The 266,773-nt window shown below is 44.4% G+C and overlaps 5 protein-coding genes and 1 non-coding gene across 10 annotated transcripts in view; 3 read left to right on the top strand and 3 right to left on the bottom strand.

The window, feature by feature from the left end:
* PHETA1 (PH domain containing endocytic trafficking adaptor 1) overlaps positions 1-2,713 on the bottom strand; it is a 3,338-nt gene extending 625 nt beyond the window's left edge. The window contains exons 1-2 of the mRNA XM_044921216.1: positions 2,688-2,713; positions 138-628 (exon numbers count right to left, since the gene is read on the bottom strand). Coding sequence (XP_044777151.1) covers positions 138-611 — 474 coding nt within the window. The 5' untranslated portion in view covers positions 612-628; positions 2,688-2,713. The remainder of the gene's footprint in view (positions 1-137; positions 629-2,687) is intronic.
* Positions 2,714-37,341: 34,628 nt separating this feature from the next.
* SH2B3 (SH2B adaptor protein 3) lies at positions 37,342-61,634 on the top strand. Its single transcript, XM_021698633.2, has 7 exons — positions 37,342-38,106; positions 59,966-60,067; positions 60,149-60,240; positions 60,331-60,425; positions 60,530-60,744; positions 60,838-61,009; positions 61,178-61,634. The coding sequence occupies exons 1-7, from the start codon at positions 37,342-37,344 to the stop codon at positions 61,471-61,473; spliced, it is 1,737 nt and encodes a 578-aa protein (XP_021554308.1). The 3' UTR covers positions 61,474-61,634.
* ATXN2 (ataxin 2) lies at positions 42,138-182,406 on the bottom strand. Of its 4 annotated transcripts, XM_044921143.1 has the most exons (27): positions 182,090-182,406; positions 149,226-149,259; positions 147,462-147,521; positions 146,893-146,964; positions 146,174-146,324; positions 115,211-115,335; positions 113,696-113,787; positions 112,799-112,996; positions 111,174-111,352; positions 109,096-109,305; positions 105,959-106,141; positions 103,874-104,071; positions 103,415-103,522; positions 103,100-103,170; positions 93,389-93,690; positions 91,991-92,054; positions 91,239-91,391; positions 90,787-90,853; positions 79,620-79,804; positions 79,160-79,292; positions 75,542-75,595; positions 69,716-69,861; positions 68,635-68,862; positions 66,153-66,321; positions 64,380-65,290; positions 63,540-63,608; positions 42,138-42,427 (listed from the first exon to the last, which is right to left on the bottom strand). In XM_044921143.1, exons 1-25 carry the CDS (start codon positions 182,287-182,289, stop codon positions 65,262-65,264), a joined length of 3,411 nt encoding a protein of 1,136 aa, XP_044777078.1. In that variant the 5' UTR covers positions 182,290-182,406; the 3' UTR covers positions 42,138-42,427; positions 63,540-63,608; positions 64,380-65,261. The 4 variants fall into 4 exon arrangements, with proteins under 4 accessions (XP_044777078.1, XP_044777079.1, XP_021554305.1 ...); XM_044921144.1 differs by lacking the exons at positions 42,138-42,427; positions 66,153-66,321; positions 182,090-182,406 and adding an exon at positions 50,603-50,645 and having other exon boundaries at positions 149,226-149,240; XM_021698630.2 differs by lacking the exons at positions 42,138-42,427; positions 75,542-75,595; positions 182,090-182,406 and adding an exon at positions 50,603-50,645 and having other exon boundaries at positions 149,226-149,240.
* LOC123326662 lies at positions 128,783-128,886 on the top strand. The gene has a single exon (XR_006541237.1). It is a non-coding gene; the product is annotated as a U6 spliceosomal RNA (small nuclear RNA).
* A 29,264-nt stretch (positions 182,407-211,670) lies between the features above and the next one.
* LOC110588247 (BRCA1 associated protein) lies at positions 211,671-242,076 on the bottom strand. 2 transcript variants are annotated; one of them, XM_021698545.1, is made up of 12 exons: positions 241,827-242,076; positions 239,249-239,410; positions 238,354-238,552; positions 236,956-237,145; positions 231,541-231,654; positions 229,749-229,897; positions 224,928-225,003; positions 224,332-224,470; positions 223,849-223,958; positions 220,968-221,057; positions 216,538-216,641; positions 211,671-214,090 (listed from the first exon to the last, which is right to left on the bottom strand). In XM_021698545.1, exons 1-12 carry the CDS (start codon positions 241,906-241,908, stop codon positions 213,727-213,729), a joined length of 1,779 nt encoding a protein of 592 aa, XP_021554220.1. In that variant the 5' UTR covers positions 241,909-242,076; the 3' UTR covers positions 211,671-213,726. The 2 variants fall into 2 exon arrangements, with proteins under 2 accessions (XP_021554220.1, XP_021554221.1); XM_021698546.2 differs by lacking the exon at positions 220,968-221,057 and having other exon boundaries at positions 241,827-241,972.
* A 125-nt stretch (positions 242,077-242,201) lies between these two features.
* ACAD10 (acyl-CoA dehydrogenase family member 10) overlaps positions 242,202-266,773 on the top strand; it is a 38,934-nt gene continuing 14,362 nt past the window's right edge. The window contains exons 1-9 of the mRNA XM_021698566.2: positions 242,202-242,281; positions 246,589-246,788; positions 251,746-251,894; positions 253,875-254,069; positions 258,142-258,300; positions 259,015-259,174; positions 260,375-260,516; positions 264,395-264,463; positions 266,073-266,254. Coding sequence (XP_021554241.2) covers positions 246,602-246,788; positions 251,746-251,894; positions 253,875-254,069; positions 258,142-258,300; positions 259,015-259,174; positions 260,375-260,516; positions 264,395-264,463; positions 266,073-266,254 — 1,243 coding nt within the window. The 5' untranslated portion in view covers positions 242,202-242,281; positions 246,589-246,601. The remainder of the gene's footprint in view (positions 242,282-246,588; positions 246,789-251,745; positions 251,895-253,874; positions 254,070-258,141; positions 258,301-259,014; positions 259,175-260,374; positions 260,517-264,394; positions 264,464-266,072; positions 266,255-266,773) is intronic.

The following is a 266,773-nucleotide window of genomic DNA, read 5'->3' as shown; positions in this document are numbered from 1 at the left end:
AAAAAAAAAAAAAAAAAAAAAAAAAAAAAAAAAAAAAAAAAACTTCGAGGAGCCGGCCAGCCGCGAGCCCGTGGGCGTCATCATCCTCTGAGGATGAGGGCGGGGGCGGCGGGGGCGGCGGCGGCGGCGGGGGGCGGCTCGGCGCTCCACACGGCGCAGCCGTTCTCCTTGGGCGGGAGCGCGCGGGGCCGGCGCGGCGGCGGCGGGCAGTCCCCGGCCCGCATGGCGGCCAGCTGCTGCTCCAGCTCGCGCACCACGAGCCGCAGGTAGTCGAAGCTGGCCCGCGACAGGGCCTTCACCCAGCCCTCCATGGCGGCCTGGCTCTCGGCGGCCAGCACGTAGGTGCGCGCCCGGGCCCCCGCGAAGCGCACGGCGAAGGCGAACTCCTCGGCGGCCTCCACCAGCTCCACGGTGCAGCCCTCCAGGATGATGACGCCCACGGGCTCGCGGCTGGCCGGCTCCTCGAAGTAGAAGAGCATGTTGCCGCGCAGCACGAACCAGCGGCGGTGGTAGGCCGCGTGCCGGCCGCCCTTCTTGTACAGGAAGCCCGCGTTGTCCACCGGGGCATCGCACGTGGCGTAGAAGGCCAGGCTGCGCTCGTTCAGCTTCATGGCGGCCGCGCCGGGGCCTGTCCCCCCCCCCAGGACAGCGAGCCGTGACTCCCATGGCCACCGCCACCGGGTTCCACCCCCCCGCCACCACCACCCTCACCGCCGCGCCTCGCCGTGACCTCGCGACCACCCTCGGCCACCGGCGGCCCTCAACGCCCCTCGCACAGGTGAGGAAACTGAGGCTCCTGGAGCAGAAGCGGCCTGGCCACGCTCACGCAGCTCCTCAGCAGAGCCGGGGCCCAAACTCAGGGCTCACTGGCCCCAGAAGCCTCCGCAAGGTAAGGTGGAGGATGACTACTGCAGGCCAAGCATTTTACACGTACTAACTCATTTCATCTCGCAGCAAACCCCGGTGGGCAGGGCCTCGCACCACCCCTATTTGACAGGTGGGGTAACAAGGGACAGAAAGGCTAGTCACGGGCGCCTGGGTGGCTCAGTTGGTTAAGTGACTGCCTTCGGCTCAGGTCATGATCCTGGAGTCCCGGGATCGAGTCCCGCATCGGGCTCCCTGCTCGGCAGGGAGCCTGCTTCTGCCTCTGACCCTCCCCCCTCTCATGTGCTCTCTCTCTCTCATTCTCTCTGTCTCAAATAAATAAATAAAATCTTTAAAAAAAAAGAAAGGCTAGTCACTCTCAGGCAGTCACAAAGCAAGATGGGCAGAACTGAAATTCAAACCCAGGCCTCATTTCAGGGGTGGATGTTTTCATCATCCCCAGAAACCAGACCGGCTGTCGCTTTGTGGTCCCTTCCAGGTCCCAGCTCTGCTTTTATAACTCAGCTTTGATTTGCCCATCATGAAACGGGGACATGAACAGAACTTATCGGCAGGGCCTTCATTCATCAAACATTTGTTAAACACCCACATGTGCTGTTCTGGGCACTGGGAGTACAACCATAAACAAGACAGAGAGGGTCTCTGCCCTTGGGGTACTGCTATGCTAGTGGCAGGGGAAAGGGGCAGACAATTAAACAGGTAAAATACATCTCCCAGGTGGTCTTCAGTGCTGTAGAAAATATAATACAGGGAAGGGGCCGGGGTGTTAGGGACAAAAGGAATGTTTGACTTTAATGGGAGTCAGGAAAGGCTGTACTGAGAAGGTAACATCTGAGCAGAGACCTGAAGGAGGTGAGGGAGGGAGTCCCAGGGACATACCAAGCAGAGGGAAGAGCAAGTGCAAAGGCCCTGAGGTAGGAACCCACTGCTGCGCTTGAGGAACAGCCAGGAGGCTGGTGAGGCCAGAGCAGAGGGGCAAGGGGAGAGGCAGAAAAGACTATTATGAAGTGACCCAGATTAAAGGCCCAGGGCTTTTTTATAGAAAGGGAATGGGGAGAGCACCAGGTACCCACTTAAAGCGGAAGACTCTAACTCTATACACTTGGCCCAGTGATATTTATCCACCTTCCCCCAAGGAGTACATGATGGGGGCAACACTGGCCAGATGGGACTAATTGGGAGGTGGAACCTGGACCCCCAACATAGCCGTACCCTCCCTTGGGAGTTTTTCATGGCCACTTTGTTTGGGCTTCACAGCCCCACTCTGCATAGGATAGTAGCTGTATTTTTCAAGAGGCAAAGCATGTAAAGTCCCTGGATTGCAGAAGGTACTCAATTAATGTTCATTCCCCAGCTTGGGTGCTGCCTTACTCAAGGCCTGGAGGAATGAGGTATGGCTGGTGACTCTCCTGGGAGCATCTGCCAAGCCAGGCAACCTGACCCAGAGCAGAGAGGAACGATTGCTCCCAACTGAATCCACCTCATCTAACTTGCCTGAGCAGTCAAGGCAGGCTTCCTGGAAGAGGCAACATGAGCTATGATTTAGTAGCTGAGATCAGCCTGTCTTGACCTAGCAGTGGCGCCAAGGTCAGAGAGAGGCCCTGAGGGCTCAGGGTGTTTAATCCCTGCTCTGCCTACCTGAGCTGAGTGACTTCAGACACGTGGCCCTGCTCTGAGCCTCAGTTTCCCTCTCTGCAAAACAGGACTCATGCATTCTCCCTCACACCCCAACAACTCCATGTGGACCCTGGCTCCATTTCCCACAGGAACCACCCACCCTACTTGCCCCATCACCCTCCTACCTTGCAGGCCACTGCTTGCCTCCCTGCCCTCTGCCCAGTCTGGTATCGGCTTGCTCTTCTCTGGGTTCAAACGTCAGCTCTGTAGTGTCCAGGCTGTGTGACCCTGGACAAGCTTTAAGCTTCTCTGGGCCTCTGTTTCCACATCTGTAAAATGGGATCATGACAGCACCTACGTCAGGGTGCTGTGATATGACACAGTGACTCTGTAGAAGGTGCTGAGCATGGTGCTGGACGCACACTACACACGCAGCAGTGGCACTGTTGATACTCCTCTCAGCCTGGCCAAATGCTCCCCTCAGCACTCTCTGTCACAGCAAACGGCTTTGCCTTCCCCCCCCCCCCCCCCCCCCGCCCCCATCAAGCCCAGTTGATCCCCCCCCATCCCAACCTCTTCCAAATCAGTGGCCTAATATCTCTGACCTCTACCACCTCCCCGTCCTTGATCCATATCATCACTCACCTCAACAGCTGCAGTAGCCTCCTCACTGTCTCCCTGCCTCCACCCTTGCCCCTTCCCTGCCCCTGTTCTTCAGGGTAAGAGCCAAACTCCCTCCTCGGCCCCTCCCCTGACCCCGCTACAATCCATTCCCCACAGAGGGATCCTGTTAAGATAAGTCCAACCACACACCTCCTCTACTCTAAACACTCCCATGACTCCCTACTTGTCCCAGTATTAAATTCAGTCCTCCCCATGGCTTCCAAGTGCCCTTCCCCAACCTCTTCCCCCTTGCTCATTAAGCTCCAGCCACCCTGGCCTCCTTGCTGTTCCTCAAACACACCAGCCTTTGCCCTGGCTGTTCCGTCTGCCTGGAATGCCCTTCTCCTATCTTCACATGGCTGACTTCTCATCCTTCAGTTTCAGCTTGACCTTCAGTATGCAAGACCCCCCCCCCCCGCAGTCACTCTCCTACACCCCAACTTGAAATTACCTGGGTCATCTTTGCCTACTCTAGGAGGGCAGGGGGTTTTTGCCTGAATTCCAGTGCCCGGCATGCAGTTGGTGCTCAAATACCTGTAGAATGAATCAGACAGTTATCTTCTGAAATCTCTCTACAGCCCCGTAAGAAGGGATCTGTTCATCAACCCGCATTCATAGATGTGGAAAATGGAGACAGAGAGGTTAAGTAACTTGCCCAAAGGCACAATGCTGTGCCCAGAGTCACAGGCTCCAGGCAACCAGCACAAAGGGGCTGATCTTGGGATGTCCCCACCCCATTAAGGCCCCAGGAAGAGCAATTTCCCTCATGGCTCAGCAGCCATCCTCCCCCTACTGCCCAGATGGGGCCAGCCTGGCCCAGGGTCACCGGCCAGCACAGAACCCCATTCTGCCCATCGCCCTTACCTCCTCCAGCCCAGCAAAAAAAAAAAAGGGAGAGGGAGGGCAGGAAGCAGCAGGGGTGCGGGCTCGTCTCTGGGAGGGCCTGGTCACCCACTTATCTCCTCACACTCATGCTGTTTTCCAAGAAGTTCAGAGTCCACTGTGGGTACTGCTGTTGATTCAACAGTCTTTGGCCAGGCAGGAAGCAGGAGAGAGCCTGGCCTCTCTCTGGTCCCAGGGCCAAGTTCTCCCCTCCACCTAAAGAATATCACTTCACCTTCCCTAGCCTGTTTCCTCATCTGTCAAACGGGCCATGGAGTGGGTTCGATGGGCTAGAATGAGAAAAACCCACTGGCAAACTATGGGAAAGGCACCGAAAGCACTGCCACTGCGAGCTGGGGTGAGCCTCATCTGTAAAATGAGCATATTAATATCCATCCCTCTGGGAAGGATTGAATAAATCCGGAGGAGCCATTCTGCAAAATGTTTACCAGGTAGGGAGCGCTCAGGAAAGATGCTGTCCAAAAGGCAAATAATTAGCTCAAGGTCTCCAAGGACACAGCTGGCCCAGAACCCAGGACTCTGGAGAAACTGAGGCATGGCATTTTGGCATTCAATTCAAGAAGCCAGACCACAGGTGCTGAGATTGAATCCAGCTGCCACAAGTGTCCCCAACAGTGGGCATGGGGGAGAGGGTGTGGCAGGTACAGGCAGAAAAACGTGCTGAGAACCCCGAAGAAGAGCGCCTCTCCAGCGGGGGCCAACAGGGACGCCAGGACCCCCGCCCCAGGCTCGAGGCAGCCCTGCTGCCCATTGCAGAGGCTGGTTCTCCAGGTCTGGCACTGCTCCTGGCTGCCCTCGTCCCCTTTGTGTCTGGTGTGTTCCTTAAAGGACAGCCAGAGCCCCAGATGAGGTGGTTCCCCGCAGAACGTGGGAGCCAGAGTTCCACCACTGGCGGAGGTCCCTTATGGGGCGGGGATCGTCGGCCAAGCTCGGTCCCTGGGGTACCTAATGGGTAAATTACCAGTGGCGTGTTATCGCAGATGGGCAGCTCTCTCCAGCAGAGGTCTCCCCAGACAGCCGGGGACCCCGAGGCCCACGACGGCCCCGAGCCCGGTCTCGCGTCCCCTCGCAGGGCCACCCGCAGGTCCCCCCTCGCCAGGCCGGCCTTACCTCGCCGTGCAGCCTAGGGAGGCGGCGGCGGCGGCGGGACGGGAGGCGCGGGGCCGGGGGGCCGCCCGGCCATGGCCCGGGACCCGCTCGGTTGCGGCGGCAGCGGCGGCGCTTTGTCTCCGGGGCGGCCCGGCTGGCGCAGCCGCGGGAGAGCGCCACTCGGACGGAAGGAGGCGGGGGCAGCCGGACGGTCCACGACCCTCGGGCGCGCCCCTTTAACCCTTCCCAACCCGCCCGCGCCGGGGACGCCCCCGCCTTCGTCCCGCCCCCGGATTGGCCAGCGCCGACTCGACACGCCCCCTCGGTTCGACACGCCCCCGTTGGCCCGCCCTCCGAAACCACTCTTAAAGGGACCGCGCCTAACTCACCAATCGTATCCCAGGAAAGAGGCCTAGGGCCCGGAGACCGAACGCGCTGCAAGGGGTAAGGACAGACGGCGCATTTGCCTGGAAAAAGGATCTGGGGTTGTGGGCGGGACCAGTCGCTGCAGCCCTAGGCCTGAGTCGGAGCTCCTCCCTGGCTAGCGTTGCCAGATTTAGCAAATTTAGCTCCTAGCTAAATCTGAAAAACAACTCTGCTGAAAATTTGTAATTTATTGAAAAAAAAAAACACTATACAGCACATTTAAGGCGTTTTGACAAAGTCAGTAGAGGAATGTATTATATGCACAGGATGCCTGGCAACCCTTCCCCTTGTCCCAGTGAAGAGGGAAAGTCCTGGAGTTGGGAAGGCGTGGGTTCAGGTCCCACTGAGCCATTTGATTGCTGTGGGCCTTTGAGAAGTCACTTCACTTCTCTAGGTCTCTGTGTCCTCACCTGTAAAATAAAGACAGTCATCGAATATGAAGTTCATGGCACACAGTAGGTGCTTTCAGCAAACAGGAACTGCTGTTCTTTTTATTCCACCCAAAAGAATACAGTTCTACCTCGTGGACCTTTGTTTTATTTCCTGCTTTTGCTGCCACCATCCAGGACTCAGTCATTGTCCAGTCCTGGCCTGAGGACAAGAGAGGAACAGGACAGACCACGATCATGTATTCATCCTACAGCCTCTTACTAAGCACCTACTGTGTGCCAGGCACTCTTCCTTAATCAGTCAACAACTGAGTTCTGGAAATGATTTGTGCTAGGAAGACAATCAGCCACGGCAGTGAAATAGAAAGAATGGGAGTGAGATTTTAGACAAAGTGGTCAGAGAAAGTCTCTCCGAGGAGCAGAGACCTGAATAAAGTGAGGGAGAGAGCCATGTAGATGTCCAGGAGATTGTCCCAGGCAGAGGAAACAGCATGTGCAAAGGCCCTGAGATGGGACCATCCCAAGCATGTTTGAAGAACAGGAAGCAGGCCCAATGGAGCTGCAGCCAAGCGGGCATGTGACATAATAATAGGAAATGAGGTCAGAGAGTATTGGTAAAGCCAGGCTGCTTAGAGCCTAATGGATCATAAGAAAGATTTTACTTTTACTCTGAGAAGAATGGGGAGCCATGAGAGGGTTTTGAGAACAGGAGAGGAACATGGTCTATCTTAGGTTCAACATGGTCCCTAGCTGCCATGAGAAGGATGGACTATACAGAGAAGGGTAGTGGCAAGAGACCAGGGAGGATGCTATTATAGTCGTCTGAGCAAGTGATGGTGGTCACTTAGAGCAAAGCAGAAGCACTGGGGGTGGAGAGGAGTGGTTAAATTCTAGAGCTTACCTGATAGGGAAGCCAGCACAGAGGAAAGTAGGACCAAGGCCCACAACATGGAGAGAGACAGATACCTAAAGGTGTCTGATAGTGGCTGAGCCCCTGAATCCACCTATACCTGATGCTGCTGTAATTCTTTAGCCAAGAAAGGCTAGCTGGCATTTCTGCAAATGTAGACACTCGCCAGATAAGGAAAATGCCAGGGACAAAGGCTTCTGGGTCTTGATGTGGGGAAATTCTCCCAGAAGTCTGTGAATCTGGTTCTCAGAGCCCCTCATGCAGCAGTTGGGGTTTGGCATGGGTGAAAGAGGCAGAAAGCAGAAAGCAACCACCTGGCATCCTTTTTAAAAAATTCCTTATTATTTATTTTAATTTTAATTGAGGTCAAATTCACGTAACAAAAAATTAATCATTTTATTTATATAAAAAAATGTTTATTTTTTGAGTAATCTCTACAGCCAACATAGGGCTTGAACTTACAACTTGGAGATCCAGAGTTGCGTGCTCCACCAACCCTGCCAGCCAGCCAGGAGCCCCCCCAAATTAACCATTTTAAAGTAAACATAATATGTAGCATGGTGAGGGATGCCTGGGTGGCTCAGTTGGTTAAGCATCTGCCTTCGGCTCAGGTCATGATCCCATGGTCCTGGGATCGAGCCCCACATTGTGCTCCTTGCTCAACGAGAGCCTGCTTCTCCCTCTCCCTGCTTGTGCTCTTTCTCTCTCTCTCTCTGACAAGTAAATAAATAAAATCTTTAAGTATATATATATAGAGAGAGAGAGAGAGCATGGTGACTAGTTGATAACAGTTTGTATAATTTAAATATGCTAAGAGAGTAGAACTTAAATGTTCTCACCAAAAGAAAAAAAACAAAAAAGAAACACTAAAACACATTGATGAATGTGTTAACTAGGGGAGAGGAATCTTTTCACAATGTTTATATATATCAAATCATCATGATGTATGCTTTAAATATCTTACATTTTATTTTGTCAATGATACCTCAATAAAGCTGAAAATAAAGAAAGAAAAGAAAAAAGATACAGCTCCCAGCTTTAAAAAGTCACCAACACAGGGGCGCCTGGGTGGCTCAGTCAGTGAAGCGTCCTACTCTTAGTTTTGGCTCAGGTCATGATCTCAGGGTCGTGAGATCAAGCCCCACATCAGGCTCCATGCTGAGTGCAGAGTCTGCTTCAGATTCTTTCTCCCTCTGCTTCGGATGTGCATGGTCTCAATCTCTCTCTCTCTAAAATAAATAAATAAATAAAATCTTAAAAAAAAAAAGTCACCAGCACAAAATAAAAGAAACAATTCAGTGACATTAAGTACATTCATGATGTTTAATCACCAACACTATCTAGTTTCAGAACCTTCCTGTCACCCCAAAGTAAAACCCCACATCCATTAGCAGTCACTCCCCTTTCTCCCCTCCCCCCAGCCCCTGGCAACCACCATTCTACTTTCTGTCTTTTTTTTTTTTCATGGAAGTATAGTTGACACACAATGCTACATTAGCTTTAGGTGTACAACATAGTGATTCAACAACTCTATACTTATGCTTTGTTCACAAGTGTAGCCACCATCTGTCACCATGCAACATTATTACAATATTAGTGATTATACTCCCTGTGCTGTCCTTTTCATCCCTGTGACTACTCTTCCATAACTAGAAGCCTGTGCCTTCCACTCCTCTTTACCCATTTCGCCCATCTCCAACCCCCCCTCCCCCACTAGCAGCCACCAGTTTGTTCTCTGTATTTAGGGATCTCTTTCCGGTTTTTGTTGTTGTTTATTTGTTTATTCATTTGTCTTGTTTTTTAGATTCCACATATAAGTAAAATTGTATAATGCTCGTCTTTCTCTGTCTGACTTATTTCACTTAGCACTATACCCTCTAGGGTCCATCCATGTTGTTACAAATGGTAAGATTTCAGTCTTTTTTATGGCCAAGTAATATTCCATTATGTATATACACCACATCTCTGGATGGACACTTGGGTTGCTTCCATATCTTGGCTATTATAAGTAATGCCGCAATAAATACAGGAATGCATATATCTTTTCAAATTAGTGTTTTTGTTTTCTTTGGGTAAATACTTAGTAGTGGGATTACTGGATCATACTGTATTTCTGTTTTTAATTTTTTGAGGCATCTCCACACTGTTTTCCACAGTGGTTGCACCAATTTACATTCCCACCATCAGGAGAGTCCCTTTTTCTCCATATCGTCACCAACACATGTTATTTCTTGTTGCTGCTGTTGTTGTTGTTGTTTAATTCTAGCTATTCCAATGGGTGTAAGGTGATATCTCATTGTGGTTTTAATTTTCATTTCCCTGATGATGAGTGACATTGAGCATCTTTTCATGTGTCTATTGGCCATCTGTATGTCTTCTTTGGGAAAATGTCTATTTATGTCTTCTGCCTATTTTAATTGTATTATTTGGTTTTGGGGTGTTAGGTTGCGTGAGTTCTTTGTATATTTTGGATATTAACCCCTCATTGGATATATCATTTGGCAATATCTTCTCACATTCAGTACGTTGCTTCTACTTTCTGTTGCTATAGATTTATCTATTCTGGGTATTTCATGTAAGTGGAATCACAATATGGGGCATTTTGTGCGTGGCTTCTTTCACTTAGCATAGTGTTTTCAATGTCCGTCCACATCACAGCATTTATCAGTACTTCCTTTCTTTATGGCTGACTCATATTTCACTGTACGGATACGCTACATTTTGTTTATCCTTTCATCCTTGGAGGGATATTCTGTTGTTCCCACCTTCGGCCACTGTGAATAGCTGAGCATCTTTGTGGCTGGGAACTGGGGAGGGCTGGAGAAGGGGCCATGATTTAGAAGGCCTGGAAACGGGAATTTGAGAACCAGAACTGTGCTGTGGCTGCTATTACCAATCCTGATGATCTTACCTCCAAACCATGTCTGAGTCTGTCACTTCTCCATCCTTGCCACCACTTCCTCATCCCAGGCCACCATCAGCTCTCAGCTCTCACCAGACAGCTGCAGTGGCCTTCTCTCTGGTCTCCCGTCTGCCCCTGCAATCCCTGCACCCAGTGAATCCATCTTCCACTGAGGGAATCCTAGTGAAACTTAAGGCAAACCAAGTCATGGCACTCTCTTGCTCAAAGCCTTTCCGTGGCTCCCCACTGCCTCAGAAGCAAATCCGCCTCCTCCCTGAGAGTGACAGGGTCCTACTTGTCTGGACTCTGCCCACCCCTCCAGCTCCTCGTGCATGGTGTCCTATCTCCACTCCCTCAGCTTCAGCCACCTGGCTTCCCTCTACTCCCACAATGCACCATGCTCGGGGCCTTTGCACATGTGGCCCACTTCCAGGCTCCTCCTTCAAGTCCTCACTCAGCCATCCCCTCTTCCAGACATGTGACCCCCCAACTCCACCCCACTGAGTCCAATGCCTTTGTTTCCTCCAATCAGTTATTCCTTTTCAACATTTATCGAGCATGACTGTGTCCCAGGCACGAGGGATACAAGGTAAAAAAAAGAAAAGAAAAGAAAAGAAAAGAAAAAGACAGATAAGTGCATGCATGTTCATAGCAGCAATATTCCCAATAACCAAAAAGTGGAAGCAACCCAAGTGTCCATCAATGGATGAATGAATAAATAAAATATGGTGCATCCATAAAATGGAATATTACTCAGCCATAATCAAGGAATGGAGTTCTGGGGTGCTTGCCTGGCTCAGTTGGTAGAGCACGTGACCCTTGATCTTGGGGTTGTAAGTTCAAGCCCCATGTTGGGTATAGAGATTACTTAAAAATTAAATCTTTTGGGGGCACCTGGTGGTGCAGTTGGTTAAGTGTCTGACCCTTGCTTTCTGCTCGGTTCGTAATCTCAGGGTTGTGAGATTGGGCCCTGCATAGAGCTCTGCTCTGCGCTAAGCACAGAGTCTGCTTGGGACTCTCTCTTCCTACCTCCAAAAAAATCTTTAAAAAATAAATAAGAATAAATAAAATGGTCAATTTATGTCATATGAATTTCACTTCAATAAATTGGTTTTTTAAATATTTTTATTTATTTATTTATTTATTAAAATCATCTCTGCACCCAACATGGGGCTCCAACTCACAAGCCCAAGATCAAGAGTCTCATGCTCTACCGACCGAGCCAGCCAGGCACCCCTTCAATAAAATGTTAAAAAAAAAAAAGAGAGAGGTAGACAAGTGCTCCTTCCCTCTATTATCAGAGGAAGGAAAAATGAAGCAACATTCATACAGTACATCAGATGAAGTCAGGAGTCAAGGAGAAAAATAAAGCAGGGGAAGAACATAGGGATTGTGAATGACAATGAGGTTGACCTTTTAGCGAGGAGGGACCAGAGAAGATCTCCCAGAGAAGGTGCTTTTCAGGAAAGACCTGAAGGAAATAAGGGTACAAACCATGCAGATATCCAGAGGGAAAAGCTTTCTTGGCAGAGGGAACAGCAAATGCAAAGCCTCAGAGGCAAGAAACATCGAGGAGGCCAATGTGGCTGGAGAAGAGAGAGCAAGAAGAGAGGAGAGATGAGATCAGGAGGCCAATAGGCTTTTCTCAGAAGGCTAGATGAGGAGGAACTCGCGAGGAGGCCAGAGGGCACATGAGATAGGGGAGGAAAAAACAATACCATAGGAGAAATCTGTGGGCAGTGTACTTGGGGCTGATGACTCTGTGCCTGACCTGTGACACCACCCCGACCCCCGTTAGATAGCAGGCCCATGAGGGCAGGGAGTTTTGTCTGCTTTTCTCGAAGCTGCGTCCCCATGCCTGGCACAGCTTTGGGCACATAGTCAGTGCTGGGCAACTGGAACGTGACTCAGGGCCTGAGCCAGCCCTCCTGGGAAGGTGCCCACAGGACCTGCCATCTTGCTTCCAGATCTCGCCTCCCCCCCTTGGCTCAGCCACCAGCAGAGGAAGACAGTGCTCCAGGCAGGGGTCTGAGGCAGAGTTTCCTTCCACAGCGGCCGCCCTAGCCCAACAGTGGGCAGAACCCACCAGCCCCAAGAAGGAACTGAAATTGTCCTCCACCACAACACACGGGCCTGGCACACGGCAGGCCGGGAGGCACATGGGGGAAGGGGAGTGACCGGAAGGGCCAGAGTCCCTGACTTCAAGGGCCCCTCCTCTGGTGTCCGCACCAGCAGCCTGAGGCCGGGTCCTGGGTGTGAGCAGAATTTTGCTGAAAGCACAAGACCTAGAAGGTCTTGCCAACTCATTCCATAGCATTGCCAACTCCTCTCCTTGTCCCCTCCCTCTCTTATGGGGCCCTCTCTTTCCCCCCTCCTCAAACCCTCTCCTTGCCACTGACCCCCGAATTCTTTCTCCCAAGGATTTGAACCTCTTCCGAGTTTCACCTGCTCCTTAGTTAGTTAGTTAGTTAGTTAGTTAAAAGTGGGCTCCACACCCAACGTGGGCTTGAACTCATGATCCTGAGATCGCGTCACAGGCTCTACCAACTGAGCCAGCCGGGCAGCCCCTGCAAGGTGTATTGCTTATCTGCCAAGTTCTTTTTACCCAGACCCTCCCATGGAATCCTCAATCCAAGGCTCAGAGAAAGTGAGTAACGTGCGCATGGTCACACAGTAAGGGGCAGAGCTGGTAACTACCACCCAAGCCTGTCGGATATCAAAGCCTAAGCGTGTAGCTGGCTCCAGCTCAAGTCCAAAGAAACATGATTGCCCTTATTCCCGTCTCGCCCTAGCAAAACCTGCAAACGAATAATCCCTCCCCTTGGCATAAGCCACGCCCCTTCCCAGAATGGCAGAATGGCTGCCTTTGGTCTGTGTATTAAGTGGGATTTGTTTTTCTTCCTGCTAGACTGGGTTGGGCCCCGAAAGGAGACGGGGCTGGCAGGCGTGATCCCTGAGCCGCACCCAAGATGGCAGAAGGGCCAGGGGAGTCTTATATTTGCCTATTAAAATAATGGATTTAATCCCCACTCTTCCATTTTCAAGCTGTGTGACCTTCAGCAAGTCACTTAACCTCTCTGTGCCTTGGTTTCCTCATCTATAAAATAGAAGAAATCACAGTGTCATGTCATCCCTTTCCCTGCCCCCCCATATCTCATGAGGTGTTATGAGGGGTTTCAGGAGTAATAGCTCATGTTCACTGAGCTCATGCTGTGTGTTTTGCTTCTCATGACAATGCTAAGAAGTAGGAACGACTTTACCATCCCCATTTTACAGATAAACAAACCAAGATGAAATGGCTTGCCTGAACTCATGCAGTGAGTAAAGTGAATTCAAATCCAGGTAGTCCTGCTTTGGGTCTAAATCTTGCTGTCCTATCTGGTTAAGAATAAAAAGCCCTCAGAATGGTGCTGGCAGGTAGTAAATCCTCAATAACTGTGAGGTGTTACTACCTTCTCCTGCTCACAAGTTCAACATCTTCGAGTAATAGAAAAATTTAAAAAACAGGGGCGCCTGGGTGGCTTAGTTGGTTAAGCGGCTGCCTTCGGCTCAGGTCATGATCCCAGGGTCTTGGGATCGAGTCCCGCATCGGGCTCTTTGCTCAGCGGGGAGCCTACTTCTCCCTCTCCCACTCCCCCTGCTTGTGCTCACTCTCTGTCAAATAAATAAATAAAATCTTAAAAAAATATAAATAAATAAAAAATAATTAACAAAAACTAAAAAGTTGTGGTGCCAGACCTGGGTTCGAATCCTGACTTGGAATCTGAGTAGATCTGTGACCTAAGGCAAGTCACCTTCACCTCTCTGGGCCTCAGTTTCCTCATCCGGAAAACAGAAATAAGGGTTGTTGGAAGAATTCAGTGAACTTTGAGGCCCTTGCTGACTTATCACTGTCCGTTTATTTAAGAGGTCACTTACGCATTATCTGTCTTCCAGCATGAGAACAGACTACAGTGTCTGTAGTGTCCACCATTGGATCCCCAATATCTGGCACATAGTAGGGGCTCAACAGATCTCAGCCCAATAAGCAGAGTGTTTTCCTGCCCCCATGGCGCCCCAGCTTCTCTCAGCCTGCCCGGCACCTGCTACTCCACACTTCCAACCCCAGGACCGTGTCCTTGTCTCCTGTTTCAGGAGTGACAGACCCATGAGGGACTTTTTGTGGGGTATGGTTCCTGGGAGGCACCACTGGTGTTCTTGGGCAGGAGTCTCTCAGTTGCTAAGTGACTAAAAGCCACACACAAACAGGCTTCAACCAAAAAGAGAACTGGCTAACCCACATGGCTGAGAAGTCTAAGAGTAACTGCTTTTCAGGTATGGCTGGATCTAGACGCAGATATCAGTAGGACTCAGTTTCTCTGTCTCCGAGTTTTGCTTTGCTCTGAGTATATTCATTCCGAGACAAGATGGCCCTCCAGAAGCTCCAGGCTTATGTCCTCCCAGCTCTAAAATTTTAGAATGGAATAAGACATTTTCTTGCTGTTCTGCCTGAGCCTGGAATTGATTCTCACTGGTCCACCTGCCCATCCTTGCACCAATCATTGGAGCAGGGATGGGAAGGTCAGCCCCAGGGAACATCTTGAACTGAGACCACATGGAAAATCAGGTGCTGCTACCATAGCAAGGGGAAGTCAGGCAGCCACCCTGATGGCCACGTCATGGGCAACCATCTCAAAACTGAAGAGAGCCCAGTTTGAGGAAAATGGAAATGTGGGGCTCAGCTGCTCTCTGCACACGCCCTCAGCTTCCTACTTCTGTTTCCAAGAGTATTGCTGAATACTTCCCTCCCTCCTCTCCTCCTCTCTGCTCCTCCTCTCCTTGGTCCTGTGGCTCCTTCTGCCTCAGAGAGGTGAAGTAACTTGCCCAAGGTCACACAGCCAGCATATGTGGTAGAGTCCAGAGGCGTCCCCAGGCAGTGACCGCAGAGTCCTGCTCTGGGCTCAGGAATAAGCCAAGGCCGAGATGCTCCCCTAGCCCAGCCCCAGATAGCCCACAGAGGACACTGCAGCCTCTTTACACCTGTTGCCTCTGCCCTGTGGCTCCATTTTCTTCCTCCCTGGTAGCCGCTTTCTATCCCTCTCTGTGCATCTCAAGGTTTTACTCGCCAGAAAGGACTTGAATGCCCTGTGGCCATCCTTGAGGATAGAGCTTCAGCTGGACAACCTGCCCACCGCTCCTTTGGCTCACCTTAAAGCCATGCTCAGTCACCCGATGCTGGCCAGGGGCTCACGTGGCCACAGGCATGGTCACTGGGGTCTCAGAGCCACCCTGGCTGATCTGCAGGTGAGGAGTGGCCCACACTGATGTCACCTCCTCTGTGAGACCATCCCCAGCCTCTGCCAGGCTGGGGGTAGGAGACCAGCCTCCAGCAGCCCATTTTGGGATTCAGACCAGCCTGTGGAGGACTGGAGGAATAGAGGAGACACATCTCCAAACCCCTCCAAACCTCACTCCTGTACCTAACCCTTTTTTGGCTACATTTTTTTTAATTGGGGTGAAAAAGCTAGTGAAACAAAAGCAAAAATGAACTTTTGGGACTTCATCAAGATAAAAAGCTTCTGCAAAGCAAAGGAAACAGTCAACAAAACAAAGAGGCAACCCACAGAATGGGAGAAGATATTTGCAAATGACACTACAGATAAAGGGCTGGTATCCAAGATCTATAAAGAACTTCTCAAACTCAACACCCAAAAAACAAATAATCAAGTCAAAAAGTGGGCAGAAGATATGAAAAGACACTTCTCTGAAGAAGACATACAAATGGCTAACAGACACATGAAAAAATGTTCATCATCATTAGCCATCAGGGAAATCCAAATGAAAGCCACACTGAGATACCACCTTACACCAGTTAGAATGGCCAAAATGGACAGGGAAAGAAACAACAAATGTTGGAGAGGTTGTGGAGAAAGGGGAACCCTCTTACACCGTTGGTGGGAATGCAAGCTGGTAGAGCCACTTTGGAAAACAGTGTGGAGGTTCCTCAAAAATTTAAAAATAGAGCTACCCTATGACCCAGCAATTGCACTACTGGGTATTTACCCCAAAGACACAGATGTAGTGAAAAGAAGGGCCATATGCACCCCAATGTTCATAGCAGCAATGTCCGCAATAGCCAAACTGTGGAAAGAGCCGAGATGCCCTTCAACTGATGAATGGATAAAGAAGACGTGGTCCATATATACAATGGAATATTACTCAGCCATCAGAAAAGATGAATACCCAACTTTTACATCAACATGGATGGGACTGGAGGAGATTATGCTAAGTGAAATAAGTCAAGCAGAGAAAGTCAATTATCATATGGTTTCACTTATTTGTGGAACATAAGGAATAACATGGAGGACATTAGGAGAAGGAAGGGAAAAATGGGGGGGGGCGGAATTGGAGGGAGAGATGACCCATGAGAGACCATGGACGCTGAGAAACAAACAGGGTTTTAGAGGGGAGGAGGGAGGGGGGATGGGTTAGCCCAGTGATGGGTATTAAGGAGGGCACGTACTGCATGGAGCACTGGGTGTTATATGAAAACAATGGATCGTGGATCACTACATCAAAAACTAATGATGTATTGAATGGTGACTAACATAACATAATAAAATTTTTTAAAAATAATAAAAAATTGGGGTGAAATTCACATAAATAAAATTAATCCTTTTAAAGTGAACAATTCAGTGGCATTTACCACATTCACAACATTGTACAACCCCCACAGCTACCTAGTTCCAAAACGTTTTCATCCCCACAAAAGGAAACCGCATACTTAGAATCAGGCACTCCCCATCCTCCCTGCCCCTGACCTGGAACAAACAGCAATCTGTGTTCTGTCTCTGTGGATTTACCCCTTCTGCATATTTCACGGAAATGGAATTATACACTATGTGACCTTCTGTGTCTGGCTTCCTTCACTCAGCACATTGGGGTTTTTTGTGTGTGGGTTTTTGTTTTGTTTTTGTTTTTTAATTCTATGTGAATTTGTCTTTTTTTTTTTTTAAGTTTATTTATTGAAGTAATCTCTACACCCAACCTGGGGTTCGAACTCGCAACCCCAAGATCAAAAGTCGCATGCTCCTCCAACCAAGCCAGCCAGGCGCCCCTTACTCAGCATATTATTTGGAGGGTCATCCACGTTGTATCGTATGTCAGTACTTCCTTTTTATGGTTGAGGATAGATCACATTTTGTTTGTCCATTCATCCACTGATGGACATCTGAGTTGTTTCCACCTTTTGCCTCTGTGCATACTGCTACTATGAACATTCATATACAAGTGTCTGTTTGAGTACTTATCATCAGTTCTTTTGGGTCTATACTTTAGCTAACATTCTGATGCTTGTAGCATAGATAAGGAAGGTTCGTATTCTCAGGTTCTCAGTCCCCTACCCCTCAGTGTAAAGGGAGGACCCGAGAACAGGTTTAGTTCATAATAATCAGCATCATTGATTGAGTGTCCTGTGCTTCACACATAATTTCATTTAATCTTCACAAATACTCTGTTAGGTAGGTATTATTCTCAACCCCATTTTGCAGATGAGGAAACTGAGACTTAGAGAAATCAAGCCAGCACGAAGATGACAGAACCAAGGCTCACATAACAACTGTGTGCTTTGGAATCACCATCCACCAGCACTTACTTTTCATTTGGTCTGAACACAACATTTTGAAGCACCTGATGTGTGCCCGATTCATGCTGCATGCCAGTGATTCAAAGGTGAGCAAAACATCAGCCTTACCCTCCAAGAGCTCAGAGTCTGGGAGTATACAGACAGATAAATGAGTAATTGCACCATAAGGGACAACCCCCTGTCCCTCAGAGGCTTGATGCAGAGGGTGCCAACGGAGGCCAGAGGAGGCAACATCCCCAGGGAACTGGAGTAGACTTCAAGCACAGATCATGTTTCGGGTGGTTTTGAAGGATGTATAGGAGTTTGCCAAGCAGAGTAAAGGGAAAGACAATGTCAGGCAGTGAGAATAGTGTGGGCAAAGGTCTGGAAACAGGAAGCAGGGGACAGAAAGAAGTCTGGTGTGGCCAGAGCACTGGGAGATTGGTGGATATTGTCGCGAGAGGAGGTCGCTAAGGATGAGACTGTGAAGGGGCCTGGTCTGTCAGGCTGAGGCTTTTGCATTTTATTCAAAAGGTAATAAGAGTCTTGGAAGGTTTAGAGCAGGGGAGAGACTTGGCACATAACTAAATTTGTGCCTTGGAAATTAACCAACATTTATTGAGCACTTACACGTGTAGCAGGGACTTTTACATGAATTCTTTTAAGTTAATTTTCACTACAATTCTACGAGGGAGGTGGATCCCTCTTCCACATTTTACAAATGAGGAAACTGAGGCCCAGAGAGCCCCAGTCGCTTGCCCAGGGTGACCCAGCACTAAAGGAAGAAGCCAGACATTAAACCATGCCCCCAATCCGTGTTCTCGACCTTGGTGGCCATTTAACGGTGGATTGGAGGCATCAAACCTGGAGCCTGGGAGGCTTCCAGGAAGACTTGGCCCCACTCCGGGAGGAGGGGCCCAGGGCTGGGCAGGCTTAGACCCGCGCCAAGAGCTGCTCAGGACGCCGCTCCCCAGCCCGCCACCCCCAAGGCTGCCACCAGGGGGCGCCAGAGCCGCGCGCAATTCGGCCGCCGCCGACCCGCAGCCTGGGACAGCGGGCCAAGCTCGCGCCGGGGAAGCTCGTGCGCCGCACGCAGATCCTAGGGCCGGGGTGGGGACCGAGGAAGTGATAGGTTGTGCGTCCTCCGCGGAGCCATTAGGGCCTTTAATTACCGGGATTGGAAGTGAATAATTATCTGCGGGGCCTCAGGCCACTGAGTCACTTCCCCTCCGAAACCAGATTCCCCGGGCGGAAGAGGGGGCAGCTCGTGGCTCCCCAGGCCCGGCTGGGGGCCCATGGGGTGGGCGCAAGGCGCGGGGCCGCCTCAGACGACTTTAGCCAAGGTCAGAATTCTGGAGCCTCAGTGCAAATGCCTGACTTGCACAGGCCACTTCAATGCTGTCGTGCCTCAGTTTCCGCCTCTGTCAAATGAAGGGAAACAACATGCTTTCCTTTATACAGTTGTTGGGAAGATTAAATCACGAACCCACGGAAAGCCCTCAAAATAGTGGCTGGCATGTAATGCCTTAATAATGACTAAATCTGCCTAGGACTATCATTATTATCATTACTCGGGATGAGCCGGGGTTCTGGATCGTCTAGGACTTGAGTGCTGACCGGCTTTAGTCACTTACTTACCGGTTGTGTGACGTGGGGCACAGCCCTTCACTGCCTTGTGCCTCCGATTCCTCGTCTGAAAAATGGGGAAATTCCCAGCAAACCCCTCACAATGGGGTGGATTGCCTGTGATGGTCTCAGCTTGGTGCACACTTCCCGAAACGGAATCCAGATTATAAAAACTGTTCATCCTTTTCTTAGGCAAGGACTTGGGGCAATTTGAGAGGCGCAGGCACTGGGAGGACAGAAAAGGGAACCCAAGCAGCAGGAAGGAAGCAGGGGCTTGGTGGCATCAGGCACCTGCCCTCAGCAGATTATACCCCTAAGCCTGGGAATACCACTGGAGAGTTCTGACTGCCCACGCAGAAAGAAGAAGGGCCCAATTACATAATCCTTTTCTGGCCAAGGACACCCTTTCCCGAACCTCCTAGCTCCTGCTGGATCTTGATGGGTGGGGAAACGGTTGGTAGGACGCCCCCCGCCAAAGCCACCTTGAGCTCTGTAGTAAATTACTCCCCAACCTAGTGGCTTGAAATGGTAAACATGTATTCTTTCATACAGTTCTAGAAAGTTAGGAGCTAGGTGTTTCTGGCTCAGAGTCTTTAAGGAGGTTGTAGTCAAAACATGGGCTGGGGCTCCCCTCACCGGAAGGCTTGAAGGGGACTTGGAGGAGCGGCTTCCAAGATAGCGCACTCACATGGGCACTGGCAGGAGGCCTCACTCAGTTCCCTACCACGTGGGCCTCTCCTAAAGCTCCTTGGGTGTCCTCATGACATAGTGGAAGAAAAAGAACCAGGGTCAGAGATGGAGAGTGACAGCAGCAGAGAGGGTCTGTTTGGTGGTCAGGGATCTCCAGGGAGCGAATGAAGGGAGGGATGGAACCATCTGGTGGAAGGGTATTCTGGGCAGAGGGGATAGCCAGCGCAAAGGCTCCAAAGTGGGAGCATGAAGGTGAGTTTGAAGAACAGTGAGGAACCCAGTGTTCTCTGGTTCTCATTTAATGCAGAACACTCCCTGAGCACACCTACTAGGGATTAAATGTCCTACACAATTTCACTTCCCTTTGCCCAACTATTATTATGCCCATTTTACGGACTGGGGGCACCGAGGCTCAGAAAATGGAAGTCTCTTACTAGAGGTCACACAGTAGTGCTGGGATGAAAACCCAGGCCTGGAAAACTCCAGCACTAGCTGTCTTAGTCCTCTGGGGGGGGGGTGGCCTTGAACCTTCAGTCCATTGCATTCTACCCCTGGTTCCCCCAAATTCATGTCCTTTACACATGCAAAATGCATTCATTCCATCCCAATAGCCCCCAAAGTCTTAATTCATTCCAGCATCAATTGAAAAGTCTAGAATCCAAAGTCTCACCCAAATCAGCTGTGAGTAAGACTCAAATTCCTCTCTGGCTGTGAAGTCAGGTGTGTTTCCAAAATGCAGTGGTAGGACTGGCATTCCCATTCCAAAAGGGAGAAGCGGGAAGGAAAGGAGAGACAAGCCCTGAGCAAGTCTAAAACCTTAAAGCTCCAGAATAATCCTCTTCGCCTAGATACTCTGCCATCCAGGCGCACTGGGGCTGTGGTCCCTCCTTCTGGACTACTAAGGTAGGGTGGTCCTGATTTCTGGACACACTGAGGTGGTGTTGCTGCCCCCAAAGATTTGCTGGGCAGTCGCTGGGCCCCTAAGGCTCTGCGCTGTTCTCATGGCTTTGCTGGGTGCAGCCCCTGCCCCAGCACTCCAGGGCTGGAATTGCTGGAATCAGACGCAGGTGACTCTACCAGCCTGGAGTCATAGGAGCTCTGTTGTGCATTGACTTGGTGGGGGCTCTTTGCAGTGGCCCCTGTGCTCAAGGTGGCCCTCTGCCTGGGTCGTGCATGGGCAGCTCCTCTGAAATCTGCGTGGAAGCAGCCATACCCACACAGCTTTGCAGGGCACAGCACCCACCGCTGGAGACCAGCTGGAGTCACAGCTGGGGCTGCAGATGGGGGAGGTGGGGGAGCTCGAAGTGGCGGCCCCTCCCTTGAAATCCTCCTGCCACCCAAGCCCTTGAGGACCTCAAAGGGCCTCTGGGGTCCTTCTTCTAGTATCTTGGACCCTCTGCAGCTCTCTTCTTTTCTTCTGGGTCTCCACCAGAATCAACCTTAATGGTCTGTTCATGGCACCCTGAACTCTTCCAGCCTCTACCCACATCGCCCAGTGCCAAAGCAGCTTCTACATCTCTAGGTATTGGTCACAGCGGCTTCTACTTCTCAGTACCGATTTTCTGTCTTAGGCCATTCAGACTGCTATAACATAATAGCATAGACTGGGTGTCTTCTAAACAACAGAAATATATTCCTTACAATTCTGGAGGATGGGAAGCCCAAGATCAAGGCCCTGGCAGATTCAGCATCTGGTGAAAGCCCCCTTTCTAGCTCAGAGATTGTGGCTTCTGGCTGTACCGCTCCTGACAGAAGCAGAGAGGGATCTCTTCGGGGTCTCTTGTATAATCTCTTACATAGGTCATGAAGGCTCTGCTCTCATGACTCAATCACCTCCCAGAGGCCCCACCTTGGAGGTTAGGCTTTCAACATGAGTTTTTGGAGGATATAAACATTCAGTCCATAGGGGGCAGACCAGGCACCCAGGCCTCCTCCTCACCTGCGGCTCAGACTTTGTTTCCAATAGGGAGAGGATGGGTGTGCAGAAGCACATCTTACAGATGTGGACACCAAGATCTCTACTCACTAGCTGGGTGACCTTAGGCAACAGTCCTTACTCTCAAGCCTCAGTGTCCTCATCTGTAAAATGGGTGTAAGGATTTATTCCCCACAGAGCTGATCTCTGTGGCCACCATTCTTCACTACCATTCCCTGAGAGACATATGACTCACATCCAGTTATACATTACAATCAACACTCTGTTGGGCACATCTGTATATACGGAAGTGCTATCCAAACTCCCAAGCCTTCGCTGTAAGTTTTCTCATCAAATTCTCCCCCACAACCCAACCAAGCCAGCCTTATGACTGTCCCCATTTTACAGATGAAGAAATTGAGGCCTAGAGAGTCCAAGTGATCACCCAGCTAAGAGGATGCAGAACACAGAATTCTAAACCTCTCGGGGTGACCCCAGAGCCTTCATTCTTTTTTTTTTTTTTAAGATTTTATTTATTTATTTGACAGAGAGAGAGATAGCGAGAGCAGGAACACAAGCAGGGGGAGTGGGAGAGGGAGAAGCAGGCTTCCCGCTGAGCAGGGAGCCCGATGTGGGGCTCGATCCCAGGACCCTGGGATCATGACCTGAGTCGAAGGCAGTCGCTTAACCAACTGAGCCACCCAGGCGCCCCAGAGCCTTCATTCTTAATTAGGGATCCCCCTCAGACAATGGTGTTCTGTCTTTGAAGTGGGGAGATTGTGATCAGGTCTTATGACTTCACTTTTCAATGACTCAGTTTCCTCATAATAAAATGGGGATAATAACAACAATAAGAGTATCTAGCCCAGGGCTGTCACGAGAATGAAATGAGTTAATCTATGGAAAATGTCCAGAGCTGCGCCATCCAGGACAGAGATCACTGGCCACATGAGGCTATTTAAATTTTAATTCATTAACATTACAGAAAGTTAAAATTTAGTTCCTCAGTGACACTTGCCAGATTTCAGGTGCTCAGTAGCCTCATGTGGCTAGTGGTGACCATTTTGGACAAGTGCAGATAGCATGTCTCCATCATCACAGAAAATTTCATCAGTCAGCACAGGTACAGAGGGGTGTCTGACATGAAACAAGCCTTCACAACTGGTAATCATATTATTGTTAATCCTAGATCATTAGCTATTACGATTACACTATTATTCTATTACTATTAATCCTCTTCTAGCCTACTGCTATTTTACTATTATTTAAAAAAAGTTTTTATTCATTTGAGAGAGAGAGGGCGAGCAAGAGCATGAGCAGTGGGGAGGGGAAGAGGGAGAGGGAGAAACAGACCCCCGCTGAGCAGGGAGCCCAACACGGAGCTTTATCCCAGGACCCCAGGATAATGACCTGAGCCCAAGATGGCCGCTTAACTGACTGAGCCACCCAGATGCCCCTATTTATTATTTTTAATCCTTTAACTATTAAGTGCTATTATTAGTCCTGGAACTGTTAACTATGATTATACTATTATTATTATTATATTATAGTCCTATAATATATAGTATATTATAGGACTATTATTAGTCCTGGGACTGTTAACTATGATTGTTATTATTATTATTTTTTAAGTTTATTTTTTTAGTCATCTCCACACCCGGTGTGGGGTGGGGCTTGAACTCATGACCCCGGGCTCAGGAGTCACATGCTCTTCCCACTGAGCCAGCCAGACGTCCCAAATATGTTACATTTATCACTAATCTTATTACTATCCTACTGTTAGTTGTTATTTATTGTTATTAATTCTGATACCATTTGCTACTATGGTAACTATGAATCCTAGACCTGTTATTATATTTATTGTTGCTCCTGATATCCTATTGTTATTTTATATTTACTCTTAGTTCTGTAATAGCTAACAGTAACTATTGTTATTTTTAACGAGCTCTATTAACTATCGTTACATTATTATTCTATTGTTATTGATTCTTTTATTGTTAATCCCGTACTGGTTAACTTTTGTGTTGTTGTTATCAGTACCAATTGTTAATATCATGTTAATGGTATTAATAAGCATTTACTAACGTTGCCATTGGCTGCTGATTCGTTACTATTATTAATCCTGAGAGTCTCCAGCCCCCACTTGGCAGGCAGTAGGCGTTCTCCCGGTCGGCGTGAGAGCAAGGGCGGTGGGACCTGCTGGCTGAGACTATCTCACTTGCTTCAGGGGAATTCGGATAAACCTCCTCCTCACTTTGGGCCCCAGAGACCTGTGAAGTGGGAGGAGCTACTGCAAGAAGAGGGAAATCGCAGTTCAAAGCGGGGGTGCTCTCAAATCTAGGGCAAGGCTACAGAAGGGGTTTTCGTTGTAAACCCTTTGCCTTTCTAAGGAAAAGCAGAAACAGAGTGAGAAGTCTCGATCGCGGAGAGAGCGCTCGAAACAACCAACTGGACTCTGGAGGGGACACCTGGCAAGAAGAAATTAAGCGAGAAGGGAAACCACTTTGGGCCTCAGAGAAATCTGGCACGAGAGAAGGCTGGCGCTATGATTAAAAAGGGGAAGAACCACAAGTCTCCATTTAAGTCAGCAAAACTGCTGTCTGGGCAGTAAGAGGGAAAGTGCTTGTGGCTGGCAGATTTTAGCAACCAGTTGACAACTGCTGTGTACCTGCTGCTCTTGTCGGCGCCACCTGGGAGCTGTGTGACTGCAGGCAGGTAACTGGTCTCTCTAGGCCTCAGTCTCCCCAGGTGCCATATAGAGATAATAATATGGAATGATCGGTTTAGGCTTCCCTAATACCTCACCCCCCTCGTCCCACATCCCCAGATGCTGTGTGAATGTTACTGGTGCACCTTCTAATGGGTTGCCAACTCCAGACTTTGCAGCACAAATCCAAAGCTCAACAGGTCCTTCAAAAACCCCCTTGGCTCCCTATTGCTCTCAAGAGAATTCCTAAACTTGCCACCAGGACCCTTAAGCTTCCATGTGGTGGGCCTGCCTTTCCAACTTCATCTCTTCCCGTCTGTAAGCCTGAGTATCACACTGTCTTCTTGACTTTCCTCAAATGCACCAAGCTTATTCCGACCTCAGGATCTTTGCACTCACTGTTCCTTTGGCCAGGAATGCCCTTCCTTTAGACGTTATTGTGCCCAGATGCTTCTTGCTGCAGGATGGGGGAAATGGGTAGTCTCGGCTCAAATGTTAGTTCCTCAGAGAGGTCCTCCCCAAGCCTCCAGTCTAAGACAGCCCCTTCCTACTGTTTATCTTTAACTGTTTTATCTTCCTCCCAATCCATTATCCCGTTTATTCATGTACTAATGCTCTGCGTCCCCTCGCCAGAATGTCAGCTCCACCAAGAGCAGGCATATTTGTCTGTCTTGTTCACTGCTGTGTCTCCAGCACCTAGAACAGTGCCTGGCACACTGTAGCCATTTAACAAGTATTTGTGGAAAGCACATGTTCATTGCTAGAGGTCTTTCAAGGTTATGGGATTTCAAAGATCCTGCAGCAGACCAGCCCTGATCCCCATCTGGGTGGAGTCTGGAAATCCCCATCTTCTGGGGAACCCCTTTCTGCATCTCCAAGGGCAGAACTCAAACCTGATTAACAAACACGCAGGTAGCAGTGCTTTCCCTTGGGCAAAGCCCAATGCTAAGTGCTTTAATGCATTGACTCATTTAATCCTCCCAGTAACCCAGTGGAGTGGGTACTCTTACTATTTCCATTTCACAGATGAGGAAATTGAGGTATGGAGAAGTCAGGTCATTTGCCCAAGGTTAGTACGAGGGGGAGGCAGCAGACTGGAGGAGTAAGTTGTCTGGGAAGGGGTGATGAGGTTCCTGCAAGCTGGGGGCCTAATCGACTGTTTCCTGTTGTGGGAGGGAGAGAAGAGTAGACATTCCTCTCTCCCCTCCCTCCCCTGTGTTGGGGGAAGGGCTGGCTGACTGTATGCTCCACCGCAGACTAGGGGGCACCCCACTGTCAACCTGACCCCACATAAGGCCTGTAGAGAAAATGAAAGCACGGGGGACAGCAGAGAGGGAGGCCCAGAGGTCATAGGTGCCAGCGGTCCGGGAGGGCTTCCTGAAGAAAGATGCACTCCTGGGGTGGGGCCCCCGAGAGTAGTGGCCCAATAGCGGTCGGTCTACCCAGGCACCCGCAACGGCGAGCCGAACCGAGGGTGGGGACAGAACCCGAATGGGGCGGGGCTAGGGCCGTGGTGGGTCGACTCAGTAGAGTCGCGGATAGTCGGGGCCGGGCGGGGTTGGGATCCTTCCCCTGGGGGTGATGAAAGCTGTGGTCGCTATTGCGCGGAGCCGCCCGGAGCGCGCAGATAACGCCTTGCAGGAGGGAGTCGCAGGGGCGCGCCCCCTCGAGGCCAAGGAGCTCGTCCCAGCCCCGCCCCCAGGCCCCGCCTCTCCTCCATCTGGCCCCGCCCCCGCCGCGCTGAGGCACCTGGGGGGTCTGCAGGCACTAGGTGGGTGGGGCCAAGGTTTCCCCGCCCCTCGGTCTTTCATTCCCTTCTTTAGCCTGCGCGAAGCGACATCGGGTGGGCGAGGTGTGGGCGTGGCTTGGCAGGGCCCGCCTCTCTCCGGCCTCGGCGTTTGAGACCCCAGGACCCGGCGAGCAGCGGCTGAGCAGGATTGATGGGCGGGGCCAGGTTAGGCCCCGCCCCCGACGCCGTCCCCGCCGGCCGTGTGGTTCGCGGGCGGACAGGGGCGTGGTCTCCCGCGGCCCCGCCCATGCTGGCCCCGCCCCTGTCGTGGCCGCCCTCCCCCGTCGGGCTCCGCTCACACAGCCGGTTCCTCTTTACATAACGGCGCGAGGCGGCATGGGCTCGGGCCACCGCCTCCGCCCGGCCGCCCGCCCGGACTGTCGCGGCCTGTGGTGGCGACGGCGGCGGCAGCAGCAAAGTTTCCCCGGCGGCGGCCCAGGGGCGCATCCTCCTGCAACTGTCAAGCGCTGGCGGCGGAAATGATGAGGTGCTGGCCATTTTCCGAGCCCGGGTTTCCTGCCTGAGCCCCGCTCGAGCGAGCCGCGAGCCAGGAGCCGGCGCGTGGGAGAGAACGCGCCCGGGGCGGGGGCCCGCCCACCCCCTCGGGATTTCGGGGGGCCGGGGGCGCGCGACGCCATGGGCAGGCCGGGCCCGGACCCCCTCTCTTTCAGGTAAGCCCGCCGTTCCCGGTGCTCCCTCCTCCGGGGCTGGGAGGGCTCTAATGGGGGAAGAGGAGGCCCCCTGTCCGGTTCTGCCCGGTGTCTGCGCACTCCCACAACAGCCTGAAATACTGTCCTGCCCCTGACCCGGATGGGGTGTTCAGGGGTGGCCCTTCTCCAGCTCCTGCGACACCCTCCCAGCCGACACCCCCACCCACACACGTGTTGGGGATGTAATAGGGGAGGCCGTGGGAAAGGCGCTGAGGGTATGGTTAATGCCCGCAGTTAATGCCCCTTAAAGTAGCCCAGTCAGTCAGGGCAGCAGTCCCCCTCAACTTGTGCGTGGTGAGGAGGGGTCCAGGGTCAAGCGCTTGGGGTACTTTGAAAGTGAAAGTAGTCAAACGGAGGCTGTGAGGTTGGAAGAGCCCTCTGGGAGTGGGGCCACCTGTCCCTCCCCACTCTCCCAGCCCAGGCCATGTGGCTATGAGTGTATCTCTGGATTCTAGAAGCCCCTCTCCACACCCCACACCTCAGAGGTGGGCCAGGCCAGGTGCCCCCAAGTCACTGAGTTTGGGGTTTCACAAGGGTTCAAGGGTCCCGGAGCACAGTTCTCTTTGAGCTGGTGCCCTCACACCCCAGACCTGGAGCCCAAGTGAATCCTCCCATCCAAAAATAAGGGGGGATGGGAGTGGTATTGCCTTATAGGTAAGCATGGCTGGGAGGGCAATGTCAGAGGCCTTTAATGCTTGGTGGAGAAATCCCCTCCCTTCCCTCCCTCTGACTATGGGGGCTTTTGGGATGATGGGGACTGCATTTGAGGAACTGGGGAGGGGGGGTCTGCCTGCCTGTCCTGCTTTTTTTTTTTTTTCTTTAATTTCCTCATTCTCCTGTTTCTCTTCCCCATTCCCGGCCACTATGATGTAGGTGAGGAGGTCACTGCCTGCAGCTGGAGGCCTCCAGGGAGGGGCATGGCCAGGCCTGACTGAGTGGGAGGAAGTGAAATTGGGCTGCGGGTGGGGGCTCCGGAGCAGAGGGCCTGGCAAGGCGATGTCTGCAGGGCCAAGGTCCAGCTTTGGGAGCAGGAGGGGCTGAGATCTGACCCCCACGCCCCTCGCCTGGGAGAGGAGCATCCCCTGACACCCACCAGCTGCCAGGCTCAGCTAGGGCAGCCAGCCCATCCTGCCTCCCCATTTATAATCCAGCCGCAGGGCCCCTGCCAGGCGATGGGCACATGGGTCTCCAGGGCTGTGGGCGCGAGTCATGTCTGGCTTTCCCATCACTGACCTGGCTGTCAGAGCGGAAACAGCTCTGCAGGCTCCCTGGGGCTGCGGGGGCTGGAGACCCAGCCCAAATGGGGGGAGAGCAGGCAGAGGCCGCCTGGGCGGGTTGGGGTCAGCAGATGAGAGGCCAGGGCCCGCTTGGGAAGTTGGAAGGGTTTTTAATACACTTTTTCTGAGCCTTTTCCCACAACACTCCTCTGGGAGGGAAAATCCTTCTGAGCCAAAGGGTGAACATTCCTAGAACTTGTGTGAGTCCCTGTGGACCACAGAGCCAGCCAGCTGAGAAGGGGCTGGACTGAAGTACCAGCTGCTGGGGTTTGAGGACCTGCAGGGGCTCAGCATAGGTCCCATGCTCCTACGGCTTCTGTCCAGCTGAGGACATGGGCAAGTGACACCTGTGAACCTCAGTTTCCCCCCATGTGAAATGGGATAATAACAGGTCTTGGTAGGGATTTAATGAGCCAGTGTGTGAAAAGCACCTGCTGCCTGGCAGAGAGAGGGTTCAATTACAGGTGGTGGTGGTGATTTTCTATCATTACCATCATTAGCGTTTGTTAGCTGGCTGCGGAATGCTTGTCCATCAGCATCCCTCGAGCACCTCCAGCATCTGTGTGGCTCTGGGGGGTCATGAGTCTTTGGGAGAAGAATTGCGAAGATGCAGGCAGGATGAGGTGGGGGTGCTTCCTTGCTGTGAGGCCTTGTTTAACCGTCCCTCTCAGTTTCCTCACCTGTCAAATGGATGTAATAAGAGTATCTAATTCTTAGGATCATTGGAACCATATGAGTGAATTTGCAAAGTGTTTAGAACATTTTGATCAGCAGTGGTAGTCGCAATAATGATAAGACTGTTATTTGTTGTGGATGTTAGCTCTGATTGTTCTCCTTCCTGATCCTCCCAACCCCCGTTCCTGTGAACCCTGGGCTTGATCCTTCCTGATAGATAGAACTTTCTAGTACAAATCAGGTTCTGTAGAACAATCCAGATATGGGGGTAGCCTGGGTCCAGCAGGCACAGGGTAGCCCTGCAGCACTTCAGCCTTTGGGGGCCCTTGGATATCTTGGTCAAGCCGTGTTACCCCAGGACACCCTCCATCTCCTGGATGGAGCCTCCCCAAGGGCAGAGGGGGTAGGGCTGGAGGCACTTGGAGAGACCTCCCAGTCCCGGCGCACCCCACTTTTGCGGGGGTGGGTGGGTGGAGATATACATAAACCACTCAGTGCTGGGCCTCACCTGACAATAATAGATGATATTATTATTAATATTATTAAATGAGATGCCTCTCCTGTTAAATTCCCACTTCTCCCTGGTAGCAACATGGGTTTTGGAGCCAAATCCAGGATCTGCCAGGTTCTAACTATGAGGCCTAGGGCAAATTATCTGACCTCTCTGGACCTCATCTACTCAATGGGGACCAAGAGTCCCAGCCTTTCTGGGGTATATGAGCCTGTGTGTATGCTAATATATGGAGTGTATGAGCCTGGCACAGTGTAGGGACTTGAACTGTGTTGGCCGTAATTGCTATGGCTCTGGGCCCCTGGCCTTGTCCCTTAACCTCTGAGCTCCACTATCCTCTTCTATGACCTGGGAGTACTAATGACTGCACGATAGGATTGTGTTGAAAAGAGGCATGCATAATGCCTGGCATGCAGTCAGTGCTCAATAAGTGTGCAGGGCTCAATTAGTGCCCCAGAGGGGGCTAGCACTTAATTGCCAGGTTTCCTGGGAAAATGGTCCCAAGGGCCCCCCCTCCGCCTGCCCCCCGGGGGTTCAGCATCTTTGGCTGGGCGGGGCAGGAAGCTGCTTCCATCTGGCAGATGGGAGAAGCCTGCCTTGGAGTCCAGAGGTGTAATACAAGTTTCTTGTTCCCAGCCAGACCCTGTTCCCAGCTACCCGCCCTCCCTGAGGAAACTGAGGCGGGCAGTCTGCCCAGGGGAAGTGACTCAGCTGGGGTCACTCGCTGAGTCAGGCCTAATTGGACCCAGGAGCCCTGCGCCCCAGCTCCCTAGCTTCCGGGGGCCTGCAGTCCCTTGGAAACTGGGCAGGTCCAAAGGCCACAGCTGGACACCGGCTCACTTGGGCCCTGACCCCTGGGCAACCACCATTCCTCAGCCAGGGCTCCAAGGTCCCACTGGCCACCACTGGGCTTCTCGACCTGGTATTCTTCTTCCCAGTAGGGGCAAGGGGCACTTCCCCAGGAGAGCAAGTCCTCCTGGTGTCTCCCGGCCCCGCCCCGACCGGAAACCCAGCAGCTGAGCAGATGGCTGGAAGATTTTTCCTCCCACGCCACCCTGTCAGGGGTCGGCGAGGGGGGCCAGGCTGCAGGCTTCCTTGTGAGCCAGGCCGGGAGCCCCTGGGGGCCTGCCCGGATGTGGGCCCCCACCCCGGTTGGTGGGGGAGGGAGGCTGCCTCTGCCCCATGTGTCCCCAGGGAGGCTTGGGAGGGAGGAAGTCTATGCCCTGCTCACCGGGAGCTGACTCACAGGGTGCCTGATGGAGGTGCTGGCCTTGTGGAGGTGGAGCACTGGAAATGTGATTGGGGGAGAGGGTCACAAAAGAGGGCCTTTGGCAAGAATATGCCCTTTGAGAGCTGGCACTCTGTGTCCTCTCACAGAGAAGGCGAGGAGTGTGGGGAGAGGTTCACCCTTCCTGACACCGCAAAGCACCATTGCAGGGTGCAGGGCTCGCTGAGGGTCTCCCCCCACCCCCCGCAGAGTCTCACCCTTCTTTCCTCAACTCAGGGGCAGTGAAAATAAGTCACGTGTGGGGATGGGGGGGCGGGCTGGGGCTGGCGAGTCCTGCCCATTCTTGGGGGGATAGTCCTTGGCTTTCTCCTGAAGCCTAGCTGGGTAGGTGGTCGGGGTGTCAGGCTGGGCATGGGGACAGAGGAAGCTGGAGGACATTTCCTGTTCTGGCAGACTGTGCCAGCCTGATAAATGTCCCTGGGCACTAGGTGACCCTAGAGAGGGTGCATCAGGACTCCATTGACTGCCCAGTGATCTAGAGCAGAACCTACCTCTCAGCCTCCCCAGGACTTCATAACCTTCACTCCCTACTTCCCATGGGCTTCTCCACAGTTTAGACAGCCTGAATGGTGTGAAAGGGCAGTGGGCTGACTGCCAGGCTGTGTGTGTTGGAATCCCCCCAACTCTCTGGGCTTCCTTGGGCAGAGGGTCTGGGTGCTGGAGAGGTTGGTGCTGTAGGTGGGAAAAGTTGAAATGCTTGCTGTGGCCTGTAGTCAACCTGGAGGCCTCCCTGGAGGAGGTGTCTCCCTCTGAAGGTATGGGACTTCCTGCCCAAACATCTGTGAGTTGGGGCCAGGGAAAGCTGTGGACCTGGGGGAGGATGGAAGCTCTGGACTGGCTCATTTTAACTTCATTTACCACAATTTAAACTATCCTCCCCAAGCCTTAGCAGGTGGAATTCCCACAGGTGGGTAAAGGCCTTCTCCACACCTGGGCCTGATAATTAAATGGGAAATGTTAGCTTCCCCAGGTTACATTGTTACCCAGGGTGATTGGATAGAGGAGGGGCTGAGGAGCCCCAGTCTCTGGGGTCATGGGTTAGAGTGGGCTCCACAGCTCAGATTCTCTGCTTAGAGTCAGGATTTCCAGCTGTTCAGCGCCTCATTTCTCTCCGACTTGGTAGAGGCTCTAGGGCCCCTTAGGATGGATATGCTTGAACAGGGGACACCAAGCTTGGGCTAAGGCTTTAAGGCCCTCACCAGGTTGCCCTTAGCAGGCACTCTGGTGGACACAGTTGTTTTGAACTTGGGGTCCCAAGAGGCAGATCCACCCCCACTCTGGCCCGGGGCCCTAGGATGGGCATGGAGACAGCGATCTCCTTGTGTTTGCTGTGGGGACTTGGGGGGAAGGGAGGTGCCAGGATTCGACCTTCCTGTTCCACATAACATTATCCTTGTCCCTCACCCCACTGTGGGATTTGGGAAATGCTGGAGCCCCTCCTCCACACACATAGCTGGGAACTCCCTGCCCCAGAAGCCCAAGCTGATCAGGTGGGAGGGACTCTGTGCATGTGCAGGCCCCTCTGTGAATCCGTTCATCCCTTTGGCCACCCAGGCTTCCAGTGCTCTGGTAGGTGGGGGGAGGGGAGAAGAGGGAGGAGGGGGCCGATAGAAGTGCCCCAAAGACCCCCCTACTTATATCCCCCAGCCTCAACCTAGAAGTTCCTGGGAACTCTCAGGTGATTAATAAATGCTTTCTGCTAAGAGCTTTTCAGGCCCTAATCCCACAGTTGGTGTGATCTGATCAATTGCTTAGCATATAGTAAGTGTTCAATAAATGGCTACCACCTGGGCTGAGGCCCAAGAAGGGGACCACCTTCCTGCCGCCTGGCTGCCCGCCCAGCCAGGAAACCTCCGAGGCACGCCCCCTCCCCGACGTGGGCCACAGCTGAGTGCTCAGTGCTGTGACTGGTGATTTCCTGCCCGGAGCTCCTGCCTGGAGCAGCCTTTCCCCTGAGAAGGCCTTTTGTTCAAGCTCCCTTGACGCTCCCTGCTGGCCCAGCCCGCAAGGCCAGGCTCCCCCTGTGGCTTCTGTGACCTGAGGCCTGAAATTCTCTGGAGTGGGTGCTCCTCTCTGCTAACAATAATAGTAATAAAATAGCAACAGCCCCTTGTTTGTTGAGCCTAGGGCCCAGCACCCCACAGACCTCCGTCCTCAGAATGCTCCTAGTGAATGCCAAGAGCTGAACACTGGCCCATTTTACAGAGGGGCACACAGGCTCAGAGAGACAAGTCCCCTCTTCTGCACCACAGAGTGAAGAAGTGGCAGAGGCAGGATGCGATCCCAGGTTTGGTTGGTAGCTCAGACTCAAGAGCTCATCTGGGTGGTGGGGAGATCCCAGTGGGTTTCTCAGAGCCTCACAGCCCTTCTGTTTGTCCATGTCGGTTGGGAGCATAACTCCAAGAGCATGACTATCACCCGCAGCCCGCCTCAAACCCAGCAGTTCATTAATTCATACAGGTAATATTTCTGACCAGGCCTTGGGGGTGAGCAGGAGTGAGATGGCCTCTTGGCCTTCCAGGGGCAAACAGCCCTGGTTGAGGGCACAGGGCAGTGAGCAGTTCTAATCCCAGCTCTACGCCTCACTGGCCGTGGGGCTCTGGGCAGGCTATTCTCCCCATGCCCTGGCTTTTTTACTTATAAAATGGACATATTGATAAGACTCCTCTCTACCCTCCAGTGGAGATTAAACTAGTGAATATATATGCAAAGTGTTTAGCACAGAGCAGGGCATATAGAAAGCCAGAAATAGTGTCATTTATTGTTAGTTTTGTTTTTAAAATTGTATTTCTAAAATTGAGATATGGTTGGGACGCCTGGGTGGCTCAGTTGATTAAGCATTTGCCTTCAGCTCAGGCCATGATCTCAGGGTCCTGGGATTGAGCCCCGCATCGGGCTCCCTGCTTGGCGGAGAGGCTGTTTCTCCCTCTTCCTCTGCCTGCCACTCCCCCTGCTTGTGCTGAAGCTTAAGCAATAAAATAAAATTGAGATATGATGGACATACATTAGTTTCAGGTATACAGCATAATAACTAGACCTCCTGTGATCATTTTACAATGTATAAAAATGTGGAATCATTGTTTTTAAACTTGTACCCTGTGGCTGTTTTCCTGACCACCTGGTGCGTTGGGGACCTGGACAGAGGGGCTAATGCCTCCTGACTCCCACAGGATCTGAATGAGAAGTTTATGTCCCTCCTCTGGATCTCACTCCTTTGTTCAATATACATGAGGAAAGTGAATCTTCCTCATGGTGTGCATTCAGGCACTGATCAGGCATTTTGGGGGTGGCTTCTGTGGGGGTTTCTATTGCCAGCAATGGGACCTCCCCGTACTTCAGTTTCTTCATCTGTAAAATGGGAGCAATTATAGGCCCAACTTCCTAGGGCTGTCATGAAGCCTGGGAGAGTTAATGCTTTGCAAAAGCAGAAGAACGCCTGATGTCTAGCAAGTGCTTGGTACATGCTGCTCTTCTGATGGGGGAACTGGAGTAGGAGGTGTGGTGAGGAGGGCTGCCAGCCATCACCTGGGCAGTGGGGAAGCACAGAGCTGGTGCACTGTTTTAGGAAGCCTCCTGCCAAGGTTGGGTCCTGCACTTGGGCATCGGGACTCCGGGGTGCCCATGAGGTGCGTTGGCCCAGTGAGAGGTGGTTGTCGGTGGGTGCTGGCCACCATGCGTCGTCTGCCAGGGGAGCCAGAGGGTGCAAATGCAGCTGACCTCCTGCATCCATACATTCATTCATTCATTCAGTGGGCATTTATTGAACTCTTGCTGCGTGCTAGGAACTGGGGCTGGTGCAGGGAGCAGACTGTGAAGCTCAAGGTCTGGTGGGAGATAGCCACTAATTTAAAAATCACAGCTGGGCTCCTGGGTGGCTCAGTCGTTAAGCGTCTGCCTTCGGCTCAGGTCGTGACCCCAGGGTCCTGGGATCGAGCGCCGCATCGGGCTCCCCGCTCGGCGGGAAGCCTGCTTCTCCCTCTCCCACTCCCCCTGCTTGTGTTCCCTCTCTCGCTGTGCCTCTCTCTGTCAAATAAATAAATAAAATCTTTAAAAATGAAAAAAATAAAAATCACAGCTATTTTTTTAAAAAGATTTATTTATTTTAGAGAGAGGGAGTGAGCGCATATGGGGGGGAGGGGCAGAGGGAGAGAATCTCAAGCAGACTCGATTGGTGGGGGGAGCTCGATCTCACAACCCCGAGATCATGATCTGAGCTGAAATCAAGAGTCGGATGCTTAACTGACTGAGCCAGCCAGGCTTCCCTAAGTAATGCTAGCTATTGAACGTTAACTGTGACCAGTGTGCTGAAGGACAAGTTCAGTACTTGACTCGGTTGGTGGGCTCATGGAAGCCTTCTCGTGTGTGAAGTTGGAAGCCGACCGGGAGCAGGCAGGGCAGAGGGAACACTGAAGGCAAGGCCCAGAGGCTGCAGCTAGCACGAGTGGCGGCAGATCACACAGGGTCTCACAGGTGGGCAGGAGCTTGGGTCAGGAATCCGAGAGCTTTCTGGGCCCCCCTAACCTGTGAGAACAGTGCTTGCCTCACCTGTGTGGAGGCGGGGGTGTGGGGTGGCCATGGGGTTAACTAAGGACAAATCACACACACATGCAGATAACCCCCCCCCCCCCCACACACACACACACACACACGCACGCACCTTCACAGGTGCAGGGTGGTTTTCTTGGCGGAGGGCGGTGATCAAGGGCACATGTGGCTCCTCTCCCTTTCTGCCTGGCAGCTTTCATTGACCGCTGTGTGCCAAGTGCTTACTGTGACTAGGTTTCCATCTTCCTCGCTGATGCAGACACTTACTCTGCACTGTCTGGGGTGTCCTGCTGCAGTCACTGCAGGGTCGCCACCATGGCCTGGAGAGGGTACTGTCCTTGCAGCTGCCCTACAGGTCTGCCCCGCCCTGACCCTGCACAGGGTCACACAAATAGAAGGTGCCTGGGCAGTGGTGTGTGGGAGAAAGAACCTCAGTTTCCAGGTCCAGGTCTCCACCCTGAGTGCCTCTCAAGGACTCCTTATAACCGTTCAATGAGGTGGATATGATGGTGCTCCGCATTTGACGGATAAGGAAACTGGGGTTTAGAGATGTCCAGTCAGGTGTCAGAGGTCACACAGCCTCTACATACGTGAATAGTGTAGCCCCGGGAGGGATTTGTGTCTGGTTCACTGCTGTATCCCCCAGGGCCTAGCACAGTGCCTGGCACAGAGTAGGCCCTCAGTAATAGTTTTTTATTGGGGGGCATGGTGGTGGAATGAGCAGCGATCATTACGGGGCCCCAAAAGGGGCCCAGGCCCAGGCAGGCTTAGGTGGAAGGAAGGACGGTATTATTGATTGTAACTTAACTAGAGAGGTCCAGGATTCAGCACCTCGGACAGCAGAGGGTAGGGGGCTTCTGCCATTTTGATCGTGTGGTGCCAAAGAAGGAGCCATAGGGGTGGGAGGAGAGGGAACCCCAGGTGGGATGGGTAGGCAAGGGTCTGCCTGTCCTGACATTACCCCCACATTGGAGCAGGAAATACCTTTGCACTCCTTTGCGAGTCTTGTTAATTGATTCCTTTTTATTCATTGTTTTATATTTTCACCAATGATACACTCTCATTTAATATTTAAATAGTAACAGCCAGCCTTTAGTAGGCTTTTCCTAAGTTCTTTTTTTTTTTTAAAGATTTTATTTATTTATTTGAGAGAGAGAGAGAATGAGAGACAGAGAGCATGAGAGGGAGGAGGGTCAGAGGGAGAAGCAGACTCCCCGCCGAGCAGGGAGCCTGATGCGGGACTCGATCCCGGGACTCCAGGATCATGACCTGAGCCCAAGGCAGTCACTTAACCAACTGAGCCACCCAGGCGCCCGCTTTTCCTAAGTTCTAACACGTTTATATTTATTAACTCAGTTAATCCTCATAGCACTCCTATAAGGCAGCTCCAATTGTGTTCTCCATTTTACAGATGGGGAAACTAAGGCAGAGAGAAGTCAGTAACTCACCCAAAGTCACATAACTAGTAAGGGGCGGTGCTGGCATTTGAACACAGGCTCTGTGTTCTTTACCATATTTTCTAGAGGCAAGTAGCAGCAGTATTCCTTGGTTACTGTTATCCCAAATCTGGTTCTGCCCCAGAGGTCACCACTGTTTCTGGCAGCTTTGCTCCAGCCACACCTTCTTGCCCACCACTTAAACACATTTACACGCACATAAAAATTGGTAATTTGGTTTTGTGTGTGTGCACGTAAATGGGATCACAGTCTGCACTGTTCCATGGTTTGCCTTGGCGATCTCCCTGGGGTGGTAGCGCAGACCTTCCTCTACCTTTTCTACTGCTGCAGAATATTCCAGTCTGCAGATGTACCACCGTTTGCTTTACCTGCCTCTGATGGGCATTTAAGTTGTATAAACATCGAAGCCGAAAACATCTAGCAGGGGATTGTCTTGTACCTGCCTCTCTGCACATTGCAAGCAAGCATTCTCTTGAATACTTGAAAGTGGCATTCCTGGGTCTGAAATGGATCCTGCCAAATTGCCCTCCAAAAAGGCCGTATCAGTTAACAGTGCTGGCAGCGTTGTCGGGGAGCGACCATTTCGGGGCACCTTCACCAGCACCGGGTATTATCCGTCACTTCCGATTTCTGACGTTGTGCGTGGTGAATAACCTGTCTTGCGGTGACGAGTTTAAGTAGTCGTTTGCTCACCTGCCTGCTCACTCCTTTGTCGCCCACCCCACCGTGTCTTTCAGCCTGGCCGCCCCACCTCGGTCTCCGCCATGAACGGACCCACCCTGCAGCCCTCTTCGGCCTCCTCCGCGTCCTCCCCGTCCTCGTCGGCAGCGTCGTCGCCGTCCCCGCGGGGCTGGAGCGAATTCTGCGAGCTGCACGCTGTGGCCGCGGCCCGGGAGCTGGCCCGGCAGTACTGGCTCTTCGCGCGCGAGCACCCGCACCACGCGCCGCTGCGCGCCGAGCTCGTGTCGCTGCAGTTCACCGACCTCTTCCAGCGCTACTTCTGCCGCGAGGTGCGCGAGGGCTGGGCGCCCGGGCCGCCGGGGTCCCGGGCCGCGCCGCCCGCTCGCGACTACCGGGACACGGGCCGCGGGCCCCCGGCCAAAGCCGAGGCGGCCCCGGCCGAGTCGGGCCCGGGTCCCGCCGCCCCCGCGCTGCCCAAGGCCCGCAGCTCGGAGGAGCTGGCCCCGCCGCGACCGTCCGCCGCCTGCACCTTCCAGCACCTGCGCCACAGCCTCCGCCACATCCTGCGCCGCGGTTCGGCCGGGGAGCTGCCCGCCGCCACCGGGGCCGCGGGGGAGGCGGGCGAGGGCCCGGCCCGGCCCGGCCTGGCCAGGAAGCTCCTGCCCTGGAGCCTGGCCCGTGAGCCGCCGCCCGAGGCCCTCAAGGAGGCGGCGCTGCGCTACAGCCTGGCGGACGAGGCGTCCATGGACAGCGGGGCGCGCTGGCAGCGGGGGCGGCTGGCGCTGCGGCGCGCCCGGGGCCCCGACGGCGGCGCGGACCGCGTGCTGGAGCTCTTCGACCCGCCCAAGGTAAGCTCCCCGCGCGACAGCCCTGCGGGCGGCAGCACAGCACCCGGAGGAAAGCCTGCCTTTTAAAAAGTGAAGAGTTTCTTTTAGACCATTTTAGATTTGCGGAGAAGTTGCAGAGATGGCCCAGGGTTCCCTCGTACACCACACGCAGCCTTGCCTGATGTGAGCATCTTACGTTACTGCGTGCATTTGCATAACCCAGGCACCAGCGTTGGCCACTAGTATTAAGGACACTCCGCGTTGTCTTTGGATTTTGCTGGTTTCCCCTAATACTGCTTTTCTGTTCCAGCATATACCGTATTAGATTCGGTTGTCATGTCTCTTTAGGGGCTTAATGGCTTTGACAGGTTCTCAGGCTTTCCTTGTTTCCCATGACAGTTTTGAGGAGTACCCGCCAGGGATTGTGTAGAAAGTCCAGAGACACCGTATATGGGCATCATGTGGGCTGTGACAGGGCGGTCCAAGTCCTTGACAACCCTGACCCAGATGGACCATGACAAATAGGGGTCATGGGTTTTTCTAGAGGGTTCAAAACTGTCATTTTGATTCCTTTGCATGTCTGATTTGTGGATGTCCATTTTCAAGTGTTAAAAATTCTGTGTGTTCCTTTTTTGACAACTTAATTCAGCTCTGCAGATGAGGCTGGAGGGTCAAGGTGTTCCAAACACCTGACAAGCTCTATCTTTGACTCAGGTGTATCAAGTTGATGGGACCATGTGGCTTTCATTTAATTCCTTTCTCTTTCTGTTATGCTGCTAGAGAATGAGCAAAGCAGATGTGATCCTGGCCCTGGGAGGGTCACAGTCTGAATGGAAGAGACTTAGTTATTCATTCATTTAACAGATATTTATTGAGCACCTACAGTGTACCAGACAGATGCTGATGCTGGGGACCTGGCATCTTAGTGGGAGCTACTGAGGAATAAACCTACAACTGAACATGGAATTATAAATTCTACACGGTGTTCTAAAGGAAGAGCAATGGGGCCTCTGGGAGTATCACTGAGGGGCCCCAATTTGGTGGTTGGGATAGGGTGTTGCCAAAGAATCCTCTTGTGTGAAGTAACCTTTAAACTTCAGCACCGTGTCCCACGCGTACACAGCAGTGGGTGTGTGATTCGGAAGCTTCACAAGTATTGCCATGTTTGCACACACCCAAGTGACCCAGCACCCAGGGGGCTCCCTCCCGCCTCCTCCATGTCAGTAACCCCAGCCACCCCCTCCTCCCACTGACTCCTACTCCACGGATTACATTTCTCTGTTCTTGAACTTCATACAAATGAAATCACGCAGCATGTTGCTTTTGCTCAGCAGAATGTCGTAGGGACTTGTTCATGTTCTCGTGTGCATCAGTAGCTGGTTTGTATGGATGGACCGCAAGTAGCTTATCCATCCACCTGTTGATGGATATTTGGATTGTTTCTACTTTGGGACTCTTATGAATAATGCTGTTATGAAATTTGGGTATAGTTCTTTGTGTGGACATGTGCGTCCATTTGTCTCAGGGAGATTCCTAGAGGCCTTGCTAGGTCATATGGTAAGTGCATATTTATAAGAACCTTCTATATTTTTTCCAAAGTGGCTGCATGATCTTATGTCCCCACCAGCAGTGTATGAGAGTCTTTTTCCATTTCACCCCTGCTAGTGGATGTGTACTGGTTTCTCATTGCGGCTTTAATTTGCATTTCCCTGATGACTCATGAGGTTAAGCACCTTTTCATTTGTTTATTGGCCACTGGAATTAACTCTTTTGTGATGTGCTTGTTATTTTTATTGAGTTTTCTGTTCTTATAGGAGTTTTTATATATGCTGGATTGTAAATATCATCTCCAACTCCGTGGGTTGCCTTTTTTCTTCTTTAATGGAATCTTTTCATGAACAGAAGTTCTTAATTTTAAGTCCAGGTTATCAGTTGCTTTCCTTTATAGTTATTGCTTTTTGTGTCCGGTTTAAGAAAACTTTGCCTACCCAGTTTCATGAAGATCTTTCTTGTCTTTTCTTCTGGAAGCTTTATTTTTGGGCCTTCACATTTTGGACCAAGATCCATCTCGAATTAGTTTTTATGTATGGTGTGAGGTAGGGGTCATAATTCTTCCAGTTGTTCCAGCACGATTTGCTGATGTGACCATCTCTTCTCTATTGGATTGCAATGCTGCTTTTATCCTAAATCCAGTGTCCATTGGTGTGCTTCTGGAAGACTCTCCCTTCTGTCCCCTTGGCCCATGTGTCTGTCCTTAGGCCAACACCACACTGTGCTAATTGCCAAAGTTTCATAGTGAGCCTTGAGCTGGTGACTTTTGGACCACAGTCTTAATCCTGAGTGAAGAATCTCTCAGTGTCAGGGTGCCTGGCTGACTCAGTCGGTAGAGCATGTGACTCTTGATCTCGGGGTTGTGAGTTCAAGCCCCACTTTGGGTGCAGAGATGACTTAAAAGTTAAATCTTCAAAACAAAAAAAGAATCTCTCAGTGTTTCAGGCAGAGGGAACAGCACAGGCAAAGGTCCTGAGATGGGCATTCTGTGTGTTTTGAAGAATATAGCAGAAGAGGCTGGGGTAGTGGGAGCACAGAGTGGGAAGATGGAGCATGGGGAGTATGTGTGGTTAGAGGGTCCTGTGAAGAGTTAGCATTTTATTCCAAACACAACGGGAAGCTGTTGGAAAATGCAAGTGCAGATAAAAACTGTTTTCTCATCATTTTTAAAGTCTTGAGGTTATGACACCATGAAAGGCAAATAACATTCCAAACACATGGTCTTATCTGTGTGACAGCATGGGGTCCCTATAAAACTTCACTTTAAAAACAGCTTCTGGGGTGCCTGGCTGGCTCAGTCAGAGGAGCGTGCGACGCTTGACCCTCAGGGTTGTGAGTTTGAGCCCCATGCTGGGGGTAGAGATTACTAAATAAATACTTAAAAAATACAAATAAAAAATAAGTTAAAAAAAACAACTTCTGCTTTTAAAATAAACCATCTTGGAAAACCAGGTGTCAGGAGTCAAGTGGACCTGAGTTTAAATAATGAATTCGTTTTTTTTTCCCAGTTCTGGGGCCGTAGGCAAGGGACATCACCTCTCTGAGCCTCAGCGTCCTCCTCTGTACAAGGGGCTTGTACAGAGTTCTCGCCTTCTGGCGCTGTTGCGCTAACTGGGATAGCCCCTGGCCCGGGGAGCACTCGGTGTTACTGCTCCTTGTTGTCATGGTAATGACTTTGGGGTCGAGAACACGGATTTATTCCCAGTGCTGGTCTGGGTCCTCAGTGCCCAACTGGGAGGCACCGCCAGGGCTCCTGTTCTTCAGGAGCCCCAATGGTGGGGCCCCCGTTGGAGTCCTGAGGACTCAGAAGTGGTGTTTTGGCCCCTGTGAAGTCGAGGCCTGGGGGAGGGCAGCTGGGACCCTGGGGCTCTGTCCTAGGCTTGGTGGTTGCTCCAAGACCTGGGGTGTCCTCCCACAAAGTGAGCAGCCCTGGTAGGGCCTCTCCCAGCCCCCCCATCAAGTATGGCTTGGCAGAGCAGCCCAGCTCCACCAGCCTCCAGCAGCTCCCCATTGTGTTTGGAACAGTCTAGGGGCTGTTCCTGAATGTTTCCTGGAATGACTTGGAGCATCCAGTCTCCGGGCTGAGGATACTGAGACTATAAGTCTTGATTGAGTGTGCCTGCCAGGTGGGCAGTCTTGACCTCTGGCCCTGGAGTTGTTTAGAGGAGCAGCTTTAAACGGAAGGCAAAGGAAGGTTGCAGGTTCGACAACCAGTAGGTGGTTAAAGGCCTGAGCTCTGGATTCACACCCACGCTATGGCACTTGAAACCTGGAGAAAGTCCTGCTGCCCAGAGTAGGCAGAGGTTTGGAGACAAGAGCTGAGACAGGGAAGCTGCCCAGAGACATGTTCCTTGGGCCTCAGCCAAGCAAATGCCATCCAGAAACTGAGGCCAGGGAGCCAGGGGCTCATGGGTCCCCAAGACTCACCTCTGCCTCTGACCAGCTGTATGACCCTGGCTGGTCTTCCCCACTCGGCCTCATTCTGTTCATCTGCAAGCAGGGGTGAAAGCAGCCACTCAAGCTCATGATGAGGGCTATAAGGGGAGTCCTTGCTAATGGGGGTGTAAGTGAAGGCTAGAGCCAGGCTGCTGGCTGGGGAGCTGGAGGGGGGTCAGAGGAGACACTTGGGGCTATTTCCAGTGTCCGAAGATGGGTGGTCATGGCCTTCTCTGGTTTCAGTGGCATCCCTGCAGGTGGGCAAGAGATGGGCCTCCCTTCTGGGCGCTGGCCTTCAGGAGGAGGCTGGGCATTGGGGGGTGGCCCTCAAAGGCCCCTTGGCAGGAAGTGATGTCTGAGATGAGAAAAGGTGCCAATCCTGAAAGATCTGGGTAAAGGAGTCCCAGGTCAATGAAATGGCAAGTGCAAAGGCCCTGGGGTGGCCATGAACCAGGAGACTTTGAGGAATAAACAAGTGGCCAGGGGCTGGATGGAGGGAACAAGAAGAGAGAAGATTGGAAAGGTGCTAGGGCTGGATTAGGTGGGGGCCTTGTGGCCCCAGGGAGGACTTGGGGTTCTCACAGTATGAGTAGTGGCATGATTCTTCTCCTACGAAACCCTTTGGTCTCTGTCTCCACTCGTCCGGTGGCAACTCCCCCTCCTCAGACATGTCTGAGTCCCAGGGTTGGGCTAGAATGGGGGGCAGCATATTTACTACCTTGAATGGGCACCTACTATGCGCCAGCCATTGCCCTACACACTTGACCTAAAGTCCTTACCCATGAGGTTCGAGGCCACTGGCCCATTTGACAGGGAAGAAACTGAGGCTGGGAGAGGCAAACAGACTCACTCAGGGTCATGCACCCGAGGAGATTGGAACCCCCAATTGCAAGGGGTTCCCACCTCCAAGCCCCTGGCCACACTCTTCGACTGGCTCCCTTGAGCCCAGGCCTGTAGAGTGTCAGCACCCAGCCAGGCCAGGCCGGAGATGTGCCATCCTACTCGGCAGTTAAAAGAAGAAAAAGTTGGATTGGTTACCGATATTTAAAAACAGGTCTGGGGGCTGAGCCTCAGTTTCTCTCATCTGTACAGCGGGGCTGATGGTGGAGTTGTAGCAATGGTCGAAAAGTAACCTTTTAGCCAACATTTATTTGGCGTTTGTTATATACGAGGACCTTTATTGACCTGGCTTCACTGAACCCTCACAGTGGCCCTATGACAGAGCTCCGGGGATTGCCCCCATTTCACAGATGAGGAAACGAGGTGAACAATGATGACCTGTGTGAGGTCACACAGCTCTTGAGTAGCTGGGTTGGGATTGGAACCTCAGGGAGTCAGGCTGCACCTGGGGCCGAGTAAGCCTTCAGAAGGACTTACTATCACTCGTGGCCCCATCTGGGTTGGGGGGCCTCTGTTTGGAATTCTCAGACTGGGAAAGGCTCCCTGTGGCTACCTTGTCCGGTGCCACCTTTTTACAGACTGGGGACACTGAGGCGCAGAGGAGCCGGCCAGTGTCTCCTTCACCCAGCATGCTCTGCCCTTGGCCTCTGCTGCCTGGCCTGGAGAAGAGGTAGAGGAAGGAGGTGGGGGACACCTCAGCCCATAGCCCTGAGCACCCCCGTATGCACCACGGGCCTCGCTAGCCCCAGGAGGAAGTGGTCTGGTTGGGAGTAGCTGGGCTGCTGGTCCTAGGGGTGGCTGGGGGGTGGGCCAGCTGGACAGTGTGGTTCAGAGCCGTTCCCACTCTGCTCCTTCTGAGCTGGGTGGCCTGGGGCAGGTGACTCAGCCTTTCTGGGCCTCAGTTTCCTCATCTGTAAAATGGGGACGTTCACAGCGCCTGCCCATGGGGCTGGTCCTGTGGCGGAGGCCACGGATACAGCGTGTGCTGACTGGGCAGCAGAGGGGCAGCCTCAGGCCCCTGCCTCCAGGCAGCAGACCTTCCTGGGGTGCCTGGAAGCTCCCTGGCCCCGCCCTCCCAGAGCCCATCATCCAGCGGGGAGACAGTCTGGGGGACCCAGTTTGACCAGAGGCCGCCAGGCCTTGGCCCCCTCGGCTCCCCGGCTGGGCCAGTCGTCTGTCAGGAGGAGGCGGGATTGAGGGTGGGGCGGCTGTCGGGGCCGTGCAGCCACGGGCGCTCTGACGGCCGGGCCCCCTCTCCGGAGCGTGCTGGGGCTGAGGGCGTCACCGTCGGAGCCTGTGGCTTGCTCGCTGTCCTCCTTCAGGTTGGCACTGGCACGCGCCGGTTGTACAGGTGAGGAAACTGAGGCCGGGAGAGGCAGAGGGAGCCACAGCCTGGACCCCGGGGGCCTGAGCCTGGAGCTCAGGCCCCTGAGTGTGGGAAAGAGGAAGCAGAGAGAAAGGGATGTCCGCCGGAGGCCTGGTGGTTTCCTCTGGGAGGCAGGAGGAAGAGGAGGAAGAGGAGGAGGGCCGGGCAGGAAGCGGCCAGGCGGGAGGGGGGCAGCCTCCTTTGGCTCGGACAGACTTGGGTTTGAGTCCTGCCTCTGCCCCCTTCAAGCGGTGTGACCTTGGGAAAGGCACTTGGCCTTCTCTCACTGTGCCTCAGTTTCCTCAAATGTTTCCTAGAAATAGCCACGTGACGGCCCTCACCGGTGGGGAGCTGTGGGGCTGACCGAGCTGCTGCCGGCGGAGCTCCGGAGCGCGCCCCGCACACGCGGGTGTTCAGCAGAGCTCAGCGGCTGTGGTCATCGTCGTTACTTTTATTAGTTGTTGTCGATCTGACACAGCCTGGGGTGGGGGGGCGGCGGGTGATGAAGCCATCTCACAGATGAGGAACCAGGCACAGAGAGGTAGAAAGACTTGCCCAAGGCCACACAGCTGGGAGATAGACGAGCCAGGGACAGCATCTGCTACAGGCCTGCCAAGGCCAGGGGTCCGTGTTTTGGCCCCCAGACAGGTGGAGAAGCCACCCACCCTTCCCTGACAGCCTCGTAGAGCTTCATGGGCCAGGCAGAGCCCCAGGGTCCCCGTGGGGAGACAGATGGGAGCGCTAGAGGCCAGTGGCGCCCCAGTCCCTCCCTCTCCCAGGGTAACCAGGGGCAGGAGGCCCCCACGGTGAGAACGGGGTTCCTGTCCTTGCTGTGCCCCGGGCTGCTTTGTGACCCGGGTGGGTCCCCACCCTTCTCTGAGCTGTGAAATGGGCAACAAAGGGGCTTGATCTGGGCCTTCTGGGAAGGAAGGAAGGGGTGGTGGTGGGCAGGGCTCCCATGGGGGCCCCAAATGCACACACAGCTGCCCCATCGGCCCCTTACTGGCGTTCCGTGTGAGATCATTTTTGAAGAGTAGCTTGTCGCTCAGAAGAAACCCCTGACCATGCTGACACTGTGGGCGGATGATATCGGTGTGTTTCCTTTGAGCTCAAATTCTATAAATCCACACACTAGAAAGTGCTCCTGAATCCAGCAGGGGGAGGGTGGCCAACGATGTTCATTTATTCTCATGTTGTGCCCCCAGTGCCTCTGGGGGTGCCTCACCTGCCCCTCCTGCTCCACGGGGCCTTTTGCCGGCTTTCTGGAAGTGCGCCTTCTGTTTTCATTTGTTTGGGGGGACGGGGTGTTGGGACAAGACCATCGCCATGGTCTGGGCTATGAGTGTGGCAGCTGGGGAGACGGGCTGGGAGACAGGTTTAGGTTCAGATCTTGGCTTTCATGTCCTTGACATGTGACTTTGGGCCGAGAGCTTAGCCTTTCTGAGCCTCAGTTTCCCATTCTGGTAAACGGAATGTCAGTATGTGGCATTTTTTGGGTAACTGGAGTCAAAAGCCGGCTCAGCAAGGGCACAACGTGTCCCCACCCGAGAAGGTGGAAGAAGGGGCTTCCTGGGTAGGAAGCTGCCACATCCCAGAGGTGGGCCCCCGCAGCAGCCCGTCCCGGGCACCGGCTGACAGCCCCAGCAGGCGAGGCGGGCCGCGGCTGGAAATCCCCCACCCACTTCTTTGTGAATGGAAAAGGAAACCAAAATGCTCAAGAAGAGATCTCTGCACTCTGAGCGGCTGGCCCTCAGTGGTGATGGGGGGGTGGAGGGGAACTTCCTACCCCCACGGCAGGAGGGGCCGCCTCAGCTTCCTTTTTGGGGCCCCACACCCCTTTTTCCTATCTCCCCTCTGCGCTGGGGAGCAGGCCACTGTTTCCCTCGGGCCATGGACTCTGCAGACCTCTCGGCATCTGGAACCAGTAGGTGACAGCGTCCATGGGGAACGATTGAAGCAGCACCCACCATCTGGCCTCTGGAGCCTCCCTCACGTGGGGCTGATGTGGGGGGTCCTCCCACGACCTGCCTGACCTGAGTCCCGACGCTGGCCGAGGCGGGGGTGCTGCAAGTCCAGCGGCAGCGGAGAAACCCGTCTCCAGGGAACTGCGCGGCACCGAGGGGCCCTGCTTGGTCTCATCTGAAATCTTCGTGTAATCTAGGAAACTCTAATGTACCGAGAGCCTCCACGTTTGAGCTCCTCATGGTTTTGGTTTTGCGTTTTCTGTCGATAAAGCTCATGGCAGAAACTACAGGGCAGTGACTGAAAACCGCCTCCGAGCCCCCTGCCCAGAGAGAGCCAGCATTTCCATTTTGGTAGAAGTCTTTGTGACCTTTCTTCTTGCATTTCCTCTCTAACTTTTCCCCCACATTGCAGTTCCTTTAGCATTCGCTCATTCTTCGTTCTGCACTTCTGTCTGGAGCCCCTTCTGTGTGCCAGGCGCGTGGGAAATACGGGCAGACACCTTAGGACAAAACCCCCAGCCCTGGGGAGACGCACATTCCTCATTCTGCTTTGTGACCTGCTTTTTTTCACTTAACAGGGCTTGGACATTTTTCTGAAATATCTTCTAAGAATGTCTTTTTTTTTTTTTGATTTCATTTATTTGACAGAGAGAGACACAGCGAGAGAGGGAACACAAGCAGGGGGAGTGGGAGAGGGAGAAGCAGACTTCCCGCGGAGCAGGGAGCCCGATGCGGGGCTCGATCCCAGGACTCTGGGATCATGACCTGAGCCGAAGGCAGACGCTTAACGACTGAGCCACCCAGGCGCCCCAGAATGTCTTTTTTATACTGGCTACACAATATTTCATTTACACAGAGAGGCCGTGATGTATTTAATATTATCCAGACTCCTAATTCAGCCATTTCTCACTTTCCTGCTCGAATAGATAGCTGCGTGACAAACATCTCGTACATAAATCTTGGTGCCCATCTCTCATTTCCTTAGGCTAATTTCCTAGAAAGGGAAGTGCTGAGTTGAAGGCTTTATGAGTGCTTCTACAGCCCTCTTGCTCTCTGAGCTTTATTTTTTTCTTTTTTAAAAGATTTTTCATTTATTTATTTGAGAGAGAGTGAGGGAGAGAGCGCAAGCAGGGGGAGGGGCAGAGGGAGAAGCAGGCTTCCCGCGGAGCAGGGAGCCCTTGGACACGGGGCTCCATCCCAGGACCCTGGGATCATGACCTGAGCCAGAGGGAGACCCTTAACCGACTGAGCCCCCCAGGCACCCGCTGAGCTTTATTGAGATAGTTTACAAGTATGTAAAATGAACTTACTTAAAGCGTACAGCAGCGGCTTTTGCTATATTTACAGAGTTGCGCAATGATCACTGTGATCTGATTTTAGAACACTTTCATCATCTCAGAAAGAGACCTTGCACCCATTAGCAGCCACTACCCCCTCTCCCCTCCCTCAACCCTGGGCAGCCACGGGTTTGCCTTCAGTCTCTATGCATTTGCCTATTCGGTTCTTTTTACAGAAGTAGCATCAGAGAATTTGCCAGTCTTTTATGACCGGCACCTTGCACTTGGCATCATGTCTTCAAGGTTCATCCATGTCATGGCGGGTGTCAGCGCCTCACTCGTCATATTCCATCGTGTGGACTGACGTCGCTCCCACTTCCCAGCATGCGGCCCAGCTATCGTGCATACAGGGCTGCGTGAACACTCGTGTGTGACTTTCTGTGTGGACATCCGTGTTTTCCTTTCTCTTGGGCGTATATCTAAGAGTGGAGCCGCGGGGTTATATGGTAATTCTCAGTTTAACATTTTATTGCCAGACTGTTTTCTGTGGCCGCTGCACCATTTTATGTTCCCACCGGCAGCATGTGAGGGCTCCAACTTCTCCACATCCTCGCCAACTCTTGTTATCTATCTTTTTGATTGTAATCATCCTAGTGGGTGAAGAGCTATCTCATATGGTTTTGATTTGCATTTCCCTGATGGCTAATGATGCTGAGCATTTTTCTCATGTGCTTAACTAGGCATTTCTTTTTTTTTTTTTTTTTTTTTTAAAGATTTTATTTATTTATTTGAGAGAGAGAATGAGATAGAGCATGAGAGGGGGAGGGTCAGAGGGAGAAGCAGGCTCCCCGCTGAGCAGGGAGCCCGATGCGGGACTCGATCCCGGGACTCCAGGATCATGACCTGAGCCGAAGGCAGTCGCTTAACCAACTGAGCCACCCAGGCGCCCAACTAGGCATTTCTAATGCTTCTGGTAGATCCTTTACAAATAGCCTTCCAGAAAGGTTATACCCACTTATTTTCTCATCACCAGAGGTGCCAGCACTGGCTATTATTTTAAAAACCTCTGCCAACTTCTAGATGGAGTGGTTATATTGCCCTTTCTGATCGCAGTGGAACTGACCATTTCTCTCTTTAAAAACCATTGAGTATTTATAATTCACATGACGTAACATTTCACCACGGGAAAATGCAGTTCATTGGCTTTTAGTATATTCACTGTGTGCGCAACCATCACTACTAATTCCAGAACATTTCCATCACCCCAGGAAGAAACCCTGTACCTATTAGCAGTCAGTCCCAATTCCTGTCCCCACCTGCCTCCCCAGTCCCTGGCAACCACTAGTCTACTTTCTGTCCCTATGGATTTGGGCCATTTCTCTTCCATTTCTTGGTCCTATACATTTTTGTGACTTACAGGCCATTTATAGCACTGTCTGCCTTTTTTCTTGTTGATTTGCAAGAGCTCTTTACATGGATGTTAGCTCTCTGTCACATGTTGCTAATATTGTCCTAGTTCGTCATTTGACTTTTCAATTTCTATCATGAGGTTCTTCATCTCTGGAGGTTTTTAAGTCTGGGCAATAAAATACAGTGATCTTGGGCGCCTGAGTGGCTCAGTCGTTAGGCGTCTGCCTTCGGCTCGGGTCATGATCCCAGGGTCCTGGGATCGAGTCCCACATCGGGCTCCCTGCTCGGCGGGAAGCCTGCTTCTCCCTCTCCCACTCCCCCTGCTTGTGTTGCTGCTCTCGCTATCTCTCTGTCAAATAAATAAATAAAAATCTTAAAAAAAAAAATACAGTGATCTTTTCCCTTACGGTTTTGTTCTTTGCTTTTTCTGCTTCAGGCCCCTCCCACCCTGGATCAGATAATCACTTAGGTTCTATTCCAGTTTTGTCTTGGTTTTATTTTTCACTTCTAATTATTTAATCCATCTGGTTTTTATTCTCTATGGCTGGTGTGATTTCCTGTTGTTTTTTGATGTCCGTGAGATGCTGTGTGTGAAGACGCATCACACGGTGAGCGCTCACTGAACGCGGGCTCGGGGTAAGGACAGCTGGTCGGCCCGGCTGAGCTCCGAAGGGCGGGACACCCCGGCACCCCGTGGTGGCTGAGCTGTGGCCAGGGTCTTGCTCTTGCCCTGTCTCCGTCCTTCCTGGCGCCCCTGCAGCCCCCCGCGCCCCAGAGACTGTCGCTTCCACCTCTTCTGAATCAGCATTCTTCGAAGGCAGGCGGTGGGTCCCAGTGGTGATGAGCCCCCTCTCGGCCGCCGACAGAGGCTGTTAGTTCTCAACCACAGCACTTTCCACCCTCGGCTGACGCGGCGGCCGCAGCTGAAGCCCGCGCTGCTGGGACGAGGCACTGCCCCGGCCGCTCTGGCTTCACAGCAGGGCCCCCAGTGGGCACTTCATCCAAGCCCCTGGGGACACACATGGTGGTCACCTGCAGACTCCGGTGGCCCATCAGTGTTCGGGGGGGGGGGCCGGGGGTGTCCAAGTCCACATAGCGCACCCTCCCGTGTGCCGGGAAGGCCCAGGCGGGCAGTGCCCGCTTTGAGGCTTGGGCACACCTGGACACGCGGTGTGGCCTCTGAGCCACGGCTTCCCCTTCTGTCTTGACCATGTAGCCTGGGGCAAGGGTGGGGGATGCATGGGCCTTGGGGCTCTGTGGCCACGTGGGGGCAGGGACGATTCGGGGGGGTGGGGGGAGACTCCGGGAGCAGGATGTGGTCGCTCAAGGTGTGGGCTGGCCGCAGCTGGCTTGCAGCGGGCGACGGGGCAGGCGGGGGTGGGGGGTGGTTCTGGCTGCGTCCTGACCCCGCTTGCTCGGGACCATCTCTGGGCTTGCTGGGTGCCTGCCGAGCACTCCCAGACTAAGAGGCCACTTCCGTCCGCAAGAATGTTCCCGGCCAGCCAGGCGGACATAGGTTAAATGATTGAAGGTGGTTTGCTGAACTTCCTGTGACGTCCGCTGACTCTTCACAGCGGCTCAGCTCCAGGGTCCAGACAGTTGTTGCTCCTAATCTGCCAGCGCGAGAGCCAAAGGTTTCGGCTGGGAACGGGTGCGCTGCAGGGAGGGCACAGCTTGAGTACAGGGCTGCAGGGCAGAAAGCCTGGGAGGCGTTAGCATGCGGCCGGGCCAGAAAGGGTGGGGGGCACTGGCTACCTCCGTTCCTGCCCCTGTAAGGCTCTGTCCTGGGTGGTGCCAGGTGGGGTGACTTGTCACCCTGTGGGGGGGGCCAGATCAGCTGGTAAGGGTGCCAGCAGACTGGCTCCTTGGTTCATCTGTTCAGTCATGCCCACGAGTGGGTGTGAGGCGTGTGGCACTTCCAGGAGTGGTCCCTCCTAAGCCATGGCCCCCCCAAACTTGGGTGTGGCCTCCCCCCATGGGTGGGCCTTGGAGTGGAAGTTCACGCCTGTCCTCACAGACGGTTCAGCCACACTCAGCCACTCTGCGCGAACCAGGGCACCCGCATCTCAGGAGGGGCTCGAGTGAGTGTCGGGGAGATCCCAGGCTGGTTCTGTTTGTTGGGGGGCTGTCTCTCTTTGTATGGGGGGTCTCTGTCTCTGGGTGTTTGTCAGGGGGAGGTTGCTCTAGCATCTGAAAGGAGCTTTGTGTCCCTGTTGCTGTGATTGTGTAGGGAGAGGGGGCTTTGTGACTATGTCACTGTGAGTCTGACGTGTGGGGGGACCCTTATGGGCATGAAGGGGAGCTCACTGCAGGTGGGGCTTTAGACAGGCCCCCAGGCCCTGTCTCAGCATTTCTGGCTAATCGCCTACACTATAGGGCCTCCTTGGGGCCTCTGATGGTCCAAGAGTGGAGAAGGGGAGAGCAGATGATAGGGACTCTGTCTCTAAGCAGGACTGTTTTATCTGGGGGTCTCCCTTTCTGGGGCTCCGGGGGGCTCTTGCTTGCCAGGGAAGAGGGGAAGCTGACTTGATCCATGTGGCTTTTCCAGAAGCATCTCTCATCCCTTTCCTGTTCCCCTGAGAGGGGACATAAGGCAAAGGGGCCAGACCAAGGGGGAGATCCAGCTCATAGTGAACTGGGTGAGTCTGGGCCACTCCAGTGTACTCGGGCAACAGGCAGGTCTGCTTTCAGAAGCCCCAGGGGGTGGGTTCCATTATCATCCCATTTTAGAGAGAAGGAAACAAAAGCACAGGAAAGCGAAGTGATTTATCCCGGGTCACGCCAGAGAGAAGTGGCTGAAGCAGGCATTTGAAGGGCCTGTGGAGCAGGGGTTGGGGCCCAAGGAAGGAAGTGACCTGTGGTCTATAGTTCCAACATTTGTTCAGTCCCTGGGACAGGCTTACTGCCTTCAGTTTGCCCCCAAAGGAGCCAGGGAACAAGACGGGGGGGGGAGGTAACTCACCACACCCCACATCTGCCTCTGCTTCCCCACATCTGAGGGCTGGGGCCCCCAGCACCCGCCCCAAGCATGTCCTCTGGGCCGGACCCGCTGCTGGGCACCCCTCAGAACAAGGTTTGGTGCCCTGTCCCCACCCCCAGAGGAACTCCCAGTCGGACGGTGGGGGCAGCTGCCTCATCAGGAAATTATGGCCAGGCCTGATAAGACCCATGCCGAGGGAGAGGCACAGGAATCGCACTAACCACCTCTGAGTGACCAGAGCAGGCTCCCTGGAGGAGGGGAGGCTTCCCCTGCTGAGGCCACAGTCGGGATCGGGCACCGCGTCCCGCACACACAGGCCTGGCAGGGGGTTAAAGTGCTGAGGTGGAGGATCAGGAGTCTTGCTTTCAGCCAGTCCTCTCCCCCAGCCAGCTGGAACCCTGGGGGGCCCGGCTCACATCCCCGACTGCCTGTCCTCCATTCCTCCCCCGACCCCAAAGTGCCTCCTCCAGAGCCCTCACTTGCGTGGGGGTCCGCAGTGGGGGCCACGCCCTGTGCCCCACCGGTCCCCAGCACGCAGGGATGCCCGGCACGCAGAAAGCTCATCGGAATACCATCTGCCAGGACCGTGCTGCGTGAACAAACCAAGTCCCCACGGAGCCTGTTTCACAGGTTGACAAAAGCAGGGAAAGAAGTAAAGGGGTTTATGTGATGGTGACTGTGAATTTAGACACTACCCAAATCTGCGAAGAGCTAGATTTGTGAAGCCGTGGGGGGCTGCCTTCCAGAGGGAACGGCAGGTGTGGAGGCCTGAGGTGGGAGTGTGCTTGGTACGCTTAAGGAAGGGCGGAGGCCAGGGCTGCACTCAGACTGGGAGTAGATGAGGCCCGGGAGGTAATAAGGACTAGGTGCTGTAGGGTCCTGCAAGGGCCATGGTGAGGACTTGGGTTCCTCTTGGCAGCGAGATGAGGCCCACAGACAGAATGCTGAGCAGAGGACAGTGGGGAGTAGCCCAGGAAGGACTGGTGGATGGCAGCTCTGTTTCAATGCTGCCCACCTTTTGGGAGCTCAGGAGGTCACCCTGTTTTCTGGGCCCTCACTCTGTAGTGGGGCTTCCCTGGGAGCACCCCCTCTGCCCCCAGCAGCTGCCTGGCTCCAGATTCCATGCCCCCAGCATCCACCATTCTGCCTCTGTGGGATGGACTGCACCCAGTGCCTGTGGGGCAGGGGGTGGGGCGGGTGGGGCTCGGGTTAAAATACAGACCTCAGGCTCACTTGCAGAGGGTCCAGGCTGGACTTGTGATCAGCACCCCTGGGAGGTTTTCTTAGCCTTGGCACCGCCTCTGGGTGGCTGGAGGGGCATGGAAGGCCCCCACCACTGTTCCTCAGGCAGACAGATGGCCCAGAGCAGGGTGGTGAGGGTCTTCCCACCAGAGTATCACCATACTTAATACTAAGGGTTGTCCCTTACACTGGGACAATGACCTTCCTGCTTCCTTGGTCCTGGCACCTCTTCGGTATGATGCTCTTTTCCGTGAAATTGGAAAACATTTTTAAACGGTGGTGGCTTATGAAGTCAACAGTCCAGAAGCCACTGATGGACGGCCCAGGCCGCAGTGCCGGACAGGTGCTCCTGAAGGGGCGTCTGTCAGCATTTCTAGCCCCAGCCCACTCCCCTGCCATCTCCTGGACTTGGCTGTACCTTCTGGCTTCTGAGCCGTGGCTCTTGCTGTGCTCTTAAGCCTCCAGCGCCTTTCCTTCTCTCTTTTTCACTTTGGGGTGTTCAGCAAACACTTAGAGCCACTTACTCTGTGCCCTGCTGAAGGCAAAGGTGGAAAGAGAGAAGGGAGGACTTCCGGAGCTCACGGTGTAAACTGGGGGGACAGCTGTGCGGGCTGACTGCAGTGGGACGAGAGGGCGGGGGGGACAAGGAAGAAAGCTTCTGCAGAGAGGGGCCTTTTGCTTCTGAGCAGATTGGTTCTTCCTAAGGCTTGCATTCATCTTCCAGGACCTTCCCATACCCACCAGAAGCACCTCTGCACACACCCTATCACCAGATCCTCACAGGAGGGTAGTGGCATTGTTAGGTCTCATCAAAGTGAAGACAAGCCGGACAGGTGTTACCTGTCTGTTCATAGAGGACGAGGCCGAGTTACTACTGAAGGTCAGGACTGCCAAGCCCCGGAATGGGAAGGTTGCAGTGTGGCAGTTACGCAGGCCCCAGAGAGGTTTCCGAGTAGGACACTGGGTGGCTGCAGTCACGGGAACAGGTTTCTCTGCTCCGGCACTTCTCAGAGCCTTCTGTGGACGGTGTGTAGGGTTCCCCACGCACAAGAGGCTGCCCTCTCTTGGGAGAGTTCCTCTTTGCACTGGCCACCAGGTAGCTCAGAGACAGGTATGCAGCAAATAGAACTCTGCTCTGTGTTCTAGCACTTGTCTCCCTCCCGCTCAGAGATCCCTATAATCTTTTTTGGAGGTGTGTGTGGGGAAACAAGTCAGGGTATTTCCTTTTTCTTGTACGTAGGCTGGCATTTTGATACCCATCAGTAAGACTTGATTGAGCATTTTCCACAGTGATCCTTCCTTCCTTCCTTCCTTCCTTCATTCATTCATCGCAGCAGCACCCATTCCAGGCTCTGGGTGGGAATGGGGCGGGGGGGGGGGGGGGGACTCAGTCATCTAGGACTAGGATCTGGAATTTGCTCCGAGTCTTTTAAGTTTTCAAGCCCTCATCCAAGACCACCTCCCATCCTCCCTCTATTCCTGAGAGGTCAGCAAGATCTATTTACTGTCCCCATGTCACCAAAGAGGAAACTGAGGCTGTGGTTAGTGCCGTGCCCAAGATTCCAGAGGTATTAAGTGGTGGAGCTAGGACTCATCCAACCACCTCGAGCCACTGAGATGCTCCCTAGAGGGCACGGGTGTGGGGGCAGAAGCATGTGGCTTGGACCTAGATCTCCAACTGTACACAGTCTCCTACTTCCTGTCCCACTGCCGTTCTTTGTAGGAGAGGAGTGAGGGCCCAAAGCCCTGGGAGAGACAAGACTGCCAGGGGGGCTGCTGGGGTCTGGGGGATTCCAGATGGTGAGACGCCGCTCCTCGAGGCTTTCACTGGATAAGGGCTTCTCCAGTGGCAGGTGGGATGCCGTGGATGGAGTAAGGCCATTGTGAGGGCCTGCCCTGCCCACACCACTGGGCCCTCTGTGCCAGGCCCTTCGCTACTTGGGTGTGAATTAAGTGCTGGTCTGGCCCAACTAGCAGGTATGCTGCTGTCGAGATATTTAGCATAAGCTCCCTGGAGCTTCTGAAGTGTACATCAGGTGCCCTTTCCACATCTCTGCCTTAGAACAAGCCCAAACTGACCCCCACAGCCTCAGGACCACACGGGGACTTCCGGCGCCCTACTGTAACCCCCTCGCTGGGTACAGGAGTCCCATCAGCCTCCTCAGGTGCTCATGTGCTTTCCCACCTCAGCGCCTTTGCAAGGGCCATCCTGGTGCCTGGGAAGCTCAGCTATGCTCTCCTCATAGCTGAGGTGAGCCCACATTGTTTCTGTGGCCCTTCACAGCTTCCCCCACCTGCCTGTCTGGGTCCTGTCTGGGTCCTTCCTGTCTCCTTCCTGTCGGGCATCTGTCTCCCTCGTTACAATGGAAACTGTACGTGAGTCCGGGACTGTGTATCTTGTTTCCGCTGGGGCACTGGCACCTGGAGTTCCGGGAGGGCTTGGCTAGTCCCTCTGCTGGGGTCTTGAAGGAACGAATGGTGATAGGCCCCATTCAAGGTGCTTGTGAGGACATGGTGAAGTGGGATATAGCCTGTTACCTTGGGAGACTCTGGAAGGGCCATCCCTGCCCTCAGCCCATGCTTGTGGCCCTGCTCTAACTTAGCACATGGGGAACAGCAGCAGGTCATGGGACAATTTCTAGGTGACAGCATGAGGAAAAACAAGACAGAGAGAGGTCTGGTTCCAGTTGTCAGACTCAATCCCCCTAGGCAGATTTGAAGCCCAAAGCCCCACCAGTGGGGGCAAGGGGACCCGTGGGTCAGTGGGGGTCGGGGAGGCCCAGGTAAACCCATAGGTTGAGGCAGAGATGTCCATGCCACCCTCTAAAAGAGATGACAAACCTAGAGCCAGAATGGTACAGTCTTACAGAAACACATGGAACTTTCTGCCCAATTTTAATGTCCACTGAAAAGACTAATTGTTCTCTTAGGGCTTACCCTGCTCTCTGGCTCCTTTATGTTCTCGGTCTTTTAAAACAAACTCAGAAGCACCTGAGTGGTTCATTGTGTCATCTGCATAGTCACGTTGAAATACATTTGTAAAAAAAGATTTTTATTTATTAGTGAGCACGAGCAGAGCAGGGAGGAGGAGAGGGAGAAGCAGACTCCCTGCTGAGCAGGGAGCCCAATTCGGGGCTGGATCCCAGGACCTGGGGATCGTGATCGTGACCTGAGCCGAAGGCAGAAGATGCTTAACTGACTAAGCCACCCAGGTGCCCCTGAAATACAACTTAATATAAACTACATTCTGTTGTTTTCCCCTTACTTTCATTAGGGCACATATATAGGTAGGTTAGACGACATGTGGATTTCACTGCAGGATGGGCTGAAAGAAGACACGTGTGTGTCCAGTCCCTGGGCCATTTGGAGGGGAAGCTGTCGTACTGTAACCACAGTGGACCCCAGGCTTTACCCAACTTGGCTGGCCTCACCCCAGCCTAGAAATTTAACAACAGCTGTTTGTCAGGCCGTTTTTTTTTCCCCCACTTGCAGTAGTTCACCCAGTCACCATAGCACCCATGCAAGGAGAGAGCGACTATTAAATATCTCTGCTTTATAGATGACAGCACTGACGGAGGACTGAGCCACTTGGCCAAGGTTATAGAGGAAGTGGCAGAGACAAGACTGAACACTAACATCTAGAGGGATAAGAGAAGTATAGAGCCTAAAGTCAGGTACAGAAATGCAAGCCCTACTGGGGGGGGCGGGGGACAGTGTCAGAGCTGATCTGCATCTTTGCCTTTGACCTTCCTAGCAGCTAGGGCAAAGGAAGAAATGGGTTATTCCCCCTGGAATCACAGCGGCCATAGGAAGGCAGCTAGCTTTGTGGATGCTGGGCGCCGAAACTTGCTTCCCAGGAGGGCATGTAGTGAGTGACATGCTACTTGCTTACACCACATTATCTGGAGTGCTTTGGCCATTTCAGTCACTCAGGTGTGACTCTGAGGTGGGTCCAGAGAGCAGGTGGGATAGAGAGCATGCTAGAGAGGGGAACCTGGAGTTCCCTAATGTTCCTGTAGCTGCTGATCCAGCCCCAGAGTTTGGGCTCAGCTCTCCATCCCAGTTCTGTCCCACTACATTGCTCAACCAGGAAGGCAAGCATTGGTCCTTCCACATGTGACCAGTGCTCTCGAGTCCTGCTCTGGACCATCCAGCTAGGGCTGTGGCCACAGGCAGGGTTTATCCTGCCGCATGTGCTCACTCGCCCCTCCAGTCTGGGCAGAGCCTCTGGCCGCTCTCCACCATCAGCACAGTAGTTGGTCACACCAGCTCTGGGGTTCAGATCCCAGCTGTGCCCCTAGCTGGGCAGCAACAGGGGGAGACGACTGGGCTGGCTGGGGCAGCTGCCTGAGAGCAGTCAGCTAGAACCTGTGTCCGCTTAGCCAGGGGGGCAGACGGGAGGCAGCACCCGTGCAGCGGGGGCGGCCGAGGGGGGAGAGGGGAAGCCTCTTCACCACCGCCTGCTGGGCCAGCAGTCCCTCAGCTGCTGGGGAGAGCGCAGGCAGGGAGGCCCCGCAGTCAGAGTGAAGCCGGTGGCTCTGCTTGTTCGTCTCAGCATTCACCCTGGGGCCAGGGCCCAGAGCGGAAAGGGAGGAAAGGGAGACTCGTTCTGTTCCCTCTTGGCCTGGCCTACTTCCTCCCAGTGATCCTGAGGGCCCAGAGCCAGTGGGGAGACTTGGGGGCCAGGCAGCGCCAACTGCAAAAGCAGGAGAAGGAAGGAAACGGCCCATGTACCTTACCCATTTTGCAGAAGGGCAACGGGCTCTGAGAGCTGAGCCATGCGCACTCCAGCACGCCCAGGGCCCATGTCATTCAGTACTGCGCCCCACATCTCACGGGCTCCCAAGCTAAGAAGCTGGGATATGGGGGACACATAAGACAAACCTGAAAGATAAAACCCCCCGGCTGGTGGTCACTTAGAGCTGGAATGGACTGGCCACCTCTCTGAGCTTGCTCCCTCCTTTACCGCGTTAGTGAGACGAGGCAGTCCACCACGGCAAACGTCAGGGGTTCCTGGAGTTGTTACTCCCTCCGGACTACTCCCCAGGCTCCAGGGGGAGCCTGGACTGGGAAGAGCCCCCAGTTTGGCCGACCCTCTCCTGCCAGGCTGCCCCTTCCCTCCCTGTTCACCAGCCCTCCTGCAGGTGGGGAGTAGCTGAAGGCAGGTGGCCTGGCCCTAGGGTCACCATCCTTCTATCAGAGACACCTGGTGCCTGCGTGTCCCTAGCAGTTACACACGTGGCTTTGGGGATGGGCTCTTGTACTTCTTGAAAAGGTAGCTTCTGCCCAAGATGTGGAGGTCAGATTCCCCCAAAGCCGCAGTGCCAGGAACTAGCCTTTGGGCCTGCCTTGTTTCCATCCCTCTGCCCCTGCCCTATGTTGGCTTGGTCGGGTTGGTCCTTCCCAGGTGGGCCTGACTGTCTCCTGGTCCTTGGGAAGAGAGAGGTACTAGAGAGATGGGGCCCAGTCGAGCCTCCCTGTTCATTCCCCCATCATCTCTGGCTCCTGCCGTTCTTACCTGCTTCTGGCCCCTGCTGGAAGCAGCCCTTGATTATCTCATGACCCCAGGAGAAACAATCTTATCACCCTTATCACAAGAGGAAAAGGAGGAGATGGGGGTGGGCAGTAGAAGGGAGACCGCCTTTCTGAGAAACTGCTGCCCTCGAGCTGCTGGCTCCTGTGTTATAGGGTGCCCCAGAGCTTCCTGCTCTTCGGGAACAGGCATCTGCAAGGTCAGCCCCTGCTTTAGCCAGGTTCAGTCAGGACCCAGGAGAGGAGCCATTGCTGGCAAAGGGGCAGGGGACCACTTCCCATGCACTCTGAACCTCGTGTATGTTGGATGTCACAGGAGACTCCTGGGTCCAAGGTTTTGTGTAGGTTTCCAGCTGGTTCTGACTGAGGCCAGCCATACCAGGGCTTGTCCCTTTAGGGATGTTGGCAGAAGCCCCAAGAGCCTGTGGCTAAGCTACTCTGCCAACCTCCACCCTGCAGCCAAATCCACCCCTCCTTACCCTCAGACTTGAAGACAGGCAGATTAGTTAGGTGTGGCAGTTTGAGGTACTAGGCTGTATACTGTGGTCAGAGGGAAAAACCTCATCTACCCTCCCTCAGGCAAAGGACTTCACCTCCAAAATTTGAGTTTCATCTCTTTGAGATGTAGTGAGAGTATCTGTTTCCTACAGCTGATGTTAGGTCAGGAGAGGCCTGTGCTAATGAGGAACTGATGGGGGGTGGTGTAGAAACTAAAGGTAGGACAAAGGCCTGGGCCCCCTGGCACAGTCAGCGCCACAGAGGGAAACCCAAGCCCGTGACTTGGGTTGGATACCCTCAAGTCCTCTCCAGGCTTCTTTTGATGAGGGGGTCAGCAGCCGTGTGATCTGGCTGGGTTGGGCGGCGGGGGGGGGGGGGGCTCTCTGCTCCACCAGTGGAAGGAGAAACAGATGTCAGCAGGCAAAAACCTGTCAGAGACAGGTTCAGGTAAAGAGGGGTTGGCCCTCAGCTAACATAGGTTTTGGAGGATCTCAGTGTGTGGGGTGTGGGAATGGTGCTTAGAGGCTACAGGAGAAGGGCCCTCGGCAAGGCTCCGGCAAGCCAGAATGCCAGACCTTGTTCCAGGCTTGGGGAGCCTGCTTAGCAGCACCATGAGCACTCACTCACCCAGCTAAGCCCTTGGGGAGACTGCAGAAAAAGAGAGGCCTGGGTGGGTGAAGGGCCATGAGGGACAAGCCGCAAGTGCCCCCCCTTGGTCTCCTAGAGTTCAAAGCCCAAGCTACAAGCAGCCTGCTCCAATATCCAGGAGGTCCGGCGATGCACACGCCTCGAGATGCCAGACAACCTCTACACCTTTGTCCTGAAGGTGAGTGACAGCTTCTCCCTCCCGGGGGTCACATCCACACAGCCAAGGCACGCACATAGCCACTCCCTCCCTCCCTGCCAGGTGAAGGACCGGACGGACATCATCTTCGAGGTGGGGGACGAGCAGCAGCTGAACTCCTGGATGGCTGAGCTCCGGGAGTGCACAGGCCAAGGGTGAGGCCCCAGACCATAGGGCCCCACTCCTGGCCCAGCTTTTCCTACTCCCCTGCTCTACCCAGATCCTAACCTCAGCCTCTTCAGCAGGTTGGAGAGCACAGACCCAGAGACACATATTCCCTCAGCCCTAGAGCCTGGCACATCCAACTCTCCGAGGGGAAGCACAGATTCCCTGAACCAAGGTGAGTGGGTCCAGGGCTCTGTCCTCTGTGTAAGGCAGAACCAGCTTCAGCCCAGGACGTAAGGTACCCACAGGGGGGTCACCACCACTGATCTTGTCTACCAGGTGCTTCTCCTGGGGGGTTGCTGGACCCCGCCTGTCAGAAAACAGATCACTTCCTGTCCTGCTACCCCTGGTTCCATGGCCCCATCTCCCGGGTGAAGGCAGCCCAGCTGGTTCAGCTGCAGGGTCCTGACGCTCATGGAGTGTTCCTGGTACGGCAGAGTGAGACACGGCGTGGAGAGTATGTGCTCACATTCAACTTCCAAGGCATAGCCAAGGTACAGGGCATGGTAGGTGGGGCTGGACCCCCCCCCCCCAACCCCAAGTTCAAGGCCCTCTGGCCAGTGGCTGAGCCTCCTCTCCTCCTGTAGCACCTGCGCCTGTCGCTGACCGAGCGGGGCCAGTGCCGAGTGCAGCATCTCCACTTCCCCTCCGTCGTGGACATGCTACGCCACTTCCAGCGCTCCCCCATCCCGCTCGAGTGCGGTGCTGCCTGTGACGTCCGCTTGTCCAGCTACGTGGTAGTGGTCTCCCAGCCACCAGGTGTGACCCTTGGTAAAGGGGGTGGGTGGCACAGGGAACCAGGTAGAGGGTAAAAGCCTGCTGCAAACCCAGGGGCACAGAGATCTGTTTTTGTGTTCTTCCAACATCCGCCCCCTGTCACATTAAGACTGACCATGTCGGTCTCTCTCTCGGTCACTTGTCCCCCAGGTTCCTCCAACACTGTCCTGTTCCCCTTCTCCCTCGCTCACTGGGATTTGGAGCTGGGCCTTCCCCACCTTAGCTCTTCTGGCTGTCCGCGGGGGCTTGGCCCAGAGGGTCTCCCCGGCCGATCCTCTCCCCCAGAGCAGATATTCCACCTGGTGCCTTCGCCCGAGGAACTGGCCAACAGCCTGCGGCACCTGGAGCCTGAACCTGCCAGTCGAGCCCGGGACTCAGACTACGAAATGGACTCCTCCTCCCGGAGCCATCTACGGGCCATAGACAATCAGTACACACCTCTCTGACGGGCAGTGAGGAATCCCAGGCCTCACACATGCCCCCGAGGAACACAAGCAAGCAGAGATGTGAACTTGTGAATGTAACTTTCTTTCCTTCCTTCCAGAGAGAGATTTAAGGGACACTGCTAACTGCTCATTCCAGTTTGGATGTGACCCTTCTAATAGGCCTGTTAAAGGGCCTCCTGTATGTTTCATCAGTCCATCAATTGGCTTTCTCCTTATTGTTTACAGATGTAGTTCTTGTTCGCAGACGCCACTAATTCTCGCCCTGAGTCCCCAGGACCGGTCCCCATCCCTCTTACAGGACGTGGTGGGGTGAGGGCCAGAGCTGGTGGCGGAACCTGGGTTCTCTTTCTCACTGACACTGTCACAGCTGATGGTAGACTTTCGGGGCGGGGGGGGGGGGGTCGTCAGGAAGCCCAAAACACTAACAAGCCCTGGATTCTCATATGGTTTGCCAGTCCACGCGGCAGGTCTGCCAGCACCCATGCCGGAGATGAACACACCACTCCTGCTTTGCCTCACAGCTTTAGGACAAAGCTCAAAGTTAAAAATTGTTTTAAACATTTTACCTCAAAGGATTCAGGTTTTGAAACTCAATTATTGCTTATTTCATTGCACTCTTTAATAGCTATGCAAACCCTACTTGACTAGTTCCAGGTCTGAGCCAGCATGCCTGGCTTCCATGTTTTTTTCATCCTCAGGACAGTCACCTGCTGAGTAGCCACTGTCCTTCCCTAAATGTAGAGAAGTGAAGTATGTCACCCTTTCAGGGAAATTCAGGCAATTACTGAAATAGGAGGGTGGCAAGGAATAGTTCTACCCTGGTGCCTTATGAATAAAAAACTGGATTCTGGTTTATAGCCGCTTTCTGGTGAGAGTTAAACTAGTTTAAGGGGTGAGGGAGGGACAAGCAAAAAGGGAGGAAGGGCTCCTGGGCCCTTTCTTCTGGTAAATCCTTCACCAACAGGGCTGGCTCAGAGCACCCCCCCTCCCCGCGGGGGCATCTAATGGCTTATAAAGTATCCCATAAGGTTTTAGGCTCATTCTTGAGCCAAGATAAGGAGCTAGGAATCTGGTGCCACAGCTAATGAGAAACTCCTTTAACAGCCCACAATCAATAAGTGTTCTGTTCCAGCTGCTTACTGCTTCACTTGGTGAGGAATGTGAGCGCACGTACACACGGGCACACATCGTCTCCACCGGCCAGGGATCCTGCAGTCAAATCAACATCTGTACTTGCCTTTCACCAGTAATACAATTCACAGGGGAGCTGGCTCCTCCCAGAACTTTCCTGCAGAGGCTCCGAAACAAGGGGGGCAGTGACAGAGTGGAGCCAGCTGCTCCTGGGTGCCAGCAGAGCCTTTCAGTAGAGCCACCAGGCTCACCAAAGTGGCTTCTAGGAAACTGGGAGTTTAGCACAGTTTATCATTTATACATACATCAATCAGGCTAACTTTAAACCCTGGCCTAAAACTAACTACTGCCTGCCTTATCTGGGGTGAGGGTTTGGTTTGCACCCTCCAGCCATTCTCTGTATTCCCAGAGGTCAGACTTTTGCTTCTAGAATTTTCTGGGGGTTTTTTGGGGGGGGGGGGGGAAGGTGGAGGGGGCAAGCAGTCACCTCTTCACCACTTTAAAAACCAATGCTCCTGGGTGTTTTCATAGATTGTAAAGCAGATCCGATCCAGATTTGTGGTCTTTTTCTAAGGACACTTCTTTCCTTCATTTTTCTACACATCAATCAGGTTTCTCTACGTAATGAATGCTAAGTGAAGTCTGAACCAGATTTCTCTTAGAGAAAGCTCATCACGCACGGTCACAGCATACCCCACACCACCCTCCTGACCCCAGTGTGACCGCTGCTGACAGCAAGAAGCCAAGCCAACAGCCTCCACTGAGAGGCCAGGCTCTGAGTGCCAAATGGATAGTAAGCACTATGATCCCTCCAGTTATCTCTAGTGACAGACAACAGGATAGCTTGACTGCTCCCAGCATCATCACTTCCTTCTGTCTTGAATGAACTTTTACAAACTAACAGTCACCAGCACCAAAGAATTAAGTCAACTAACCTGCCTTGAATTTTAGACCAGCAATCCATATGGCTTTATCTGGTATAAATCTTCTGCCTTTGATCATTTCTGGACCGTGTAGGAAAAAGGAATAGCAATCATTAAAATCTTAGGCCAGAGAACACTATTTTTACATAACAGTTTCTAAACCTAAAATCAAGGCCTTGAACTCTTCCCTAAGTGTTGCCTGAGATTCCTTCATGCTTTTAATTCAGGGCTATGTCTCCTATCGCAAATGTCATGTGAGCTCTAACATCTCCCACAGGCTTGAGGAACTTGATAGTATATTATCCACTGCCTCTTAACAAGGACACATCTGACACCCAGTGTTTGGCTGGAATAAGCAGCACACTGTAATGACAACAGTGTAAATGGATCCATTCTATATCATTATAGGCAGAAGGTATTTGGCAAATTTTTATGTATTGTTTATGTACTGTACAAGTAACTTATTCTTGAATAATGCAAATTTTGCTATAATGTACAAATTGCTACACATGAATTAAAAGAAAAGTTTTCAGAATCTTGACTTGTTGCTGCAATATTTAAAGGCTCTATCATTACAGGACTATGGTCTCTGCAAAATCCTTGCTCTGCTCAATTACTTGCTTTTCCCTCTGTCCCCCCACAAAGGGGGAACATGAGCAATGCTATGAGTCTATGGCAATAAGCTACTTTGTACACTGCTGCATTGTTTTAGCTTTTCAGCCCTCTGGATTTATCAGTTTCTTTTTAAAAGATGTCTCCTGCCCCCTACTGGTAAAACAGGTGTGTGAATCAGGACAACCTCTAACTAACAACACTCATCTGGGTTCAGGAGATATTAAAAAGGAAGCTTACAGAACCAGCGTCAGGCTGAGGATGTGGGATCTCAGTGCTGCCCAGCTCTGGCCAGCCTTCCTCCTTCTGGAGCGGACCTTTATCCACCAAAGAGAATGTCTCAGTCTTGTCTTTTTCTAGAGATACCTTGAACCAGAACTAAAGGTGAAGAAGAAAAGTCATTTGACAACTAACTTTCCAGGATGTTTAAGAAAGCACACTCAGCCCTCCTGCCTTGATACGAAGTATCCTATAACAGAAATATCTTAAGCTTATACAAACACAGACTAACTTGATATCAGTTTTTAAAACTTTTTTTATTTTTTAATTTTTTTTAAGTTTTTATTTTATATTATCTACAAAGTAAAAGTTTTTCCCTTAACTTAAAAGTTGAACCACTGTAGACAGTGATCACTCCATCAAACTTGATTTATAAATAATAACCCGTCATTTTGACGGTAAGAATTTACTGAACCTTTGTCAAGTTTAGTAAAAGGGCGTTCCAAGTCTTGATTTTTTTTTTTTTTTTTTTTTTTTTTTTTAGCAGTAATAGCAGCAAGAATCACTCTTGTTACTTCTTTTGCTAGCTGATGTGTTCATGACTTTCGAGGGTCATTAAAAAATAAATAACTTCCAGTTTCAGCAAGCAGAGCTGGGGTACTTGCGGGGCTCTGAAACAGCATATGGAATTATGGAACAGCCCACAAGTTCCTAAATGCCTCTACTCGGTCCAAATATCTTCCACTGCAAGTGAACTGTTAGCATTCCTATTGGATGTTACAAGAAATCAACATATATTTTTAAAAAACAAAATAAATGAAATTCTAGTTTTCTGTGCTTCCAGTTGGTAGAAGCAGTAGAAGGGAGGAGGGAATTTGGCCTTTCGGTTCCTCCAGGGCAGCCTTACAACTGCTGTTGGTGGTGGGCTTGTACTGTAAGAAAGAAAAGTGGATATTTAAACAGAAAACTGGCAACACCGCACATTAGCCTAGTGTCTCTGCAGCACATGACTGTAAACTACCCTTGTGCTAGCTGAACAGACTCAAAATTTAATTCACTCTTCCCCCCCCCATCTGCACCAAAAGGGGGAGGGGTAGGTGGGTGGGTAGAAACAAACCAGTCAGATGTAAAACCACTTCAGATAAAACTCCCAGAAGACTTGTTGCTCATGGGGTAGGAAAAAAGGCCTTAACATGCCCCCTCCCCAGATACCAGCCAAGCACCAGTACTGCTTTCAGAGTAACAGGTCAGACTGTGAACTACCGCCATGGCAGCCATCAAGTGTGAGAGCACAATCGCAGGGACTTCTCTTCCTGCCAGGGCATAGGCTGGAGCTAAGGCTACACTCAAAACCAATCCACGCACAGCACACTTTCTCATCAGTAGTCTTCTCCAGAGCTACAGTCAAACTCTGCCATGGTGGTAACCACCCCCGTCAGACTGGGGGCGGGGGGGGGGGGCGCGGGGCGGGGACTAAGGAAGGAAAACGCTGCCCTGTCCAGCCTACTGTAACAAGGAAGGCCAACTGAGTCCTAAGCATGCATCAGCCACACAGAATGCTGCTGCTTCCCATCAAGTCAAATCCTGTATACCATCAGAACACACACAGACTCGGCTCCTGGAAGCCTCAGGCCCTGACGCTGAACTGATCATCACAGACCCTACTGTGCACACTCTGACGGGTCTTGCTAGTTCTCAAATGCGGGGCTTGAAGCGCTGGCCCTGCCTGCCATTCGACCTGTGCGAGCAGAATGCTTTGGGGTGCCCGGCGGCCCCTGCACACACACGCCTCACCTGAAGGGTGCGTCATATAGGGGAAATGCGCTGTTGTCGAGACTGGAATGGGCTGTAGTGCACTTTGAGCGAGGGCGGCCTGGGGACCGCCGGGTGGCTGTGTCGTCATTAGCATCATTGGCGCATGGGCAGTTGGATGAGAAGGAACCATTCCTGACTGTACATGAGCCTGAAACAGAGAGCTCTTTTACGCATACAGGCAACATCTCCAGCTTAAACAACATGTCAACTGTGTTCCTTTCACTGGGCTGGGGCAGGGAAGGCCAACAGGGGGGCCCTCAGGGCCCTTTCTTTTCTCTGGGGACACTCCCTAGTGGATCATCAACTGACCTACAGACATGTTTCACCCTTTAGCAGGTCCTGCAAGGCTGAGGGAGCAGGCGCCCAGCAAGCCTGGGTAAAAATAAGGGGTGCAACATCCTAGCCTTCAACATTTCTGATTGCTGGATTCTATGTTTGTCGGGCAGGATCGTCACAAAGCTCAGATATCTGATCCGAAGGCAGCTTTCTCAACTTAATAGGAGGTGAGATGCAATGATGCTTCAGAATCTGACTTCTGCGTGGGGCCTGAAATAGTTTTAAAGATAAACTCCCTTTTAATCACGAAAGCAGGTGATGACAGTAATCTATGGATTCCTTAGCCCTCTCGTTCTTTGCCCCTCCCCTCTGTTTCTTGTCTGCTCACCAGCACATCTCTGTGAAGAATGAGTCGGGGCAGCGAGAGAAGAGACAGTCGGGCCCCTTTACTCTAAGAGATACGCTGACTGAGCAGGAGGAGTGGGCTGCAGTAAATAGCTCCAATGAAATGGGGAGGAGTAATGTGCAATTATCTGGGCCAGCCCCGTGCCCCTAAACCAAGTGATAGTGAGTGCAACCTGGTCTCACTGTCAAGTTGGAAAAGGTTTAGCCAGCCCAAATCGCTGGATCCCAGCTCAGGGGGATATGGCAGGGTCAGGAGGAGACCCCCTTTCCTGCCTCCCATACTGTGCACTGTTCTAGACCACAATAAGCCTTGAATGAAATGCTGTTTTTACTCTCTTACATATTCAAATGGGCCCACAGCATATCTGGACTTCCCTAGAAGTGTTAACCTTTTTCTCTTTCAACACAAAAACACAAAAGTGAGGTTTTAGGAACCCTGACTTACATGTAAATTCACATATCTACTTAGCCACCAACCTCTGCTAACCACCTACAGGACCCCCACTCTCATGAAGCTCCTGATTCAGCCAAACCATGCTGGCCCACGCCTGACCAAACCGGCTCCCCTCCCCACTATCAAAAGCAAATCATCCAAGTGCAGTGCGCCACACTACAGAACCCTCACTTGTGCAGAGGAGGACACCCAAACTTCCCAGAGCTGTGGAACTCTAGTTACAAGGTTGCCTTCTGAGAGAGCTCTACCTGAGTCGCATCTCCAGCCCCCAGCATGCCAGAGCCTCAGTGGCGCACTATTCAACATGAAATGGAGTTCAGTGAGCAGTCTAGCTTACACCTGCCTAAGAGAGTTCTGTTATGAAAGCAGCAAAAAGAGCCATCAAATACAGCCGATTCACCCTTAACAGCTCCAGGGAGGGCCTCAAGGACAGTGTTAGAGCCCAACTTCAGTGCAGCTCCTTGTTAAGATAATCTAACTTGGCCCTGGACTGCACTGGACTTTGTCAGCAGCTGACGCAGCCAGCAACCACTAAGATGTCAACCACACCTTTCAACCATTAGAGGCTTACGCTGGAGGTGAGCTCCAAAGAGCCTCCCAGGCTGCTCTTTAAGAAAAATGGGAACACCTGAGTGCTTCCAGCTTCTAGTTACACTGCACCAATGTACAAGGCCAAGCCCTTTCAAGAAGTACAACATATGGTCAAAGCGGGTGTACCGATAGGCAAGGAAATCAAGTGGAGAGATTTCTCTGGAACTCGTGTGACTAACATTCAAGCTGACAGGCTCAGGGCAGTCACCTCAGAGAGCGGAGAATTTGTGAAGCCCAACCTCCCTGCCAGATTTGTGTGTGTGAGTGTGTGTGTGTGTGTATGAGAGAGGGATTGGGGGGAGGCGGGGAGTAGGAGGGAGAGAGACAGAGAGAGACAAAGAGAGAGGAGGAGGAAGGGAGGAAGGGTGGAAGAAAGGAAGAGAAAGAATATATATACTATGTATACACATATAGCAGTGAAGCTATATAAACATAGCGAAGCAGACACAGGAAGGAAAGGATCGGGCTGCATTCCAAAATCAGAGGTATTTTTAAGGTCTCAGATGGGAAACATTAAAGGACTGACCAATCAGCAACTTTACTGACCCCATTACAAAACCACACCAACATTCATTTAGGGCCAGATCACATGTATTTGAGTGGGAAAAGGGAGACAGGCAAATGGCATCACACACAGGGTTTCCTAGCTTGCAGAGCATCTGGCTCTTTGCTGCTTATCTGATAACTTTCATATTCTACTCAGTCTTCACAGAAAGTTGGCTAAAGCTGGTTTACCTGAGGTACGTGGGCCATGTGCGGAGGATTGGTGTATGCCGGCTGAACATGAGAAGGATGGATTGTAAAGACGGTCTGTTGTGCTGCTGGGAAACTATTCTGTGGAGACTGCGTATTGGAGGCAGGGGTCATGGCAGGTGGGGTTGGTGCGAGCCCTGCGTGGTAAATGGCTGACTGCTGCTGTGGACTGGCCAAGTGGAGAGCCTGGGCGGCCTGGTGCTGATGGTGCTGCAAAGAGACAAGAAAGAAGTGAGAAAACCATTTCCTGAATGAAAAGCAGTTAAGGTGACACACAAAGCTGAACTCCACATATGAAAGCAGGCTCCCCTGGGCCCATCTAAGATGAAGGGCAGTGGCAAGTACCAGAGAATGTACAGGGTGGTAAGGGCAGGGCTGGGGGACAAGTGGTGGTTGCAAGCCCTCAACCAAGCAGAGGTAGAACAGCAGCACTGCCCCAGGGAACTGAAAGATGTCAAAGAGATGCTTAACTGCCCTGTTAACAAACATGATTGCAGAAGCTAATAGGAAAAAAAAATTGTTGTACAATTGTCAGAAATGAAGTAAAAAAAAAAAAAAGTCCCAAGCCAATTCCCTATATAATGTTAAATTAGATTTTTCAATCAATGATTTCTAGAACTTACTCAGTCACCTCATTCTCAACATGTATCTTAATAAGACTTAAAAACAGTAACAGGGGCACCTGGGTGGCTCAGTGGTTAAGCGTCTGCCTTCGGGTCAGGTCATGATCCCAGGGTCCTGGGATCGAGCCCCGCGTCTGGCTTGCTGCTCAGCTTCCCTGCTTCTGCCTCTCCCACTCCCCCTGCTTGTGTTCCCTCTCTCGCTGTGTCTCTCCTCTGTCAAATAAATAAAATCTTTAAAAAACAAAACAAAACACAAAACCTAGTAACAACCAAAACCAAATCCCAGGGGCACAGTGGGCAGTTAGCTATACGCTGCCTCCACGAGGCAGGGGTGTGAGGTGTTTTGGTAACGTGGTACCCAGCACAATACTCAGCACTGAAGAAAATGCTCAGTAAACGGAATGAGGATGCAATTCTACAAGACCTGAGCTTCTCCTTACCTGAACAGGACTGGGTGCAGGATGACTTCCGCCATGTTGGCTCTGCTGCTGGCCAGTGGGGGTAGCTGAAGGCTGAGGATGTGGAGTATGTGGGTGCAGGGTAGCATTCGGGTGCGCATACTGCTGAGCAAGGGAGCCAGTGGAAACTGAAGTGAAAGAAAAAGGTGTGTACAACCGACATGTAGCACGGTCTCAATTGCTCCTCTATGCCTCATCAGCTGAGCTTTCGTGATACTCAGTGCCTAACTCATACTTTTACCAATCTGTGTTTGACTCCATTTTTAAACCATCCATTTTCTTGAAAATCTTAAGTGTGAAATTATCACTTACCAATCAGACTAGCATTTTATTTCTATAACACAGCTGTATACATTATATTAAAATCTAATTAAATTTACTCAAAGTAGTCACTAGATTTTCCTGAAAAAGCCACTTAATAGCATCAACAGAAACAATTCACTCTCTCTCTCACACACACACACACACACACACACTTTAGCTCAAGGCCATCATCTGGCTAACCTCACCATGCTACTGCCCTGGAGCAGGCACAGTGTCCCATGGGCACTGACTGCATTGGGGGGACTGGGTGAAAGGGCTGGGTAAGGTATGTGGCAAGGTCAGGGCTCTGTCTTCATGGCCAAATGACCATAATCAATCTCAGCTGATCACAGAAGTCACTCTGCCACTCAGTTCATTCCCTGGACCCTCCCTACTCAAGGATCTCTCTCACCTTTGCTTTAAAAAATCTATTAAATGGAATTACCTAAACTATGTAGAAAAATGAACTCCCTTCCAAGCATCCCAGCCTTTAGAAAGATTTGTACTAGCTGGAGTAACTTCAAAGGAAATATGATGGGCCACTCTTAAGTAAAAATGTGTTCATTTGAAGATGAGAACCTAAAGCCAATTCTTTATGGATCTCTGCAAGAACCGTACCTTGACAGGAGATTAGGTATAAATTCATTTGTTCATGTATTCCCAAAATAGCACTTTGAGAATCAAAATCACAATAAGATGAGTTCACTGCTTCCAGTGACTACTGACAGCACACGGATACAAATCTAACCATGATGTGGCAACGAGCTGATAAACAGTTTTCTCAAGACCCATCCCTAGCAACACAGGACTTCCAGCCTTCTCTCAAATTCATCCTAAAATTCCAGAGAAGCTAAGTCCACACACAGAAACAATTCCAAAATAGCTCCTCATGTTCTTCCTATGACATGTGTGCAAAAACAGACATACAGGGGACTGACAGGAAGAAATAAGCACTGCTTTGAGATCAGGCCCTCTAACTCTGGCAGTCTAATAGGCAAGAATGCCAAGAGTCACCAGCATAAGTGACACCCGGCATGTCCCACAGAAATGTTATGCAGAGGATTAGGCACAAGAAGCAATTCTGTAATGCTTGATGTCGTAGGGCCAAAGGCCACCAATATTCCAGCCTAACTGGTTATCTCCCCAACTGTATTTGTATATATGTATTTTTAAAAGTAGACTCTATGCCCAGCATGGGGCTTGAACTCACAACCCTGAGTTCAAGAGTTGCACAGTCTACCAACTGAGCTAGCCAGATACCCCATATACATATCTTTTAAAAGAGGCAAAAGCAAGGCAAAGAGCCAGTGCGAGGATTACCTGTGCATCCACTGCCAATGTCACAGCAGGTATTAATATTCATTAATACCCAGATTAAACAAAACACTTTTGTTTATACACTGAAAAAATTTCCCTAACTGTAAGAGTTAATACACATTGGAACATATTAACCAGGAAAGTTGTGGCATGATATTCTCTGGGTGTTTTTAGGAAGAGTCCATGCCTGTCTTCTGGGAGCTGGGAAGAATAATGGGCTAATGGCTTTCCTTGAACTCCATGGTCCCCTGAGTCTATAAAAGTCGGTGTCTTTCTTCTAATTCATTCTTCACCATCATATCCATTAGGTTAACTTTCAGATCCCCCCCAAACTGTCTAGGCACTGACTTGGTCTAAAAGACTTGATGTAGGGCGCCTGGGTGGCTCAGTTGGTTAAGCGACTGCCTTCGGCTCAGGTCATGATCCTGGAGTCCCGGGATCGAGTCCCGCATAGGGCTCCCTGCTCGGCGGGGAGTCTGCTTCTCCCTCTGACCCCCCTCCCTCTCTTGCTCTCTGTCTCTCATTCTCCCTCTCGAAAAAAAAAAAATCTTTAAAAAAAAAAAAAAAAAAAGACGATGTAAATTTTGAACCTGACTCTGCTCTTATAAAAATGTTACACTCATTCTTTCAAATTTACTTTTAAATAACTATAATAGGGGCACCTGGGTGGCTCAGTCGTTAAGCGTCTGCCTTCGGCTCAGGTCATGATCCCAGGGTCCTGGGATCGAGCCCCACATCGGGCTCCCTGCTCAGCCAGGAGCCTGCTTCTCCCTCTCCCAACTCCCCCTGCTTGTGTTCCCTCTCTCTCGCTGTCTCTCTCTCTCTCTGTGTCAAATAAGTAAGAATTTAAAATAAATAAATAACTATAATAGCCACAGGCAGCTAGTGGCTGCTGATCACACAGCACAATTTACAGCACACTTTTATTATCACAGAAAGTTCTACTGGAGGATGCTGTCTAGAGTCATTCACGGGCCTTTTTTTTTTTTTTTTTTAAAGACAATTCCACCCCCAACGTGGAGTTCCGACCCTGAGATCAAGAGCCCCATGCTCTGCAGACTAAGCCAGCCAGGCGTCCCTCATGCTCCTTATTTTCACAGTATTAGCGTTAAAATCCTCCCTACCCCTAAGCTTCTTAAGTGTTTCATTTCTAACAATACTAAATCTATCTAGGGGGAAGCAATTCCTGAATCCCAAATTCAATTTATGAGGTTTCACAAAGACAAAGTACAGAATCTCGGAGATTCTATTTTTTAAACTTTATTTATTCAAGAAATGTTTGTACTTTTAATAACCTTCTACGCAAAGGTTTAAGGAAATAAAAACAATAAATAAATAAATTCTAGCTGGGTGCTATATTATTAATTTTCCGACATAAAAACATTACCTCACCCAAGGAGAATAATTACGCCCATGAAATCTCATAATGAAGTAATTCATCAATTAAAAAAGGTTAAAATCTTGAAATTTGGAAAAAAAGATGAAATTTTTTTAAGATGAAGTATGTTTTACTGTGCATTTTTTTTTTTTTTTAAAGATTTTTTTTTACTTATTTATTTGACAGAGAGAGAGATAGCGAGAGCAGGAACACAAGCAGGGGGAGTGGGAGAGGGAGAAGCAGGCTTCCTGCCGAGCAGGGAGCCCGATGTGGGACTCAATCCCAGGACCCTGGGATCATGACCTGAGCCGAAGGCAGACGCTTAACGACTGAGCCACCCAGGCGCCCCTACTGTGCATTTTTAAAAGGCATCTCTGTGGATAGTAGTCTACCAACACTGAAAGGCTATAAAATATTCTAATTTATATCTCATTTGCATTCATAGCACAAATACTTCAAGTAACCCAAACTGTGTGCATCTACACAGGCTTTTGCTTTAAAAAAAAAAAAAAAAACCCTATCCTTTCCGTACCTAAACAAGAGCAAACTACAATGCACTGCAAGAAAAATCAAGCACATGTAAATATGCATCATTAACTGCAAATAAAACTTTAAAAGGTTTAATCAGAAATAATTTCCTTTGTTTATCTTGTTGCTTAAAAGATACCTACTAAGCAAGTTCCTCATCCAGGAATTCTTCCCCCCACTCAAATACAAAAACTGGGTAGCTAATTGGGAAAAATGTGAAATTGACACTTTTTAATTCAATACTTACATAACAACAAAAATACAGTCGGGTTCCTTTAGTAAAATAAATGAGGAAAAAATCTACTAGAATCAGGGAAAGGGAGAAGGGGAGAGTGAAAGACAGTAAATGCTGGGCTTTACTGAGCTGAGTCTACCAATTAACTGCTTTTATTGTAATTATTATAATTATTTCATTAATTTAGCTAAAGATTCCAAAGGTTAAAAACAAATTCTCTTCAAAATTCTGATTTAGCTATTCATCAGTTAAACTTCTATTTATAAAAATTAAGTTGCCTTCATGAAACCCAGATGAATTCAGGCTAATCAAAGAAGTATTGCTTTTTTGGGTTTTACCTGGTCCGGAAGTTTCCCACTCACTGTGTTCCTTGATACAAGCGTTTAAAACTCTAAATGTGTGACTTGTCAAAATCCCCACAACACTAAACACATAAAAATTGTTTCCTAAGCCATGACCTTACTGAAGCCAATTCAGTCCATAAGGCTGTGAGTTTAATTTTTAACCAGGTTTTATCATTTTGACCTTGGATGCACAAGTCAGGAGAGATCACCAGCACTGTAAAACTAAAAACGAAAACAAAATCTTCCCATTTGATGTTAAATTCAGAAAAAAGGAAGTGAAGGAAAACTGAATTCTTAAGAGGGGAGTAAAAGGCAACTAGACCAAACCATGACAAAATGGCTTGCGGGGAGGGGTGGTACAAAGCAGCAAACTAAATTACAAATAGTAGCCCCACTGTTAGTTTCTTTTAAAAACTAGTAATTCCTTTCAGGGGATGTTGTACTAAGGCAGTTAATACTTAGGTTTGATGATTAAGGACCTTTTAGCTACTTCAGGAAACTGACTCCAAAATTACTATCAGAGACAGTAAGATGGTGAGGATAACTACATTTGAGACCTCAAACTGAGTACATAATAAAATTAATTACTGACACTGTCTTTTACATACTGTATCACATACAAAGTTTCCCTTTCATAGTATAGATATACAGCAAGACTCCTTTTTAAAGAGCATCTATTAAAGGATTAAATTTGTTAACAATTCCTAGCACCAAATGAATAACATGTACACACTTATTTTTGGATACCAAGTCATGACACAGTTAATGAAAACTTAAGTCAAAATATTTTCTCAACTTTTTAAAATCTGGCATTTAGTAGATTTAGACATTAAATCTTTCTAAAATAATCCAAAATTCAGTATCTAAAATCTTAATCCTTAATATCCCTTAGAATATAGTATTGCACATCAAGTGACTCATTCCTGGCATACATTTCTGAAGGACTTGTGCAAGTCAGTACCTTTCTTATCCAAATACCAAAAGTCCCTGACTAGCCTTATTTTAAAACTGCCTTACAAAATAAAGAGGACACACCTTACACGTTCATTTCCAAAAGAGAGCCCTGCCCAGACTTTCTCCATTTAGGAGCCATTGTTTATTTACCTTTTCACTGGTGGTGAGAGAGGCCAGGGCTGCCAAACATAATCAAGCAGTCAGGCTGCGCTTTCCTGATGAAGCTCAAAACATCTTGGGGTCTACCACCTAAATATTTTAAACCTTCTTCAGTCATGCAAAGACTGAAAAGACAGAAATGTTTCTCACCTAGAATTTCAACCCTATTCAATTAAAAAATCCTTGTAAGGATAAATTTCTTCTCACCAGGATACTGAAAAAGCCTAATATTTTAAGCTTTTTATACTAAATTTGTGGGTTGGTTAAAAAAAAAAAAAAAAAAAAGGCAGTTCAGCAGAAGTTTCTCTGAACAAGGAAAATATTAGGCTTTTCCAAAACAGTCGTCACATGTTTGCTTGGTATGCAAAAATTAATTTCTGAAGCAACTCAATTTTTTAATTAACTCCAGCTTCCTTAAGCTGGGTTGTATTTCCTTTTTTAAAACTCTGAATTATTTACAAATATACATATATTCAACGATTTTGTCTGGCACAAGGAAAATATTGCTCAACAAGTCTACTCCCTTAACACGTATTCTTTAAAAAGTGTTTTACTGTTCAATTAAAATTAGTATAAAAAACCCAACTCACTGGCAAAGTAGAAAGAAGGGCTTGTCTCCTTGTTGTATGGTAATTTGGGACATGCTGAATTTGGGAAATAGAAAGGTAAATTAGCCTTCTGAGGTGTGCATTTTCCTAATTTTCTGGAAAGGTTGACATATTTAGTAATTTTTTTTGTATTCATGCATAAATCATTTTTCTTATTTTATAAGAGATGACAAGCACTTTAAACATTGCTACAAAATTAAACAAGAAAGGACTGAACCAAAAGATACTTTTTCTTCTGTACTGATGTGTCGAGTTCCACATGCTGACTTGCTTAAATGAAAGGAATAAAATCATTATCTAATCAAAAGACCAACATGGCATTCCACTGAACAACCTGAATATAAATAATGTACCAAAATAAGAGAATATTTACCAAGTTTAATTCAAAAGACTCAAACAATTTTGTATATCATTATTAATAGAAGCATCATTATTCTGTAAGTTATTTATTAGGCATCTGGAAGTGAACCCAAAAATTTAGAAACATAATAATGGTAATATTAAACATGAGTATAGTATCATTTATTAAAATATCTACATAAATGGGTGTGTGTATAAGTACATTTGGAAGGATATGCACCAAAATGTTAACAGGTAGTTGTCAAGTGGAAGGATAATAGGTGCATTTTAAATCTTTTTGCCTCCTGTATTTTCTCATTTATCTGCATTAAACTACCAAAAACAAACTCAAAGAGGATTCTGGATCTAACTCTTCCTGATGGCTTCAGTTAGTAGAGAAATTTTCGTTACTACTATTTCTGAAAGGGAAAACACCGCTGCCAAAAAACAAAATTAGGTGAATTAGGAGACCAGGAAACAAAAAGTAACTTCTTAGGAGGGAAGGGGCAAAGGCAATGATTTAAGTTAGATTAAGGTCAAAGAGATGAAGTTTGTGATCAAACTCCTAAGATAACTAGAAAGAGAACAAGATCAAGAACTACTTAAAATGTCTAATATTTCTCCTAGCAATTTAGCTGTTCAATAATCTGTCAGCATATTTATATTAAATATACCAACCATTTAAAGACAATAATCAGTCTTTCACTTTGTAGTCCTTAGTGCCCTTTCTATTCTCAAAGCCTTTTGCTATGGCTGTTAACAATGAAAAAATGACCAAAGGGTGACACAGAACTGTCGCCAACATCTGGGTGCATATTCTTTTGTTGGCATAAAAAGTTGAAAATATTTAGATAGAATGAAGCTTCAAAATAGACATAATTCATACTCAAAATACTTGGTTCCTTTGGGAATACGCAATACAAACTGTTCAAGGGAAAGAAGTGTAAAATTAGCATTTCCATGCAACAGATTTGTCTTAGTTTAAAATAATGTACTTTTAAAAGTGTCTTGGAAGATCTAAAATAACTGAAATAAATTACTGAAGAATTAATGAACTTTCTTTACTAGGTTAAATTATGGCTTATGATGGCAAAGAATAAAACAGTTCATTTTCTAGTGTTCTTTTTAGAGTATGAAGTATCCAGATGAGAACCTGAGTAACCAGCAACAACCATATCAAGTCCACAGCCTCACCCCAGCCTGCCCTCATCAACAGACGTCAATTAACTACAACCTGTGTGAACTGCAGGAGAGTAGTTTCAGGTCTGGCTGAGCAACTTTCTCCTGGCAATAAAGAACTAGCCTTCATGACAAATCATGCCAGATTTCACTGGACATTAGACCTAGAGTTTAGTTTGCAGTATTTCCTATTTACCCACATATGAATTGACTTCAGGGTCCAAGGACAACTACTTTTCAAATGTAAATGTTTTGGGAAAGTAGTTTTAAACCATTAGCGTCTTAGATACAGTAGTTACTATACAGGCTATTTCAAACCAATGAACATCCATCCAAAAGACAAAACCAGATGCTGGCAGTGAGTGAACACACTGAGGAGAAAGATTCTTCTCCACATCACAGTATCACTACAATGTCTCATAAGCATGGGTACACAAATAGCTATTCTCTAAAAAGTAATGGAAATTTTAACTCAAAAATTTATTATCTTATTCCAAGAGGAGTATGCCAGAAAATGGGAGGGGAAAAATGTTTTTTTCCACTTGTTAAATCATGATGTATTTACCTGAAATATATAAAAAATCATAATGAACTTTTTCATCACTTAAGCCTTTAGCAAACCAGAAAACTGTTGAAATGTATACAAATTGCTTAAAAGCATATGTGATGAACACGCTTTTATGCAATTTCATACATACTTAGTCCTGGTTAAGACAAGCCAATGAAAAGCAATCATAACCAAAATCATAAGCCAAATCAGTCTGTTGGTATTTTTTTCAATTAAATTATGAATGGGTTTCTTGTAAGAAAGTTTCCCCAAACGTGGCAAATACATCATTTTAATTTAAAGGGCATAAGCCACAGTAGAAAGTTTTAAGTGATAATGTGTAAAATAAAGATTGGATTTAAGTATTTTACAAAAACAATGCCTTTAATCATTTAACATTCCTATCACTGCAAACGTGTACAGTGGGAGCATGCCTCCAGGAAGAAAGCACAAGCAGCGGGTTATGGGTGACAAGAAACTTTACTGCTGCTGAGTCCTTATTCCTATGAACCTACAAAATATCATAATTGTAGTCATTAAAAAGGTTTTAAAAGGTTTAAAAATGAAATGTCCACATAATTGTTTGTAATGATAATTTCTCATAGTGGTATACTTTTCATTTGTATGAATAAACTTAAATTTCTTTCCTCCCACTCCAAAAAACTGAAATGCCAATGAGAAAACCTAAATGACAGTACAGGAGTGCTCAGGAAAGTTCAAAACAAAACTTACATCTTAATGAAACTAGCACTAAAGTTTTTTGAAAAATATAATATGGGTCAACTCACTGACTCTATTATTATAAGATATGAGTGGGAAATGTCATTTTAAATTGTCAATATTGAAAACCGTATTATTTTAGTACTTTAGACAGATGCAAAGTTGACCTGCACAAAGTTCACCAGCCACAAAACTAAGACGGAGACTTTTGCCTATTATTCTTTTATATATTGTTTAATTATTTTACATAGGATACTTCTCATTTTAATTTTACCATTGCTTATAATGATTATATTTAAAGTGTGATTCATGTCTAAAGGAGATCCAGTATTATACTATTTCGACCCCTTAAAATCAGCATGAGGCAGAAACACAGTAGCATTCATTTTAACAAACAGCAATAAAAATATGTAATGCCAATGACTGCCAGAGGAAGGAGTGAAGCAGAATGCTTTCTTGCTAGAGAGTGCTCTCATTGTGGTAAAACTTTCTTGCATGCCTTAGGCAGGCCATACCAAATGGTTGTAATACTGATGAGGAAGAGGAGGAAAAGGTCTTTCTCCACAAATGATACTTTCTGTTATACAAATCATTCTATTTCACTTAAAATAAGGAGAGATATTTGAAGACAGACAAATTTCAGGAACAGAAGTTGAAATGATGTTGCCAAGACTACAGAAATGGGTTCATCTTTTCTTTAGATTCTTGACCCTCAATGGTATAAAAGGCTAAGTTATTCTTAAAGTTTCTTTTCAGAGCTTTAAAACAAATTACTAGTCACTCACACTGAAAGAGACAAACAAAATGCTTCCTACCATACATCGCATGCGTCTGCTCATGAGCCCCGTACTGAGTTGCTGAAGAAGACACTAAACCAGGCTGGGCATGTGCTGGCGGTGCCATCATTCTAGCATTACCCTGTATCACAGGACTATAGACATGAGGATGCTGTGTTCAAACAAAATATAAAGAAAATACATTAAAGTATCGAATAGAGTCAAGCAAATTTTAGTTAGATGTCTTAACTCCACGCTTTCCAGGGTTACAGAACAACTCTGAAAATCCTAAAATGAATGTTCTTGGCTATTTCCTTTGAAATACTTACATTGATCAGCAACCTTCTTATACTAAAAAGGCCCCCAAATACTTAACTATCTACCTCACCATAACACAGAGCACAAAATGTAAAGGAAAACCCCTTTACCATATTAAAGGTTAAAACTGGAAGTTATTTAAGTGGAACAAAAATAAAGAGTTAGATCATATCAGCCTTACCTGAGACTGATAATGTGGCACATGCTGAACAAGAGGCTGATTTGGAAACTGCTGAGGACTATAGGCAACATATTGTGTGGAATAAGCTGGTGGGGTGGCCACAATTGGTGGGCCCGCTGCTGAGGCTGGGTGCATCATGGTGCTCTGATGATGCTGGTCTTGCCGCTGTTGGGGCATATTTGGTACTGCAGAAAAGATGACTTAGTATTAGAAAATACCACCTCCTTAGAATCAAACACACGAACACGGTCCAGGAGGCTGTGCGTGATGTGACCCTCCTGCCTGCCTCTTCAGTGCCATGTTATACCACTCCCACCACCACTTCAGCCACTCTGGCCGATTTTCCTATTACATATGCCTCAAACACCAATCCCCAACCCTCAGCTTGGACAACTCTGACTCATCCCTCAGGTGTCAGCCTGAAAGCAGCTTCATCGGAGACCCTCTCTAACGACCCCCAGATTTGATCCTGAGTCCCTGTAAATAGACTCTTTAAGCACTATGAAAACTTTCCTTCATACTACTTTCTCAGATAATCCCTATTTGATAAACCGAATTATGCCACTTGCTACAGGCGGCTATTAGTTATTCAAAGAAAAACAACAGCATAAGAAAAAAGCCAAAACAGACCCAACACTAAGCTTAACTCTATCTTAATTTCCCATCACTGAATTCTTACACAATCTCTTGCTCTTTCTCAAGACACAGCATCACACACTACAATGTAGCAGGTTTCTAATAGTTCTTTTTAAAAATCACTTTGTCTTTTATTATTATTATTTTTTTAAGATTTTATTTATTTGAGAGAGACTGAGCGAGCGAGCTCAGGAGCAGGGAGGAGGGGCAGAGGGAGAGGGAGAAGCAGACTCTCTGCTGAGCAGAGAGCCCCACATGGGGCTCAATCCCAGGACCGAGATCATGACCTGAGCCAGAGGCAGATGCCCAACCAACTGATCCACCTAGGTGGCCCTACTTTATGTCTTTTATTATTATTCCACACAGATTTCTGCCTCATGGTCCTCCCCGTGTTAAAACTCTAATTAAGAATTCAGGGGCGCCTGGGTGGCTCAGTTGGTTGAGCGGCTGCCTTCTGCTCAAGTCCTGAGATCAAGTCCCGCATCAGGCTCCCTGCTCAGCATGGAGTCTGCTTCTCCCTCTAACCCTCTCCCCTCTCATGCTCTCTCTCACTCAAATAAATAAATAAGATCTTTAAAAAAAAAAAAAAAAAATTCAGCTAAAAAAAAAGAATTCAGCTCAACTGGGGTGCCTGGCTGGCTCAGTCAGTAGAGGATACAATTCTTGTTCTTGGGGTGTGAATTTGAGCCCCACACTGGGCGTAGAGATTATTTTTTAAAAATTTAGGGGCACCTACGTGGCTCAGTGTGTTAAGTATCTGCCTTCGGCTCAGATCATGATCCCAGGGTACTGGGATTGAGCCCCACATCGGGCTCCCTGCTCATGGGGAACCTGCTTCTGCCTCTCCTTTCTGCCGGTGCTCTCTTCTCTAATGTAAAATCTTAAAAAAAAAAAAAAAAAATTCAGCGCAGCTGTCATCTCCTCTGTAGTATCTTTCCCAGTTCCCCCAAAAGAGCTAGCTGCACGCTCTGTGTACCTTCACCTTACATGTCTATTAGAGCACTGATTGTTGTCTGTGATGGGTTTTGTGGTGTGATGTTAACAAAGCCACCTGAGGGAAGGAACCATGAACCACTGCTTACAACAAGGTAGGAGGCATAAAGAATGTATAACTCGGCATGTTCATAAAATCATCAGAATTATATAAGTAGTTAATAGTTGAGAGAATTTGTTTATTTTAAATATTTCAATTTTCTGGGGCACCTGGGTGGCTCAGTCGTTAAGCGTCTGCCTTCGGCTCAGGTCACGATCCCAGGGTCCTGGGATCGAGCCCCGCATCGGGCTCCCTGCTCAGCACGAAGCCTGCTTTTCCCTCTCCCAATCCCCCTGCTTGTGTTCCCTTCTCTCGCTGTCTCTCTGTCAAATAAATAAATAAAATCTTTTTAAAAATAAATAAATAAAATATTTCAATTTTCTTGCTAAAAATTTAACGACTTTCTGAAATTTAGGAGAGCTAGTTATATAGTGTTTTATGTATTTAGAAAAGCAAATGTGGAAATGGAAGAAACGTGTATACAGTAATATTGTTCTGAATTTGATCTTGAGAATCCATATAATTGAAAAAGCAATTCCTTTTAGTAAAGAAAAGCCACCCCGAACTCCTATAACATTTTTAACAAATGAAAGTTCACTATTTCTTTTGATACTTGATTATAACCCTCATACATTTAAAAAAATTAAGTAAAAAAGCCAGTCAAGTGTACAATCTTTTTTAAAATTAAAATTCTAGGGATGCCTGGGTGGCTCTGTCAGTTAAGCATCTGCCTTCGGCTCACGTCATGATCCCAGCATCCTTAGATCAAGCCCCACATTAGGCTCCCTGCTCAGTGGGGAGCCTGCTTCTCCCTCTCTCTCTGCAGCTTTCCCTGCTTGTGCACACGCAATCTCTGTCAAATAAATAAATAAAATCTTTTTTAAAAATTTAAAATTCTGTTACACATACAGAAAATACTTGAATACAATTTTAAAACATAAAAAATTCAACAATACTAAACAAAATCTTCCATCCCACTATTTGCATACTCTTTTTTTTCCACTAACAGCAACCACTGTGTATGGTCTTCTAGATTATCTTCTATGCATTAGTACATACGCATATGTATTTATACAGACATATACTTGGGTTTATGGTATATTTTCTTCCTTAAATTGAATTTATCTTAATATTAAACTATAATTTAGATGGACCATAGTTTAACCATTTCCTTATGTCCAATGGTTTTCAACTGAGAACAATTTTTCAAGGGACATTTGGCAATATCTGGAGACATTTTGGTTGTCAAAACTGGGAGAAGGGGAGTACTGCTAGCATCAAATGGGTAAAGGCCCAGACACCTGGATGGCTCGGTCAGTTAAGCATCTGCCTTCAGCTCAGGTCATGATCCCAAGGGTTCTGGGATCGAGTCCCGCATCGGACTCCGCTTCTCCCTCTCCCTCCCCCCACCCCCTGCTCATGCTCTCTCTCTCCCAATCGCTCTCTCTCTCAAATAAATAAAATCTTTTAAAAATATATTTTTTAAAAATGGGTAAAGGCCAGGTATGCTAATAAACCAAAAATACCTGTCCCAAAATGTCAACAGTGCCAAGGCTAAGAAATTCTGCTCTGTGTTGATCAAGTTCTTGACTTTGGCAGATTTTTAAACACAACAAAATTTTTCTCACAGGTTGTAAAAAACACTGCATTTGAACCACCAAGAAGACAAAGTGGTTTTATGCAAAGGCCTTACTATCATGCAGGAAAGATATGCCTTATACAATCTATGACTGCATTTCAGAAGCAAGTTCTTGACAGATAAAACAGCACGATACAAAATTAACACAAAGACAGCAATAGCCTTCATACATAGTACTTCATAAACTTAAACTTACTTCATAAGTAACTACTTAAACTGCAGTGGAAAACACCCTGGTTTATAATAACAATAAAAAAAGAAGATACCTAAGGTATAAACTGAAAAAACACACACTATCTTTTAAGAGAAACTTTAAAAAACCACTAAAGATACAGAAGCAGATTTAAAGAAGCAGAAAGGCATAATTGTTCTTGCATAAGAAGACTAAACAAAAAGACAGCAATTCTCCCCTAAGTTAATATATAAATTTAATGTGATTCCAATAAAAATGCCAATTGGCGAACTGAATGTTAAAAACCATGAGTGTGTACTGACAGAACAACAAAAACCGTCATTGGTCAACCTTTAGAGAATAGTATGAAATCAACTCATTATTTTGAGAACTTTCTTGAAATGATGACATTTTAATTGCACAAACTATATCTTACAGTAACCAGTTTGACAAGGTAAAGTTTTTCTTTTTCTAAGATTTTATTTATTTATCAGAGAGAGAGAGAGAGAGCGCGCGCGTGAGTGAGCATGCACAAGCAGGGGGAGTGGCAGGCAGAGGCAGAAGCAGGTTCCCTGCTGAGCAAGAAGCCTGATGTAGGACTCGATCCCAGGACCCCGAGATCATGACCTGAGCCACCCAGGCATCTATAAAGCTTTTCTTTATAGAAATATTCCATCTAATAATTGAAGAGGGATAACAGAGAATGTCACCATCTTGCAACCTTTAATGAAGTGATGGATCTAGGGCGAGACAATGACTGTCAGTGGCCACTAAAACAGAGAAGAGCTGGTAGGAAATGTTATCCCGAACAGATAAGGCTATCCTACTATCACAAAAAAGAAAGATGATATCATGTGACTCCTAATGATAGTACACACTTCATCTATGAGACATTCTAGATTAAATTTAAAAAACTATAACCTGATCTTATCAAGCCTCTCTAGATACCTACTATAGGTTTGCAAGGATTACAGAGAACAGAGGGCCACTTTAAACACCACCACAGAGATGCAATTCCTGAAATTCAAATTGTAGGAAAGAATGCAGGACAAAGAAGCTGGATTTAAGTAAATTGTAAAGGGGGTGGGAAACTCAAGGGAAAACTTTAAGAGAGACTTATCATTAAAAGAGGTACATCAATCAAATAAAAAGTGTGGATTTTGGATGATGGCTAGCCATCATCTGAGCTTTCAGTGAGTTCACATATTTTATATATATATAAAACAAATAATAATGTCAAATGTTGAAATAATCAGAGAATTACCAAAATTACCAAATGTGACACAGAGACAAATGCTGAGCAAATGCTGTTGGAAAAATGGTGCCAAGAGACTAGCTTGAAACAGGGTTGCCACAAACCTTCACTTTGTAAAAAAGGCAGTACGTAGAGTGTAATAAAAGGAAGTATGCGTGTACCTAACACTCTAAGGTAACGCTTTACCCTAAGAACAGGAGCAATGTAAGGATCACATCACTGAGAAGACCTAGCCAGTGCAATAAAGCGAGAAAAAGATACAGTGACTAGGTTATGATTATGTACACAGAAAATTCTAAGTCTAAAAGAAGCTACTAAAAACGATAAATGTGTTTAGTGAAGTGGCAAGACACAAGGTCAGTATTAAAAAATCAAGTGTATCTCAATGTTAAAAATTTTTAAAACACTGAAAGGAGCAGCATAAAAATATGAAATACCAACAACTTCTCACTCTGAAAACTGGCACGTAAAGGTTTCTAAATGAAATAGATACTAAGGAAAATTAATACTGCAAAGAAGTGTTAAATTTTATTCTGTAAGGTAATAATGAGACGACAAATATTTTAAAAATATATCATACACATTGTAGCAAAGCGTAAATGAGCCCACCTCCAGGCTGGGTCCCTGTGAGCCTGCCTCCTGGTACTCACATCCTCCGGTAGTTCCCGCCCACTGTACCAGGTCTGCTTTGTGTCATCTCTAGCACACCACACAAGTTACAGCATTTCCAAGGTTAGGCTGTAAAACACACTGTAGCTTCCATTTATGCCAATTTCTCTCTGAATACTCGTTTTGGGAGAAGCCAGCTGCCATGTTTAGATAGCTCTGAATCTGGAAGCAGATCCTCCAGCCCCATTTAACCCTTCAGATACTATAGTTCTAACCAACATCTTGGCGGCAACTTCATAAGAGACTGAGGCAGAACCACCCAGTTAAGCTACTCCTGAATTTCTGACCCTGAGAAACTGTGTGAAATAATTTATGTTTGTTGTTTTAGGCAGCTAAGCTCTGTGGTAATTTGTTAAAAGACAGACAATACAGGGGCGCTTGGGTGGCTTAGTCAGTTAAGCATCTGACTCTCAGTTTCAGCTCAGGTCATGATCTCAGTGTTGTCAGACTGAGCCCCACATGAGGCTCCACACTCAGAAGGGAGTTGGCTTGAGATTCTCTCCCTCTGCCCCTACCCCTTCTCTTTCTCTTAATAAATAAATAGAATCTTTTTTTTTTTAAATTTATTTTTTGACAGAGAGACCACGAGAGAGGGAACACAAGCAGGGGGAGTGGGAGAGGGAGAGGCCTCCCAACGAGCAGGGAACCCGACATGGGACTCAATCCCAGGACCCTGGGATCATGACTTGAGCCAAAGGCAGATGCTTAACCGACTGAGCCAAGCAGGCGCCCCTCTTTTTCTTTTTTAAAAGGATAATACAGTTACTATTTTTACAAAGTTTTCAATGGAAAAGAAAAAGAGATGCAAGCAAGAAGTCACTGTAAAAATCTTGCAGTGTCAACTTGAATTAGATGTATCAGTATGAATTTCCTAATTTTGTCCACTGAAAAGGCCAAGACACAGTAACTCAACAGCACACCCAAAGACCAGAAAACAGTTTATAAATACTATTTCCGCAAAAAAGAATCAGGATTCCTTGAAGGAATATGGATCCAGGTCTGGGTTTAGAAAAAGATTAGCCTGAAACATCTTATTTACAGCAGAAACTAAGGAAGTTATCAAAGACAAATGCAGAGGGGGCGCCTGGGTGGCTAGTCGGTTAAGCATCTACCTTCGGCTCAGGTCATGATCTTGGGGTCCTGGGATTGAGCCCCATGTCGGGAATCCCTGCTCAGCGGGGAGTCTGCTTCTCCCTCTCCCTCTGCCACTCTCCCCTGCTCATATGTGCTCTCTCTCAAATATACAAATTAAATCTTCAAAAAAAGACAAATGAATAGTACCAAAAGGACACAGAAGCCAACTTGAAGGGACTGCCATTGATAAAAGATGGGACAATAGGAGCAGCAAAAAGAATAACTGACTGAAACACAATGAATATATAAAAGTATATGAAAATCCATGCATTCATAATATTTAAAAAATAAAAAAGGGGAGACAGTGACATCTTTCAAAGCAAACAATTTCACTAGACACTACTGAAAAGTATCAAGGGCACCAACTCCTCCTTGGAAACTGGCACTTAAGGCAATTTTAAGCCCTTAAATTTAAGCATTTATTCTAACTTTCCTGTACCAACTATCTGAGGATAACCATATACAGCCCTAGTTGAAAAGAACAGTCCCTTACAGGATGATTCCAGCTAATAAACAGAAAAGAAATGCTAGGAATTCAGAAATTACTGTTTTCAAACTCCTAACTGCAATGATTTTCAAAGTATGATCGCAGACCATCACCATCACTAGGGAACTAGTTTTATAAGCTGCACTAGAAATTTAAATTCTCAGGCTATATCCCAAACCTACTGAATTGGAAACTCTGGGGCTGGGGCCAAGCAATCTGTGTTTTTAACAAACTCACCAAGTGATTCTGATACACACTAAAATTTGAGAACCAGAGCCCTAACAAATTATATGAAAGAGTAACAGAAAACTTTACATCTGGGGAGGGGAGGACTGGGCTATCACCACCTGAGCCCTTAATTTTACCAATTATCAAAGTATGACCAGATCTTGTACACCTCCTGAATGATCCAATGGAACTCACAATCATCTATTAAATATTCTTACCTCTCTCCCACAAAAAAATTAAACCTGAATGTAATCAATGACATCACAAGAAGTGAACAATCTAGAATATGGGACATTCCTATATAACAACTGGTTTCTGCCACAAAGCAATAGCAGGGGGGAAAACAGGGGAATTACAAAGACATGTAATAAATGTAATAAAGTATGGATCTTATTACTTTGATCCATATTCACACAAACCGACTGTAAAAATATATACATGACTCAACCAAGGTAATGTAATTATAGTGATTATTAGACAAAAAGGAATTACTATTTTATAAAGTGTGATAACAGCACTCTGGCTAGCTAAGAAAAATGTCCCATATTCAAAAGGATACACACTAAGTATGTAGAAATAAAATGGCATGACGTCTGGGATCTACTTTAAATACTGCAGCAAAGAAACAAAGCACCCCTCAAATAAATATGGCAAAATCTTGATAATCACCAAATCTGAACTATGGACCAAGCAATTACCATGTCACTTTCCACCTTCTTAGCAAAGCACATGTTTACAGCTGCTGTTTGTAGTGTGCCTGTTCCACCTTCTCAGAACTGGCTCTGCAACACTGGCTGAGGGTCCCTTGGAGCGCACAACTTCTCCTCTGTCTACGGGAAATGACACTGCCGCCTGAAGTTAAAGTGCCTCTCTCCCATCAGAGCCATACTATAGTGCTTGCTTTCACTGCAATTATCTTTTTTGTTTTAACATAAAAACATCCCCATTGTGCTGTCTTAAATAATCATTAAAATATCCCAAAACCAGGTAGTAATATAGGAACACCTTAGTATTTTTTTAATTTAAATTCAATTAATTAACATGTATTATTGGTTTCAGAGGTAGAGGTCAGTGATTCATCAGTCTCGTATAACACTCAGTGCTCATTACATCACGTTCCCTCCTTAATGCCCATCACCCAGTGACCCCATCCCCCACCTTCCTCCCGTCCAGCAACCCTCAGTTTGTTTCCTATGCTTCAGAGTCTCTTATGGTTTGTCTCCTTCTCTGATTTCATTTTATTTTTCCTTCTCTTCCCCTATGATCCTCTGTTTTGTTTAATTCCACATACAAGTGAGATCATGATACTTGTTGTTCTCTGACTTATCTCGCTTAGAATACCCTCTAGTTCCATCCACATACTTTGCAAATGGCAAGATTTCATTTTTATTTTATTTTTTTAAATTTGAGAGGGAGAGAGAGAGGGGGAGAACACAAGCAGAGGGAGGAGCAGAGGGAGAAGCAGACTCCCCACTGAGTGGGGAGCCCAATGCGGGACTCCATTCCAGGACCCCAGGACCATGACCTGAGCCAAAGGCAGAAACCTAACTGAATGAGCCACCCCGGCACCCCTTCATTTTTCTTTTAATGGCTGAGTAGTATTCCATTGTATTGATATACCACATCTTCTTTATCCATTCATCTGCCGATGGACAGCTGGGCTCTTTCCATAGTTTGGCTATTGTGGACAGTGCTGCTATAAACACTGGGGTGCAGGTGCCCCTTCGGATCACTACGTTTGTATCTTTGGGGTAAATACCTAGTAGTGCAGTTGCCGAGTTGGAGGGTAGCTCTATTTTCAACTTTTTGAGGAACCGCCATACTGTTTTCCAGAGTGGCTGCACCAGCTTGGATTCCCACCAACAGTGTAAGAGGAAGGAACACCTTAATATTAACCTCACTCAAATGGCACTAAAAGAACCTTTTCTCCACCTGAATTTTTTTAGATCCACAGAATAAGATTAATCTTAAAACTAGGTAACTTCAGGGGCACCTGGGTGGCTCAGTCGTTAAGCGTCTGCCTTCGGCTCAGGTCATGGTCCCAGGGTCCTGGGATCGAGCCCCGCATCGGGCTCCCTGCTCTGTGGGAAGCCTGCTTCTCCCTCTCCCACTCCCCCTGCTTGTGTTCTCTCTTTCACTGTGTCTCTCTCTCTGTCAAATAAATAAATAAAATCTTTAAAAAAAAAAAAACTAGGTAACTTCAAATTATCCAAGCTACAGTTCTTTCAACACGTTCCAGTGTTCAAAGGCAAAGGATACCATACTTGTTTTAAAAAAAAAAAAATTAAGAATTTTAATTAACATCCACAAAATGATTACTTCAAATACTGAGGAAAGCTTATTAATTTAAGAAGTCAAAGTTTTAGGTCAGGAGGGTATTACTGGGCATTGAGAAATATCTTTTTAATATAAATCATTTACTTTCTATAGTTTCTTAATAAAATGATAGCAATTAATAGCTCTCAACTACCTGCATGGCGAAAAAGGACATCCTTTAGCATTTGCCAACATTAAAAGATTTCTTTCTTTTTTTTTTTTAAAGATTTTATTTATTTGAGAGAGAGAGAGAGACAGAGACACAGTGGGGGGGGGGGCGTAGGGTCAGAGGGAGAAGCAGACTCCCTGCTGAGCACGGAGCCCGATGCAGGACTCGATTCCAGGACTCCAGGATCAAGTCCCCATCGGGCTCCCTGTTCAGCAGGGAGCTTGCTTCTCCCAGCCTGTGCTCTCTCTTGCTATCTCTGTCTCTCTCTTTCAAATAAATAAAATAAATAAGAAATCTTAAAAAAAAAAAAAAAAAGATCATTGTGTGTTTTTTCCCATGAAGGCTGTTTAATCCCAAGTGTAGAATACTGGATTATACAACATTCTCATTTTATTATTTTTTTAAAGATTTATTTATTTATTTGAGGGTGGGGAGGAGCAGAGGGAGAGGGAGAGAGAATCCCAAGCAAACTACCTGGAACCCGACGTAGGGCTTGATCTCACGACCCTGAGATCATGACCTGAGCCAAAACCAAGAGTTGGATGCTTAACCGACTGTGCCACCCAGGCGCCCCACAACATTTTCATTTTAAAGATGAGGGGGCGCCTGGGTGGCTCAGTCACTGAGCGTCTGCCTTCAGCTCAGGTCATGATCCCAGGGTCCTGGGATCGAGCCCCGTGTCGGGCTCCCTGCTCGGCAGGAAGCCTGCTTCTCCCTCTCCCACTCCCCCTGCTTGTGTTCCCTCTCTCACGGTGTCTCTCTCTGTCAGATAAACAAATAAAATCTTTAAAAAAAAAAAAAAAAAAAAGATGAGGAAACATCCTCTACTATGAAGATTTTGATGGTTGCTGAAATGTGATGCCCTTGGGCTCAAAAAGAAATTCTGGATTGGGGGAGGGGGGATTGTATGTTAGTATGAAATAAAAAGGTCAACAACCCAGTAAATTAGTTTAGCAAACACTCTTCAAATTTAACAATGAAAACTTCAAAATTCAATTATTCTTTTTGAAGAGGATCTTGAACAATCACAACTGATGAGCAGTTCTCCTCCCCTAGTCTTGTTCATAAAAATGCAACTAGGGGCACCTGGGTGGCGCAGTCCATTGAGCGTCCGACTCTTGGTGTTGGCTCAGGTTATGATCTCAGGGTTGTGAGATTGGCTCTGCTCTCAGTGAGGAGTCTGCTCGAGTTTCTCTCTTCTTCTCCCTCTCCCTCTGCCCCCTCCCCCTTCTCCTTCTTTCTCAAATAAATCAATCTTGGGGGGAAAAAAAGTGTATCCAAATACCTTATGTAATATTGGGTATCACAAGTCAATGCACAGGCTCATCAAAAGTGAAAGCTGAACTACAAATATTCATTCATTCTAAATGAGTTACTTAATTCATGCAGCATGCAGACTACAAGCAAACACAGGCAGGATTATTCTCACCTTTACCTGCTCTATATGTCTTGGCTTGATTCACTGGCATGGGCGTCATAGGTATAGGGTATAAAGGCTTGAGGGAATTAAAAAAAAAATGAATATTAGGCTTTTCAGGTAATAAGAATATATTTTACTATTTTCTCTTAGTTGTATATTGCTAGAGAGCTAGCTCTGAAGTTTCTTGATTCTCCAGGAGTCATTAAAAAATAAAATCATACCCACACCCAAAAGGACAAACCCCAAACTGCAGTAAATCTAAACCGTTTTTCTTTCTCACCAGAAAACATTCTCAGATTTAGGTTTTTATACTAACAACACACCATGCCATTGCATGCCTCCCCCTTTCAAATACTCTTGTTTTGCCATTACTGCCTTAAGTCACCACACACCGAGAGAGTGCTTGGTATCAAATACAAATAACTAAGGAGGGTAAATGAACATCAAAACCTAGGACTTACTTGCACGCCTGGGCTCACTGGGACTGGATACATCATATTTGGTGCAAAACAAACAGGCTGAGTATAAACTGGAGCTGGCTGCTGATGACCCACCATAGATGGGCTAGGTTGTGCTTGAGGACGAGGTGAAGTTGGGGTTGTAGAAGGCTTTGGCTACAAAAATAAAAATCAATTACCGTAAGGTGAAACGCTAACTATTATTGCAATCTGAGAACTGATCTTTCCTCCCATCTTTCTAAGTTCTACTTGCTTTTAGTGCCTTTTCATGAAAAAGTTTTAGAAAGTAAACTTCCATGTTTCAAATAAAAGGAAAAACACTTAGGTAGAAATTACAATTAATTTCAATTGCAATTAATTACAATAATTGCCAACTTATCAATACTACTTTAAAAATAGTTGTGATTTTTAAGGAACTGAAGAAAGTGTTTTTAAAAAATTAAGTAAGTAGCTTATAAATTCAGAAGAATAAAAATAGTTTATCTATAAACCTGAAAGCCTAGTTAGCCAGCCAGTCAGAAAGATTCAAAGATTTACCACAGATCACATCTAATTGATGACAAAATAAAACAAGAATCTCTTCAATGACTCAAAAATATTCATGAATGACCATATAAGAAAAAGGAATTTAAACTACAAGTTGTTTCAGCATCCTATAAGTGAGTTTAGATGGCAGGTATGGGGAAAATACTATTACCAATAATAAATTTATTTTTTTGAGACTATGATTACTTCAGAGAGAGAAACAACCTTACCTGAGAAAAGGAGCGAGGGTTGAACTCCTTTGCATTAGGATTCAAAGTTGATTTTCTCACTTGCCTAAACCAGGGGAAAATTAAAAAGGGCCAGTAAAATTTGCATGGAACTTGTGTTTCTCTCAAGTCTTCTATACCTTTTTAAAAAATTGCTAAACATAAACAATTCTTACTAGATCACTAATTCTCTTCATTAAAATGCATACACACATTTCCCACTCCTTAATCTGATAAAGACAGGCCCAAAAAGGGCACTTTTTTTTAAAAAGTGGGGGCACCTGGGTGGCTCTGTTGGTTAAGCATTTGACTCGATTTTGGCTCAGGTCATGATCTCAGGGTCCCGGGATCAAGCCCTGCCTCGAGCTCTGCACTCAGTGGGGAGTTTGCTTGAGGATTCTCTCTATCCCCCTCTCCCCCTACTCCTCCCCAAACCATGCACACGCGTGCATGCACTCTCTCAAATAAATACTAAAAAAAAGTGTTAATATTAATTCTTCTCTCAAAGGCAATCAATAAATCAACTTAAACTGAGAAGACAAAATATCCCTAAAAGCAATCCCTAATATACTAATTCTCTAGAATGCAGTATTTTCTTTCTTTTTTTTTTTAAGATTTTAAGTACTCTCTACACCCAGCATCGGGTGGAAGAACCCACAACGCTGAGATCAAGAGTCACACACTCTGCAGACTGAACCAGCCAGGTGCCCCCTAGCATGCAATATTTTCTAATGTGACAAAATGTTTGCCTACATGACACACCTTGGGAAGAATCATGACTCTAATAAAAATTTTTGCCTTATATGAAGAACAAGCACTGTCTGACAGATCAACAAGCTGCATTCCAAAAGTTCAGCTGTAAATGGATTGTATGAACAGATAAATTAACGGTGGTTAGGTTCTGAGACTCACCCACAAAGATCCATTCAACTGATAATACATCAAATGTGGAGGATTAAGTTTATCTTAACAAATCTAACAATTAACGAAAACATTGTTTCTATAAGAAAACATACTGCATTCCAAGTAGGGGCACCAGACACTTCTTTCTTTTCTTGGCAATAGCAGTTCTTGGTTCTAGCAGCAGGGCTAGGAGGTGGGTACTGACTAGCATCCAGGATATATACTTCTCAAAACTCCCTATACATTTACAGAAAAGAGTCTTTCTTAATTTAGTCTAGATTCTGGCCATGGGGAACAAAAATGGGGAAGGAAGGAAAAGGAGTACACAGTGCAAAGACCTAATTTACTTAAGATGTCAGCTGTTCAGACCAGTTGTTTGCAACTTGAGGGCTACATATAAAGCAGTCCAAAAGTCCAGAGAGATTCTTGAGCTGAAAGCCCCTGTACACTTTAAGAAAAAGTAAGGAACAGGATGTGCTCAATTCAAAGTTTACTCACTCAGCTGCATCTTTCTTCTCCTCTTTATCATCTTTCTCTTGTTTACATCCTGGACTGGACGTCTGAACCCCTTGGGATGTGACCTCAGGTCCCCTCTTGTGCTCCGTGTTACTGAGGACTGAAGGGGAAATGCTGGGACTGTTCGGTTTGCTGCTGCCACTGGTGCAATTGCTGCTATTTTCAATGAAAGAATCCTTAGCATTTGGTTCAATTTTGTCTTTGATCAAATCTCTTGATTTTTCTCCCTCTCTATTTTTGTTTAGCAGTTGATCCATAGATTCAGAAGTAGAACTTGGCTGTAACTAAATAAAGGAAATAATTAAATATTTTAAATGACTCTATAATCAACTTTCTCCATGAGTATAAGCAAACTAATATTATTTGTAAGCATGAGATATACCAAATAAGGCTTTTTACATACTTTAAGAATAATGTACTTATTATAAAGCAATAATAACAGAACATATATACAACAACACCCATAGTCATCTAGGCACTCAAATGTCCTAACCTCAAAAGTTAAGTATTTATTAACTACCTACCATGTGTCAGAAATTGTACCGCTGGGTATGGAAAATACAGAACAGTTTCTATCCTCACAAAGCTTACCACCTGGGTGAGATCAGATACCTAACAAAATTTGGTAAATGCTATGGGATCCTAAAGGAAAAGCAATTCATAGAAAAAGAAGGTTTCTCAATGAAAGCATCATCTAGTCTAAGGCATAAAAGATTGGAGGTGGGGGTAGTTTGGAAAACGGAATTGTCTAAGCTCAAGAAACAACACGTTTAAAAACCCAAGGGAAAGGGAGAAACAGAAAAGCATTAGTGGACTAAGACCTGGGCCTGGACTCAAGAAGTGGTGGGCTGGCAAGTCAGAAGTAGGTGGATTCAGAGGGACACTGGACTAGACAGGTTGGTCAATTAGACCTTCTAACCTTACTAAAGGAAAGTGCAAAACACAAGTACCATGAAGAGTAGAAGGCAAAGATGTTAGCGAAGTAGGTGCTGAGGTTTTTAAGTTTATAGGCTAGAAGAAATCAATGCTACTACTGTCTGAAGATGAATGAAGATGCCATACTCCAAAGAAAGAAAAAAGAAGCAGCTGAAGGAAATGACAAGAAAAAGAGAAGGAAAAAGGCACCAAGTAGAAGCAGCTGAAGTGGGCTGCCTGGGTGGCTCAGTCATTAGGTGTCTGCCTTCAGCTCAGGTCATGATCCCAGGGTCCTGGGATCGAGGCCCACGTCGGGCTCCCTGCTCAGTGGGAAGCCTGCTTCTCCCCCTCCCACTCCCCCTGCTTGTGTTCCCTCTCTCACTGTGTCTCTCTCTGTCAAATAAATAAATAAAATCTTAAAAAAAAAAAAAAAAAAGGCAGCCCAAGTGGCAATGAGAATACAGCAGCAGCCCCAGGCAGCAAGAAGGGACTGCAAGGGTTGGACAGAAACAAACTCTCTCCCCAGCCTCAGGATGGGCAAACAAATGTCAGTCTCACTACTAAGGCCCTTGGAATGCTGGCATCTTGGGGGCATCTCAAGCTTCACTGCATCACCAATATAGTTACAGAATCCACAAGCAGCTCATGGCAAAAGGTGATAGGATCATTTATTTGGACCGAGTGGCTACTTAAGTCACAATATAGGCATTTAATATTTAAGCCAGCATTTGTTCAGATAAATCTTTAGTAGAAGCTACCTACATAACAGACCAACTATATACTGCATAAGATTTCTTGAGTATTTACAAAAGTCTTTGAGTTAGGCAAAAATGAGACTTTTTTTTATCTTATTCATATAATGGAATATATGGTTTGGACACTGTTCTAAATGATTTACAAACTCATTCATTTAGTTGCTACAACAGACGTATGTGATGTAGACACTTTTATCACCACCTTGCAAATGGATAAACTAAGGCACAGTTCATGCTTTTCAGCATTCAGCTATATTTCCTATCTGCAGTATACTAAGTAAACCTAAGTGAAAACTGAGATTTTTTCCCCCAAAATTGAACCTTTTTTTTTTATTGAAACATAATTAATGTATAAACGTATTAGTTTCAGGTATACACCACAATCATTCAATATATGTATATACTGCAAAATAATCAATGTCTAGTTAATAGCCATAACTGCAGTTATAAATTTTTCTTATGACAAGAACTTTTAAGATCAATTCTTTTTTTTTTTTTTTTAAAGATTTTATTTATTTATTTGACAGAGAGAGACACAGCGAGAGAGGGAACACAAGTGGGGGGAGTGGGAGAGGGAGAAGCAGGCTTCCCGCTGAGCAGGGAGCCTGATGTGGGGCTCGATCCCAGGACCCTTGGGATCATGACCCGAGCTGAAGGCAGATCCTTAACGACTGAGCCACCCAGGCGCCCCCTTAAGATCAATTCTTTTGGCAACTTTCAAATATTACAATACAGTATTACTGACTATAGTCACCATGCTGAACATTACACCCCCATGACTTATTTTATAAAAAGAAGTTTCTATCTTGTGATGCCATTCACACATTTTACTGCCCCCTGCCTGTGGTAACCATCAATCTGAATCTGAAGGTTTTTTTTCTTTTTTAAGGTTTCACACATAAGCGAGATTATGCAATTATCTGTCTTATTCCACTTAGCATGATGCCCACAAAGTCCAACCACGTTGTCGCAAATGACAGAATAGCCTTCCTTTTAATGCCTCAATATTCCCTTACATATATGTGTGTGCGCACACACACACGTGCACATCTGTACCTATAATAGATACATATACGTGCGTGCATTTGTATATACATATATACACACATGCACAATCTTCTTTATCCATTCATCCATCAATGGACACCTAGGTTGCTTCCATGTCTTGGCTATTGTAAATAATGCTGCAATGAACATGGGGGTTCATTGCAGCTATCTTTTTGAGTTAGTGTTTTCATTTCCTTTGTATAAATACCCAGAAATGGAACTGCTAGATCATATGGTAGTTCTATTTTTTTTTTTTTAAGATTTTATTTATTTATTTGACAGACACAGCAAGAGAGAGAACATAAGCAGGGGGAGTGGGAGAGGGAGAAGCAGGCTCCCACTCAGGGGGCAGCCCGATGCGGGGCTCGATCCCAGGACCCCGGGATCACGACCTGAGCCGAAGGCATACGCCTAACGACTGAGCCACCCAGGCGCCCCGGTAGTTCTATTTTTAATTTTTTTATTTTTGAGGAACCTCTATACTGTTTTCCTTAGCAGCTACGCCAATTTATGTTTCTGACAAAAGTGCGCATCTTGGCCAGCACTTGTTATTTCCTTAATTTTTTGGTAATAGCCATTCTAAAGGCGTGGGCAATATCTCATCGTGGTTTTGATTTGCACTTCCCTCGTGATTAGTGGTGAGCACCTGTTCATGGACCTGCTGGCCATCTGTATGTCTTCTTAGAAAAGTGTTTATTTACATCCTCGGCCATTTTTAAATCAGTTTCTTCGTCCTCTTTTTTTTTGCTACTGAGCTGTAGGAGTTCTTTATATATGTTGGATATTAACTCCTTATCAGTTATGTGATTTGCAAATACTACCTCCATGCGGTAGGTTCCCTTTCATTTTGTTGGTTTCCTTTGCTGCGCATTATTTTTGCTCGTTACTTTTGCTTTTGATGTTAAATTAAAAAAACCACTGCCAATCACTGCCAATGTCAAGGAGCTTACTGCCTATGTTTCCTTCTAGGAGTACTTTTCAAGTCTTTATTCCATTTTGAGTTAATTTTTATGTAGAGTGTAAGATGGTCCAGTTTCATTCTTTTTTTTTCTTGTTTATTTATTTATTTTAGAGAGAGGAGGAGAGAGAGGGCACACGTGAGCGGGGGAAGGGACAGAGGGAGATGGAGAGAGAGAATCCCAGACTCTGCACTGAGTGTGGAGCTGACGCAGTGCTCTATCTCCTGACCTTGAGATCATGACCTGAGCTGCAATCAAGAGTCAGATGCTTAACGAACTGAGCCACCTAGATGCCCCAGTTTTATTCTTTTAAATGTGGTTTCCAGTTTTCCCAACACCATTTAATGATGAGACTGTCCCTTCCCCCATTCTTCTTCTTCTTTTTTTTTTAAGATTTTATTTGAGAGAGAGAGAGTGCACAAGTGGGGAGAGGAGCAGAGGGAGAAGCAGACTCCCTGCTGAGTGTGGAGCCCAACGTGGGGCTTGATCCCAGGACCCCAAGGATCATGACCTGAGATGAAATCAAGAGTCGGATGCTTAATCGACTGAGCCACCCAGGCGCCCCTCCCTTGTCCATTCCATATTCTTGGCTCCTTTGTCATAAATTAATTGACTATATGTGCATGGGTTTATTTCTGGGCTCTCTATTTTGTATAATTGACCTATGTGTCTGTTTTTATGCCAAGAACATGCTTTTATTTATTACTGCAGCTTTATATATAGTTTGAAATCAGGGAGCATGATGCCTCCAGCTTTCCTCTTCTTTCTCAAGATAGCTTTGGCTATTTGAAGGCTACTGTAGTAACACAAAATTTTTAGGATTGCTGGTTCTATTTCTGTGAAAAATGCCATTGCAATTTTGATAGGGACTGCACTGAATCTCTAGGTTGCTTTGGGTAGTATGGACATTTAATGGGAAAAGTGAAATTCTTATGTGGCTTAGAGAACAAGAAAATATTGATTGTCAGTAAAATACTGGGATACATTATTTTTTGGTAATAAGAATTAATAGTTATTGAATACACACTATATGTGTCATGTACTATATTAAACACTTTATAGTAGTATCTCACTTAATTTTCATAAGAACACTGAAACTGGTTCTACAATAATCCCATTTCAGCTTGGGAGAAGTATGTAACATGCTTCAATGTTATACATATGGTATTTGTAAAGGGAAGATTCAAACCAGACAGTCTACTTACCTCCAAACCCCATACTGTTAATCTGTAACAGATCGATTACTAGCAATTCTTATACAAATAAAGCTATCAGCAACGTGCACATAGCTATATTAGATCCTGCAGATGGCTGTCAAGGAAAATGAAAAGAAAAAATATAACCACAGAGGACTCCTATCTCTGTCTCAATGAAAGACCAGAGATCTCTGTGAATCACCATAGTTTAAGGCCATATGCATATCATGAGGATGGCTCTGAGGATTCATTCACTGAACAGTGGCAGTGCATTAGGTACTATCCAAAGCAGTACTAAAAACCTAACACACAGATGGCCAGGCCTTTTCCTAACCATGTGATTCTTGGCAAATTATTTGTCTTTACCTCAGTTTCCTAATATACACACTGGAAATAATAATAGAGCCTGCTTCAAAGGGATGTTAGGACAATAAAAAGATTTATCACATAAGCACTTAGGACAGTATAGGGGACATAGGAAATATTCAGTATGTGTAAACCACTAATATTATTTTACCTTCAGAGAAATGTAAAGCTCACCCCTCAAACATTTTTTAATACCATTTCCTTGCTTTCCAGTACTCATTTATGGACAGAAAGTTACTTGTAGGAGACTTAATAATACATTCAATTATTCAGGCTCCCAATAGTAATAAGATTAGAATTCCTAAAGAGGTAGAGTTCTAATCCTACAACCACCTCGACTTTAAGAGTCAAGTGTTAAAGAAGATTTACAGAAAGTTGTGAACTGATAATATGAGAACCAAAATGTTTTCTACTAAATGAAGTTATGAGCTTTTTAAAAATACGCTAACTCTATTGGCACCTGGGTGGTTCAGTCGGTTAAGCGCCCGACTTTTGATTTCAGCTCAGGTCATGATTTCAGGGTTGTGAGACTGAGCCCTGTGTTGGAATCCACGCTGTGCGTGGAACCTGCTTAAGACTCTCTCTCTCCCCTCCCTCTGCCCCTTACCTCCTCACCTTAAAAAACAAAACAAAAACACTAATTCTAATTGAGATAGTGTGTTGCTGACATAAGAAGAGACATACAGATGTATGGAGGAGAATTCAGAGTCCAGTAATGGAATTTCCACAAGAGTGCAAAGATTATTCAATTCAGTATCTTTTCTTTCTTCTTTTTTTTTTAGATTTTATTTACTTATTTTAGAGAGAGACAGACAGCAAGCACAAGCTGGGGGAAGGACAGAGATAGAATCCCAAGTAGACTCCACGCTGAGTGCAGAGCCCGTCACGGGGCTCAATCTTACGACGCCGAGATCACAACCCGAACTGAAACCAAGAACCTGACAACCAACCGAGCCACCCAGGCGCCCCCAATTCAGTATCTTTTAAAGAGAAGGTGCTGGGACAAGTAAGAGCAACAAGCAAAAGAATAAATCTGGAAGACTACCCTCACACTATATAAAACAATTACTCAAAATGGATCATAGCCCTAAATGAAACTCTTAGAGGAAAGTAAGAGTAAATCTTTATGACTATGGATTAAGCAATGGTTTCTGAGATATGACACCAAAAGCACAAGCAACAAAAAAGAGATAAAGTGGACTTTAATAAAATCAAAAATGTTTGTCCTTTAAGGGTCAACATCCAGAAAGTGAAAAGACAACCGACAGAATGGTAGAAAAAAACTGCAAACCATGTATCACATGTGAGACTTGTACACAGAATACATAAAGAAGTCAGTAAGACAACTCAGATTTTAAAATGGGCAAAGGATCTGAATAGACATTTCTCTAAAAAAGATTTACAAATGGCCAATGAACACATAAAAAGATGCCCAACATCGTTAGCCAACAGAGAAATGCAAATCAAAACCACAATGAGGGGCGCCTGGGTGGCTCAGTCGTTAAGCGTCTGCCTTCGGCTCAGGTCATGATCCCAGGGTCCTGGGATCGAGTCCCACATCGGGCTCCCTGCTCTGCGGGAGGCCTGCTTCTCCCTCTCCCACTCCCCCTGCTTGTGTTCCTGCTCTCGCTGTCTCTCTCTCTGTCAAATAAATGAATAAAATCTTTAAAAAAAAAAAAACCACAATGAGATACCACAAGGATGCCTATAATAAAAAAGACAATAACAAGTGTTGTCAAGGATGTGGAGAAACAGAAATCCTTAAATGCTGGTGGTGGAAATATACAATACTGAAGTTGCTTTGGCAAACAGTCTGGAAATTTTCCTCAAAAGGTTAAAGACAGTTACCACAGGACCCAGAAATTCTACTCTTACATATATACACCCAAGAGAAATGAATATATATGTCCACAACAAAAACTACACTAATATTCATAGCAGCATTATTCATAATAGTCAAAAAGTGTGAGTAACTCAAAGAGACATCAACTGATGGATAAATAAAATGTAGTCTATTCATACAATGGAGTATTATTAAAAAGCAGTGAAGTACTGGGGCACCTGGGTGGTGCAGTTGGGTTAGGTGACCAACTCTTGGTTTCAGCTCAGGTCCTGATCTCAGGGTTGTGGGATCAAGCCCCACAGTGGGCTCCATGCTCAGCAGGGAGTCTGCTTGAGATTCTCTCTCCCTCTCCCTCTGCTCGCACACACACTCTCATGCGCTCTCTCAAATAATCTTTAAAAAAAAAAAAAAGCAATGATAGATGTTCCAACATGGATGCACTCTGAAAACATTATGCTAAGTGAAAGAAGCCAGACACAAAAGACCTCATATGAGGATTCCATTCATATGAAATGTCCAGAATAGGCAACTGTATATAGATAAAGAAAGCAGGGGCAGCTGGGTGGCTCAGTTGGTTAAGCAACTGCCTTCGGCTCAGGTCATGATCCTGGAGTCCCAGGATCAAGTCCCGCATTGGGCTCCCTGCTCAGCAGGGAGTCGGCTTCTCCCTCTGACCCTCCCGCCTGTCATGCTCTCTATCTCATTCTCTCTCAAATAAATAAATAACATCTTTTAAAAATAAAAAAATAAAGAAAGCAGACTGTTTAAGACCTATGGAAAGGGGTGAGGGGGAGGTGTTTGAAAGCAAAAGCGGAGTGGCTGCTAAGGGGTATGGGGTTTCTTTTCGGGGTGAAGAAAATGTTCTAAAATTGACTGTGGTAATGACTGTACAATTCTGTGAATATACTAAAAGCCACTGAATTGTACACTTTGTATGGCTAAAATGTATGACATGTAAATTATATGTCAATAAGACTGTTACAAGAAAGATACTACTCATATGCTTCTAAATAAAAATTTTTCTTTCCTTCATAATAAATTCAGTGTATGTAAGGACTGAATGCTTCACTGTAAAAAGTAATGCTGAAAGAATAAAAGGAAATAGGCAATACCTATAGCATAAGCTCATTTACATCAAATGGAAGATTATGCAAAACAGTATCACTTACTCCTTAGGAATCTATTCAGATGCAATGTAAAGAACTGCACAGGAAAGAAACCCTTCCCTCTGGCAGGAGGATGCAGCTAAGGAGACCAAGTACACAGGAGGGCTTCAACTGTGTTGGAGTGAATGACATGTTAAGCTTGATATCTGGGCATTCAGTCGTTAATTCTCCGTATCAGGGCGCCTGGGTGGCTCAGTCGTTAAGCGTCTACCTTTGGGTCAGTTCATGACCCCAGGGTCCTGGGATCGAGCCCCGCATCGGGCTCCCTGTTCAGCAGGAAGCCTGCTTCTCCCTCTCCCACTCACCCTGCTTGTGTTCCCTCTCCCGCTGTGTGTCTCTCTGTCAAATAAATAAAATCTTTAAAAAAATAAAAAAATAAAAAATATTCTCCGTATCATGTCCATGGATTAGCTATGGCTTAAAAAATTTAAATTTAAATTCACAACCACTAACAGCATTAAAGCTGAATACATACAACTGTGATAAAATATATGTAATATTTTGAATGGTGCTAATAAATATGAAGTTATAGCAAAAAATTATTAATTTTTAGGAAGCTAACACAGACTAGGAAAAGGCTGCCTTTTGCCTTTGACTGATTCATCTCTTAAGTCAGTTGTTTTTTCCAAAGGCTGATAATCCGATCTTTTCCTCTAAGAAACTAAGTTTCAGGATGACTTCTTGAGTGGTCCCAAAATTACTTGATATACAAAATGTATTATAGTAAACACTGTGTGAAAGAATGTAATGTTCATTCAAAAGAGATCAGAGTATGTTCAGCAAGTCTTAAGGCAGAGAAAGGGTATTAAAGACCAATTTCTACCACAATACATTTGTGTACAAAGTGTAAATCTGCAACTATCTCAGAACACCAGGGTCCATTACATCTTCCACTAGCCCCATCAGATAATTAATGCCCCGGCTTTGCTCTACTCTTCACTGAATAAAGTAATCAAATAAGCATCAAATAATAACTTATGACTGGCTTCGAATGTCAAAATTATATTCTCTTTCATTTGTTATCTGTATAGTTCTCAAAGCTCCTGATTTTAGTTACCTACTTAAAAGCACAGGAAGAGGCACCTGGGTGGCTCAGTTGGTAAAGCGATTGACTCTTTGATTCGGCTCAGGTCATGAGCTCAGGGTCATGAAATCGAGCCCTGTGTCAGGCTCTGCGCTCAGCCCAGAGTCGGCTCGAGATTCTCTCTCTCCTTCTCCCTTTATTCCCTCCACCCTCCAAGCTCACTCTCTAAAAATAAGTAAATAAAATAAATAAATAATTTAAAAGCACAAAGACAACTTTAAGAATGTTTAGCTTTCTACAGACATGGTTCAATGCTTCTGGGTATGCATATAATGCATTTTTGTAAATGAAGGATATAAAAATTCTTAATCATCTTTAATATTCATTTTTAAAATTCTAATTCAATCAATAACAACACTTACCCTAAAATCATTCTTAAACTTCTTTAAGTCATCAATTTGCTTTCTATGTTCAGAAACAATTGGTGATATACCTGTAAAATTACAAACTGTTAAATATCAACTTATTGTAAATCTTTAACTTAAAATTAACTTAAAATGAAAATAAGCTTTTATTCAATATATTAATTACAGATTTTGACATATGTCAAATTATGCATTTAAAAATGCACAATCCTAAGAAAAAGCAATGACCAAAAACAATCTGTACTGGGCATGAGTTTAGACATCTCCTTCCTATTTCCACAATTATACTGAAAGACTATTTAACGCTCTAACCTTTATTTTCAGTCTTTGAGAAGCTAGGTGATGTCTCATTGGGCTTCATATTTTCTTTATTCCCTGCAGGAGAGTTCTGCCTCTGATCTTGAAGCCTGGAATCCTTAGCTAAAAAAAATACATATTTAAAAAAATAATAATAAAGTAAAATGGGAAAGTAGTCAACAATTTTTATTTCCTATAGTTTTTGGCAAAAAAATTTCCATTTAACCAGAAGCTTTCTCCTTTGCAGATAAATGAAACACCAACAACTTTATTTATATTGATATTTACTACCTAGGAATGTTAACCCTTGTAACAGCAAACATTCAAGGATAACATATATGAAATTAGTAGTATTAAACAACTCCATTTACATACAATATTAAATATATACTCAAATACATAACTATGAATAAACATGGCATTTGTCACTCAACTTCACAAATGACGTGGAGCTGGAAGCCCTCTCGTACATACCCTCAATAGATGGGGTAACAGCTCTGTTGGATGCAGGACTGGCAGGCGTAGGAGATGCGGCTGGAACAGGCATAGCAACAGCTTCAGCTGGAATAATACCAGCCTGAGGAGAAGCAAGAACTGGTCCACCAGGAGTATTTCCAATACTGTTCTGTCTGGGAGATCTGGGTCTGTGAGTTTTAGGGGATAATCTTGGAACTACAAGAAAGAGAAAAGTTATCCATTACATTCTCAGCTCAAATGTCACTTCCTCAAAGAGGCTTCTTAGAAAATTTAGGTAAAATAGTCCTAGTCAACCACCATCCCAATTACTCTTTATCCCATCACCCTGTTTTCTTTTCAAAAGTCTTAGGGAATAGTGGTGGTAACTGAAAACACAAATACCTGAAGAATGACAACAATTACTAATACCTAAGTACAACTGTAGTTTTTCCTTGTAACTAAATAGATTAGATTAATTCTAAAGGGCAGTACCTTTAAATGAAATTAGAAACTGGATTTTAAGACAGGATAAACCCCACTTTTTAAGATGAAGACAGCAACATTCCCCACTAAGAAGTGAGATGTTTCTTTAATAGTGGGGTGGTAGATCCCAAAGAAACAGGCTTATCTGTTCCTCCTTCAAATAATAAACTCAAACACCTTTTGGCCGCTTGCAGCCAATCCTGTATGTTCTTTCTAGCCACCTCAAGAGGCACTTTACAATAACTAAGAAAATCAGAAAACCAATTTAGCCAAAAGCAGAAGATAATCCACCAGGGTTCCTGTTCCACCTGTCCTCAAGTAAACAACTAATAGGTTTCTTATTCCATTATAAACCTATTTGTAGAACTCAGATTCAAAGGTTTAGAGAAAATGGTTCCTTTGCTTCAATTTAGTGGTTCTTTACTTTTTTAAGTCATAGGATCATGGAAGGAAACTATCCAACAACTGTCATTTTTCTAATTAGTATAAAAAAATGAAACTATAACACCATTCTGTGTATATTTCTAATAATAGTTTTTATTGTTTCACTTCTATAATTATGTTGTTACTCTCAAAATTCACTTCCAGATTCTCTGAGTAATGTCAAATGATGAATGGTACAACTGAATAAAGATTTTTAGAAATTCTATTTTCTTGCTAAGTGAATTATTTCTTTCTAATACCTAATATCTAATTTCTAATTAGATTACATTAATAAAATATCTAATTTCTAATATCTAATTTCCTTCGGTCTTCCTTGAGGACCAAACAGAACATACAAAGGAATTTACCATGAAATTATACATACATGATGCTAAGCAATGTATATCGACTAATTTAATAGAGTTGGGTATATTTTTGTTTAAGCTTAAAGATCTTTTCCCTCTTAAAAATCTATGTGCTGATTAAGACAGATCATGAATAAAAAACCACAATCACTGCATGTTCTAACTCTCCACAGTTATCATGGAAGCAAAACATTAAATAGCAAAAGCAGGTTTGGACTAAGCTTACAGTTAGTCTTTTTATGTATCTTTTATACTTTTATAGCTGCTATCAGCACAGTCCTTGGGCTAATCACAGATAAAACTTGGGCCCGTCATGTATGTTTTTTATATTCCTTATAAAGAAAATACCATCAGGAATTAGTGCCATATACAGATGCTACAGAAATACACAGCACTGTAAGCCCCAGCAAATGTTTGTGGAATTAATCCACAGACAAAATTGCTAAGACAGGAAATACAGTCTGTCCAAATGATGTTACATACTGTATTTGTTTTGTATTTGAGTGGTACTTTATAAAACTATGAAGTATATTCCTAACTTATGAACCTGATATGAATCTTATCACAAGTCCATAAAGTAGAACAGGCAAAAATGACTCTAATCCATTGAGAAAACTGAAATTCAGAATAATCACATGGTTTGCTCTAACATACGGTGAATATGTGGTGGAAGCCAGAATAAAAATACAGCTTTCCCAATTCCTGGTTACTCCACTAATTTTAAGATATACACTTATTATTCCTCAAACAGAGCTTAAGCTCAGCCCTTTTTACATGCAGCAGAGTTACAAAATGAACACTGTTGTCATACTCCAAGCCAAGTATTACCTACCCCCGCTGACCACTGATGACCATGTGCCCCCCGCAGGACTAGTTCTTGCTGCTGGAGGAGCAGCTGCTTCACTTGGTGGGGTATGGGATACAAATTCTAGGCCACTGGAAATGGAACCCCTCCCAGCAGAAACTCTGTGATTTCGAGGGTGTCGCTGGGCCTTTGGGGACATCCTTGGAGGCCCTAATAAAGGAAGAGTGAACATCACATAAATGCTACAACGTCCATCAGTACAACTTTTCTGCTAAACACATAAACCCTATTCACACACACACACACACACACACACTCTCTCTCTCTCTCTCTCTTGCTCTCTCCCTAGTTTCTCCTTGGTTATAAAAGAAAGAACACCACCAAAAAACTGTATTTTGGGCCATATTCTTTCAGAATTATTTTGTGGAATGCCACAAGGTTTTATAAATAAATTTTATATTATTTCCCTGTTTTTTTAAAGAAAGGGAGGGATGAAGTTGGTGTTAAGAAATCAAACATATTGTAACTCTCCAAAGATTTTTATTTGTTTAATCTATATCCGTTACTTATGGGCATATAAAAATAAATATAATAAAATATTAATAGAAGTTACAGTTACATGATAGTTAGGTAAGTCTTATTTTACCACATACTTTTAGCTTTTTCCCTCAAACTTTCTAAAATTAGAAAAAAAGATTTTGAAACAAAAAGAATATTAATCCCTATGTACTTTTATACTACTGAAACATGACAATAAATTTTACAACCCATGCCTTAAAACAGTCTTCACGTGTAAGCAGTTTCTCAGACTGAACAGGCTATGAGCTGAAAGGCATGACCTGAAAGACTAAAACTGGCATCTGAAGAAGAAATTTGTATATATGAATTGTCAAAAATTCTAGATCATTAATTCTGCCACCCCATTAGTGGCTTCTATTTCTAAAGAAGTCTACTCTGCATCTGAACAAAACAATCAGATGAAATCAGTGGACAGAATGGCTCTCAGTAGAAAAGCCAGACAGTGCTAATACTCAGCAAAACTCATCCTTAATGTCAAAGCCAAGGTTCCTCACCCTCACCTTCCTGTCAAAGTCTTAAGAATGTCAAATAAGTTCGTACCATCAGTAGAAAATTAATCATGAATATTAAAAAGAAATATTAATGTTATATATTATAGTTTTCAACTGGAGAAGTGATTTATATAAAAAAATAATTTAAGAATCAGGTATATGCACATCATATAAATTTTTTATACCCATTTAGACAAAAAGACCAAGAAAGCTGGTTGGCATAGTTCAGTGAAATCAAACTCTAACTTGGAAAAAAAAAAAAAAATCATTCTTTTTGTTAACACATAAAATACAAAGTACTCTCCCATATTAAACACAGAAAACCACTGTATTTAATAGTTCTACGTTTGAAGTTCACACTTGAAAAATGCTTCAGTGTCACCTAACTACATGACTGGAAAACATTTTAATTCAAATTAGTTAAAAAGAAAAATTGGATAATGTAGCAGCTCTGAATATGTAGAAGGTCTACTTCTACATGAATAGTCCCTCCACAAGCAGTCTACAACTTACTATAGTGAAGACGTTCATACTCACTAATGAGTCCTGCTTTACTCAAACAATGCACCACAACAAATACCACAACAGATTTTAACTTTTCACTTAGTGGCCACCATTACAAGCACTTTCTAGCAAGGAAGTCACCTTGAAAATCAGTGCAACATGCTGTTCAAGGTTAGCCACTTTAGTCAGTATCATATGACCTCCCTCCTGCCTGGATGGCAACAGTTTATTAAAAAGTAGCCAGCAGGGGCGCCTGGGTGGCTCAGTCGTTAAGCATCTGTCTTCGGCTCAGGTCATGATCCCAGGGTCCTGGGATTGAGCCCCACATCCGGCTCCCTGCTCCGTGGGAAGCCTGCTTCTCCCTCTCCCACTCCCCCCTGCTTGTGTTCCATCTCTGGCTGTGTCCCTCTGTCAAATAAATAAATAAAATCTTAAAAAAAAAAAAAAAAAGTAGCCAACATAGTTTTCTCCAGGGAAGCACTTTATGCCAGGAAACTCTATTAGTCTCAGCGAAAGTTCTATCAACCACGATTTTAATGAACAAATCAGATTAAAATGTTAACACAAATACTCTGAAATAATATCAAAAGTACTTATCCAGAAAATAGGTTTTTAACATATGCACTGCATTTATATTAAAATGTGACCTTTCTACAGTATCTCCATATATTCGATATATAGCAACAGTGGACTTAGCACCAAACATTGCATGAGAAATACAGGATTTTTTTTTTTTTTGACAAGGGCAAATGGTTTTTATTAAGAATATTTTATCTTAGGGTCTCCTGGGTGGCTCAGTCGTTAAGCATCTGCCTTCAACTCAGGTCATGATCCCAGGGTCCTGGGATCGAGCCCCACATCCAGCTCCCTGCTCGGCTAGGGACCTGCTTCTCCCTCTCCCACTCCCTCTGCTTGTGTTCCCTTTCTCACTGTGTCTCTCTCTGTTGGGTAAATAAATAAAATCTTATAAAAAAAATTTTTTTATCTTAGATCAAGGACGTCTTACAGATTAGACTTTCACTAGAAAATATTACAAAGCTAATTTTCTTAAATTCCCCAAACATAAAACCCATCTCAGTTTTATAATCTAAAAGCAGGTAGAGACACAAAGGCAGCTACATGGAATGTCCCTCTCAAAAAGGATCCCTAAATGACCATTACTGCCTTTTGCCAACAACAGGTAGGTTCATTAGTACCTTGGCCAAGGAGCTATAAAATGACAGGTTCTACAGTAAGTCCAATACTGGGTGAAGAAAGTTCATTGCTCTTCATTAACCACTCTTTATACTGTATATTGAGAGGGACAAAAACCTGGGGCAGACCTTCTGGGGCTGTAAAGGAGCATCATTATTACCAGGCAGAGATAAAACCCCATCCTTAAAATCCAGGATAGTTCATAGCTTCACACAGCATTTATCAAATTTCTCTCTAATGAACAAAAGGTTAATAGAAATAGTTTTAATAAACTAAAGTTAAAACACAGAAATTATAGGTTATTAAATAATGAAGAGGAAACTATTTTGTAATTATAAACTCACATAGGAGTTAAACAAAGACAAACAAAAACATGAACAAATTGTGGTATTGTACCTTCTGAAGACATGCGTTTAGGCATAGTAGAGACAGGAGCTGGAGAACCATGAGCAGAGGGGTGAGACGGGGGTCTGGATGGCCGCGAGGGGGGCCTGGAGGGCGGCCGTGTAGGGGTGGCTGCCCGAGGTGGAAGAGAGTTGGGACCTGACTGGTAGCGAGAAGGTGGGCGAGAGGAAGGAGATGGGCAAGGCGATGGCCAGGGAACACCTGACAGAACAAATGATATGAAGGAAAGTATAAAAACTAAAGAAAAAAATGAGGGAAAAAAGTAAACAGAAAAAAAAGTAAAATGACAAAAATGATTTCTTGTACATTTTAACCCTTTGAGGACAGTCATTTGATTTGTGATAAGTTTTAGCATAACTTAACTGACATAAATTCACATTTTACTTTAACCTCCTTAAAATTAAGTCTGTTTGAATGAACACACGTTCCCAAAGGGTTAATTAGGATCTACACATACTATTGAAGAAGACAGTTAAGACTTTGCCTATTAATCCTGCTTCTGTTACTGTTTCTCAATAATCAATTATTAAAAGGAATATAACATAAACTAAGTAATTTCACACAATAAATCACAAAACTCAGGAATAAGATTACTTACTATATTAGTTTTAGCTTTTGAAACATGAAAATAAGCAGCAGCTATTATATCCCATTAAAAATGCTGGTTTTTATATAACCATCTGTGATTTTCATCTAGTTTGTACTTGAAGGTTAAAATTTAGTTTGAAATCTGATTAAGCAAGTCCATTTAGTAGAAATAAAACATTACTTCTATTTTTTAGAGTCACAGGAGTGACAAAGGTTAATATTCATTGCCTTTTCAAAAAACATTTTAATGTTATCAAATTAGAAAAAGAGGGGGGACCTGCTAAGTAATTCATGCAGTTAAACACTTATTTAAGTGACTGCTTAATAAACTATGCAACTAGAGAGCAGTCATCACCAAATAAACGGACACTGACGGATATGCACAGATCAAGATATAGCTAATGTGTAACATTACATATCACTTACCTTAATCTTAGGAAACAGTCCAGGTCTCCTCTCCATAGGGTTCCACACACTTGAGTATCATACATTTCCTAGCCCCCCTTCAGGTTTTTTACTTGAAAATTCTGTTCATGAACTAAAATTCTTTACTCAGTGAGCAAAGAAATGTCACCCCCAATACTAAGTACAGAAAATACTCAAGAGTGTTTATTTGGAGAGGAATTCTGGAGAAAGACTCAACAGAAACAACTGAAATTGGAAACTTAATGTTCTCTCCTTTTCTAACTTTCTCAACCTAAATATCTTAAACTGAATGTCCACTTTGTTCCCTAGGTTAGGAACACAGTACTGCTATTTCCATATTGCCTATAGTACTGCTGTCCAGTATCCCTGACTCACATGAAAGATCCGTGACCTATGAGGTATAGTCAATCTTAGATTTAGAGGTAAAGCAGAAAAATATCTTCCTACTAAAGATGCAAGTCTCTTTCACCGTACTTATGCTAAACTGCAATATCCACCCTTCAACTAAGAGTTGTTTCTATTGTTTTTTAAGCACATTTCTTTCTTATCTTCTTCACATGACTCTTGGTCATGTCTAGTATAGCAAGTTACCTCAAATCCTTTCTTGAAGTAAGCAGAATATAAATGTGCACACAGTTAATGAAAATTAATCCGTATTAACCACTGAGTGTTTCACACAGACTAGGATTTTCCATATTAACTATGTTTAAGTAGTTTTATCATCCAGTGTTTTTAAAATTGAGAACCTACCCAAAGTTTCCAATTTCTTTATATGTGGAGTATTTTTTGGCCAAGTGAACTCTCTTTGGTTAAATTTAGCACTTTATCTTAATATGTGAGTATTTCATCACACTAAATACCGTATATGCCAATGACTTATACTAATTTTACTAATTTGATATCCACAAAGGCAAATTTTAAATAATTTTGAAGTAAAAACTACTCCACAGAAATCACTGAAGGTGTGCATGCTCTTACCAATTATGTTAAACTTAAATATTCAGACAACTACATATTTGATCGAGGACATTGACAAATTTGGTCAAAATACTTGCCTCCATTAACTACTCTTTGGTCTGAACCAGAATTCGGGTTGAAATCTGAAGTGTGAGAGGTGGATCTTGATGGCATGGAGCCCGATCCAGGCTGGCCCATACGCGGTGAATTCTGTCTCCCACTTCCCCAGGATATGACTTCTCTATTTCTTTGTCCAGGAGGAATATATTTATTTTCCCTGAAAATGAGAGAGCCTCTAAATCATTTTATCCTAACAGATACCAGGCCAATGAAACAAATCTAAAAGTAACTGAGGCAGAAGTGAATGCTTGTTATAAAAAGGTTAAACACGAAAACAAAATGTCTCACTCCCAAATATCCCTAATTCTTCCATGTTACCCTGAGGTCTAGCCTCTGGCCTTTCCTTTCTCTCAGATTCTCCTCCTAAGCAAAGAACAGATTTGTGTTCATTCGCATCCTACTTTACCTCTAAATGGCTGAGTCTATCAAATATGGTCTGACTTCCTAAAACTTTCTTTGTCCTTAGCTTTCTCTACTTTGTTTTCTCTTGGATTTCTTCTCTTTGTGGCTATTCATTGGTTTTTTCATTCAGTATCAGCAATGCTGACAAATCCTAAATCCACACTGCCAGTCCCACAGTCTCAACATCTCCCACTGAACACTTTAATTCAAATCATCAGACTATAAGCTGCGTCTTTAAGAAAGAATTTATATCTTACCCTACCAGGTATGTAGTAGATGTTTCTCAACATGTTTATGAATAAATGAATCAAAGACCGGCGAGCCCCTCAAATGCAATAAATTTAACAAAGGGCTCACTCTTATCTCCCCTCAAATTTGCTGTTTTCTATCTCCATTACCAGTACAAATAGCAATCAATTTAGTTATCAAATAAACCTCAGGCTCACCCATGGCTTTTCTAACCTTTCTCTCACAAGCCCTGGCCTAGATAGTTACCAAGTTCTCACACTTGAACAATTTCAATACACTAACTGGTCTCCATGTTTCAGCCAATTCTCAAATGTCCCAGAGTTCGTTCACACCTTCCCCTGCCTACAGGGTGCTCTTTAACAGGACACAAACCCTTCACTACCTCAGTTCCTTTCACCAGCTACCACCACTGCACCCTCAACATCACCCTGTATTCCAGACATATGAAACAACCAGCCTCACCCCCGGTTGGCCAGGTTCTTTCACATTTCTTTTCATCATGCAAGGAATACTTCTCTCTTACTTCTCTTTGGGCAGCAGACAGTGCTACTATCCTATCACAAAATGTCACCTCTGTGAGATGTTCTCTGACCCCACTGGTTACATGCTCGTTCTTTCTCACTCTGGACACACCTCTAATCTAGCAAATCCTAGTGAACTGCTATTATGTTCTGTGCACCATCCCCCCATCTGACCGCTTTTCTTTAAATAGCTCTTCCACACCTTGGCTTGCTCATCACTGTACTTCCAACACCTGGCTTCACAGAGCTGATGCTCAAAAAATATTTTCCAAAATTAATCTTTTCTCTAAAAGAATCTTAAACCAATTCCACTTGCATTCTCTACCTAAGCTACATTAAAGGAAGATGAAATATAATAATAATAATACACCTTCTCACACAGACCTTGAGTTGTGTATCCAAAATACTGCATCATGATTTCCTTTAAATACCTAGTGTTTATGCTGTGGCCCTCACGTTCACTGGAATTTCTCTGAACGGCTGTGTATTTTTCTTCTTCACTCCTATCATCATTTTCCAGGGCCACCCGGGCTTTGTACTGGGCACTTGATTCAATTTCTTCTGCTAACTGGTTTGCCCTTGCTTCTCGTTTTAAAAATTCTTCTGAGTTATCCCTTTCTAAGGGTACCCTGACATGAGGGGAAAAAAAAAGCAAAGTGAGTATTTTAAAGTCACAGTTTATATATCTGTCCCAATCAACTATTAAAAGAGTTTAGAGTTTGAAAGACTGATAAAAATATAAAAGAGTTACAGTGATCTGCTCATGTATAAATCAAAATTAGAAATTTTTTTGTTTCACTTTTCCCTAGAGGAATGTAACATTTCCAAAGCTGGTTAAATGGACTTTCTCCCATAACATCTACACTTGCAAACTTAAGAGTTTTTACAACTTACAACAAAAACAAAATTTATCTAGGGCACAACATTAGAATACAGGTGAACTAAACTACATTTATTTCCTGTTTTAATGGGACTCTATCAGCTTAAGTAGTAACAGGATCAATTCTTTCATGTAACTGTTTAACTTAAAATCTGACAGGGGGCGCCTGGGTGGCTCAGTCAGTCAAGCATCCAACTCTTGATTTTAGTTCAGGTCATGATCTCAGGGTTGTGAGATCAAGCACCGTGTCACGCTCCACACTGGGCATGGAGCCCGCTTAAGATTCCCTCTCTCCCTCTCAATCTGGCCCCGCCCCTTCCTCTCTCTTAAAAAAAAGTAAAATAAATTTTTAAAAAATCCAACAGAAAAATTTATTCAACATCCTAATATAAGTTGATGAAAATCAAAGACAAATGTAGTAAAATAAAAGCCAATTTTTTAAACTTACGTATATGAAGATAAACTGCTATCGTATGTAGACACTACACCATAATTTTCTTCATTATATCGAAACATATCATTGGGATCCCATCCATTAGACTAGAAGAAAATAGTTTATTTTTCAAAATGACAAAGTATTTGTCTTCTTTAATTCAAGTACAATCAATATCTTACATTAACAATGTCTATCATCTTGCCACAATAGTTAACCACTATTAACTTCTTGGGCATAATTCCAGATGTGCTCTATGTAGTCATTAAGAACATGATCAGTTAGAGCAATCTCCTTTTTAATTCAAATAGGATCTTCTTGTTATGTAACTTGCTTGGTCTTTTAATAAGTCTTGAATATCTTTCCATATCAGAATGCCATTCTTTTTAATGGAAATACAGTGTTTCAGTTGAATGGAGGTACAATAAATCTATTTAACCCATGCCCTACTGATGAACAGGTTGTTTCCAATTTTTCACTATCAGAGATAATGTTGCAGAAAACATCCTTACGCATCATTATTTGCATGTCCTATGGATATACCAGGACAATAATAAATTCTCAGAGGTGAGTCCAACTGTAGGTGTGTTTTAAACTTTTATAAGTATTGCCAGAATGCTCTCTGGCAACTTAACGGTTTATCCACCTCACTATCAGTAAAAAAGGAGTACCTGCTTCGTATCCTACATAGGTGATGTGGTGCAGAGACCTGAGAACCTCCACATTAGGTTATATCGGATTCTTTGAAGTCTGAAAATGAATAATGATGTGTTGCCTATGTATTTTCAGTGTTATAGCTGGACTTAAACATTAAAAACAGATTTGTTATAAAGACTTCTCCACAATATTCAATGGAAGATTCTTCATCCAATTCAAATGTTGCTACCTAAACGCTCATTTTTGGTAAGAGATTTTACTTTCTATCTACCTTACAAACATAATTTATAGAATCCTAATGATAGTCCTTACTACTAAGCATTTGATTTAGAAATGATGTGTTATGGGAAAAGTAAAAATAATATACACTAAAAAGCTTTTAGAAATAGCAGATTTCTGTGGGGAATGATCTTAATTTTAAGACCAAGAAATCTACTTACTACTTTATTTCTAATGCAACTTAACTATGTATCTTAATAGTGAGAACCTCTTCCTCAGACAAGAAGCCCAATAGTGGTACCTCTAGGTAACGTCAAGAGACAATTAAGACGCTAATTTCCTTAGGCTGCCTTATTCTGTAAAGCATTCAAAGCAAAACATGCCAGTATTTCCAGTTTCCCATGCTTCCCAACTTAAATTTTAAGTTGCTTATTATGGTTTATTTAAAAACATGGAAATCATTCATAAGCATCCCAAAGAAACATTTGTCTGTATTTACTGCCTGGGGGGGAGATCTCTATTTAGACAATAAGACTGCTGCTTTAAATGTATCTACTACAATGATGACAACATACTTAAATTAAAACCAAATAATAAGATGTCACACCACATCACATGACCACAGTCTGATACTAAGCAAAAGACTTTACTTACTACATCATTTTCCAAAGCCTCCAGTTCCTCACTGGTAGTGAGTTCACCTGCATCCCAGGGCTCCAGGTCCTTCTCTTTGTGCTCACCATTCACTTTAGCACTGATAGCAGAATCAGTAAAAGCATCTGCAAAGGATGGACTTAGCTGAAAGATCACATAGTCAGACAATGGGCAACAGTAATACACACAAATTATCAACAGAGATATGCTAAAAATAATTATGATATAGAAAGTGTAACATTCATTAATGGTATGCTTTCAAATGTATAATGCTTCTAATACAATAATCTTCCAAAAACTTTCAGTTCTTCCCATATAATTTTAAGCCACATGAAGTGTTTTAATGCATTCACCAGGTCATTAAATTATATTAAAAATAATTACTTTGTATTTCAGAAGCGATCCAGAAAATCTCTACCAACCCATCTAAAATAGGATGCTTTTTGTTTAACGGATCCATTAATTAAATAAAAGCTCAGAACTCCTATATCCAAACATATGCATTTTAACTTTCCAAATCCATGTCTATATTCAGGGGTCTTGCCATTAGTAACTGAAGCCATTCTAAGTGAGCAAACCCTTCACAGAATCCATTTTTCCCTATAGCCACTCTGTTACAAAGTTCAGGCGCTACAGTGTCATCGTCCCCAAAAGGTTCAGGAGGCAGGGCTATCTACCAGGACTTCCCACCCTCACTTTCTCACTTACTGTGTCCTCTCCTCTCTAATGTTACTGAGGAGCAGGTAGCTTGTGAGAGCATCACCATGTTCAGCTGACGGGAAATATCTCAGAGCTGCTACCCAGCAAAGAAAATTTTTCTCTAGTTGGGTGTTAGGACCAGGCAAGTAAAGGTCTACTTGGGCAATGACAGTATTAGAAAATGCTTTGGAGATATAGGCTTGCATTTAAATGGCTGGACCCACAAGGTATCACCTAGCACAGGGCTAGGGAATAATACTTCTGCTGATCTGGCTCTGTCAAAGGATACTAGCTCCCAGTCACTGTGCCCTCACCCATACTATAAGCTGCCACCAAAGAGCAGGAGTAAAGAAGAATCAACAACTGTGTCTCTTTTAATAGAGACAATTCCAGAGAGATTTTTTATTTGGTACAACTTCTATAACAGTCACTGGCTCCCCAGGGGGCAAGGTGATAACCAAAATAAGAAATCCAAGCCAGCACATTTAAGCCAGCTTGGCACTACAAACCTAACTAGCTCTTACCTCCTCTCATCCTAAACTAGCGGTGGATGGGTGTGTATACATGCAATCCAGGAAATAAAAGCATAACTGCACCTGTGGGCTCAGCCACTCGCTCTACCAGCAGCACGGCTCCCACTGCTAGCAATTTTAAGAGCTAAGAGCGTACCAAGGGGGATCCCCAAGAACAGCAGGCCTCAGGTGGAGGTAGAATGGAGCATACACTGGAAGATTACTGTACTCTGAAAAAGCTCTCTAAGAAGTTCTAATAGACTGGTGTTGTCTTCATAACGCCACATTCAGCTGGAAGCCACTAACGGCCCTAAACACTTGGCTTTATGTGAAATTCACCTAAGTCAAGCAATACTCTCTACCACCTTATAGTTGTACAAATTCTTGATAAAAATTAGTTTTGCTATGTTTATTTTCAAGAACGTGAAATGCTTCAAGAAAACATCAATAACAACTTACATTAGGATGCTGAAATTCCCTATTTTCCCAGAAAACTAGACTACAGGAAAATTCCAAACCAGTCATGTCACCTTCTACAGAGAGCAATACAATTATTAATTTATACTGCTGATCCTATTCATGTTGTAATCGCCTTAGTTTTTTGAGAAGCATCTACCACTTCAGTGAATAAAATATTTACTTACATGGAAACCCAGCATTAAAGATGATACTCTTTATCTAAGAAATTAAAGCTCAAAGCAAGAGATATTTTTACACAACCACATAAATGGACTTTTTCCCACTATAACATGTGTGTGTACATGTGTGCGCATGTGTGTGCCAAAGTATTTAGGAAAGACAGGGACTGAACCAAGCTGTACTCAAATTGATAAATAAATTTTTATCAGTATTATTCTGAATAAAATCAAAAAGGATCCCTGAATGGAAGTCAATGTGGAAAAGCAAGCATCTAACACTTCACCGAACCAAGTTTTACTCTGCTGATCACAATTTAGGCTCTATTAACAGGACATTATTAAGTAACCTGTTTTTTTCACTACTACATTTTTATCATCAATTTCTGTTTACAATACCAATATTGTAAAAGGAATTAACTACTCATATGTTGTTACTTAGCATGATAGCTTTCTTTCGAGGCAGTAACGGGGAGGGGGCGGAGAAAACACAAAAGGTGTGTTTCTCTTAAGGATGATATTCCTTAATTTTAAAACCTCCTCCAAAGAAAGTCCCTTTTTAAAGATGAACGAAGAGTTTAGAGAAAGATGTTAAAAAAAAAAAAAAAAAAAGAGCAGAAGTAGAAAGTGAGCACAAAAATGAGGTTATACAGTCAGGAAGCTGAGGAAAAACCCTGGTCATAAATACTGTATTTCAGGTCAACACTGTATTATTATTAGCTAGAAGGAAGCAAGACCTGGATATTTCATTCTACACTATTACCAACACCTAATACTGTAAATTCTGAAAACCCCATGTTTGAATTTTTGAAAAAAAAAAACAATGCTGAATTTAAATAGTACAACCTATAGCCAGGATTTCTGCAAAGTCTGGAAAATCAACTGGCTATAATCTAATTGCAATTGTGGGAATTTGTATGCAGATTGTTCCAATGCCATGTGAGAGTATATTAATTTTTCATTATCCTCCATGGCAAGAAACAAAAGCATAATAAAAGCAAGATGCAAGAATACAAAAAGGCTGTTAGAAAAATGTTACCTGTTTCTGAAGGAATAACAGGTATAGAAAGAAAAAAACAATAAGAATTATCAAAGATAATAAAGATTTAAATTCTTCAGGTGCTTCATTCCCTGCCTTATAAACATTCAGTTTACCAAAATCTCTAGACTAGAGGGGAAAAGAATACACAAGTATCCCCCTGCCCACACATCTGCAAACCCCTCTATACCACCCCCACAGCAGCTCTCAAAACCTCTTCTGATTCTAGGCAAAGGTTTAGTCACCCTGGGTCAGTGGTGCCACCTGGTGGTAATCAGAAAGAAGTGTCTCAACCAAAGCACCACCTCTCTTTTGGATATCCCAATGCCCCACACCCAGCAAACAGGATATATGTTCTGCTCCTCAGCTTTTCCTCTTACCTCTCAGTTATGCTCATCTACAACTCTGAAAAACCACTCAACGTTGTCTGAGAACTTTTTAAAGGATCAGAATAGTGGTAAAATAAAATGCCAGTGACATACTATAAATTAATAAATATAAATTTAAATCTATTAAAGCCACAAAATGACATATTTGATGAAATATAAAAATTATCAAAAAAATTTTTCTAATTTTAAAAACAAAAAATCAGTCTCCGACTTAACATCAGAAACCCTCAAATGTGCTTCCAGAAACGTTTTCACCAGAATCCTCAGCTGCCCGTTTCCTCTACCAATTAAATCTCCTTTTTCTCCCACTTTTTAAAAAGATTTTATTTCTTTATTCAAGAGAGAGTGAAAGAGAGAGCAAGCACAAGGGGCAGAGGGAGAGGGAGAAGGAGGTTCCCCGAAGAGCAGGGAGCCTGATGCGGGGCTCAATCTCAGGACCCTGGGACCATGACCTGAGCTGGAGGCAGACGCTTAACAACTGAGCCACCCAGGCGCCCCATACATCTCATTCTTCTCAAACACTGAAATTCTAGATAAATTTTTTTAAAGCTTATTTCATTGTTATTGTTCTGTTTTGATGAATTAAGAATTCTGTGACTTTTTTTCAAAAACTTTAAAAAATATTTTCTCAAGGTCCCTGGGTGGCGCAGTTGGTTGAGCGTCCGACTCTTGGTTTCAGCTCAGGTGGTGATCTCTGGGTCGTGAGATCGAGCCCTGCATGGGTCTCTGCACTCAGCATGGAGTCTGTTTTAGATTCTCTCTCTTTCTCCCTCTGCCCCTCCAGCTCATGCTCCCTTTCTCTCTCTAAAATAAAAGTCTTTTTAAAAAAAGAATATTAAAGAATAGCGTAAACAAACAAAATGGGGAATGAAACTGGACCTCTTTCTTACACCATACATAAAAATAAACTCAAAATGGAGTAAAGACCTAAATATGAGACCTGAAACCTAAAAATCCTAGAAGAGAGCACAGGCAATAATTCCTGACACTGGCTGCAGGAACATTCTTCTAGATCCGTCTCCTGAGGCAAGAGAAACAAAAGCAAAAATAAGCTATTGGGACTACATCAAAATAAAGCTTCCAGGGGCACCTGGATGGCTCAGTCATTAAGCGACTGCCTTCGGCTCAGGTCATGATCCCAGGGTCCTGGGATCCAGCCCCATATCAGGCTCCCTGCTTGGCAGGAAGCCTGCTTCTCCCTCTGCCACTCCCCCTGCTTGTGTTCCCTCTTTCGCTGTCTCTCTCTGTCAAATGAATAAATAAAATCTTTAAAAACAAAACAAAAAACAAAATAAAGCTTCTGTACAGCAAAGGAAACAATCAACAAAACTAAAAGACAACCTACTGAATGGGAGAAGACATTTGCAAATGACATATCTGATAAAGGATTAGTAACCAAAATAATAAGAACTTACACAACACCAAAAAAAAGCCAATCCAATTATAAAATGGGCAGAAAACATGAATTGACATTTCTCCAAAGAAGACATACAGATGACCAACAGACACATGAAAAGATGCTCAACATCACTCATCATCAGGGAAATGCAAATCAAAACCACAACGAGATATCATTTCACACCTGTCAGGATGGCTAAAATCAAAACCATAGGAAACAAGTGTCGGCAAGGATGTGGAGAAAGAAGAACCCTTGTGTACCGTTTGGGTTTTGTTTCGTTTGTTTTTTTAAGTAATCTCTACACCCAATGTGGGGCTCGAACTCACAACCCTGAAATCAAAAGTCGCATGTTCTATTATCTGAGCCAGCTAGGGACTCCACCCCATTTTTTAATTTTTTTTTTTTTTTACCCTCATGCACTGTTGGTGGGAACATAAACCAGTGCAGCCACCGTAGAAAACAGTATGGAGGTTCCCCAAAAAGTTAAAACCAGAATTATCATACAATCCAGTAATTCCACTACCGGATATTTACCCAAAGAATATGAAAACACTAATTCAAAAAGACATATGCACTTTTATATTTATTCCAGCATTATTTACAATAGCCATATTATGGAAGCAGCCCAAATGTCTACTGATTCATGAATGGATAAAGAAGATGCGATATAGGGGCGCCTGGGTGGCTCAGTTGTTAAGCGCCTGCCTTCAGCTCAGGTCAGGATCCCAGGGTCCTGGGATTGAGCCCCACATCGGGCTCCCTGCTTAGTGGGAGGCCTGCTTCTCCCTCTCCCACTCCCCCTGCTTGCGTTCCCTCTCTCGCTGTGTCTCTGTGAAATAAATAAATCAAATCTTTAAAAAAAAAAAAAAGAAGATGCGATATATATGTACAATGGAATATTTTTCGGCCAAAAAAAGAATGAAATCTTGCCATTTGCAATGACATGGATGGATCTAGAGAGTATAATGCTAAGTGAAATAAGTCAAATACCATATGGTTTCATTCAAACATAGAATTTAAGAAACAAAACAAGTAACAAAGGGGGTAAAAGAAGAAAGACACATACAAACCAAAAAACAGACTCTTAACTCTAGAGAACAGACTGATAGTTATCAGAGGGGAAGCAGGTGAGGGGATGGGTGAAAGGTGAAGGGGACTGAGTATACATATCGTGATGAGCACTGAGTAATGTATGAAATTGTTGAATCACTATATTGTACACCTGAATCTAATATAACACTGTATGTTAACCATACTGGAATTCAATTTAAAAACACACACACACACACACACACACACACACACACAACAATCAATTGAAGTGTTCCCTGAAAATGCTAAATCTTCAAGTAACAATAATATATTATACAAAAATTACACATACTACAGGTTAAGGTGTTAGTTATGTTTTATAAGATAAGGTTTTTAAAGGTTTTTTATAAAGTAAAGTTTTTGTCTACATGTATTTCTGCAAACTATGGCTAGAAAAGAAAAAAAAAAACAAGATGGGGATAATGAACACTGCTGCCATTAAGGGCCAAGTGTGTGGTTAGGAACAATAAAAACAAAGGGATAAGTGGAGGCATAAAAAGGAGTAAGAGAAATGCGGGGATTGGGGGGTGCATGAGATTCTTGATTTCGGGGTTATGAGTTCGTTCAAGCCCCACAGTGGCCGCAGAGCTTACTTAAAAAAATAATAATAATAATAAAATAATAAAGAGAGAAATGCAGGGAGATGGGGCACAGGGAGTCTCTATCTAGATTACAGATTCTTAACCTTTCTTCTTTTATCCATGGACCCCCTAAGCATAGGGGGGATTTAAATGCATAAAATACATAGGAAATCAAAGGAGACCAATTATAAGGAAATGCAGTTATCAAAATCTCAAAAACCAGGGCGCCTGGGTGGCTCAGTCGTTAAGCATCTGCCTTCGGCTCGGGTCATGATCCCAGGGTCCTGGGATTGAGCCTCCCTGCTTGGCGGGGAGTCTGCTTCTCCTTCTCCCACTCCCCCTGCTTGTGTTCACTCTCTAGCGGTCTGTCAAATAAATAAATAAAATTTTTTTTTTTAAAGATTTTTTATTTATTTATTTGACAGAGAGAGACATAGCGAGAGTAGGAACACAAGCAGGGGGAGTGGGAGAGGGAGAAGCAGGCTTCCCGTGGAGCAGGGAGCCTGATGTGGGACTCGAGCCCAGGACCCTGGGATCATGACCTGAGCCGAAGGCAGACGCTTAACGACTGAGCCACCCAGGCGCCCTAAATAAATAAAATCTTAAAAAAAAAAAAAAATCAGTGCCACAGTAATATACATACTTCTTTATAATAAATGCATTACTCTATAGAATCTAACAGCAAATTTAATGACTAATTTTTATTTTTTTTTTAAGATTTTACTTATTTGAGAGAGAGAGAGAGAGCGAGAGAGCACGAGCAGGAAGGAGAGGGAGAAGCAGGCTCCTCACAAGCAGGGAGTCACATGCAAGGCTTGATCCCAGGACCGGATCATGACCTGAGCCAAAGACAGACACTTAACTGACTGAGCCACCCAGGCACCCCGATAATGACTGTAAGTAAAAAAATTTTTTTTTAAATACATAACAATTTTATTGATCCACTAGAAAAAAATAAAAGCTACAGTGTAAATCGCATCCCCACCTGGACTAAACCCCTTAGCACAGATTACGGTCCTTAAGTACTGGTTCTCCTCAATGTCCGAAGTTAATTTTTAATCAATGATTTCTCCTGGAAATAAGATTTTTTTTTTTTTTTTTTTTTTTAAAGATTTTATTTATTTATCTGAGACAGAGAGAATGAGAGAGACAGAGAGCACATGAGAGGGGGGAAGGTCAGAGGGAGAAGCAGGCTCCCTGCCTAGCAGGGAGCCCGATGTGGGACTCGATCCCGGGACTCCAGGATCATGACCTGAGCCGAAGGCAGTCGCTTAACCAACTGAGCCACCCAGGCGCCCTGGAAATAAGATTTTAAATCATCCTTTTTCATTCACATAAGGATAACAATTCAGATCTGTGTCCTGTATCATATGTAAGGAAAGGAACATGGTAGGACAGCTATGACTCCATTAGTTCATAGTTAATTTGTGCAACAAAAAAAATGGTAAAAATGGCAGCAGTGACAAGCCCCAGAGAGATGAGTGTCCAATCACCCCTTAATATCTCAAGATATCCGTATCTATACAAGTGATATGAAATTAACTGAGTTCTAGAGGTGCTAAAGTCACAGATACTGCTAATACTAATGGTTTGTTAATGGAAAGAAATGCCAAATTCCTTTTTTTTTTTAAAGTAATCTCTACACCCGAAGTGGGGCTTGAACTTAGGACCCCAAGATCAAGAGTAAGCATGTTCCACTGACTGAGCCAGCCAGGGGCCCCAAAATCCTAAATTTCAATCAAAGGTTAATAAAGATGTAAAATTATTTCCCATCCAAGTTCATCAATGCCCTGAATCCTCTCCATGAACCATTTGGGAATCAATGGATCCAGGTTAAGGACTCTGCCTTATGTTCTAAAAAGCAGGAAGAAAAGAGCATTCTGCGGTAGGGGCACCTGGGTGGCTCAGTTGTTAAGCGTCTGCCTTCAGCTCAGGTCATGAGCCTGGGGTCCTGGGATCGAGCCCCACATCAGGCTCCCTGCTCAGCGTGAAGTCTGCTTCTCCCTCTCCCACTCCCCCTGCTTGTGTTCCTGCTCTCTCTGTCAAATAAATAAATAAAATCTTTTTAAAAAATTAAAAAAATATTAAAAAAAGAGCACCCTGTGGTAAATAAAGGAAATGAGATGACGGAGCAAGGGACCAGAGAGAGTAGTCACAAAGGTTGCAGCAAGAGGTAAAGAAGGTCTACTGAACTCTCCTGAAGCTCCAGCAAAAACTAGAGACGAGACTACCCTATATTCCTAACTAAACAGCACCACAATGGGATTTCCCCAGCCACATCCAGTAGCCTGGCTACAGGAGTAGACAGAGTTTAAAAGTATGGAAGACCAGAGGAGGATCAAATAAATGACCCCATTTTTTCATTTTAAAAAACAGAAGGCCAGGGGCGACTGGGTGGCTCAGTCGTTAAGCGTCTGCCTTCGGCTCGGGTCATGATCTCAGGGTCCTGGGATCAAGGCCCGCATCGGGCTCCCTGCTCTGCGGGAAGCCTGCTTCTCCCTCTCCCACTCCCCCTGCTTGTGTTCCCTCTCTCGCTGTGTCTCTCTCTGTCAAATAAATAAATAAAATATTAAAAAACAAAAACAAAAAACCAGAAGGCCAGGGAACGGTCAGAGAGTCCTGTAAGAGACAAGAGGAAAGTGAGTAGAAGAGTAAAGGCTAAGTTGGCTATGGTCAGAGATCTTGGAAGGCATCATGGAAGAGCAGCAGTTATAAATGATGACAAAGTCACGAAAGTAGACTGCTAAAATAAGATGGAAATGAAGTAGAAGAGTTTAGGAGACTCAAGTTTCCAAAGGAACAGTGTTCTGTTCCAAATGACCAACCCAAGAATTATAAAATTTACCACTGCAAAAACATTTGAAGGTATCAGCCACAAAACTATGGGAAACTTGAATGCATTCCAAAGGTTAATACCCTTCTGTTCTAAATACCAAGAAGTTACAGTTATAAAATATACCACACAACAGCACTTGCCTACGAAACAATGCAGCAGTAGATACTATACATACTGAGTGACGGTATTTTGTTTAAGATTATTTATTTGAAATAGAGCACGAGAGAGAGAGAGAGGGCACAAGCAGGACGCAGGGGTAGAGGGAGAGGGAGAAGCAGGCTCCCCGAGTGGGGAGCCTGACGCCCCGACGCAAGATCATAACCCAAGCCTAAGGCAGACGCTCAACCAACTGAGCCACCCAGGCACCCGGACCGTAACTACTTTCTAATTTTAATTCTGGGCATATCAAGCAGAACTACCTAATATTTAAAATGCTGCAAGTAGTTATTTGATACACCATGGAGATGATATTATATAACCACAAAATTCAAGTTTTTGAAGTTAGATCCATAAAAAGTCAGTCCCAAGGTTTTTCCTTTACCTCGAAAATTTTGGGGAGAGAATGAATTGGGAAGAGCTAGTATAAATTATTAAAAACAAAACATAGCTCCTCCTACTTCAAAGACGGAAGGGTAGGACAGGAAACCAGGATCTATTTCTGCAGTGCCTGTACCCCCCCCCCCCAAAACAAGTGACAGAGTCATCCTGCTTGTAATCTCTTCTTGTTCCAGCAGCTGAAATTCTCAACCAAACACCTGTCTTTAAAAGTATTTTGTGTAGGGCGCCTGGGTGGCTCAGTTGGTTAAGTGACTGCCTTCGGCTCAGGTCATGATCCCAGGGTCCTGGGATCGAGTCCCACATCGGGCTCCCGGCTCAGTGGGGAGCCTGCTTCTCCCTCTGACCCTCTCCTCTCTCATGCTGTTTCTCTCTCGCTCGCTCTCCAATAAATAAATAAATAAAATCTTAAAAAAAAAAAAAAAGTCTTTTGTGTAGGGGGCGCCTGTGTGCTTCAGTTGGTTAAGCCTCCAACTCTTGGTTTCAGCTCAGGTCACGATCTCAGGGTCTTGAGACTGAGCCCAACACCGGGCTCCGCAGTCAGCGCAAACTGCTGGAGATTCTCTCTCCCCCTTTCCCTCTGCCCTCCCTCATCTCCCATTCTCCCTCTGAAAAGAAAAAAGAAAGAAAGAGAAGAGAAGAGAAAAGAGAAGAAGTCTTTTGCGTAAATAAAATAAAAGCCCAAAGTGGCAAAACTGTGACTTTCCGGTATTTGGAGAGGTTAACATAAAGCAGAACACACTGGTGAGCAGCAGTCACCTGACACCTAACACTACTGTACAAGATAGGACAGACCAACACAACAAAAAGTCAATCACCTGCATTCCTAAATTTCATACAAAATTTTAAGTAATTTAAAAATAATTTCCTGCAAGCACCTGAGTGGCAAAGTCGGTTGGGTGACCGACTCTTGGTTTTGGCTCAGGTTATGATCTCAGGGTCATGGGATCGAGCCCCGCAATGAGCCTGCATTGGGCTCCACACTGCAGTCTGCTTGGGATTCTCTCTCTCTCTAAGAAAGAAAGAAAGAAGGAAAGAAAGAAGGAAATAAGGAAGGAAGGAAGGAAGGAAGGAAGGAAGGAAGGAAGGAAGGAAGGAAGGAAGGAAGGAAGGAAAGAAAGAGAAAGAAAGAAAAAGAAAGAAAGAAAATCTTTTTTAAAAATTTCCTACCTTAATAGAAAAGGATGTCATTTTTTCAGAGAAAAACCAATTAATCCTACCTTTGCCTCTTGGGCACTGAACAAGGAAAATGAGTTTCGTGACCCACAAGCAGAAAGGAGGTTGTTTTTACCCTGGTTAGCACAAAAATGAAATAAATTAATCTCTAAGGTATGGTATCTTTTAATCTTAGGTTTCAAAGTGAACTCAGGAAAAGCTCATTCGATACTATTCTTCGCAGACGAATATGCTGTATACATAGATATAAATCCAAAAATGCATGCATTTCCAACATACACAATACCTAAGGCAAATTAATTATTTTAAAAGAATTTCAAACAGCCTGTATGTAGGTATGCTTTTATACTTAACTCCCTTACTTAGGCTTCTGACTTTTCTCACTTATATAAGCATCATTTGGGCCTTATTTTTAAAGTTAACACTTGGGACTTTGTTTTTTTATACTTTAAAAGGATATTAAAATGTTTAGTAGAAGCAATCTTCTGTAAGAAAACTATACTCTGAATATGTCATGTTGTAGGAAAGCCGTTGTTAGATTTGGCTAGGAGTAACTGCTTTCCTGAGTTTCCTGAAAATGAGTGGTAATTACAGTTTGTTTTTTTTTTTAAAGATTTTATTTATTTGAGAGAGAGAGAATGAGAGAGAGCACATGAGAGGGGGGAGGGTCAGAGGGAGAAGCAGACTCCCTGCCGAGCAGGGAGCCCGATGTGGGACTCGATCCCGGGACTCCAGGATCATGACCTGAGCCGAAGGCAGTCGCTTAACCAACTGAGCCACCCAGGCGCCCAGTAATTACAGTTTTTAATCATCTATGGCAATATGTCTATGTAAGAAAAGAAAAAAAAAAACAGGGGCGCCTGGGTGGCTCAGTCGTTAAGCGTCTGCCTTCGGCTCAGGTCATGATCCCAGGGTCCTGGGATCGAGCCCCACATCGGGCTCCCTGCTCCGTGGGAGGCCTGATTCTCCCTTTCCCACTCACGCTGCTTGTGTTCCCTCTCTCGCTGTGTCTCTCTCTGTCAAATAAATAAATAAAATCTAAAAAAAAAGAAAGAAAGAAAAAACAGTTTTGTCCTGATTGGAATGTAGTAAATGTAAAAACATAAAAATTTTAAAATATTAACTGAAAAATAAATATATGCTGGGTACCTACTATCCGTGAGACATTATGCTAGACACCATGGGGAATACACATCCCTAGTTCTATAAACATGTTTCTAAACTGCAGAAAATTATAATGCATTAGAAGAAAAAAAAAAGTCACACACTGCTTTGTAATGCTGAGTATTCAGGACATGAGGAAGACAGCTGGCTCTCCGACTGTGTTCCATGTAACCCTATGATTTCTTAGGGGTACCTCACAGCAGACAAAAAGAAAGCTGAGTAAGTTAAGGTTCTAGGACACCCCCCTCCCAACTTTCCTCCCTCACCACTACCTTGTTGTAACTGGAATTCAGCATGAGACTTAAATGGGGGCAGGAGGAAACAAACCATTCTGTGCTAAAAAGAAAATGTTGTGGGCGCCTGGGTGGCTCAGTCGGTTAAGCGACTGCCTTCGGCTCAGGTCGAGATCCTGGAGTCCCTGGATCGAGTCCCGCATCGGGCTCCCTGCTCGGCAGGGAGTCTGCTTCTCCCTCTGACCCTCCCCCCTCTCATGTGCTCTCTCTCATTCTCTCTCTCTCAAATAAATAAATAAAATCTTTTAAAAAAATAAAATTAAATAAAACTAAAAAAAAAAAAGAAAATGTTGTAAATTTTAGTAGCCATTGGTGCAGGTAATAAAAACAGACCACAGTGAGCTGCAAAGGTCAAGGAAAACTCTAAAGAGGAAAGGAGGTTTGACTTGGTTTTAGAAAAGTATTTTTTTTGAAGATTTTATTTATTTATTTGACAGAGAGAGACACAGTGAGAGAGGGAACACAAGCAGGGGGAGCAGGAGAGGGAGAAGCTGGCTTCCCGCCGAGCAGGGAGCCGGATGCGGGGCTCGATCCCAGGACCCTGGGATCATGACCTGAGCCGAAGGCAGACGCCTAAGGACTGAGCCACCCAGGCACCCCTAGAAAAGTATTTAAAATTCTAGGAAGGAAGGAAGGTATTTAAGGTAGAGAGTAAATCCAGCAGTAAGATAAGCAAGCTCAAAGATAGAGACAGAAATGTCTAGCATACAGAAAATGCCACCTTGGGTCAAGAAGTAGATCAATATTGGGGGAATAATGAGATTTTAGGTTGAAAAAGAGAAGATACCCTGGGAAGGGCCCTGAATGCCAAGGTATGGCATCCCAACTTTATTTGGTAAGCAACAGAGGCTACTGTAGATTTTTGAACAAGAAATGAGATGATATAATAAAAGCAATGCTTAAGAATTTCTTTGTGCTGGGGTGTCTGGGTGGCTCAGTCAGTGAAGCGTGCTACTTGATTTAGAATCAGGTCATGATCTCAGGGTGTTAAGATCGAGCCCCGCATCAGGCCCCTGGGCATAGAGCCTGCTTGAGATTCTCTCTCTCCCTCTCCTCAGCCCTCTCACCTCGCTCTTAAAAAAAAAAAAAAAAATTCTTTGTGCTAATGAGGGAAGTTAACTAGGAGATTACAGTAATGTCTGGATACAAACTATCACAGGAACAAGAACAGAGAGGAAGAAAAGCATGCGGATGTAGCGCTCGCGCTGCCTTCAGCAGCACATATACTAAAATTGGAGTGATACAGCGATTAGCATGGCCCCTGTGCAAGGATGACACGCAAATTCATGAAGCGTTCCATATAAAAATAAAAAAAGAATGTGGATGTAACATCACCAAGGAAAACTTTAGAAAGCAAGGTAAAAGGAAGCAAACAACAACTTTCTTCCCAAACAGAAACCAAAATAATCCTTGTGTCTATGTTATTTCCTACAAGCAGATAAAGAACAAGGATGGATGAGAAAGATGTGACTCTTGTCTGGAAGTGTATTATGAGCTAAAAGAATAAACCCAGCTCATGGGGCGCCTGGGTGGCTCAGTCCTTAGGCGTCTGCCTTCGGCTCAGGTCATAATCCCAGGGTCCTGGGATCGAGCCCCTCATCGGGCTCCCTGCTCAGCAGGAAGCCTGCTTCTCCCTCTCTCACTCCCCCTGCTTGTGTTCCCTCTTTCTCTCTGTCAAAAAATAAAATCTTTAAAAAAAAAATTAAAAATTAAAAAAATTAAATAATAAATCCAGCTCAGGTTACATAAAGCCTCTAAGACTCTATCTATATAATAGGTATTTCATGTGTCCAATGTTAATGAATTACCATTCTAATTTATCATTTGCTTCAAAGGAAAGAAAGTTTTTGCTTTCATCTCCAGAAGTTGTTTCATTAAATATTGTTACTTTGAAACACGATAAAAATCTGACTCTGCCAAAATATTAATTACAAAGTTGTTCTGATTATTACAGAAAATGTATTTTACAAAGCAGACTACGCATAAATGGTACTATCAGTGGAAAATTAATGAATCAGCAACACATAGCAGAGCAGACAAGCTCAAAGCATATTCTCACTTTAAGCTCAAAGTTTAGTGCCTATCCTACTAATAAGAGTCAAAAGAAAGATTTATATTAGATAATAAAGACTATAAAACAATACTGCTCTGGGCGCCTGGGTGGCTCAGTTGGTTAAGCGACTGCCTTCAGCTCAGGTCATGATCCCAGGGTCCTGGGATCGAGTCCCGCATCGGGCTCCCTGCTCTGTGGGGAGCCTGCTTCTCCCTCTCCCACTCCCCCTGCTTGTGTTCCCTCTCTCGCTGTGTCTCTCTCTGTCAAATAAATAAATAAAATCTTTAAAAAAAAAAAAAAACAATACTGCTCTAATCCGAAAATGAAAAAAAAAATTTTATAAATACATTTACAATAGGGGTGCCTGGGTGGCTCAGTTGGTTAAGCATCTGCCTTTGGCTCAGGTCATGATCCTGGGGTCCTGGGATTGAGCCCCATGTCAGGCTCCCCACTCAGCAGGGAGTCTACTTCTCCCTCTGACCCTCCTCCCTCTCGTGCTCTCTCTCACTCTCTCAGATAAATAAGCAAAATCTTTTTTAAAATAAATAAATAAAATACATTTACAATAGCAAACTCCATTTTGGATAACATTTTTAACAACAAAAAAAAAGGAATACGGAGGAATAAAGCGATCAACAGAAGTATAAAACTTATACCCTGATAACTACAAAATATCTGAAGAAAATTAAAGATGACCAAATAAATGGAAAGATATACCATGTGCTTGAACTAGAAGATTTAACATTGTTCAGATGGTAACACTCCCAAAAATGATCTCCAGATTCAATATAATCCCTATCAAAATCCCAGCTATCATTTTCCAGAAACTGACAAGATGATCCTAAAATTCACATGGAAATGCAAGGGACCCAGAATACACAATCTTAAAAAACAAAAACAAACAACACTTGGAGTACCAACACTTGAATTCAAAACTTACTACAAAGGTACAGTAATCAAGGGCACCTGGCTCAGTCAGTTAGGTATCCAACTCTTGGTTTCAGCTCAGGTCATGATCTCGGGGTCGAGATTGAGCCCTCCATCCGGCTCCGCACTCAGTGCAGAGTCTGCTTGAGATCCTCTCCCTCTTCCTCCCCCATTTGCGCCTCCCCCAAACTCTCTCTAAAATAAATAAAATCTTTAAAAAAAAAAAAAACACAAAAAAGTATAACAATCAAAACAGAATAATACAGACAGAAGGACAGACATATAAATCTATAGGCTATAACTGAGAGTACAGAAATATACCTTTACATTTATGGTCAAATGAACTTCAACAAAGGTGGTAAGACATTTGAATGGAAAAAGAACAGTCTTTTCAACAGATTGTACTTGGACAAGTAGATATCCACATGTAACACCATTAAGTTGGAGCTCTACCTCACATTTTATATACAAAATTTAACTAAAAATGGATTACACACATAAATATGAGAGCTAAAAAAATAAATATGAGCTAAAACAATAAAAATCTTAAAAGAAAGCAAAGGAACAAATCTTCATAATCTCAGAGTAAGCAACTTTTTTAGATACAACACAAAAAGAAAAAACAAGAAAAAAGAAAACATAAACTGAACTTCATCCAAATTGAAATCTTTTGTGCTTTAAAGGACACCAGCAAAAAAAGTGAAAAGATAACCCACACAATGGGGAAAAATATCTGCAAACCGTGTCTGATAAGGCGATGAGTGGTATCCAGAATATTTAAAGAATTCTTACAACTCAGGGGCGCCTGGGTGGCTCAGTCGTTAAGCATCTGCCTTCAGCTCAGGTCATGGTCCCAGGGTCCTGGGATCAAGCCCCACATCGGGCTCCCTGCTCGGCGGGAAGCCTGCTTCTCCCTCTGACCCTCCTCCCCCTGCTTGTGTTCCCTCTCTCACTATCTCTCTGTCAAATAAATACATAAAATCTTTTTTTTTTTTTTAAAGATTTTATGTATTTATGTGAGACAGAGAGAATGAGAGAGACAGAGAGCACATGAGAAGGGGGAGGGTCAGAGGGAGAAGCAGACTCCCTGCCGAGCAGGGAGCCCAATGCCGGACTCGATCCCGGGACTCCAGGATCATGACCTGAGCCGAAGGCAGTCGCTTAACCAACTGAGCCACCAGGCGCCCCAAATACACAAAATCTTTAAAAAAAAAAAAAAAAAAGAATTCTTACAACTCAATAATAAGACATACTAATTTAAAATGTGGGCGAAGGACATTTCTCCAAGGAAGATATGCAAATCTCCAATAAGCACATGAAAAGATTCATTAATCACTACAGAAATGCAAATCAAAACCACATGGGTGCTACTTCACAACCACCCACCAGGACAGTATTATCAAAAAGATAGACAACAGCTACTGATGAAGATACGGAAAAACTGGAGCTCTAACACACTGCTGATGGGATGGTAAAATGATATAGCCACTCTGAAAAACCATCCTAGCAGTTCCCCTGAAAGGTTAAACTTTGAGTTACCATATATGACCCAGCAATTCCACTCCTAGGTACATGCCCAACAGAAATGAAAACATAATGTCCACACAAAAATCAGCATATGGAGGTGCCTGGACAGCTCAGTCGGTTAAGCACCCGACTCTTGATCTCAGCCCAGGTCTTGATCTCAGGATCATGAGTTCAAGCCCTACACTGGGCTCCACACTGAGCGTGAGCCTACTTAAAAAAAAAAAAATCAGCACACGAATGATCCTAGCAGCATTATTCTTAACAATTAAAAAGTAGAAACAGGGGCACCTGGGTGGCTCAGTCGTTAAGCGTCTGTCTTCGGCTCAGGTCATGATCCCAGGGTCCTGGGATCGAGCCCCATGTCTGGCTCCCTGCCCAGCGGGAAGCCTGCTTCTCCCTCTCCCATTCCCCCTGCTTGTGTTCCCTCTCTCTCTGTGTTTCTGTCAAAGAAATAAATAAAATCTTAAAAAAAAAAAAAAGTAGAAACAACTGAAATGTCCATCAACTAATAAATGGATAAATAAAATGTAGTATACCCAGAATGGATGTAAAGGACATTATGCTAAGTGAAGTAAGTCAGGGGGAAAAAAAAAAAAATATATATATATATATATATATATATATATGATTTCACTTACATGTGGAATATAAAAAAATGAACAAACAAAATAAAACAAAAAACAATGCTAAACACAGAACTGGTGGTTGCCTGAAGGAAGATGGGAGGAAGAAAGTTTAGGGGTGCGTGGGTGGCTCAGTCAGTGAAGTGTTTGCCTTTAACTCAGGTCATGATCCCAGGGTCCTGGGATTGAGCCCTGCATCCGCTCCTTCCTCCCGCGGGGAGGCTGCTTCTCCCTCTCCCTCTGCTTGTGTTCCTTCTCTCGCTTTGTCAAATAAATAAATAAAATCTTAAAAGAAAAAAAAGGATAACTTAAGGCTGTATCTCTTTTGAAATGACCACCAAATGGCAAAATCGTAAAAACTTCGAGGCTACGGGGGCGCCTGGGTGGCTCAGTTGGTTGAGCGGCTGCCTTCAGCTCAGGTCATGATCCCAGGGTCCTGGGATCGAGCCCCGCATCGGGCTCCCTGCTCGGCGGAGAGCCTGCTTCTCCCCTCCCTCTGCCTGTCTCTCTGCCTACTTGTTCTCTCTCTCTATCTCTCTGTCAAATAAATGAATAAAATCTTTAAAAAAAAAAAAAAAAAAAACTTCGAGGCTACGAAGCCTCAAATTCCTAAATCCCTTTAAGAGAAAATTATATTTAATAAGATTTTATTGTGGATGTAAGTAACTTCTGGGATCTGACATCATTTAGTCATTTGGAAATAAAGACTACATTGCTTAAGAGCAACGTTGGAAAGACTCAAAAGGGATGTCATCCATTTAAAAGTACAGCAACATACTTTTTATGAAGTCTATACGATTTCAAAATGCAGCCTTTAAGAAGGAAAAAAAAAAGACCGGGGTTGGGGTGGGGGGAATCTTTTCTCCTTGATAGCTATATGCAACTATTAAAAAAAAAAGTCATTATTCCCTCTTCTCTGACAACAAATACAGCCTAGAACAGTGCTTATTTTTTAACTGTGATTTCCAAAAAAACTTCTGAGTCCTAGAACTCAAAGTAAATTTATTACCACTCAAGTAAGAAATGACAGAACCTTAGCAAGAAAATTGAGATGGAGGCTGTCAGAACTGCTGCAGTAGGCAAGGATCTATAAAGGACATCAGCTTCAAAAGTGCAAATACAGTGGAGGGAAAGCAGCAATAATGGGCTTTTTGAAACACAGTAAGCCATCTGAAAAAATTCCTTCCTGAGCAAGATGTTGCTCCAAGGAAAAGGACAGTATATCATGTTGGGAGTCTTCAGTTTCAGTCCACACATTACCTGCTGTGTTAAAAATAAATTAAATATTAAAAAACAGACTATGGTTTTCTAGTTAGAATCAAACCAAACACTCAAATCGTTTTCTTTTATTCTTCTCTGACATCTGACCTAGGTATCCTTTTGACCAAAGTCTGGAAAGAATCAACAGATGTGGAAAAGCAAACCCCAAATACTGTTCTTGTTAAAAATACAGCTTGCGGGCGCCTGGGTGGCTCAGTTGGTTAAGCGACTGCCTCCGGCTCAGGTCATGATCCTGGAGTCCCGGGATCGAGTCCCGCATCAGACTCCCTGCTCGGCGGGGAGTCTGCTTCTCCCTCTGATCCTCCCCCTCTCATGCTCTCTGTCTCCCATTCTCTCTCTCAGATAAATAAATTTTTAAAAATCTTAAAAAAAAAAAAATACAGCTTGCAATTCAATTTGTGTCTCTATCCCACTTATGGAGCCCAATAGGTAAGCTTAGAGTATACGTAGGAAACAGGATAATCTGAATCAATGCACCATTTAGAAAGTGCACAGGATATAGGCCTTCCACAATAAATGGCCTTATAAATGCTTTTCATGCTACAATATTTGACCAAAAGTTTAAATAAAGTGCTTAGAGTTAGTAGCTCTATTTAGACAGCGCCAAATTGTGTCAAAATGCATTAATGATGAAGAAACCTTATATTCTTATATAAAATTATATTTTACAGTACTATGATGAAATAATATTAAAATCCCTCAGAGGAAAATATACCCAACTTAAATATGAAAAAGCAGTTCTTATTTTCCTTACTAATAAACTCTGAAAAATGTACATATTGGATTCTCTAAACTTCAGGCAAAATATTTTTTTTTTTTTTAAAGATTTTATTTATTCATTTGAGACACAGAGATACACAGAGAGAGAGAGCATGAGCAGGGAGAGAGGCAGAGGGAGAGGGAGAAGCAGGCTCCCCGCTGAGCCAGGAGCCCGATGTGGGGCTTGATCCCAGGACCCTGGGATCATGACCTGAGCCGAAGGCAGACGCTTAACCATCTGAGCCACCCAGGCGCCCCTCAGGCAAAATATTTTTAAGATAAACTATTTCCTCTTATTTTTACTAACCCAGCATATAACATGAAAACACTGGAAGTAATATAACATTTGAGAAGCAATCTTCTTAAAATCTAAATTAGCAAAATTAAAAGTTGAGCTAAAATTTTCAGAAAATTTACTTTTTTTTTTTTTTTTTAGAAATTTTCCCATTTAATATACCGCTGTGTAAGACTTAAAAATCAACCAAGTATCAGGAGTAAAAGCTTAAACCGACAGGGGCACCTGGGTAGCTCAGTGGGTTGAACATCCGACTCCTGATTTCAGCTCAGGTCATGATCTCAGTGTCATGGAATCAAGTCCCATGTTGGGCTCTGCGCTCAGCATGGAGTCTACTTGTCCTTCTCTTTCTGCTCCTCCCCAACTCACTTTCTCTCTCAAATAAATAAAACCTTAAAAAAACAAAAAACCTTAAACCCGCAAACTAGATTTCTGTGAGAAGATCTAAATGAAGATCAATAGCCAAGACTCCACAGAATCAAATGCACACCAAATCCTACAGCAAAGCCAGATTAATATAACACACAGAACAAGAGAAAAATGGAAACCCACTTTTGAGGCTTGATTTACTTAAACATGGTGATAGGGGCACCTGAATGGTTAAGTTAAGCGTCTGCCTTCAGCTCAGGTCATGATCCCAGGGTCCTGGGATCAAGTCCCGCATCGGGCTCCTTGCTCAGCAGGCAGCCTGCTTCTCTCTCTCGTCCCCTCTCCCCTGCTTGTGCTCTCTCTCCTCTCTCTCTCAAATAAATAAAAATCTTAAAAAACAAAAAACAAAACAAAAAAACCCCCACCAAGGTGACAGATTCCAGAGAATGTTAGATTTCTATTTCCTATATTATCTCCAAAAGAGATGAGAAGAAATTCTAACAAAGATGCCAACAGAAAGATATTTTGTAGGGTATCAGGAGGTGACATTCTGTTTTCAGCCTTTCCATTAGACTCCTGGTTCAGAACCCATTTTGAGGGGGTAGGGGGAGTCTTAGTCTATACCATCAGAAAGAATGAAATGGGTCAATGGGTCTAATCATTACTAGAGCAATTTTCTTAATAAAAGGTAACTGTTTTCATCTCAAAAGTTAGAGAAGGGAAAATGGAAAGAAAGTGATTTTGTTGAAAATTTAGGGGGAAAAAAGTAAATTCAGAAATGTTCAGGAAACAAAAAACAGAATTTAGGAACTGAAGTGCCAATACCATTAGCCAATACAATATTCTTTTTACAACTTACTCTTAATTCTATAGCAAAGTGTTGAGACCTAGGTTAAGAAAAAGCTAGTAAATAAAATTAATTCCAATTCTTACAGCTGTACAAACACCTTTCTGTTTCCTTGGCAAATATGTAGAACACTTTACAAATCAGACTGTTCTTTTCTTATGTAAATTAGAAGAACAACTGTTCAAGTGCACATACTCCCTTAAAACTCTCTGCCAGGACTAATCTGGGTAAAAAAGTAGTCAAATGGAAAAGAAATTAAAATGCAGACAATTTATCCACATTCCTTCACTGCCCTGCTTTATTACTTTTTTTTTTTTTTTTTTAAGATTTTATGTATTTATTTGGCAGAGACAGACACAGCGAGAGAGGGACCACAAGCAGAGGGAGTGGGAGACGGAGAAGCAGGCTTCCCGCCGAGCAGGGAGCCCGATGCGGGGCTCCACCCCAGGATCATGACCTGAGTCGAAGGCAGTCGAGTCGCTTAACGACTGAGCCACCTCAGTAGGCACCCCTATTACTACTTTTAATATACGTGCTATTCATAGGACTTCACTGAGTCTGTGAAGAGCAAGAGAAAAAATAAAACTAAAACCAGACAGTAATTGAGTAAACTAGCATTGTTACACTGCTGCCAAGTAAACCGGCTTCCTGGACTCCTCTGAATTACCTACCAGAAGAGCTCAAAAATGCTACTTGTTTTTGCTTAAACTGTCCTGACTAGCAGAGTGTAAGTTGTTTTCTGATTCCCTATCATGGGCTAGTATTAATCTTGCTCACTTTTATCATTCAGCAAGCTGACCAAATAAAAATCATATTCCATTGCTTTGAAACTACATCTCTTTGATTACTAGTGAGGTGGACTACCTTTCCATATGTTCACTGGCCATTTGAAAAACTTCTTTTATTCGTTTTTTCCCAGTTTGTAGCATGTCTTCTAAAATTTATGGTACTTTTGGACACATCTAAGTCTTTAATTTTTTATACTCAACTATTTCAGTCTTTTATATTATGAATTTTGGCTTTGGTGGTCATGCTTATAAACTCCTTCATAGATTTCCTCTGGAATTTCTATGTAAGCTTTTTTTTTTTTAATACTTCTCTTTTTAGCCATTTAGGGTTTATTTTGGTGGTGAGTATGAAGCAGGCATCTAATTCCCCCCAAATGTTGTACCAACATCATTTTATAAATAAATAATCCACCTTTACTACAGACTTAAAGAGTTATCTTTATCATATTATTAGCAAAATACCCATATGAATTTTATCTGTTTTGGATTCTCTATTCTTTGCCACTATGGCAACTATGGTTTAATTCTGATCCATTTTAATGTTTCGTAGGGCAAGTCCTCCTTCATGACTCTTGTAGAAAAATTTCTAAAATTCTTCTTTTAATAAGTACTATCTTATAAATTTTAGAATCATTTTGTCACTTTCTACAAAAACAGAGATACTATCTTTAGTGATTACTTTGAGGAAAAAGGACAATTTTACAGTGTTACGTATTTCCATTCAAATGGCATGTTTCTCCATTTAGTCGAATCTACTTTTATTTCCTTCAGTAGTGTTTTCATAAACACTATGCTTATTTCTATGCTCTTCTAAGTCTTGTTCCTTTGTAAAGACGTTTTCCTTTTAAACCATCTAGCTGATTAATGCTGTCCAGCAGTTATCAATAGTTTTCATATATATCTTAAATCAGACCACCTTACTCTTATTAGTATTATTTTTATTTTATCTAAATAAAATTCTATTTTATTCTAGAGGTTTTCGTTTGCTTTTTATTTTGTTTTTAATAAATGAAGAATTATTGTTTTGACCTTGGCATACACATGAAGAATACAGCAGAGAATTTTTATATACTCTAAAAACATATAAAGAAATGAAATTTTAACAAATCAAAGATCGTATTTTATTTTTATTTATTTTTTTTTTAAAGATTTTATTTATTTATTTGACAGAGAGAGACAGCGAGAGCAGGAATACAAGCAGGGGGAGTGGGAGAGGGAGAAGCAGGCTTCCTGCTGAGCAGGGAGCCTGATGTGGGACTCGATCCCAGGACCCTGGGATCATGACCTGAGCCGAAGGCAGACGCTTAACAACTGAGCCACCCAGGCACCCCAAAGATCGTATTTTAATAAACATGCAATACTTCCCTATTGCATACCTCCAACTACGCTGTTTAATGTTTCATCACCTGTTCTACTATACCTATTTATTTTTTTAAATCTCAGTAACCTCTGTGCCACCTCCATACTGGCCTCAGTAAATGTGAGTTTCCATCTAACCACTTGGCCCCAGCATGGACACAAAACCTTCTCTTACTAGCCCACAGCAAAGCTGAGGCAGTCAACTTTCTGATGGTTCAAGTTTTAACAGAAGAGTATTAGAACACAGAATTACTCAGCTAGCTCACTAGAAAAACTAGTCCAAAGCCCACAGGCCCAAGCCAACCTCTTTACAGGGCTTTCCTGCACCGCTCCATGGATATCCCCCAGCCAAGACCACCTGCTTATCCATCACCCCATCTGCCTACTCACCACAGGGCCTATCCTCCCTCCTGTCAAAGGGCAGACTGCTGATCATGAACACTTGTCCAGCTTTATAGCTGCTTGCCTGTCCAACATTAGCACTGCTTGCCCATCTATAGAGCCTACTGCTTGCACTCTTAGCTCCAAGAACCTGCCTCCTCAGCTGCAAGGCTTGTGGCCTGATCACCCTACTACAAGACCACCCGTGAATGAATTTATAAGAATTTAGACTCCTCAGAATTCAAGGTTTTCCAAGTCATAGCCTGCGGAGATTTGTCTCTTCCTTAGATATGACTGATATGGCCTTCCTAATGTCATGCCCTTCAGAAGAGATCATTCTCGGGGCACCTGGCTGGCTCAGTCAGCTAAGCATCTGCCTTCAGCTTGGGTTGTGAGCTCGCGATCCTAGGATCGGCCCCTAGTTGGGCTCCCTGCTCAGCAGGGAGTCTGCCTCTCCCTCTGCCCTTCCTCCCGCTCGTGCTCTCACTCTTTCAAATAAATAAATAAAATCTTTAAAAAAAAAAAAAAAGAGAAGAAGAAGAGCTCATTCTCTGTTACTCACAGGACTGTGCCCTATCAGAGCTACAGGACAACCACATGAGAACACAATAGTATCACACCAGAATAAAATAATCTATATGACTTTATTTCTCTACCCTCTATAACACATTCACACCCCAAATTCCTCCAACTACTACAACAATTCATGTCTCTGAACTCTATTTGGAATTCAATGCCACCAATTTTAACATTCCATTTTTCTTGAATTCCTTCATGTGCCTTGGTATTTCCAACTATGAAAATGCCTGGAGCAGAACTTCTTAACATGGACATGTACATGAACTCCCTAGGGAACTGTGAACACTACAGAATTAAATGTAAAAGTCTGTGTGCATGTTTTTTCTAGGGTCAGGGTATACAGTTTCACTAAGTTCTCAAAAGGGACCCAAAATAGATTAAGTCTTGAATTTCTCTGTACTGTCTATAGCAACAAGCACAGCAATGAACACATTCCAGGGCTCAGTAAGTATTTGTTGGCTGGCTGTATACATAAGATTTAACTTCTAGTTTCTCACTCTTTGTATAAAATAGTAGTTTTTAAAAAATATGTGAAGGTCCTAATTTCATTCATTCAAAAGACATTTACGCTGTGCCTGTCCGATGTGGGAAAACACTACACTAGGCTCCAAGGATTAAAACAAAAACAAAAACAAAAAACAGTATCCATGCACAAGGAGCTCAAAGTTTAATAAGGGAGACAGAATCATCTAATTATATAATACAACAAGGTATAAAGGCAATACAAAAGATGCTGGGAGTGGGCTTATATGTGGTTGCTGAAATTAGAAGACTATAAAACGACTGAGAGGCAGTAAGACCAGTGGGCAAAGAAACAAGCACTGGGAACACACACACATTTAAGAGCACTTTGACAGAAATGAACCCCAAGACTGGGTAGGGAAGGAATGATGAATAAAACACATGAAAAACAGAAGAGCAGCTTCTGAGGGAGGATGAAACCAACAGTGTCAAAAGCCACACTAAAGTCTGAAAAAGACTACAAAGGACCTAGCAATGAGAGGTTACTTCCAGGTAGTTCCCCAGTAGTGAACATAAAAGTCAGATTATGTTGCAAAGAGGAGTCAATAGAAAATAAGAGGGGCGCCTGGGTGGCTCAGTCGTTAAGCGTCTGCCTTCGGCTCAGGTCATGATCCCGGGGTCCTGGGATCGAGCCCCACATTGGGCTCCCTGCTCGGCGGGAAGCCTGCTTCTCCCTCTCCCACTCCCCCTGCTTGTGTTCCCTCTCTCACTGTGTCTCTCTCTGTCAAATAAATAAAATCTTTAAAAAAAAAAATAGAGAATAAGAGTTAATAAGATGTTTGGATAATGGGGCGCCTGGGTGGCTCAGTCAGTCAAGGGTCTGCCTTCGGCTCGGGTCGTGATCTTGGGGTTCTGGGATCGAGTCCCATGTCAGACTCCCTGCTCAGCAGGAAGTCTGCTTCTCCCTCTGCCCCTTCCCCCCATGTGCTCTCTCTCAAATAAATAAATCAAATCTTAAAAAAAAAAAAGATGTTTGGATAAGAAAGGAAGACAGGATAGTAAGTGGGAGTTCAGGATAAAAAGGAATCCTCTTCAGGAGGGGAAGGACTTGAATAGGTTTTCTGGCTAAAGGGAAGGAGTAACTGGAGAGGAAGAGGTTGAAGAGTCTGGAAACAGAGGTGACATAAAAGAGCAAGAATCCAGGAATGGGGACGCCTGGGTGGCTCAGTCGACTGGGCGTCTGCCTTTGGCTCGGGTCATGAACCCGGAATGCCGGGATCGAGCCCCGCGTCAGGCTCCCTGCTCAGAGGGGAGCCTGCTTCTCCCTCTGCCTCTCACCCAGCTCGTGTTCTTGCTCTCTCTCTCAAATAAATGGATAAAATCTTTGAAGAAGAAAAAAGAAAAAAAAGAAAGAACCCAGGAATGGTAAAGTCAAGGGCATGATGGGAGAAGTTGGGATTCAAGAGGAATTGAAACATCCCATCTACTAAAACCAAAGGAAAGAGAGTAATGATGGCAAGGGGAAGATAAAGTTGTAGGTAAAGGAGGGAGCAGACAGTTGATGATGGGAGACCATTCCCAATAACTAATTTTCTCACTTGTCATTTTTCAGTTATTGTGACAAAAAGCTGGAAAGAAAAGTGACTCTTCAAACTAAATCCCATTTCAATGGTCACAAATAAGGAATAGATGAAATTACACAGTATTAAGAGTCAAAGAATGAGTTAGAGACAAAGTATGTTCTATGTTATTTCACCAAAGACAGTACAGTATGTATTTTTGATCAGCTCTAACAACCCAAACACAGTAGGAAAAAAGATCTAGGATGAGAGTTGACAATGTTTTTCTATAAAGAACCAGAAAATATTGTTTGGCTTTGCAAGCCATACAGTATTACAACTACTCAATTCTATCGCTGTAGCATCAAAGTGGCCACAGACAATACATAAACAAACAGGCATACTGTGTTACAATAAAACTTTATTTACCAATGAGTGGATTTGGCCCACAGGCCTTAAGTTTGCTGACCCCTGTTCTCTAGACTGAGAACATGCCAAGGAAATGAAACGGTAGAAAGAAGCCTAAGTCAGGAGCAGGAGAATGAAATAAGAAAGTAGACACAGGGGGCGCCTGGGTGGTTCAGTTGGTTTAGCGTCTGCCTATGGCTGAGGTCGTGATCCCGGGGTCCTGGGATCAAGTCCTGCATCGGGCTCTCTGCTCAGCAGGAAGTCTGCTTCTCCCTCTCCCTGCTGCTCCCCCTGCTTGTGCTCTCTCCCTCTCTCTGTCAAATAAATAAATAAAATCTTAAAAGGAAAAAAAAGAAAGGAAAGGAAGGAGCCAGAAAACTAAAATGTAGTTGACTTGGGGTATTAAATCAAAGAGCAAAATAGGAATAAAGGAACAACAGAAAAAGCAGAAAGAGAGTGAAGGAGAAAAGCAGATGAAGAAACACTGGAAAGAGAAAGGAAACCAGGTAAAAAGTGAGTAGAGATAATACACCAACTCCAAGGTAGAAAGATGCAGAGAGAAAAACAGGTTTATGCCCTAAAAAATAGGTGGCAAAATGAAGCAGGATGAAAATGAGAGCATCCCAGGTCTGTCTGCAATGGAATTCAGATAAAGGATAAAACACATACTAATTTTACAGTGATAATCTGATGGTCTAATTATGGGTGTGCAAAAAGAACCCACAGCTTACAAAATTGAGTTACTTTTCATTTGGCCCGCAAATCAATCCGGTAACATACACAGCATCCAAGAGATCAAATGAAACTTATTCATGATCATAAAAAGAAATCAATTATTTCTAGGCCTCTTATTCACTTGCATATGCATATGAATATGACAACTTTAAAAACATTAAAATGAAAAAGAAAAACTTATTAAAATCAGTAAAAGTCAGCATTAAGAAGTTAAAAGCCATATTAATCTAACTTTTAAAAGTTTCCCAAAAAATAAAGCCAAAGATTTAAAAAAGAATCTTGAATAATATAATAATATGTATATTTATATTATATAGGAATTTTGTTTCCTTTTGGCTTTATTTGTAGGGAAACCCTTTAAAGTGAATGCAGATTTATTCTGACACAGCTAAACAACAAATTAGACCACATAATTTATGTCACAATAGTACAATGTTTAAGAACATAATGTTGGGGGGTGGTGCCTGGGTGGCTCAGGTCATGATCCCAGGGTCCTGGGATTGAGTCCTGCATCGGGTTCCCTGCTCAGCAGGGAGCCTGCTTCTCCCTCTCCCACTCCCCCTGCTTGTGTTCACTCTCTCGCTGTCTTGCTTTGTCAAATAAATAAAACCTTAAAAAAAAAACATGATTTGGGGGTTAGTGGGTGCTGGGTTTGTGTCCTCACTTTACCAACTTACTGGATTGTGTCTTAATTTTTTTAATTAATGAACCATGCCAATTAATTACTCTAAAAAAGTTTTCTCTAAGTATACTAACATTATCTCCAAAATAATACTTATAGAGGGCAACTTCTGCCAGGATAGTATTAAAAACCTGGCTTAAGAGACCTGAAATCCTAAACACATGATTTAATACTATTTTCAGGATACTATGCACTGGACACAATTGTATAATTCACTAAACCACTACAGTCTTTAAAATAAAATACCCGGGCGCCTGCGTGGCTCAGTCGTTAAGCGTCTGCCTTTGGCTCAGGTCATGATCCCAGGGTCCTGGGATCAAGTCCCGCATCGGGCTCCCTGCTCCTTGGGAGCCTGCTTCCCCCTCTGCTTCTCCCTCTCTTTGTCTCTCATGAATAAATAAAATCTTGAAAAAAAAATAAAATAAATGAAAAATTAAATACCCAAAATTACTCCACTATGGGATATCCTCATCAAGAAAACTGTATTTTTATGTATATAGCAAAATACATCCAGCCTGTTATGAGTGTACTGAACACTGTCAAAGCTGTCGCTCTGACCTGTATGTTCTTGGCTTTCTACAATGAACAAAAATGACCTGAGAAATAAAGACATAATAAAATAATAAAAAATTTAAAGACATTATTTTGAAGAGGATCAAAGAATGGGATACCATAGATATTTCCAAGTAATATTTATCTTTCCAAATTTGAGAAATGCCAATTCACTTTAAAAAACAAAACACAAAGTCTACTGTGAATGGCTGTTAGCTAAACGGCCTGGTACCCAACAGAGTAAGGAACATTTTGTTGTTGTGTCCAATACTTTTTCTAGAGTGTTATGTACTAAATTCAACTGAAATTGTATTTTCCCTTTCAGCTTATTATCCAAAATTAATTTTTAAGTTTAAAACAGTAAAATACTTCAACAGTATAAGCATAAATACAATTTTGTGGTCCTAGGCATAAACAAGACCAACTCCTAAGGCAGCAACTAAAAAAAAAAGACTTGTTTCCTTGTATGGACCATTGAAGGACTCTTAGACAAAGAGTTGTGAATCAGAGACACAGACATTTGAGAAGGTACAAAAACAGAACACAGTGCTTTCTTCAGCATGGCAAAGCGGTTAAAGGTACCTAGCACTGCTAGCTTCTGAAAAAAACAAGCTAACTATAGGTGAGAACCTTGTTACGGGTCCAAGAGAATGGCTTTAACTTTCTGGTGGCTTGTATTTCTCAATAACAGTGTAGAAAAATAAACACAGCAACAAAAACAGCTATTGATATAGACTGAATAATGAAAATCAAAAACAGTGGTGAGTTAAAATTCACAAGAGAATGGACTACAGGGGCGCCTGGGTGGCTCAGTCGTTAAGCGTCTGCCTTCGGCTCAGGTCATGATCCCAGGATCCTGGGATCGAGCCCCGCATCAGTATCCCTGCTCGGCGGGAAGCCTGCTTCTCCCTCTCCCACTCACCCTGCTTGTGTTCCCTTTCTCGCTGTGTCTCTCTCTGTCAAATAAATAAATAAAAATTAAAAAAAAAAAAAGAGAGAGAATGGACTACAGAATTTGACCAGAAAAATCAATTTTAAGAATTTTAGAACCAAGTTCGAAATTGCCCAGAAGAGCCTTTCAACATGTTATGAACACTCAACACTATAGAGTATGCTCTCTGAACAAGTAACAGCAATTCCCATATTTCCCTCCTCAGTGGACACTTGAAACAGACTAAATTTTAATATAACTACATCACCCCTTTTATATTTTCAAAACATAGTCCCATACTCTGAAATTTTTTTTTTTAAGATTTTATTTATTTATTTGACAGAGAGATAGAGAGAGAGCACAGATAGAGTGGCAGGCAGAGGGAGAGGGAGAAGCAGACTCCCCGCTGAGCAGTGAGCCTGATGTGGGGCTCGATCCCAGGGCCCTGGGATCATGACCTGAGCTGAAGGCAGACGCTTAACCGACTGAGCCACTCAGGTGCCCCCCATACTCTGAATTTTTTTAAAAAAATATGCATGTTCTACTTCTTTACCTTTTTCATCTTCATTAGACGATCGTTTTTCCATCCACAGCTCTCTGCCTTTCTCCCTTAGACCTGTGCTTTATTTCCAGGTCACAAAACTAAAACATTTATAGAACTATAAGCATAATAAAACTAGATAAGCATTATTTATAACCATTTTAAAACTAAAAATTTAGGGGCGCCTGGGTGGCTCACTCATTAAGCATCTGCCTCCGGCTCGGGTCATGATCCCAGGATCCTGGGATCAAGCCCCCACTGGGCTCCCTGCTCAGCGGGACGTCTGCTTCATTTCTCCCTCTCCCACTCCCCCTGCTTGTGTTGCCTCTCTCGCTGTGTCCCTCTCTGTCAAATAAATAAATAAAATCTTTAAAAAAAAAAAATTTATAAACTAAAGGACTGTAAGCCAAATAGGACAAGAAATTTCAGTTGAGTATAATCTGTAGCATTCTTGACCATGAACTGTAGAAAATTCTCTACAAACTTTTTTTTTTTTTTTAAATATTTTATTTATTTGACAGAGAGAGACACAGCAAGAGAGGGAACACAATCGGGGGGAGTGGGAGAGGGAGAAGCTGGCTTCCCGCTGAGCAGAAAGCCCGCTGCGGGGCTTGATCCCAGGACCCTGGGATCATGACCTGAGCTGAAGGCAGACGCTTAATGACTGAGCCACCCAGGCACCCCTCTTTACAAACCTTTTTAGTAGAACACAAACTCTCATTATTTATCCTACTAAAAGTACCAAGGACTCTTCCTCTGAAGTTTTAAATATTTTCCAACAAAAATGCATTAAAATTCCCATCTGTCTTAATCAGGTTACTCTAAAAAAAAATTTTTTCTTTAAAAAAAAAAAAGGTCTGTATAATTGATGTATAGAGTCTTTGTTTAAATAAATCTTATAAACCATGAAGCGTATTTAGGAAATCAAAATTCACCTCTTCTTGCATAACTGGAGTCCATATCTTTAAACTGTACCACAACAAAGTCTGAACACTTGAACAAAATACTCTCCATTATTTCTTCACGTTTTGGCCCCGAACTGGATTCCATACTTTTCTCATGTGCAGCATCAAGTACCAAATCACACTAAAATGAGAAGCATGAGTAAATATTCAAAATATTTATAAAATAAAATATGACAGGGATTCTTTAGCACATCAAGGTACTATTTCTTATAGGTCTTTGACAAAAATAATCTAGGTCAAAAGCACCTTATAATCATACTTTTTTCTCGGAAATATGATCTATTATCTATTGCATCATTCAAAAATCCTCTTATCTAAAGGTTGATCCTTGCTACCATAGTCTGTTTTTAGTATATTAATGGTGATAAAGAAGAAAATAATGAACCACTCAATCCCCCTTCTAGCCCCCAATGCTTGAAAAGGTCAAGATATTTTAATAAGCACACAGAGCAAGTTTAATTATACAAATCAGTCTATAAAATAATCAGTATTTGAAACTGAAGAGCAAAATCAAAGTGGTTTTAAAAAGTTCTTTAAAGAACATGAAAATGTGACAAGCATGCCCACCTCACAACTATAAACTGCCAAATCAGAAACTAACAGACAGTGTCAGGAAGCCATACAAACATACAGTAGTTGATGATTCATGGGGTTTTACATATAACAAAAAGGAAAAGAGTAAAAATTACCTTAGGACTGTATGTTTTAAAAACTCCTTCATATATACCTCCATTTTTCACTTGTACTTCACATTTGGATCCCTAAAAACATACAATTAATTTATCAAAGAAACAGTGTGCTACCCAGTCAGGAGGGATAATTGTTTACATTTTACTTTTTATATAGCTCACCAGGCTTCATTCAGCATATTAGGTAGTCACTGACAGAACAATAAAAAAATTCTAAAACATTAACAATACACTGAATTCTCAAAATTCCTCAGGACGCCCCGCTCAGAGTTTGCAGTATGAATTTAAATACTGAACTTAAATATTTCTGATTCTGGATTTAATAGGTGACAAAATAATGCACTAAAAACAATCAACTACTACTATTATTTTATACACAGCAGGGTTAACAAGAATGCTTTTATAGTGAGTCACAATAGTTTGGATGGAGTTCTATTTTTTCTAAATAATCCTGATTAAATGTGACCTAAGAAATGTTACTTTGAGAATCATTCATCTACATTTTAACATCATCAAATTACTTTACTGCACTCCCAAGGCAGTTTCTCCCCAATAATCTGGTAACTTACAACAACTGACGTAAGTATATGAACCATCCTCATATTTGCATAAATTCCATCAAAAGAAATCTAGAATATTAAGAAAAAAACATTATTAGCAATCAGTATTTATCCTTGTCTATATATTAAAGTTAACATTTATTTTGTTACAAAATGCTTAGTTAAGTTTATAATACCTTACATGCATTAAAGAAAGACTTGGTTTACTATGATCTTTCGTTTCTTTAGAGAACAGAAGCTTAAGTTTTCAACAGTGAAAACAGTCATACCATCTAACAATGTTTTGACTACATGTGATACAAAAAAATCAAGTGAACTTCCATATACGAGGAATGACAAAACCACAGAAACAGAGGACAGATCAAAGGCTGGGGGGGCGCCTGGGTGGCTCAGTCTGTTAAGCGGCTGCCTTCGGCTCAGGTCATGATCCTGGGGTCTTGGGATCGAGCCCCACATCCGGCTCCCTGCTCAGCGGAAAGCCTATTTCTCCCTCTCCATCTGCCTGTCACTCTGCCTACTTGCGCTCTCTGTCAAATAAATAAATAAAATCTTAAAAAAAAAAAAGGTTGGGGAGCAGAGGGAGGAGGGATCACTACAAAGCGGCATAAGTGATTTTTCAAGGCGAGAGAACTGTCCCATTATCTTGACTGTGGTGGTGGTTACACAACTGTATGCGTCATAACTCAAAGACCTGAGGGGTGTGGGAGGGATGGGGTGGCTGGGTGATGGACACTGGGGAGGGTATATACTATGGTGAGCGCTGTGAATTGTGTAAAACTGATGAATCACAGACCTGTACCCCTGAAACAAATAATACATGTTTTTTTTTTTTTTTTTAAAGATTTTATTTATTTGACAGAGAGTCACAGTGAGAGACGGAACACAAGCAGGGGGAGTGGGTGAGGGAGAAGCAGGCTCCCCGCTCTGCGGGGAGCCCGATGCAGGGCTCGATCCCAGGACCCTGGGATCATGACCTGGGCCAAAGGCAGACGCCCAACGACTGAGCCACCCAGGCACCCCAATACATTATATGTTAATAAAAAAAAATTAAAGACTCAAAGACCTGTACACTAAATAGGGTTAAGTATACAAAAATAAATAAATGGGGTGGAGGAGTGTGCACCTTTGTCAAAAACCCTTGACTATCTTCTCTTAGCATATATGAATCAATGATAGTGCTCTTAGGTCTCATCAACCACACCACTCCTTACTACATAAGCATGTGTCCTTCTGATTCGAAATAAGAATATCTGTCCAGTAATGGCAAAGTCTGAAAGATCAATGACAGTTTCACATTTATTTTTTCCAATCACAAGAAACTGCCCTTCATGCCCAGTTTAATTTTCTTGATAAAGTTCTAAAATTTAAAACCAGAAGGCCTTTTCCAAGGGAGAAAAATGGAAGGACTTAAAAGAGGGCATTAATTCAAAATCAAAACCCCAAAGAACTTTGCAAACTCTAGTCCTGGTGTTACACTTATCTTTTTTGGGTGTTATTCATTTAGATTTGCTTTTAGCCATTTATAAAACAACAAATGACTTATTACTTTGCATGAAAAATACTATTTACAGATTATTTGACATTTTATATGTAGAATCATCTCAAAAAACAACACATATAGCTAATAATTTTATACCAAACAGTACTGAGGTATAAAAGTTATAGGAGATATAAAACCCAAGCAAAAGGATTTTTCACCTTGGCTTTGGTCTATGGTTCAGAAATAATATTTTAGTTACCATTCTTCCAAACAAGTGACATTAAATTACTCACCGTGGATTGAGGCAATCCTTTGCTGTTTCGACCTCTGAAAAAATGAAACGTTTATTAAGTTCAACAGGCTAAACAAGCTAAAAAAAATATTTTCAAATTTAAAGTATCTTATAATTCCATTCAAATAAAGCATAGATAATCTGTGGGGAAGGCTAATCTAATATTAAGTATAAAGGCTACCTAAGAATGGTTCCCTCTGTGCTTTGCTGGCTCAGAGACCCAAAACAGGTATGTATCATGGGAGGGAAGAAGGAGGAAAGAATGTGAACATGATCAAAATAAAATAAGTGAAGTAAAAATAAAAATAGCCTACTGGAAAAAAATAACCAATTCTAAACATAATAATCTTTACTCCCAAAGTAACCTATCTATCGCTCTGTTACAGAAAGCTACTTAGGAATAAAATATAAATTCTACTCCTGATTTAACGGACAAATTATTGACTGGCATCAAAGTCACCTCCCATGTTTTTCCCTTGCCTCTAAAAATAGGCACTATGTTTACAACTGCAGAAAAACATTTGAAAATAAGTTGAAGCATTCAAAGCACTTTCACTTCTAAATACCTCTGTCAGGATCTATATAACAAGTACTTTTCCCTGCCAATCCCCTACCTCGGAACAATGCAGTACACCAAAGTCAGCTGTCAAGTTATTTCCAATAAGGTGGACTCAAGTGAATTTAGTTATAGAGTATAATACAACCTAAGGCTTATTCCACTGGAAAAGATTAGGCTCCTTATGAAATGATAAAAACATTAGTAACATAAAATGTTATATTCCTCATAAACATTAATTACTCTGGAGTAACAGGACTGGAATCTCTTTTTTTTAGAGACAGGGAAAGTGTGAGCAGGGGAGGGGCAAAGGGAGAGAGAGAATCCTAAGTGGGGCCCACACGCAGCATGGAGCTGTACTCAGGGCTCAATCTCGTGACCCTGAGGTCATGACCTGAGCCGAAATCAAGAGTTGATGCTTAATCGGCTGAACTACCCACGCACACCTGGAATCTCATTTTAATGAAATAAACAAAATACTCAGGGGCGCCTGGGTGGCTCAGTCGTTAAGCGTCTGCCTTCGGCTCAGGTCGTGATCCCAGGGTCCTGGGATCGAGCCCCCATCAGGCTCCCTGCTCCGCGGGAAGCCTGCTTCTCCCTCTCCCACTCCCCCTGCTTGTGTTCCTTCTCTCACTGTGTCTCGATCTGTCAAATAAATAAATAAAATGTTTAAAAAAAAATACTCAAATTAAGTCACAAATCCAAACAGAAGCACAATTCAGGTCTAAAAAGTCTTAAGAGTATGAATGGTACCAATTCCCAGTAAAACAGCACTGATCCTAGAACTCCAAGGACAGGGCTGGTTTGCTCTCCAACTCAGTCACCCTCTCTCATCTAGAAAATATCATCTTAGACCAAAGCACCTCTGAAAGTCCTTCCATTTCTAACATTCTGATTCTGTAACTCTTTGCCTCACACACAGCACAGAGAAATTCCTTAAGTTCACAGAATAGGACTAATAATACCATTTATAACACTACAAACCAGATACTATAGTAAGCACTACGTCAAATCTCTCAACCCTAACTTTACAGGTGAAGAAACTGAACCTTAGTTAAATATCTTGACCAAAATCATCTGGCTAAAGAACAGTAGAGCTCCTATTTTAACCAGGTGATCCAAAGTCTAGGCTTTTCATTTCTAGGTTATATTCTGCCTCCCTAAAATTGCATCACAAGGAATAAACTAACTTCACAATTAAACCTGACCAAATTTTTACATTTTTTTCAAGCACCATTTGAATTTATTGGGTTTTTCTAATTATTTGTAGTCTGTAACCAAAGGCTCCCAAAGGGCTAAAAATCCTGCTTAGGATTATCTTATCTCAGTGGTTGCTGAGATGCCAGAGTTAAGACTTAAACAAATGCCACCAATTAAGTACCTTTAAATTCATGTGGCATCCCCACAAAGCTATTTAAAAGAATTTACAGACCCTCTATAGAAGTCACAGTATGTTTTTATTGATTATACAATTACATCTTTGACTAATAAAGAACAACTGTTTTGACAATCCATTTTACTTAGAACAAATCACTCAACAAAGAAAATAATAAAAGACAGCGGTATAAAATGGTACAGAGTGTAGAAACAACAGATTTCCACTGACCAAACCAGGAAGCTGAATAACCAAGGGGAATGTTAGCATATCACAGTAGCATTTTCTGAAGCTTATTCTACAAGTTCAAATTAATTCTTTTTTTTTTTCTTTTGGGATCCACTTAGATTATGCTTTACTTTTAACTTTTTTCTTTAGTGTTTTGGAACAAAGCATCTTAATGTTTCCTATAGTAACAAAAACTGAATTTCAAAGAAGCCAAGATCGGGGCACCTGGGTGGCTCAGGTCATGATCCCCAGGTCCTGGGATGGAGCCCGCACTGGGCTCCCTGCTAAGCATAGAGCCTGCTTCTCCCTCTCCTGCTCCCCCTGCTTGTGCGCGCTCTCTCTCAAATAAATAAATAAAATCTTAAAAAAAAAAAAAGCCAAGATCATACTCTAGTCCTCAATATACTTATTAGATGGGTCAGATTTAACAGAACAACCATATCCAGGATTCTATGCTTTCAACTGTTACTGAATATGAAGTTAAGGTGTGATTCAAAATGCCAAATTAATATAAAGAAATTTTTTAAATGATTGTTTATATTGCTTCAAAATAATACAGGAGGGAGGAAATAGGTGGGGTTATAATGAAGTAAGACTGGCATGGCATGAGTTGCTAACCGTTGAAAGTAGGTGACAGGTGTGTAGGGGTTCAATATATCATTCTGCCTGCTTTTTACAATTTCCTTAAGTTAAACATAAAAAGTACCTTCTGATATGATGCAATTGGAGCCCGGATTTAATCAAGACCTACTAGTTTACAGGAAACATGGTGTGGGAGAATGTATTAATTAATATCATGAGGTTACAAATCAGCTAAACCCAGAATGTGGTAAACCTGACATAACAAATGACAGCTTCTTCAACAAATAAGTGGCAGGAGAAGAAAAAAAACATAGCAGAGGGAGGGAAAATTATAAATTTAAAGACACAAATGAAAAGCAAAGTGTCGCCTCTCAATTTCAAAACTTACTACAAAGCTACAGTGATCAAAGTAGTGTGGTACTAACATAAGGACAGACATAAAATAAAATGGAATAGAGAGCCCAGAAATAAACCCTCACATATGTGCGGAACCCTTACACCTTATAACATATACAAAAACTAACTCAAAATGGGTCAAAGATGCAAATTTAAGACATAAAGCTATGAAACTCTTAGAATAAAACATAGGGGACAAGTCTTCATGACTCTGAATTTGGCAATGATTTCTTAACTGTGACACCAAAGTGCATAGACAACATAAAAAAAAACAAAACAGTAAAAAGGACTTCATCAAAATTAAAAACTTTTGTGCAAAGGATTATCAGTTATCAGAGTGAAAAGACAACACTTTTCAGAATGAGAGAAGATATGTGCATTTCATATATCTGATAAGGGGTTCATTCCAGAATACATAACTATAGCTCAATAACAAAAGAACATACAACCCAATTCAAAAATGGGCCAGGGGCGCCTGGGTGGCTCAGCTGGTTAAGCGACTGCCTTCGGCTCAGGTCATGATCCTGGAGTCCCGGGATCGAGTCCCACATCGGGCTCCCTGCTCAGCGGGGAGTCTGCTTCTCCCTCTGATCCTCCCCCTCTCATGCTCTCTGTCTCCCATTCTCTCTCAGATAAATAAATAAAAAATCTTTAAAAAAAAAAAAAAATGGGCCAAACACTTGAATAGCATTCCTCCAAAGAAGTCATACAATTAGCCAATAAGCACATGAAAAGATGTTCAACATCACTAGTCATCAGTAAAAATGCAAATCAAAACCACAATGAGCTACTACCATTTCACCTCCACTACTATAGCTGTTATCAAAAAGACAAAAAATCACAAGTGTTGGCAAAAAATTGGAAACTTGTTTTCCAACTGGAAAAACTGGAATCCTTGTGCACTACCTGTGGGAATGTAAAATGGTATAGCTACCGTGGAAGATAGTATGGCAGTTCCTCAAAAATTTAAACAGGACTACCATATGATCCAGCAATTACCACATCAGAATATATATCCAAAATAACTAAAAGCAGGGATCTGGGGACAACTGGATGGCTCAGTCGGTTAAGTGTCTGACTTCAGCTCAGGTCATGATCCTGGGGTTCTGGGATCAAGCTGTGCGTTGGGCTCCCTACATGGCGGGGAGTCTGCTTCTCCCTCTCCTTCTGCCCCACCCCCCCGTTTGTGCTTTCTCTATCGTTCACTGCTCTCTCTCAAATAAATAAAATCTTAAACAAAAAAACCTAAGAACTATGATTTATTAACTTCTATCTACTTTATTGTCCAAAATGTCTTTAATTTCTTAAAATAAAAAAATTCAATCCTCAAAGCCTTGAAATTCAAATGCCACCTTTTCAAGAAGCCTTCCTTGGATTACACCATCCCAATCAAATACACAGTGCTCTCTTCAACTCTCCAGACTGGAATTTGACATAACCAGATCTATATTATAGTTACTGGTGACCTATCATATGCCCACTACTCAGGGCCATCACCTGACCAAACAGTGCTTTTGTGCAAATCAGAAAATGATGCCTCCTCCAGGGAGTCAAAGCCCCACACTAGAGAAAACAGTGTGATGAGCAGACAGTGCTTTTGTGAAAATTAGAAGAGGTACCAGAAATGGAGGTAGCCCCAAAGGCACATGGTGTGGCCAAAGAAACTCCTGGATTTCAAACATCCATTCATGTCCTTGGCCAAAAGCTCCTGGATGAAATAAAACCTAAACCAAGACTGGCAGACAGTATCTTTCTTATACATCTTTGTACCATCTACCAAAATCAGCACAGAGGAACCGTAGCTCACATGACATATACTTAATAAATATCTAATGAATTAATGAGCCCAGTCAAAAAGAAAGAAAAAGATGGAGAAAGATTTCAAAGTAATCATTACGTAAATCAACGGTCAGCAAAATACAGCCCACAACCTGTTTTTGTTGAGATTCTGAGCTAAGTATGTTTTTAGGTAGGGATGGAGGGAGGAAGGCAGAAGGGAAGGAGGAGAGAGGGGACAAGCCAAGAAAAATATGCAACAGAGAAGTTATATGGCCCATAACACGCCTAAAATACTAACTCTCTGGGTCATTTCAAGAAAAGCTGTTGACCTCTGCGCTGAAAACAAAATGGCTACGATGTCAACAACTGCAATTTAAAAAATAAAGTCTAATGCTGTTTTACATGAACCATTACTTCTAAAACAAATTTCTTGATAGCTTATTACTTTTTTTTGTATAGGTTTAATGTACACATAATTGAAAAACGTCATCAAAGTGCTCTTGTTCTTAATTATTTTTAAGCTTTACAATGGAATTGAGGTTGATCCAAATTTTGAAAAATCAAGGTATTTTACTAATGTACATCTGATAATACAAGTAAATTTCACAAAGTCAGGGACTTTGTATTGATCGTTGAATCAAAAGCGCCTAGCATAAAATAATGAAGGGGTAAATGGTAGATTATAAAATAGACTTGACATACCACCTTGTGAATCTCATTAGAATCTTGATTAGAATTATAAAAAAATGATGAGACATTTGAACTGGAGGTTTTAGCTTGGGCCATATCAAGGCAAGAAAAAGAAATAAAAGGCACCATGATTGGACAGAAAACAGGAAAACTGTCTTTAATAATAAAGACAGCATGATCATTTATGCAGAAAATCCTAAGAGAATCTGCAAAAAGCTACTAGAAATAAGAGCTTAGCAAAGCTAACTCAAAATGGATCAATGACCTAATCACAAAAGGGTTAAATGAAACTTTTAAAAGAAAATAGGGGAGAAAATCTTTATAACCTTTGGTTAGACGAAGATTTCAGATAGGACAAAAAAATGCAAACCATAAAAACAAAAAACTGACAAATTAGACTTCATCAAAGTTTTAAGTATTCTGTCATTTGAAAGACTATTAAGAAAAATTAAGTCAACCCACAGACAAGGAAATATTTGAGAATGTATGTCTGATTATAGACTTATACCCAGAATATACAAAGAACTCCTACAACTTATTAAGAAGATAAATAGCCCAATAACTGGGCAGAAGACTTACACAGTCATTTAACCAAGTAAGACTTAGTCGGTAAAATTAAAGCCTGATAATAATCACTAGGAAGGATGCCAAGCAACTGAAACCCTCACACACCACTGGTGGGAAAAGGAAATCTAGATTCCTTTTCCTGGAAAAGAGTTTGGCATTTTCTTTTTTTTTTTTTTTTTTAAAGATTTTATTTATTTATTTGAGACAGAGAGAATGAGAGAGACAGAGAGCACATGAGAGGGGGGAGGGTCAGAGGGAGAAGCAGGCTTCCTGCCGAGCAGGGAGCCCGATGTGGGACTCGATCCCAGGACTCCAGGATCATGACTTGAGCCGAAGGCAGTCGCTTAACCAACTGAGCCACCCAGGCGCCCTGGCATTTTCTTATAAAGTTAAACATACTACAGTGCCCAGGTGGCTCAGTCGGTGAAGCGTCTGCCTTCGGCCCAGGTCATGATCCAAGGGTCCTGGGATCGAGTCCCGCACTGGCTCCCTGCTCACTGGGGAGTCTGCTTCTCTCTCTGTCCCTCCCCTCCCCCGTTCGTCCTCTCTCTCTCTCTCTCTCTCTCTCTCTCTCAAAAATAAAAATACTTTAAAAAATAAAGTTAAACATACTAATACAACCTAGCAATCCCACTCCCAGGTAATTATTCAAGACCAATGAATGTGAATGTTCAGAGCTGATTTATTCACATAGCCAAATACTGAAAACAGTTCAAATGTCTATTACCTGATGAATGAATAAACATATTGTAGTAGTACATCCTTAACAGAGGAATACTACTCAGTAATAAAGTTACAAATTACTGATACATGCTACACACAACTGGGATGAATTTCAAAAGCACTGCGCTAAAGGAAAGAAGCTAGACACAAATGATCCCATTTATATGACATTCTAGAAAGGCAAATCTATAAATAATCAGATCAATGAATGACTGCCATGGGCTAAGGAAGAAAGGATATTTATTATAAAAGTACAGAGGGAACTTTATAGGGTGGTATCTTGTGATAGTGATTGAGTGACTATACACATTTATTAAAACTCAAAGAACTTCACACTGAATAGGATGAGTTTACTGCATGTAAACTATACCTCAAAAAATCTGCCACTCCCCAAACTAAAGGCAAATCCAAAGAAAAAAGAAACCCCTAACACATATACCTAAAAAAGGTTGAATTTTTTTTTTAAGATTTTATTTATTTATTTGAGAGAGAAAATGAAAGACAGAGAGCACGAGAGGGAAGAGGGTCAGAGGGAGAAGCAGACCCCCCGCTGAGCAGGGAGCCCGATGCGGGACTTGATCCCGGGACTCCAGGATCATGACCTGAGCCGAAGGCAGTCGCTCAACCAACTGAGCCACCCAGGCGCCCAAAACGTTGAATTTTATAACAAAATTAATCTGATGTTAAAAATTCATTATATTGGGGCACCTGGGTGGCTCAAGATGGTTAAGTGTCTACCTTCGACTCGGGTCACAATCCCAGGGCCTGGGATTGAGCCCCATGTGGGACTCCCAGCTCAGTGGGGAGTCTGCTTCTCCCTCTGCCCCTCCCCGCTTGCGCTCTCTACGTCTCTCTCCCTCTCAAATGAATAAAACCTTTAAAAAAAATTCATTATACTGCACACTTAAAATTGGTAAATTTTACTGTATGTAAGTTATACTTCAGTAGTAAAGCTGATTATTTAAAAGACACACAATTGGGAAAATTTGAATTGACTAGGCATTAAATATTACTTGACAATTTTAATTTTTTACATGTGATAATGCTTTCATTTTTTTATTTTAAGTAATCTCTACCCCCAATGTGGGGCTTGAACTCATGACCGTGAGATCAAGAGTCACACACTCTACTGACTAAGCCAGCCAGGTGTCACTACATGTGATGTTTTTAAAACTTCCATTCTCTTAGAGAGATATATATATTGAAATATTTACAGAAGAAATGACATGTCAGGAATTGCTTTAAAATAATATGGGAACCTACAGTAACCAAGATAGTATGCTGCCAACGTAAGGACAGATAAAAGAGCAATGAAATAGCATTCACAGTCCAGAAATAAATTCTTGCAGTTATGGTCCAATGATTTTTAAGAAGAGCCAAGACAACTTACTGGGGAAATAATAGTCTTTTCAACAAACAGCACTGGCACAACGAGATAACCATATGCAAAAGAATGTAGCTGGACCTCTACCTTACACCATATATAAAAATTCCAAATGGACCAAATACCTAAATGTAAAGGCAGTAAAACTATAAAAACTCTTAGAAGAAAAAAAATAGGGGTAAATCTTCAAGACCTTGGATTTGGCAATGGATTCTTTGTTTTTGTTTGTTTGGGTTTTTGTTTTTTTTAAGATTTTATTTATTTGACAGAGAGACACACAGCGAGAGAGCACAAGCCGGGGGAGCGGGAAAGGGAGAAGCAGGATCCCCACTGAGCAGGGAGCCCGATGTGGGGCTCGATCCCAGGATCCTGGGATCATGACCTGAGCAGAAGGCAGCCCCTTATCCAACTGAGCCACCCAGGTGCCCCTGTTTGGGTTTTTTTAAAAGATTTTATTTATTTGAAAGAGAGACAGAGACAGAGAGAGCACACGCATAAGCTGAGGGAGGGGAAGAAGCAGACTCCCCTGCTGAGCAGGAAGCATGACACGGGGCTCACAACAGGGCTTGATCCCAGAACCCTGGGATTATGACCTGAGCGGAAGGCAGTTGCTTAGCCAGTTGAGCCACCCAGGAGCCCTTGGCAATGGATTCTTAGATAGGACTCTAAAAGCACAAACAATGGATGAAAATATAAATGGAACTTGGTCAAAATCAGAAATTTGGGGCTCCTGGCTGGCTCAGTCAGTAGTGGACACAACTCTTGATCTCAGGGTTGTGAGTTCAAGCCCCACACTGGGCCTAGAGCTTACTTACTGGAAAAAAAAAAAATCAAAAATTTTTTGTTGCAAAATACATCAATAAAATAGCAAAAAAAAACCCCCAAAACAAAAACCTCCCAGAAATATGAAGGGACTACGGATAAATTATAGAAGAGATCTCAGGATCTCTTCCTAACCCAGGAAGCCAAAAGCACTAGGACTCCAGAGTGCAGTGTTTAAAAACAGAGGGCATACCATACCAAAACCCAAAGGTCTACTCTACTGCCTTTTAGACAGCTCAGTTTCAAATCCTAGGCCAGCCACTTACAGTAACCCCAGAATGATTATTTAACCACTCTGGTCCCCAATTTTATCTGTAAAATGTTAATAAGAAAAGTCACAGGGTTGGGGGTGCCTGGGTGGCTCAGTTTGTTGAGCATCTGACTCTTGGTATCAGCTCAGGTCATGATCTCAGGGTGGGGAGATCGAGCCCTGCATCAGGTTCCATACTCGGTGGGGAGCCTGGTTCTCCCTCTCCCGCTGCCCCTGCTTATGCTTGCTCTGTCCAATAAATAAATAAAATTCTTGGGCACCTGGGTGGCTCAGTTGGTTAAGCGACTGCCTTCGGCTCAGGTCATGATCCTGGAGTCCCTGGATCGAGTCCCGCATCGGGCTCCCTGCTCGGCAGGGAGTCTGCTTCATCCTCTGACCCTATCCCCTCTCATGTGTTCTCTCTCTCTCAAATAAATAAAATCTTTAAAATAAATAAATAAATAAATTCTTTAAAAAAAAAAATTATTTTCCTCTGACCCTCCCCCTACTCACTCTCTCTCTCAAATCTTTAAAAAGTCACAGAGTCGTTGAGGATCAAATAATACTCAAAATGTACATACACATACATATGTGCGCACGCACACGCTCTCATTTGGACAAAAGTTATACTGTACACTTACAAAGTGGGGTGTTTTTTTTTTTTTTAAGATTTTGTTTATTTGACAGAGCGGTAGAGAGAGAGCACAAGTAGGCAGAGCAGCAGGCAGAGGGAGAGGGAGAAGCAGGCTCCCTGCCGAGCAGGGAGCCTGACACGGGGCTCAATCCCAGGACCCTGGGATCATGACCTGAGCTGAAGGCAGATGCTTAACCACCTGAGCCATCCAGGCGCCCCCAAAGTGGGGCTTATTTTATGTCAAACTTCATTAAAAGTGTAAAATAAAGTCTGGCACAGAAGCAGCACTCAATAACTTTATATTTAACAAATATTTATTGAATCAGCAAGATGAATACAGCCTTGCCTTCAGGCAGCTTACACTTCAGAGGTTATGTCTAGGACAGAAAGTTTAGAATGTATATTTTCATATGTATATTTTATCTGTTTCCTTCACCACCTGAATAAGTAAAAACATACAGAAACAACCCAAGAGCACTTTTTTTTTTTAAGTAGGCTCCATGCCCAATGTGGGGCTCAAACTCATGACCCTGAGATCAAGAGTTGCATGCTCTACTGAGCCAGCCAGGCACCCCCCAAAAACACCTGGTAACTGAAACACATTTAAAAATCCAGCTAAGAATAAAATTCCTTCCCTTATCATTTCAAAATTCTGGGGGAAATATGCAATTTCTATTGGTATTGCCATCCACGATATAATTATAGAACTTTTTATTTCTTCACTTTTCACCATTCTGCTCATTCATTACCATCTTTATTTTTTTTAAGATTTTATTTATTTATTTATTTGAGAGAGAGAGAGAGAGAAACAGCAGGAGGGGAGAGGGTCAGAGGGAGAAGCAGGCTCCCCACTGAGCCAGGAGCCCGATGCGGGGCTCGATCCCAGGACGCCGGGATCATGACCTGAGCCAAAGGCAGTCGCTTAACCAACTGAGCCACCCAGGCGCCCCATTACCATCTTTCAACACTGTATCTATACATGTCATTTGCTAGTTTCTACAACTATTTCAACAGGCCTGAGTAACACTTATGCAATCAAAATATTCCACTGACCCAGATTTCTAGGACCAGAAATTGTTGTCTGGATGTAACTAATACTCTTTGGCACAGTAAGAAAGAATTCGACATACCTCCAAACCCCTTTCCAGTAAGTTGTAATAATGCTCTTCTCCTCAGGTATTCACATGGCCACCTGCTTGTTATTTAGATCTCAACTTAAATGTCCCCTCCTCAGAAAGGCCTGCCCTGATCATATTATCAAAAGTAGTTCCCCAACATTGTAACATCCTGTTTTAGTACTTATTAGTAACTAATATTTAGTGCATCACAGAACTTAATATCTGAAATTCTATTACATGTTCATCTATTTACTTTGTCTCTGTCCACTTCCCACTCCCAGAATATAAACTCCATGAGGGCAAACACTTCTGTCTCCTTCACCCACTGTGTGCCCACAGCTTAACATAGGTAGGTACACAGTAAATACTCTAAATTGCTGAATAAATTAAGTACACAGTACAGTTTATGTGAATTATGACAAGTATCCACTAGTTTAATTTCTTTTTATAGTACAGAAAAACTATAGTTGTCAAGAGAAAGGACAACTAAAACCTCGAAATCTAACTCCAGCTCTTCGAGTTAATCACTTAGGTGAGTCATTTTGTTCTTCCCATTTCAGTTTTTTTATTAGAAAGGGAAAAAATTCTATAACTAGTACTTACTGAACAACTATTTCCTCACTGAAAAGATGAGTAAAGCTATTTTTTTCTTTTTAGCAAGCTAAGGTGGACTGGCAACTCTAAATTCACACAAAACTGTCAGATTAATCCAGTCATTTAATCATCTAGAATCAATGTTTCAAAACAACTACCATCCCCATAAGAACTAATTTAACTTCTCTGCAAACTGCTGGGATTCAAATTCTGACCCTACTATCACTTCTAGCTCTGTGACCTTAAACTCATAACTTCAGCTCTTTGTGTCTCAATCTCAAATCTATAAAATGGTGGGGCGCCTGGGTGGCTCAGTCGTTAGGCGTCTGCCTTCAGCTCAGGTCATGGTCCCAGGGTCCCAGGTCATGGTCCCAGGGTCCCAGGGTCAGCTCAGGTCCCTGCTCAGCAGGGAAGCCTGTTTCTCCCTATCCCACTCCCCGTGTGTTCCCTCTCTCGCTGTGTCTCTGCCAAATAAATAAATAAAATCTTAAAAAAAAAAATCTATAAAATGGTGATAAAAATAGTACCTTCTCAAAAAAAAAAAAAAAAAAACAGCAGTATCTTCACATAAGGTTATAAAAAATTAAATGATACTCATATAGACAGCCTGGCTTAAGAACAATGCTTGGCACATTAAATAAATGCTTAATAATTGTTGGCTTAATACAATTATTTTCCTCATATTACAGCACAAACTAAAGCTGTAAAAAAATATCTCTTTGGGACACCTGGGTGGCTCAGCTGGTTAAGCATCTGCTCAGGTCATGATCCCAGGGTCCTGGGATCAAGCCCCACATCAGGCTCCCTGCTCAACAGGGAGCATGCTTCTCCCTCTCGCTCTGCTGCTCCCGTGCCCGTTCTCTCTCTCAAATAAATAAAATCTTTAAAAAGAAATCTCTTCAAATGAAGTTTTACTAAGAAGAAGGGATAAGGGGCTTAACCACAACATGAAGCCATGCATAATTAGACACAACCTAGACACACCAAAAGCTCCAAAGGACTCAGATAAAAAGGAATTTTAGGGCTTAAGTTCAGTGCTGTCCAACAGAACTTTCTATAGTGATTTTTAAAAGAAAGGTCTTTATCTGTGCTGCCCAATATGGTAGCCCGAGGTCACACATGATGGCTGAGCAATTGAAATACGGCTAGTGTGACTGAAGGCTGAATTTTAATTAACTTACTTGTAAATTTAAATAGCCATATGCGGATAGTAGCCACCATATTGGATAGTACAGCTGCAGTCCTCTCCTTGAGCTTCTTCAGCAACAGGCCCTATCACCCTTCCAAAGCATTCATCATCCCCTCTGACTAATGCACCAAAAGTGCTTCCATATAGTAAACTCAAGTCTCTGCCCCAATGGTTTTACCCATTGGTCATTAATCTTTCCTGGGGCCTCAAAACAACTTTAATCCCCTTCAAAAGACAGTAAGTGATAATGAGGAAGAGGGGAGTACAGGTGAAAAAGATGAGCCATTACTGTTAAAGCTGAGTGACAGCTAAACAGGCCCATTAAACTGTTCTATTTTTATGTATGTTGAAATTTTCTATTAAAAAAATTCTCGGGCGCCTGGGTAGCTCAGTTGGTTAAGGGACTGCTTTCAGCTCAGGTCATGATCCTGGGGTCCTGGGATCGAGTCCCACATCGGGCTTCCCTTGCTCTGCGGGGAGCCTGCTTCTCTCTCTGCCTCTGCCTGCCACTCCCCCTGCTTGTGCTCTCTCTTTCAGATAAAGGAATGAGATCTTTAAAAAAATAATTTTTTAAAAATTAAAAAAAATTCTCATTAGTATTTATTTCAAACTCACTTCATTCCTTCTCTAACTATAAGGGCTTCCAAATCTGTCTCCCTGCTTTCATTAAGTGCCTCCCCTCCATTTCTTCCGCCACACTGTGAACCACATCTTTCTACACATACCCTGTTGATAGCATCTTCTGCTTTAGCACAAACTTCCTTGCCTGGAACTTTCTCTTCTCTTCCATGGCCTCACTGAAACTGCTCATCATTCCTCAAGATCCTCTCAACCCTCCTGCTTTTTTCAAGGTTTTTTTCCTCACCGCCCACCCACAGCAGTCATTCACTCCCTCCTCAGTTTACACTATCTGCATGCCTGCCTTCCCTACTACACTGAGTAACCTGGAAGCAGAGACGTTTCATTCATCTTTTAAGTTTTTAATTTGATTCCAGCTAGTTAACATACAGAGTTAGTTTCAGGTATACAATACAGTGATTCAAGAATCATTAGGGTGCCTGGGTGGCTCAGCCGTTAAGCATCTGCCTTCAGCTCAGGTCATGATCCCGGGGTCCTGGGATCGAGTCCCACATCGGGCTCCTTGCTCGGCGGGGAGCCTGCTTCTCCCTCTGCCGCTCCCTACTACTCTGCCTACTTGTGATTCCTCTCTCTCTGTGTCAAATAAATAAATAAAATCTTTAAAAAAAAAATCATTCATCTTTTTAACTGTCTCAGTCTCACAGCTTCAAACTTTTACCAAATTAATGAACAGATACAGACAAGCTCAATAAAATGCTAAACTGCATACACTCATCCAGCACTACCTGAAACCTACCAACAAGCACTGTTCAGCCTTAACTTGCTTGTGTAGTTTCTACCAATTTCCAAAAATGTGAATAACAGCTAAAAGTTACTGAGCACTTACTACATACCAGGCATTGATTTAAGTACTTTACACCACAATTCATTTAATACTCATCATCCCCATTTCACAGAGGAATAAACTCAAGCACAAATGAAATAGGGCCTTACATCACAAAGTAAGAAAGGAGCTGCTGGGGTGCTAAATAACTGTTGTATGACTTTGGACAAGTCATTTAAAGTGCCTGCTCCTGTGTAAAATAGGATGAGTCATAATGATCTGAAACACAAGCTTCCAATTTTAAAATTCAGATTTGTGGGAAGGGAATAGGATGCCAAATAGAAGGAACACCAATCTGTGAAAAGAAAAAGTAATTTTAGGCATTCTCCATAAAATAGTTTGAGGGAAAATGTCAATCTTTATTCTTGTATTTCATAGCAAGCTACCATAGAAAAACACGGAAAATGTGCTCAATTAAGAAAACTAACATGGGGGGGAGCGCCTGGGTGGCTCAGTTGTTAAGCGTCTGCCTTCGGCTCAGGTCATGATCCCAGGGTCCTGGGATCGAGCCCCGCATCAGTATCCCTGCTCAGCGGGAAGCCTGCTTCTCCCTCCCCCACTCCCCCTGCTTGTGCTCCCTCTCTCGCTGTGTCCCTCTCTGTCAAGTAAATAAAATCTTTAATAAAAAAAAGAAAGAAAACTAACACGGGACAAGCTAAGTTCTACAGGAGTTAATAAAAAGAAAAATGAGAATCTGTTTCAATGGAAGATTTAGGCTAGATTTAAAGGATCTAAGGAAGGGGATGAGGATAAATATGAGGATGTGGAAAAGCAAAAAATGACGGAAGAGCAGGCAGGGAATGAAGGCTGAGCTTGGTACCTGCAGAGGTGATAAGAAAGGAGACCATAGAGATTTAAATGGGTCGTGTTTTGAAGAGTTGTTGGAAAACAGGACCAAAAAGATAAAATGGGGTTTTATAAAGGGTCAGCAAATGCCCTGTTTTTATATGTCCCAGGGTTTAAAAAATATACATATATTTATTTATATATACACACATATATATAATATATATATGCAAAGAAGACTATAGTGGCATGCAAAGCCTAAATAATCTGGCTCTTTACTTAAAAAGTTTGCCAACCCCTAGGTTAGATCATGGAAAACCTTAAAGGTGAAGAGGACCTTGGGCTTGGGAACAGGGTGATTTCTGAACAAAAGTACAGTTTAAGTCTAATAGCAAAAGGTAGGCTAGGTTGGGGCGCCTGGGTGGCTCAGTTGGTTAAGCGACTGCCTTCGGCTCAGGTCATGATCTTGGAGTCCCGGGATCGAGTCCCGCATCGGGCTCCCTGCTCAGCAGGGAGTCTGTTTCTCCCTCTGACCCTCCCCCTCTCATGCTCTCTCTCTCTCTCCTTCTCGCTCTCAAATAAATAAATAAAATCTTTAAAAAAAAAAAAAAAAAAGGTAGGCTAGGTTAATCTGGTGGGCAAAATTAATGTGTTGCGGGGCGCCTGGGTGGCTCAGTTGTTAAGCATCTGCCTTCGGCTCAGGTCACGATCCCAGGGTCCTGGGATGGAGCCCCACATCGGGCTCTCCGCTCCGCGGGAAGCCTACCTCTCCCTCTCACATGCCCCCTGCTTGTGTTCCTTCTTTGGCTGTGTCTCTCTGCCAAATAAATAAATAAAATCTTAAAAAAAAAAATTAATGTGTTTCAATAATTTAGAATAAAATGTATGATCGCCTAAAGTGATTGTTTGGCCCATACACATAACTGCAGCACTAATTTCCCTAAAGTCACACAGGGTAGCAATCATTTCCTCAACTATTAATCCTTTCTCCCTGGAAGACTAATGTGTGCTGCTAAGTCTTACTCAGTGCGTCCTAGCCCCAGGGCTATGCAACCTCTAACATGAATGACTAAGACAGGGAGAGTGGAGAAGTGGGTTCTATACTAATTTTCCTATAGAAACATCATAAGTGGTGTCTGGGTTCTTAGTTCAAACCACAAACGCCTTCTCAATCCATGATATATACAATACTTAGTTTAAATTAATTATGGATTACAACTGACAATCTGATAAAATAGGCAGGTGCACAAAACTAACCGCCATTTATAACACTGTTTCCAAGTTTTAAAATAAAATCATGAACTTTTAGATCCAGACTCATTTATAAACAAACAGAACTGCCAGGACTAAGGCATGGATAACCAAAGCCATTTTATGGCTAACAAGAATGACTGAATTGTTGTCATTGGTTTTTATCAGTTTTGTCATAGAGCTATACCAGAAGAAGCAGTAGAGCACAGTTATTAAAAGCGAAAGCTCTGAAGTCTCACAGGGTTAGAATCTCGGCTTCATCACTTCCTAGCTCTATGACCTTGGGCAAGTTCCTTAATTTCCCTGAACCACCACTTCCTCATCTGTAAAATGGATATGGCACTACCAACCTGACAGGCTGGGCTGTTGTTAAGGATTAAAGGATATGTAAGTAATGCACTTGGCACAGTTCCTGAAACCTAACAGGCACACGATAAAGTGTAACTATCATTGTATAAATAGAAAGTTTCTCCATGAACTGTTTTCACATCACAGATACTAAACTTTTTTCAGAAAAATAGCTACTACTACTACCACTTGACTCAGAAATGGTAGCTTTTTCCTAACATGTTTTATATAGGAAAAAAGGTTTTATCAATAGGGGTTTCTTATTCTCTAACCTTTTAGACTGGGTTAAAAATATGCAGACTTCCTATAACATTTACAGACTATAAATAACTAAATTCTGTATCTGTCACAAATGCAAATTCCTCATTTTCTTCTCCATTGTTCATCCTAAGGAGCCTCTGAAGTACATTCTTTCACCCAGTAAAGCTAGTGATGCAAATTCCTGGTCAATTAAAGTAAGAAACTAATTGTAGTTTTCCTTAAATCCATCACCAGAGGCTCCTGGGTGGCTCAGTCAGTTAAGCATCTGCCTTTGGCTCAGGTCATGACCCCAGGGTCCTGGGATCGAGCCCCGCATCGGGCTCCCTGAGTCAGCGGAGAGCCTGCGTCTCTCTCTCCCTCTGCTGCTCCCCCTGCTTATGCTCACTCTCTGTCAAAGAAATAAAATCTTAAAAAAAAAAAAAAAACCATCACCAGTTTTCTTCTGTTCTCACTTGCATACTTTTTCAGAGATCCTAATACAACAATATTAAGTCATTCCATTTTGCCACTTTCTAGCTGAGTAAATTTAAACAGGTACTTAGCTTCTCTGGGCCTTAGCTTCCTCACAGATAAAATGTGGGCAACAGAAAAGATTGCATGATAACCAAATAAAAAAACATATGTATGTATACATGTATATATTTATATTAAATGTATATGCCCAAGCAGAAAAGGAAGCTCGGGGCGCCTGGGTGGCTCAGTTGGTTAAGCGACTGCCTTCAGCTCAGGTCATGATCCTGGAGTCCCTGGATGAGTCCCGCATCGGGCTCCCTGCTCGGCAGGGAGTCTGCTTCTCCCTCTGACCCTCCCCCCTCTCATGTGCTTTCTCTCTCATTCTGTCAAATAAATAAATTTAAAAAAAAAAAAAAAAGAAAAGGAAGCTCAAGGTGGGTTCCACTCAGTAACTCTTCCCCCTCTATTTCAAGGACAACCCCACTCAGCTTTCACAAGCTTAGACCGCAAGGATTCTCAAACCTGATTTCTCTGACTAGCCAGTGGCTGCCCCTAAACCATTAGAAGGAGTAAACCATTAGCAACATACTAGACTACTCAGGGCCCCTGGCTGGCTCAGTCCATACAGCCTGGACTTTTGATCTCAGGGTTATGAGTTCAAGCCCCACGATGGACAGAGAGCTTACTTAATTTAAAAAAAAAAAGGTTAGGGGCGCCTGGATGGCTCAGTCGGTTAGGCATCTGCCTTCGGCTCAGGCCATGATCCCGAGGTCCTGGGATCGAGCCCCTCATCAGGCTCCCCGCTCTCGGGGAGTCTGCTTCTCTCTCCCTCTGCCCCTCACCCAACTCGTGCTCTCACTCTCTCTCAAATAAATAAATGAAATCTTTAAAAAAATAAAATTTAAATTTAAAAATATTAAGACTACTAAAAAAAAAACTAGACCACTCATAAGAGGGCCTATCTTCTGATGAAAGCAGTAGGTTTTCTTTCCCTTATCTAAAAGACTTCCTTCCAATATTTTATAAGAAAGAGGCAAGCATTAGCAACTCAAACATACCATGAGGAGGCAGTTTGAACTTTCTGCCTTGTCTCCCCCACTAGGAGGTAAGCTCCAGGAAGGGAGAGACTTCATCTGGCATGATTACTACAGTATCCCCAGGGCCTGGCAAACAAGAGAATAGTTTAACTAAGGTATGCCTATAAAATAAATGCCATGTTCCTTTTTGAGATGACAGCTTTTCCTTGACAGAGTAAACTCATCTGCTTAACAATGAAACCCAGGCTCATACAGTCAGTAAGGAATTTACCACTTATTAAGTATGCTAAGTTGTACAAGGCACTTGTCCCTGTCCTCAAGATGCTCTAAACCTAGAAGGCAATACAAATACAGAAGCTCTTTTACTTCCAAACAAGTTAGAGCCCAAATAGTTCCTTTTCACCAAAGATGATTATAAATGGCAAACAAGCACGTGAAAAGAAGTTCAGTATCATTAGGCATTAAGGAAATGTAAATTCAAACCACAATGAAATACCACTAGACTGGCTGAAATTAAAGATTAACATACCAAGTGTTGCCAAGGAATTAGAGCAATTAAAATATCTCATACACTGCTGAGGGGAATACAAAATAGGACAGGACTTTAACAAATAGTTTGGCAATTACTTTTAAAACTAAATAAACACTTGTCATACAACTCAGCAATCCCATTTCTATGTACTTAACCAAGAGAAATGAAATCGTCATGACCACACAAAACCTGTACACAAATATTCACAGCAGCTTTATTCATAACAGCCAAAACTGCAAACTGTCCAACACTTATGAACAAACTGTGGGGAAGAAACTATTACATGCAGTAACACAAATGAGTCTCAACCCATTACTCTACATAAGAGAAGCCAATCACAAAAGGCTGTGTACTGTACAATTCCATCTATAGGACATTCCAGAAAAGACAAAACTATAATGACAAGAAAAAGATCACTAATTGCCAGGGTTAGAGGAAGGGGACTGACTGATAAAAGGCACAAGGAAACGTTCGAGTGACACTGTAATGGTGGTAGTGGCTCCAAGGCTCTATGTTTGTGAAAACTCAAGAGCTATACACTAAAAAGGGTGAACTTTACGTAAATCATATTTTAATATATCTAATTAAAATGCAATCTATCACAATAAGGAATAACTGTCTAGCAATCTGAGCTAAATCACAGTACACTGAGCAACACATTTTTTAAAAGTCTCTTGTGTATCGGGCACCTGGGTGGCTCAGTTGGTTAAGCGACTGCCTTCGGCTCAGGTCATGATCCTGGAGTCCTGGGATCGAGTCCCGCATCGGGCTCCCTGCTCTGCAGGGAGTCTGCTCCTCCCTCTGACCCTCCCCCCTCTCATGTGCTCTCTCTCTCTCATTCTCTCTCAAATAAATAAATAAAATCTTTAAAAAAAAAAAAGTCTCTTGTGTATCATCCACGTGTTCAGAGAGGAGGCGATTTTGAAGCTTACAGACCCAATATATGAAATTCTACTGGGCACCTTTTCCAAAAAGACAACCCTCTCTAAGAAATCTCCCTGCTCAGCGGAGAGCCTGCTTCTCCCTCTGACTCTGCCCCTCCCCCTGCTCATGTTCTCTGTCTCAAATGAATACATTTAAAAAATCTTTAAAAAAAGAAATCTTCTCTAGTGTCCTGGGAGCCACCTGAGACCCTGTACTCAATGACCATGAACCTGGAGCACTCTCTGCAAGTCCTGACACAAGCTTCAGCAGCAGCACTAGCCTTCTCCCAAATCTGCAAGATTAGCTGCAAACTTCCAAGTTTTTCCATTTCATCCATTAATTATCTTTATTTTTGGCTGATTATTACTGACTAAACATGGTCCTTTTGGTTCTCTGTCCTTCAGAATAATTCGTCCTGTCCCCAGCCATTTTCCTACTAATTTTTTTAAATCTCTCATTTCCTTAAGTTTATTTAAGTAATCTCTACACCCAATGTGGGTCTGAACTCACGACCCTGACATCAAGAGTCACATGCTCTGCTGACTGAGCCAGCCAGGTGCCCCAATCTCTCATTTCTACCATAATTAAATGTTTTCTTCTGACTGGCACTGTCAATACTGCTGCTGCACTTGTTGAAAATGACAGTTTTAAGAATAAACTAAGTTTAGGGGCGCCTGGGTGGCTCAGTCGTTAAGGTCTGCCTTCGGCTCGGGTCATGATCCCAGGGTCCTGGGATTGAGTCCCACATCGGGCTCCCTACTCTGCGGGAAGCCTGCTTCTCCCTCTCCCACTCCCCCTGCTTGTGTTCCTGCTCTCGCTATGTCTCTGTCAAAAAAATAAATGAAAAAATCTTTAAAAAAAAAAAAAAAAGATTAAACTAAGTTTAAACACAGAGAATTTAAAAACAGGAATGGCTGACTATGAAATGACCATAAATAACGCAAATTTAAAAAAAAAAAAACACAAAAACAAAAACCCCACCTACCCATCTATTGGTAGAGTTAACCTGCTTTTGTTCTGGGGAGTAGTTATGTTCCTGAGTTCATTCTAAAGAGAAGTTTGTAAAGGGAGAAGCTGCTGCACTTAAATATAAGGCACTATGCATTCAATACCACAGAAATGATCCTGCTGAAAACCACATCAGCACAGGAGAAACCAAGGTAAATATGGGGAGATATGCAAGAGAAGATGTGAGCTAAGCCATTAAAGACCTATGTTTAAGAGGATGAGAGGAGGGCGCCTGGGTGGCTCAGTCGTTAAGCGTCTGCCTTCGGCTCAGGTCATGATCCCGGAGTCCTGGGATCGAGTCCCACATCGGGCTCCCTGCTCGGCGGGAAGCCTGCTTCTCCCTCTCCCACTCCCCCTGCTTGTGTTCCTGCTCTCGCGCTCTCTCTCTCTCTGTCAAAAAAAAAAAAAAAAAAAAAAAGAGGATGAGAGGACTACACTGGCATAATTTGATTTATGCTGGAGAATAAATACAGTGTGCACAATCTGCAGAGGGACTTGGCGATCAGGCCAAATAGTCTGGATTCAATCCAGCTAGTAATGAGAGCCTCTAAAAGTTTCTCAGTAGAAAGGTGGCAAATGAAAGATGTTTGGGGGGCATTCTTATGACTATGGAGTATGGAAGAAGTTATCTGGACATGGAGAGACCAACCAGGTTATCTGCTGACTGGAGGGAAGCTTGCTAGGCTCCAGTCAGCAGATAACCTCCAGTGCCCATGATATAAAGACTCCCCTCACCTCCTCTATCCACATTTCCTCCTTAAGGCCAAATGAAATCTCAGAATCCTCCAAAAAGGTGCCTGGGTGGCTCAGTCAGTTAAGCATCCGCCTTCGGCTCAGGTCATAATCCCAAGGTCTTGGGATCAAGTCCCAAGTCGGGCTCCCTGCTCCACAGGGAGTCTGCTCCCTCCTCCACAGGGAGTCTGCTCCCTTCACCCCTCCTCCCACTCATTCTCTCACTCTCTCTCAAATAAATCATTAAAAAAAAAAAAAAAATCCTCTACATAACACTCCAACCAATCGGAATTGGCATATAAGGTAAAACCTACTTGCCATGTAGGATGAGTATCAGAAATGGATAGTCACAGAAGAAAGGAAAAGAATCCCTGGCAGAAAACAGTATAGGAACTTCATTTAAAAGAACTAAAGAGTGCACCTGGGTGGCTCAGTTAAGCGTCCGAATCTTGGTTTCAGCTCAGGTCATGCTTTTGGGGTCCTGGGATCAAGCTCCAAGTCAGGTCAGGCTCTGCACAGAGTATGCTTGGTATTCTCTCTCTCCCTCTGCTCCTCCCCCCTCCACACACACACTCTCAAATAAATACATCTTAAAAAAAAGGGGGGGGGGAACTGAAGACACACTTTCACTTGAAACGTGACGAAACAGAAGAGAGCAAAAGTAGAGTAGAGCCTTTGCTAATTCAGAACACTTTAGAAATGATTTTTTCTGGATAGGTGATTCTTCTCAAGATTACTGAATAAACACCAAATTTTTAAAACGAGTCTTAGGAAATATATTAGGGACGCCTGGGCGGCCCAGTCGGTTAAGTTCTGTCTTCAGCTCGAGTCGTGATCCTGGGGCCCTGGGATGGAGCCCCGCATCAGGCTCCATCGGCAAAGAGCCTGCTTCTCCCTCTTCCTCTACTCCCCCACTCCATGCGCACATGCTCTCTCTAATAAAATCTTTTAAAAACTATATTAGTATCACTATATTGTACACCTGAAACTAATATTACACTGTAGGTTAACTAACTGGACTTTAAATTTTTAAAAATGCTATCCTAGAAAGAAAAGGGAACAAGATTCTAAAGCCAGCTATGCAGCCAATGATGAGAGAACTCTGGCAAATAAGCTCTGTGGCCTTGGTTTCCTCACCTGTAAAGAAAAATGAGAACTAAAAATCCACCACAGCTACTTTCCAACTCCGAATCTGCATGACTCTAAAATAGTGAGTGCTTACTATGTACCAAGAATGGAATGTAATAAAAATTCAGTATCTCACTTTTTAAAGAAGGTAGTTTCTCCTTTTCTTTTTTTTTTTTTAAGATTTTATTTATTTATTTGATAGAGAGCACAAGTAGGCAGAGCGGAAGGTAGAGGGAGAAGCAGGCTCTCTGCTGAGCAGGGAGCCTGACATGGGGCTCAATCCCAGGACTCTGGGATCAAGCCCTGCATCAGGCTCTCCGCTGAGCAGGGAGCCTGCTTCTCCCTCTACATGCCGCTCCCCTTGCTTGTTCTCGCTGTCAAATAAATAAAATCTTTTTTATTTAAAAAATAGGGGCGCCTGGGTGGCTCAGTCGGTTAAGGGTCTGCCTTCAGCTCAGGTCACGATCCCAGGGTCCTGGGATCGAGCCCCATGTTGGGCTCCCTGCTCAGTGGAGAGCCTGCTTCTCCCTCTCCCTCTGCCTGCTGCTCTGCCTACTTGCGCGCTCTGTCAAATAAATAAATAAATAAATCTTTAAAAAAAATTTTTTTTAAATAAAAAGATTTAATTTTTGGAGAGTGAAAGAGAACACGTGCACAGGCACACGTAAACCTGAGTCGGGCAGAGCAGAGGGAGAGAGAATCTCAAGTCCGCTCCCTGCTGAGCATGCAGCCCGAGGGCAGGGGGAACACAGACATGGGACTCGAGACTTGATCCCAGAACCCTGAGATCATGACCTGAGCTGAAACCAAGAGTTGAACACTCAACTAACCGAGGCACCCAGGTGCCCCTTCTCCTTTTAACAGATAAAGAAACTGAGCCTAAGAGTGAGTGACCTGCCACAATTATTCAAATGGCTCACCACTTCCTAAGTGCCAATGACTGTCTGAACAGATTGGGACACAGCAGTAAACAAAATCAAGTTTCTGCCCTCACAGGGCTTAAATTTTGGTTACCAAGGGGTGAACCCTGATTCTAGCCTAGACTGGGGTTACCAGATAAAATAAAGGATGCCCCATTAAATCTGAATTTCAAATAAATGAATAATTTTGTTCCATGCAATTTGGGGCATATTCATACTTTAGTATTAGTCACTGCTGATCAGAAATTCAAGTTCAGCTGGGCATCCCGTATTTTTATTTACTAATCTGGCAACCCTAGCAGACACTTAACTGTAAAACCCTTCCTCAATCCTTTTCCTGCAGCTCGGTGCCTCTAAATCAGTGACTTTCACTACATCAACAAAATATTACAGGGGCGCTTGGGTGGCTCAGTGGTTGAGCGTCTGCCTTCGGCTCAGGTCATGATCTCAGGGTCCTGGGATCGAGCCCCGCATCGGGCTCCCCGCTCAGCGGGAAGCCTGCTTCTCCCTCTCCCACTCCCTCTGCATGTGTTCCCTCTCTCGTCAAATAAATAAATAAAATCTTAAAAAAAAAAAAAAAATTACAGTTTGCATCACAACACAGTATATATACGTTGACTCAAACAGTTCTTTAAGACAATTCTTACTTCTACCAATGCAATGCATTCCAGTATCTTCTATCCTTTTTCATTTTGATTTTTACAATTAAGAGGTCATAACCTATAGTTTGAAAAATACTTCTTTGAAAAATATGAAAAAAAAACTGACCTCTGTGTTGAGTCGCTATTATGAGCACATCAACTAACTGTATTTATTGTGCTATACAACAGTACTGCCTCGGGTCTACTAAGGCACACAGCTACAACCTCAGAGTCAAATGGTGTACTTTGAGTTCTTACGTCTGTTTTTGTAATTCTCCATTCTCTTAACTTTCTGTCACGCTATTAGTATTTCTAATTGCTGTCGGTATGTTTGCCTCTAAATGTTTTACCTTTCTGGGGCACCTGGGTGGCTTAGTCGGTTAAGCATCTGACTCTTGATTTCGGCTCAGGTCACGATCTCAGGGTCGTGAGATCCAGCCCTGTGACAGGTTCCGCACTCAGCACAGAGTCTGCTTGTCCCTCTCCCTCTCTCTCACGCTCTCGCTCTCTCTCAAATAAACTCTTTAAAAAATAAGTAAATAAAAGTTTTACTTTTCTATTGCTGGCAATCTGTAAATCAAAAATGCAAGCTATGTAAAATCATGTGTAAAGTAAAAAGCAAATAAACTCTGAAAGAGGCCCTGAAGAGCTCCCCCTTTCTGTAATCTACACAAACTTCAATGTAAAAACCACAGGTCTTTACCTAATTTCCAAGTGTGTTTCAGGAATGAACACAGGTAATTACTCCACAAAAATGATTTTTGAGCCCCCAAAGAAAAATGTACAATCTGATTCAAAACTAGCCTTTTCCTTCTTTTTAAACTAAAACTATAATCAAGATTAATTTTGACTATTTACAAGATTACCCCTAAGAATACTGTTTAACAATTCATAAAACCAGTAAGAACATAAAGTGGCAATCAAAAATATTTAACCACTGACAAAACTGTTAGATAAAGGCTCTCGAAGTAATACTTTCAAGTACAACACTCTAAAGTTCTTATATACTTATAAAAATCAGCCACATTCATTTATAATTACATCACAAATTTCATACCACAAACTGATGGGATTTACAAAGAAGCCATTATAGAATGCCATTTTATCCAGTTCCCAAAATGCAGTTAGCTATTAATCATGGCATGAAATTGCTATTTTATAGCCACTTCAAGGCTCGTAAAATAAGCAATCTACATTAGAATATTTTTAAATTAAAAGGAATTTCTGATTTTCACATGACAACAACTGCAAATAATTTTCAGCAAATAAAATCTAAGGTTAGTAGTGGCGGCAAATTTTCATAAGCAACCCCAGATTCATAACAACACTAATTTTTAAAAATAATAAAACCAAGGACTTAACATTTAAGTAGATTTCATGCCACATATGTAAAAAATTACATGAATCTTCCAAAAAGATAAAGAACCGGAGCTCCTATTTTACTGAGCCAAACTTCAATGTTACAAAAAGATATCCTGAAGGTCAAGGGCTGTCTGTGGTTGTTGTATTCTTTAAAATACACAGCATAATCTTGTTTATGTCTATGTTTATTTAAAGAGAGGAATATAATAAAATTCTACAAATAAGTTGCTTTGGGCAAGTCCCCTAACTTCTCAAAGCTTAGGGTTTTTTCCCTTCTATTTTAAGGTAAGATTTTGTTATTTCTTCCTGCTCTAAAATCCTACAGTTTTAAGGGGAAAATATTTTAAAAGACAATATATACTCTTGAAGCCGAAACCGTATATACCATATGATTCCATTTTGTTTATTCTATGTATGTTCACAAAGAGTCTGAAAAGATGAGCTCTAATCTTCCAACAGTAGTTAGGTCAAAGGAAAGACTGTGGGTGATTTTAAAGGAGTTTTGGCTTTGGTTTTTGATTCTCTGTACTCTTTTCTCCAGTGAGTATTTAAAACTTACTGTTTTTCAAATTAGGAGACAGAACTTTCATATATAAGTGAGGCAGTACCTGTACAAAGACTATTTCTCTACTAATTTTTTTTATTTTTAAAAAAGATTTATTTTTGCATGAGATAGAGCGTGCGCACACAAGCGGGGGCAGGGGCAGAGGGAGAAGCAGGCTCCCCGCGGGAGGAAGGAGCCGGATGCAGGGCTCGATCCCAGGACCATGGGATCATGACCTGAGCCGAAGGCAGATGCTTAACCAACTGAGCCACCCAGGCACCCTCTCTATTAATTTCAAGAATAAATCTGTTGAGTCAACATGGATGGACTTAGAGGGTATTATGCTAAAGTGAAAATAAGTCAGACTGAGAAAGACAAATACCATATGATTCCACTCTTACATGAAATCTTTAAAAAAATGAATAAATAAAAAGCAGAATCAGAACTATAAATACAGAGAACAAACTGATGGTCGCGGAGGGTAGGGGAGCAAGACAGGGGAAGGCAAGAGGGAGATAAAGTCAGTCACTGGAATACAAAGTAGAGCATAAGGAATACAATCAATATGTTAATAGTGATGTAATGGGACAGATGATAGCTGTACTTGTGGTAAACATAGCATAATGCATAAAGTTGTCCAATCACTAAGTTCTACACCTCAAACTAATGTAATATTATGTGTCAACTATACTCAACTATGATAAAAAAAAATAAAGTTCAAAAAAAAAAAAAGAAGAAGAAGAAATCTGTTCTGGACACTGGTTCAAGTACATCTCTTATCTCCATTATACTACAGGCAGCTTAAGATCCGCTGAAGATCCACAACCACATTCTATACATATCTTCGTGTCACAAAGCCCAAAATCTTTTACATATATATATATGTGTGTATATATATATATGAGACATAAAAATCTCTTGAATTAATTGGTGTTTTAAATAACAGGAAAGTGGTTTATGACACCACTGCCTACAAAACTGCATATCTGCGTTGTCTGGCAAGGACCTCAATGGAGACTACTACTATTCTACATAGAACATTTACCTTCAAAAGCAGAAGAAATGCTTTTTGAGTAGAAAAATATACTTTAAGGATATCAAAAAACACATTAAGATACAGCTCAACCTATCATAAGTAATGCTAGTAAAGGTTACACGTTCAAAAGTGCCTACATTACAGATTCTAGATTTAGATGCTACAAACTTTCAAAAGCTTGATACCAGCTTCACATTCACTGATAAGCAAACTTTCTCATAAAAACATCTCTATTTTTTGAAGTCTAACATCTAAGCAGGCAAAAAGACCTCAAGAAGAAAGAGCATCCTACTTTTATTTTAGGCACTCTTGCTGAAATATGAAAAGACCACTATATTGACCTCTTAAAATCGCATTATGGTAACAGTCATAAATGACCCAGATGTGCTTCAAAAACAAAACAAAAACAAGTGCTTTCACTTGAATAGACATAGTAGCAGGTAGGCCTGTTAATAAACTATTTATATTGCAGCTGAAGTTATCATAATCATTTGAAATAGCTACAAAAAAACAGGGGTTTGCTCAGGCTCAACTCTTTATATATCAAAACACTATCACTAACTATCCAAAATAGAAAATTACAACTCCAGGGAAAAAATCTACTAAAAACTTAAAATCCATTTCAAGGTATAAAAACGCAGCGGTGAAAGTAAATTCTAACACAGCTGTAGCTACACAGAACAACAACAAAAAATTAGATCCTCTTTTAAGTCCAAACATATGGCTATTAAATAGCTATGAGTTAACATCCCCTGTGTAAAATCTGTAAAATTATAACTGTCTAATTAGATATGGAAAATACAAACTTACATTTAACCAAAAAAGGAACACCATGACTGACACCATTAATGTTTTGACTTTTCAAAATGCAAAATCTTTAAGCAACTACAGGATTACTTTTTTGACAAAGATTTGATGTAGGTTTTTGCCCAATCCAAAAAAGCCTATCTTCTCTAGGTATTTAGGATAAAAATTAAGTCAATTAGGTTAAAATATATAAGCCCATTAGAAAAACAAAAATGTACAGCTTTTATTTTTTTTATTTTTATTTTTTAAAGATTTTATTTATTTATTTGAGAGAGAGAGAATGAGAGAGAGCACGAGAGGGGGGAGGGTCAGAGGGAGAAGCAGACTCCCTGCTGAGCAGGGAGCCCGATGCGGAACTCGATCCCGGGACTCCAGGATCATGACCTGAGCTGAAGGCAGTCGCTTAACCAACTGAGCCACCCAGGCGCCCAATGTACAGCTTTTAATAGCCATCTACAGCTTACCTCTGATGACCTCAATGTCAATTAACTTTTTTGGTCCAACTACAAATGTGGTTATATATCAATACCCACATAAAAGAATAAATTAACAAAGGATGATACAGTTTAAACCTTCTAAATCACTAATGGGACCATATGACTAATCTAGAGAAAAGCAAATGGCCAACCTACCTCACCATCAAAACTTTGCTCAAATGTTACCTCCTCAAAGAAGTCTCCCCAACCCATTTAAAATTGTAACCCCACATTCCCATATTATACCCTTAATCTGCTTTCCTCTAATCCCACAGCTCTTACCTAATATTATATACAGTTTGCTAATTTTACAAAAGATTTTTATTCATTTGACAGAGAGAGACAACGAGAGAGGGAACACAAGCAGGAGTGGGAGAGGGAGAAGGAAGCTTCCCGCCGAGCAGGGAGCCCGATGCAGGGCTCAATCCCAGGGGATCCCAGCACCCTGGGATCATGACCTGAGCCGAAGGCAGACGCTTAACGACTGAGCCACCCAGGAGCCCCTACAGTTTGCTAATTTAATGTCTCATTTACTGTCTGGTTCATCATGTTAGAATGGAAACACCAGGAGAGCAGCTATCTTTGTTTTATTCATTCGTATATCCCAAGCACTTGTAACTGCCTGTACATAAGATTTTCAATAAATCTATATGCTCAATGGTGTCAATGTTTTAAGCTCTTCTAGAAGATTTAATTTAAAGACATGTCTCACAGATATTTAAATGAAAACTTACACTAAATTGCAGCATAATTTCCAAGTTGCAATGCCTTAAGAGAAAGAAGCAGTAGAAATACTAAGCTGAAAATGACTAAAATAAGAAGTTTTTGCTCACATTTAATCCAGTATCCAAAGAAATTCTAATGTATTATTTCAGATTAGGAATGGGTAACAGAATGGGTAAACCCGTTATTTTTTTTAAACAGGAAAGGGAAGAGATATGGGTTAACCAGTGATAATTCCTAACAGTGCCATGAAATTACATAAAGTTAAAAAAATGACTTGGTCACAGGCTAACAGCTAATAAAAAATACCTTTAGATGAATGAGGGAGATTAACAACAACAACAAAAGTTTCAGAACAAGTTTCTCAGGACTTTCATTCCTCTACTTAGCAGAAGTATGAGCACAATAGTTAAACCATGTATCCTCATTAGTGTTAACAGTTACTGTTTTCAAAGCATCTTCCCTTATATTATTTCATTAAGTCCTCAGAGAAACCAAATTCAAACTCAAGTATAAATAATCAGGTAGCTAACAAAAGCACTTAATAATGTATTCACTTGACAGTAAGTGCAACTTTTCCCTTGAAAATCCCCCACAGTGTTTGACAAAGAAAACATTCTATAGAAGAGCCACCTTCTTGGCAATGGAAATACAAGTCTTCTGAAGAGTAATATGGCACAGCTAGCAAGAGCCATACAAACCTTCGAAGCCCTTTGACCCAGTAAAACCACTCCTGAGAACTTTCTCTAAGGCAATAATTAGACTAAAGCCAAAAGCTATTAGTATAAAGATGTTTACTGCACCACTATCTGTAACAGTAAAGATGTGGAAACCCAAATCCCAACAATAATTGAATGGTTAACCAAAAACCTAAAACATTTATAACACAATGCTAAAGAGCAAAAAACAACACAAAATTACACAATTAAAGCTACATAAAAATGAAAAAGTAAAAGGCAAAAATAAGATTTTGATTAATAGACTTTAATATTATGGGTATGTTGTTCTAAGAGAAAACAGTCACCTTCTAAAACATATACGATAATTTAAGGCAGAATAAATTTTTGAAAGCCATGAAAAACCACTATTTAAAAAAAAGTCAAACATGATGAAATGTTGTTTAAATAAGACATGTGAATTTCTAGACTTTCAAGAATATTTTACTACCTCTAAACAGTGCATTTTCTTTCTTTTCCCTTGGCCTCAGGGACTTATTTTAACTGCTGATACACACAAACATATGTGAGGAGATTCTAGAAATTATAACCAGTTTACAAAGAACCCAGTAGCAGTGGTTCAAAATCCAAAGGAACTCTACAAGTACACTAAAGATCTTTATAAGAATAAAAGTACACATTATATGAATCCAATGAACAGAACTTCACACATCTATCAAAAAGAACAAGGGCCAGAATTTATGTCTCAAATGAAAGAACTTAAAGCAAGGAAGAATTTAAATTAACCTTAAATGTAAAGCCTCAAAGAATAGAAAAAGACCTTTGGCACTAAAACATTCCAAATATTTTTGATCATTCAAGCCACTCTGGAACAAAATAATTTTTAAGCCTAAGGAGAGCCGCTGCAACTTAAAAGCCAAAGTTTTCATTTTTAATTATTTGAACAAGTTGAATATATCTGCCAAATTTCTATGATACCTAAGAAGAAAAATACCGTGGATTCTTTTCTATAAAACATTATGTATGTACAAAATTTGTCCATTTTTCACTGTGGATGCCACTGAAAAAGGGAAACTGAAGTTACAGAATCTTAAGTGGAAAGAGCTGGGAAAATAAGCACTTTATCTGAACTAGTTGGGGTAAGGTTAACGTTTGTGGGTGGTTCAGAGAAGGGGCAAGAGGGGAGGTAGGGTAGAAGTAAAAAACAAAAAAAATGTTCGCCCTTCTCCCCTTGAAAACAGAATTCCTTAAAAATCAGCTCTGATTCATCTCGACGGGTAACTTCTCCTGCCATAAATGAAAATTCTTTGGAAACGAATTGCTGAAAACCTGTTTTCAAAAAGAAAACTCAGTGCGCGGAAAAAAAAAAAATCCCCTTATCCCACTTTCTAAAGCCCAGGATGTCTATTTCAGGAGGACCCTCGTCATCGACTATGCCAACCCCGCCTAGGCCTAAGGGAGGCAAGGCAGTGCCGAACACGGATGGGCTCGGGGCACAGGGGAAATGGACTTGCGTGCCCTTGGTGAGCTCTGGCGGCACTCCCCAAGTTAAGGACACTGGCCACAATGGAATGGAGTCTATTGACATTTGCTGCCCCGTTTGAACACTAAGCATTTTCTTAGTTCGTGAAATACGAACTGACAACCACCACCCCCCACACACACCCCCAACAGGCCTTCCCGCACAAACACACCCTCCAAAGTCAGACCCGGTTAGAGGGACAACACAGGGTCCCCAGTCCCTACCACAAACCTAGGTTTATGGGGGAAGAGGAGGAGACGACGCAAGTAAACACCCGCATTTCTGCCTTCAGGAATCCCACCATGTCTCCTGCTGCAATCCCTCTCCCCTCGAAATTTTAAAGATTGGGGCGGGGGTTGGGAAAAATGCGCAGCGTGCCCGCTCCCTGCCACCACCATCCCCCTAGGTCCCCGATCTGGCCTGGACTTCTGACGCACGCGTGGGTCCGGCCCTCGCCCACCACTATTCAAAGGCGCCTTCTCCTCGGCGGCCTCGGAACAGCATTGCGGATCGGCCACCACCCGCGGCGGAGAGGCCTTGCGGGGGAAGGAGGGAGGCCGGGAGGGGGCCGGGCACTCCCCAGCCCTTCCTCAGGTGGGGGAGGGCGGAACGCTGCGGGAGACTCTGCACAGAGCCCGACGATTCCAGGAGTTCTGGAGCCCCCGACGCCGCCTCAGATTTAAAAGGGGAGGGGAGCGGGGGGCCACTGCCCACCCACCTCAATCCGGTTCTTCGACCTTTCCCAGGGCAGGGGAATGGGGTGGTTACGCACATTAGACAGACCCTAACGATTCCAGATGAGCCCCGTGGCTGCCCCTTTAACGGACAGGGGGGACGCTGCCCTAACTTTCCCCCTCCCTCGTTATTCCCCAAAGGGGGAGTTGGCAAGTTTCGGGAGACTGACCAAAACCTAAAGACCATTTCACATTAATATTTAAACTGGGGGGGGGGGGAAGAAGGCGCTGCCCAAGCATCCCCTCCATGTTGGAGTTAAAGGAGGAACAGGGGCTGACAATTGGTGAAACCTGTGAATCCCTCCCGAACACTTAAATGGAGAGGGGGAGGCTGCCCAGTCTTTCCATCTTGACCGTTTGGGGGAGGGGGTGGGGATGTTGCAGGAGGCTGGACACGACCTGACATTCCCGGAGGGATCCCGCAAGGCCCCCCCACCCAAACCCCCGCGCTCTAGAGGGGAGCGGGAGCCCCACCCCCACTGCGGGCCCCTAGCCCACCCCACCAAGCCAGGCCGGTCACAGGGCGGGGACGACGGTGTGGGCCGCGGGGGAGGGGACGCGAGGCCTGAGCTCGTCCAGGCCTGAAGCGGAGGGGGCTGGGGCGAGACACCCACCTGCCCAGGCCGGGCCGCCCGCCGCCTGCGCTCGCCGCCGCCGCCGAGGAAGAGGAAGCCACGGCCGAGGACGATGAGACTGAGGACGGCGACGGCGCGGCGGCAGGCGACGTGAGAAGGCCGCCGCTGCCGCCGGGTTTACGGGCATTGGCGGCCGCGGGCGGCTGCTGCTGCTGCTGTTGCTGGGGCTTCAGCGACATGGTGAGGGGCCCATACACCGGCCCGCACGCCGGGCGGGGACAGCCGGGAGCCGGGCGCGCCGAGGAGACGCCGGAGCGCGGCGGGGACGCACGGGCGCCGAGCGGGGAGGCGCGGGATGGCGCGGCCGGGGGGGTGCCCGGGCGGGCGAGGGGGAGAAGGAGGACGACGAAGGGGCGGGGAGGCCCGCCGAAACCGTGGAGCCGCCGGGAGCCGGGCAGGGACGCGCCGCCGCCGTTGCCGTTGCTACCAAAACAGTCTGAGGCGGAGGGAGGCGAGCGCTGCCCGGAGGGAGGGGGGCCGGGGCCGGGCGGGGGAGGGGCGGCGGAGGGATACGGGCCCGAAGCCGCGCCACCGCCGCCCCGCCCGCCCCGCCGCGCCGGCCGCGGGAGCGAGCGCCGCCCGGGCCACCTGGCCGCGACGAAGCGGCGTGGCTCGATGGCCGTTGCGGGGCTCCGAGGAGCTGCGACCGCCGAGCGCATCGGGGGTCGGGCACACAGAGGCGCCGCGTGGCGATGCCGGGTGGGCGCGGTGGTGCGGTACGGGGACTCTTTACCGGAAGTCGGAAGGGTCGGACGGAAGCAGAACGTGAGACGACCCCGGGGCCGGGAGGGACACGTGAGGAGCGGGCGCCGCGCTGGGCTGCGTTCGCGGGGGTCGGGTGAGGGCCCGGCCGGCGGCCCTGCCCGGATCCGCCCTCCTCGAGGCGGATCTGCCCTTCGGGAGGGCGTGTCTGTCTTCGCCCTCAGGGCCGGCCTAGTCTAGAGGACGGGAGGGAAGGGTTTCTTCCCCGCCCCCCAGTAATCCTTCGGCGTCCTCAGACTACTGGGAGAGTGCGTGTTTACCCCCACCTGATGCAACCTCGAACGTGGACTGCGAGGCCCTTCAGGGCGGAGATTCTGTCTTGCTACGTAAGAAGCATCTAGAACACAAGCATCCCATAGTTGTCTTTGTATCCGCAGCACCTGGCACACAGTAGGCTCCCACCGCGTCACTGGATGTCTAAAATAAAGGCAGTCCTTTTCTTCCCTGCCAAGACCAATAGTCTTGGGAGTCGAGCAACCTCCCAGGGCACCTACATCTGGTTACCTTTTCCCCACTTTTTCCACCTCAGCAGCACACAGTAGCCAGAAAACTCTTTTGGGTATCTGACCTTCATTTGAACCCATTTTCCCTCACTTGAACTTCTTTTTTCCTCATTCATGAGACTCAAAAGGAAATGTACGTGATTGGTAGAGCTATGGATAATGGGGTCTCCCTTAGTGGAGACAAAACAGACCTCACAAGAATGTGTGAACTTTAGACCTTGGCCCCTTTAGAAGTTTTACTTTAACTTAGATTGCTAGCCAGCACAGTAGTCCGTTTTTTAAATGTGTTGCAATTAAACTGGAAGCAAGTAGATTTTTTTTTTTTTTGAGTGAAGAATTGAGTTTTTTGGTTTTGGTTTTTTTTTTTTAAGTAAAATTACTTAAGGAAATGATTTGGGGGGGACAATAAAATTCCCTCAATCTAACCAGAATTGTCAGATAAAGGTAAAGACATAAAAAAAACTTGGAGAATGATTAAACCACTAGTCTCCAGTAGCTAAATTGAAATTAATCTCCTAGATAGTCCAGGCAAAAACTATCATTACATTCTGCAAATAAGTGAAAAGTAGGAAATTAGCTTTATCTCCCCATCTGAGGTAAAAAGGTTGAGAAGAAAAAGTATTATTTTAAACCAACAGTTGCAAAATCCTTTAAAATTTAACCCAAAGGAAATTGAGATTAAAAAACCAGATGAGAGGGGCGCCTGGGTATCTCAGTCTATTAAGCCTCAGCCTTCAGCTCAGGTCATGATCACAGGGTGGTGGGATAGAGGCCTGCATGGGGCTTCCTGCTCAGCCAGGAGTGAGAACCCTTTCCCTCTCCCTCTGCCGGTACCCGCCTCGTCCTCTCCCTGTCTCTCAAATAAATAAATAAAATCTTTAAAAAAAAGAAGATGGACCATAATAGAAATACAACCAACTTTCTCTGGTTTGATGATTTGATAGTTAACCATATCTGGACCCATGATCCCATCAATCTTAGCACCAAACTGTAGACAGGTGGGAGATAAAAGAGAAGAGGAATAAGAAAACCTGAAGCTGACAGCTGAACTTGATTTCATTTAGGCTGAGAAAGTTTTTACCCACTATCATTTAAAATATATTTAATAATTTATCGATGTATAATTTACATATTATAAAATTTACCCATTTTTGTATACAATTCAGTGATTCTCAGTGAATTCACAGCTATGCAACCATCACCATTAATTTCAGAACATTGCCATCACCCTAAAAGGATCCTTATACCCATTTGTAGTTACTCCTGGTTCCCATTCTCAGCCCCAGCAACCACTAATCTATTTTCAGTGGATTTATCTATTGTAGATATTTCATATACATGGAATCTAACAATAGGTGGTCTCTGCCTTCTCTCACTTGGCATATGTTAATGTTTTGGTGGTTTATCTATGTCATAGCATGTATCAATATTTCATTACTTATTATCACTGAGTAGTATTCCATTGTATGGATATATCACATTTTGTGTATCTACTCACCAGTTGGTGGGCCTTTAGATTGTTTCAAGTTTGGAGCTATATGAATAATGCTGCTATGAATGTTTCTGTAAACTATGTCCTCATGTGGATATATGTTTTCATTTCTCTTGAGCGGATGCCTAGTAATGGAATGTTGGGCTGGTATGGTAAATTTATATTTAACTTTTTAAAGATACTATCAGGGCGCCTGAGTGGCTCAGATGGTTAAGTGTCTGTCTGCGGCTCAGGTCATGATCTCTAGATCCTGGGATTGAGCCCCATGTTGGGCTCCCAGCTCAGCGGGGAGTCTGCTTCTCCCTCTCCCTTGCCCTCTGCCTCTCCCCCTGCTTGTGCTCTCTCTCTCTCAAATGAATAAATAAAATCTTTTTTTTTTTAAGATTTTTATTTGTCAGAGAGAGAAAGAGCACAAGCAGGGGGAGCGGCAGGCAGAGTGAGAGGGAGAAGCAGGCTTCCCGCTAAGTAAGGAGCCCAATGTGGGACTCCATCCCAGGACCCTAGTATCATGACCCGAGCCGAGGGCAGATGCTTAATCGACTGAGCCAGCCAGGCATCCCTGAATAAATAAGATCTTAAAAAAAGATACCATCAAACTCTTTTCTAAAGTGACTGCCATTTTACATCCATACCTGGAATGTTTGAGGGTTTATCATTAAAATTTCTGCTTTTATATTAAAATGGAAACCAAGAGAACCTCTACCATGGAGTCTAGTCTGTATACACACCCTTTTTTCCTTTGTCCAAGGAAGATCACCACCCAAAACCAAGAAATACATTTTATTGCAAACCCTTCGCTTCCATTCTAGACATATAAAGATGTGGCTATTTAACAGCAACTGTGACATCAGAGTGCTCTAGCTTTAAATGTAAACATCAGGATAATGCCCCTTAAGACAAAGTGGTGTGTGGAGTGCCTGGGTGGCTCAGTTGGTTAAGCCTCCAGTTCTTGATTTCAGCTCGGGTCATAATCTGAGGATCCTGGGATCAAGCCCTGCATCAGGTTCTGCACTCAGTGGGGAGTCTGCTTGAGATTCTCTCCCTCTGCCCCTCTCCCCACTCACATACACACATTTCGAGCTCGCTCACACTCTCTCTCTTTAAAATAAATCAATCTTTTTTTTTTTTTAATGGTGTGGTAGGCAGCCTGTAAGACCACCCCATGTGGGGGCACCTGGGTGGCTCAGTCAGTTAAGCATCTGCCATCAGCTTGGGTCATGATCTCAGGATCCTGGGATCCAGCCCCGCATCGGGCTCCCTGCTCAGCAGGAAGTCTGCTTTTCCCTCTCCCTCTGCCTTCCCCCCCCCCCCCCCCCCCCGCTTGTGCTCTCTCTTTCAAATAAATAAATAAAATCTTAAAAGAAAAAAAAAAGACCACCCCATGTGATCCTGTTCTTCTGGTGGTCAGACCCAGTGAAATTCCCATCAATTGAGTATGAGCTGGACCTAGTGGCTTCCTTCCAACAAAAAGTTTGAAAAACTCATGGGTTTTCACTTCCAAGATTAGGTTATAAAAAGACTGTGGCTTTTATTTTGGACTGCCTTCTCTCACTCACTTGTTTGAAGGAAGCTAGCTGCCATGGCAAGGAATTGTCCACAGCACAGCAGTGAGGACCTGATGGCTGTCAACAGCCATGTGGGTGAGCTTGGAAATTACTCATCTCCCAGTCAAGGCTTGAAGTGGCTGCAGCCTCCATCAAAGGACCTTAATAGGCTTTGTTAGAGCCCCTGAGCTAGAGATGCTGGACTTAGCCACACCAGATTCCCAGCCCTTTCAATCAGTTTCAAATTGTTTCAATCAGTAAGTTCTGGGTTAATTTGTCATGCAGCAAAAGACAACAATACAGATGAACCAAAAAGTGCATTACCTATGATTTCCACGTGCATTCAGAATTCTTTAAAGGGGCACCCGGCTGGCTTGATTGGTGGAGCATGTGACTCCTATCTTGGGGTTGAGTTCAAGCTCCATGTTTGGTGTAGAGATTAAAGATAAAATCTTTAAGGGATGCCTGGGTGGCTCAGTGGGTTAAGTGTCTGCCTTGGGCTCAGGTTGTGATCCCGGGGGGTCCTGCTCAGTGGGGAGTCTGCTTCTCCCACTTCTCTGCCCCTCCCCCCACTTGTGCTCTCTCATTCTCTCTCAAATAAATAAAATCTTTTTTTAAAAAAAGATAAAATCGGGCACCTGGGTGGCTCAGATGGTTAAGCGTCTGCCTTCGGCTCAGGTCACGATCCCAGGGTCCTGGGATCAAGTCCTGCATCGGGCTCCCTGCTCCTTGGGAGCCTGCTTCTCCCTCTGCCTCTCTCTCTCTCTCTCTCTCATGAATAAATAAAATCTTAAAAATAAATAAATAAATAAGATAAAATCTTTAAAATTAAAAGAAAAGAATGCTTTAAAGACAAATGCTGAAATCAGAAATATTATATCCAATAGAATTTAAATTTTTGAATGCTTCCTAAATGATTTTTAGGCAGCCATTTAAACCAAATCAACAAGTGTCACTGGCAAGTTGTCATCAAAGGCAATGAAGAACATTGTTCTGAAAGAGTTCTGACACTGAGAAATATTGCTAAAATTTAAATTTCAAAAATAGTTGTGGCCATTTCAAACACGATTTCAGAAATGAAGAAAGTGTCAAATGAGGAAGCATATAGAGACTTTCAAACTTGGGAGCCTAGTCCTGTGAATTCCACACTTGCTTTCTGATTTTCAATGACCCTTCAGCGAGCCGCATGACCCTATAATTTTTATCCTTTCAATGATTCATCAAGTCTGAGGATTTGGGGCTGAAAAACGGATGCAGCCGCGCAAAGCCGAAATGCAAAGGGTGATTTGCTATCTCTCAGTACGGCAGCACACATCAGATGATCCAGTATTTCCAGCAATTCATTTTTCTCCAATCATTTCTTTTCAACTGTCTTCATTTGATCATGTTTAATGTATGATGACACATTATTCACTCAATACTCTTGATTTCACTTTCAAAAGCACGAAAATTAATTCAAATCAAAACTCACATGCACCCCCCCCCAAAATCCATCCTCTTCAAGTTTTTGCATAGATCAATCCTCATTTAAAAAAAAAGAGCAGATGTAATTTCAAAAATAGGACCATGGCTAATTAAACCAGTGTTTTTTTCTAACCATGGTTACTCAGAATTCTTAGAGGCTAATCTATTTGTAGACACTCCAGGAATCCCAAAAGACTACAAGCAATAAAAAAAGAAACCGTGTATGGTGTGGAGCCCTTCCAGGAGGGCATTATTTATACACCTTGTGTGCAAAGTAACAACTTTCCCATAGGTTTGAAAAAACTTGGGTGGGGGTGGTCGTGGCAAAATAATAGGAAACAACAGCCACATTATCTGAAAAGCTTTTAAATGAGCCTTTCCTCCACACAAGCACGCTTCTGGTTGTTAAGTTGCTCATTTTGTTTTACCTTGTGGGACAGAATAATGATGCGGTGACATTATTCATGAAGCAAAAGCTGATGCCAGCTGAAATAGACACAGAAGAAAGAATTCTTTATTTTTCATTGGAAATGCTTGTGCTGTGCAGAGCCAGAAATTTAAAGAAACGCGGCCTTTTGTTTTTCCTCATTCTCTCTTTTTGTTTTCACTTGCCCCCCATTTTGGGTGAATTTTGTGGGCAGCCTGTTGTTTCAGGGGCCACAGATTTATGGAAAGCCAGAGATTTGAAGCAGGCACCATGTGGAGAATGCAGGAGGGAATTTAAAATGGATGTGTGCATCGCTAGTGATGGCTCAAGTGGCCATTAGCATGGGATGGTGTTGGGTTTGCTACAAGATACTGGGAACCCTACGGTGGAACCCCCAGAGGGATCAGACTATAATTAATACTGGCATTGCTGACCTATCATCTTAGAAGAAGGACTTGGAATCTTGTTCCAGAGTGGAATCAGATATGGGCTTAACAATACTCACTGTCTTGCTTAAGCCCCTATATTATCCATACTATTCCTTTTCCATAAGGTAGGCCAGGACTAGAGAATGAGAATGAAACTAATTGCAGGCCATTACTACACAGCATTCAGTATGGACCAGCTCTGTTCTAAGTGCTTTCTACATAATAACTCACTCATTTAATCCTCACAATACCCGCTGATTCGCAATGGAAGGGGAGAATTTTGCGTTCCCCCCGCCCAGGGCACATTTGGAAATGTCTAGAGATACTGTCGGTTGTCACAATTGAAGAGGAAATTGTCACAATTGAAGATGCTACCGGCATCTTGTGAGTGAGGCCAGGGACGCTGCTAAACACCCACAACGCACAGGACTGCGCCCACCCCAACCACAAAGAATTATCCAGCCCCAAATGTCAATAGTGCCAAGGTTGGTTGAGAAAACCTGTATAACCCTATGAAGTAGATAGGATTATTATTCCCACGTGACAGGTGGGGAGGACTGAGGCACAAAGAGGTTACGTCACTTTGCCTAAGGTCATGCTCATTAACTGTTAGAGCTAGCAAGTCCTGATTGCGGGGTCCTGGGATCAAGTCCTGCGCCAGGCTCCTTGCTCAGCAAGGAGCCTGCTTCTCCCTCTGCCTGCCGCTCCCCCTGCTTGTGCTCACTCTCTGTCTCTCTCTCCCTCCCTCTCTCTCTCTCTAACAAATAAATAATAAAATCTTAAAAAAAAAAAAGAAAATTTATTTTACCATGTGCACATATTACCTTTTATAAAAAAAATAATAGAATGTCAAGGCATCGGTAAGAGTAACTACTGTTTATATAACGCTTCATGGTTTACAAAGCACTTTTATTTGTAGGATTTCCTTTGGTGCTCACACCATTGTAGAGAGGGTGACACTGGAATAGAGAAGTGGCGTGAGCCACCCAAGGGCACTCACCACTAACTCCCTTACCTACTTCCCTTCCCTGTTTCCCAAAGGAAGATCAATTACTGTCCCTACCACTTTAATTTTGTTGTTTTTTTTTTCACCACAAACTGTCATTCTCAAACTCTAGCGGTAAATCCTGATTCCCATAGAAAGAGAAAAGGCCAGTTTCAGGAGCTTTTCTTACACACACACACACACACACACACACACACATGCACACACTTCCCTTTCTGCCACCTTTGTATGGTTTTGTGTGGAAATGCTAGATCAGCCAAATAGAGGAGCCAGGGAAACAGATGGACCCATTCACCCCCACCACCTACAGAGTTAGTCTGTAGTAGGCATTTAATAAACCCAAGCTCACTTGATTTGATAGACTAGTTCTCAGTCTATACACGTTTGCTTATTCGGGCCTGAAATGGCATATGTTTCCTATTTAGACCCGCTAATGACTACCAGCCACAGGCCAGAATGGTGGGGCCAACATCCAAGGTCACCCCCTAATGACCCAAACACTTCTAGGCAGTGAGAGGGACAACGGGACAGCTAGCCTGCTTTACCCATGTGTTTCCATCGCGCGTGATTGGGGCGGAGTTCACATTTACCCACAGATAAAGCTTACTTCTCTTCCAGTTAATAGCTTATGATACAGGCATTCGGGAAAGTGCTGGTCTGGTTCATCAGAGACGCTGAAGCCAGGAAACCACAAGGGGCCTCCTGGGGCCTCTTAGTCACCAGACTTCAGCAGGTTTGTGGAGGTGATTGCTGAGGCCCTGTGAGAGCTGGATTCGCTCTCCCGTGATCAGGACGCCTGTTCTCTTCCATTGCACACGTGGCTCATTTCTGTCCTCAGCGTGTCAACACCGGACAAGTGTTCATGCATCAAATAAGCAACGGATAGGCTTCTGGTATCCTGAAAATGACTCAGGAATCCTGTTACTGCAATTTCTTTCATCTTTTTTTTTTTTTTTTTACAATTTATTTATTTATTTGAGACTGTGTGTGCACATGTGCCCGTGAGTTGGGGGGGGTGCGGAGGGAGAGAAACCCAAGCCAACTCGCCACTGAGCATGGAATCCGACCCAGGGCTTGATCCCATGACCCTGAGACCATGACCCGAGCAGAAACCAAGAGCGGGCCGCCTAACCGATTGAGCCACCCAGGCTCCCCTGTTACTGCAATTTCTAATAATCTGAACATGTCATTTTTTTCTTAAGTTGTAAGTTTTTTTAAGAACTTCCTAAATATTTGTGTATTGGTTAGCATTTGCTGTGTAACAAACTCCCCCCAACATAGCAGCTTAAAACAACAAACTTTTTTTTTTCTTTAAAATTCTATAGGTTGACTGAACAATTCTTTTCCGGGCTGGCTTGATTGGAGGTGGATGGTCTAGAATCGCCTCACTGACATGTCTGGCAGTTGGCTCTGGATCAGCTGGGGATGATCAACACAACTTGGCCACATACCTCTAATCATCTTGCAGGCTGGCCTGGGCTCATTCACATGGCAGCGGTCACAAGGGCCCCAAGAGCAGCAAAAGAAGGCAAGCCCTGATACACACATGGGCACTTTTCATGTCTCTTCTTGTGTCACATTTTCTAATGTCACATTAGTCAAAGCCAAGCCCAGATTTGAGGGGTGGGGACATAGACTCCACCTCTCGATGCAACAAGCTGCAAAATTACTTTGCAAAGGATAGGCATACAGGGAGGAAAGATTTTGTGGCCCTTTTTTGGAATCTATCACAATCAGGGATGGGGTAATAAGAAAAATCTATTTAAACTTTTTTTTTCTTTCACAAGAGGACTCCCAGTATTCCAAAGAAAGCTGCGAAGCCTACCTTTAACAATATGATGACTTTCAAACCTCCAGATTCTTTTTTTTTTTTTTTTTTTTTAAAGATTTTATTTATTTATTTCAGAGAGAGAGAATGAGAGAGAGCACATGAGAGGAGGGAGGGGGAGAGGGAGAAGCAGACTCCCTGCTCGGCATGTGCTCTCTCTCATTCTCTCTCTCTCAAATAAATAAAATCTTTAAAAAAAAAAATGCAGAAGAAGGGAGAGTTCTCTGCCTGACCACTTGAGTTGGGTCATCAGTATTCTGCCCTCAGACTCGAATCTAACACCATCAATGTTCCTTGTTCTCAGGCATTTGGACTTGGAATTGAACTACCCCATCAGCTTTCCTGGGTCTTGCAGATGGCAGATTGTGGGATTTCTGAGCCTCTATAAATACATGAGCCCATTCCTTATAATAAATCTATTTATGGATATATATATCTCCTACTGGTAATGTTTCTCTGGAGGACCCTGAGTAATACACACACACTGATTCTCCAGAAATGTAGTCATATGATCTTGGGAAAGTCATCCTCATTGTCCCTCATGCACCATGAGGGCTGCACTAGATGTTCTCAAGTTGCAAGAGGACCTTTTTTTTTTAAGATTTTTATTTTTAAGGAATCTCTACATGCAACATGGGACTCGAACCCACAACCCGGAGATCAAGAGTCACATGCTCCACTGACTAAGCCAGCCAGGCGCCGGGAAGGGAACTTTCAGAGATTATGTTGCAGGAAAATGAAAGGAGAACAGGCCACATGCTGAATGGCCTAACCCCTGCTTATAGAGATAAGATGGTTAGGCTTGGGACTGGAACTTTAGCTTTCATCCAGATTTTTGGTATGCGAGACTATGATGTTCAACTTTTCCTCCTCATAGGCCTGGTTAAACCCTTTGATCTCTTTTTTTTATTAAAGATGTTATTTATTTATTTGACAGAGAGAGACAGCGAGAGAGGGAACACAATCAGGGGGAGTGGGAGAGGGAGAAGCAGGCTTCTCATGGAACAGGGAACCTGATGTGGGGCTCGATCCCAGTACCCTGGGATCATGACCTGAGCCGAAGGTAGACGCTTAACCAACTGAGCCGCCCAGTGCCCCCTTTGATCTCATTTTTATTGGGCAATATTATTATGCCACTTTACAAACACAACATTTATTCCAGCCTGACCTTAATAACCTTTCCTTTCCCCCAGGCCTTCAAGGGCATTAAAGGTCAGCAGAATACTCAACAATGCTAGATGTAAAAAGGGGAAAAGCAGACAGTAGGTTCTTGATAATGTCCAAACACATGAAGGCCAAGAAAGGAGGAAGGAGAGGGAGAATGAAAGCAAATGAAGGAAAAGAATCTGTTAATTTAGCACTTTTCCTTGGACTATTCTTTTAACAGCTTTGTTGAGAGCTAATTCCCATTCTCTGTAATTCACCTATTTCAAATGTGTGCAATTCAGTAGTTTTTAGTACATTTGCAGAGTTGTGCAACCGTCACCACAGTAAAATTTTAGAACATTCCATCATCCCAGAAGGAAATCCAATAACCATTGGCAATCAATCCCCATTCCCCCTTCCTCAGCCCCTGACAACCACTAATCTATTTTCTGCCACTTGGGCTATTTCTTTTTCTTGTGGCAAAATATACACAACATAAAATTTACCATTGTAACCATTTTTAAGTGTGCAGTTCAGTGGCATCAAGTACATTCACATTGTTGGGCAGCCAACACCACCATCCAGCTCCAGAACTTCTTCATCTTCCAAAATGAAACTCAGTCCCCATTAAACACTAATTACCCATTTCCTCCCTCCCCCCCTTCACCCCCCAGCCCCTAGTAAGCACCCTTCTACTTTCTGTCTCTATGAATTTGACTACTTGAAGTACCTTATAGAAGTGGAATCATACAATATTTGTCCTTTTGTGTCTGGCTACCTTCACTCACCAAAATGTCTTCAAGATTCATCCATGTGATAGCATATTGCAGGATTCCCTTCCCTTTTAAGGCTGAATAAGCTTCCACTGAATGGACGGACTACATTTAAACATAGGCTATTTCACGCCAAGCTTTGGAAGTTGTTTTCTGTAGACTGACCTCTAGTAATTGAGTAATGGACTCATTCCCACTCCTCTCCATCCCTTTCCAAATGAGAAATAAGAGTAGGCTGAGCTTACCCTTCTGTATTGGCCCAGAGGGAAAGAAAGGCAAGAGGTTGTAGGGAAGGGAGTCATGATGGGTATGTGTGGGAGCTCGCGCCCATGTGTCTCCCGCAGACCCTTCCCCTTCTGGCCTTTGTCACCTCCCACCTAAAGAGGCCATGGTGTCCTGGCATTTGGAGGCCTGAGGGCTTTGTGCTACTTCCTGCAGTTAGAAGTGGCAGAGATGAGAGGCCCACCTACAATGACAAACACGAGGCTGGGCTGATGCCAACTTGGCCTCTTGAGAAAACCTAGGTAGCCGGGACTGAGGAGGTAGATTCATAGCTTCTCAACTCCTAGGCTAAGCCCAGTGTTCATGAGTTGCTACAGCTCAGGGAACAGCCTCTGTGTATGGGCTAGCCTGAGGATCATGCAAGGAATATCCATCTTCCAATTATTCTCTGGAAGACGGACATCCTAGTGCACTTCCGCCAGGCGTTCCCCACTCCCTCCTCTACCCGCTTTGTCTACTTTGCACTAATATTGGAGCAGAGTGACCAGAAACATACAGTTGTCATGACCTGCCTTTTCCATGGCAGTGAAAGCACCAACCAACAGAACCATCTTGTACTAGGAATTCACCCAACAAATAACAAGAGTTGATATTTACTGGGGTGATGAAAAAGTGTTAGAAATAGTTGTGATGGCTGCAGAATACTGTGCATGTAATTAATGCCAATGACCTGTACACTTAAGAATGGTTAAAATGGGGACACCTGGGGGGTCAGTTGGTGAAGTGTCTGCCGTCAGCTCAGGTCATGATCCCGGGGTCCTGGGATCGAACCCGGCATTGGGCTGCCTGCTCAGCGGGGAGCCTGCTTCTCCCTTTCCCTCTGCTGTTCCCCCAGTTTGTGCTCTCTCTCTCTCAAAAAAAAAAAAATATATATATATATATATAGGGGCACCTGAGTGGCTCAGTCAGTTAGGCACCTGACTCTTGATTTTGGCTCAGGTCATGATCTCAGGGTCCTGGGATAGATAGAGCCCTGCATAAGGCTCTCTGCTCTGTGGGAAGCCTGCTTCTCCCTCTCCCACTCCCCTTGCTTGTGTTCCCTCTCTCGCAATCTCTCTCTCTGTCAAATAAATAAATAAAATCTTTTTTTTAATTAAAAAAATGATTAAAATGGGGGTGCCTGGATGGCTCAGTCGGTTAAGCATCTGCCTTCAGCTCAGGTCATGATCTCAGGGTCCTGGGATCAAGTCCTGCATCAGTCTCCCTGCTCAACGGGGAGCCTGCTTCTCCCTCTACCTCTGCTGTTCCCCCTGTTTGTGCTCTCACTCTCTCTCTCAAAAAAAAAAAAAATGGGGGCACCTGGGTGGCTCAGTCAGTTAGGCGCCTGACTCTTGATTTTGGCTCAGGTCGTGATCTCAGGGTCCTGGGATTGAGCCCCACATTGAGCTCCACGCTCAGCGTGGAATCTGCTTGAGGTTCCCTCTCCCTCTGCCCCTCCCCTCCGCTCACGAGCTCTCTCTCAAATAAATAAATCTTTAAAAAAAAAAAGGTTAAAATGGTAAAATTTTATGTATATTTTACCATAATAAAAAAAGTAGTAATGAATAACAAACTACTGCCAGATGGCTTTGGAGCTAAGAGAACATGGGAGATGTTCTTAGATCATTAGATAAACCCTAAGGAGTTCAAATTCAAAGTTCAGTAGCAGGCTCATTCACAGAAACATTTGGGCTTGTAGAAGGGTCCACCGTTCTGTCTAGATCCTCCCTTTTCTCTCCTACTGAGGGACATCCCCAGTGCTCTGCTCTCTTCTGGCTCATTCTCTTCAGCAAACCAACATGCCGTAACACCTCTCATCTTTTTAAAACTTTTAATTATTTTTTATTTTTTTAAAAATAAACTTTAGGGTGGCTCAGTCGTTAAGCGTCTGCCTTTGGCTCAGGTCATGATCCCAGGGTCCTGGGATCGAGCCCCGCATCGGGCTCCCTGCTCAGTGGGGAGTCTGCTTCTCCCTCCCCCACTCCCCCTGCTTATGTTCCCTCTTCTCTGTGTCTCTCTCTGTCAAATAAATAAATAAATAATCTTTAAAAAAATAAAATAAAATAAAAATAAACTTTATACCCAACATGGGGCTTGAACTCACCACCTGGAGATCAAGAGTTACATGCTATAGCAACTGAGCCAGCCAGGGGCCCCTAAATATGTCTTTTTTTTTTTCATTTAATTTTTAATGTTTAAAAAAAAATTTTTTTTTTTAAGATTTTATTTATTTATTTGACAGAGAGAGACACAGCGAGAGAGGGAACACAAGCAGGGGGAGTGGGAGAGAGAGAAGCAGGCTTCCCGCCGAGCAGGGAGCCCGATGTGGGGCTCGATCCCAGGACCCTGGGATCATGACCTGAGCCGAAGGCAGACGCTTAACAACTGAGCCACCCAGGCGTCCCCCCCAAAAAAATTTTTTTTTTTTTTTAAGATTTTATTTATTTATTTGAGAGAGAGAGAATGAGAGAGAGCCAATGAGAGGGGGGAGGGTCAGAGGGAGAAGCAGACTCCCTGCCGAGCAGGGAGCCCGATGCGGGACTCGATCCAGGGACTCCAGGATCATGACCTGAGCCGAAGGCAGTCGCTTAACCAACTGAGCCACCCAGGTGCCCCAAAAAAATTTTTTTAAGTAAACTCTACAATTACCTCTCATCTTTACAAAAGTAATCCTCTACTGATGCTCACCCGCCTTGGGCTACCTCTGCCTTCCTGCATTGCCCTCCACTGAGCAGAGAGTTGCCTGACCCCACCTCCCCTTCCTTCACTCCCCTTGTCTCCTGAGCCCGACTGCTTCAGAGAAATACTTTCCTCAACATCTGCCATGGCGGCCCCACTGCAGAAGCCCACCTTTCTGGCCTTAGCAGCAGACTTCCTCACTTCCTCCTTCCGGAGACACTCCTGCCACCTGGCTCTCTGCCCTGAATGCTCTCATGGTCCCCGCTCACCTTCCTAACCTTGCTTTTCTCCCACGTAGGGACTCGCACTCTCATGATCCCAGCCGCATCCTGTCTCCCATGCCTGCCTGGTGCCCCTCCTGTGTCTCCATGCTTACACTCTTACCCCACTGGGTCTATTTTCCAAACAACATCCAGTTTAAAAAAAACACAGGTCATAGCCTGTGGCTCCCCTTCTAAAAAATACTCCCATAGCTCTCACGTCTTAATAATAAGCACCGCATGCTTACCTTGACTTATAAGGTCTTAACCATCTGGACCTTCATACCTCATCAGTCTTCTCCTCCTTCCACTCTTGTGCTTGTTTATCCCAGCCCCCACACACTGGCCTCCTTGATAGTCTTCCAACATGCCAAGCACACCCCCACCTCAGGGCCTTTGCACTTGCTGCTCCCTCTGCCTGGGATGCCCTTCCCCCAGGCAGACACATGGCTCAGTCCTCCACCTTATTTGGATCTTTGGGCTCATTTTGGACGATCCTTCTTAGTGGAGAAGGCTTCCCTGAGCACCCTGTTGTGTACAACAGCACCCTACCTCATCACTTTGTACCCCCATAATCTGCTTTATTTTTCTTCATACCACGTCTCACTACTAGATATATATTTGGTGGATTTTATCACTTGTTTCCTTACACCAGAAGTCTAGAAGTAAGCCCAGCAAAGGCAGGGACTTTACAGTTATAAAGCGTAGAACACTGCCTGACACTTAATAGATGCTTGTGTTTTTGTTCATTTGTTTTTTGTTTTTAAGTAGGCTCCATGTCCAGCACAGAGCCCAATGTGGGGCTTTGAACCCACGACCCTGACATCAAGGCCTGAGCTGAGATCATGAGTCAGTTGCTTAACCAGCTGAGCCACCTAGGCACCCTCCTTAATATTTTAAGTGAATTAATAAATATTTAACAGATTCTATGGGGCGCCTTTATTCTCTCTCAAATAAATAAAATCTTAAAAAAAAAAAAAGTATTTAACGTTCTAAATGGAGTTACATGTGTGGTGTCTGTATGTATTGTGTTTTTTAAAAAAGATTTTGTTTGTTTATGTATTTGAGAGAGAGCACGTGTCTGTGTGAGTGGGTGCGGGTTGGCAGAGGGGGTGGCAGAGGGAGAGGGAGAGAGAATCTCGTGGGGCTTGATCTCAAGACCCTGAGATCATGACCCCAGCCAAAACCAAGAGTGGATGCTTAACCGACTGAGCCACCAGGTGCCCCTATGTGTTGTGCTTTTTTTTTTTTTTTAAGATTTTATTTATTTATTTGAGAGAGAGAATGAGAGAGAGAGAGAGAGCATGAGAGGGGGGAGGGTCAGAGTGAGAAGCAGACTCCCTGCTGAGCAGGGAGCCCGATGCGGGACTCGATCCCGGGACTCCAGGACCATGACCTGAGCCGAAGGCAGTCGCCCAACCAACTGAGCCACCCAGGCACCCCGTGTTGTGCTTTTTAAATCCACTCCTGGGGACTTCTGGCTGGCTCCGTCAGAAGAGCATGTGACTCTCGATCTCGGGGTCATGAGTTCGAGCCCCATATTGGGCATAGAGATTACTAAAAAAAAAAAAAAAAAAAATTTTTTTTTAATGCACTCCTGGAGAACCAGGGAAATGAATGACAAGGTAAAAGAGATATACAGTTGACCCTTGAACAACACGGCGGGGATGGGGGAGGCGGGGCGGCACCAACTGCTGCAATAGCCTACTGTCGACTGGAAGCCTACTGGTAACATAAAGAGTTAAACATATTTCATAGGTTATATGTATTATATACTGTATTCTTACAACAGAGTAAACTAGGGGCCCCTGGGTGGCTCGGTCGTTAAGCGTCTGCCTTTGGCTCAGGTCATGATCCTGGGGTCCTGGGATCCAGCCCCTGCATTGGGCTCCCTGCTAAGTAGGGAGCCTGCTTCTCCCTCTCCCTCTTCCGCTCCCCCTGCTTGTACTCTCTCTCTTTCTCCAACAAGTAAATGAATAAAATCTTTAAAAAAAAAAAAGAAAGAAAGAAAGAAAGAAAACAGCCCGTTCATCAGGAGTTAAACACAGAAGTACCATATGACCCAGCAATTTCATTCCTAGGTGTACACCCTCCCAAAAAATTGAAAACAGGCACTCAAAATAATATATGTACATACATGTTCAAGAACAGCACTACTCGCAGTAGCCAAAAGGTGGAAACATCCCAAATGTCCATAATTGGGTGAATGGATAAACAAAATGTATATCCATACCATGGAATATCATTCAGTCATAAAAAAAGAATGAGGTTCTGATACATACCATCATGAATGAACCTCAAAAACATGATGCTAAGTGAAAGAAGCCAGACACAAAAGGCCACATATTACATGATTCCATTTATATGAAACACCCAGAACAGGCAAATCCATAGAGACAGAAAGCGGACTGGCGGTTGCCAGGGGCTGGGGGAAGGGAGAATGGGGAGTGACTGCTAATAGGTCTGGGGTTGTTCTGGGGGTGGAGGAGTGTGTGAACATTTTGGAACTCGACAGAGGTGGTGTCTGCCCAGCACTGTGAATGTACTAAATACCACTGAAGGTTCACTTTAAAATAGTTAATTTTATGTTATGTGAATTTCACTTCAATTAAAAAAAAAACCGTTGGGGCTTCATGTTTAGATCCTTTAATTAGCACAACCTTGACTTTCATTATGAAATAGTTAGCATTTTTGCAAAGACTCAGTGATAAAAAAGATTATTGTGTCTCTGTAGAGAACACAAATTACAAAATTTCTAGGGCAGAGGGGACAAAACAGGGTTCCAACTCAGAAAGGAAACACCACTCATCTGATTCTCCTTCTTCTGGTAAATGTAAACCACTAAAGAATCTGGGACTTAATTATTAAATTTAGCTCCTCTTGCGTTGAAACCTCCCCGCTGCCCTCCCAGTTACCCCAGCGGACTGCCTATAGCATACTCACCACCGGCCCGCACTGGCACCCATTCCTTCCTTTCTCCCAGAATACCGATTGTGTTCAGGCATTTCCCTTCCCCCAAGCAGCCCTGAGCCCCAAGGAAACTGAGCCCAGCCCCCAGAAGTGACTAATCTTAGGAGAATCCATTCCCCTTACCAGTGACTGGCTCAGTTATAACCACGTGACCCAAATCTCATGAATGAGGTATCAGGGGGGACTTTTGGTGGTCTGATGCTTTAAAAACGATGCCCCACCAAATCCTCTGATATGCCTCCCTTTGAGAAGCTGAAGCTGGGGGCGCCTGGCTGGCTCAGTAGGTAGAGCATGCCACTCTTGATCTCCGGGTTGTGAGTTCAAGCCCTATGTGTGGCACAGAGTTTACTTAAAATTAAAAAAAAAAAAAAAGTGAAGCTTAACTCTAGTCCCCTTGTGACTGGGCTGGGCTTCATGACGAGCTTCAAACATATCGAATATGGCAGAGATGATGGTCTGTCACTTCCAAGATTTGGTTACTAAAAAGCCTTCGGCTTTCATCTTGGGCTGGCACTCTTGCTTTCTCTCCCTCAGACAGCTCACTCTGGCAGAAGCCAGCTGCCATGTCATGGGGACACTCCGGCAATTTATGGAGACGCCCACGTAGCAAAAACCAAAGTCTCCTGCCACAGCCAGGGAGGAACTGACACCAGCCAATGTGAGCCTGTGAGTGAGCTTGAGAAGAACAGGTGTCATCCCTGTCCAATAAAAATCATACCCACTCAGGGTGCCTGACTGGCTCCGTCAGAAGAGCACGTGACTCTTGATCTCAGGATCCTGAGTTCAAGCCCCATGTTGGGTGTGGAGCCTACTTTATTTATTTATTATTTTTTTAAAAAGATTTTTATTTATTTATTTGTCAGAGAGAGAGAGAGCACAAGCAGGGGGAGCAGCAGAGGGAGAGGGAGAAGCAGGCTCCTCACCGAGCAAGGAGTCCGATGTGGGACTCGATCCCAGGACCCTGGGATCATGACCTGAGTGAAGGCAGACCCTTAACGACTGAGCCACCCAGGCGTCCCTGGAGCCTACTTTAAAAAATAAAAAAATCATCCCCACTTCTCCCCATGAGTCTCCATTTCAAGTGGCACAAAAGGCTTGTTATACAAATTGGCTAAAGAATGTATTAGACTTGGGGACCCAGTCCCTCTACATCTCTTAGCTCTGCTATTCTGTGTTGACTACATCACCAGGCAAGTCCTCCTTATGTGGTAGCAAAGATGGCCCCCTACAGCTCCAGGCTTCCATTCTGACCAGCTTGGCAATCCCAAAGACAGAATCATGCAAAATTCCCAGGGCCAATGTTCACTGGGCAGAATGGGGTCACGTGTTCTTTTATTAACCTATTACTGTGGCCAGGGGGTTAGAACCTGCAGACTGGTCAGGCCAACTCTCTTGGAGTGATAGACAAGGACCTCATAACCTGATTTTATTCTCTTTCCACTGGCCACCCTGCCTGTATTAGCTTCCTATTGCTTCTGTAACAAGTTGCCACAAATTAGATGGATTAAAACTGCACCAATTTATCATCTTACAGTTATGGAGGTCAGAAGTCCACAGTGATGGGCGCCTGGGTGGCTCAGTTGGTTAAGCGACTGCCTTCAGCTCAGGTCATGATCCTGGAGTCCCTGGATCAAGTCCTGCATCAGACTCCCTGCTCATCAGGGAGTCTGCTTCTCCCTCTGACCCTCCCCCATCTCATGTGCTCTCTCTCTCAAATAAATAAATAAATAAAATCTTTAAAAAAAAATAAAGAAGTCCATAGTGAGTCTTATGGGGCTAACTCCAAGGTGTTAACGTGCCTGTTCCTTCTGGAGGCTCTTCCTTATCTTTTCTTCTTCTGCATGCCATTCACATTCCTTGGCTTTTGGCCCTACATTGCATTTGCTCCCTCGGCTTTGCCACACCACCTCCTACTGCTCTGGTCTCCTGCCTCCCTCTGATAAGGACCTTTGTGACTGCATTTAGGTCTCACCTGGATAATTCAGGATAACCTCCCCATCCTAAGATCATCAACTTAATCACATCTGCAGAGTCCCTTTTGCCATATAAGGTAATAAGCACAGGTTCAGGGGATGAGGATGTGGCCATCTTTGGCCACCACTGTACCCAAACACACGACACCCCCGCTGGGACTCCCCTGAAGCTCTCGGGATCCACCAGGCACTTCCTCCCCTCCGTTCCTTGGCTCCTGCTGTTTCCTCTGCTGAAGGACTGGCCCACCCACTTCCACCTGCCAATCTCCATACTTGAATTTCAAGGCTTAGCTCAAATGGCACTTCTCTTTTCTAGCTTTCCTTAATCCCCACAACTGGGGAGAATGAAGTGCACCCTTTCTCGCAATCCCGGAGTGTAAGAGTTTATGACGGCGAACCACAGTATATCGGTTTACATATCTGGTCACTTACTCGATTATGAAGTCTGTCGGAGTAGGGAGTTTTGCTTGATCACCTTTATGGCCCCAGCTCCGAACACATAGCTCATGGCCCTTAACAGGTGCAAAAAAAGTATTTAGTGAGTCCAAAAGCAGTTCATGAAATCCAGTAAGATTTTTTTAAGTCCCAGTTTGTAGGGGGATGGCTTTATGATCGATGTCAGTAGTTCTATCCACCAGGCCCTGCCTTCCGGACCCCCCCTCATTTGCGTAACAGCTCCCTTCCTTTCTCTGGGGAGCTTTCTCTTCCCCACACAGGTGGTCATGGTCACATTGGCCTAAAGGCCACAGCGCTGCGGCACGTGGCCCAGTATGGTCAGTCAGAGTCAGGGGGGTTATCCCACATAGGGGCACATGGCCCAGACTGAGCCAAAGAAAATGAAGTCATGGGATTGTACACGGAGGCTGGAGAGAGAAGGTGCTGGGGAGCAAGTATGAGCAGCACCCAGAGCCATGTGGAGTCCTGCCCTCCTCATCAGCCTCCACCTGGAAGAAGCCTGCATGTGGATGGGAACGTGAGGCCAATCTGAAGGAAAACCGAGCTCTGGGTGGTTAGTGAGCTGGCCAGGTGTGGGACCACAGTCCCCAAGGCCAGCCCCACCCCTGAACTTCCCTTAACGAGAGCTAAGCAATTCCTTTTTTTCGCTTCTATCAGTTGGGGTTGGATTTCTGACTTGTGCCTGAATGATCTTGACTAATACAGGCCTTAACTTCGTAAGAATTTGTGGCCTAACACACTGTGCACTGTAGACACCCAACAATATGACTGTAGTCAGGGTGCGTAGCTTCCCAAAGTCTGGGATGCAGGAAAGAGAAGGTAAAGTAGTGGATTCATTTCCTTGACAAACACTTTGTGATGATCTGTGATGTGGGGCAAGACCCTGAAATGGCACTTTGGGACACACTATATTAGTCAAGACTCTCTCTTTCAGTGACAGAAAATCAAAAGAACCTGGATTAAGGGGAGAAAAAGGTGGGGGAGAGGGAGGATGGAATTTATTGGCTTATGTAACTGCAAAGTCCAGAAATAGGGCTCATTTCTGGCATAGCTGGATCCAGTCCCTCTCCATTTCTCCCATCTTTTTTTTTTTTTTTCTGTATTGATTTTATTCTCAAGTGATCTCTTTCCACACGGCAGAAAAGATAGCCAGCAGCTTCAAATTTATTGCCAGCAAAGAAGGAATGTGAAATGTATAGAGGGAAGTAAGGTTAGACAGAGTTAGGGACTCTATCAATTAGGAATGCTTTAGTCTGTAAGTAACAGAATACCCTACTAATGGGACTTAAGTGGTAAAGGTTTATTTATTGCATGAATTAGCTGTCTGGAGGTAAGCAATTTCAGTGCTGGTTTGGTGATTCAACTAAACCCATCAAAAACCCAGTTCTTTTTCACTTTCTGCTCATGCCATCCCATGCATGTCTGCAACAGTGTCCCTCTGGGTCACAGAATAGCTGCTGTGACACCAAGCATCACAGCCTCACACAGTGGCATTCTGAGAAGGAAGGAGAAAAGGAAGGTAGGAGCCAGGAACAAAAGGAACCTTCTCACGTTCACCTTTTTTATTTCAGGTGGTAAAATCATTTCCAGAAACCCCCCGCAGACTTCCCTCTCCATCTCATTGGCCATAATCTCATCATATGACTATCCCTGTCCCTACCAATCCTATGACTGGCTACAACCAATCATGATTTCACCTGTTTGCTAAGAGAACAGCACAACTGTCAGGATATTCACCCTCTTTGAGTTTCTGGGGTGGTGAGGTCCATCCCGTCTTGGGAGATGAACCATGGTTGGCCTCATGGAAAGTGAGGGAAAGTCTCTTGGAGGGCTTCTGGACCAGGCCTTTGGTGAGGTTGTTGAGCTGCTCATTTCACCAATCCAGAAGTGGACCTACCTCCATTCTCGCCGCGTGAGATAAGCCCCTCATCGTGTTCAGTTGGGATTCTGTTCCTTGTACCCGAAGGCATCTCACAGATACATTCCTCTATGACAGAATTTGCTCAAGGCAGTTTTCTCCAGAGGGGCTTTAGTGCTCCCAAGACAGAGGCCCCAGGGCAGGCCAGCCCACTCTGTCCTTCCAAGGTCCATCTCGATTGCCACCTTGTCCCTAAAGCCATTCCTGGCACGCTCAGTCACAATCACCCTGCCCTCTCCCGAACGCCTCAGACACTGTGAGCATTCTTCCCGTTGCCATCCCCATTCACTCGGCAAGTGTTGATTAAAGCCCCGCACATTCTAGGGGAGGTGCCAGGTGCTGGCATCATACAGCTGAGGTCGCCCCTTGCCCGCCTTCAGTCATGCACAGCGTGCTTGGCCTTTGTCCTTTCCCTCCTTCCTTCGCTCCTTCCAACAGCCAGCACTGAGGGGCTTCTCTGGGCCAGGCCTTGTGAAGATGAAGGAAAATGGGCCCCACCTTCAAAATGCGGATCATCTAGCCAGGAGACAGTGACAGAGATAAGCACAGGGGCCACTCACAGAGGCTGGGGGCAAGCACGGGTGGCGAAAACGCTGACATGGACACCACAGTTTGTGCCCACTGAGCTAAGCTAAGCCCCAGTTCCTCTAATCCTCCCACAAATCTTCCGAGGGGCAGCTATTACTACTATCTCCATTTTGGAGATGAAATCACTGCTCAGAAATGTCACATAACTTCCCCGAGATCACTCAGCCAGGCAGTAGCAGAGCTGGGGTTTGAACCCGGGCCCCGGGCACAAACCTCTGCCCCGCACTGCCTGTCCAGGCTCGGAGGCAGACTTGCCAGATCTCAGTTGGCAAGGAGAGACCTTGAGCACATCCCTCCTGCACGGCCTCAGACAGAACCACCCCTGTAGCACCTGGATCTCAGACTTTCAGCCTCCAGAGCGCAAGACGACGCGTTTCTGTTGTTTGAGCCATTCGCTTTGTGGCACTTTGTTATGGAGGTGCTAGCAGACGAATGCACCGTGTAGGTCTCAAGGGGGCTGGGAGGTAGTGAGAGGGAGGGAGAGAGCTGTGAGATGAGCCTGGAAAGGTAGGTGGGCCAGATCACGCAAGACCTTGTAGGCCGAGGCAAGACTTCGGGTTTTACTCTAAGATCCAGGAAAATCACAGATGGGCTTTATTACTGCCATAAGTGGGGGTGTCAAGAATGATTTGGAAGGGGGCAGGAGTAACGGTGGAAAGACCAGCAAGGAAGCCACTGCAACTATCCAGGGGAGTGAAGATGGTGGCTTGGACAGAGTGGGTTCTGCAGAGACCTGGGGGGCGGTGGGGGGGGGCTGCCGAAGCAGGGGAGGGGAAAGAGGGCGGAGTCAAGGGTGATGTCCAGCTTCTGGCTTGAGTTACTGGATGGATGAGGATGGTCTTATTCTTAGACAAAAGACCAGAGCTGGGAGTAGAGACAGATTTGTGGGGGGAGAACGGAAGTGTTCCTTTCAAAGGTGTGAAGGTACATGTGTGCACAACATCCCAACAGAGACACTGAGCAAGCAGACGGATCTGGGAGTCTGGAGCTCAGAGCAGGGTCTAGGCCACAGCTAGAAATCTGGGCACGGGATTTCATGGCATCGAGATGGTCTTTCTCACCTAGAGAGAGAGAAGGAAGACGGAGGCTGGGACTCATCCCTGAAGAGCCCTCTCCTTCTGAGGGCTGGTGGAGATGACCAGGAATGACTCATGGCTGCTGGTGTGCAGACAAACCACAGCCTGGGGAGGCCAGGCTCGTCCCGGAGACGGGGAGGGCCCTCAGGAGGACACGACGCTTAGGCAGGTGGACTGCAGGAGTAGGAAACGGCCGGGGAAGGTAGCAGCCGTCAAGCTGTCAGAGGGAACGGAAGCAAAGACCCGTGGGTCAGTGTCCTAGGGTAACAAAGATCCACAAACCGGGGACTTAGAACAAAGAGAAGTTGACTCTCTTATAGTCCTGGAGGCTGAAAATCCGAAGCAAGCCCTTTTTGTACACAATCAACCACGGAGGCATCTGTGACTACCCTCCTTAAAGCAGCCCTTCCCTCCTGCCCCCGACACTGTTTTTTCCTAGCACTTACGTTTTCTGAAATTTCATACAATTTCGTTTGTTTGTTTGAAAGGCAGAAATGCGGGCACCTGGGTGGCTCGGATGGTTGAGCGTCTGCCTTCGGCTCAGGTCATGATCTCAGGGTCCTGGGATCGAGTCCTGCATCGGGCTCCCTGCTCCTTGGGAGCCTGCTTCTCCCTCTGCCTCTCTCTCTCTCTCTGTCTGTCATGAATAAATAAATTAAAAATCTTTAAAAAAAAAAAAAAAAAGGCAGGCAGAAATGCCTGGGACTGTTGTATCCGCTGCTATAGCCCCCGAATCCTGACAGGGTCTGGCACTTAGTAGGCCCTCAAGCAATTACTGAGTGAACAAATAAACCATATAGAAACAATGAGCCTAGAAAACACTAGAAGAAACACCCCAGAGTGTTAATGGTTTCCTCTGTTGAGATAAGACTGCTTTTACTTTTCCTCTATTTTCCTGCTTTAAAAATAAAACATCCTATTTTGGGGGGGGGGAAGATGGAAATGCTCTACATCTTGATTTGGGTGGTGATTACACAGACGTGGACAACTGTCAAAACTCATCCAACTGAACGCTTGAGACCTACATTCTGTTACATGCTAATTATATTTAAAAAATAAACATATAAATAATATATGTGTATATCTCAAAATACAATGCTCTTGCAATTATCTTATAGCATTTAAAATATATAATTGTAAATAGGATAATAGGTACTGCATCTGTATTCTAAATTAAACTTGACTTGTTATAATATTAAAAAAAAGAAGAAAAAGGTTTTGGATGACCTTTACATGCAGACACACACTGACCAGTCTATACCTGCCAACTTAACACTGCTTTGTAACATCCCCCGGTAGTTTATAAAAATTTTGTTCTAGGCTTTCTCTCTCCATTTATTCTGTAATAAACTGAAGCCACAAGCTAAGCTGATCCCTCTAGAATCTGAAGTTTCCAGTTAGCCTGTTTATTCCTGTTTGTGCCTCTGGGGGCAGTAACTGAGTCTACACTCTCAAAGACAAGACTCCTTAGAGTCTAGATAGTTTTGTTCCAGAAGCAACTTTTCCAGCTGGGGAAAGCACCCTGGCTTCCATGAGGCTCTATATAAAAGAACTGAGATGTCAGCTTAAATGGTTAGTGTGGACTGGGCCCCAAGCCTCCCCGGGGTGAAGGGGCCATAACAGGCAATCAGAATGAAGTGATTTTCCAAAGCCAGCCCTTGGGTGGTGCGGGGGGGGGGAGCCACTGGAGTGGTTTTCTTCCTCCTTCTGTATCAGCTCTGGCTCAGGCCCCGCTGAAGTGGGAGAGGAGACAGAAGTTAGAAAGTTTCATGAGGAGAAGGGGAGGCTTGCAGAAAAGGTGGGTGTACAGGACTGTTTTACTCACACCAAAGTGGTCTCAACTCCGTACTCTGCTCCTTTCCCAAAGCAACCACAAAACAGGGACTTGGGAGCTGTGTCCTTTCTGTCCCCATGTCCCAGGGTTAGGGGGGCCAGTTGAGCGGAGTGGCCAAGAGCCCAGATTTTGGACTCAGGCAATGCTGGTATGGAGCAGTGCTCTTATCAGGGATCCGTGATGCGACCTCAGCCAGTCCTGACTTAACTCCTGCTGGGTCTCGGTTTCTCAGTTTGTATGGTGGGGTGGCTCCACCTACCTCACAGGCTGGCATGGAGGACTGAACAGAACAACACATGGAAAGTACTCAGCATAGGAACTGTGGTCCGGTCAGCAGGAATTCAACAAATGTGAACTAGCCCTTGGAATCAGACGCATCAGAACAGGGCAGAACTTGCTCCCGTCTCTAACGCTCAGCCAGTGAAGGAGAATTCTCTAATTCTGCGCTTCTAATTCTCTCTTGGCTTTGGGTCCTACCAAAGAAAACAGAGGTTCTGGGTCTGCCCCTCTGGACTGCCTACTTGGGGGTAACTGGTGCTGGAAAAAAAGCTCTCTCCCGGGGATGTTCTTCTACGTTGTTCCAAGTCAATTTAGGTCCACACAGGCTAACAGTAACACAATCGGGGTTCTTAGCGTCCATTACCCCCTTCTCACAAGAATGTTATCTCGGCAGGTGAAAAGAAAACTGTTTTTTTTTAAGAGTTCACCAAAAAGCCCTCTCCCGAGGAGGGCTCAGACAGGAGAGAGGCAGGGCTAGGTGGAGGCTCCACTTCTGGGGATTATTCTGGTTCTGAAAAGCAGCGGAACATTCTTATTTATAAGAGTGAGGGGAAAGGGGGCCGTGGGGAGAGGGGAACCGAGCACATGGGAAGAAAGTGAGAAGGGAGAGCTTTAGCGTTACTCTGGCCAAACAGAGCTAGGAATCTCGCCAAAGGGAGAGTGAGTGCACGATTGGCGGCAGCTGAGAGAGCATGTATGGACTTTGAGGAAAGCTTCTGGGCCTCAGCACGGGGCCTCCTCCGTCGGGGCCAGGAGAGTTCTGGCAGCAGCCCCCCGGCCCAGCATGTTCCCACATAATTGAAGTCGAATGTGCTTGGGGGGAGGGTGGATAGAGGAGGCCTCCGAGTTCCTGGCTGCAGAACCTCAGCGTTCTGCAGTTGGCTCTGTTTGGGATCAAAGCCAGTTAGTGTTGATTTTCCGCAGCATGGAAACACATGCGACGAAGCTGTTTTCCTGAGGCATGCATTTTGAAAAGAGGATTTTAATTTTTTTCCCCAAGGACAGGTGGGGCTGGGAGGTGGGGGAGGGGTTGTGACGTGGCTCTTCTATTGCTGTCTCTTCTGCAAACGGTTTTGGGCTCATAGTTTCCGTGTGAGCACAAACGGATCAGTTAGGATGTGTGAATGGGCATGGCCACGATTTAAGGCGAAGTCTTTCACAAAAGATAATTCCTGGAAAATGCTGCGGGAGGACCCTCTGGCTGTGTGTGATAAGTCACAATTTGTTTGCTCTCCACTGGAGTGTTTCCAGGAGAGCAGCTCTCTTGTTCCTCCTAAAATTTTCCATGGACTCTCCTTCACTTCTCAGTCTTTCTCTGTGATCTTGTTCTTCTGCCCCCGAAATTAGTTTGTGTTCCTTCTTCAGTTAGCACCAGTCTTTTGGGGCTAACCATTATGTCAGTGATGCAAAGTGACACTGTCTAGTTTCTCAAGTGGTGGGGACACATCGTTTTAATGGCACTCAACTGTGCCCAGCCCTCTAGGGAAAGTCTGGACTCTTGGCCCATTGGGCCATACCCAAGGGATTGAGAATCTACAATCACAAATCAATTCGGCTGGAGGGGTCTCAGGGCACCCTTCCCTTTTAAATAAGGAAATGGACATACAGGCAGATATGGTCTGGGACCTTTGGCTCCTTCCAGACAAAAGATGGCGAAAGACATCTCCACAGAGGCCAGGTCAGTACTGCTTCTCCTATTTGGCATTTATGATCAGTGCTATAGCTCCGCTTTTATCTTTTGAGAAGAATTTCACCATCAGTCGTATTATACTAGGATACCAAGCTCTCTGCATTTATTTCAAGGCTGGATCTGAAAGTTTTGGGTCAGGGGATTTAGAACACGGTCTGAAAAAAGGCAAAGCAGCTTTAGTTCACTTAGAGCACTTGGTAATTAGCCTTGGAGTAATAAATGTTATCTGCACCAGCACTGCTCCGTGCCAAGTACCAAAACCACATTTTCCAGATGATTCCAGTGAGAAGTTTCGGACCCGAAGCAATTCAACATTGGGCCCCAAAGACCACAATCATCTTTTATAAAACAACAGATTGTTCATCTCTCCCCGGCCTTCTTTAGTGAGCAAGAATACAAAATCCAGATTAAGAACCAACTGCAGAGCCCCCTTCGCACTCGCCTAAGCTTCCAGAATTACAGTAAGAGATCGCTTCATGTTCGTGAAAAGTATACTAGCTAAAATGATGCTGAGATAGTTTTGGCTTCTGGAAGTGCAGCTTTAAAAAAATGAATGTCTAACAGAACCTAATAGTGTTAAGTGCCTGAGCATTCCAGGGAGGGCACGAGTCCCAGGGAGACAGGGTAAAAACGGTTACCAGGAAGTGGTAAATGGTTACCATTACCTTTAAATGATGAAAAGAAGGCATAAAGGAGTTGATTATGACATTAATCAGGATAAAGAGGCCACAAGCCCTCCCCATGCCCCCCACCAAAGAGGGTAAAAAATGAAAGTTTTATATATAAACTTCCTTGAGGTCTCCCAATGCACCAATGCAAAAATACTTGTTTGCTCCAGGCTGAGGGCAGTGTAGTGTTTGGAGGGGTGGGGGTGGGGAATGAATTTCGGGCTGCACAGGATGAGACGCTGGGCTTTGGCTCTGGGGCAAAATGGGGCGGGGAGGTTCCTGAAGGGAAAGGCTTTTCTTCCTATTACTACTTTACTCTTTCCCGTCATTTAAAAATTTTAACTTTAAAAGCTACATCTGGGGGCGCCTGGATGGTTCAGTAGGTGGTGTCCCGCTCTCAGTTTCAGCTCAGGTCATGATCTCAGGGTCCTGGGATCCAGCCCCAGTCAGGCTCCGTGCTCAGCAGGGAGTCTGCTTGAGGGTTCTCTCCCTGCGCCCCATCCCCCCACACGCATGCTCTCTCGCACATAAATCTTAAAAAAAAAAAGCTACATCTGTTGGTGTAGACACTATGCAGATATTCTAGGACTCCCACTTCAAGAACCTTCACAGACAAGAATGAAAAGGGCTGGCTCGAAGCAGAAGCCTGTCCGAGAACACTTGGTGGCTTCCTAAACTCACTTAAGGTGAGAGCCAGGTCTCTGAGCAGTGTAGACATCCCCCAGCACAATGAAGGAGCAGGAACTGGGTCGTGAGAGACTCCTGAAAAATTTCCCTTCCGCTGCCAAGAAAGAAATTAACGCAGCAGAATTCACTGCGGCAGTTAATTCAGCTTTTTCCTGGAGAAGACGAAATCACTTTCCTCAAATGTGAGAGCGACTTTCCTTTTTTACCATTGACTTCATCACGTGAGCCCGTCGGCCACCAGCCCAAGCAACGTGGCAGAGTGCACAGCAGCCAAATCTTAAGGATAGTATTTGTAATTTGTGTATCCCGACTGTACCAGGAGAGGGGTTTCCAAGTGATGACAGAAGGTTGTTCATTTGTGATTTGCCAAGCTCTCCACACTCTACTGGCTGGCTGTTTGGTTTCCTACCCTCACGCTGAGGACAACCTCCCTGAGCAAGCCTGGAGCTGGGAGCTGGTTCAGGGCTTTGTCTGACCCCATGTATCCTAACCAGTCCCATCTGGGATGGTTTCAAAAAGGAAAACGATCTCAGCTTGCAATACGGCCTGGGAAAAAGTCTCCAGTGTGTAAATTGATTGCTTTCCATTTGCAAAAGAGTTGTGGGCTGAGTCTCAGCCTATCCTGATCCTCCAAATTGAGATAATTTTCCTTACTCTACTTTTTATTAGTTTGGGAAGTTGGAGCAAAGGGCTGGAGAGATGAATAATCTAGCTGCTCACTCTATTGTTGAGGCGATGATTTTTAATGCTTCTTTTAAATCCAGGTCATGACACTTTCTTAGGTTATTTAGATACGAGCTCCTGAGCAAATGTCAATCAGAGAGACACAAATTTCACACAGGGCAGAATCATTTCAAAGTTTGGTTGTTTTAATGCAATTTCATTGTTCAAGGTAGTACGGATATATTAAGTGGTTCATTTCCATCCTGAAGAAAACACGAACAGTTTCTACCTTATGTAATTTTGTCAAATTCAAACATGACTCTTTGACCTTTCTCAAAGACAGTTTCTTAATGTATCTTGATAAGATTCTTTATTTCTGGAAAAAAATGTTTAAACCTTCAAGTAGTTTGGAAACATTTGCCTATTTGCTCATTCCTCTGGGCACAGCCTTTCAGAGCACTTAGCCCACCTGTACTGAAGCTCTGTTCTCCCAGCTGGTGGTAGGGCTGCTTGACGGAGGTGATCATGGGAAAATGAGGAGCGAGCAAGCTTTGTCAACTACTTCTAATTCTCTTAATTAGTATGCTACGATCCACCCCAGCTTCTGCAAGGTCAGACATGCAAGACAAGTACTTGGCCAAAAAAGCAGGATTCTAACTAGTGTAAAAATAGATTTTAAATAAAATAGAATCTCTATAGGAAAGAGAATTAGGTTATGCTTTACATTCCCACTCTTGCTTTAAGATATCTGTATATATAAGTCCAAGGGGGACTTGTAGAGTTGGTCTGCCCTAAGTAAAAATTGAGAATGTCTGAGTACATTCATTTTGCAAAGTTACAGGTGAGGTTTTTTGGGAAATGCTACAGCACATCCCACAAAAACGGATAGTGATTAACAATACAGTTTGTGCGCTAACAAGTAACATATAAGACATGTAGGCCAAAGGGGATGACATCTAACCATAGGCTAAAAAACTATTCTAAAATGTGATCATTTGAAAACTCTGGCTAATTCTAAAGCAGAAAACAAACCCCATCATTTAACGGCATGTCTTGTTAACCTATCCAGCTACCTCTTTAGGAAGCTTAAATTCCAACACGGGTCTTACTTTAAGTTTGCTCAATTACTTCGTAGTATGAATTACTTGACGTTAAGGTTTCTAGAGGAAGTACACAGCCCCTCTGTTGGCTCACAACAAGCATTGCATGACTCTTTTAAAGGGGCTCTGTTAAAATTCTAATTTTCGGATTTAGAAACAGCCTTTGGTTGTATCTTGAAAGCATCATTGAAAATCTGCCCAAGCTCCCTCTAGCCGCAACCTGAACATGCAGCCCGATCTTTTGTAAACATTCAGAAAACACTGATCCCAGCAAAATACACAATCAGCTAGTCAGAGGCCTCACTCTGCATTTTCACATGGATGATAAATCTGCCTGCTGATTCTTGCTAGATGCTAGGAAATCCACTCTGAGAGTTGGGTCTTAGAGTAACCCTTCAGCCTCCTCCTTACTTGAGGTTCATAATGTGGTGTGGAGTCATCGAAAACAAAGTAGAAGCGCCACCATTTTTCCTACACTGGGTCCGCTCAGCCTGGGCGGGTTGTTTGTTTTTCCGAGCTAGCCCTGGAGCAAGAGATGGCTGCTGGTGACAGGCTAGTGACTAAAGGTTTACTGGCCCAGCCTCTTTTCCTGTGACCTTCAACCAATTCTTCAATTCCCAGACTGCAGGGAGGGAGGACAGCGACAGGAGACTAACGCTAGGGAATTTTCGTAAATCCTCAGTGGCCAGTGCAAACCTCTCTTTAAAGCAGCTGCTATGACCTCAGGTAACGTGACCTCTGAGGTTGCCAAAAAAAAAAAAAAGTGACGTCTTGAACCAACCCCAGAACTGAATGTCAAATCCACCGACTCAATAAATACAATGGAAAACTGCAGAGCAGAGCTGGGGCTTCTGTCAAGTAGCAAGGCAAAATGGTCATCAGAATGTCTGAGGTTAGTGAACTCCTATGGTGGGAAACAGCGGCCACATCTTAAGCCCTGGCCCACTCCCATCAGCTCTCCTCGCCACGGCCACTGGCCCTCCAGTTACTATAGCGCACGCCAGCCAAGAAAAGATCCGAACAACGGCGGCTCCGTCCTCACTTGTACTTATTCAAGGTCCAACCTCACACGTAGCTGAAGCCCCAGCACACCCTTGCCGTGCCAGGGAGAACAGTCTCAGGGACACCTGTTTCCCAGAGGTCACTTGCCCCTCTTGCTGCGGCCTTTCCTTGAGGGCAGCTTCCCACTGCTGCCCGAAGAGGGGGGGCTGGAGGCCGAGGCCACGGCAATGTTGATCTGTCCCTCCTGGATTTCCTGCCGGGTCTCAGCAGGCAGGTGGTTGATCTTCTGCTGTGTCTCCAGGTAGAACATGACGTCACGCAGTTGCTCCTGGATCTCAGTGATCTGCAGATCCTTCTGGTCACAGGTCTCCTTCAACACCCTCTCCTCCTCCTTCAGTTTGTTCTGCAGGAGGACTTGGTTGGCTCGCAAACACTTGTTCATTTCCTGCTCCTCTTTGAGCTCTGTGGTGAGTTTGGCCACTTTCGTGTTTAGTTGGGTGCACCTTTTACAAAACAAAGGAAGAAAAAAGCATGATTTTCAATTGCTGACACGGTCCCCTTTCTGCTCTGGGACTGAACAGAGGCACTGTGATCTCAGAATCCATTTAGGGACTGGACTCCTCCCCCGTGCGGTGGAAGGAGACTGGTTTGCTGCCACTGCAACAGCTTTACAAAGCAAGGATTTTGCTCGAGTTAACAGCATGGCTTCAGGACAATTTTTCTAAGCATCAGGCATTTTTCAATTGCAGAAACGATTCTGCGATTCATGGTAAAACTACTGCTTCTCTGTTTTGCAGTCTGTGGTTAAATAGGTGGCTTAGAGATAACAGCTACGATAAAGAAGTTATGAGGAAAAGTGACATTCTCGGAGAGTCAAGCGCTCTGACCTCACTGCATTCGCTGGAGGAGAGTTTCCAAGGATAGGGAGTGCCCTATTCTTGATGCTCAATCTTACTCATAAGTAAAGAATTACAAATTAAAACACCATTTGGGATACCATTTTTATGTATCAGAATGCCAAAGAGCTCAGACGTGGGGAAAGAGGAACTTCCACACATTGGCACTGGAACAGGAACTGCTACAAACTCTTTGGAAGTCAATTTGGCAATACCTATAAAAATCAAAATTTTACAATGCCCTCTGCCACACCTATTCTAGGAATTTATCCTACAGAATATATCCCACAGAATATATTTCAGACTACACTGAAAGAAACATGGAGAAAAATGCTCATTGCAACAGAGTTTATAGTAGTCCAAGACTTGAGACAACTTAAACATCCATCAATAGGGAACTGGTTAAAATTATTATGGGACCTCCAGACAATGGAATACTGTGCAACCTTTATGAAGATCAAGATAAATCTAGATGTACCAATATGAAAAAAAAACAAAAAACCTCCAAAACAGAATATTTACCAAAAAGAATACCTAATATTATTCTTTTTTTTTTAGAAAAAAGATTATGTATGTGAGATGTGAGCAAAAGATTTGGAAGAGTAAATATTCACTGGTACCATTAATTAATAATGGTAACCTCTAGATAGATAGCATGATCTACAGGGTGGAAAAAACCTTCCAGTTTTAATTCTTTAATATAGTTTGTTAGGGAGCTGAAAGTATAGGAGAATATTTTAATTTCTCTTAATGCTGTAGTGTTGTTTTTACAGAAGTTTAAAACAAACAAACAAAAACCCTTGGATGCCTGGCTGCCTCAAGAGCACATAACTCTTGATCTCAGGGTTGTGAGTTTGAGCCCCCATGTTGGGTGCAGAGACTGCTTACAAACAAAATGTTTAAAAGAAAACAAACAAACAAAACAAAAAAACTTTGGTGAAGTGTTGTGGGTGAAGAAAAAATTTTGAAACAGAGAGTGGTGACAGTAGCAGGATGTTGTGAATGCCACTTAACGTCACTGACATAGTTTATGTTATATAGATTTTGCCACAATACAAAAAAAAAAAAAAAAAAAAACTATTAAAATAACCCCCGCTTTCGAATAGAGGGAAAACAGGTGAAGGGTAAATGGGGACTCTGCACTATCTTGGTAGCCTCTGTAAATCTGAATTTCTACCAGAATAAAGGTTTACTAAAAAATAAAACAACTTTTAAAGCTATCCTCCTTAAATTTATTTTGTATCTGTTTGTCCGGAAGTAAAAAATCAGTTATTTTTGTGAGTATACTTAAACTAGAAAGTAATTTCAATCAGCAGCAACTATCTTCCCCTAACAGTAGTAGAATACATTTTTGCCACACTGTTTTTGAGCTTTTCGCACCATATTAAACAAGTTTGGCCTTTAATTCCTGTCTAAGGCCAGAGTACACACTGTCTCCGCCTTAGAAAGTCATTCTCCTGAGAGTTCTCAGCCACATGGTTTAGAGAAACTGCAGCTCTGAGCACAAGGCAGTTGCTTTCTAGAGGCAAAAATGAAAGATATTTGCACATACAATAAGCAAAGACGTCGGGGGAGAGTGCTGCATTCCACATGGCATCCACCTGGCATGAAACGCTATGTATTTTTTTTTTTACTTTTTTATTGTTATGTTAATCACCATACATTACATCATTAGTTTTTGATGTAGTGTTCCATGATTCATTGTTTGTGCATAACACCCAGTGCTCCATGCAGAACGTGCCCTCTTTAATACCCATCACCAGGCTAACCCATCCTCCCACCCCTCTCTCCTCTAGAACCCTCAGTTTGTTTTTCAGAGTCCATCGTCTCTCATGGTTCGTCTCCCCTTCCGATTTCCCCCCCTTCATTCTTCCGAAACGCTATAGTTTTTAATAAACGGAAAGTCACAGTAAGTTTGCTCTATATATAGGCAGACCCCTGAAAACCCAGTGATAGACACATTTGGAAAGTGTTTCCACCAGAATGAAGGAGATTAACTATTTATGAGCCTGTTACAATGAAAAAGCTAATTAAAAGAGACCAATTACACCTACTTTCTTTCCACAGACTGCTTTTCTTTTAGGAGATCATTTAGTCTGTGCTCCAGATTATCACATTTCTCAATTGTTTCTTTAAATTTGGTCTTCATGTTGTTAATCTGGAAGAGCAAACAGAGGTCAGTTTCACTTCACAGAGGCATAGTTGTGTGGTCTCTGGGGCTAACTTCACCACTCTTTCTTCAATCACCTGTCTATAACTTTGACAAACCAAACTAAGAAAAGGTGAGACGATCATTTGAAAGAATTTCTGTAATGGAAATAAACATTCTGAAAAATCCTTTTCCCCCCCTTACTGTTTTCATCTATACCAGAGTGATCAGGAGCAGCTGAATGTCAAGCAGAAGACTCAAAAGTGAAGGAAGAGCTTCAGGCAGCAGAGCAGGAGATGGTCTGTCAGAGCCCAGACCAGAGCCTGCTCTTCTTAACTCATCATTTTATTTCCTCCTGAGATTACATTCCAAAAATTACTATCGAAATAATCTAACAAACTAATTTAATCCAAGAAAATGGTGATAACCGATTTTAACTGTTCGGGCCCCTCTCCCAAGCTCTTTATTAATTTTCTCATGTACCACAAAGCCACATGGAACATAAGCAGTTCTTTTTTTTTTTAAAGATTTTATTTATTTATTTGACAGAGAAAGACACAGCGAGAGGGAACACAAACGGGGAGTGGGAGAGGGAGAAGCAGACTCCCCGCAGAGCAGGGAGCCCGATGTGGGACTCGATCCCAGGACTCTGGGATCATGACCTGAGCCGAAGGCAGACGCTTAACGACTGAGCCACCCAGGCGCCCTCCTCCCCAATATTGTTTTAAAATAAAAGACCATGGGCGCCTGGGTGGCCCAGTCGTTAAGCGTCTGCCTTCGGCTCAGGTCATGATCCCAAGGTCCTGGGATCGAGCCCTGCATCAGGCTCCCTGCTCCGCGGGAGGCCTGCTTCTCCGAACTCTCCCACTCCCCCTGCTTGTGTTCCCTCTCTCACTGTGTCTCTCTCTGTCAAATATATAAAATCTTCAAAAAAATAAAATAAATAAAAATAAAATAAAATAAAATAAAAGACCATTAGTTCCTTCGTACGTTTTCTCCTAAACTGACTCCTGTTAGTTTAGAGAAATTGGAAAGGACGAAAACGAGTATCTAAAGGAACCAAACTGTATATGTTTTGCTCATTGAAGATACTTAGGCCAAATGCACTTAAATCAAGATGAAAACCAAGTAACCCCAAAAAGCTCTTTACAATTGCTATACACAAATGTTACAATGGTTTAAATCAGTGCTTTTTAAGATTTTTATTTATTTATTTGACAGAGAGAGAGACAGCGAGAGCAGGAACACAAGCAGGGGGAGTGGGAGAGGGAGAAGTAGGCTTCCTGCCGAGCAAGGAGCCCGATCCCAGGACCCTGGGATCATGACCTGAGCCGAAGGCAGACGCTTAACGACTGAGCCACCCAGGCGCCCTAAATCAGTGCTTTTTAAAACCTTTCTATGAGCCCACAATAAGAAACATTCAATATAAGTATACACACACAACTGACGCCAAGAGCTTCACAACAGTATTAAATATGGCAATGGGCTGATATTTTATACCCATCCTATCCTGTTTCATAAAAATGCCAGCTGCACTCTACCAAACTCATTTCATGATCCACAGCTGGAAAAATACTCATTTACATGGAGCTCCAGGTCCAATGAGAAAAGATGGATCTTTAGGGGAATTCACTTGTCCTGACTGCCTGCTCTATGTTCTTCCTACAAAGTCCCACTAAAACAAGAACCTTCGAGTGGGCATGAGCTTCCAGAACAGACTCTCACACGCTATAGTAATCGCACTACCTAAGGCATGGTGGGGGGTAGGGGCAGGAACCGTATTGTAACAAGTCCACAATGAGGCCCACGAACAAGAATCTCTGTCAGTGGGCGCCTGGATGGCTCAGTTGGTTGAGCGACTGCCTTCGGCTCGGGTCATGATCCTGGAGTCCCTGGATCGAGTCCCGCATCGGGCTCCCTGCTCAGCAGGGAGCCTGCTTCTGCCTCTGACCCTCCCCCCTCTCATGTGCTCTCTCTCTCTCTCATTCTCTCTGTCTCAAATAAATAAATAAAATCTTTAAAAAAAAAAAAAGAATCTCTGTCAGTGAAACCCATGGTCTATTACTGTTTCTCCCTGCACATGGTCTCCTGCTGGAGGTGCCAATGGACAGAGGACTGATCAAAAGGAGGACAGTGGCAGAAACAAAAAGCCTGCATCATCCATTAACTTATGGATAAGCAATATTTGATATTAGAAAACAAAACCTTTTCAAGCCCTTCCAGCTTTTATGTAGGGCTGCCCTTGCCTCCATCTTACCCCTACATAAAAAGAAACACAAGTTTCAGTGTTTAACTTTCCTGCCCCTTGACTTATTTTTCATGGGTATTTGTTAGGGAATGCAGATAATCCTAAAGAATCTGAAAAGGCGGAGAGGACCCTAAGCTTAGCTCTCAAGAGTCTGCGTGAAGCACTTTAGGTATAACCCCTGTGCAAAAACCCATTACTGAGGCTGCGCAGAGTTGCCAATGTTCCTCCCTGAGACTTCATAACTTGACACGAAGTGGCAGCGACTCGTGCTCTGCCTCCTGAGTGCTGTGGGAGGCACGTCCTTCCCATACGTACTCCAATTAAGCCCTATGCAGAACTAGTCCATCAAGCGACCCTGAGTGCCTCTGGAAAGGCACTTTCATCACTTGGAACGTTCTTCTATCAACTACATCAAGAACTTTTAACTAAAGATCATGTTAAAGCTGGTGTTAAGCCTTAATTTTAAAGGCCTGATTTCTCCTCATTTGTAGGCATATCCAGAAACTGGAGCCAAAGGGCCTGGCCAATGTGTAAGCCTGACCCTGCTTAATTCCAGGGTAATCCTAGCTACCGCACAGATGAGACCCAAGCCTGGCTCTGCAGTCCTTATCTGAAGGTCTAGTTATTGCCGGGGACTCACAAAGTTACTAAAATAATCATTAAAAAAAAATTTTAAAGCCTGTATTTAATACTAAGAGGATCAGTGAATTACGAACACTGTCCCTAGAACCTGAGAAAGGTTCTTGGAGCTCCCATTATACACGAACCCTCGGGAGCTCACTAGTTTCCAGACTCCCTACTTTGGAACTGGCAGGGTTCCTTGCACGTGCAGGAGACAATGGGAAAAGCAAGCAAATGAAGCTCTGTGCCCTCCATCTGGGCTTCCACCAAAATCACAGTGCTTTTCTCTTTCACCTGTTGGAGTAGTGAATTGGCATCTTCTTTAAAGGATTTTGTTAAAATTCAAAAACCTCGGGGCGCCTGGGTGGCTCAGTCGTTAAGCGTCTGCCTTTGGCTCAGGTCATGATCCTAGGGTCCTGGGATCGAGCCCCGCATCACGCTCCCTGCTCGGCAGGAAGCCTGCGTCTCCCTCTCCCCTGCTTGTGTTCCCTCTCTCGCTGTGTCTCTCTGTCAGATAAATAAATAAAATCTTTAAAAAAAAAAAAAAAATCCAAAAACCTCTGCCCTGGATAAACAAGGAACCACGGGAATCACTGAAGCTCTAGCACCTCTGCCTTCGTTTCTTCTCTGCAATTTCGAAGAGCTCGGCACCATCTTGCTGCCGCAGAAGCCCACACGTAGCTCCTCAAAGCAGCTGTTCCCAAGCTGACAAACCAACTGGCTGACTCAAATTACAGGCCCTCGTGTGCATACTTCTATTTTTTTTAATGGAATTGCACAAGGCACTAGAAAACCTGATCGAAGTTAACAAATCTCTCCCCAATCGAAAATACCAAAATACTCAAGTCTTTAAATCCAAGTTTTCTTTTTTTAGGGTATATAGCAGATATTTCATTTCTTCCTCATATATTTAATGTAATATCGAGCTCAACATACAATTTTAATCCACTCGTCTTGATTTACTGACCCTAGGTGAGAATATATGTTGGCTTCCCTCCCCTTCTTAAATAATGCTCAGTTGGCTGTATTTCCAACAGCGTATTTTTTCTCTTCCTTCTCCTCTTTTTGACTAATTTCATTCTTATTGTGGTCTAGAATTTCTTGTTGCCTGATACTGCCTTCAGGGGCTAAGTCTGTAATATAATGATGATTCATGTTTTTAACCACTTCTCTCTGGAATTCTGATCTAAAGTTAGATTACTGGGGTGAGCCAACTGATTCCAAATTCTTGTTTTCTTTCTTCTCTCTGTGCACTGCATCTCCCCCCCCCAACCCCGCCCCAGCTTTACTGAGATATAATTGACATATAACAAAGATTTCTTTTTAGAGGCAAAAACAATTCTCTATCTCTGTATCAGACTAAGGAAGATTTCACATTCCTCTTTTCTTGTATCCTGCCTTCTCCCACCCCAACATCAGATAGCCCTGCCATGTGGCACGTCAGCAGCACCAAACCAAAAACTTACTTCCTCTGCTGTGTCCTTCTCTATCCGAACTATCTTGTTTTCCCAGTAGATTCGCTGAGATTCCAGCTGGCTTGTTAGTAAATACGAATACTAGAAACATAGAGAACAGACACCAAAACATAAACCACTGTAGTTTCTTAAATTCAATTAAAACCCGACTTTTAATCACCTACAGAAGAGTAGGTGTAACCATCAGAATGTGTATTATCTCTTGGTTACACTCTCTCAACAAACCAGGGGAATACAGAGATGTCAATTACACTCCTGTCCTGGGGCTTACCATCTAGTCTGGACAAGCAAGCAGAGAAATGTACATTAACAAAGAAGTTTCTGGGGGCGCCTGGGTGGCTCAGTCGTTAAGCGTCTGCCTTCGGCTCAGGTCATGATCCCGGGGTCCTGGAATCGAGCCCCGCGCTGGGCTCCCTGCTCGGCGGGAAGCCTGCTTCTCCCTCTCCCACTCCCCCTGCTTGTGTTCCCTCTCTTCCTGTGTCTCTCTCTGTCAAATAAATAAAATCTTTAAAAAACAAACAAACAAACAAAAAAACAAATAAGTTTCTGTTCAAGCTACCTTTAAGAACCACAGGTTTTTAAATCAAAGTATAATTCAAATCAGCTCACCCCCCTTCAGGAAGCTGTCCCTGTCCTTCCCAGCCTTGGATTAAGCGGTCCTCTCAGCTCATTAACAGCACTTAATCACCAGGTCTCCCTGACTAGACTACCAACTCGTTGAAAGTGAGGGTTCTACCTTTATTTCTGTGGCCCCAGTGCCTGGCACATGCTGGATGTCAAGAAATGTTTGCTACCTGACTGCATGAATGAAGGAACAGTGCCTTGTAACTACAGAGAAAGGACAGATGGCTTACAGCAGTAGGGTCTGGCAAGACTTCTGAGAGAAGGAGAGATTTGGGAGTGCTTTCAACAGATAGAAGGGGACAGGTAAAGACAGAGATCTGATTCCAGAGAACTACTGGACCCAGATGTGAGCTGTGGACATTCAGGATCTCTTCAAGATGAAGGAGTCACATCAATGAGGCAAGGGTGCATGGTATGGACAGATGGAGTCTTTTTTTTTTAAGATTTTATTTACTCATTTGACAGAAAGAGACAGCAAGAGAGGAACACAAGCAGGGGGAGTGGGAGAGGGAGAAGCAGGCTTCCCGCCGAGCAGGGAGCCTGATGCGGGGCTCCATCCCAGGACCCTGGGATCATGACCTGAGCCGAAGGCAGACGCCCAACGACTGAGCCACCCAGGAGCCCCGGACAGATGGAATCTTATGGAAGGCTCTGGGGTATTATATTGAGAAATGTGGGCCGTGGAGTGGCAACATCACATTGCATTTCAGAAAGACCATTCTAAGAGACTAAAAGAGACCTGAATGTTTGTAAACTAGAGAAGACAATGAAGGTGCAAGAGAGAGAAAGGCCAGATGGGGGAAAGTGTGTGGGCCACTGGAATGGGCACCGGGGCTGATCAATGCTGCACTCCCAGCACCTCCAGGAAGACTGGCCGACAGACAGCAGCCCTTGATAAACATTTGTTGAATGAATATATTTAGAGTTAATATGGAAGGGTTGCTTATTCTAGAAACAATGGAGAAGGTTTAAACTTTTTTTCATATTAATACAATTAATAGTAAGAACATCAGCTTTATTTTAGGTCCTTCTACTGAGTCTATTAGACCATAGAAGTCTGGAGATGAGCAAGTTTTCAAATTTCCTTCCAAGGTTAAGTTGTTTGTTTTTTTTTAAGATTTTACTTATTTATTTGAGAGAGACAGAGAGGGAGAGAGAGAGCACCAGCAGGGGGAGGAGCAGAGGGAAAGGGGGGCAAGCAGACTCCATGCTGAGCGCAGAGCCCGACCCGGGGCTCAATCTCACTCAACCGACTGCTTTCGGCTCAGGTCATGATCCCAGGGTCCTGGGACTGAGCCCTGCATTGGGCCCCTTGCTCAGCAGGGAGTCTGTTTCTCCCTCTCCCTCTGTCGCTCCCCCTGCTTGTGCTTGCTTCTCTCTGTCAAATAAATTTTTAAAAATCTTAAAAAAAAAATAAATGAAAAACAAAAACAAGACTTGTATTAAACTTCTCCTTCATTAATGTAAAATTTACAGTACAATAATTTTATAGTAGATGGGATTTATTGCTACAGTGAAAAATCAGATTGTGCTACTTTTGTTGTTTCTTCAACTATATGCATACCCCCAAATGGCTTTATGTATATAAGCAACAAATTCATAAAATACATACTTTGAGTATGTAAATATCTAATTCATAAAATGTCTTAAGATACAAGAAAGCTTCCCGGACATGGAAGGATGCTACTGGGGTTTCCTCATTCTGAACTGCTCAGTTTCCAAATGCTACTGGAATGCCATCAGGCAGATTCTTAACTTCCAGTTTTACTGCAGCCAGAGGACCACCTTAGTATTGAGCTTGAGAAAATGAGGAACATCACACATTCAAAATAATGAGGCACGGTGAGCCTTAGACTTTCAAAGAAGATAATCAGAATAAAAAATATATATATATATATTTAAGATTTTATTTATTTATTTGATAGAGAGAGACAGCGAGAGAGGGAACACAAGCAGGGGGAGTGGGAGAGGGAGAAGCAGGCTTCCTGCTGAGCAGGGAGCCCGATATGGGGCTCGATCCCAGGACCCTGGGATCATGACCTGAGCCGAAGACAGATGCTTAACGACTGAGCCACCCAGGCGCCCCCAGAATAAAAATATTTTAATAATTCTTTGCAGCAATGATAGAACTTTACATAGTTGACATACAGAGTAAATGGCAAAATTAAAAGCCCAAGCCACTTTTTAAATTAGGACAATAAAAAGCAGTAAAAAAAAGTACTTAGTAATTACTAATAAAGTATCTTACCTCTAACTGTAAGGCATCTATTTTCTCTTCCTGGCAAGTATCACCCTCACATTCATACTGTACTATTTTTCCATCTGTTTTACTTGCAACCAGTCGATGAACATAGTTATCTGAAGAAAAGAATGAACGCATCAAACAAGGCTTGTTTCTTCACAATGGAAAGGGTCTGCATACACTTTTAACTTTGACAAAATTTTTGTTTTTACGTGTTCTAAATTAAATGCTTTGCAATACTTCTGTACAAGTGGGCTAAATCATTTGAATTTAAGCAAGAGTGAGAGGGCAAGTATGGAAGTGTTAACTCTCTTTATAATGTGCAATTCAGGCCATTTGTAGAAAATAGTGCCCTACGGGGCACCGTGAGAATTTGAGTTTGCCACAGCTGTCAGGAAGATTTCAAGCTGGGAGAGGAAGTGGAGAGGTTCCGAGGGAGAGATGTTCATGCAGAATGAATCCAAATTAGAACATGAGAACAGTGTTCACCTCCGGCATAGTCCCAGACTCGATGGTTGGTGAGCTGCATGGCGTACGTGTGCTGCGTTTCCTCGAAGTGCTTATAAGCATGTCGACTTACATACCGTCCACATCCTATGTGGCCACATATTAAACAAATCCACAGGTTCTGCCACAGAGAAGGTAAGATCTTCATTAGTTATACAAAAACATATGATCTGGCTCACTCAGAGTGGGAAGGTGCCTGACACAGAATGAAACTGAGTTGTTTCTACAGGAGTTTTGAAAAAACATATGTTTAAAACCCCAAAAGCAAGGATGCTTTTATGAGTCAATCATTTTCTCGTTCTGGGTTTTAAAAAACTCTAGGTAAACAGTAAGACAAATATTCACAATTTATCAGCAAAAGTCTAGTCCTTTTCAAAAAAACAAAGAACGGAAAGCAGAGAGTATTTTGCTGAGGAATGTAAAATAATTTATACTTCTTGCCCGACCCTAGACAAAAAGGAAAAAAAAAAATCAGCCTGAAAAGAATCAAAAAGAATTTAAGCCACACGGGGCAGAAGCAAGCCCCAGATCGCGAAAGCTGAGCTCACTCCTCTTTCCCAGCGGCCGCCGGCACTTACTTCCTGCACACCGCACTCGAAGCACTTGTTCTCTTCCACGGGCTCTGGCGTTTGGCAGTACCGGCACACGGGACACCTGTCCGGGACCGCAAGTGAGAATGGAGCAGATGAAATACAAGAGATAGCTGTTACAGAACCAAAAGTCAAAACTGCATTTTAAATCTTCAGTCTCTTAACATGCTATGTGTTTATCATAACTAATGATAACATGCAAAGAACACTTGCAAGTTACTCTCAAATGAAATGAAAAAAATACAAAATCTTGATAAAGGAAGAAGAAAAGGAAGGAGTCTTGATCCGCTTCATGCCTTCCTCCATTCTTCTGCATAAAGCTTAATCAAAGAACTAAATATGTACAAGTTAGAATTAGGGACTTGAGATAAGTTATTCTTTTTTTTTTTTAAAGATTTTATTTATTTGGCAGAGAGAGACATAGTGAGAGCAGGAACACAAGCAGGGGGAGTGGGAGAGGGAGAAGCAGGCTTCCCGCAGAGCAGGGAGCCCGACGTGGGGCTCGATCCCAGTACCCTGGGATCATGACCTGAGCCGAAGGCAGACGCTTAACGACTGAGCCACCCAGGCGCCCCAATAAGTTATTAATTTTATGTCCAGTTATCCATAAGGTATTTTTACTTCAAAAAATCTACCTTATTTCCCAAAGATCTAAATCACTCAAGATGTACTCTGTCTTCTCTGTGTTGCTCCCAAGAGTTAAAACTAAAATCTGTAATAAATTTCACCAAAAAGAAGTTAATATTGGGGGCGCCTGGGTGGCTCAGTTGGTTAAGCGACTGCCTTTGGCTCAGGTCATGATCCTGGAGTCCCTGGATTGAGTCCCGCATCGGGCTCCCTGCTCGGCGGGGAGTCTGCTTCTCCCTCTGACCCTCTTCCCTCTCATGCTGTCTCTCTTTCTCTCAAATAAATAAATAAAATCTTAAAAAAAAAAAAAAAAGAAGTTAATATTGGAACAGACAGGGCCTGTTACCATACAATGAACATGTGGAAGAGGATACCAGTGCCAAGTACTCAAGCGTCATTTTACAAAAAGTCAATTAAAATGGCACTGAAGGCAAACTCACAGAAACAGAGTAGAAAGGCAGATGGAATACCAGGGTCTGGGGGAGGCAGCAATCTGGAGATGTTGGTCAAAGGTTACAAGGTTTCAATTATGCAAGATGAATCAATTCTGGAGAACTGGTGTTCATCAGTGTGACTATAGCTGACAATATTATATTGTTTTGAAATTTGCTTAGAAGAGAGACTTTGGGTGTTCTTACCACACACACACACATGCACACACACACACACACAAGGAAAATGGTAAAGGTGTGAGGTAAGATATGTTTATTGACTTGGTTGTGAACATTTCATAATGTGTATGTATAATGAGTCATCAGGTTGTACATTTTAAATATATACAGTTTTTTTAAGATTTTATTTTTAAGTAATCTCTACCCCCAGTGTGGGTCTCGAACTCATGACCCCGAGATCAAGAGTCGCACACTCTACAGAATGAGCCAGCCAGGCGCCCCTAAATATATACAATTTTTTGGTGATCAATTACACTTCAATAAACCTGGGGGGAAAAGGCCATTAAAAAATCCATTAATGCCTTTCTGTTATACTCAAGACAAAATAACACTAAGTACCAGTCATGAATATTTCTGTCAGGTGGGCAAAAATGGTAGAAAGTAGGTTATAACTGAAGCTAATTATGAACTGGCACCAAGAAGAAAGAATGCTTAAGACATAACTAATATCCATTTGTTACCCAACTGAGTAAATAAAACCAAGAAAAGAAAATTAGCAGGAAGAACATGAATTTCTTATCACAGATAATATCAAAGAGAAGCCAGACATGCACTCCAATGTTGACAGCAGCATTATCAACAACAGCCAAATTACGGAAGCAGTGTCCATTAACAGATGAATGGATAAAGAAGATGGGGCATATATATATATACAATGGAATATTACTCAGCCATCGAAAAGAATGAAATCTTGCCATTTGCAACAATGTGGATGAAGCTAGTGAGTATAATGCTAAGCAAAATAAGTCAGTTAGAGAAAGACAAATACCATATGACTTCACTCCTATGTAAAATTTAACAAGCAAAGGGAAAAGACAGAGAGCGAGAGACGAACCAAGAAACAGACTCCTAACCACAGAGAACACACTGATGGTAACAGAGGGGAGGGGTGTGGGGGGATGGGTGAACGAGGTGGCGGGATGAAGGAGGACACTTGTTGTGATGAGCACAGGGTGATGTATGGAAGTGCTGAATCCCTATATTGCACACCTGAAACTAATGTAACACTGTATGTTAACTAACAGGAATTTAAATAAAAACTTAAAAAAAAAAGAAGCTGGAAGACAAACGAAGAAACCAGGAATGGCAGCTGTAGTGAGCAGCAAGCTGTCTTGTCGAAGGTACAAACTAGCTCTGTGTCATCCCTTTGGTCTGTGTGGCAGCTGTGGTAGTGGTTGGATAAAAATACATGAATTCTGAAATCTTATTTCCTACATTATGCCAAAATGATCTTTCTGAAATGTAAGTATGATCCTGAGAATAAAAAAAGGAAAAAATAACAAAAATCACCTTATTTATACCATACACATAGTATTCTTTTTTTTTTTTATTTTTAAAGATTTTATTTCTTTATCTGACAGAGAGAGAGATAGTGAGAGCAGGAACACAAGCAGGGGGAGTGGGAGAGGGAGAAGCAGGCTTCCCGCGGAGCAGGGAGCCCGATGTGGGGCTCGATCCCAGGACCCTGAGATCATGACCTGAGCCGAAGGCAGATGCTTAACGACTGAGCCACCCAGGCGCCCCTACACATAGTATTCTATGACATACCATCTCACTGATTAAAAGATAATTAACAGTTTATTAAATGCTTCCTTCTCCTTAAAAATAAAGTTTGAGTTGTCATCTTATTTTCTTGAGGAGGTATTTGGGGAAAACTTCCCAAAATGTCCTTCTCTGACATCTCCATGTGTCAAAAAACTACCCTTCAGGACTGCATACCAATGCTGCCTCCCGCCATGCAGCCCTTCTCGACTACCCCCACTGGGGAAGCCATCTCTATTTCCCTCCGGTTTCTACCTTGAATTGTATGCACTTATGTAAGCTCCCTTAGCTGACTGAACTTCCCTGAGGAGGATCTATGTTTGATGCTCTCCCATCAGCACCAGCACTATACGGTGCGTGTACTGAGGCTCAAAACATACTTGCTGAAGAAACTATGTGTTTTTGAGGCTAGCCACCACCAGGTTTGTCCATTTAGAGGGTTGAATTCTAGTCCCAGTGCTGGCCTTCTCTGCAGGACAGCTATTTTTTCATTTCTGGGTCTCAGTTACCTCCTCTGTAAAATGAGGAAGCTGGACAATATGGTCCCCTAAACTTCTAACTTTAAAATGCTATGCTTCTGGGGCAGTTAATTTGCCCTGAGAGTAAAACTGGGGTGGTAGAGAACAAAGAAGTGTCCAAAACTTAAGTGGTGTAGCAGGTGGACACAAGATACAGATAAACACTTTACGGAATGCATATACCTTAGTGTGGCTTTCTTCAAGGCAAATTTAAACCTGGACAATTCTTTGAAGAGCCCCCACATGATACCCCAGAATTGACTGAGGACCCTCTAGAATTGGGGCAAGATTCTTGTCAAGCTAAACAGGCTAGAAAAACCCAGGGTTTACTGATCTGCTCAAGAGTATTTTCTGAGCTCCTACTATGTGCCAGGTCTCCTGCTAAGGGTGAGGGCACAGCAGTGAGCAAGCCAGACAAGGTCCCTGCTCTGTGAAAGCTGGCATTCTTCTGGTCATTTGGGGGTAGACAACAGATTCCTGTGGATGTTCACCTTCCTCATTTCTGGGCTTTGGCATGTGATCTTTCCCTTCCCATGAACACCCCTGCCCTCACACTGCCTTCTCTCAGGTCCCCCTTTCCCTGGCTAATGCCTCCTCATCCTCCTGGAGACTGCACTTCTCAGGCGGCCCTGGCTATCTCAGGGCCCTTGTTCTCCAGTCGTAATGCTGCACACTGCCACTCTGTAACCCCGTTACGGCCACGACTGCGTATTTATTTGTGTGATTATTTGATTCTGTGTCTTCCTCTCTGTAGTGGGAGACCCAGGTCAGCGTCTTGATTTACTTTTCTAGCTAAGTCCTACAGCACAGTTTACAAAGGGAGGAACAACCCTTGATTTAAAAAAACAAAAACCAAGGTACAGCTTACACCTCGGTCCTTGCCTGTGCAACGCCACTGTACACATAAGGCCTCCACTGCAGTGGGAAACAGGACAGTGTAGGCATACGGCTGCTTCATGCCTACTGGCTGCTATTACTACCGGCCACTGAGTCATCAACAACATGCTAAGTCTGAAATGTTAGACTACCATAGCCCACATGGTAAGAAAGCCAAAGTAAATGGTAAACATCAAGAGCAGGTGATACATGAGATTTTAGACCTAAATTTCCTTTGGGTAGAAGAGCCTCAAAGCTCAGCTTTACCTTTTTTTTTTCCCCCCTCATTCCCTGGTTCTTGGAAGCAACAATTCATGCTGCTTTTGGAAATCCCACATAGATTCTGAATCAGCATACTAAGAAGGACGTGGTCTAAGAATGCTAACTGATTCCCACATGAACTAGTGAAGAAAAATGGAAGACCCTTCCATGTGACCTCTTCACTGTCATGGTGCCCAGGTGCATAAAGTCAAGCACTTGGAATGCTTCATTTTTGGTGGTGGCTATTTTTAATTCTGGGAAAGGGTAATAATGGGCTTTGACAGGGTGGGGGTAAGATTAGCTCCTACACTCACGTGGTGTCGTCCCAGCGCTGCAGGCACTGGCTGTGGAAGCTGTGGTTACATAACGTGGTGAGGATGCCATTCACGGACTCGTCCATGCGCTCCAGACACACTGTGCACTTGGGGAGCTCGGTCAGGTCCATCACGGGGAGGCTGGCACCCTACAGGGAAACACTTCACATAAGCTTCACTCTTCATCCACGGTTCTAATATATGTTTTTAACACTAGCTTTCCTGCTGCTTTTTGACTCTTGGCAGGATGCTCTCAACATTTTTGATCTGTGCAAATAATTTAAATTGGTAAGATGTTCATCCATACAACAAATATTGACTGAGCACCTTCTATATTCCCAGCACTGTGCAAGGCACTGGGGATAGGCTGGGGAATAAGCCAACAAAGATACTTGCCCTCACGGAGCTGATACTCTGGAAGGGGAGACTGCTACCAAAAGCTTAACAGAGAATAAAAAAAAAAACCCCAGAGAATTCAAAGCGTTACCAGACTCCTGGCTCTACTTTTAAGGCTCTGTAACTATAACAGAACACAAATGAATAAAAGCAAAACAGGAATGGAACAGAATGATTTTTCCACAGAGTAAGTTAAAACTTAATGCTTCCTACTAAGTGATAATAGTATCAACAACACTGATTTATTCATTCATTTAACACACACTTATTGAGTCCTTACTATGTGTGCCAGACACCGTTCTAGGTGTAGCACAATGGTGAGCAAAGCAGATGCGCTAAGTCCGAAACAACTGAGGGCCTTGTCCTCACAGAGCTTATAATCTGCTAGAGAGAGGCGAAAGTCAAAATTTTTAAATTACCAGTGGTCATAAGTGCTATGAAAGAAAAGTATAGGAAGCTATAACAGGGTGGTCAAGAAAGGTACCCCCTGCACCACCCCCGGGACAGTGACGTCTGACTTGAGCCCTGCCAGCTGTAAAATGAGCAGGAATTACTGACGCGAAGGTGGGGAGGTTTGCACACAAGGACATGCTGAGAAAAATCACATTTATCTATGGTCCCTGAAGAGTAGCTTTTCACAGGCACTCTTTCAAGAAGCCATGTTCATTTAGAGAAAAGAATCTCTAAAACTGGCACAAAGGAAGCCTGATTTTATCATTTGTCAATTTTTATTTTACCTAATCTAATGATAGAACAATCAAATGAGAACTTATTTCCATCAAGCTGATTTCAAAGCAAAAAGACCTTTAGGTCTACTTTAAAATAAAATCTTAAAAATATAACAGAGCTGAATCTCCTACTTTATAAAATGATTTAAGTGAACACATTTTGTAGGAAAAGGTCCCACAGAAGGTGGCAAATCAGAGCAATTACAGATTGTTATCCAAACAGAATTAAAAATTAGGACAGGGATTAAGGGTTGATATTTAAAGTAAAAATGCTTCTTTTAGGTTCCAGGCCATGTTTCATGGATCTGGAATAGATGAACACTCAATTTCGATAACACAGATAATTTTTTTTTAATACTTTGGGATACTTTTCAAAAATTGAGATAAAATTCATTTAATATAAAATCTGCCATGTTTAACTATACAATTCAGTGGGTTTTAATATATTCACAAGGTTGTACAACCCTCACCACTAATTCTAGAACATCCCTATCACCCCAAAAAGAAATCTCGTCCTCACTGCAGTCACTCCTCATTCCTCTCGTCCCCCAGCCCCTGGCAACCACTAATCTCCCTTCTGTCTCGATGGATTGGCATACTCTGGACATTTCCACAGATAAATCTTAACATTCAACCTTATGACATTCACAAGAATGATGCACACTTACATCTTCAGATTTCAGTACTTCAGCCCTTTCCACATACACCAGCTGGCAAACATCATCTTCTATGGAGTTGAACTGGCGGCCATTGCACGCCATATAAAAACTATCTGCATCGGCCTAGGTATACCAATGGATAAAAGGAAAAAATTGAGAGAAATATCCTGAAAATATGCTTTTTATTCAAGATGCATAGCTTCAATTATTCTCTTCATCAGCATTTAAAATTTATAATTAGAGGAGAGAAAGCAACTGCCAAAAGTACCATCTAGGGAAGCAGGTTCATTAGCTGAGTCAAACTCTGCAAGTCAATATCCTGCATCTCTACAATGTTTCCTGATCCATGACAGTCTCACTTAAACCAGCAGAAGCTGCCCAACTGCAATAAGCTGACAGCCAATACGACTTTAGTATTCAACCAGCAATGGTCATCAGTTCCCTTGATATCAATATTTTTTTCCTCGAATCAGCACTTTCTCAGCAACTGAAAGCAAACACTTATTTTTGCAAAGCTTAGAACTCAATCATAACGGACAATTGTTAGGGATGATTTCTTTTTAAAAAACATCAGCATCTATGTTAGAAAGAATAATGGACTAGAGGTACTGGTATGGAGTGAAAAGCCAACTCCTTTTCTTCAATAAACCAAATAATAATAATAACATATCACAGATAAGGAGGTTTTAAACAACCTAGTAATATCGAAAGCAAAACCCTTGGCCAAGATCAAGAGATCCAAGATGAACCAGTCTTTAAAATACTAATGGTCTTGTTCCTTGGAGTAGAAAATAAGAGTCAGGGGAAACAGTCCCCTGTAGATAAAACTGAAAGTTCACCTGTGCATTTGTGAATATGAACACAAGTAAATCCAACCTCTTAGTAGAGCCTTAGTAGAAAGTGTTAACAAAGAGATGATTCCAGTTTTTAAACTTGGCAATTTTGAGGGGCAGCTGGGAGGCCAAGGTTTGTCTAGATTTCACTCCCACATGGACATTAACCCAAACACAGGAAGTTGTGTGCTTTGGCCCTACCAACGTATACAAGCTGCATGGAGGGAGGGAGGGTGTTCTGTAAAAGGAAATGGCACATTGTCAACCTCTAGAAGAGTTTCAAGTCCGTACAGGTAAAAAAAATAGTCTTGCTTGTCTACCCTCATAGGATTCTGAACCTTACAGCAAAATCTTGTGAGCTTCTCAGTAGCTTTGAATTTCACTCCAATGATATAATTCAAGTGTGGATTCTTGATTATTTATATTTTTTCAATATGACCAAATGAGCTAAGCAGCTGAGGAAAGATGATCAATTCTGAACCCAATTTTGTTTTGTTTTGGAGGGCGGGGGCTTCCTTTTCAGGAAACAACCTGTATTGGGTATAGCGTATTTTAACTTCAAACTGTTAAGAGCCAGTTAATAAATCTCTTTAATACTAAGAGGAGGCAAACTAAATTGGCTTCCCCCATTCTTCAAGAGCAATGTCTTTTTCTTGAAATGCTTTGGGTGAGTAAGCAGCACAGTGAGCAAATGGATTTGTGCACTGAGGAAGCGACCACCCGGAAGGAGGGCCACCAAGAGCTGGCTGCACCTGTGGCAGCTGAGGAGAGGCCGACCCCTCCTCAGACCTCCAGCTCTGTAAATGCTTGCTAAGCAAGCACACTTCCTCAGAGGAAGGGACAAAGTCTGTGATTCCAAGCAGATGACAGAATCTACTCAACACCAGATAAATGGCTCTTTTCTTGGGGGAGTTGTTTATCTATGACAAAGAAATGTATTTTTTGAACACATGGATCTCTGTCTTTAAAATCTCTGTATTGGGGGCGCCTGGGTGGCTCAGTTGGTTAAGCGACTGCCTTCGGCTCAGGTCATGATCCTGGAGTTCCGGGATCGAGTCCCACATCGGGCTCCCTGCTCAACAGGGAGTCTGCTTCTCCCTCTGACCCTCCCCCCTCTCATGTGCTCTCTCTCTCTCATTCTCTCTGTCTCAAATAAATAAATAAAATCTTTAAAAAAAAAATAAAATAAAATAAAAATAAAATAAAATCTCTGTATTGGAAATGTAGCTTGTCTGAATATTTACTGAGCACCCAGCATCTGCCAGGCACTGTGCTATGCGCTAGGACTAGAGGACAGAACAAAATACACATGGTTCCTACTTCAACCCACTACTGAAATGCACAAAACAAAAGGCTGAAGCTAACTGCAAAAACATAGAACAGCTCTTTTATTTAAAATGCTTGCATTGTATAGGGCCCAACATTTTAAGAAACACTGCTTTTTTTTTTTGAGTCTTTTGTTCTAATTGTCCTCTTCCCAGGATAAACTCAGAAAAAGAAAAATCCATTATGATCAATGTTCCTTTATTGTCACAGTGATCAACTATAGTGTCGAGAACATGTTTTTACTTCTCAAAAGAGGGTCTCCTGGCCTGTCCTAAGCGCGAGTGACTCAAGGAACTACTTGAGTCACTGAACCCCCTCCTCCCTTCTTGTGTCCCGATGAATTATAATTCCTTACCCAAAGACTAAGTTTCCTGAGGGTCACAGTACAACTGTGTAGTATCACATCAGAACACCTACAGCACTGGGGCGCCTGGGTGGTTCAGTCTTTAAGCATCTGCCTTCGGCTCAGGTCGTGATCCCAGGGTCCTGGGATCGAGCCCCGCATCGGGCTCCCTGCTCAGCGGGAAGCCTGCTTCTCCCTCTCCCACTCCCCCTGCTTGTGTTCCCTCTCTCGCTGTGTCTCTCTGTCAAATAAATAAAATCTTAAAAAAAAACAAAAACAAAAAATGAAAACCCACCTACAGCATAAAGCTAAGGCCAACAGAAATTCCAGAGCTTATAGGAGATACAGAGAAGGATTACTCTTTATAAAAATTGCCTGGTGAAAAAAAGAAAGGAAAAAGAATATGGTCAGCTGCCAAGGCTATGGAGTCAGGCTGCATGGGTTTGAAATTTAATTCAAACACTTATTAGTTGTGTGGCTTTGGGCAAGTGACTTATCCATGCTTGTTTCCTCAATTATAAAAGTGAAAGTAACAACACCTACCTCACGGCATTGTTGAGAGGACTCAAGGAGCCAACGCATGAAAAGCACTTAACAGGCCTGGCATCTAGTAAGTGCTCAATAGTTGGTACCTATTTGAGCCTTTTTTTTTTTTTTCATTAGGGCCCAGTATTAACAACTTCAAGTCTTATACTAGGAGGGTGTTTTTAGACCTTAGAAAATCGGACAGGATAAGCCTCAGACCCTAAGATCCAGCATTAGCAATAAATAAGACAACTCATGATTCCCAGGTCAAGGGTTCTATTCCCATGGGGAAGAGCTAGCAGACTGTTTCACAGTCTCAAAACTAACATCCATGAACCTGTACAACCTGCATTTGGTCAAAAGACAGGAGGTGGAGAGACTGCAGAAAAAGCCATTAACAGTAATAGAAAAGTCCCGCAGCATTACCTGCACACTATGAAGGGTGGCCCTTGGTACAGTTTGTGGGTTTAGCAGACTTTAGACTATTTAAAAAGTCTAAACATTTTTCCCCAATCTGTTTTTTTATTTAAATTCAATTAGTGAACTTATAATACATCATTAGTTTTTGATGTAATGTTCAATGATTCATTATCCCCAATCTGTTTCAGTGACTTTTCCTGTGTCACTTGCTGACTGCCCTTAACTGTTAAGTAGAAACTATAACTGAAATATTGCCATTACACAATTTCTTGCCAAGTGATTATCTCCCACACTTTTATCCACTCCTACTGGAAGAAGAGTATGCCCTACGATTAAAAGTGAGGGCTCAAATCCCAGCTCAGTCACTGAGGGCAAATCACTAACCTCTCTGCAGTCAGTTTCCTCATTTGTAAAACAAGGATAATAACAGTACTTACTTCAAAGGGTTTTGGTGAGGACTACATGAGATAATGCACATTAAGCACTTAGCAGAGAGTGGTATAGCATAAGCAGTCAGTAAGATTGCAAATTATCATCATCATCCTTGATATTACATGTGCTACCAGATTTAAAAGGTACCACTTGCCCAATGTTTGCAAAGCTCCTCAGTGACCTTGGAAGGTCTCTTGACAGTTAGTGAACACAGCTGTTTAAGTGCTTTTCCATTCTAATTGTCAACGTGTGAAGTCTAAGTCTGCGTGCAGGAAAGTTCAAACATATTTTAAATGTCTCATCTCAATGGCAGGGTATTTTGTAAAGGTTAAAGATAACAATTGTGTACCCTCTTGTACACAGAACACTACACTAAGGGTTCCCTTCCTGTGGCCCATGGAATAGGCACAAACATAATCCAACTCTCACTTCTCTTAATTTCCTCCCCCTGGCCAACGAATGACTGCTATTGCTGTCAACTCTGGATTTCTGCAAGGAGGAAGGAGATGACAAGCGGGCCTCGTGTCATGGGCTCCCTTTCACCCACAAATTTTGGTAACAGGTCAGAGGCAATGGCAAATGATCTAAAGGCACACCCACTCTTTGCCAATCTGCAAGCTAGAACTGCTTATCTGGGCCAAATTCAGGAAGGCTGTTTACCAAGGAGGTGAGAAAGAAGTAACTTTTGACAAAGCTGCATTTCAAAACCTAATGAATGGACAAATAAAACAGCCCATTAAAAACACAAAACCAACCAAAAAACCCACAACAAACCAAAACCTACAGATAGGATGGCTCTTTAACAATCTGGGTAATAGCTAAAGCTTATCTCACTCTTATACTCATACAGAAATATGTGTATTATTAAGAATGAATATGTAAAACCAAGAGACTACCTTCCTAACATCTTTAGAACTGAGGCACATGGAAGATGCTGCTTAATGTGACAAGTGAAATGAAGCCAATGTCAAAACTTTCTTAAATCAAAAAGTATCTGTAATAATATGCAACTAATTTTTAAAACTGAAAATATCACCATCCTTTCACTGTTTCTGTCTCTCTGTTGCAGTGATTTCCAATCAGAACTCTTAAAGCATCTTTAATACTTCAAGGAACGTCCCCAAATCCCTCATCACCAAAATTAAAAGTATTAAACAGATCTTATTCTCTAAAATGTGCCAAGGAATGTCTTTTAAAAAGAGAATGAAAGAAGCAGGGGCACAGTGTTATAAGGACAGATGATAATACGGTGTCAATTTCAAAAAGTTTGGGGACTACTACTCTACTGGAATAGTTACTACTGGATAACCAAATACACACAACCCTAGATTTCATACCCAATCCACTTTATAAAAACATTATGGGTACGAGTTAGCATTGTGTGTCTGCTAACGAATTTAGAAAGATTTCTAGAATTACAATACCCTAGAAGACAGGTATATCAAGAATCTTAAGTGCAAAATGTAAATCACACACAGCTAGCATCACACAGTTTCAAAAACACAGTTTCTGTGGCAAAGAGATTTTTAATATCTTAACTTTTACCTGTGCACTAAACTTTATCAGCACCATATATTGATTTGGAGTAGAGTCTCTGATGATTTTCATTTGTTCAATTACTTCATTAAATGGGGCGACAAACTTCATAAGGTCATGACTGGTCATTGTAGCAGGGACTGTGAGAATACACAGCATGGCACTGCGCCTCACATCTTCTTTTAAGGAGGTCATCTTACTAATAAGACAATAATTAGACTGTCTTGAATGGATGAGGTATGGTTAGTTCAGACAACACTAATTAGACAACTTTTATGTCCAAGAAAATAGAAAAAAAAAAACCTTGTTATACTTCACAGATTGATTTATACAGTGTTATAATACCTGAAAACCCACACGACCTGATTAATGCAGAATACCTTCAACATGTCTGCAACAGAGCTTAAGGTAAGCTGTGCAACAATCTCGATTACACCCACCACTGAAATTTTACTGAAATATTTAACCTTCAGTTAAAGGCTTACTACAGTTATAAATCAGTGGTTTGTTTTATTCTCATTAGCTTTTTAATAATAAATTCTCATTAGAAAACTGCCCCCCCACAAAGGCAGAGAGGCAGCCACAGTATGACTCAATCTACAAGTTAACGGGCAACTCTAACTATGCACTTCTCTCAAGGGGTCTAGAAGAGGAGTGTTCTAAATATAAGAAAGAGAATTCAGAACTATGAAGATGTGATTCTGAAGATTACAGAAAGTGCTGTTGGGTTAGAATAGCTGGAATAGAGGAAAAAGAAAAAACCTCCCACAATCCAATTTGCTTTTGAAATGCTGCAAACCTACTTCAACAGGTGTGATCCCAAAAGGCGACCTGAGTATTCACTGTTTCCCAGTGGGGACCTAGCAAACACGTTAGGAGGATAGGCTTTAAAGAGATCAGCTACCAATTATCCAAGGGGCTGAAGACCCAGCTTATAGATTATCCAGCCAAATGCTTCCTTCCTTTGGCTTCTTTTAAGTTTTGTGTGGACCACAAAAAAGATTAGAAGAGATGATGAAATTGTAGTCCATTAACAGACTTAACAGCTTTTTTCGTAAAGATCTGAGGGGATATGAGACTGCAATGATGTTATGAATCATTTATAATTTTTTTTTCCTTTTTATCTTCCTTCCTTTTAATTTTCCAATCATCTTGCATGCCTACCTTCTCAGGGAATATTTTCTTAGGTATTTTCTCAGTGTATCTACATGTTTCTTCTCTAAGAAGCTTTGACCCAATCTCTAACATTAACCAAATATAAAACATCTAAGAATTCTCTAACATACAATATATGAAAAGTATTATCCTTCTGAAGCTTAAAATATCCACTGCTCCTCAGGGCAAGAAATATTTCACTGCCCTGAGACAAAAAAACAGACCAGTTCAAAAGGAAAGGGTTTTTCTTACTTTGTCTTGTATAGATGCATAATACCATGAACTATTTCAACTGATGGGTTTCCACTAAAGAACGAAATCTGGTCTGGAAGCTGTTTGGATGGAGAATCGGGAGCAGCATTTATGCATTCTATACTTTGATCTTTACTCTTCTGTGCAGTGGGAGATGCTTCTGAAGACTTCCTTTCTTCCACTGTGGCTTTCAGCTCATCTTTCACAAATCAAAAAATTAGCAGATTATAAACTGATAGGAAATATGTGGAAGGATTCTAATTAGGTTAAAATTTTAAGTCAGAAAAATAAACTTCAACAGAGAAATTGTATTGCATTAAGAACCATATTTACAGAACAGCCAAGTTTTAAGGGCATCTAAACTTGAAAGCAATCTTTGTCTCATAAAAATTTCAATAATACCCACAGAAACTTAAGGATGGCTCTTACATTTGGCAGTACCATAATAAAAGCAGATGTCTTCCATCATGTACTCTTAAATGGGACACTCAGGGCTATTAACTTGGAAAACCAAACCTACCAGTTCTAATCACCTCCACGCTGGAGATATAGTACACAACCAGACTCTCGGTTGGAGTGAGCTGGAAGTGTGTGTATGGGGGGGGGGGGCGGCGGAGACACAACATGCTTATCTGGATTTATTCGTGATCTGCCACTAACCTAGATGGTAAGTAGCTCTCCTCACTGAATAAAGTTGTCGACCCACCTAGTTAGTATTAATTTAGGAGAAATATTTGGAGACGCTGAAGTGTGGCTTGACAACCTCATGTAAGGCACACAGGTAGTGAAAGATAAAAGTATGTTAGAGGTCAAAATCATGGGCTCATGGAATAACATGTGTAAGACAGGTAACCAGGGGCTTATGTTACACGAGTCTGGAGTTTTAGAAGCATACCTGGATTGGACTTCATGGTCTCAATGATCATATCTGTCATTTCTCGACGGCCAAGATGCTGATGTATGATTGCTGCTTTCTCCCCTGGTGACTTCCCTTCTAAAGAGGCTACAGCTGAGGCTAGTGTCTTCTTTTTGATCTCCTCATCAGACATTTCCCCAGCTAAGGAACACATGAATGATTAATATCTGATAATAAAACAAGTTCTCCACTTTCAACGTATCCATCGATAAGCTTCCCTTTTCTCTCTGCTGCCCTCCTCCAAGATAATATGATGCCTTTGCATCTCTCACTCACCTCTGGGGCTCCTCAGTGCCCAGCAGATAGTCAATAAACACCCAGTGCAATTAATTCAGAAATGCAGGGTTATTCTAGTGAAATCATGCGTTTTAAAGCAAATCAATGAGAATAAGAGCTTTAGAGAAGGTTCAACAGTGATTATGTCCGTATTGAACCAACATTTTAAGTAATCTCTGGTAAAGTGAGACTGTGTTGAGATCCAAATGAAGGTCTCGGGTCCATTAATAAAAATTCAAAAACCTTTAGCAGTAGTCTTCTTAAACACCCTGGGTTAGCCTCATGCCATGAGTCATACCATGAAAATCTGTGATCACAGTCTTAAATCAATGAAACACACAAAAATGGAAAAGGAACTTGGGAGACTCGATTGAAATACTCTTAATGTAAGTTCTATCAGAGCAGGAACCAGGCCTGTTTTGCCCACCACTGTATCCCCAGCACTTACACCACAGTGCCTAGCACACCCTGGAAGATCTTCAGTAAATCAAGGACTGACCTGTGTAGAGGTGTATTCGTGCCTAATGTCAATTTAGCTGACTTCCACAACTTAGGGATCACTTGCAGTTTTTGAAAGGTGCTTGTAACCCATTAAATCATATTCAATTTTTAATCTGCAGCTCCAAAATTCACACACTCAGGGGAGTTTCTTTTCTTTTTAAATTTTTTTTTTCAAGATTTTATCCATTTATTAAACAGAGAGAGACAAAGTGAGAGAAGGAACACAAGCAGGGGGAGTGGGAGAGGGAGAAGCAGGCCTCCCACTGAGCAGGGAGCCCAATGCGGGCCCAATCCCAGGACCCGGGGATCATGACCTGAGCAGAAGGCAGAGCGGGAGGCAGACACTTAACGACTGAGCCACCCAGGCCCCCCTCAGGGGATTTTCTAAGGACACCATCTCTACCTGCCCCAGGCCCCCTCCCCAAACCAAAAATATCCTCGTGATAGCTTTCCAAACTCTTCCTTTCCTTCACAGCTCTTCTCATGGATGTAATTCCACATTTATTCTGTAATTATTTAATTCACCTGTCTACCTCATTGAGCTGCCGGTGCCATTAAAGCCGGGACCATGTCTGATTCTGCAAACAACTAAAGTTCCAGCAGAGAGTGAGCATTCAGTAATTACTTCTTGAATAAATGTTATTTTTTTTTTAAAGATTTTATTTATTTATTTGATAGAGAGAGAGACAGCGAGAGAGGGAACACAAGCAGGGGGAGTGGGAGAGGGAGAAGCAGGCCTCCCGCTGAGCAGGGAGCCTGATGCGGGGCTCGATCCCAGGACTCTGGGATCATGACCCGAGCGGAAGGCAGACACTTAACGACTCAGCCACCCAGGCGCCCCTTGAATAAATGTTGTTGTTAGGAAATTGCTTAAGGTCCAAGGAACACAGTCATAGCTGCATTCCCCATGAAGGAGGCTGTGTGTGGCTGGCAATGAACAGCTCAGACTCTCAAGTCTAGCTCTGAGTTAGAATCCCCGTTTCACCACTTACAGGACAATCGTGGCCAAGTCATTTAATCACTGGGCTTCAGTTTCCTAACCTGTAAAAGGCGCGTACATTTACCTAACAGGGTTGTTGCAAAGATAATTAAAGAAGATAATACACACGGGGCACCTGGGTGGCTCAGTTGTTAAGCATCTGCTTTCGGCTCAGGTCATGATCCCGGGGTCCTGGGATCGAGCACCGAGTCGGGCTCCTTGCTCAGCTGGGAAGCCTGCTTCTCCCTCTCCCACTCCCCCTGCTAGTGTTCCCTCTCTCGCTATCTCTGTCAATAAATAAATAAATAAGATCTTTAAAAAAAAAAAGAATACACACAAAGTGTTTAGTACAGTGCTGCGACACAGGAAGTGTACAAACTTTAGCTATAGTTACTACTGTAGTTGCAGAGCGCCTAAACAGAAATTCTTCCAAAGGGGAACGATTTAATTAAACCACGAACCGTCAACTCTGGGATCCAGTCGCTGCCCTCACAAAGCCTGGAGGAGACCAACTTACACAACTTGACTCTAACCCAGGGTGGAGAGGGCGACGCGCCAGGTATAAACAATGTGCCCGTGGGAAGGCACAAGGAGGGAGGGACCGGGAAGGGCTTCCCAGAGATGACATTCGAGAGGCCTATTTAGGATGGACCGAATGAGACGAATCTCAACCACCTCTCAGCTTCTTCCTGACACAAAGGCCCTCGCCGCCGCCTTTCCCCGGGCGCGTACTTTGGGAGGGCGAGCCTCCCGGGCCCAGGCGCGGGGCCAGACGCAAGGCTGCGAGGCCGCGGGACTCACCGGCGGCGCTGAAGCCGAAGCCGGAGGGGACGGACGAGTGTTCCGCAAGCTCCAGTCGGATGACAACCAGTGACACACTCATATGGCAGGCGCTGGCCGGCGCGGGCCCCGGCGGGCTCAGGCGAGGCTGGAAGGCGAGCTGAGAGGCCGAGCGGCCCAGGGTCGGCAGCGCTGCCACCGCCTCAGCGCCGCCGCCGCTGCCTCGGTAGCAGCAGCTCCGCGCGCAACCCTGCGAGCCACAACAACCCTCACTTCCGCCTCCCGGCCGCCGTCGTCGACCCTCGAGGTTACGCGTGCGCGGAGCAGCGCGCGCTCCGATTGGATAGGGTTGCGGCCACGTGACTGGCGTAACGACGCCGAGGTGAGTCTGCGCTCCCCGGACGGAAATCTTGAGGAGTCGGGGAGGAGGAAGCTTACGGAGATTGCAGGCGCCGGGTGCCCTCTTAGGCCGATCGGTGGGTTTGCGCCCAGGCCCGAGTTTACCTCTCTCAGAGGCCTTACCCTCAGGCTGCCTCCCGACGGCGACGGGTCTCCGGGTCGGCGAGGTCTCCGAATTGTCCGAGGAACCGTGCCCTGTGGCGAGCTCTTGCCCCTTTGTTGTGTTTGACCCCTCGCTCTAGCGCTGGAGGGGTTGCTTTGTGTTAGCCACACTTTACAGATAGGTACGCCAAAGCGCAGAGCGGTGTCTTCGCCTCTCTGAAGGCCCTTGAGGAACAGGGACTCGATGGCAGTGTTTCTGACGATGTCGAGGTAGGGCGGTGGCTGGTTAAGCGCACGGTGTCGGGAGTTAAATCTGGGCCCTGCTCCCGGCTCCGTAAGTTCACAAATGTTTACTGCGAGCCTAAGCACTGTTGGGGTGGTGGGATATTTTCGTGAATGAGATAAGCACACAGTTCCTGCTCTAATGGAGTCGACCTTGATCGGTTGTGTGACCTTGAGCTAGGTTTTTTGACATAAAAGTGGGATAATATACAGCCATGGGCATGAAATAGAGCCTGTGGCTCTACATATATCATTTTTTCTTAGATTCAGCTTTCTTTCCAGTATGTCAGACTGCTTTTAGCATATAGAGAGCCACAGTCAATACCTAAATGTCGCACACATGACAGGATGCTATTCCAAGCATATGCTATAAGGATTTCTAGGATGCGTCACAGCACATCCTGGACTACATATGCATATAACATAACCACATGCTATATGTGTATATAGCTTGTGACTGCATCTTATGAAATATGTTTCAATACACACTGTTTATATCTCCCAAGTGGTGACAACCAAAAATGTACCCAGACCTTGCCAAATGTCCCCTTGGGACCAAAATCACACCCCGTTGAGAATCGCTGATGCATATGCCATATTCACATAGTATATGCATATAACCTATGAGACCTCATGAACTTTTTATAGTATACTACAATAGTAGATAACATTTTTATTTCTCTTTTCTTTTTTTTTTTTTAGAGAAGGAGTGGGGAGCATAGGGAGAGCGAGAAGAGAGAATCTTAAGCAGGCTCCACGCCCAGCAGCAGAGCGCGACGCAGGGCTTGATCTCACAACCCTGAGATTGTGACCTGAGCTGAAATCAAGAGTCAGATGCTAAACAACTAAGCCACCCAGGTGCCCCAGTAGTAGATAACATTTAATAGTGTGCCAGGTACTAACTTGAGTGCTTTACATACTTTATTTCATGTAATAGTAACAACTTTATGAGACTGGCATATAATTATTCCCATTTACAGAGGGAGGAAGAACCTGAGTCTCAGAGAAACTTGCACTTAGTAAGTGGCAGAGCTAGAATTCAAACCCAAGCAATCTGATTCCAGAGCCACACTCAACCTTTTTACTAAACCATCTTCTTTTTTTTTTTTAAAGATTTTATTCATTTATTTGACAGAGAGAGAGATAGCGAGAGTAGGAACACAAGCAGGGGGAGCGAGGGAGAGGGAGAAGCGGGCTCCCCGCTCAGCAGGGAGCCCGATGTGGGGCTCGATCCCAGGACTCTGGGATCATGACCTGAGCTGAAGGCAGATGCTTAATGACTGAGCCACCCAGGCGCCCCTAAACCATCTTAATATGTGACAACACACTGCATATTTATAAAAGCATAAATTAAGTAGCAAGGCTACATTATCATACTAATTTCATTATTCTGAAAGAAGACAAATATTCTCTATGGTACAGAAGGAACATGCTAGTTCCAGAGAATAGTTAATGATGGGCAAGTTGGGCTTGTTACCATTTTCTGTGGCTATCAACAACTAAACCTGTCCCCTGCCTTGCCCTATTTTCTGATTCATCTATACATCCTTCCAACTCATTTATACTGAGCATCTGCTGTGTGTCTAGACGCAGTGCTAGGCCCCAGGGGGATGGGTATACACAAAGATGAAATATACACAAAGATGAAAAGATAAGATAGGCCTTGCTTTAAGGAGCTTACAATTATAGGAGCAGATAAGCATGAAAACAGTTACTGTGTAATGGAGTAAATGCTCTAGTGAAGGTATGGAGAAGAAGCAATAGGAGTTTAAGAAAAAAAAAAAAGTAGTACCAGAGCCTGCCTGGAAAAGAAAAAGCCTCAGGGTGCCTGGCCGGCTCAGTCAGTAGAACATGAGACTCTTGAGTTCGAGCCCCATGTTGGGTGTGGAGCCTACTTAAAAAAATAAACATAAAAAAAATGTTAAAAGCCTCTTGAGAGGATGTAAAGGTAAAGCTGAGGCTGTGATGTAAAAATGAGTGAAGTGTACAGCAGATGAAGTGGGAAAAGCTGTCACAGTGCACAGCTCCCAGAGCCTGGAGGTGGGAGAAACAGTGTTTTGCCACTCTGAAGAGAGTGTTGGGAAGTGGCTAGAACAGAACCATCATCTCTAGTTGGAAGGAATAAGCAAGCTGGTCATGGGAGCATTGCCCACTCATCCATTAGTACCCTCAGTTGAGATGCAAGCCAGCCCTTCAGGCCCCAGAGATGCTTTTCACCACCGTTAAGCCCTGACAGTTTTTGAGGCTTTTAGAAGCCTATAAATAAACTTCCATTATAAACTCTGGCCTTGGCGTGGGAACATAAGTAAAACTGAAAATGCAAATCAACCTTTAAGTTTTTCATTTCAACCCCCCCTCCCAGTTCTGCAAATTTCCAATTATATGAAAAACACACTGTATCATCTCAAGCATTTACTGCTTGAGAACCCTTTCTTTAGAGTCTTCTATGGCTTACTGAATCCTGATGGCCACACTGAAGTGACTCCCATAAACTTATAGGCTGTCTTCCCAAACTATGTTGTCCAAACCCGATTTTTAGTAAGCTTTGAAGCTATAGAAATCACACAAAAAGTGCAAAGATTTTCATACAGACCTGACTTGCAAATAGCATTTGCTTTCATTAATTTGTTTTTACCCCAGCTTTTTACTTCAGAGATACAGAAAAGTTGAAAGAATAGTACAGTGAATGATCTCTCATATACTCTTCATCATATGCCCTTCACCTAGATGGACTAAAGATCTTGCCACGTTTGGTTTATCTCTATCCCTGTATATAGGTATATGTCTATATACATATGTGTGTGTTGTGTGTGTGGGGGGGGGGATTTTTTTTTAAACTTTCTGATGAGAAAAGAGACAAAGGGAGAACAGTTAGGAGGCTGTTGGTGTGATGGAGGCACCATCCGTACCAGGAGGAGGTCAGTACTGGGCATTCTGGGAGTATACAGGAGAGGCTTCTCATCTGTCTTTTCTGGTAGCCAAAGGGAGTTTCCTGAAGTAAGTGATAGGTAAACTACAACCTAAAGGACAATTTGGAATTAGCCAGGTAACAGGTGGAAGGGAGCAGTCCAGGGCAAGGCAACAGCACAGGCAAAGGCATGGTAGCTGGAGGAGAACATCATGTGTTTAAAGAAGCCGCATATAGATTTGTGTGTCCACAGCATCCAGATTAAGGTGAAAAAAGAGGGAGAGTTGCTGCCAAGAGTAGGGGGCAGATCTTAGAGGGCCTCTTGAGACAGGCTAAGGAACAGAGTTTATCTTGAGGGCAGTGGGGAGCCATTGAAAGTTTTACCTTTTTTTTTTTTTAAGATTTTATTTATTTAATTGACAGAGAGAGAGAGCGAGAGAGGTAACACAAGCAGGGGGAGTGGGAGAGGGAGAAGCAGGTTTCTCCTGAGCAGGGAGCCCAATGCGGGGCTCGATCCCAGGACCCTGGGATCATGACCTGAGCTGAAGGCAGACGCTTAACCACCTGAGCCACCCAAGCGCCCCGCCATTGAAAGTTTTAAATGGCGTTAGGATGTGGCCAAATTTGCAGTTTTGAAGGAGCAGTCTTAACTCTGCTTGAAGAGTGGAGAAAGAATGAGGAGTTTGAGAAGAGGCAAGGGGATCCGTTAGGAGGCTTGTTGCAGTGATCTGTGGGCAAGATAATCTGTGGGTAGTAAGTGGAGAGAGGTCGATGGCGATTTTCAGGAGGAAGACGACAGCACAGAGCACATGGAATTGAGGTGGCCAGGTGGGGGACTGAGAGAAGTCAGGAGTGAACCCCAGATTTCTAGCTTGAACAGCTAGCTGAATGGTGGAACCCTTTACTAGGCTAAGGAGCTTAGAAAACAGAGTAGTCCGGGAGGGTTCAATTCTGGTTGTGGTTTGAAGGGTCTGCGGGAGATAGTGGAGATGTCCAGTTGGCATGCCTGAGCTCCCGGAGGGAGCTCCCGGAGGGAGGTCTGGATGGGAGGCAGTGAAGGCAAGCTGTGCCCTGTGTCTTCTTCTCGTGCAGTGTTGGCCTCAACATGTGCATAAGGCAGCTTTTCCAGTCCTCACATCTCCAATGTGCTTGGAGAGTAGCCTTCCTGAAACACATCCAGGGCAGGCACCAGCCAGCCAGGCGATGGGCACATTCTGGAGGCAGCACCTACAGAGCGGTGATTTTTGACATGGGTGGAGTTCTCATTCCTTCTCCAGGGAGAGTGGCCGCAGGTGAGCTCTACATTCTGTTTCACTTTTGGAGACTAGGGTCGGGGTAGGGGGAATGCAGTGTGTAAGGGGAGGCTGAGAGGAACATTTGGGCAGCTCTGCTGTGATTACCCTTCATTTCCAGTTTCACCTCATGGTCTGTCTTCGCTGCTTCGCCTCCTACCATCACATTCTCATTCCAGCCAGCAGGAAGGAAAAAAGGCCCAAGAGCTGACCTACTATGGTGGCTGGTTGGGCAGTTCTCCATGCTAAGCCAACCCAAGTACAGGTTTTATATGCCCCTGAGTAAACATTTCTTATTGACCTTAAACATGAAACAGTTATTTTACCAGCAAAAATGAGTTTGTTTGGGAATAGCAAGAGAACTGCAGTTTGGGACAAGCAAGCTATGGCCAATACCATAGGCTAGTCTCACAAAGGAGAGGAACATTATTTTATGAGAAAGAAGAGGAAATTAGGGCTTGTTTTGAACGGAAGTCCACTGGAGAAAGGCAGGAGCTCAGGGTGATGATGATTTCTCATCAGCCAAGTTGCTGGGGTAGTGAGTTCAGCATACATCTTCCTCCTGTTGAGGCCAGGAAGTGATGATCCTTTCCCATTGGAGATTCTGTAACTGACAGAGTTGGAAGGGCGCGAGAGCTCCCCCTTCTGGCCTCCTGGCTTCATTTCCGCGAGGATTCCCTTCTCACCTGACCCAGCTGAGCAAGTGGACTTGGAGAGCAGTTTTTTACCTCCAGCTGCAGCTGGGCCCTCATCCTCTCTATTCCTCTGCTCATATTCCTTTGGCATTTACTGCGGGGCTGTTCTGACCTCCCCAGCAGTCATCCTACTCCCCCCGCCACAAACCTTCATCCTTGGCCAACAGCTGAAACTCCTCTTTTTACTGAAAACAAAGATTACTGGACAGGAGTTTTCTCAACTTTCTCCACAATATCTCGAGAACCTATTCGCTTCACTCACTCCTGTCTGCCTCGGCCCAGATTTCGATCCCTATCTTCCCCCACCTGCACCATCCCAGGAGCCTCCTAACTCCTCTGTCTCTGCCTCCTGGCATTCTGGGTTTTGCGCCACCTTCCACGCAGCCCCCAGAATTACCTTTCTGAAATACAGATCTTATCCCCTCACTCCCTTGCTTCAAATCCTTGAGTGCTGTGCTTTGTCCCTTAGATTAAGTCCAGAAGTTTTTGCTTGGTATCCGAAGGCCTCTTGCAAATTAGCCCTCACGTCCTTTTGTCGCAGCTTTGCCCATGTTTCAGCTGCCGTGGCCTACTTGATGTTCTTTAAACTTGCCAAACACATTTACACTCTTGTGTCTTTGCAAGTTCTCTCCCCTCTGCTGGCAGCTACCCTTCCCCACCCCCTCTACCTGTTCAAATCCTACTGGTACTTTTGATGGTAAGTTAAGCAATGTAGGGACACCTGGGTGGCTCAGTCTGTTAAGCGTCTGTCTTTGGCTCAGGTCATGATCCTGGGGTCCTGGAATTGAGTCCTGCGTCGGGCTCCTTGCTCAGTGGGGAGCCTGCTTCTCCCTCTACCTGCCTCTCCCCCTGCTTGTGCAGGATATTTCTCTCTCTCTCTGACAGATAAATAAATAAAATCTTTAAAAAAAAAGTTAAGCACAGTGCCTGGAGTCTTGTGTGCTCAGTACATCTTGTGGTGGTTGTTAGTATTGATTTTAAGACTTCTCTTCTGTGAAGGCTTCTCTGACCTCCTCCCTGGGTAGAATGTTCCCGGCTGGCATGTTCCCAGATCGGTTTCACCTCTGCCAAGGTGTGTCTGAGTTAGCAAACTTTTTCTATAAAGGGCTAAGTAGGCTTTGCAAGCCATACCATCTCTGTCACAACTGTTCAGTTTTGCTGTTGTGGCAAGAAAACAGTGACAGACAGTAGTAAATGAATGGGTGTCGTGTTCTAATAAAACTTTACTTACAAAAACAGATTTGGTTCCCAGGCCATATTTTGCATATCCTTGGTCTAGTTTATTTTTGTTTATTTTTTTTAAAAGATTTTATTTATTTATTTGACAGAGCGAGAGACAGCAAGAGAGGGAACACAAGCGGGGGAGTGGGAGAGGGAGAAGCAGGCTTCCTGCTGAGCAGGGAGCCTGACATAGGGCTTGATCTCAGGACCCTGGGATCATGACCTGAGCCGAAGGCAGACGCTTAACGACTGAGCCACGCAGGGGCCCCAAAGCTTTGTTGTTGTTTTTTTAAGATTTTATTTGACAGAGAGAGAGAGAGAGAGAGCAGGCAGAGGGAGAGGGAGGAGAAGGGAGCCTGTTGCTTGATCCCAGGGCTTGATCCCAGGACCCTGGGATCACGACCTGAGCCAAAGGCAGACGCTTAATGACTGAGCCACCCAGGCACCGCCTCCTTGGTCTAGTTTATACATCTGTGTAGTATTCCATTATATGGATGTACCATAGTTGATTTAACATTTATTTATTTATTTTTAAAGATTTTATTTATTTATTTGACAGAGAGAGACACAGCGAGAGAGGGAACACAAGCAGGGGGGTGGGAGAGGGAGAAGCAGGCTCCCCGACAAGCAGGGAGCCCGATGCGGGGCTCGATTCCAGGACCCCGGGATCGTGACCTGAGCTGAAGGCAGATGCTTAACGACTGAGCCACCCAGGCGCCCCGATTTAACATTTATTATACATTTAAGTTTCTGGTTCTTTTTTTTTTTAAGATTTTATTTATTTGAGAGAGAGAGAACGAGTGGTAGGAGGGGCAGAGGGAGGGCTCCGCAGGGAACCCAACTCTGAACTTGATCCCAAGATCCCGAGATCATGACCTGAGCCTAAGGCAGACACTTAACCGACTGAGCCACCCAGGCACCCTCTGATTCTTTTGATTACAATTCTGCAATTCTGCACAGCCTTATACATACTCTTTGCTGACTTTTATAGATCTATCTGTGGGAGAAATTCCTAGAAAGTGGAATTACTATATCAGATATACATTTAAAATTTTGCTATCCATAGAGGTTGTACTTTTTTCCACTCTCATCAACAGTATATGAGAGTACCAGTTTCCTTATGTGCTTGCCAACTCTCAGACCATAAAAAATGTTACACACTTGGGCCGCCTGGGTGGCTCAGATGGTTAAGCATCTGCCTTCGGCTCAGGTCATGATCCTAGGGTCCTGGGATCGAGTCCTACATCGGGCTCCCTGCTGGGCGGGGAGCGTGCTTCTCCCTCTGCCTCTGCCTCTCTCTCTCTCTCTCTGACTCTCATGAATAAATAAATAAAACATTAAAAAAAATGTTACAGGGCGCCTGGGTGGCTCAGTTGGTTAAGCGACTGCCTTCGGCTCAGGTCATGATCCTGGAGTCCCGGGATCGAGTCCCACATCGGGCTCCCTGCTCAGCGGGGGGTCTGCTTCTCCCTCTGACCCTCTCCCCTCTCATGCTCTCTATCTCTCATTCTCTCTCTCAAATAAATAAATAAAATCTTTAAAAAAAAAAATGTTACACACTTTAGTTCTCAAATTAAACAAGTATGATTATTTGGATTGAGCTTTAAAAGTCTTGCTATTCTCGGGGCACCTGAGTGGCTCAGTCCGTTAAGCATCGACTCTTGGTTTTGGCTCAGGTTATGATCTCACAGTGGTAGGACTGAGCCCCTCATCGGGCTCCGTGGAGTCAGCTTAAGATTCTTTCTCTCTCCCCCTTAGCCCCTCCCCACTCTCCTGTGTTCATGCTCTCTCTCTCAGAAAAAAAAAAAAAAAAAGTCTTGCTATTCTCGAAAGATATAGATCAGATTAGTAACATTGATTATTTCTGAAGGGTGAGATTGCTTGTCATTTTACTTTTTTTACACTTTCTATAGTCAGATATTTTCAATGCACAAGCCCTACTTTATCAAAACAAGAAAAAATGTGTAAAGATTATGTCTTAGAAATACTTATGATTGGGGCACCTGGGTGGCTCAGTCGTTAAGCGTCTGCCTTCGGCTCACGTCATGATCCCAGAGTCCTGGGATCGAGCCCCACATCGGGCTCCTTGCTCAGCGGGAAGCCTGCTTCTCCCTCTCCCACTCCCCCTGCTTGTGTTCCCTCTCTCGCTGTCTCTCTCTCTGTCAAAAAATAAATAAAATCTTTAAAAAAAAAAAAAAAAAAAAAGAAATACTTATGATTACCTTACATATTTTTGCCCCATAGCAGCTATATTTTAGAAAGAAAAAACAACCTTGTACAAGAAAAAGCAGCCTCCGTCTAAAGGTTCCCAGTGTACATGAATGTTGATCCATTCACTGACTGAGCTTCTTGTGGATAGAAATTTTCTTTAGTCCACAAAGACGGCATCCTCCAAGCGAACGTTCCCGTGTACCACCAGCCCCACTGCCATCCAGGATTACTACAGTTTACAAAATGACAGGCTTGGGCGCCTGGGTGGCTCAGTTGGTTGGGCGACTGCCTTCGGCTCAGGTCATGATCCTGGAGTCCCGGGATCGAGTCCCGCATCGGGCTCCCTGCTCGGCAGGGAGTCTGCTTCTCCCTCTGACCCTCCTCCCTCTCATGCTCTCTGTCTCTCATTCTCTCTGTCTCAAATAAATAAAAAAAAAAAAAAAAAAAAAAAAAAAAAAAATGACAGGCTTGTTTGCAAGTGCTGCCAGAATCCAGCTTATTACGCATGTATTTCCTTACCACATGGCAGGACCGTGTGAGTGAGCCAGCTAATGAGAGACCCAGGAAGAAAATGCATAACGCAGTGTCCAGAGTCACGTCAGGCAGGTGGTAAGGACCTGACACTTAGCAGCTGCATCCCCTCGGTATCACTGTTGCCTTAGAGGCTTAAGGCTGAGATTTTGCATTTCCTGAATTTCTTCAGATTCCCAGCAGAATCCACCTGGCACCACAGCAGTGCCTCAGGGACTGGTTCAGTAATTCCCCAGGGCTTCCCAAAGCCCAGCCATCTGCCAATGTTCTTCACTCATTGCATATTTTACTTCCTATAGAATGGGAGCTACAAAATCATATCCCTCCTGGAACTATACGGAAGGCCTGGATCTTAGGTGGCGAAAATGGGCCCTGGATGAAACTTACGAGGGGAGAGATAACAACAGAGGATTTCTTGCAAGAATTTGGGAGACTTTGCTCTGACATTGTGAGTGATAAACACATTTGAATTTACATACTCTTTTTCCCAAATGGGTGGATGCCATACTCACCCATTAAGTTGATTAAGCTGCAAATAAAAAAGTAAAAACCTAATAATCTGTTGTAAGTTTTTTTGTGTTTTTTTTTAATATATCAAGTTTTTATTTATTTTGTTTGGTTTGGTCAGTTGGTTTTTTTCAAGCTTTTATTTAAATTTTAGTTGGTTAACGTACAGTGTAATACTAGTTTCAGGAGAATTTAGTGATTCATCACTTGCATATAACACCCAGTGCTCATCACAAGTGCCCTCCTTAACACCCATTACCCATTTATGTTACAAGTTTTTAATGTATTTCTTCCATCCCCAGGTACTCAACTTTAGCTACATATATGAATATGTAAAAGTATTCTTTACTAAGCTCCTCCATCAGCTGCTGTTCATCTGTAATAGGAGCTGTCTGCATAACGGCTTTGATTAGAAAGCTTATTTAAAGCAATAATAAGGGGTGCCTGGGTGGCACAGTTGGTTAAGCGTCCAGCTCTTGGTTTCGGCTCAGGTCATGATCTCAGGGTCCTGGGATCGAGCCCTGCATTGGGCTCTGTGCTCAGCGTGGAGTCTGCTTGAGATTCTCTCTCTCCCTCTGCCTCTGCCCCTCCTGCTCATGTTGTCTCTCTTCTCTCTCAAATAAATAAATTTTTAAAGATTTTTTTAATTAAAAAAAAATAAAGCAATAATAATATTGAACCTTTTCTCTGTACTATGCATTGTTCTAAGTTCTTTTTTTTTTTTTTTTAAGATTTTTATTTATTTGAGTGAGAGAGACAGAGATCATGAGAGCAAGCACTAGTGGGGAGGAGAGGGAGAAGCAGGCTCCCTGCCAAGCAGGGAGCCCGACACAGGGCTTGATCCCAGGACCCCGGAATCATGACCTGAGCTGAAGGCAGCTATTTAACTGACTGAGCTACCCAGGTGCCCCTGTTCTAAGTTCTTTATTTACAATTAACTCAAGTGTAAACTTCACAGTAATCCTACTAAAGTATGATTTAAAATATAGTAAACAAAGTTCTGTGGATCCAGTGGTGGTAATGGTTGCACAATAACAAATGTACTTAATACCACCCAACTACACACTTAAAGTGGTTAAAATAGTAAATGTTTTGTTATGTATATTTTACTACAATTTCAAATATATATGTAAAACATTGTGCTAAATGAAAGAAAGAAGCTGGTCAAAAAAGACCACATACTGTATGATTCCATTTATATGAAATGCCCAGAATAGGGAAATCTATAGGAAAAGAAAGTAAATTACTGATTTTCTAGGACTGAGAGTACTGGGAAGTTGGGGGTGGGATGGGTAATGACTGCCAGTATATATGGGGTTTCTTTTCAGGGTGATGAAAATGGTCTAAAATTGATTGTGGTGATGGTCACACAACTTTGTGAACATATTAAAAACTGAATCATACAATTTATGGGTGAACTGTGCAGTATGTGAATTGTATTTCAATGAAGCTGTTCTACAATGTATGTGTGTGTGTGTGTGATCGTGTAAAATCGCAGACTTGCCTTTGCAGATTTTGAAATATGAGTTTTCAAAACCTGAGTAGGTTGAATTTAAAAATGAAAAATGGGTCCAAAACTGAAGTTCATAGTGGTGATGCTTAGACAATAGAAAATCATTACATGTCTTCCGGATCATTAAGAATTAAATTAGATCTGCTTCATGTACTTTTGGGGTTGATACTTTTGAAGATTGCCAATCCATGAGTGAAATAAGGAATTCATTTAACTGGAATATTGATATAAATAGCTCCATTCCCTCACCAGAGGCACTCGAAGTCAGTCCTTACAACCCTGTACACAAAGTTCTGCACAAGGGCCGAAGGAGAATTCCTTTAGGTAGCAATATTTTCTCTGTTGGTGATAAGCGGTTCATCCTCCTCCTAATTATTGTTGGTACTCCTCTCCCCTCCCCACTTTTAGGCGAAGACTTCTGTACCTGTGGCCTCCTTTTTCTCTCTGCTGACCAGTGAGCAAGCGGCACAGCAGTTCCCAGTGATGACCGAGGCCATAACTCAAATTCGGGCAAAAGGCCTTCGGACTGCAGTCTTGAGCAATAATTTTTATCTCGCCAACGGGAAAAGCTTTTTGCCCCTGGACTGGAAACAGTTTGATGTGGTAAGCTTAAAGTGATCCAAACAATCAAAACAGAGTCTGTCCTTGCTTCCAGATGCATCATTAAACGCTGCCTTTTAGCAGGTCTTGAGTGAATGGGTTTTCTTATTCAGACGAACTTGACTAAATTAGGTTTAGATATAACAGGATGAAAAGAGGACTTTTATTTTATTTTTTATTTTTTAAGATTTTATTTATTTCTTTCACAGAGAGAGAGATAGCGAGAGCAGGAACACAAGCAGGGGGAGTGGGAGAGGGAGAAGCAGGCTTCCCAATGAGCAGGGAGCCTGATATGGGGCTCGATCCCAGGACCCTGGGACCATGACCTGAGCCGAAGGCAGATGCTTAACAACTGAGCCACCCGGGCACCCGAAAAGAGGACTTTTAAAAGGTTGCTGAGCTCTCAGCAAAGTCCAGTATTTCTGGGGCTTGATAACTGGTTGAAACCTCAGCTTTAGAGACTCTTTCACATTCTGAATTTGAACCTTATTCCTCACATAACACACAAATTTCCATTGGCCCTCACATCTTAAAGGGCCTGTTGACCTTTTCTCTTCAAAGACCAACCCTGTTGGGGCGCCTGGCTGGCTCAGTTGGAAGGGTGTGTGAATACTGATCCCAGAGTCATGAGCCCCATGTTGGGTGTAGAGATTAAATAAATATATTTTTTAGAGATTTTATTTATTTATTTGTGGGGGGAAGAGAGCACAAGCAGGGGGTGCAGCAGGCAGAGGGAGAAGCAGGCTCCCTGCTGAGCAAGGAGTCCAATGTGGGACTCGATCCCAGGACCCTGGGATCATGACCTGAGCTGAAGGCAGACACTTAACTGACTGAGCCACCCAGGCGTCCCTAAATAAATATTTTTAAAAAAAGAAAAAAAGCGGGGGGGGGGGCACCTAGGTGACTCAGCTGGCTAAGCATCTGACTTGATTTTGGCTCAGGTCATGATCTCAGGGTTGTGAGATCAAGCCCCTGCTTAAGATGATTCTCTCTCCCTCTCCTTTTGCCCCTCCCCCCTCAAAAAAAGAAAAAAAGACCAATGATGTTGCCCTCTATTCTGTGGCATTAATCCTGAGACCAATGCTGTCTAACAAAAGTTACTGCAGTAATGGAAATGCCCAGTATGGTTGCTACTGGTCACATAATGCACTTGAAGTGTGGATAGTATCACTGAAGAACTGAATTTTACTTCGTTTTTATTAGTTTAAATGTAAATAATCACATATGGCTGGTGGTTACTGTATTGGATAGCCCAGTGCTAAGACTATCCAACTACACTGAGAACATACTGAGATCTTCTGTGCCAAGAGGTTACTGTAGCTATAAAGGATTCCCCACTTCCCCAAGAGAAAATAGATTATCATCCTGGGGTAGATAGGAATTAGTTATAGATGACCTGCTTAAACTTCAGTTAGAATATAAATTCTTACGGAGCAACGTTACTGTGTGTGGGGCGCTGGCTAGGCGTGAAGGGTTACTATGTCAAATGTGACAGGCAATCCTGGCCCTCTGGAGAACGCACTTGCTATGTTTCAAGTGCTCAGTCACCACATGTGGCTAGCGGCTACTGTATTGGACAGCGCAGACACAGCATTGCCATCACTGCAGAAGGTTCTATTGGACAGTGCTATTTTAGAACATAAAATCTAGTAGAATTGACAGGTAGAAATTCAGAGCACAAAGGTTGGAAATTAACCTCCCAACCTAGTGCTGTTTTCACCTTCCACATCTTCCTTCCTTCTTATAGAAAGCCCATCAGAGATAGAGTCCTCTCCCCTCTGGACACCTTGCCTGGCCCCCACCTGCTTTGATTATTGGTTTCCCCGCAGTACACGCACAGACATCTTCCAAGCTCCCTCCCCACGAGCGTTTGGAACCTCAGCCAGATTCAGTCCTGTCTCTGCAACTTGCAAACCGTGGACCGTGCTTTGCTGCCTTGAACCTCAGTTTCCTCACCTCTAATTCAGGAAGAGCAATTTCTTTGTTGTAGGGTAGCTGTGTGCACCCCACAGAGTAATGCATGCAAAGCTCCCTGCATGGTCCTGGCACGTGGCAGTTATTTTCAGAGATTCCTTCCATCCAGTGCAGCTATAGGAATGATATCTTCATCTGGACAACTGAAGCTGGTCAGGCTCACACTGAGCCCTCCAAATGAGGCTACAATTGAAAAGACCTATGAGCTTCTTGAAAAAAATGGACATGTTTATTTAGACTTCACAGGCTTTCTGGCATGTGCTTTCCAGCAGGTTTTCTGGTGGGTTTTCATATTTTAGGTCTGCAGGAGACCTGGAGTTTTAAAAATATTTCTTCAAGGCCAACGGTGTAGGTTTTTGTTCTCTAAAGCTCTAAGGCTATGTACAGATACACGTGCATGCGCGCACACACGTTTGATGGAATAGTGTAAGCAATCCTATAATCTCTGTCAACATTAGAGGCTGAACTCTTCAGTGTTATAGGAATCTGTCTCAGCTTTAAAAAATTTTTTTCATCTAATTTTTTAATTAAAAAATTACTACATTGTTTTTATTGTTAAAACCCACATAACATAAAATTTACCATAACTATTTTTTTTTAAGATTTTATTTATTTATTTGAGAGAGAGAGATAGCGAGAGAGAGCACGAGTGGGGAGGAGAGGGAGAAGCAGACTCACCGCCGAGCAGGGAGCCCCACATGGGGCTCGATCCCAGGACCCTGGGATCATTAACCGAGCCGAAGGCAGACGCTTAACCGACTGAGCCACCCAGGCGCCCCCATCATAACTATTTTTAAGTGTTCAGTTCAGTAGCATTAAGTATATTCACGTTGTTATGAAATAAATCTCCAGAACTTTTTCAAGTTGCAAAATAGAACAAAGAAAAGACCAGGGATCTTATCAAACTTAAATCTGAAGAATTTTTTCACTTCCTCAACGCAGTGACTCTCAGTGTAGTGGCTTCTGAGAGATGTCTGCTCATGAGAACTTGGCCCTGTCCCCTGGGTTCACCCCCCCCCCCATCTGTCTCAGCCAGCATAGCCTCCCCTGCAGCACGGACCCTGGTCTGTGTCTGAAACACCCTTTGCTATGCACTATTAATGTCTTCACTGTAGGGAGCTTGTCTTTTTTAGCTCATTCAGGTGCATAAGTAGAGAGTCCAATGTATTCAGGACATTTATTTACCTGAAAGGGCAGCTCTCACCCAACCTTGAATAATGCAGTCTGGAGGAGAGGGAGGGGCCCCCAGGTTTGTCCTTGGTCTTGGAGAGTGTGAGTCTTTCCAGGAGGGAGCAGGGATTGACATCTGTTCTCAGGGTAGACCGGAGGGTAGCAGGTCTAAGCCTCTGTGGCCATTTTAGGCCCGCTTTCTAGGAGATTAAGCCCCGGGGACAGTGTGAGGACCTGCAGGGTTGCCTGGCACTGGAACAGCTTTTGCAGGGGGCTCCTGCACCCCCAGCAGCACCCCCACCCACCCCCAGTTCCGGATCACATACATGGTTGAAGCAAGGTTGTCAGGACACAAGGGAGCTCTTTGCGTGAAAGGAATAGTGATTCTTTGCCACGAACAGTCTCTTTGGCATCCATCCTACGATGGGATTTATCTAAGTTGAGCATGGCTGTTTTGTGTTTTAACTTCTGAAATATGAACGTTAAGGTCATGTGTCTTTTGTAGTAGTAACCAGTGCCTTCTTTCTGAAAAAACAGTGAAGTACTTTTCCTAAGGCTGAAATGTGCAGCTCTTCTGGGTAGCCACAATATCTAACATTAGCGAAATGCTTTGTCATTTTGGAACTCACTCAACTTTCATTTAAAGTTCTCAACAACCACGACAATAGGTAAGATAGCTATTAGTATCCCCACATTACTGATGAGGACACCGTGTCTGAACCAGAACTCTGGTTTTCTGAGCTTGCCCCTAGGTAGTAATGCAGTATTTCCATATCCAACTTGAAAAAGCAGCAACATTTTACGTCGTAACACTCTTACTTGTTATAACAAATCTCAGCTGTCCTTATAGTATTCTTTTCAAAAACTATGGCAGTATGCATGTGGGAGCACCGCCTTTTAGAGCCAACTCTCATTCCTGTCCCTCACTCAGGTCGTGGAATCCTGCCTAGAAGGTCTCTGTAAGCCAGACCCCAGGATCTACAAGCTGTGCTTGGAGCGGCTCGGCCTGCAGCCTTCTGAGTCCATTTTTCTGGACGATCTTGAACTGAATATAAAAGCAGCCGCCAGCCTTGGCATTCACACCATTCAGGTAATGGTCACAATTTTTTGAACCCCGGCTGTGCACCAGGCACTGGCCTAAGCATTTCTGTATAGTCCTGCTCACAATCATAGTTGTGTTTAGTGGTTTTCCCCCATGCTGCTGTAGTCTTATTTTTTTATTAATTAGGAAATTTATGTGATGAGCCACTCGCATTTTCAAAGGGAAGTAGGACAAACACATACTAAGAAGGCAGTTTGAGAACAGAATTACACAAGGAGGGTGGCTGGCAGGCTTAAGACATTTGGGAGGGCAGTTAGGCTGTTCTAGTGACGCTGTTCTGGGTGGGGAGCCAGCAGCTAGCAGCCACACAGACCACCCGGGTCGTGGCTTTGAAGAGTGAGAAGCCACATGAAAGGAGACCTCCGACTGGCTTCCCATGTTCGCGTTTTCATGATGAGGCGGCTGATGGGCCGTCGGGACAGGGTGGCACAGCATTCTGCCTTCCTGGCGTGAAGGAGCATCATGGACTCTTAACTGACACTCTTCGAGCAGAGAGCGTTTAATGTGGTTAGGAATTAAATGGGAAGAGGAAACTCATCCTACAGCTTCCTCGTTAGCTGAACATCCTGGCCTCCAAAGCCCTTGTTCAGAGACCTGACTTCTTGGTTATCTCCTCCTAAAGAACTACCCTTTTAGAGAACAGACAGGAGGCCAGGTCAGGGTTGACTGGTGATTGATGTTCAATATTCTCTTTGAAACCAGGTTGATGACCCAGAGACTGCCGTAAAGGAATTAGAAACCCTTTTGGGCTTTACATTGAGAATGGTTATTCCAAACACTAGCTCTGTGAGAAAGACAGTGGAGATTCCACGAGATTCCTTGGAGAAGTACCTCAAAGACTTACTGGGGACCCAAAGCACAGGTATTTACATGATTGTATTTTGCTGACTCTCTCAAGGCTCGGCTTTCAGTCTGGTTCTCCCTTTCAAACCCCGGTGGAATATGCTGGAGACAGAGGCTGTGTGGTAAGGAAAACAGCCATTGGGCTCAGTGGATCCGAGTGCAGCCTTCAGTCTTGCCTGGGAAAAAGCATTAACCCCAAAAGGTCACGCGCTCCCTCTTCCACCTGAGAGTGTGGTGTCGCAGGGATCCCCCCTGGGACCTGGAGCCGGTGGTGTGTGCCCAGGGACGCTGGACTGTGTCTAATTGTTTTGAGATGACAGCCTGGTTTGTGAAGGTGACTTAAGAAGCTGCCTGAGTTGACAATGGGACAAGTTGTCTCCATCTCTACAAAGGTCCCTCTTTCATTCTTTGAATTTCAGCCTCAGAAAAACAGCTGCCTCAGGGGCTTTTGAAGATATTTCCACCTGGCGGTAAAGTCTTGCCTCCACCCGTTAAATCCTTGAAAAAGACTTTTTGTGTGGAGCTTCACAGCTCTGCTCTCCAGGGACTGGATTGTTCTTAGGGCCTCTTGTACCGCTGAGGGGCCCTTTTGGAGCAGGCCGGCGAACTCAGGCCAACTCCCACTGCCTGTTCTCTGACCATGTGAGACAAATCTATGTCCGTAGTTCAGTCTTGTTGTGAAGCTGAGGGTTAATTAGGATGTTCCTGGGCGGGAGCCAGAGTTCAGCCCACTGGGGTGGGAGAGCGCGTCTTGGGAAAGCACTGTGGCTCGGGCTCTCGGCCTCTGCAGAAGCTCCTTTCAGCCGTCATGCCAGTGTCAGGCGTGCTTTGGCCAAGTACGGGCTGAGGGACACACAGGGGCACTTTTCATGCTCAGGCTTAAAGCATATTCCATTTGCATGAGGGGCTGCCACGACCGTGCTTGTGCCTGATAGACAGAAACAAAAAGCTTTTCTTCGCAGAACAGGAGTTGGCAAGAGGGACAAAACTGGACACCTGTACAAAGTGAGAATGTGGTAGAAACGGAGTGGCCTTTGCCACACGATAGTGGACCTGAGCTGAGGGGTATGCCTGGCACTCAGTCACTTCTGGTGCCGAGGAGGAGGTGCATCCCAAATCAGAATGTTCTGCATCCCAAATGTGGTACTCGTTAGAAAGCAGGAATGCCCAGCTCTGTCCTTCAGAACTGCTTTCATTTTCTTGGTTTTCAAACTCACAGGCCCATTGGAACTCCTCCAGTTTGATCATGGGCAGTCCAATCCAACCTACTACATCAGGCTCAGCAACCAGCAGCTGGTTCTGAGGAGGAAACCCCCGGGGACACTCGTTCCATCCAGCCATGCAGTGGAGAGGGAGTTCAGGTAACTTCTCAGAGCCGGGGAGCCCTCAACCCCCAGCCTCCGCAGCTCAGCCCCAAACTGACAAGTCCGTGCCCTGTCAGAGACCATGACACATTTAAATCTGCAAGTGTGAATTTCCAAAATTATTTCCAATAAGAACATGTAACCTAATTTTATTCAGAAGTTTGTTTTCTCTTTTCTATACCTAAACCTCTAGAAAACCAGCCTTTTTTGGGAACCTCTGGGTGAAAAAAGGCATTTCTGAAATACTCATTAGTCTTACCCTTGAGTCTTAAAGACTTTAAGACCTTTAGTCTTATATTCAGTGGGGTTGAGGCCAAAACAAGTATGGCCACGAGGTGATAGTTGTTGAAACTGGGCGGTGGGCATGTGGGGTTTTTCATATGAACCTCTCTATCTCTACGGAGGTATGTTTGAAATTTTCCATAATAAAATGTGTACAAGAATAAATGTATTACAACCCCTCCCGACCCCTTTGCAAATAGGAAAATTTAAACATAGTAGGTTGAAAAAAACCTAGCTCCAAACTCTTTGAGAATGAGATGAAAATTCTGGATGGGCTCCAGTGGGGGCGCCTACCGTCCTAGAAGCCTTTCTCTTCCTCTGCTCCCTTCTCCCTTCCAGCCCCGGATCCCCTGCAGAAGGAGTGTTGCAGAGTAGTAAGGGAAATATGATGTCATCTCTTGGCCCCTTCTTGTTCTCACTGTTTACTGTCTGTCCTTTGGACTTCTTAGTTCCTGGAATCTGACTTCTCCAAGTGTTGCAGGCACTGGTGACTAATGATTATGAAGCCTTAGGGGGTCATCAGAGGAGAAAACCTGTAGCTATTTTTGAGCATTTATATCTGTGCCCATGCAGGAGCAGGTCTGTATTTACAGGAAGGAAACCGTAAAAGTGTGAAGCCCCCCACTCTGTTCTTCTGCATCCTGCTTGTGAACGCTCTCTGACCATTCCCAGAGGCACTGTGGAATTCTGGGGTGCTGTGGTGACACTCCCAAAATCCAGGAATGCAGAGAATTTCCATTTTAGTAAAGGAATAAAATGTGCATTCGAAGATGAAATCTAATATGGTATCTGCTTGTAAAATGCCAAATGTAAATTTGAACAATTTGGGGAATTTTGGAAAATAGCATGACACACTTTATTAAAAACCTCAGAGTAGTCACACTTTTAGATCTAATAATTCCAGTTAGAGGAATCTCTCTTTAAAAAGTAATTCTCGGGGGCGCCTGGGTGGCTCAGATGGTTAGGCGTCTGCCTTCGGCTCAGGTCATGATCCCAGGGTCCTGGGATCGAGTCCCGCATCGGGCTCCCTGCTAGGCGGGGAGCCTGCTTCTCCCTCTGCCTCTCTCTCTCTCTCTCTGTCTCTCATGAATGAATGAATGAATGAATGAATAAATAAATAAATAAATAAATAAATAAATAAATAAATAAATAAATAAAAAGTAATTCTCGGGGTGCCTGGGTGGCTCAGCCATTAGGTGTCTGCCTTCGGCTCGGGTCATGATCCCGGGGTCATGATCGAGCCCCTCATCGGGCTCCCTGCTCAGCGGGAAGCCTGCTTCTCCCTCTCCCACTCCCCCTGTTTGTGTTCCCTCTCTCGCTGTCTCTCTCTCTGTCAAATAAATAAATAAAATCTTTTTTTTTTTTTTTAAAGATTTTTTATTTATTTGACAGAGAGACACAGTGAGAGAGGGAACACAAGCAGGGGGAGTGGGAGAGGGAGAAGCAGGCTTCCCGTGGAGCAGGGAGCCCGATGCGGGGCTCAATCCCAGGACCTGGAATCATGACCTGAACCGAAGGCAGACGCTTAACGACTGAGCCACCCAGGCGCCCCAAATAAATAAAATCTTAAAAAAAAAATTCTCAAATGGGAAAACAGCTTTATGTATTAATACGGCCACCACAATGTTGTTTATAATAAAAAATTGGAAACACCCTAATGGTACAATAATCAGGAAGTGATTAAACCTTAGCATATGTACTTGTTGCAACAATGACAACAAAAGTAACAGCCGACATTTACTGAGTGTATAGTATGCGCCAGGCACTATAATAAATGCTTTGGATGTATTGTTAACCCAAAGCATTCTCACAACAACTCATGATATGTTACTGTTATGATCCCCATTTTACTGGAGAGGAAATCGAGGCTTAAAGACATTAAGCAACATCCCCCGGGGATACACAACTAGCATGTGAGTGGCAGAGTTTGGCCTCACACCCTTGGGCAGTAGGATTCCACAGCCCAGCCTTAATGATTTGCTGTTACTGCAGCCAACAAAAGTACACTTAAATAACACAAAAATGTTAAAATTGTAATAAAGACAGATACAGACCACATATAGTACTATCCTAACTACATTTTGTATTTTTTTTAGTACTCCCTACACCCAACATGGGACTCAGACCCACAACCCCAAGATCACAAGTTGCATACTCCACCGACTGAGCTAGCAGGCTTCCCTATGTTTTGTTTTGTTTTGTTTTTTAAGATTTTATTTATTTGTTTGATAGAGAGACAGAGCACAAGCAGGGGGAGTGGCAGGCTGAGGGAGAAGCAGGCTCCTGGCTGAGCAGGGAGCCTGATGTGGGACTCGATCCCAGAACCCTGGGATCGAGCCCCGCGTCGGGCTCCCTGCTCCTCGGGAAGCCTGCTTCTCCCTCTCCCACTCCCCCTGCTTGTGTTCCCTCTCTCACTGTGTCTCTCTCTGTCAAATAAACAAATAAAATCTTTAAAAAAATAAATAAAATAAAATAAAAAGACTTCTGCACCGAAACAAAAATATTAGAAAGGAACACACCAAAATATTTACCATGTTGGGATAGCATGTTACTGTTCTTCAGCTGCAAGTGACAGAAACCCACCTAGACTGACTGAAGTGTTTTGTTTTGTTTTTTAAAAGGAGAGGTAAAATGTATTGGCTTCATAATTTAAATCTTTCAGGCATGACTAGATCCAGGGGCCCAAATAGTATCAGGACCCATTCATTCTCTTTCTCCCTCCATCTCGCCACTCCTTTTTCCTCTATAACCTTAGTGAATGTCCAGCATACCTCCTGAGATTGACTCACTGGGCCAATATGAACAATCGTCTGGGGTCAGGAGGATGCGTTGTTCAGATTGGCCGAATCTGGGTCTTGTGCCCATCCTTGGAACCAGGGATTGGGTCAGGCCCACCCAAACCATGTGGACTGACAGTAGCTACAGAGAGCCGTTTCCCAAAGGAAAGCCCAGGGATTATTAGCAGAACATGAAGTAGGGAAAGGGACACCAGGCAGGCAAAAGCAGGAGCCAAATACTGGTGATATGACTGAGTAGTTACTTTTCTATTTAAAACATTAAAAAATTTCCTCCTTGGGGGCGCCTTGGGTGACTCAGTCAGTTAAGCATCTGACTCTTGATTTCTGCTCAGGTCATGATCTCAGGGTCATGAGATGGAGCCCCAAGTCAGGCTCCACTTTCAGCACGGAGTCTGCTTGGGATTCTCTCTGTCTCTCTCCCTCTGCCCCTTTCCCTGCTCTCTCTCAAATTAAAAAAATAAAATTTTAAAAAAGAAAAAAAAAAAGAACGTCTCCTGTGGACAGCATATAGTTAGGTCTTGCTTTTCTATGCAGTATGACAATCTCTATCTCAATTAAAATGTTTAGTCTAATTAATGTAACTATTGATGTTTGAATTAGTTCTATAATTTTGCTATTTGTTTTTTGTTTTTCCCATCTGTTTTTTGTTTTTCTTGCCTATTACAGGGTTAGTTGGATATTTTTTAGAATTCTGTTTTAATTTCTGCAAGTACTGATTTTAATTCAGAAAAATAGTTTCAAGAAAATCTCATCAATTCAGCCAGCATTGTTGCTCATTTCTCTTTGTTCCGGCAGGATAATGAAAGCCCTTGCCAATGCTGGAGTGCCTGTCCCCAAAGTTCTTGGCCTCTGTGAAGATTCAGGGTAATGTTCAGATTTATTTCTTTCATTACATATTCAAACTACAGAAGAGAAACGCCCATATAGTAGCTCAAATCCCAGTTTGTTAAAGTGAAGACAAATAAAATTTGGGTGAGAGAGAACAGAGATTTTATAGCAACCTCCCCTGGAAGTTCACAGAACTTTAAGTTATCCTGAAAGATAAAGAAATGCCTGCTTTTGTGAAAATTGGTAGAAAACATTTTTTTATCTTTTAAAAAATTTATATCCATCTAGTTTCATGTTGCTTGTTTTTGTTATTTTTTATTGTGGTCCTTTTTTTTTTTTTTTAAGATTTTATTTATTTATTTGACAGAGAGAGACAGCGAGAGAGGGAACACAAGCAGGGGGAGTGGGAGAGGGAGAAGCAGGCTTCCTGCCGGGCAGGGAGCCCGATGCCGGGCTTGATCCCAGGACCCTGGAACCATGATCTGAGCCGAAGGCAGACACTTAATGACTGAGCCACCCAGGCGCCCCAGGATAGTTTTGATGGTAGCCTTTTTTTTTTTTTTTTTAAAGATTTTATTTATTTATTTGAGACAGAGAGAATGAGAGAGAGAGAGCACATGAGAGGGGGGAGGGTCAGAGGGAGAATCAGACTCCCTGCCGAGCAGGGAGCCCGATGCGGGACTCGATCCAGGGACTCCGGGATCATGACCTGAGCCGAAGGCAGTCGCTTAACCAACTGAGCCACCCAGGCGCCCCTAATGGTAGCCTTTTTAAAACAACTTTTTAGAATAGGAAACTGGTTTCTAGTAATGACTAAAGAATGGATTAATGACATTTTGGTGTGTCACCTTAATATTACAGGGTGGTATATGTGTCACTCACACTACCAGATAATGATAGAAATAACATCAATAAGAAGAAGGGATATTTATTGAAGCCTCATTGGAACCAGGCAGTCCATGTATATTTGCTCCCCTAATTCTTACAACATCCCTTTGAAGTTTTACAGATTAAAACAACAAAGCCCAGAGAGGGTTAGTAAGTCTCTCATGATCACACTGCTAGGAAGGGGCAGAGATGGGATTTAAACCTGGTTCTGTATGGCTCCGAAGTCCCCCTCTCAACATGCTGCTTTCCTCCATTATCACACTTAATCTCCATTCCCGTGGCTTCCACGAGTGGACCAAACAGAAGAGAAACATGCTGGCAAAAACGTATAGACAGGGCTGTGTGTGTGGATTGGTTTGGGGATGGGGTACTTCTAACCCTCTGTGCTGATGTATGAAGGAAAGGAAATGTCCAGCACTCTGGGTCTGAACTCCTTCCCCAGCACTTGGAGCAAACACATAGAAAGAGCAATGCTGGGGCACCTGAGTGGCCCAGTCTGTTGAGCGGCTGGCTCTTTTCAGCTCAGGTCATGATCTCAGGGTCCTGGGATTGAGCCCCACGTTGGGCTCCACACTCAGTGAGGAGTCTGCTTGAGGATTCTCTCTCTCTCTCTCCCTCTGCCCCTCCCCCTTCTCTCTCATGTGCACACGCTCTCTAAAATAAATAATCTTAAAAAAAAAAAAAAGCAATGCCATAACTAACAGCCTGCCATATTATGAGCTGGACCACTGAAACCCCCTGTCTGTGTCCTTCCCAGGGTCATTGGCACTCCCTTCTATGTGATGGAATACTGCCCAGGCCTCATCTACAGAGACCCCTTTCTGCCAGGCTTGGAGCCCAGCCAGAGGCGGGCCATATACACTGCCATGAACAGAGTCTTGTGCAAAATTCACAGTGTGGACCTCAAGGCTGCAGGCCTAGAAGACTATGGGAAACACGGTGAGCAAGAGGCCATTTGTCTTTTGTGCTGATGAGTTCCTCATTGGTGCCCCTGTTTTCAGGATTTGCATCATGGCAGGGTGTTAATGCACCTAGCGTTTGCTAAATGTGAGGTGGGCTTCTTAGCCCCCTACTTGGAAATCTAGTTTCATTTTAATGGAGGTGTCATTTACGTAGATATATTATCCTTGGATACATCCCTTCACGGCCTACAGAATCTCTCTTCCCTGCAACTTTGATCTTGCTGGACCATTTCAGTCTTTATTTTTTCTGGTACTGGCCAAGAGTATTTAAGATACCTTCTTCTGTTTTTTACTCTTTCCCTAAATATTCTTTCAACAGGGGATAGACTTTTAAAATGCCATTATGCCAAGGTATTTTGTTTGTAGAGTTTTGTTTCTGCTTGTTTTTTTTACTGTCTGAGAGTTCCAGTTGTTCTTCATCCTCATTGTTAGTGTCAGTTCGTTCTCTTTCTTTCTTTCTTTCTTTCTTTCTTTCTTTCTTTCTTTCTTTCTTTCT

Source organism: Neomonachus schauinslandi, chromosome 14 (assembly GCF_002201575.2).
Source record: "Neomonachus schauinslandi chromosome 14, ASM220157v2, whole genome shotgun sequence".
NCBI lineage: Eukaryota > Metazoa > Chordata > Mammalia > Carnivora > Phocidae > Neomonachus > Neomonachus schauinslandi.
Note: the sequence above shows the minus strand (reverse complement) of the source record. Positions and strands in the feature narration are given on the sequence as shown.

What these genes read in the sequence shown, in the direction of transcription:
- SH2B3 (XM_021698633.2), top strand. Translation starts at nt 37,342, where the DNA reads ATGAACGGACCCACCCTGCAGCCCTCTTCGGCCTCCTCCGCGTCCTCC. An exon ending in AGCTCTTCGACCCGCCCAAG is followed by an intron (nt 38,107 to 59,965) that starts GTAAGCTCCCCG and finishes TTGGTCTCCTAG; the next exon opens with AGTTCAAAGCCCAAGCTACA. An exon ending in CACAGATTCCCTGAACCAAG is followed by an intron (nt 60,426 to 60,529) that starts GTGAGTGGGTCC and finishes CTTGTCTACCAG; the next exon opens with GTGCTTCTCCTGGGGGGTTG.
- ATXN2 (XM_044921143.1), bottom strand. Translation starts at nt 182,289, where the DNA reads ATGTCGCTGAAGCCCCAGCAACAGCAGCAGCAGCAGCCGCCCGCGGCC. An exon ending in GAGAAGAAAGATGCAGCTGA is followed by an intron (nt 92,055 to 93,388) that starts GTGAGTAAACTT and finishes CCCCTGGTTTAG; the next exon opens with GCAAGTGAGAAAATCAACTT. An exon ending in ACCCTCGCTCCTTTTCTCAG is followed by an intron (nt 91,392 to 91,990) that starts GTAAGGTTGTTT and finishes TTATTTTTGTAG; the next exon opens with CCAAAGCCTTCTACAACCCC.
- LOC110588247 (XM_021698545.1), bottom strand. Translation starts at nt 241,908, where the DNA reads ATGAGTGTGTCACTGGTTGTCATCCGACTGGAGCTTGCGGAACACTCG. An exon ending in AAGTACTGAAATCTGAAGAT is followed by an intron (nt 229,898 to 231,540) that starts GTAAGTGTGCAT and finishes GTTTCCCTGTAG; the next exon opens with GGTGCCAGCCTCCCCGTGAT. An exon ending in TCGAGTGCGGTGTGCAGGAA is followed by an intron (nt 224,471 to 224,927) that starts GTAAGTGCCGGC and finishes TCTCTGTGGCAG; the next exon opens with AACCTGTGGATTTGTTTAAT.